This window comes from Gopherus evgoodei, chromosome 10 (assembly GCF_007399415.2).
Source record: "Gopherus evgoodei ecotype Sinaloan lineage chromosome 10, rGopEvg1_v1.p, whole genome shotgun sequence".
In the NCBI taxonomy this organism is placed as follows: domain Eukaryota; kingdom Metazoa; phylum Chordata; order Testudines; family Testudinidae; genus Gopherus; species Gopherus evgoodei.
Genome location: NC_044331.1, coordinates 27,253,609 through 27,541,966, shown reverse-complemented (window position 1 = coordinate 27,541,966; position 288,358 = coordinate 27,253,609). Strand labels below are relative to the sequence as shown.

At 42.2% G+C, this 288,358-nt stretch overlaps 3 protein-coding genes across 6 annotated transcripts; 1 reads left to right on the top strand and 2 right to left on the bottom strand.

The window, feature by feature from the left end:
• Positions 1 to 21,713: 21,713 nt before the first annotated feature.
• LOC115658839 lies at positions 21,714 to 45,556 on the bottom strand. Its single transcript, XM_030578309.1, has 8 exons — positions 45,472 to 45,556; positions 38,794 to 38,891; positions 33,880 to 34,008; positions 28,623 to 28,744; positions 26,836 to 26,954; positions 25,184 to 25,245; positions 22,977 to 23,112; positions 21,714 to 22,813 (listed from the first exon to the last, which is right to left on the bottom strand). Exons 3-8 carry the CDS (start codon positions 33,926 to 33,928, stop codon positions 22,549 to 22,551), a joined length of 753 nt encoding a protein of 250 aa, XP_030434169.1. The 5' UTR covers positions 33,929 to 34,008; positions 38,794 to 38,891; positions 45,472 to 45,556; the 3' UTR covers positions 21,714 to 22,548.
• Positions 45,557 to 61,924: 16,368 nt separating this feature from the next.
• Positions 61,925 to 107,253, bottom strand: AQP9 (aquaporin 9). The gene is made up of 6 exons (XM_030578233.1): positions 107,143 to 107,253; positions 84,028 to 84,154; positions 77,885 to 78,022; positions 74,252 to 74,370; positions 71,586 to 71,803; positions 61,925 to 63,326 (listed from the first exon to the last, which is right to left on the bottom strand). The coding sequence occupies exons 1-6, from the start codon at positions 107,242 to 107,244 to the stop codon at positions 63,077 to 63,079; spliced, it is 954 nt and encodes a 317-aa protein (XP_030434093.1). The 5' UTR covers positions 107,245 to 107,253; the 3' UTR covers positions 61,925 to 63,076.
• A 292-nt stretch (positions 107,254 to 107,545) lies between these two features.
• Positions 107,546 to 200,101, top strand: ALDH1A2 (aldehyde dehydrogenase 1 family member A2). Of its 4 annotated transcripts, none has more exons than XM_030578230.1 (14): positions 107,546 to 107,622; positions 127,950 to 128,056; positions 161,182 to 161,286; positions 161,507 to 161,647; positions 163,399 to 163,528; positions 169,839 to 169,900; positions 173,419 to 173,547; positions 173,675 to 173,788; positions 186,421 to 186,523; positions 190,005 to 190,189; positions 191,032 to 191,196; positions 191,652 to 191,809; positions 192,673 to 192,747; positions 197,831 to 200,101. In XM_030578230.1, the coding sequence occupies exons 3-14, from the start codon at positions 161,224 to 161,226 to the stop codon at positions 197,901 to 197,903; spliced, it is 1,398 nt and encodes a 465-aa protein (XP_030434090.1). In that variant the 5' UTR covers positions 107,546 to 107,622; positions 127,950 to 128,056; positions 161,182 to 161,223; the 3' UTR covers positions 197,904 to 200,101. The 4 variants fall into 4 exon arrangements, with proteins under 4 accessions (XP_030434090.1, XP_030434092.1, XP_030434088.1 ...); XM_030578231.1 differs by lacking the exons at positions 107,546 to 107,622; positions 127,950 to 128,056 and adding exons at positions 155,003 to 155,008; positions 156,089 to 156,091; XM_030578232.1 differs by lacking the exons at positions 107,546 to 107,622; positions 127,950 to 128,056 and adding an exon at positions 129,886 to 130,113.
• The last annotated feature ends 88,257 nt before the right edge of the window (positions 200,102 to 288,358 follow it).

Here is a 288,358-nt window from a genome sequence, read left to right as displayed (position 1 = left end):
TCCTGTTCTTTTTGCGGATGCAGACTAACACGGCTGCTACTCTGAAATCTGTAATAGGAGACAGCCATATGCTTTGTGGGTATCTATAACTGTAAAAAGGGGTTAGCTAACGGGATTGTTGTTAATCTTCTAGAAGCAAAGATGAAGGAGGTTGCAGAGAGACCTGATAAACTATTCAAGATGTTTGGTGATCAGCCTCTTGTAGCACTACGTGTTGAACTAAATGATGTCAGAGATACTTAAAAGGAGATTCAGACTCTGCCTGGAAACTGAGAGCAAGGAAGCATGAGACAGCATAAGATATGACAGTCTTTTAAAGGTTTTAGCTACCTCCTAAACTGCTCAATCACGGCAGCATGCTCAGTTTCCTGTCTCTGTCCAGACACCTCACAGCACCTGAACTTTTAACCTTTCATGTTCTTAGGTGCAGATGCTCAGCTGCTAGACTATTTCTAAAACAAACAGCTTAAAAAAGAAAGCAGCTAAATAAATAACTGATCTGTGCAATCCTGTTTGCCCAGGGAATAGCCACATGCCAAAATAACAGTTTGTTCAAACTGCAAAATGGATACAATGGATGTAGGGAACCAATTTTCTACTAGAGGCTGCCAGTTCCATTAACCTTTGCCCCCATGCTGTGAATGGAAGCACAACTGTGCCTGCCTGATTTATCCAGCAGCCTGAAAGCAGAGATTATGTCCCAGAACATGAAGTTTTCTCTCCATAGACAACTTGAGTTTAGTAGGTACAGCACAGCTACCCTTGCGTACTCACATTCTGCTAAGTGCAAACAGTGCCTTTCTCCTTCACTACTTAGCAAAGAAAGTCAGGAAAAATCAGCAATTTATTCCCATCATTAAAAAAAAAAATTGTTTGCCCAAAAGAGGACTTGATGCTTAACAGAAACAAGAAATGGTCCTCCCCCCGAGGAGCTTCCAATCCAAGGCCCTAGCCCTGTCATGAAATCCACTAGCGCAGAACAGGTATCCATGTAGCATCCTACAGGCTTTGGTGTGGGGCACGGTACAGTGTAGGGGTCTGTGCTCGGAGTCCCATTGACTTGATTGGGACACTAGGAACACTGTTCAGGTACCAAGGTCTGTGCGAGAGAGAAACTGATTTCAGTAGGATACTGTATGGGTGCAAGTGTTTGATGTAGGAGAAGGGAAGCAGTGTTAAAATGGCTTGGATTGCTGGGCTTCCTTATGATTCTGGGGGTGGATCTGCACCCCAAAAACACAGGGCTGGGTGAGAACCAGATGTTTTAAAGTGCAGGAGGCACATACAATGTGAACCCGTTGAGGAGTTGAATAATTAGTTATTGTGGAATTGCGTAAATATTTTAAAAAACCCAAACACTTCATTTATGAATGGCTGTGAATAAAATACCTAAGTGCAATTTGCTGTAAAATGTCTGCAGATCCCAGAAGTTTGTTTCACATTATTGAAACATTCATCTCAGAAGTGGGTTATTCATTATTTAGCATTTATAATCATTATTCTTGCTGTACGTAGCTTGTATCTGTATTACTATTGTGCTCGCTTGTTCCTTTTAATGTAAAATAGAGTTAATTGTGTTTGAAAGTATAGGGTTGCTCCTTATATATGGGAAAACAGAAGTTATTCTCTAGTATTAAAAATCTATCATCCAATCAGGGAACAGAAAATCTATACCAGGCGACTATAATACAAATGGTGATTAATCAAAGTGAACAGTTTATGAACAACCCCCATAGACTGAATATTAATGAATAATGTATGCATTTGAGGAAACTATGATCTGCTCCTGAACAATCCACTAACAAGAAAAGGGTTATTTTTCAGAAGGTATTGTTTTAAATAAATAATGTAACTAGCTCTTTTTAATTGGCAGGCACAACATTAGCCAATCATAGCATGTTTTCAGCAAGTTCTGAATCATGATAGAACCCTTTTGCACTGTTGAGTGTTTACCAGTTTTCTTGCCTTAACATCTGCTTTAGTCTGTGATGCCAAGTACCCATCTATTGGTGTTAGAACACAATGTTAAATATTGAAATTACAAAATCTTAGTGCAGTATTTTAGTAGCATTTAACCCTGATTCTTTTGTGCTTTGTATTTCTTCAATCTTCTTCAGTTATAGCCTCAGTGGTAGGAATGATACAAGAAAATATGAAGATGTACTAATATAAAAGAAAATATAACATGGTAAAATTTTCAGATGTGCCTAAGTGACCTAAATCCATATAATTGTTTAGTTAACTGAGGGTAAATAGTGGAATTGTACTGAAATAACTGTGAAATCTACATGAATGTCAGAATTTCAATGTGATACCCAGTGGGGATAAAAGCCTGCTGCTTCTTGCTTTTAAATCAAGGAGTCTCTGCTGTTTAAGCTAAAGAACTAGGCTTGTTATCTGGGAACAGTAGGAGACTCATAAACATCTTAGGTGAACCAGCTAGGAGAAGGACATCCACATAATTCTCACTCCAAAGTAGCATGGAAGTTTCCGATTCCAGCTTTTTGGAGCTGATCTCTCTTAAGTTTTGTATCAGTGCAGCTCCACAGACTTGAGTGACGTTACTCCAGAAGTACCTGTGTTATACCAGAATCTGGCCCTCTGTGTCTTATAGTATATAACAAAATCAGAATGCTCCCTTTCACCTGACCTTGAAACAGATTACAGTTTGACATAATTTTCACTGTAAAGTGAAGCTTTCAAACAAACAGTGATGAAAATTCACTTCTTAGAGACAGAGAATAGTTGTCACCAGCTAGTGTCACTATTTTGTGAGTTCTACAATAGAAGTGACAATGCTATCACTCTTTTAAAGAGACTTCAGAATTAACATGTTCTTCAAATATATTCCCAAACAAGGTCACTTGAATAATAATCCATATGACCAGAGACACAATTACTGTATAAATCTCACACACAAACAGGAATCCAGGAGAGCAACTTAGATTTTTTTTAAATTGCAAAACCACAGGCCTCTCCTACATGAACTAAAGGTTATCCTCTCTGTGAGACAGCTACATCGCTCATCTACATGTATTTGGTCCACTCATTATAGTGGCAAGCACAGATTGAAGGTAAGCAGTGTTTTCCCCAGGAATTGAAATTAGGGGAGGCGTTGGCAGTTGAGGGCCAATGAGGGTTGAGACCGTGAGGGCAAAGGTTTGCTGTATGGCTCCATAGTAAAAACTGAAAAACGTTTCACAACCATTTTATTAGCTTTAACTCATGTTTTAAAATCATCACAAAAATAAAAGTTGGCCACTCAAGCCTACTGCGAAGCACTACATCTACATCCGTCTTGGTTTCTTGTTGTAATTTTGCACTCTTTGGTGTCTTCTTGTGTGTCCGTTACTTCCAGTCATTCATGATATGCTCATGATCAGGCAGAAGGCGACTTCTTTCAGAATACAAAATTTTATTCAATGAGGAAAAAATATGCTCAGCTGTAGCTGTTGTGACTGGGAGTTGCAAGAGATGAATTCCTACTTCTTTCATCCCAGGAAACATAGCACAAAGATTTGGTCGAACCACTAGTGTTGATAAAAAAGTTGAAGTTAAATCTTCATTCATTCGTTGTACGATATTCCACTCTGTGTTCAAAATTCTCTGTTCTGTCCTGATCACATAGCAGCCCTATTGTGCATCTGCTGCAGTTGCGCTCGAACTCGGATCTGCTCAGTCTGCAGCTGTATCAAAGACTTGAGCATTCTCTTTTCTGGCCTGCCTTTCGGCATCCCAGCACTCTTTCCGTTCCCTGGTCTGTCTTTCATTGTGCTGTATAACCTCACGGACCATGTCTTCTTTGCTGCACCTAGGTTTTTTTCTTGTCTGCCGCAGCTGGTTCGCCGTGGTGCATGGTTTGTTCTTCAAGGTCTGTGCTGAACAGAAGTGGGATTGTTACATTCCAGCAAATGATTGAAACATTTTAGTAAAAAGGGCATTTTGCTAGTAGAAATCACTTTCTCTCTGAGACTAGGCAGGTACACAGCTCTGTGAGCACCCCAATCATGGTGAGTTTCAGGAGTGGGGGAAGGTGGTTGTGCATACAGACAAAAAGGTCACAGCTTGCAGGGCACCTTAGCAGGGATCTCATTCTAAAATTATCCCATGATTTTTCACAGGCAGCCAACCTGCTGGCTGACATCTTGCTGCTGAGGGTGACCAGAGAAACCAGGGCTCAGCTGCTGAAATCCTTCGGCTTTCACCCCGGTCTATATGCAGCTCAGCTATGTGCTGCTTTGGTCCCAGCTTCAGTGATTGCTAAATGGCATGGGACAGTTGCCTGCAATGGGGGAACTAACAAGGCTGCAATCCCTTGGAATCTGTGGCAGAGGATTAACATGTACCTCTTGGAAACTTTCCAGAGCCTCTCTCTGGAGGATTCCCTGCAGGTCTCAATGTCCATCAACACCCTGGTTGGCCATGAAGATTAGTTACACAGGGCAATGTCCAGCTCACAGAAAACACTACCTGCCTTCCACTTTTCGATTCCCTACATAAGCCACAGCAGCTTACCCGGCATCTCATCTGCTTCCTGCTCCCCATTGAGCACTTCTGGAGTGAAGAAAAGTTCCTGCCTGCCTGCTCTACCAGGCAACCCCCTGGGAGCACTGCATCCTCTTCTAGCTCAACTTCTTCATCCACAATTTCAGCCTCCAGGTTACCCCCTCTTTCAGCTGCATGCAAAGTATCCACGGGACAATTGGCGATGGAGGTGGAGTCATGCCTCCTATGCCTTATGGTACGCCTGCCTCAGCTCCTTTATCTTCATTCTGCACTGTTGTGTGTCCCAATCATAGCCCTTTTCGCACAAGCCCCGAGAAATTTTCCCATGTATGTCCTGATTCCTATGGGTCACTCGCAGCTGTGACTGAACAGATGCCTCTCCCCATATACTGATCAGATCCAACAACTCAGCAGTGGTCCAAGCTGGAGAGTGTTTGGTGTGACAGCCAGCCAGCTCACCTGGGAAGCTCCTCTCAGAAGCTGGCTAACAGCAAATGAGATTTAAAAATTCTGAGGCTTGCAAGGGGGAGGGGTGGGTTGGCTGCAGGGCATCGGAGTTCAAACAGCTGACCAGAGCAGCAGCATGGGAATTGTGGGATACTTTCTGGAGGCCAATAAAATAATTAAAAAAAACCACTGTGGTATCTACACTGGCTGTTTTTCGACAATAAAGGGAGGGGAAAAGACAAAAGTCTCTCGCTGAGGTAGAAGTTTTTTGATGCCAAATCTAAATGTTTTTTTCGAAAAAAGTGACCTTGCAGTGTGTACGCTATTGCTGTTTTGTCGCCAAAAAGCAGTTTTTGGCAATAAAACTTGCCAGTGTAGACAAGCCCTCAGTCAGGCTAAGTACAGTTCTGCTGCCCTTTACTCATACAATAAGGATAATGACATTTCATAACCTCCACATTTAATACTTAAGTGATTTGTAACCCAACACCAGCCAAAACTGCTCACAGTTCTGTCTGCTGGATACCTAAGCAGAGAAAGTGTGTTCATGTAAATATAGTCTAGTCCTGAAGCCTTTCCAACCATCACTGGCTCATCACTAGCTGTCAGGGGAGAGCTCATTCAGACTTTGCTTATAAATAATAATTTGAAATGATTAGGTATGCCAAGATAGCTGAAGTAAATGTGCCAACATTGTTATAAGTAACAGCTGTATGAGGAAGCTAGTCTTTGTTCATACTTTTCAAACCCATTATGGGGGAGGGATAGCTCAGTGGTTTTAGCATTAGCCTGCTAAATCTAGGGTTGTGAGCTCAGTCCTTGAGAGGGCCATTTAAGGAACTGGGGTTAAAAAAAAAATCAGGGAATTTGCCCTGCTTTGAGCAGGGGGTTGGACTCAATGATCTCCTGAGGTCCCTTCCAACTCTGATATTCTATGTTTTCTCAGGTACAAGTATTTTCTGATATACTGTATGTAACCCTTCTGCCCCTCTGAGTTGGCAGCAACAAGGGCCGGGTTCAGTATCCAGGGGTTCTGTTTCAGTAACACAATGCATAACCGGCTCGAGCCCCCACCCAGTGACCTGGGAAACTCACATACCACACCCCCCTGGGCGCCTCTAGGAGGCAATACTTCCCCTCTCGCAAGCAAGGAGTCTGAGTGTAGCAAAATCTTTTTAATAAAGGAAGGAATCAATGCGGCATCCCATTGGAGAAACACCACAAACAGGGTTATAACACAAACCATAAACAAAAACCCACCTTCAAGTACGTTTGGCACTGTCCTTTTTCCCCTTAGGGTTTTAAGTCCAATCACCCAAAGTCCAACAACCCCACCCCAGAGTTCGAGAGTTTATCTGTAGAGGTCCCTCCCCCCAGCCTGGGTAGAAAGGGGCACCTTACGTGGTCCGGGGCCAACTGCCCTGCCTCTCCGTGGGTTCTGCTTCTGCCTTCTCCACGAACTGCTCAGCTTTACCAGCCGCTCCACGCTGCTCCTCCAGCCGTCCTCAGAAACTGCTCCGCTCCACCAGCTGCTCTGCTCCATGAGCTGCTCCAGTTCTCTCTGCAAACTGCTAGGCTCCGGTCGCTCTGTGGGCCGCTCCACCCATCCCACAGCTACTCCACTCTGCCAGCCGCTCTGCTGCCACCAGCTGTCCCGTGAGCCGCTCCAGCTGTCCCCACAACGGCTCCACTCCGCCAGCTGCTCTGTTCCACAGTATAGCTCCCCTACTAGTTAGCACAGTACTCAGTGCTCTCAGCTCAGTAATCTCAGCTCTTTAGTGATTTCAACTCTTAGTGATCTCAGCTCTTAGTGGGGGAGCCCCAGTGCTAGTGCACCATTAGCCCAGTAACCTGTATTTAGATTCTTGAGGGAATAAAAAAAATCAACTCTGACATTCCACAGTGGAGAGAGGAGGGGGTGGAACTGGTGCTTCTGGCTCCACAAGGAGACTGCACCACCAGGCACAGATACCTGTCCCCAGCATCTCTCAATTCATTGGGTTTTGGAACCCATGTCCCTTGTCTAGCAAGTACCACCCAACTGAGGGTGAGTCATTTGTCACCAAGCAGTCCCACAGCTCGGCAGTCTGGGATAGGTTAGGCATGCCTATGCAAATACACTCTCTGAAATTCTTTCTACCAGATGTCAGGGTAAAGCTTATCCTGACTCTGCTTACATGTATATGCTTTTAAAGTGTGTATTAATGTTTCAATTTCAGTTCAAATTTCCAACCAACAACTAAACTGGCAACATTGCATATAACTGGGGTGTTGGGGAAATTGAGGGGGATTCTAGGGAAATCCCATAAGGATGTAGAAGACTTAAGGCCAAATTCTGCTCCTACTGAAGCTAATGGGTGCCCTGTCACTTACTTCATTACCCTTAAAGAACAATTAGTTTTCAGCTGGCTTTAAAATGGAATGAAAGGATAAAGAACTGTATATGGCAGAGATCAGATTTCCTGTTGAGACACAGGAAGTGTTAGCTAGTGTGTAGATAAGAATGGAAACAGTTGTTTAAACACTGGAATTCTTAGGCCTGATCTACACTGGGAGGGCGGGGGATCGATCTAAGGTACGCAACTTCAGCTACGAGAATAGCATAGCTGAAGTCGATGTATCTTAGATCGACTTCGAATCTCTTACTGTGTGTCCTCGCGGTGCAGGATCGGTGGCTACCAGTCCCCCGTTGACTTTGCTTTTACCTTTCGCCGAGCTGGAGTTCAGCAGTTGGCGGGAGAGCAATCGGGGATCAATTTATTGCATCTACACTAAACGCACTAAATCGATCCCTGATAGATCGATCGCTACCCACCGATCTGGTAGGTAGTGTAGATGTACCCTAAGAGTGAACACAGGTCCAAATAATACATACCCATGAATTGTAAGGGAAGTAGGAGTAGAAATTAAATCCCAATGTACTGTTTAAATGATCAGATTCTGGGGTAAACATAATTCAAAGTAAAGGTTAGGAAAGGTTGGCAAGCAGTTAGAGTAGCGTAGTTACCTCAAGAACAGTTGTGACTGAGACTATTAGCAGTCTGTTTTGCAGAAGTTTGTGAAGGAATACCTTGAAAAACTTAATTTTATAAGATCCAATCAAACCAGATTTAGGAGAGGGAGATCTTGGTTCATTATCTTCTCACATTTCTTCAAGGATACAGTATCACTGCTGTGATTGGCACAGCTAATACAGGAGATATAATACAGAATAAATTTACATTTAAAAAAAAATTAAGGTCCCATGGTGATGATATAGTAAAGACTCTCTATGTGAGAAGGGAAAATAGTTTAATGGACAGAAATCAGTCTCAGAAACAAGTAACTGTGACTGTTAGAAAATGGTGCATTTCCTTTGGGGTCAGTTATGAGATATCTTTTTGTTGATTGCTGTATCTAATTATGATGGATAGCAATATCAATTGTAAGATAACTATTTGCTGAGGATACTGAAATTGAAGATAAATAAATTGAAGAATATTCAGGGAGATTTATCTCTTAGATGATAGTGTAGGTAGACTGAAAATAAAGTGAATACAGACAAACTTAAATTAATACTGTGGGATATACAGATGAAATGGAACATTGATATAGCATACCAAGCAGCCCTGGGATTTGGGAGTCAGTGCGTGAAATCCTTGTACTCATCAGCTCAGGGTATGACTCCAGTAAAAATGAGCAAATGGATTGTAAGATTTGCTACCTATTCCAAATATCTTCCCAAGATCCACTGCTGGCTTGGTGCATATATGAAATGAGTTGATTGAACGTAAGATAAAGGATAGTTGGATTTACTGTTTATAATTAACAGGAAAAAATGATCATACAGTAAAATAGACAAATTTTACATATTCCTTTCCCCCTCCCTTTGTATGTCAAATGTCATCTTAGATTGAAAGTTCTTCAGGGCCAGGGCACATGTCCTTATGTGGCTTTCAGTATAAAGGGGCCCCATTCTGACTGAGGGATTTAGGTGTGGCCATAATACAAATAATCTCACCAAAGCCAGTGCAGCATGTTTATTTAGCTGAGGCAAGCTTGTCACTACTCTTGCATGTACAGTGGGGGTTTCTTTGCTTTATTTGAGGGAGCTGTGGCCTTTTGGCAACAAGATTCAAATCTCTGTTCTAGGATACACAGCATCTGAAACACAAGTCCAGCCACGAAGATTGCATTCAACCGCACTGTAGGCCCAGCTGCTACGGTCTCCAGTTCCTGTATCATTGCCCTCCCGAAGCACTTCAGAAATCAGGATTTTAGTCATTTTCATTCTGCTGTTGCTCACATATGCAGGATACAGCAGAGAGAGAGAGAGCAGAGTAGAAGGAAATAAAAAGGGTGGAGTGAGAACAGAGACAACACAGAGGAAAAGAGAGGCTCTCGTTTTTGCACAGCTCTTTCACCTTTAGATCAATGGATGAATGAAATCCAAGTTAATGGTAGGAGATAGGCCAAGAACAAAACATCAGACTACATGAAGTGTAGGGGGATTAGGTTCACATTGAATTCATGTTGCTGGATCTCTCACACCCCCACCCTCCAATTCTGGTTCCAGGTGATAACTAGAACAGTAGAAGAACCTGTGGTCAGGTTTGGATCTGGATGAGGCTAAAATCTCATGTTTGGCCCAAGATGGTGGCAATCTCACAAACTAATGATTTCTTGAGATTTTTCACTGCAACTATTATTTTGTGCTGAAATCTCACCAGAATGTGCTACTAATTAATAACAAACCTTACCCTGGCCTTCGCCTTGGCCTTGAGCACCAAATGCTCTCCTAAATGAGATTCAAACACCATCTCCTTGGCTTTTCTGTAGGTGATGATGACGAAAAGTTGTTGACATCTAACGATTGTAGGATGGCTTGTGTGAAATGAGTTGGTGGTTCCAGTCCAGTTCAGAGTGGGCAGGTGTTCACAGCACCAGAAACACTGTCGTATTGCAACTGGCATTAATTAACCAGATCATACTTTTGCAGTGCAGTGTGGAGAGCTAAAAACCTGTGTGGGCATGAAAATTATGTACTCTCTTCCCCAGACCTTTTTCTGAAGCACAAAGGTCAAGTTAGAAACCGAACAGCCACTGCCAGTGCTGTACCTGTTGTCTTGGTAGACAGAGGAACTTAAGCCTCTATGCTTCAAGTGAATGTAAGGCTATGAAAGGAGCTGAAACACTCAAGAAAGAGTTCGAGTCTGACTGCATTCAGGAGCCAACCATTTATTTTAGCATTTCTTCCACTCATTGTGGAGTGGGTTGTCTTTCTCTGGCAACACGTCTGAACAAAGTCTGATAAGAGCCAATTGTGGCAGGCTGTAGCTGTGTGTGGTGGTGATAGACTGTTTTCTTCCCTTAAAAAAGATAAGACTATCTGAATCACCTCTTCCTGTTGCCTCAGGCTTTTTACTGAGTTCCACCATCATAGAATCATAGAATATCAGGGTTGAAAGGGACCTCAGGAAGTCATTTAGTCCAACCCCTGCTCAAAGGAGGACCAACCCCAACTAAATCAACCCAGCCAGGGCTTTGTCAAGCCAGATCTTAAAAACCTCTAAGGAAGGAGATTCCACCAACTCCCTAGGTAACTCATTCCACTGCTTTACCACCCTCCTAGAGAAAAACATTTTCCTCATATCCAACCTAAACTTCCCCCACTGCAACTTGAGACTATTACTCATTGTTCTGTCATCTGCTACCACTGAGAACAGTCTAGATCCATCCTCTTTGGAACCCCCTTTCAAGTAGTTGAAAGCAGCTATCAAATCCCCCCTCGTTCTTCTCTTCTGCAGACAAAATAATCACAGTTTCCTCAGCCTTTCCTTGTAAATCATGTGCTCCAGCCCCCTAATCATTTTTGTTGCCCTCTGCTGGACTCTTTCCAATTTTTCCACATTCTTCTTGTAGTGTGGGCCCAAAACTGGACACAGTACTCCAGATGAGACCTCACTAATGCCGAATAGAGGGAAATGATCATGTCCCTCATCTGCTGCAATGCCCCTACTTTTACAGCCCAAAATGCCATTAGCCTTCTTTGCAACAAGGGCACACTGTCGACTCATATCCAGCTTCTTGTCCACGGTAACCCGTAGGTCCTTTTCTGCAGAGCTGCTGCTTAGCCATTTGGTCCATAGTCTGTAGCAGTGCATGGGATTCTTCTGTCCTAAATGCAGGACTCTGCATTTGTCCTTGTTGAAACTTATCAGATTTCTTTTGGCCCAATCAGTGGTCTCCCCAGGAATTGAAATTAGGGGGGGTGTTCGAATTTACAGGGGGGGGGTATCAGGTCCAATGAGATAAATAAAAGAGATATGAATAAAGTAAATGTTTTGTTAGGATTATGCAAATTTAACATAAGGAAAATGCAAGTTACACCAAAACACATAACAGATCTAGATTTCTTAAAAATTTTTTTTTTTAAAAAAATGTATTTAATTTAAATTGACTTTTGAAAAGTAAGCCATCATGGGATAAGAGGGCAGTCCTCTCATGGATCAGTAACTAGTTAAAAGATGGGAAACAAAGGGTAGGAATAAATTATCAGTTCTCAGAATGGAGAGAGATAAATAGTGGTATCCTTGAGGGGTCAGTTCGGGGACTAGTACTGTTCAACATATTCATCTGGAAAAATGGGTAAACAGTGAGGTGGCAAAATTTGCAGATGATACAGAACTATTCAAGATAGTTAAGTCCCAGGCAGACTGTGAAGAGCTACAAAAGGATCTCATAAAACTGGGTGACTGGGCAACAAAATGGCAAATTAAATTCAATGTTGATAAATGCAACGTAATGCACATGGGAAAGCAATCTCAACTATACATACAAAATGATGGCATCTGAATTAGCTGTTAACACTCATGAAAGAGATCTTGGAGTCATTGTAGATCTCTGAAACATCCACTCAATGTGCAGCAGCAGTCACAAAAGCAAACAAAGTTGGGAATCATTAAGAAAGGGATAGATAATAAGACAGAAAATATAACATTGCCTCTATATAAATAACTCCACCAGAGAGGTCCTTTGGGGCCATCTGCCTGTCCCAAGTCAGGATAAAGGAGGAGGCGTGGGGCTAGCAACTCCACCTCGTAAAAAATCAACCTGCTACAGAAACGCCAACAATAGAGACAACAGAGACTTTTACCCTGGAAAAAGAATGGTCTTCAACTCGAAGATGCATGATGCTGGGTGGTAAAAGCCGTGAGGAAGCCACTAAGCCGATTACCCTTCTTGCAACCAGGAGGATTACTATAGGCACATGGAACGTGAGGACCATGTACGAGTCAGGAAAGACGGCGCAGGTTGCAGCAGAGATGAGGAGCAACAACCTGACCCTATTAGGCATTAGCGAGACAAGATGGATGCAAGCGGGACAGAGACGACTGTTGACAGGAGAGCTGTTGCTGTATTCAGGACATGAAGAGAGAGATGCACCCCACACACAGGGAGTAGGCTTCATGTTGTCCAAGCAGGCACAGAGAGCACTGATTGGTTGGGAGGCACATGGTCCCAGGATCATCACAGCATCCTTCAGAACTAAAATGAAGAGGATTAAGATGAATGTTGTTCAGTGCTACGCTTCAACTAATGACAGCGAAGAGGAGGACAAAGATTATTTTTACAACAGACTCCAGAAAATATTAGAGATCCTCCCAGACAAAGACATCATCATCCTTCTGGGAGACTTTAATGCCAAAATTGGACCTGACAATTCAGGATACGAACAAGTCATGGGGACCCACGCTCTGGGAGAGATGAGTGAGAATGGAGAGAGATTTGTGGATCTGTGTGCACTTAACAACCTGGTCATAGGAGGTGGCATCTTTCCTCACAAGTGGATCCACAAGAGTACCTGGGTATCACCAGCAGGCATGACAGAAAATCAGATCGATCAGGTCTGCATTAGCAAGAAGTTCAGAAGATCCTTGCAGGAAGTTAGAGGTAGAAGAGGAGCAGACACGGCGTCCGACCATCACTTAGTGGTGGCCAGATTGAAGCTGAAGCTGAAAAAGAACTGGATAGACACGTCAGACAGAAGAGTGAAGTACAACGTCAGCCTTCTGAAGGACCATAAGACCAAGGAAGATTTTGGACTGAGGCTGAAGAATAAGTTTTCAGTATTACAGGATCGGTCTGAGGAAGAGGAAGACAGTGTACTAAACAGATGGCAGAAAGTGAGAGAGACAGTTAGGTCAGTATGCCAGGAAGTGCTTGGAATTAAGAAACACCAGCAGAAAGAGTGGATCACAGCAGAGACCTTGATCAGGATAGAAGACAGAAAGAAGAAGAAGGCAGCAGTCAGTAACAGCAGGACTAGAGCAGCAAAGGCCAAAGCTCAAAAAGAGTATGCTGAAGCCCATAGAGCAGTGAAGAGGACTATCAGGAAGGACAAGAGAGAGTTTGTGGATGAACTGGCAGCAGAAGCGGAGCAGGCAGCATACAGCGGTAATATGAAACAGCTGTATGATACGACCAAGCGACTGTCTGGAAAGTTCAGCAAGCCAGAACGTCCCGTTAAAGACAAGCAGGGAAAGTCTATAAGAGGAATAGAACAACAGATGAACAGATGGGCAGAGCACTTTGAGGAACTCCAAAACAGACCAGCACCACCAAATCCACCAGATATCAACCCAGCCAATGAGGACCTCCCAATTAATTGTGATAAACCAACCAGAGATGAGATCAAAAAAGCCATCATCATGATGAAGAATAGGAAGGCGGCTGGACCTGATGACATCCCAGCAGAGGCCCTGAAAGCAGACCTGGATGCTTCAGTGGAAATGCTGTACCCCCTCTTTGAGAAGATATGGGAAGAAGAAGTGATTCCGGTAGACTGGAAAGAGGGATATCTTATCAAAATCCCCAAGAAAGGAGATCTTAGCAACTGTGCCAATTATAGAGGAATCACACTCCTGTCGGTGCCAGGGAAGGTCTTCAACCGAGTCCTCTTAGAGAGAATGAAGGATGTCGTCGATCCACAGCTACGAGATGAACAGGCAGGTTTCCGACAGAATAGATCATGCACGGACCAGATAGCAATGCTTCACATCATAGTCGAGCAGTCTATGGAGTGGAACTCCTCGTTGTACATCAACTTTGTTGATTATGAGAAAGCGTTCGATAATGTGGATCGAGAGACCCTCTGGAAGCTCCTTCGGCACTACGGCATCCCAGCAAAGGTGGTCAACCTGATCAAGAACTCATATGATGGTATACACTGTAGAGTGATCCATGGAGGGCAGCTTACTAACAGCTTCCAGGTGCAAACTGGAGTCAGGCAAGGATGCTTGTTGTCACCACTTCTCTTTCTCCTCGTCATCGATTGGATTATGAAGACATCCACTTACGAGCGTAGGAACGGAATCCAGTGGACGTTGTGGACCCAGCTTGATGACCTGGACTTTGCTGACGACCTTGCGCTCCTTTCGCACAGTAAACAGCAGATGCAAGAGAAGACCAACGTAGTGGCAGCCACGTCATCATAGGTTGGCCTCAACATTCACAAGGACAAGACCAAGATCCTTAGGATTAACTCCATCAGCAATGACCCAGTCACACTGAATGGAAGCCCCCTGGAAGAAGTGCAGTCCTTCACCTACCTAGGTAGCATCATCGACCAGTAGGGTGGCACTGACGCAGACATCAAAGTAAGGATTGGTAAGGCAAGAGCAGCCTTCTTACAGCTCAAGAACATCTGGAGCTCCAGAGAGCTGTCTTTGGCAATAAAAATTTGACTGTTCAACTCCAATGTGAAATCAGTCCTACTGTATGGAGCTGAAACCTGGAGGACAACCAAAACAACCATCAGGAAGATCCAGACCTTCATTAATAGCTACCTCAGAAGGATTCTCCAGATCCGCTGGCCAGGCACCATCAGTAACATCCACCTCTTGGAGAGGACCTGTCAACTCCCAGCAGAGGAAGAAATCAGAAGGAGAAGGTGGGGTTGGATAGGACATACACTACGTAAGCAGCCAACTAACATCACCAGACAGGCACTGCGGTGGAATCCCCAAGGCAAGCGGAAAAGAGGCCATCCAAGAAACACCTGGCAATGCGGCCTTCAGGCTGATAGCAGAAAAATGGGCTATACCTGGAACCAGCTAGAGCGAATGGCCCAGGATAGAGGACTCTGGAGATCTGTGGTTGGTGTCCCATACCCTGATTGGGGTGACGGGCATGAGTGAGTGAGTCTATATAAATCCATGGTATGCCCACACCTTGAATACTGTGTGCAGATCTGGTCACCCATCCTAAAAATATATATATTGGAATTGGAAAAGGTACAGAGATGGGTAACTAAAATGATCAGGGGTATGAAACAGGAGGAGAGATTAAAATGACTGGAAATTTTCAGTTTAGAAAAGAGATGACTAATGGGGATATGACAGAGGTCTACAAAATCTTGACTGGTGCGAAGAAAGTGAATAAGGAAATTTTATTTAATCCTTCACATAACAGAAGAACTTAAAGTCACCCAATGAAATTAATAGGGAGCAGGTTTTAAAAAAACAAAAGGAAGTACTTCTTCACACAATATAAAGTAAACCCAGGGAACTCTTTGCCAGGGGATGCTATGATGACCAAAACTATAACAGGATTATAAAAAGAACTAGATAAATTCCTGGAGAACAGGTCCATCTGTGGCTATTAGCCAGGATGGGGAGGGATGCAACACCATGCTCTGAGTGTCGCTAGCCTGTTTGCCAGAAGCTGAGAATGGGCAACAGGGGATGGTCACTTGATGATTACCTGTTCTGTTCATTCCCTCTGAAGCACCGGGCATTGGCCATTGTTGTAAGACAGGGTACTGGGCTATATGGACCATTGGTCTGACCCAGTATGACCATTCTTATGTAAAAATCAATTAAAATAATAAAAATGTTTAGTATAGAAGCTCCCCAATGTAATGACCTCCCAAGATAGCAACAATGTGAGATAACAACCTTGGCAAATAATGCATTTTAAAAATCTTGGCCTACTAGGAAACATATTTATATAAGTTTCCATTCCCAGTCACAAATCTAGCATTCTGGAGCAAAGTGACTAAAATATAGTCCAACAAACAAATGTTTATTTAACACCCCCCTCACTTTTCCCTCCACCGCACTCCACTCACCGGTGTTGTCCTTGGTCAGTGGAGACTCAGAGTTCAGAGGTGCTTTCACGTGAGTACACCTGCCAGGTGGGGGACAAGAAGTCACTTTGCTTGTTCCTCCAGCTGCTCACTGTTCCCTCTGGCCGTGTCTGTTCGTTGGGCCACCGTTCACTCCACCACTCTGTTGCCAATGGCCCTGCACAGTCACCTTTGGCTGCCACCTGCCACTGTGACCTCTGCGAGTTTGTCTCTTGAGGTTCCACCAGCTCTCAGTGATTTCAGCTGAGCTCTCAGTGCGGGAACCTCGCTCACTGCTAGTGCAGTCTGGGTTGTCTCTTACACAAAAACACTGTACCCACAGGAACACTGTCCCCACAACAGGACTAAGCACTTAGACCTGATTGTCAGTGATTTCAGCTGCAGTGGTCACTTAACAGAACAAAAGACTATCTATGGAGCCTAATTAGCTCTGTCTTTAAACAGTGGAGAGGGACAGGTCCCCACCTTCTCTCTTGATGTCTTCAAATCATCACAGGCTATAGTTCTACTGCCCTTTACTCAAACAATAAGAACAACATTTCATCCCCCATTGCCCCCACATTCAAGTGGTTTGTAACCCAACCCCAGCCAAAATCTATCACTTGGACAACATAGCTCTGTTTGCTGGATACCTAGGTAGATTAGGTGTGAATGTAAATATAATCTGGCCCTGAAGCCTTTCCCTGCAGCCCCAGCTCATCACTAGCTGTCAGGGACAGCTCATTTAGACTTTGCTTACAAATCATCATTTGAAATTAATAGGTTGGCCAACACCACCAAAATGAATGCACTGGCATCATAAGAAACAGCTGTATAAGGAAGCAAGGAAGCTAGTCTATGTTCATACTTTTCAAATCTATTATACTTTTTCAGACACACATATTTTATCATACACTGTATAAGCTTTTAAAGTGTGTATTAATGTTTCAGTTTAAATTCAGATTTCCAAACAGTCAGTGAATTGGTATGTAACTAACTCACAAAACTAGGGGGGGTGTTGGGGAAATTCAGGGGGGCTATACACCCCCCCGGGGGTGTGTGCAAGGAAATCACTGGGCCCAATCCTCTAATTTGTCTAGGTCCCTCTGTATCCTATCCCTACCCTCCAGCATATCTATCACTCCTCCCAGTTTAGTGTCATCTGAAAACTTGCTGAGGGTGCAATCACACACCTCCAGATCATTAATGAAGATATTGAACAAAACCAACCCTTGGGGCACTCCACTTGATACTGGCTGCCAACTAGACATGAAGCCATTGATCACTGCCCGTTGAGCCCGACAATCTAGCCAGCTTTCTATCCACCTTATAATCCATTCATCCAGCCCATACTTCTTTAACTTGCTGGCAAGAATACTTGCCCAGTATCATGGGCTAAAGTCAGCTGTGGCGTAAGCAGCCCTTCTAAAGCCAATGTATTGCCTCTGCTTATGCCACACTGAATTTGGCCCTGTCTCTTAGTATTTCTGCATTGACAGTCTTAATGCACAGTGCTATATTCTAGATAACATCCCCACTTCATGGCATCAGAATTCTTAGTGCATAAGCAGTCCCCCAAGAAGTAATGTTTGTCTCCATACAGTCAGTGCAATAGCAAAAAGCCAGAGAGCACAGGAGAAGGAAGCTTATGCATTGTTGCTTTTGCATTTTCGTAAAGGAAAATAAATGGCCACAGACTGTGACATTGATGCTAATAACTGGGAATATTTTGGATCAAATATTTCATTTTCACATAGGTCAGCCCTTTCTATGCTTGCCTTTATGTGCTGTTACAATCGAATCTTTATTATCCAAATACTCATTAATCGAACCTCCCATTTTAATGAATCACCATTGTTGTAGTGACTTTGGATCATTTCACCCAGACTTCCAATAATGTGAGCATATTAGGTGTCACCAGGAAGTCATAGGATTGGTATTAGTTACAATTACAAGCTCTGTGGTCCAGCCTGTAGCCATGTAAACTGAAAGGAGAGCTGCATTCTATTCCCTCCTCAGTGACTGATTTGCTTTGTGATCTTCCTTTCTTCTTCTCACTTTCCCCATGTGTAAAATGGGAATACTGACCCCTGTGCTGCTTTGTAAACTGTTTTGAAATCTCGAGGTGAAAAGTACTATAGAAGAGTTAATTATTCTTAATACAGATTTTTAGGACCTCTTCATGCATGTGGCCATGTTTATAATTGAAGTGTTGTGTGTCCTTCTGGAGAGAGAATATAACCATTGGCTCTTGCATAATGAGGACTGCACAGACCTGTGGGATAGGAAAATTCAGAAATATTTCCCCCATCAAGAAATCCCCAAAGGGGACAGTAAGTCTAGACAACATGGAGGTGAAAAAGTCAGGGGCCAGTCTGCACTAGCTCATCTTCCATTTTCTGTTATCTCTGGTGGAGCTAGAGCTGCACTAATGGTAGTTCACTGGTGTGAATTGAAGAAAAGGAGGTAAAGATGGAGAAAAGGAAACTTAAAGGGGATAAGCTTGTTGGTTATGTGACACTTCCCTGTCTCCTTTTGTACTTGGTGTATGCCCCATTCCAGTTTTGAAATGATATGTTTTTTTCCAAACACAAAGAGTAGTCATATACTTTTAGTCTGAAGACTTTTATTTTAGATAAAGGAAAACAATAAAGAAACCTGAAAGAGCAAATGTAACTTCTCCATGGAAGAGCAGTGTGTGTGTGTGTCATCTGTAGCCACTTTAAGAACAAAATGACTACTGGTTCTGTGTTAACTTTTTTTTTTTAAGTTGTTCTTACAACTTTACATGGGAAACAGAGGCATTATGATTTTGTGGCTACACACACCACAGATTCTGACTATATATTTCAAAAAAGACAAAAAGGTATTGGTAGAAATATTTCAAAGCAATATCATCAGAAATGACTAACCGAATGTGAAAAATTAATCCTTTAAGCTGTGAGTCATGATTTCTCACTGTGTATGCATTACTATTACTGGCATAGAATAAAGCACATTCCAGTGTACCATGGCTACCAGCACTGAGACTAATTAATCACTGAAGAGTCATTTTTAACAGTCAGAAAAATGAAGATACAATTTTCTGAAGAAACTGTGATAAGGAATGGTTTGTGGAAGGAATGCTGAATTTCAGCAGCTCTGCTCGGGAAGAATTCCAACCTGGAAAGAACATTGGGATTTGCAAATAGACTTGGAAGTACAACTCAGTGCTATCAGAAATGACTGCATCCTGGCAATGTGAAGGATGTAAATCCAGAGATTTGCTAGCTCTTCTGCTATTCAAAGCAGTGCTCTCTAATATGAAAGCTCCGGTTCTTACTCACCATAGAAAATGCTTTCTCAAATCCCTTATTGCCTGTTCCTTATATTCAGATTGCTATAGAGTGGTTCTGAGGTACTAGACCCCAGCTGTTATCAAACTCATACAGAGGACACTAGAAGAAAACTAGGAATTAACGGAGAGATGGGGAGAGATGGTAAAAGAATATCTACCTTGTGCCAGCCAAAGAAGACTGTTCTTCAGCAGACAAAGGAAACCCTGCAGGGTTAAGTTGACAAATAAATAAAAAGCTACAAGGAGTCTGGTGGCACCTTAAAGACTAACAGATTTATTAGGGCATAAGATTTCGTGGGTAAAAAACCTCACTTCTTCAGATGCATGGATGTCATTCCAGAACAGTACAGCTTATTTGTCACTTGTAGGCAATAATCTGCTGACCAGGAGGATGAAGCTGCTGCTGTGGTTTTGGCATTACCTAGGATTGTATGTGTCTGTGGACATGCTTTTTGTTTTGTATTGCAGCTCCTTAGCTGTTTCATTTTTGTGATCTTTGTTCTTTATGGATTTATTCCCCTCTCTCTGCTCCCCCCACGCCCCGCCTTTTACCCCTGGGCCCTTATGCATGACATTGATTGGGTTCAAATGAACGAATGGTCAAGTTATCTAGCTACTCAGTCTAAATTGTAGAGCACTTTTTTCAGATTTATATTAGATTCCAAAGGAACTTCTCTACTTAATTGTACTGATGAAGAGACTGTCACAATAGCTCCTAAATGCCCTGGTTTGTGCAATAACAGTTATAAAACTTTTTTTTAAAACAACAACAAAACTCTGTTTAAGACTGTGCCAGTAAGGTCAGCATTCTCCATTATCCATAGTGCCAGTCTCTATTGGCCTGTATTTGTGGTTTGTTCATGGAACTTCTATTGGCATTCTCTGGAGTTGATACAGAATGGCAGAGGAGAAGCGCAAAGAAATTCTTTGTATTTTTAAGAACAGTCAGTTAAATGTGTGTTGGGAGGGCAAAGGGAAAAGAGTATTGTCTAAACCAGGGATCTGCAACCTTTGGCATGCTGTCGGTCAGGGAAATCCACTGGCAGGCCAGGACTGTTTGTTTACTTGCAGCATCTGCAGGTTCGGCCGATCACAGCTCCCACTGGCTGCATTTCACCATTCCAGGCCAATGGGGGCTGCGGGAAGGGTGGCCAGCACATCCCTTGATCTGCACTGTTTCCTGCAGCCCCCATTGGCTTGAAATGGCCAACCACAGCCAGTGGGAGCTGTGATCAGCTGAACCTGTGGATGCGGCAGGTAAACAAACCACCCTGGCTTGCCAGGGGCTTTCTCTGGGGCACCGCATGCCAAAGGTTGCCGATTCCTGGTCTAAACCTATCATTTCAAGCTATGTTTTCCATGCTGCCTTGAATTTGGATCATGCCTTACTTTAAGTATTTCTAAGGGAATCTCTCCTCCAGTTCTAAAGTAGTGACTGGGTGAAGGGTCGGTTCTGGTTACACAAGCAGGAACCTTCTCTGATATTCTGTACCAGTCCCAGAACAGATTAGGGCAGCCTAGGGACCTAGCTATGGTCCCTTTTCTGTCCCCAAAACATCCCGTACCTCAGTGAATGCATTGTGAGAGATGTAAGAGCTGGCTATGTATGCTGGGAATTTGCCAGTAATTTCTGTTCCCCTTTGCCTTTTCACAGGACAGAAAATCTGTCACAAAATTATCTTTCACCTTGAAACATGGGGCCAAATTCTGCTTTGTTACACTGGTGTAGATCTGGAGTAACTTAGTTTCAGAGTAAATTGGAGTAACCCCACTGAATTCAATGGGATTAATCAGAATTCTGATCAGGATGACAGAAGAATTGGGCCCATTGCTCCCAGAACTGCAATATTAAAACAGTCTCTTTGGCTGCAAACAGCAATATGTAATATCTACAATTCAAATATGTTGGGAGCTGCTCTGACTACTGTTAATATTTCATTCCTTTAAAACTAGACTTGATTTCCTTTTGTACTGAATTACTGACAGCATATGTGTTGCTATACAAAATAGTGAAGATAGTTGTCATTGCTCTTTAATATTCTCTGTGTATTTTGTGTACACAGCAGGCAATTTGGCAAATCAGTGAGCTTCTGAAAACCATGTCAGGACTGGAAGAATATCCCCAGAAATAAGGGTCCAGAGCCAGGGAGGGAGGGCGGGTAAATAAGACTTCTGAGCACGGGCCTGTAGAAGGAAATGGATGAAGAAAGGAGGAGGATAGAGAAATTGGAAAGATTTGCATTTAATCTGAACAGTTCCATGCATCTCCAATTAGCAGACAAAAATACATGAAAATGTATGATGAATGATGACTCTGCTTGGTCCCGTTCTCATTATACATACATCTGAGGTGGAACCAATGCCATTTATAAATAATTTAATTAAAATAACCGTGTTTTATTTTTGTAGCATACAGAACCGTAAACACTAATTTCATAAGGCTGAGGATCATGAAATGCAATCTTAATTACTAGAAACTAGAATAATCAGCTGAATGGAGGCATTTCCAGGGAGTTAATTGTCTTGCTTGCATTTACATCTCCTGGGGTGGAACTAACATACTAAGAAAGTTAGCACAGTTATTACAGTGTATACTTCAGTGTTTTGGAAGAGACCTTAAAAGTCAAAGAAGACCTTGCTGTTTTGTGTGACTATCAAATAATTTGACGCACCTTCCATGACAGTAGAGGTTAGCCTGTGTTCTTGACTAAAATATCCTCTAATCCCAATGTAAAGCAGTTGTCTGCCAATCTCCTTCCCAGAGGTGGCTGAATTCTCAGTAGCTGATGCTCTAGGTACAGTTTTATCCAGTAGTTTTGTAAAGTGCTTTGGGATCCTTTGGGATGGAAGAAGCTATACATATGTTAAATGACACCATCATTGTTGCTATTATTTCAAAGAAGACTTTTTTAAATTCTATTTTATCATACAAATTCCTCTCTTCTTTTTAAATGCACTTTGCTTGGGCCTAATTGGGCTGCCATCAAAGTCAATAGCAAAACCCTATTGTCCTCAATGATTTCAGGGTAAATGTCTTTGATAGTAAACCAATAATATAATGTTCCTAAAGATAAACATTGAATCCTACCTATATTTTAATCTAATGTTCAGTGTTGTCTTAGATTCATAATGTTTTATCATTTCTTGGTTATTACAACCTTTGTTCTACCACAGGATTTAAAAAAAAGTCTGTGTATGTGTAATGGCATGTGCTGCCTCCATGTTGCCAGAGTCTGCTCTTACATCTCCTGCTCTCACAATGGTGTATCTCCACTGACTTCCGTGGTGTTCCTCCAGATGCACATACACGTAAGGAAATGAAGACTCTGGCCCACATCTGTGATTCTACATTCATGTGCCCAGAAATGGAGTCATCCTCCTGTTCTTTTTCCCTCTCTCCTCCAGGGTCAGTTTTTCTACAAAGGAAAATTGCATTAATACAAGGTCTGGATATTTCAAACTGTGTCCTACTCTGTAAAACTGACCTATCAGAGGCTCAGACTTGAGGCATCAGAAAGCCGAGGGTTTGTACCCTAAATATAAAATAAATGGAACATTTTAAAACTATATCTACAGTACCTGCCAGCACCTTTGTTACTGTGGAATAAGGTGAGATGACATTGAATCTGTTCTGGAAGTGACACTCCTTTCAGTACATCCATCTCTCTGTTTCTTTTCGTTACCAGAATACTCGTTCTGTGGGTCATCATATAGACTGAAAAAAAAATGAATATAAATTGGTGCCTGAGTCGTCTTTTTATCCTTTCATTGTGACCACATACATAAACATACATAATGCATATTTCTAGTGTACACCGAGGCCAAACTCATCCCTGTTTTTTAATTCCATTGTCTGTATGTTCTGAGATTTCCGTCTTTGAAATATGGGAAATACTGTGGTTTTCAAATTAGACAAGTGATTCATCAACTCCTAGCTAGTCTTAAAATGTTCATGTTTTAAAATCAAAATGAAACTGCACACTACCTCTGAAGGGCTAATGCCAATAAAGCAGCACAGGATTACTAAAATAACCTTAATAAAGTGACATCTAGTGGCTATGCAGAAACTTATCATTGAAACTATAAGACAAAGTTGTCTGGGAGGAAGAGAATCCATACAACTGATGTTAATGCAGTTTGTGACATGAACCTAGATATTCAGGGGAATAATCATAACAGACATAATAAGGGAATTGTTCTTCCTCACAGTCTGACTGTTTCTGACTCAGGTTTTTAATACACGACTGATAAATCTTCTACAATAAACTCTCCTCCAAAATACGTAACAGCATGGAATTACTGCTGCAATAAAACTACTGCTTCTTCAGTTGTTCCCATTTGATTTTCAAAAGTCACATAAACCATGATATCAACAACTGCTTTCCCAGGTTTGGTATCTGAGCATGCAGGTAGCCAGTTGTAACTTTTAAGTGTCTAGTATTTGTGCATGCAATCACTGGAAACAAGCTTCTGGCAATAAAACTTATTACATACTTTTAAAAAAAATCTGATTCAGGTTTGGATACAGTGGTGGAATGATCAGCTACTTTGACTCCTAATTGTTAGTACTAAAATATACTAATGTTTTGAAGAAAGGACTCTGGCTGGCTATTGCAGAGTTTGATGTCAAAGTTGTTAGTTTGGGTCAGTAAAAGTGCAGCAAGGAAATTGCCCCCCCCCCCTTATTTTTTTTTTGAAGAAAAAAAATCTCCAACTTTTTCACCACCACCTGTTAACCTGGTGATTCTGAGCCCATCTCATGGGAAGCAGTGTATCCTTGAGGTTAGAACTCAAGACCGGGAGTCCAGATCTGGCGTGAAATCCTAGCCCTGTCAAAGTCAACTGAATCAGGATTTCACCTCTAGATTTTAATTCCAGCTTTGACACTGACTTAACTGTGTGATTTTATATGAATCAACTAACCTCTGTTTCTCCATCTGTAAAATAGGAATAATATGATAATGCTTTTAATTCTCAGTATAACTTTCCAGGAGTGCTGCAAGGTTTTATGTAACTAGTGTTTACAAAATGCTTTGCCATTCTCATGTAAGGTGCTAGAGAAGGGTTAAAGTAGTAGGGTCATTCAGTAACTGATGCATGACCCACCCGCTCTTTGAATTTTAAAAACTTATGTGTTGCTGAAACTAGAATGTTGTTTTTGTTTTTAAAGGGGGTGTGTGATAAAAGCAGAGTTTAATGTCATCTTTCTCTCAGAAGTGGAGCTTTTGACAGGGAATTGGAGAGCAGCATTATAATCTCACCATTGTCCTTTCTGCATAACAATACTAACATGCGTGTTTTACTGCTTAAAAGGTGAGTGACTGCCTCATACTTGTGTCTAAAACAACAAACCAAAGAGACATCTCTTCTCCTTATTCATCTTGAGTCTCAGGATTCTTTCATTAAATACACATGCCACTGATGTTGTCAATGACCTATACAACTTGTGCCAAATTCTGCTCTCATGTGCAACCCTTACACCTCATTGACTGCCAGGGATTAGAAGTGAGGGCATAGTCTCGTTGCTCAGAAGTACTGAGAATGACCCAGGTTTCAAAATATTTGTAATGTTTATGCTGAGTTTATAGCTTCTTTGCAGTATTTTATTCATCACATGCATATCCATTTGCCTTGGTCTCTTAAATAACAGTTGCTTAATGTAACAAAGACAAATTTGCCAAGCATATCGAAGTGTTGTGTGTTTAAAACAGAACATGGATTTTAGAGAGAAGTTTGATATTTTAGGTCTCTTAAATCTGACCAACAAAAGCACTGCCGTAACTTACTATGTTTCTTGTTCAGATGCCAAAGAACCATGGTCATATCTGGCAACTTTGGGAGAAGATTGCTATGAAAGAGCAAAAGTTTTTTTTTAAATTATAATAAGCACAGTATTTCTAGCAAAACTGACATGATCCAGAACAGATTCTAAATTCATTTGGCTTCTCTGTTGAGACTCTAGATTTACACCATTTGTAAGTGAGGAGAGAATCAACTCCCAAGCTTCTGGATTTATTAGTAGGTTTTTTATTCTAATTATATAAAATAGAATTAGGTTGTGGAAGAGAAATGGAATAGAGCTGCTGGTTTCCAACCCTAATAGGTGGAAGCATATTACGAGAATTTCAGAATTGAATGAAGAAGTTCTGATTATTTAGAATACATGAGTGCTTAAAAAAAATCAATCTGTACTGAATAGTTGAATTCAAACTTTAATCTGAAGATGAAGTTGTTTGTGTTAAATCTGAAGTGGCTTGTGCAGCTGTGAATCAATAGGGTTTTAGAGAGACAACCCTGGGAGTCAGGAAACTTAGAAAAATAACAGGAAGCCCACACTTCACAGAACGTGGGGCGGGTGAGCACTGGAAGGGCAGGCAGCGGCCAACTTTCTAATCACACAAAAGCAAACACTCTTGCCCCATGCCTTCTCTGAGGCCCCGCCCCACTGACTCCATCCCTCCCCTCCCCGCCCCGTCGCTCGCTGTTCCCCACCCTCGCTTACTTGCTCATTTTCACCGGGCTGGGGAGGGTCCCTTTTCCACCGCATGTTCTAGTTGAAAAATGGACACCTGGTAACCCTAGGCAGGGTGCTGGATGGGCCAGCCCTGGAGCGCAAGGCCAGACCCCATATGCCCTCACCCCAGCCTGGGGCCCACGGGGGCGGGAAGAGCCCCTTGCAGCACAACCAGAAAGCAGGAAGGGGGCTGGGGACAGAGCATGAGTGGGACCACGCAAGGGTGTTTGGGGAAACACAACCTCTCACTACCCACTGTTCATCATTCCAAGCCTTACTTTCCAGCCAGAACTTTGCCTAAAAAATGTCTTGGCTTCCTCTCAAGCCCACCATAGAAAAGCTTAACTGGCTGTCTTCTCCCTTTTCTGGTCCCTTCTGCCTACTTTCTGTCTGCTTCTGATGTGCACACAGTTCCATGTAATTAATCCTCAGCCCTTGTATTTGCATTCAGTCTAGTCTAGTCTTTGGATAGTCAGTCCCCAGCTGAATGTTTCCTATTGCTCTGGTTATCACTAAACAAAGGGAGAAGGTGGGTGAGATAATATCTCTTATTGGACCAACTTTTGACTAGACGAGAGCTGTTGAGGGGATCCTCTGGCACATGGATGTGAGATCAGAAAGGGATAAGTTTTGGATATCACCAGGGATCTTTTCCCCTCTGACTCAGGGCTCTGGACAAAGCTGAAGACTGCATGTGTTCCAGAGTGCTCATTCTGTTTTCCACCAGTGCTACCTCTATCACAACACAGATGGGACAGCTGCTGCTCACCTTCTCTTTCTAGCTGAATGCCAAGTGCTACAGCACACACTATGCTTGTTAGCAACTAGCAGGAGGGAGAAAGAGAGTCCAGCAAATCAGCAATGATTTTTAAAGTTAGCTTTTGTTTTCATGTTTTATCATGATTCTCCCTGCCCTAAACTTACAGCTGCTGTTGTGTTTGAAAAGCTATCTCTGCATGAAACAGGACACTGATGACTGGTTTGATACTTAACAGCACCCTCAGTTTCCCTAAAACCCTTTCTCTGGAGAGATCAGATGTTTCCTGTTTCAGAAAAAAAAAAAGAAAGGGAAAAGTCAAAACAGTTAGATATTTCATTGTGAGGAAAATTCAAACATGAGCTGTAATCTTCCTTGATAAATACCCCAGGAGTGTATGCTGTCCTTGCCCTGCTATTACACTATCTTTTCTTTGTTCATTTTAATGTTTCCTACATCACTGCAATGTATGTTCTCTGGGGTATTTAAAGCATTATATTTACTTGTATATAATTCAGCCCTTCTCGCTCCTCTGTCAGCTGTCATTTTTTTTGTTTTGTCTCATCAAATATCTCAACAAATTTTTTTCACCTAAAACAACTTTTCATTGTTGCTTTTTTTGTGGGTAATTTACCAAAGCTAATATTTCCTTTAAAAATAACTTGCAAATGCTTCACTCCAGTGGCAGAATGTCAGCTAAACAGTGACATGCCTCTTGCTTGTGCAAAAAGCTTGAAAATAATTTGCTCTCATTATACTGGGTTCCATCATATAATGGGAAAAGGGAAAAATCTAAACAATTTAAGTTTCATTGGGAGGCAAATCCAAATATGAGGCATAATCTTTGATAAATACCATAGTGGCAATAACTAGATGTTTATATTGAAAACTTTTAATTTTAAAATGAGGCTGGGTTGCTTGAGGTTGCAGGACACTATAGCCAATGGTAAAAAGAACAGGAGTACTTGTGGCACCTTAGAGACTTACAATTTATTTGAGCATAAGCTTTCGTGGGCTAAAACTCAAATAAATTTGTTAGTTTCTAAGGTGCCACAAGGACTCTTCGTTCTTTCTGCTGATACAGACTACACGGCTACCCCTCTGAAACCTATAGCCAATGGAGGCTCAGATGTATATTTGCAAACATGCTTTCATTCAAGGTCATTTTTTGCCTGTTCCTTTACGCTCTGAACCACTGATCAGACCCTGTGCTGTAGAATGGGATGTTCCAAACAAAAACACACCCACCATGAGTACCCCTCCCCCCTCTTTTAACTGCTCTTTGAACTCTTTATCTCATCTTTGCAGCAAGCACAGTTACACACTTTCCCTGAAATACAGGGCATGCACTGGCCACTCAAATCAACAGCAATGCCTCCCTCAGGAGGGGCTCTGTGATCTTTGCTGCTATTACTCTGACCTACAGAATTTGAGAAAATCATTGCCAGTTTAAAAAAAAAAAAAGAGAGAGGCCAACCTCCTGGCTGAGACGATCAATGTTCTACATCAGAAACTACCTTTGCTAATTAATTTACCGTCTGTGAGATTCCCTGACTAGCTGTTAAGAAATGCATTTGTTACATAATAGATTGCATTTTAAGAATAGCAGAATGCACTTCAATGAGTAGAATTCTGAATACTTGATTTAAACCTTCTGCCTTTTTATTTTTTTTTTAATAATGTCTCTAAGCCACCACTCCTGTAAACCACTCCTAAGCCCACCACTCCTTTTCAACTGACGGATACTGTGTCGGAGGAAGGGTTGCATTTAGGAAGGGTCAGCTGAAGACTCAATTCTCTAGCTGCTAGGTATGTGGAACTCCTACTGGAGTGAATGGGAACTTGTCATAAGGTGCAGGCTCTGAGAAAACAGCTTACATGATTTCCTAATGCTGACAAAAAAGTCTCTATCTTCTGTGTGCATTACTAAGCAAACAGTGCAAACAAAAAGTACCTTTGACTTTCCAAACAGAGTCAGAGCTTGTTTATAATAAGAGATGGCCTGATCTGAGTCATCTAGGCAGAAACTAGTAGCACCCAATCCTTCACAGACTTGTTGCTGGCCATATAAATCACCTGTAAGAGATCATATCATTGCTATTCAAAGTTTTTGTTATTCTATCTATACAAATTCAACTTTAAAAGACAGAATGGACAAGTCAGCGTGTAAAGGGTTGAAATTTGTTGTATGTAGGGTATTCCTGAGCTAAATGGATGATGGTTTGATCCTATAATTTCCAATAAATAGTGTGGAGATGGGGTAGGGTTATTGTTTGGTTGCTTTATTTTGCTTTGACAATCAGGACATTGGAACTTCTATTTCAGGAAAGATAAGATATTTCAGGAACAATTGCTATTGATTTGAAGCAACATGGAATGCAATGATTTCAGGCTCACCTATCTTAACTAAAATATTTTTTCTCCCTCTAATAATTTTAGCAGTAGCTAAACTACTGCTAATTTAGGGCCTAATCCAATGCACGTTGCCAGACATTAAATGAATAACTGCATACATGATAAATTCTGTGTTTTCAGATGTAATGAGAAGTCTGAGTTTAATGAAGAAATTAAAATTTGGGTGGCAGTTCCAATATACAATTGCATTCTGTGTTTCTAACTTGAGGGAAAACATTTCTTGCTGCAACATGGCAGACTTATTCATATTAAAATATAGTTTGTTGATTTTAAATATTTTTTGTTTTTACATTCATAACTCAAATGCTTAGTTGATCTCAGCTACAAAATAACTATTAAAAAACGAATTCAGCAAGAAATTATGGCTCCATGTAGGCAAAACAGTGAAGACATATACTTAAGTCCATCCAAAGCACTTAAGCATGAGTTTAAATATAATGTGCTTAAGTATTTTGCTTAATCAGGGCCTAGAACAGTCTTCAATGAAGACAAGAAGAAAGACTCATTGGCTTCAGTGAGCTTCAGATCAGGTCCCTGTTAGGTTCATACGCCACCATATGGATACTTAGTATAGTAGGTAGATGTGCAAATGACCAGACAACTCCATAATGACTACACAGCACTAAATGTTAGAGAACAGGTTATTCCAGAGGAAATGGGCACTAGCTTGTCCCTTTTCAGGATTTCTGAAGATGCAGTATGGCTGTGTGGTGGTTTGTATTGAATTACACCCACTATTCACACCATATTCCCTTTGAGTGTTCATCTTACTAAAATGTGAAAGACTTGAGGAGGGGAGGGGCCCAGCAGCAGGTGCTAAATTAAGTGGAGGGCACTGATGACCTCTTAAATTCTGAAAGCCACATGTTGGAAGTCAACACTGCAGACCTGATAGTATTACATTGCCCCCAAAGTTCGGGTTAACTGATAAACCTGTATCTGAAATTTCCTTGCCTTTATCTACTCATCATTAAATTAGGTGCCAAGGTAACACAGGGATCTCAAATTGGTCTCAGTACAGTGGGAGATATTATTTACTGTGCCACAGCTAGTTTAAGTACTCACACACGTCATGGTGATTGGAACAGAATGAGAGACTTAATGTTAAATTATTTTACTTTTAGTGACTTAATGTATATATTAATTGTAATTTAACAGAAATTATTTTAATTCAAGTGTATTGATGTTGGAAGAGATTATTTCTTTCTGGTGCTCATTTAATACCAAAGAGAAGAACATTCTTTTCCTATTGTAATGGCTCACTTGGCGAGGGGGAGCAGAGGGAGAGCACAAAATAAGAAAATCTTCTATTGTATTGTAAACAATTGTGCTGACCTTGATAAGCAAGAAACTCATGAAGCACTTCCATCTAAGTAGAAAAATCTTCCATTGATATTGGTAACTTTAAAAGCTCTCTTCCAGACCTGATCTTATGCCAGTGAAACAATTGTTGGCTCTTTTCAATGAAGTAACTCCACCAGAGAGGTCCTTTGGGGCCATCTGCCTGTCCCAAGTCAGGATAAAGGAGGAGGGTTGGGCGTGGGACTAGCAACTCCACCTCGTAAAAAAATCAACCTGCTACAGAAACGCCGACAACAGAGACTTTTACCCTGGAAAATGAACGGTCTTCAACTCGAAGATGGATGACGCTGGGTGGTAAAAGCCGTGAGGAAGCCACTAAGCTTCTTGCAACCAGGAGAATTACCATAGGCACATGGAACGTGAGGACCATGTACGAGTCAGGAAAGACGGCGCAGGTTGCAGCAGAGATGAGGAGCAACAACCTGACCCTATTAGGCATTAGCGAGACAAGATGGACGCAAGCGGGACAGAGACGACTGTTGACAGGAGAGCTGTTGCTGTATTCAGGACATGAAGAGAGCGACGCACCCCACACACAGGGAGTAGGCTTCATGTTGTCCAAGCAGGCACAGAGAGCACTGATTGGTTGGGAGGCACATGGTCCCAGGATCATCACAGCATCCTTCAGAACTAAAATGAAGAGGATTAAGATGAATGTTGTTCAGTGCTATGCTCCAACTAATGACAGCGAAGAGGAGAACAAAGATTATTTTTACAACAGACTCCAGAAAATATTAGAGATTCTCCCAGACAAAGACATCATCATCCTTATGAGAGACTTTAATGCCAAAATTGGACCTGACAACACAGGATACGAACAAGTCATGGGGACCCATGCTCTGGGAGAGATGAGTGAGAATGGAGAGAGATTTGTGGATCTGTGTGCACTTAACAACCTGGTCATAGGAGGTAGCATCTTTCCTCACAAGCGGATCCACAAGAGTACCTGGGTATCACCAGCAGGCATGACAGAAAATCAGATCGATCAGGTCTGCATTAGCAAGAAGTTCAGAAGATCCTTGCAGGAAGTTAGAGTTAGAAGAGGAGCAGACGCGGCGTCCGACCATCACTTAGTGGTGGCCAGATTGAAGCTGAAGCTGAAAAAGAACTGGATAGACGTGTCAGACAGAAGAGTGAAGTACAACGTCAGCCTTCTGAAGGACCATAAGACCAAGGAAGATTTTGGACTGACGCTAAAGAATAAGTTTTCAGTATTACAGGATCGGTCTGAGGAAGAGGAAGACAGTGTAGTAAACAGATGACAGAAAGTGAGAGACACACTTAGGTCAGTATGCCAGGAAGTGCTTGGAATTAAGAAACACCAGCAGAAAGAGTGGATCACAGCAGAGACCTTGATCAAGATAGAAGACAGAAAGAAGAAGAAGACAGCAGTCAATAACAGCAGGACTAGATCAGCAAAGGCCAAAGCTCAAAAAGAGTATGCTGAAGCCCATAGAGCAGTGAAGAGGAATATCAGGAAGGACAAGAGAGAGTTAAAGACAAGCAGGGAAAGTCTATAACAGGAATAGAACAACAGATGAACAGATGGGCGGAGCACTTTGAGGAACTACAGAACAGACCAGCACCACCAAATCCACCAGATATCAACCCAGCCAACGAGGACCTCCCAATTAATTGTGATAAACCAACCAGAGATGAGATCAAAAAAGCCATCACCACGATGAAGAATAGGAAGGCGGCTGGACCTGATGACATCCCAGCAGAGGCCCTGAAAGTAGACCTGGATGCTTCAGTGGAAATGCTGTACCCCTCTTTGAGAAGATATGGGAAGAAGAAGTGATTTCTGGTAGACTGGAACGAGGGTATCTCATCAAAATCCCCAAGAAAGGAGATCTTAGCAACTGTGCCAATTATAGAGGAATCACACTCCTGTCAGTGCCAGGGAAGGTCTTCAACGAGTCCTCTTAGAGAGAATGAAGGATGCCGTCGATCCAGCTATGAGATAAACAGGCAGGTTTCCGACAGAATAGATCATGTACGGACCAGTAGCAACGCTTCGCATCATAGTCGAGCAGTGTATGAGTGGAACTCCTCGTTGTACATCAACTTTGTTGATATGAGGAAAAGCGTTCGATAGCGTGGATCGAGAGACCCTCTGGAAGCTCCTTCGGCACTACGGCATCCCAGCAAGGTGGTCAACCTGATCAAGAACTCATATGATGGTATACACTGTAGAGTGATCCATGGAGGGCAGCTTACTAAAGCTTCCAGGTGCAAACTGGAGTCAGGCAAGGATGCTTGTTGTCACCCTTCTCTTTCTCCTCGTCATCGATTGGATATGAAGACAATCCACTTACGAGCATAGGAATGGAATCCAGTGGACGTTGTGGACCCATCTTGATGACCTGGACTTTGCTGATGACCTTGCACTGCTTTCGCACAGTAAACAGCAGATGCAAGAGAAGACCAACGTAGTGGCAGCCACGTCATCATAGGTTGGCCTCAACATTCACAAGGACAAGACCAAGATCCTTAGGATTAACTCCATCAGCAATGACCCAGTCACACTGAATGGAAGCCCCCTGGAAGAAGTGCAGTCCTTCACCTACCTAGGTAGCATCATCGACCAGCAGGGTGGCACAGACGCAGACATCAAAGTAAGGATTGGTAAGGCAAGAGCAGCCTTCTTACAGCTCAAGAACATCTGGAGCTCCAGAGAGCTGTCTTTGGCAATAAAAATTTGACTGTTCAACTCCAATGTGAAATCAGTCCTACTGTATGGAGCTGAAACCTGGAGGACAACCAAAACAACCATCAGGAAGATCCAGACCTTCATTAATAGCTGCCTCAGAAGGATTCTCCAGATCCGCTGGCCAGACACCATCAGTAACATCCACCTCTTGGAGAGGACCTGTCAACTCCCAGCAGAGGAAGAAATCAGAAGGAGAAGGTGGGGTTGGATAGGACATACACTACGTAAGCAGCCAACTAACATCACCAGACAGGCACTGCGGTGGAATCCCCAAGGCAAGCGGAAAAGAGGCCATCCAAGAAACACCTGGCAACACGACCTTCAGGCTGATAGCAAAAAAATGGGCTATACCTGGAACCAGCTAGAGCGAATGGCCCAGGATAGAGGACTCTGGAGATCTGTGGTTGGCAGCCCATACCCCGATTGGGGTGACGGGCATGAGTGAGTGAGTTCAATGAAGTCACTGTACAATGGACTTCTTCTAGTTTAGACATTTGTAAGTGTCAGACATTTTTATGTGTATAGACTTTTTGGATACCAAACAATATCAATACAAAGTTATGGGACACTCCTCTGTACTGAGAGCTGGTTAATTATGGGTTTCTCCAAGTATGATATGAAGTGGATTCAGCCTGCTGCAAATTAATACTACTGATTATTAAGAGCAGAAAATAGGAGTTATTACAAATCTGAATTATAGTGGCTGGAGGCAGCTCTCTTACCAAATCCACAAATGCATTAATTGCCTCTTGATAGTAATACTCTGCCATGTCATAGTTTTTCAGCTGGCTGTAAGCATATGCTAAATTGCAGAGACTTTGTCCTTGGGCGTTTCTCTCTCTCAGTGCACCTAAAGCAAAGATTAATGTAAGTGATTCATGAGTTATAGTTACATAAACAGATTTTGACATCCTCCCTATTCTGCATGACAATTGGGTCCATGAATGTAGTGTTTAAAATTATCTATGCAATTAATTGTATAAGTATCGCTATTTTACTTGTATTACATTTTAACTTACAGACCTATAAGACATGATGTGCTCTGATGCAAAGCAATAAACCTATATCATTATGGTGGAGATTGAAAGAAATAATTTGTTTGCAGTTACTATAGAATCATTGCAAGTATCTGGGGAAAATTCCTTTGTTATAACTTGTCTTGGTGTCTATTTTAATACGAATTTGTTCAGGGATGGCTCTAGACCGGGGCAGGCAAACTTTTTGGTCTGAGGGCCGCATCTGGTTTCCAAAATTGTATGGAGGGCCGGTTAGAGGAGGCTGTGCCTCCCCAAATGGTCAGCCATGGCCCGTCCCCCCAACCCCATCTGACCCGCCCCTGCTTCTTGCCCCCTGACACCCCCCCGGGACTCCTGCCCCATCCAACCCCCCCGTTCACTGTCCCCTGACAGCCTCTGGACCCTCCGTCACCCCATCCAACCCCCCCTCCTTCCTGATGGCCCCCCAGAATCCCTGCCCCATCCAACCACCCCTTCTCCCTATCCCCTGGCCGCCCCTGGAAGCCCTGCCCCTGACTGCTCCCTATGGCCCCATCCAACCCCCTCTCTCCTTCCTGACTGCCCCCCCGGGACCTCTGCCCCCATTCAACCCCCTTGTTCCCCATCCTCTACCACCCTGACCCCTATCCACACCCCGCCCCCTGACCACCACCCTGAACTCCCCTGCGCTGTATCCAACCTCCCCCTACCCCGCTCCCTGCCCCCTTACCGCACTGCCTGGAGCACTGGTGGCGGCTGGTGGCACGACAGCCGCGCCGCCCAGAGCAGCAGGACAGGCAGCTGCACCACCCAGCTGGAGCCAGCCACACCGCCGCACAGCACAGAGCACTGGGTCAGGCTGCGACTCTGCAGCTGTGCTGCCCCAGGAGCTCGCAGCCCCACCACTCAGAGCATGCGGGATGAGCTGAGGCTGTGTGGGAGGGGGCGAGCCTCCCAGGGCAGGAGCTCAGGGGTTGGGCAGGAGGGTCCCACGGGCTGTAGTTTGCCCACCTCTGCTCTAGACATAGGCTAAGTAGTTAGCTTGAATTCTAGGCCTAAACATGTGACCCTTTAAACCAGGTTTGGTATAAGCAATATCTTTCAGCCAGCTAGCAGAGAGGGACAAGACTTTGAAAGACACTGATTAGCCAAATGTATTTAATTAGCCAGGGAATGAAAGAGTGCATCAATGGTAGGAGAAAGCTTACCAAAGCCTGGTGCAAACCACCTTTAAAACACAACAAGTCAAGGACAGAAGTTGATAGAGACAAGGTAGGTGAGATAATATCTTTCATTGGACCAGCTTCTGTTTTGTGTAGAAGTTTACAATCTTTCAAGCTACACAGACCTCTCTTTGCATATTACCCTCACCTACTTTGTGTCTCTCATATTCTTGACAAGCACTGCTGCAAACACGGACAGAAATTGTAAAGATCACATAGAAGGATTTCTGAGCAATATTATTTTTACTGTAAAAACTGGAACAATGAAAAGAATTGTAGTGTGGGCTTATGTCTGCACAGCCTGAAAGAAGAGCAGAGAAAATATCAAAGTGGAATAAAGTACAAAGAGAGCAAACAGTACTAAAAATGTGCTTGAACTGAGTGCACAGTATATGTGCTACCCACACTCCTCCTTCCACCACTTCTTCAGATGGTACTAGTGAGAGAGGTTTCGCTCATTTCCATCCCTGCCTAAAAATGTCATTTACCTTAGTGTGTAGGCTCTGAAAACTTCTGTACCTGTTGCAGTATTAGCTGTAGCAATGTTGGTCCCAGGGTATTAGAGGACACAAAGTGGGTGAGGGTAACATCTTTTATTGGACCAGCTTCTCTCAGTGAAAGAGACAATCTTTGGAGCTACACAGAGCTCTTCTTTAAGAGGAGAGCTTGTCTCTTTTGCCAACAGAAGTTGGTCCAATATAGGGTAACTAGATGTCCAGATAAAATTGGGACTGTCCTGATTTTTAGGTGTTTGTCCCACATCCCGATCAATGTTTGGCCAGGATGCAATTTGTCCCAATATTTCGCACTCCTGTTTTTGTTTTGTTTTTGTTCCATCGGCAGGACTCTGCTTTTTTTTTCCCCCTCTGCTGGCGGACCTTCCGGGACTTCGTGCTTAGTTTTTGCTCCGTTGGCAGGACTTCACCCCCCCTACCCCAATGTGCCCTGATATTTTCTTCATCCCATCTGTCACCCTAGTCCAATAAAAGATATTACCTTGCCACATTGTAAGAGTTAGTAATGCTGTGGGACAGACACAGTCTTGTTCTTTTGTGGCAGTTATGTGACCTGGATGCATAGAAAATGTGACAAAAGACCAGGTGTTGTGTTGGTGCAGGGGAGACAAAGAAGATTTATTAATTTTTAAATTTAGAATCTGTCTTGTTTTAAGAATCACTGATGTAAGGCTGCAGCTACCTTAGTTACTGATACTTTAATAAACAGTGTGTCTAGAAACAAGTCTTGCCTAAGTACTATGTAATGTATTTGTTTACCCTGTAAGGTTTTTTTTAATTATTCCTGGGATGTTTGCAGAATACATGATCTTTGTTCCTTTGGAAATTTGCTGAGTTTTCCTCACCTAAAGTCATTTTCTTTGCTTTGTTTTACAATAAATATTGTTCGTTAAACAGGGAGGAACTGTGAGGTCACAGTCAGAGGCTTGTGATTTCAGGATAGGGAAAGCTGGCAGGATCAGATGACCTTCTAAAGAACAAAAACCCTGTTGTCGTACAAATATCCAACTAATGAAAACCAGGAGAAGGAAAAGCATAAAATTAGATGCTGTGGAGGCAGAATTGTTCTAATAGGGATCTTTTTCATGAGGCATCAATGGTCTTTATAGCTGCTTTATGACTAACCTAAATCCATTATAAGCATACTGTACCTTTTTGAATGTACAGCATGCTGATAACCCATGCATAATGCATGACTAGCCTGACTAGAAATACAAGCATTCAAAAGGATGCCACAAAAATATCAAAAAGACAGCAAAGAAGGAAAAAAGACAATGTCTGGTTCAAACCTTACTATCCTTACCTATGACAAAATCCTGCGATCTTTGAGTATCCGAAGCTCACTGACTGAAATATACATATTTCCTCATAGTGACAGTATAGTCCAGTGGATGGAGCACCTGGCTAGGTATCAAGATACCTGGATTCTGTTCTGGCTCTTGATGCTCAGTATGAAAACTTTAGCAACTCACCTTACTTCTGTGCCTCAGTTTCCCCATCTACAGATGCTTACTCACCACTGTGGAGCATTTTGAGATCTATAGATAAACATCGATAGGTATGCTAATTAAATTGAAGGATTGGGCCTTCAATTTGTAGTCCGACAGAACTTCTATTCACTTTGATGGGACTTTTGCCTGAACAAGGACTGCGGGATTTGGACCTGTGAACTTTTATTAGGTTCACCCAAGGAAAATAGAGCTAACAACCAGATTTCCTTAACAATTAACGAGTACTTTATACTACTTAATCTGATTAAGGACAACTGAAATACTGGTTATGTTGAGTGGTTAACAGCCTCTGCACCAATCCCAGGGGCATTTTCCTTCTAGACATTGTTTGCCATAGTGAGTGATCTTGCTGCATTAAGGCAACACACTTGAATTCTATCTTTTTTTTTAAAAAGTCTGTTTAGTGTTTAATGAAAACACTATGGAAGATCTGTACTTTTTCATTGTTAGTTATTTATGTAAGTGCTTGTGCATTGTTCGCTGCCTCTCAATCAAGTTAATTAAAAACATAGGCCCGTATTCACTCTGCTGGGATTGTACTCAAAGCCGCTGTGGGTGTAGGCATGAGGTCCAAGTATTTCAAGCTGTGAGGCTTAACCTTAAATCTTTATTAGCATATTCACTCATTCCCCAAATTTTCTTCCTTAAAACATTTCATAGGCTAGAAGATGGCACAAAATAGTTTTGCTGATTCTGTCCCAAATTCTGTAGCCAATTCAGCAAAATACTTAAGCATGTGTTTACATCCCATTGACATAAAGTTAAGTATGTGCTTGAATGCTTTGCTGAACGGGGGCCTGCAATGGGGTCTACAACCCCCCTAATTCTCAGAGATAGAAGTGGGAGAAGAATCTCTCTTGTCTACAGGCAAGCAGCTTGACCACACCCCCATGTGCTGCCACAGCGGCCAGTCAAGGAGGCAGGCACCCACAGCTGCAGCCAATGGAGGCAACAAGGCCTGCTATAAAAGAGAGAATGCAGAGAAGGAAGGGGAGGTAGAAAGTAGTTTACAAACACAGTCAAGAGACTGAAGCAGACTGCTCAATTCAGTTAGAGGGGAGGGTCCAAGAACTGCCTTGACCAGGGCCAAACTAAGAAGGTCTAGTCAGGAGTGGCAGGGACTTGCTCAGAAGACTACACCAGGAGCTGGTGCCAGGGCCTTGCTGGATTTTTTGACAGGTTTGTAAAGTCAAGATGACCATCTGATCCTTCAGGCTTGGAGGAGAAGTGAACCTCTCCACCCTGCTGAATGAATCACAGGTTTGACACCTCACCGTACAGATGTTCTGCCTTGCTGTGATATCTCAATGAATTTTCATACTGACATAAGCATTGTAGATTGCGCCCAGGTTTTGTAGTAATACAGCTCTCTTCCGTATAGAAAAGTTTACCTCATTGCAGATTTGCATGGCTTTCATAAAGTATTTCCCAGCTTGGTAGGAGCACATCATTTCAGCATAGTGCAATCCAATGTGGTTGTAGAGTTTGCCTAAAAGGTAGCACAGCAACATTAACATTAGATAGCTGGGGTTAGGCAAAAAGAGAGGGTTTAGTACAATTTAGGACTAATAACTTAGCTATACTTTTCCAACCATAATATTTTTAATTGGCTGAATATATGATTAGCTGCTTTCAGATGGTGATGTTTACAAGGCTATTTTAGGTAAATGATCTCCAGATCAATGTACAAGATGCTGTAGCACAGGCTCAGCCTGCTCACATAATGCGTAATATGTTGTACAATTGGCTGACTCCTTCCTGTTGCATCTGGAAGTGTGAATGCAAAACTATCGCAACTGTGACCCAAAGTCAATGCTTATGTACACAGGGCTCCTTTTAAATAATGGTGGCAAGTAAAAAGAGCAAGTAATAAATTAGCCATTTGTAGGAATTACAGTGATACTTTGCTGTTGTTGGTTTTCACTGATGGAGATACCTGTACCACACTTGGAGAGAGGGATTGTAATTTTGTGATATGGGTTTTGAAATAGATGTGCAACTGAAATCCTCTCACTCTCTATGGACCATGATACTCGCTATTTATTAGCTAAGGCACAAGACTAAATAAAATGATTAAAATTTGGCCTCAGTTTAGACGCACGAATCAGGAACTGGAAACAGCAGCAACAGGCTAAAGCTTGCTTGCATGCCAGGTAAAGGCTTTGTGACACTGTTCACTACATGCAAACACCTTTGAGAAGAGAAAGCAGAGAGATTTCTGTCTGGTGTTTAGACACCTTTGAAGGTTCCGATGCCTTGTATATAGTACTTGGCTTGATGCACATTTTTGTCTCTTTATCTTTATTGAAACAAAATTGGTAGCTAAAGTTACTGACTCACCTAACAAATCCTGGTTAGTGATTCCAGAACACAGCTGTGCACTGCACATTCAGCTAAAGTCTCGAGCGCGTCTGCCTTTGAGAACTTTTGACTCTGCATCACCTACCTGGCTGCCTCCCTCATGGCCATGGCAGCATCTTCAGTTTTCTCTGCCTTGTGGTAGGAGAGGCTGGCAAGCCTGAAGGAACATGCAGCCGAGGGAAGGTCTCCCACATTCACTGAACAATAGCCAAGTTTGATCAGAGCATCTGAGATGCTTTGTGTTTCACTAGGTATGTATTCACTAATAGCTCTCTGGTAAAACTTCACCACTTTAGAGTACTCCTTCATTTCATCATAAGCAGCTGCAATGTTAAAGTAGAAATCACCATCTTTCTCCACAGGTCCCTTTGATTTACACTTCAGCAGGCACTTCAGTCCTTTCTTCGGTTTGCCCATAGCAATATAGGCAGCCCTTAGATTGAAGAGACACTTCTTCTGACTTTGCGTCTCAGGAACCCCATCAGCCAGAATGTATGCTTTCTTGAACATGCTCAGAGCCTGGGCTGTTTCATTGTTTTTTAAAGCTGTAGTCCCAGCTTTAGACAGCTTTTGTATTTCATCATGGATGGATGGATGGTGGCTAATGGGCTGCACTTCAGAGGAGCTGGAGACCAGAGGAGAGGCCATTTCTTTGTATTGAATGCAAACTGTGAAAGGAAGTAAATATTTATACTAATATTTCAAAACTGAATTGAAATTGACTGGATTTATGCTTTCTAAGATGTGTGATTGTTTTGCATTCATTAAGAATTGAAAAATATGTTCTTTATGTCTTTAGAAAATTGATTCCCATATGGGCATGCTGGGTATTTCTAAGGGATTTTGTGGGAGGTCAGCCAGGGTTTACAGCAGGGGAAACTGAACTGGGGCTCTCTGCAACATAATTCACTGAGGACAAATATATTCCATCCTCAGCTCCATGAGGGTTAACATTTTGTAAAGAAAACATAAATTGCTCTCAAAATAAGTGCTATGTGCCAAGTTTTTTAGCTGCACAGAATTTTTACTCCTAAATTTATAAACATCTGAAAACAGGGGATTGTAATGGAAATGCAGCCAAACCCTTAAAATAGCATACAAATCCAAACACTACTACTATCAGAAAACCCTGCTAACAGGCAAAGCTGTATGTGCTGTTCACAGTATGGAATCTAGCATTGGCTACAGTCCTACAATATTGCCTGGTTCATCCTGCCTACAAGACAGGGAGCAAATGTAATTCTAATTCAAGAAATAACTGAAATACTTTAGATTGCTATTACAAATAACTTGTAGATCAGCTGGATGATTTATTTTAAAGGGCTGAAAACTCAGTTTGAAGGGGAAGAACCACAGAGAATGGGCAGGCTTCTATGGAAGGGCTCGAGTAAAGGTCTGCAGATGACTTTAAGGGGACTCCAAGGAAACAGCCCTGACTCCCAGGCTGTGTCCCAGCGTCACCGAGGGTATGTCTACACAGCAATATTAGACCCTAGTAGGTGACTTGGGCTAATGAACTGTTTAATTGTGATGTAAACATTCAGGCTTTGGTTGGTGCAAGGTGGGAGGGTCTCAGAGCTTTAGCTGCAACTGGAGCCTGAGGGTATGTCCAGACTACCCACCATATCTGCGGGTAGCGATCGATTTTTCAGGGATCTATATATTGCGTCTCATCTAGATGCAATATATCGATCCTTGAACGCGCTCCCGTCGACTCCAGAACTCCACCGGAGAGAGCGGCGATAGCGGAGTCGACACGGGGAGCCGCGGACATTGATCCCGCACCGTGAGGTAAATCGATCTAAGATACTTTGACTTCAGCTATGCTGTTCACGTAGTTGATGTTGCGTATCTTAGATCGATACCACCCCCCACCAGTGTAGACCAGCCCTGAGTCAACTGGCAGGAGCCAGCTGCTTGTGTCTATTGCAGTGTAGACATGCCTAGAGAAATGAAAGAATAGCCCAGAGGGGCTGACTGTGTGAGAGGGACTTAGAGCGATGAATTCCAAGCTGCTTCCTATCTTAGAATGGAGAGACTTAGAGCCCAGAAGGAGGGGAGACCAAGCAAGCAGAAAAGAACCTTTTCTGTTTTTGAGACTTTTTGTTTGGACACTTGTTTCCCTAGAAGGGGATTGAATGCAGTGAACCAGCAGAAAGCTCAATCACATGTGTGCCTCTCCCCTCTCTCATCCCCAGAGACAGGAAACTGGGGCAGGAATACCTGCAGTGCACACTTGGCCACCAGGGAGTGCTGCAGGACAGGCAAGATGCATGATGAGCCCTAAAAATTATAATCTAATGTATAGGTTTTGGCATATATTCAACATACTTTGGTGTGATTCAAATTGGAGAGGATTTTGGAGTACGTTTTCAGACTTGTGTGTCCTTCAGACCATGGAATAGTTCTTTTTTAAATGACCTTTATTAAAAGTGAGAAGTAAAGTGCTTATGATCTGATTCTGAGTTTCAAAGAAATTCTGGAACAAAAATATGTAGACTACATACAGTTTCAGCTATCCTGGGAGCTCATTAGTTTCTCAGATGTTTGGCATAAACATACATTTTATTTCAAGTAATTTTGTAATGAACTTGATGATCTAGTTTCCTGTATCAAGTGTGCAATTTTACATAGGTAAAAATTACTTTGCAAACAGGAATCTGATTAAAAATCATTATTAAAAATAATAAAAGTGACCACCAATTTTTGATCCCATATGACCAGAGGTAATCTTGTGGCAGCATAAGACAATATACTAAGCCAATACATTTTATATAGCTTAGTAAAAGCAGCAAAGAATCCTGTGGCACCTTATAGACTAACAGACGTTTTGGAGCATGAGCTTTCGTGTCATGCATCTGAGGAAGTGGGTATTCACCCACGAAAGCTCATGCTCCAAAACGTCTGTTAGTCTATAAGGTGCCACAGGATTCTTTGCTGCTTTTACAGATCCAGACTAACACGGCTACCCCTCTGATATGTAGCTTTAGAGTTATTCCATCACTTCTTTCCTATCCCTTCTAATATTATAACATTCTCTAGGCAATACTTTGTTCTTGGTAGTGTCTGTGCTGCAGTTTAACCCAGGGCTCTCTACTAGGGCTTGATTTTTTTCAACCCTTGACCTTCACTCATGTGCATGTGAACCTGCACATCAATATTGCAGATACAAACACCTTCAAGCACAGCTGGTTGAAAAATGGAAAAACAATTTCACAAAAATAAATCAAAATTCATTTGTTTCATAGGGTTTGAAATGGGATAATTTCTTTTCAAAAATTTGATTTTTTTTTTAAATTCCAATTTTCAAAATTTGTTGTCCCTTTTCTCCCCCTCGCAGTGATTGTAATAAACTGAATAGTGGCAAGATTTTTCCCCCTGATTTTTTTCCTACTCTAAATTTTCAAAACCACTTCAGCTTTAGAAAAGTTAGAGTTGGCAGACTTATAGCATTTCATTTTTCCTTTTGCCACTTCTTAATGTTTGGAAAGTTGGGGAGATTTTGAAAAAAATTAGAGTGGAAAAGGAAGCATTTTCAACCCCCCCCCCTTTAATTTGGAGATTTCAGAAAACAGAAACAAATAGCCTTTTTACAAGCAGAATGAAAATGAAAATTTTGGTTTGTTCTGAAGTTTCCTGTTGAAAATCCAAAGTCACTGAAATACTTTCTCCCTCAATTTTATTTTTATGCAAACCTATTTATTTTTTTTCAGCTGAAAAACTTCAGCCACTGTGCTCTTTAAAAAGACTTACAGACGGACACAAATTTTGGAATTTTCAGTAGATGTTTGCATCTGAAAATGTTAACAAGTTTATTTGTGCACTGTTTTAAAGGTGGGTGCACACATGCGAATATTTGATAGAGGCCCAGATGAAAATCTACCCCTCAGAGAGAGAAATGCTAGTCACCAGAACAAATCTTAAGTAAAAGAGCTTCGTGTTTAGCTACTACATGGTTGCTGAGTTGATGGAACTCTCTCCTAACCTGGAGGAAGGGTACAGAGAACCTTGGCAATTTGGCCATTGCCACTACCACACCCCACTGGGACCCTAGTTTTTCCTTGTATCCCTAGGTGGAGTTACAGTTGAAAGACCCAGAAGCCACATTCCTGCCACTTAGCTGTCTCACAACTCACTCTCTCTCCATCCCTCTGTAGAGTGCTTGCCACTGCAGTACTTAGGGTACGTCTACACTACAGGATAAATTTGAATTAGCTAAAACCGATTTTATAAAACAGATATTATAAAGTCGATTGTGCGCATCCACACTAGGCACATTAATTTGGTAGTGTGCGTCCGTGGTCTGAGGCTAGCATCGATTTCTGGAGCGGTGCATTGTGGGTAGCTACTGTAAAAGAATGAGGCCAATAACGTCGATTTGCATCCACACTAACCCTAAATCGATATAGTAATATCGATTTTAGCATTACTCTTCTCGTTTTGTAGGAGTACAGAAATCGATTTAAAGAGCCCTTTAAATCGATATAAAGAGCAGTGTAGTGTGGACAGGTGCAGCGTTAAATCGATTTAACGCTTTTAAAATCGGTTTAACAGCGTAGTGTGGACCAGGCCTTAGAAGTCATTTTGTAGAGCCTCTCTGCTTTAGGTCCTGTGTGCTGGGGCAGCACAGCATTTCTACTGAATTTTTGGCCTTCCACCACCATGCTGTAGGCACAGGACTTAACCCTTAGAGAAATATGAGGTGTTAATAAATGAGTAAATTGTTATGGCCAAGTCCCTTCTGGCATAAGACACTCCAATAATCTATTTCATAACAAGCACTTCCTTACTTTAAAGATTTTATTAAGGTTCCCAATAGGACAATAAGGGTCAATCAGCCTAACTACAAGCTCTCTAGAATGGCTCAAGAATATTCCACTTGTATTACCATTTAAGTTTATTTTATCGAATTTTGGCTCCTGCCCCACCAATTCCATTGTCTAACAGCCAACATGGTAATGGAAGATCCCTTCTTTCCCCCAGCCCTTTCGGTCAGAGTTGAGGCACGCTGGGACCGTGTGGAGAAGCTCATTATTTATTTGTATCACAGAAGTGCCTTGGGGCCTTAACAGGGGCCAGAGAGCTATTGTGTACAATTGTAAAACAAAAAAATGGTCCCTGCCTCTCAGAGTTTACAATCTAATTTCATCCTCCTGCTCTGTGGATAGAGGACTTTACTGTCCAGAACTAAATCCTGGCACCTTCCACATATATTAAATTCATAGCATTTAGAAAGGACAATGTTACCCTTTATATCTGAATTTCTGCTGACTACTTAAGCTGCCCTCTGTTGGAGAATGAACAAGCTGCAGGGATCTATAAATAATTTGCTTGTAAATTAAATTTTAACAAGCAGTTACCACTTGAAAAATGTACAAATTAAGATGTCAAAATAGGCAAACTTTTTTTTTTTTGACACAAAACTAAGTATGGACATGGCCTTTGTATTTCAAGGTGAAGAATTGTGCTGAATAGTTTGGAAAATAAATCTGACCTTGCCATAGTCTGCACATTTACAAAGCACATTTCCCACTCAGAATTAAAATATTGTATTTCTGTAGCATTTAATCACCTATTTCTGACTGCAAGTAATATAAGAAGTAATGGTGAAGAACAGCAACATTCCTTACAAGTTAAATTTAAAAATAGTAATAAAAAAAGCTTTGTAAGAAAATCCTGGGGACAGCATGGAATTGATAATAACTTACCAATGCAATCGGTCATATAATTGTTTGAAAAAATTCCAGAGATTCTTACATTACTAAAGAAAGCCAGACGGATTGAAGAGCTGCCTTTTCCCCAAGCTTTGAAATGTTTGTCAGAGCCCTTAGCAACTTAACCTTTCCTAGGAGTGTTAAACCAAACCCACACTCAACAGAGGAATCAGGTGACTGGGGTATCTGCTCACAGTCATTTCCTGCTGTTTCACTGCTGCAGTGGAGATTGTTATATTTGCTGTAAAGAGAGTGAAATTACATCTATCTAGATTCTTATAAGACCCCCATTACTGTACTACTTGAGCACCTCACAAACTTTAATGTATTTACCCTCACCACACCGCTGGTGAGGTTTAGAAATATTGTCATCCAGATGAGGAACAGACACTTGCTCTGGATCACGCAATGAATCCATGACAGAGCACAGAATTGAATCCCAGTCTCCCAAGTCCCTGGCTTGCATTCAAACCACTGGCCCATCCTTTCAGATGCCTATCCTAAAGACTCAAGGTCCAATCCAGTCGTCGTTATGGCAAAATATTCCCTTTGAGGCAAATGAACTTACTGAAACTGATGTGTGAGTTTTGCCTGCAGAAAGATTGCAGGATCAGGCCCTCAAGGGTACTGCTAACTACTGAAGTGCTGCAGTTCACTGGAGGCTGCAGTACATAATGCAGGGATCTCAAACTCCTGGCCTACAGGCCATCTGCGGCCCATGAGCCTCCCCAATGTGGCCTGTAGGGCTCCAGCAGTTTTGGGGCCGCATCTCTCCCTTGGCACCCCATCTGCCGCCCCAGGCACTCCCCCCTCGGGGACCTGGCAGCGCAGTGGAGCTGAGTGGCGTCTACCTGCTCACCTCAGTGGCTGCCGGCCTCGCCCTGCAGCCCAGGGGCAGGGCAGGGCTGTGCCTCCGCTTACTGCCCCTGCCCCAAGCACCCCTGCAGCCAATGGGATGCTGTGGGGGCAGTGCCTGGGGGCAGAAGCACATGGAGGCCCCCTGGCCCACCCTGACTTGGAGCCCCAGGTAAGTGCTGCACCTCTGATCCCCTCCCAACAAACCTCCTCCCGTCCCCAAACTTCCTCCCAGAGCCTACACCTCCTCCCCACATACCCTCTCCTACCCCCAAACTCCCTCCCAGAGCCTGCATCTGGTCCTTACACCCCCTCTCACCCCCAAACTCCCTCCCAGAGCCTGCACCCCATTCTCACACACCCCCAGCCCCCAAACTCCCTCCCAGAGCCTACATCTGGTCCTCACACTCCCTGCCACCCTCAAACGCCCTCCCAGAGCCTGCACCCCAGACCCCCTCCCCCACCCAAACTCCATCCCAGAGCTGTAGGCAGGTGGGGTCTGGAGTTTTTTGGGGGTGGCGTTTTTTTGGGGGTGGATTCTGGGCAGCATGAGTGACATTGGCCTGCTGGGAGGATGTGAGGACTGGCATTGGCCCTAAAGTAAATTGAATTTGAGACCCCTGACATAATGTATTGCTCTCCCAGCAGTCAGATGGCAGATGCATGAAAAGAGGGGAATGGCAGTGCAGTCTAAAGTTAGCCACTGACACTTGGAAGTGAAAAGGTCAAAGGGAAAACCACGCACGTTTCATGACTAAGTAACAGAAATAAATCCATACAGAACAAATTACTAAAAACAGGAATGTAGAAAATAAAGAAGAGTTGACTAAATGAACACACCTGAGACCTGCAAAATAGTTGGAGAAGAAATTATATTAGTGTATTAATAAAAGCAAAAGCTTAGCATGATTGTATAGATGTTAAATGTGTTTGTGTTAGTGATTATTCGTTGGCCATTTTTAAACATCACTCTCTGAGCCACAATAACATTTAAAATTATGAAATGGACTTAGTCACTTCTATCACTTGACTTCTAAATAAGTGTTTTATGTATGGTAATGGAATAAAGTTTCTAAAGCTGGGAAGGTTTTTTGTATTTGTTTTGTTTTTGTTCTTTTAATACAGTGTTACTCTAAAAAGTGACTGAAAAATGACATCTTGGGGTTCTGGGTTTAGCTCGCTTTAATGTGCATATCAAATCACCTCAGACTACAGGCAAAAAGGTGTTTTTTCTAACTGACAATATCACAGGCTCATCTGGGATCTGAAAGTCAATCTGGGTTCTTACTGGCTCATGCATCATACCCATAAATAAAAATTCTTCAGTCAGAACTTAGTTAACAAACTAATAATTTTTTCCAAATCAAGGTTGATTTTGTATAAATAGAATCCCCCACCCCCTCAGATTTTGTATGTTCTAAACTTCAAATTAAATTATCATAAATTCTATTCCTAATACACCACAAATCATAACATTTGGGCCTCTTGAAAAAGCATTTGTCTCACCTACGTACCAAAAGCTCATGATTCTGTTGAGACTCATCCAACTTCCTTGAAGCAGTAATTTCTATCATGTCAGGCTCCTGTATGTACCACATCTGATAAACAAAAAGACAAAGGAGTGTGATTACCAGAGAAGTTGTTGGAAGCCCAGTTGATTAACTTGCTGAGATTGAGCTTGAAAATCACTTTTTTTTGTTTTGTTTTTTGTTTTGGCTTCATGAAATGAGAAAGTTGCTAATGGGAGCTTGTGTTCAAGGGAATAGAAAGACAAGTGGCACATAGTCAAGACAGGAGCTGCTGAGAGACAGAAGAAATCTTGCTGAGAGAGAGAAGGGCCTGCTGCTGCCGGTTATACTGTAAAACATAAAAGACTTGGAACCAGAAAAGGATACAAATACTCTTGCTGGCAGGATAAATATTTTAGATGGAGTTTTTCTTCCTCCTCTGTCTTTGTTTGAAAGCTGTTCTTTTCAACCGCAACATTTCTCAGATTTCAAAGAAGCAATTGTGCTGTCAGGCTGAGGTCCTAAAGCCTCAGCTGCTGGGTCTACAGCTTTGATTATTTTGTACCTTTTTGTTGTGGAGTAGGTTGGAATGTGTGTGGTTTGCTTTTTACATTTTGTTTAGCCACAGTGTTTTTACTGATTCAGAAGCCTTTGAGGTGCATGCGGTGTTTGGTTTGATCTCTTTACAACAACGTACATGGCCTGTGACTTTAGATTGTCTACTATTAAAAACTACTTCTTCAGGTACAGCCAATTGTCGTTGGGAATATGTGCCTCTAAGCAGAGGTTTGTGCAACTGCTCCTTTCTCTCATAGACTCATAGGTCAGAAGGGACCAATCTGATCATCTAGTCTGACCTCCTGCACAAGGCAGGCCACAGAACCCACCCATCCAATTTTATAACAACCCCTATCCCAGGACCGAGTTATTGAAATCCTCAAAATTGGTTTGAAGACCTCAAGCTGCAGAGAAACCACCAGCAAGCGACCCGTGCCCCACGCTGCAAGGGAAGGCGAAAAACCTCCAGGGCCCCTGCCAATCCGCCCTGGAGGAAAATTCCTTCCCGACCCCAAATATGGCGATCAGCTAAACCCTGAGCATGTGGGCAAGAGTCACCAGCCAGCACCCAAGAAGGAATTCTCTGCAGTAACTCAGTTCCCATTCCATCCAACATCTCCCCGCAGACCATTGAGCAGACCTATCTGGTGGTAATCCAAGATCAATTGCCCAAATTAACGATCCTATCATAACATCCCCTCCATATACTTATTAAGCTTTGTCTTAAAGCCAGGAAAGTCTTTTGCCCCCACTACTTCCCTCGGAAGGCTGTTCCAGAACTTCACTCCCCTAATGGTTAGAAACCTTCGTCTAATTTCAAGTCTAAACTTCCTAATATCCAGTTTATACCCATTCGTCCTTGTGCTTACATTAGTACTAAACTTAAATAATTCCTCTCCCTCCCTAATGTTAACCCCCCTGATATATTTATATAGAGCAAGCATATTTCCCCGCAGCCTTCTTTTGGCCAGGCTAAACAAGCCAAGCTCTTTGAGTCTCCTTTCATAAGGCAGTTTTTCCATTCCTCGGATCATACTTGTAGCCCGTCTCTGAACCTGTTCCAGTTTGAATTCATCCTTCTTGAACATGGGACACCAGAACTGCACACAGTATTCCAGATGGGGTCTCACCAACGCCTTGTATAACGGTACTAACACCTCCTTATCCTTGCAGGAAATACCCCGCCTGATGCATCCCAAAATTGCATTTGCTTTTTTAACAGCCATATCACATTGGTGACTCATAGTCATCCTGCTATCAACCAGTACCCCAAGGTCCTTCTCCTCCTCCGTCGCTTCCAACTGATGTGCCCCCAACGTATATCCAAAATTCTTATTATTAATTCCTAAATGCATAACCTTGCACTTTTCACTATTGTATTTCATCCTATTTCTATTACTCCAGTTTACAAGGTGGTTCAGATCTCCCCAAGACTTCATTTAGCAGCTTGTGTGCTTACTCTATCCAGTTTGTTGTAATTAGGCGGTGGGGCTGGGCAGCAGCTATGCTCCAGGACTTCCTTTCCTTGTGATTATTTTGATCTCCAAGGGGAAAGTAATTCTTTTCCTTATGCTCCTGATGATTCCTCTTCCATGCCACCCTCTCCAAAAAAAATACATGTGCCTGATTTTGCTCCTTTCTGTGTAGGGAGGTTAACACCAGGACCACGAACATTAGATTCATACAGGGATCTTAGAGTACATCTATACTACCCACCGGCTCAGCAGGTAGTAATCTATCTATTGGGGACTGATTTATCATGTCTCATCTAGACGTGATAAATCAATCCGCGAATTGATGCCCATGCTCCAGGTCAGCAGGAGGAGTAAGCAGTGTTGATGGGGGAGCCACGGCAGTCCACTCACCGCCGTAAGGATGGCCAGGTAAGTCGAACTAAGATACTTCGACTTCAGCTATGCTAATAGTGTAGCTGAAGTTGTGTATCTTAGATCGATCCCCTCCCCCCCAGTGTAGACCAGCCCTAAGAGAGACAAGGTGGGTGAGGGAGTATCTTTATTGGAGCAACTTCTGTTGGTGGAAGGTACAAGTTTTTGAGCTGCGTAGGCTGTGGGACCAACATGGCTACAACACTGAAAACATATGGGGATTTAGACATTTAAGGTGAAATCCTCACCTCCTTGAAGCCAATGAGAAAGCTCCCAGTGACTTCAGTGAGCTGAGGATTTCATCCTTCGGTGGCAGGAGGTACCTGTAAAACGACTTCCTTGCAATGCTTAGTTAGCACTAACCCGTATTTTGACCAAATTTTTTGACGCCAACCTTCAGGATGGTGTCACCTGTGATGTATGTGTGATAAATCAATGATATTATGATTTTGTTTTCTGTGTCATGCAAATTAAATGTCTGGGATCGCCCTGCCAGTTGTTGGATGTTGAAGTGGAGTTAATTCAAGATGGTTGTCATTGTGTATGCTCGCTCTCTCTGCCCCCCCCTTCACCACTATGAAGACACTAAATTCATTCTTTCTTAGGTGTATTTCCTTACTCTGAAATAAGTCATCTGGTTTGAAAATGCAAGTTTTTGCTTGGGTATTAGAAAATATAATATCCACCAATTCTAGGTCCTGGGTGAGTTTATCACTGAGTATAATTTGCAATTTTACCCCATTCAAGAAAACATTAGATAAAACTAACATCTATTTAAGTTAGCAATATTTTGCTGCCAAACTTAGGCATGTGTGGCTGCATGTTAGTTATCTGAGGTTAATTAATTCTGTTGAATTCTGTTCAAGTTTGTTCCTGATCTCTGTATTCAAGTGTAGTGTTCTTGAGTTTCAATGTGGTGCATGCTCTGTTACTTTCCTCATTGACAATCCTGTTGATATGACTGCAAAGTTGAAATGACTGGAGTACAGATGACTTTTTGAGGATGCTGAAAGTATTCTTGGTGTATTAGCGGCAAAGAATTCTGTGACACCTTATAGACTAACAAACGTATTGCATGCATCTGACGAAGTGGGTATTCACCCACAAAAGCTCATGCTCCAATACATTTGTTAGTCTATAAGGTGCCACAGAACTCTTTGCCGCTTTTACAGATCCAGACTATCACGACTACTCCTCTGATATTTGGTGTATTAGATTATTATTAAGTGCTATTTGTGAGCACATTAAAATATGAAACATCATTCACACAAGACTCAAAAGTTCAACTTTTGATAAGTAATATTTCTTTGTATTGACTAGTGATGTGTCAAAACAGGTGCCTGAATTAGAATGTACTAATTTCAGAAAGGATTGAATTCACTTCTGATACCGGATTTTAATTTCATGAGTCAAACATGATGCTCGTGGTGGAGAAGGAAAGAATGGTCGTGATTAAGTGTTGTGACAACACACCTCTTTTGTCATGTCAGGGTCCAGTGTTTCTCCCTCTGGTGTTGAGGGGAGGGGCCTTGAGTAAATCAGCCTCACTCCAGAGGTTTAATACTTCAATATTGATAGGGTAGGCCTTGGGGTTTTCACCTAAGGGCATCTTTAAACAAACAAAAATACATTTCCTAACGCCCACTGGAAATCTGTCTCCTCTTATGCTACCAGTTGCCAGCAACCCTCTCTAACCCACTAGGGCCCAGCTACACCAGGAATCAAGATCCCCTTCTCAAACAGAAATAAACATAAGATATCCTCTTATAGGGAAAAACTGCCTTTTTCCTAGGAGAAGCCTGTCCCCCTTGCTTTACACAACCCTTCTGCAGCTGGCTTCTCACCCCTCCTCCCTTTGTTCTCTCACAGGAAGAGGTTTTTAAAGCTCTCAGACTGCCCTTAATTAGGTGCCCATAATTAACCTGAGGTAACCTCTAAGTTCATAGGAATCGTTAAAGCCCTTTTTCTAAGGGCTTCTCTATACTTGAAATGCTACAGCTGTGGTGCTTCAGTGTAGGCTAGTGGTCCTCAAACTGCGGATTGGGACCCCAAGTGGGTCACGACCCCATTTTAATGGGGTCACCAGGGTTGGTGTTAGACTTGCTGGGGCCCAGGGCCAAAGTCCTGCTGCCTGGGATTGAAGCCAAAGCCTAAGGGCTCCAGCCCTGGACATCAGGGCTCAGGTTACAGGCCTGGGACTGAAACTCTTGGGCTTTGGCTTCAGCCCCCCTCCTGGGGGCAGTAGGACTTGGGCAGGCTCAGGCTTCAATCCCCCCCTCCTGGGATCATGTAGTAATTTTTGTTGTCAAAAGGGGGTCGCAGTGCAATGAAGTTTGAGAACCTCTGGTGTAAACACTACCTGTGCTGAGGGAGGGGTTCACTTGTCTGCATGGATAATCTACCTCCCTGAGAGGTGCTAGCTAAATCACTGGAAGAATTCTTCCATTGACCTAGCACTGGGACTTAAACACTGGGACTTAAATTGGCTTAACTATACCGCTCAGGGTATGGATTTTTCACACCCCAGTCAATGTAATTAAACTGATCTAATTTGCTAGTGTAGACTAAGCCTAAGACTGATATACCTGCCCTTACCCACCTTCCAGAATTGTCAGGTCACAGTTGCTTTTCACCACTATCTATTTATGTCACATTCCACAGACAATGTTATTTTCCTGAAGTGGCCAAACATATATTATGTCTGTCTTGAGGCTGGCCTTCATGTCTTGGTTTATTTTGTCAACATTTGTGGATTTTCTGTACAGCACATTTTCTTATTGCTTCTATAATGTTTGAAGAGATTCCTGAAATTCTTGATGTCAGCAAGAGTTAGCTCCCTAACTCTTGCTGACATCATGCCTAAAATGCAGATCATCATCTTAGCATCTACTTGCTTTTTTTACAGCTCCTTCCTTCGCTTCTGATAGGTTTAGGATATGATGCTGGGGGACATTTGTCCCTCTGATATAAAACATAGGTTGAGAAGAAGCTGCTCAGAACTTTCCATACTTTTTTTTTCTCATTTTTAATGATTAGATCTATTGAATGACTTTGTAGTTGTACAACTTTTATGATTCCTTCCTGTCTAGATAGAGCCTCATACTGTGCCCATCAAGATCATATCTGAGCATTATGGTGTCCATTCTCAATCCTGGGCTCATGTCCTTTAAGGATGAGATTGTGCCATTAGGCACATCCTGGAACATACACCACCATCCCAGGAATACCCCTAGGAGGCACCGTCTCAGAGATGTCCCTCTGAGGCATAGTTCTTTACCTACTTTCCCTTGCCTTGGTGTGCAGTTAAATAATTTAGCTGTTGGTCTAACTTACAACATCCTCTGCTCTAGTGCATCTATGCTGGCCAATGCACTATTGTGGCAGAGCAAAGATTCCAGCCACTCCTTAGTCCTCCCCACACACTTCCCCAACCCTGAAACAGACGGGTGGAGAATAGTGTTTGCACAGCACTCCCTGATCCAAGGGCTGAATATCCTGTGCCAGGAATGGATTTACAGGTTCTTATCCCCCGTATGCATCCTGCAAGGGGAAAGTCATAGTCTAAATCTAAAGCTGAAGTCTCTAGAAAATTGAGAGGGAAGCCTAGCAGCACAGAAATCAGACCTCTTTTCCTTTCATTATAATGGGAATTTAAATTTCCCTCAAATCAATGGAAACATGCAGTCTTGTATTTTTATTGTGGGAAGGGGTAAAGGATCTTATTATTCTGTCTCTTAACTCACCCCTCCCCAGATACAGCAGTATGCTTTCCAACAAACAGCAGAGAACACTTCATATTTATGATGCTTACCAGCAGGCCATCCATATCACTCCATTTACAGTTAGAAAGGCTTGCTCAAAGCCTTTAGGGGAGCTGTTGTGTAAGGTGGCGCGTGTGCTGGTTGGCTGACATTGTTGGTTTGCATTGCCAGTTTTTACACTGTCCACAATCATTCTTGTTACATAGGAGTGAAGGTGTGGGCCTTGAAATATGGTGTAAAACGGGGGGAAGGCTATATATTTGCAGTTATGTAGGTAGAGTGTAAACACTTGAGGAAACAATATGGTTATATTAGCAAAATATAATACCGTTTCCCAACACTCTTTCCATAACGATAGGAGCCATCCCATTGCTGCTGTTTATAAACAATCTGTTTTTTCCTAATTGATATTTATCTTTGTTTTTATCTGACTTATGGCTGTTTCTTTCTACCACTAAAGAGAATCCCTGCTTTGCTATCTATTATTAAGGTCTTCGAAGCATTACATTAATGATAAGGAATAGATTTTATGTTGTACTGTTGTCCTAGAATGAAAAGCCAATATAGACAAAAAGAAACAGCGAGTCTCATTCTCCTCTGATTTACTTCACAGTAAATCCAGAATATAACAGAGATCAGAATTTGGCTTAGTGTGTGTACCTAAATATGCATGCCATTGCAGTCCAAGGTTTCGTAGTAGAATTTGTAATTGTTCTAAACATGTAAGTGAAAAGATGCTACCTAGAAATGTCCCAAATCACAATAGGTGTCTGGAGATGGTGGTGAATTATTGTACAAAAGCTCTCCAAATTTAGCTCTCTTCTTGCATTATTTGCACATGGTATCTTTACTTTAAATTTAATTTTAAGAACAGTAAAATGCAGCTAGAAGGTATTTCTAATTCTTTAAAGCATATGAAAGAATGTTACTTGGTTGTGGTGTCTCGTGTATTAACCTGCCATTAACCTTTTCATAACTAGGTCTTTTATCATGTGCAACACACTACCTACAAATACAGCATCCTTGGTCAGCCCTGAAAAAATTGGCCTGGGACTTGCAGGACAGATTAACTCCTAACTGGGCTCTAGATCTAAGCCATCCAAAGAACTCATCCTACAAACTAAAACGCACCCTGCTTCCAAAACAAAAGTATTCATGCCTTTGCACACTTCCTAACAGATTCAGAGATGTAGACATTCATTTCTGACTTCAGTAAATACTAATTAATATAGGATGCTATCTTCAAAAGCCCTCAGCCTTGGCAAAACTCTGTTCCCAGTGAAGTAAGTGTGAGTTTTACAATTGATTTCAGCAGGAGCAGAGGTAGAGCCAGTGATAGTACTTTTGAAAATTCGACTCTTAGTATAAACAGCCTACTGCATGCTAGGGCATAGCTACAGAAACAAAAAGGAATCTGATCAGTCTGCATCGGTTGCCTTGACTGAGTGAAATGCAAAAGCACAACAGCATAAACTGCAGTGTTGCCAACTCTTGAGATTTTTATCATGAGTCTTGTGGTGATTGTTTTTTTGAATTAAAGCCCTGGTTTCTGGAGTCGGGTGATGACATGAGACTCTCTGATTTCATTAAAACAAACAAACAAAAATTTCAAGCCCTCATTATTATGAAGCCAAGATTGAAAATGCAGACTCCCTAAAGGTAAAAAATCCAGAAGGCAAATAAAAAGAAACCCACATTTATTATTTTTAAATCTCGTGATTTTTAAACCAATCTCATGACTGGTTGGGGTTTGACTTTATGATTTTTGAATGCTTGGGGTCAGAAATATGGAGACAGTGAAATGTAAATCTGATTTGTACTCGGTTCGGGAGGATGTTAATTGCATACAGAAGAATAAGTTTTGATTTTTTTTTCCTGATAACATCCCTCTAAGGAAGAAAAAGAGAGAGAATGAGGGAAAAACCCACACAAGTATAGCGTGCACAGTTTCCTCTTTCACACCTATATAGGTTTCTTTAGTGTTCCATTTAGACACACAGAGCACATATCAGTGGCTTAAAATCATTACCTACTGTTCATTCTTGGGTGATCAACAAACAGATGCTGTACACCTTAGGCTGACTAGAAAAGCAGAGACAGTAACAGTAGTAGTGCCATACGAAGAAATAATTTTAACAAGATGAGGTAAAAAAAACCCTAAAATAATGTTATGCACAGATGTTTTTTTCTAAATACTCTTTTGTTACAGTTTAGCAACAGATTAAAACGTAGAATTTTTTTTTAAACTACGGCACCACAGAGCCAGTAATGAACAGACAGAGAACAGCTGTTACTGCATCTTAGTCAGTTTACTTGTATTTTCCAGTGTAAGGTTGTTTGGTGGGAGAAAAAATGCAGGCAACTGCCAAAAAAAAGCGTGTGAGGTAAAACTTGTAGTTGCTCTCATGAGAACATTCTCAGATTTGAAAGTAGCTGGAAAAAATGCTGAATATAAATCTCTGGAGAGCCATTGCACTATATAGAGAAAGAGCAGAGAAAATAGAGATGACTAAGGAAAGAGAGAAGAACATACACTACCAGAAAGACCATAAGCTGTAGGGAGGTAATACTCTGCAGGGTGGATGAAGAATGAAACATCAGTTACAACTCTGAATCTCCTTGCTTGTGCTGATTTCTGTGATAAAGTGAAGAACCCTACTTAACCACTGTTTTGTTGGGTTATTTCCTTTGGTTATTGTAACCTGTACATCAAATTTTGTTATGTAAATTTAAATTAAAGAGTAAAATGCATCCCTGGTATAACTCTGTTAACCTCAATGGAGCTCCCCTGTGGATACGTTGGCCTGAGAGTTTTTAAAGCACGGTAGGCCAAATTCTGACTATCTGTGCATGCCTTAAAATGGATTGCTGAAATGAGACTTATGTAGACAAAATTATTCCACCCTAATTCCTCCTTTAGTTCAGAACTGTGGGAAAGCTACTTCAAGAGTTTTTCCCCAAGCAGAACTGCAGAGCGGAACAGGCTGAGATATAGGGGCTTGGTCCACTTTGTCTGTGCCTGGATGCCCCCTGACTGCACAATGGGCATTATTCATGCCCCAGCATTCCTGTGCTCCTGGCACAGCTTCTGACCCAAGTAATTTGGGAATAGAGTTAGTTAATGTGTTCTTGCAACACCAGTCTATAAAACACTGTAGGTCATGATTAGCGGCTATTTATTTCTTAGTATTTTCCTCAGTGCCAAAGGGGAGGATTTTGATATAAATAAAAATTGGTATTAGAATGTACTCAGTATGGTTTGGATTATAACTCATTTGCAGTATAATCCAAATTTTTTAATCAAACGTATTTGAAAGTGTAGTTTCAGCTACATTAACAGCCTGATCCTACCAACACTTACTACTGGCCACCTTGCTGATTACTATGAGTGGTGCCATTGACTGACTTCTATGGAACAATAGCAGTAGTAAGCATTTCACCCTATGTTGTTTGCAAGATCGGACTATCAATTAGTTAAGTGATTAATTAGCTTTAAGACACTATTTAAATTGTCCAAAAGATAACCTGAACATCAAATAATGTGATCTTTCTCCAGGAGCTGATATTTCAGATCCAAATTAGTACATTGAAGCCTGCTCAATGTCAACTCACTGACTGGAAAATCTCTCTTAATGGAAAAGCTTTTCTTTGTACCTGTGTCTTATATTAACTCAAGCAATGGGGACATTTGCACTATCCATTGATAAGAGACAATGTCATGATTATGTAAACTAAAAATACTTTTGTTCTGCGCAAACTGAGCTTCATGAATTGAGGCCTGTAGCATAAGATGGAGTTCATGTTTTCAGCTGTGTTATGGAGATGCTGATCGTGACTCCACAGTTAAGGTTGAGCTGAGTTTTGCACTCAAAGCAAGGATTCAGTTTCTTTGTTTGGCATGAATAGTACAACATATGCTCTCAAAAACTATAGCACTTGGGCCTTGGCTACACTGGCGCTTTACAGCGCTGCAACTTTCTCGCTCAGGGGTGTGAAAAAAACACACCCCTGAGTGCAGCACATTACAGCGCTGCAAAGCGCCAGTGTAAACAGTGCCCCAGTGCTGGGAGCGCAGCTCCCAGCTCTGCAAGCTAATCCCCATGGGGAGGTGGAGTACCTACAGCGCTGGGAGAGCTCTCTCCTAGCGCTGGCGCCATGACCACACTTGCACTTCAAAGCGCTGCCGCGGCAGCGCTCCCGCAGCAGCGCTTTGGAGTTTTGAGTGGAGCCAAGCCCTTAGTTTCTGGGTGAAATCCTGGCCCCCCTGAAGTCAAAGAGAGCTCTCATTTGTACAGAGGGACTCTTCTGAGAATGTAGAAATAAACCCATTAATTAGTTTGAGTTAAAATTAATTTAAAAATTAGATCCCTGCGTAGAAATGACGGAGTTCCCCAAGGGTCAGTCCTGCGGCCGGTTTTGTTCAATACCTTCATTAATGATCTGGAGGATGGCGTGGACTGCGCTCTCAGCAAGTTTGCAGATGACACTACACTGAGAGGAGTGGTAGATACGCTGGAGGGTAGGAATAGGATACAGAGGGACCTAGACAAATTAGAGGATTGAGCCAAAAGAAATCTGATGAGGTTCAACAAGGACAAGTGCAGAGTCCTGCACTTAGGATGGAAGAATCCCATGCACTGCTACAGACTAGGGACCGAATGGCTAGGCAGCAGTTCTGCAGAAAAGGATCTAGGGGTTACAGTGGACGAGAAGCTGGATATGAGTCAACAGTGTACCCTTGTTGCCAAGAAGGCTAATAGCATTTTGGGCTATATAAGTAGGGGCATTGCCAGCAGATTGAGGGATGTGATCGTTCCCCTCTATTTGACATTGGTGAGGCCTCTTCTGGAGTACTGAGTCCAGTTTTGGGCCCCACACTACAAGAAGGATGTGGAAAAATTAGAAAGAGTCCAGCGGAGGTCAGCAAAAATGATTAAGGGGCTGGAACATGTGACTTATGAGGAGAGGCTGAGGGAACTTGGATAGTTTAGTCTGCAGAAGAGAAGAATGAGAGGGGATTTCATAGCTGCTTTTAACTACTTGAAAGGGGGTTTCAAAGAGGATGGATCTAGACTGTTCTCAGTGGTTCCAGATGACAGAACAAGGAGTAATGGTCTCAAGTTGCAGTGGGGGAGGTTTAGGTTGGATATTAGAAAAAACTTTTTCACTAGGAGGGTGGTGAAGCACTGGAATGGATTACCCAGGGAGGTGGTGGAATCTCCTTCCTTAGAGGTTTTTAAGGTCAGGCTTGACAAAGCCCTGGCTGGGATGATTTTAGTTGGGGAATGGTCCTGCTTTGAGCAGGGGGTTGGACTAGATGACCTCCTGAGGTCCCTTCCAACCCTGATATTCTATGTTCTATGATTCTTTGTGTACCACAGCTAATACACAGACACATGCTATAGGTGTAGACCAGTTGTTCTATATCCTGTGCAAAATGTCCCACTCAGAGATTCCTGACCCATGCTTCCACACTTTGTACCATGGTGCATAATCCAAAGGAAACAACAGCTTGTGGTATGTGGGGCATGCTAACTGTCTGTGGCCTTCTTGTGGAAAGTCCTGGCACAACAAACTTTAGCCTGTTTTAAACATTCCAGGCAAAACTTATTACCCTCGTTCAGTTGCATAACACATGCATATTTTTATCTTCTGCACAGATGCTTCCGATAAGGCACTGACTTCAGTGGGAGTTAAGGGCACTCAGCAACTTGCAGGATCACACCCTATGTGATTTTGGACAAGCTACTTAACCTCTCAGTGCCTTGGAGTGTTCTGTAAATTAACAGACTGTGGTTTGTTGAGCAGATATTTGGAGGGTGGGTGTTACTAATTTGTACTACAAGTGAAGGTTATTGTTAGAGTTTATAAATTCCATTTTCTGACAGCCTTGTATTTTACTGTGTGATGTCACAAGCTGTAACAGTACAATATATCAATATAGAAGGCAGAGGAGGAAGCTACTACAGCTGTAAACCCTGCATATAGATCTGTATAGTTAGCAATCCCGTATACGTCATACACTTGCTTTTCCTGTATTCTTCCCTTCTCCAAAAGGCATGGACCAGCTATGCCTGTCCTTCCATTTTGTTACGGTGACTCTCCAAAAAGTGGTGCAATATAACAAGCAAATGGATCTAACTGAGTATATGTTTTTGAATACAGTAGTCCAAAGCAAACTGGTCATAAGCAGAGACAACATTTTTCACTGTGCTTGTATGGTGACTTGGCAATGTGAGTGTTTTATGGTTGTGTATATTTTCTTAAAGTGTCCATTGAAAATGGAGTTATGCTGATTGGAAAACTGTTCCCAGAGAATAGTTCTCAAGTCAAGCTGGAAGGGCATGTTGAGTGGGTTCCAGCAGGGATCAGATCAGGGTCTGGGTCTGTTCAATATCTTCATTAATGGTTTAGATAATGGCATTGAGAGTACACTTATAAAGTTTGCGGATGATATCAAGCTGGGAGGCGTTGCAAATGCTTTGAAGGATAGGATTGAAATTCAAAATGATCTGGACAAACTGGAGAAATGGTCTGAAGTAAACAGGAAAAAATTCAATAAGTACAAATGCAAAGTACTCCACTTAGGAAGGAACGATCAATTGCATACAGACAAAATGGGAAATGACTGCATTGCAGGGAGTACTGCGAAAAGGGACCTGGTGGTCATAATAGATCACAAACTAAATATGAATCAACAGTGTAATACTGTTGCAAAAAAAAGCAAACATCATTCTGGGATGTATTAGCAGGAGTGTTGCAAGCAAGACACAAGAAATAATTCTACTGCTCTACTCTGTGCTGATTAGGCCTCAATTGGAGTATTTTGTCCAGTTCTGGGTACCACATTTCAGGAAAGATGTGGACAAATTTTAAAGATCTGAGAAGAGCAACAAAAATGATTAGAGGTCTTGAAAACATGACCTATGGAGGAAGATTGAAAAAATTGGGTTTGTTTAGTCTGGAAAAGAGAAGACTGAGGGGAAATGATAACAGTTTTCAAGTATATAAAAGGTTTCTACCAGGAGGAGGGAGATAAATTGTTCTAGTTAACCTCTGAGGATAGGACAAGAAGCAGTGAGCTTAAATTGTAGCCAGGGCGGTTTAGGTTGGACATTAGGAAAAACTTCCTAATTGTCAGGGTGGTTAAGCACTGGAATAAATTGCCCAGGGAGGTTGTGGAATCTCCGTCATTGGAGATTTTAAAAAGCAGGTTAGACAACCACCTGTCAGGGATGGTCTAGATCAGTAGTTCCCAAATTTGTTCCTGCAGGGGCTGCAATTGGCCGAACCTGCAGACGTGGCAGGTACACAAACCGGCCCGGCCCACTAGGGGCTTTCCCTGCACAAGCGGCGGAACAAGTTTTGGAACCACTGGTCTAGATAATACTTAGTCCTGCCTTGCATGCAGGGGACTGGACTAAATGACCTCTCGAGGTCCCTTCCAGTCCTGTGATTCTATGCAGCTCCTCAGGTAAATGGTATCGTCAATGTCCAGTCAACAATGCAAATTCAAATAAAGCTTTTGTCTGACCAGATGATTTTCTAACTTTTTGCAGCCATGTGCTGGGCCTCTAAATTTTTACTGGCATATTATGTCAAGGAGGGGGAGTAACAGACCTGCCCTCTGGAAAATGGGAGAAGGCTTCTGACCCCATTATTCCCCAAACCATTTTTTTCAATTGTTGGAGTGGCTGGCCATAAAAACAGTTCTGCACTCCCCAGTGTAGATACTTTGGAGAAAATGTTGTGGGTTTTGAGGATGGATTGAGGTTAAATAGGGAACAATAATACCCTAAAATGAGTGAATAGAGTTGATAACCAGAGCTTTAAAACACAGCTTTTGAACATGAAGTCTCTTTATTCACAATCACAGCCATATAAAAATCAGAGAATGCTTTGAGCTAATTTGACACATTCCATTTACATTGATAAAACAGGAAACTGGATTTTCAAAGAGAGGACTTGATAATGATACTGACTAGCATAAACTAAATAGTGTGGAAGTAGAATACATCTAACCATCTTCATTAGAGAAAGACAGCCCACTCCTCACAGCCTGTCTGACTTTGAACTCAGTCTGGATCTCAGAGCTCCGTGCAGTTTGAATCTGGGGTCTGGCTTTGGATCTATTTCTAATGTTAATGACTGTTTTTGTGAGATGACTTGAAGCCACCAAAACAAAAATTGCTCCCTTTTAGAGGATGAAATTCATCCTGTGCAGAGTGCCCACACAAGGCCTCTTATGAACTTAAGTAGTGCATAGGACTTGTCTGCATGACGCAAGCCTTGTGCTGCTGGCCCTCTGCCCAAGGATGAAATTCACCCAGAGAACATAGCAAGAGACATTTGGATGAATAATCTAGTTTAGGTTTTAAATAGATTCCATTAAGATTAATCGATTGGTTTGAAAACCTACTTGGAGCATTATAGCTATGAAGAACCTGAGCAGAAGTATCAATATTGTCTTTTGGACTAGAGCTCAAGACAGAGATTTCTTACCTTTTGTCAACATGTTATCTACTATCAATCCTCACCACTTGCATATCCTTTCACAGCTGTCCAGTTAATATCCAGATACAAAATTAGGTACAAACCACTTCAATTAACTTTTGGGCAATTCTGATATTGTTTTTTCTAAAGCATAATCTTTTCAGCACGTACCTTTTTTAAGTATATGGCTGTAATGAGTGAATTTGTTTCTTTACATGGTAACGCAGTACTGGACCACTTAACTGTCTCTGTGCAGGCAGTTTTGTGACGCAGTGCCTCATCCATTAGTGGTTAGTTAGATTACTTGACTTATGGATTGTATGGATTGAATTAGCAAATCAGTGTATCATCCCATTACAATTTCATCTAGGAGAAAACTTGACCTGAAAACCGCAGAAAAAAAAACAGCATTTTTTTCCCTGAGGAAAGTAAGTAATTTAAGTCCCAGATTTTGAAATAATCAGCCTTTCCTTCAGGGGAAGAAATCCTTTTTGGACTTGTTTTCTGTGCAGGTCATGTAAATTATGAACTGTGTACTTTAATTGAGGCACACAGTGTTTGCAGAATGACCTATATAGTCATTCTGCTTTAAATCTGAACAAGGTGCTGATCGCAAATTTTCTTCTTTCTCCATATTGGAAAGTTCATATTTCTCATACATATCAGTGTCTTCTTCCAGATGTGTATCTGAATGGTGAATTTCAATAAAAATAATATAGGTAAAGGCTCCAATTACTCCTCCCATCATAGGTGCAATGGTAGGAACCCACCACCAGTTATTTCCAGCCCTGTAAGAAAGAAAAGCAGAATTACTATTCACTATGTTGCTAATACTGATCTGTTGTTTAGAAGCTAAGTTAGAAATGCTGTATAGTGGTATTGACTTTACTGCAATATTTCTTATAGCTAAAATGCCTATTACAGTGAGGTTTTTGTACCATATCTTTTAGGCCTTGGCTACACTGGTGCTTTACAGCGCTGCAACTTTCTCGCTCAAGGGTGTGAAAAAAACACCCCCCTGAGCGCTGCAAGATACAGCGCTGTAAAGTGCCAGTGTAAACAGTGCCCCAGCGCTGGGAGCGCGGCTCCCAGCGCTGCAAGCTAATCCCCATGAGGAGGTGGAGTACGTGCAGCTCTCCCAGCGCTGGCGCCGCGACCACACTCGCACTTCAAAGCTCTGCTGCAGCAGCGCTCCCGCGGCAGCGCTCTGAAGTTTCGAGAGTAGCCAAGCCCTTACTGTGGTAAATGTTTACTTTGACCTAATGTTTCTGTAGATTGGTGACAACTGTTATTTTCCTGTGCACACTCTGGTTGAAATATGCTAACAACCCCCTGGGCCTTAGGTCTGAGTACTGTATATATTCTTTAGAAAATAAGGCCTCCTAACTACCAGACCCTTAGGGGACAGGGAATTTGGGAAAGTTTGGATTTGTTGGCTTGTAGTGAAATTATATGAAACACATTTTTTGCACTACATCGTCAGATGACGAACACACTAATGGGCAGCTGGCAACATCAAGTGTGATGATTGCACAGGTATGTCTCAATTTTTCTGCTCATATGAGGAACGATTTGCAGGATCAGGCCCTATATTCACATAATATACAATGTTTTGCTCGAGAAGTAAAGTATATTTTGTGTGTCTTGAAGGGTATAGTTTAACATACTAAAGTGTAAAGTATATTATGCTTGACTAGAGTGGCCAAGATTCAAGTTTCATAACGCAGTTTATTATATCTGTTTAAGGTATGAGTTTTTTTCAGTAATAGTTAAAAAAGATACTGTCAAGTTTTATAGGCCTGAAACTGAACCTTCTTATAATGGCAATTCTCTGATGGAAAGTTTTGTAGAATCTAAGGGTGAAATTTTGGTTCCATTGAAGTCGACGGAAATTTTGCCATTGATTTCAATGGAACTGGGACTGGTAGGTAATAGCTATGTGTGTATCAGCAGCAGTAGTTTAATTCTGAGCACTGATCCCAGAGCTCTGATGATATACTCAGCTGTGCTGGTATAATGAGCTGTTTTGGCTCAATAACATGATATATCAATTGAAGATGTTATTCTCAAGCAGAAAAGAGTCACGTACATTTAACACATACTGGAAATAAAGAGGGAACATATTTTCCCCAAATACAAAAAGATAAATTAATTTGAGTGAGGATTTTATTGGAAGATGATTCTAGGAGATTACTACAAACAATGGCAAATCAAAATTTTAAATGATATGAATGTGCATGACAGCATAATTTTATGTGGAAGTGAATTTATGTTTAGCCACAGTACAAGTACAATGGTATTTGTTGCAGTCTTCACAATGTCCATTTCATGAAATTATTCTTCTTTTACTCATTCTTTATGCCATAGTCTGGAGTTTCTCCTCTGGAGTTGTTAAGATCTTGCTGGAGCAGAGGTGGGCAAACTACAGCCTGTGGGACTGTCCTGTCCCTTGAGATCCCAGCCAGAAAAGCTAGTCCCCGGCCCCTCCCCTGCTGTCCCCCCTTCCCCACAGCCTAAGCTCGCCATGCTACCAGCTCTCTGGGTGGTTGGGCTGCAAGCTCCTGCTGGGCAGCGCAGCGGCATAGCTGACTCCGGACATCCCCCGTGGGGGGCTGCACTGCGGGGGCAGGCAAGCAGGGATGGAGGTGCCGGTGGTGGGAGTGCTGCGAACATGGGCCGGAGGACTCAGGAGGAGCATCCGGCCGCCACGCAGCTGGCTGGAGAGAAGCGGCACTTTGAAGGGGAAACTGATGCTTCTCTCTGGCTGCATGGCTGCCCCTGCTCCTCCTGAGTCCTCCGTCCATGTTCGCAGGGCTGCATTCTGAAAGGGGATTTTGTGGGGGGAGGCTTGGTTAGGGGGTGGGGTCCCGGGCGGATAGGTCAGAGCACAAGGAGCGGGGGGGTTAATGGGTAGGGAATTCTGAGGGGGGGCAGTCAGGGAGTGGGAGGACAAGGTGTACTCAGTAGTCTTTGTTCTGTTGATCTACATATGATGGGTTTGGTCACAGATATCCCCTTGGGACTGTCACCTGATGTGCTAAAATTACCTCTGAGCTTGTTTTCCCTGCCAGCTTGGGACTCCAGAACCGTGTCTTGTTGATCCAGACACGCTAGCCTGCTGCAACCCAGATTCAGAGTATGGTCCATGCCCCTAAAGCTGCAGACTTAATGGAAAACAGTTCAGCTGGTACCTATCTCCAGCACCCAGACACCCAGCTCCCAATGGGATCCAAACCCCAAATAAATCCATTTTACTCTGTATAAAGCTTATACAGGGTAAATTCTTAAATTGTCTGCCCTCTATAACACTAATAGAGAGATATGCACAGCTGTTTTCTCCCCCAGGTATTAATCACTTACTCTGTGTTTTTTAATGAACAAAAGTGATTTTATTAAGTATAAAAAGTAGCATTTAAGTGGTTTCAAGTAATAACAGACAGAACAAAGTAAGTCACCAAGCAAAATAAAGCAAAAACACACATGTCTAAGCCTAATACATTAAGAAAGTGATTACAAGTCATCTCTCACACTCAGAGATGTTCTCATAAGCTTCTTTCACAGACTAGACTCCTTCCTAGTCTGGGCCCAATCCTTTCCCCTGGTACAGTCCTTGTTAGTTCCAGCAGACATTTCAGATGGTAAACAGGGGATTTCTCATGACTGGCCTCTCCTTGTCCTGCTCCACCCCCTTTCATAGCTTTGGCCCAATGTAGGAATCCTTTGTCTCTCTGGGTCCCCGCCCCTTCTTCTAAATGGAAAAGCACCAGGTTTAAGACGGATTCCAGTATCAGGTGACCTGTTCTGTGAGACCCCAGCCTACATTCTTCCAGGACTGGTCCACATGTACACAGAAAGGTTTGCAAGTAGACAGAGCCATTTACAGGTCATTGATTCTGAAGCCCCCTTAATGGCTTCCACTTAATATGTTTACATTAGTATTACAAATTTATATATTCTGCTAACTCCAGACATAGAAATAATACATGCAAACAAATAGGATGAACACACTCAGTAGATCATAAGCTTTGTAATGATTTGTATTGATACAAGAGACCTTTTGCATGAAGCATATTCCAGTTACATCATATTCACACTCATAAGCATATTTCCATAATACATTATGGAGTGCAGTGTCACACTACACATGCTAAACTCCATGTGTGTCTTGCATGTGTGTGCGTGTCCCTGTTCTAAACAAAGTCTGTGAAGATGGGACCCTAGTGCTTCCTATTTTATCTTCTCTAAATTATGGCCCTTACTTGCACTGGACAACTGGCATTTTCCCTTCTGCTAGGAGAGTGCAAGAGCAGATGTCCTGCAGCTGATTGCAAAGCTAAACTGAGATCAGGACATGCTTGAGTTATGAGTTGCCATTACCCTCTATGCTCCTCCTGAACCAGAGGCAAGTACTCTTTGTGCTGTCCCTTAGCTCCACTGATGCACATTTAGTTCTCCTGTTGCCCAGCATTCAGCTGTGCTGCCAGGTCAGAAGGAAATCATCCAGTTATGTCTTTGTGATAATAAAGTCTTTTCTCTCCCACTACTACTAAAGGGACACATTCTGCCCACTGTATTCATGCAACTGAAAACTAAGGGAGCTTGCAGGTAGTTTCCTTTGCTGCAGCTAGTGATTCCCTCAGGACGAAAGAATTCACAGTAGATGCAGAGCTGACAAAGCCAATGCCTATGCTTTCTTATCTGCAGCTCAGGGAGCATGGTATAGGTGGGGGAGTGGGAGTGGTTGAAGTACACTGCACTCTGGTCATCCCCAGCTAGTTCATGGTCCTTTGGGGAGCTGGGGCAGAGAATCAGGGAGGTGTAATTAGCTCAGTAACAGCTCCTCACTTTGCTACACCCAAAACTGTGCACAGCAGAAAATCTGCCCCATTGGGACAGCTCTCATAAGTAGGGGTCCAGCAAATTCGCAGAAAATCATGTCATGGATGAAGAATCTGGTTTCAACTATGAAATCTGGTCTCTGATCACCCAGCTCTGAAGGCAGAGTGGCAGCTGCTGGTCAGGCACCCAGCTCTGAAGGCAGCGCCGTGGCCAGCCCACCTTACTTCTCTGCTGCTGCTGGCAGCAGTGCTGCCTTCAGAGCTGGCACTCGGACAGCAGCCACTGCACTCGTGCTGCCTAGCTTCAGGAAGTGGTGCTGCCAGCAACAACAGAGAAGTAAGGGTGTCAATACCATGCCCCCTCCTCAAAAAAAAGGTTTGCAACCTCCTTTTGGGTCAGGGCCCCCAGTTTGAGAGAGGCTGTGGAGAAATCACACATTTTTTGTGGGTTGGTCATGGCATAAATAGCAAATTTTGTGGATATGATGCATGGTGTAACACATCTGCAAAATTTGCTATTTATGCCATGACCAACCCACAAAAAATGTGATTTTTTTCTCTGATTTAAGTAGATTTCCTACTCATAAGTAAAATAAGTAGGGATTTGGTCCAGTATCCCCCATCTGTAATAGAACTGCAAATTAAAAAAAAATGGGTGTGGTTAATCAGAAAATCTGGGCTGCAACTATATGGGATAAAATATATTAAACAAAATCCTGTGGAGATTTTTAAACATGGGGCAGCTGCATCATAGAGAGAACATTACACGTATGAGCGGCAATTAACTACGGTATGTTACACTTTAAAGGGAAACTCTCAGGTTCAAATCTAGTCATTTTAAAAAGAGTTCAACATTGTACAGAGTGCTTAAGCCCCCTTGCCCATTTTGATTGTTTTACAGTCACATTTTCTTTGTTTTAAAAATGCTTGTCCTCTCCCCTGTTGCTGTTTGAAAGTTTCCCAACAACAGGAGAAACTGGCTAGTTGAAGGTACATGCACAGAGAACCTAAGGCTATTAAGAGCAGCAAAGAGTCCTGTGGCATTATAGACTAACTGACGTATTGGAGCATGAGTTTTCGTGGGTGAATACCCACTTTGTCGAATGTATGTAAGGCTATTAATGCACCTTCTGACACATCTCTCACCTTTTGAAGTAGGATATTGAAGTTAGAATAATTCTGATTTGATTTTTCAGAGAATTCAAACAGTTTAAATTCCGGGAATTTCTGGAAGCTCCTTCACATTTTAAAACAAATGCAAAATGATGCACAAAATCTCACTGTACACAAGACCTTATGTAGTTCTTTTGGACTTCTCTAGAACAGAAGTTGGTTTAGTTAATGCTGTTTGCGTCACTCAAACTAGGCATGTCAGCAGAGATGTGTGTAGATGGTAGATATCTGAATGCTATCTATAACTTTTAAATAGGAGAAGCTGATAGCCGATAAACCCCTGAAGCTTCAGTATGGAAATATTAGGACTGATCTCTTGGAGCTAGCCGCCAGAGGGCACTATTACTATATAATATAACTAAAAAATCCCCAACACATTTTAAATCAGATAAAGGAATTCTGATCTGAAGAAGGGCTCAGTGTGGCTTGAAAGCTTGTCTCTTGTACCAACAGAATTTGGTCCAATAAAAGATATTGCCACACCCACCTTGTCTCTCTAAAGGAATTCAAAGGCAGTTTCAGGGGAGTCTAAATACACTGCAAATGTAATATTGAAAGGAACAGTACTGGTTGCACAGCTCATGCAGAACTTTCAGTCTGCTAGTCAGTGCTTACCTAGCCTTTCGGAATCATCGTGGGCCCTGGTTAAAAAGGAAGGTATGATAAACATGGGGGGGAGGGGCGGAAATTCCACTGCTGCTAGATAGTTTCAGATACTGTAGTAAAATATTCATCTGTAGCAATGTCCCTCATCACCTCTTCACATTTTGTTAACCCGGCAGCTAATCAACTGCAAGGTCAAGCATTTGTACCTGAATCTCTGGCTTTTTTTTTCCTCACTGTAACCAGAACTGTTAGTGGAAACCATGTTTAAGTATGGCTTTTAGGAGGCTCTAGCATTATTGCCCTGTTCAGGTGGCTAAACCTTGAAAACTTTGGCTTTCCATTGATACAGTAGCCTTCAATAGGACCTACTTGTTTGAGTAAGTTATCCGAACTGTACTACAGACAACCTTCTCTGTCCCCTTCTGAAGTATACAGAATGGTTTGACAACACAATTCTAACATGGGTTAGGCAAAACCAAAGCTGTCCACAGTGATTAGAGAAATCCTGCCACTGATCTGCTTACAATATTATTCAGACTTTAGCATATGCAAGACCTTACCCGTATTCTGCAACCAACATACTGTACCTAAGTTTCAGCCCAGTTATGTAACACTCCATTTAACCTTCTGTACTCCAACTTGGAACTATGTTGTAAATGGGTAAGGGAACAAGCGTGTTGTAACTGGCTCCCCAGTTACAGCTGTAGGGTAAAGCTGTAGAGAGGAAGCTGTCCTACTTCATTTGTATGTCTCTAGGACTGTTCAGATTATTTTTTCTCATGGTTTCAGAGATCTACTGCAATACATTCTATGCTCTCCCTTTTAAATGCTCAATATGGTCCTTACGGTGTGGACATATTTCCCACCTTACTATAAATCCCAAGCAAAACTAACAGAAATGATCTGAAACAGGTAACAAATGCATTTACTTCTGTTTTCCTGTAGATTTTAAAATAGAAATGTGTATGACACCTCATACAAGGAGAGGGGAGTTCCTAGAGAATCAGTGATTAGATTACTGCATGACAGGGCTTCCCAACCTTCTCCAGCAAAATTGCCTATTTATAATGAAAGTTTTTTTCCCTGAATATGAAATCTTACACTGCATGTGCTCCATTTTTTTAATAAGGCAGTGTTGTCTAATGGATAGAGCACTGCCCTGGAACTCAGGAGACCTGGAATGGATTTCCAGCTCTGCCACTGGCCTGTTGGGTGACTCTGGGCAAGTCACTTCCCAGGCACTCTGTGCCTCAGTTTCCCGTATGGAAAATGGGGTAATGCTAGTGACCTCTTTTATAAATGCTTAGAGATCTATGGATGGAAAAACGTGCTATGTAAGAGTTGCATAGTAGTATTAAATGTCTTTGTATGGAATATTAGGGGCTGTGGATATTTATCTTGTAGATATCTAGGGGCTTTAAGTAGTTGTGTTGAGCACTTGGGATTCCTACTTGTAAATAATTAGCAATACAAAACTAACCAACCAGAGGAGCCTCCTCCTGAAGAAAGGTTTGAAAACAGTGCTGTTTGTGTATGTACAAAGCAGCACCTGGATACAACTGGATACAGGTGGGTGAGCTTTGCTTTTGGTATATGCACGTGGCTAACTGTGTGCCTAGCCAGCTCAGTTTGTGTGAACCAGGGATTTGAGAGTGCATGCTGAAATACAAACACTAAGGAGGTATCACACAGCCTAAAAATCAGGCCTTTAGATTTTTCAGATTTCTGCAATTACCTGCATTCAACTCTCAAAATAGTAGTCCAAGTCAACCTGCTCTATTTATGTTGTTTTCAGATTATTGTGGCCAGGTGGGTCACAGGATATTAACAAGATAAGGTGGGAGAGGTAATATCTGTTATTGGACCAACTTCTGTGAAAGAGACAAGCTTCCGAGCTTACACAGCGCTCTTCTTACCTTTCCCAGACCTGAAGAAGAGCGCTGTGTAAGCTCAGACTCGTCTCTTTCACCACCAGAAGTTGGTCCAATGAAAAGATATTACCTCACCCATCTTGTCTAATCTATCTCTGGCTTTTAGTGCACCTATCACTGCACTAATTGCTGACTTTCTGCAGCAGTTTTTGTTCTTCATGAAAACTGTTGTGGGAGAAGAAAGCATTTCCTTTATGGTATTTTCAGTGTTATCAGAGACCCCATAATATTTTGGGAGAGTCTGTCTGAAACTGTACCTGATATTTGAGGAAATGCAAGTTTTATTTTCTGGATGTGCTAAAAATCCTCATTAAGGCACAGTACTTACTTTATCACGTGTCAAACTTCAAGTACATGACTAGATTTCACTGGAACTATTTCATACGCCAGTGAATATGGTATGTGCTGAAGTACCAGGCTTGATCAGGGTCTTAATCTTTCAGCAGAGCAACACTTAACAGGGGTATATTCACATCCCACTGATGCAAGAATTACTTACGTGAATACTTCGAAACCCCATCCTGCTATAGCTGTGAAAATCCTTGGGCTTAGGTCCCTGGCTGGGTTCATGGCACAGCCACTGTTCATTCCCAAGGAACAAGTGAGCAGAAGGATTAGAAGTCCAACTGCAATTGGTTCCAAGCCCTTTGGTACACCCAAATTTTTGGTGTCAAAAATAGCAAAGACAACCAGAACAAGAAGAGCTGTTGAAATCACCTGTCCAATGAAAAGAAAATATATTGAATAAATACACACATAAGCTCTAAATAGAGAGGGGGCCATCTGGATCAGAATCTGAACTTCTCCAAAATTTGATGAAGTTTGGATTTGATGATCAAATTCATCCCATTACGGAGAGATGACAGAGCAGCCCAGTTGCAATCCTACTGTCCCTGAAGTTCAAGGTGTTAGGAATATGGTCTGGTTTGTCCCCTATTAGTAATAAGCATCCAAAATAAAAAAATCCAACTCCACCCAAATGTTCATCATTTGCAAACACATAATAGAAAGGTGCCCAAGCAATAATAGATATAAAAATACTGAAAAATGCAAACAGAGAAATGCAATGTAAACTGAAGCTGTTGGTACCTGGCAGATCACATTCCTTTATGCAATAATTTTGCCAGCACAAACCTAATTGCTTCATATTTCTGCTTTGCTCAGCAGTCCCTGTTGCACATTTTGATAGTCAACTAACACGGCTGCTACTCTGAAACCTGTATTTAAACACAGCATCCATGCACATTAAAAATGTTGCTACAGAATCATTTGCTTATGATGGGCTTAATCCCGCAGACTGTGTACAGGCAAAACTGCCATTATTCAGCCCAGTGTGCTTACATGGAAATGTATCCAGGGTTGCTTTACTTGCTGTCTAGGATGCTTCTGAAGAAGAAAAATCACCTTTCCCACCCCCTGAGTACTTCATACAGTCACAGCTAGCTCTGCTTGATTCTAGTTAACTTTATGTAAAGTGTGTGTGCGTACATAGACACAAAGGACGAGACTGTCTGAACAGAAAGCAAAGGACAAATCTTAGAAATGTAGAGAAGGAAGTGGCAAGATTTGTTTACAAGCTTGAACGAGTGGAGCATAGAGAGAGAGAGAGAGAGAGAGAGATGTCCCCCATGTCTGAGGACTCATCTACACTCAGGTTTTTGTAGTAATTTAGCTATTTCAGTTAAGAGTGTGATTTTTTTTTTTTTACCGATATCATTAAATTGGTACAACTCCTAATGTGGTAAGTTTTATATACCAGTATAAAGGTGACATGCTGATACAGCTTATTCCCCTAAATTTACAGTTTAAAAAAAGAGTGAGAGAACCTTTATTTTGGTATTACATCCAAAACCTACATTTAAAGATCAATAAGTTTATAAAGCTAAGCACTCAAAAGTTAGGAAATGCTGGAATTTTCATTGCCTGTACAACCTTAATTTGGGTCTTTTGTGCATATGACTTATGACATAATTTTTAATAGAGCTGCATGGAGAAACTTTGACAAAACAGTTTTCTGTCAGAAAAGACAGTTCTGACAAAATCAAAATACTTTGCAAAGTTGAGTCAATTTCCCTAAAAGTTTATTTTGGAGAGAAACCTGTGTGAGGGGTGGAAGAAGGGGGGGAGTTCTGACAGTGTTGAAACATTCAATGTTGACGTTTTTGGAATGAAATTTTTTTATTTTATTTTTTTGCTTTGAAATGACTTTTCATTTTCAATTTTTTTGGTATATCATGTTTTTAATATAAAATAAAAAATTACTTTGTTGCAAAATATTGATCAATACACTACAGTTTTTTAAAAATTCTTTTGCAGAGAATTTTGAAATGTTCAGGTTTTGTTCAGATTTGAAATGAAGCCATGTTTTTAAAGTCTCAAAATCCTTCACCTAATGCAATTTCTATCCTTTTGACAGTTCTAGTCTTTACATAGATAATCACATGCTATTTTTCCACAGTGCTGGAGAAGGCAAACAGAGGGATTAGAGGCAGACAGTAGGTAAGAAACCACGCTGTCATTGAACGAGGAGAAAGTGAAGGTTTTGGAAGGGAAGGAGAAAGGTAGAAGTTGTGGTAGATCTTCTCAATTTTTCTTTAATCATAAAAAATGTGTGCGGAGCAGGGTGCAGTGAAGAGGCATCTATGAGGAAGTTAAAGGTAACAAATAAATGATTGCGGTTCTAGGAGTAAACTGCTATTTAGCCAGGGATAACATACATGTACCTACTGGGCCAGAACCCCAGCAGGTATAAATTGGTGTTCTCTTCTGGAGACAGTGGAGCAGTGCTGATTTGCATCAGCTGAAGATCTGGCTCAATACATTGACAAACATAAAATAATAGAAGAACTCCAAAGACTGTGCAGATAAGAATAGCTATTATCTGGGGTTTAACATGGCTCTCACTGCTGGAAAGAGCAATTTTAAAGAGTTTTGCTTGCAATCTGAATGAAATTTTCTCTCTACAAGCAGTAATATCTTGTCATTACTATAATGCATAACAAGGAGTGACCAAAATGATAAACTTGGCCATAGTTGTTAGATTTTTAATAGTTTTTTTTAATTGGCCAATTTAATGTTTTTCAACATTTTGTTTCTACAGTCAAAACAACAAATGTAACAAGACTAAATTTTTTTTGTTTTTTTTGTTTTTCTCTGGGTACTTACTTGATCTGCAAATCCACTTATCAGGGACAGATGTGGAGCTGGATAAGTTGCAAAAATATGTGCGGTTGCATTAGATCCTGTAACTATAAGCTCTCCACCACTGTAGTTCATGAATGCATCTACAGAAAACATATCCATTGCCTGGTTATGCTTACTTATCAACATTACATACAGTGGGAATTGCACATCACATTCTCATTTGGAAGCTATTGGATCCTGTTTTATTTATGGCCGAGGAATGATAAAACCACCTCCTCCATGTCTCATTTCTGCTCTTGTGCATTCAGGCACTGCAGTGCACCTCTTGTCTCTTATGGTCCATGTTTCAAATCCAGGCTCATGTGTTCCTTCTTTCTCATTGCTTGCCCCAGACCAGTGCTTGGAAAAGTGTCCTGGTCTTGAACACATTTATATTGTTCTGCAAAATGTTTCTAGACCTGACATGACATCTTCAGGTATCAGATTTCAGCAGCATTCTGATTTTACTGTTGTAAAACCATTCAGGTCACCAGCAGCCAGGGAATAATGCCACATTACTTTTTGCATTACATTACATTATACAGTCCCTTGCTGTGGTAAAGGAACATTTCTGAGAGATCTCTGGCCCCAAAGAGCTTGCATTCCCTGCTCTGTGTGAGGGCTTTACTTCAACCAACTGCCAGACATTTCTTCTGATACCCAAACGTCTGCCTGCCTGGAGAAAGGGAATCACTTCTCTCAAATGTTGCCATTCCCCAGCCAAAGAGTTCAGCTCCCTGGAAGGACCTGCTTGGTGGCATGGGAGTTGGTGCCTTATTACCCTTAATTTCTCTATCTAATTTACTGTTTCCCAAAGTCTTCAGAGTTACATTTCTTTTCCAAATTGTAGTCCTCCTAAAAGAAGGGCTAAAGCCTAAAAGAAATGACTCTCATTTTCCTAGCCATCCAACCTACTTTTTCTTCCAAATAGCAGACAGAACATGGTTAGTTCTCTCATCTTTTTATCTGTACGTAAGGTATTACCACTTCTAGCATTGGTCTTCATTATGGCCAAGATTTTGTAAAGTGACTTGTGATCGATTCTTGGGTGCTAAACCTGAGACACTTTATAGGGACCTGATTATCAGGATGTGCTAAGCACCCACCTTGTGAAAGGCAGGTCTCTTTAAGGTCTTTCAAGTCAGACATCCAAAATCACCCCTCAGTTCTGAAAATCTTGGCTGAGAAAGGAATATCTCCTTGCCACACTACAGCTACAGCATGGTATTGTGGGGGAAGCTCATTAGGGCAGAAAGAAATGAGGACTCCATTATATATATCAAAATAAGGTATTTTAATGTAAAACTTCCTGTAATTTGACTTACAAAATTTGAGGTAACAAAATTCTGGTCCTAAAGATCCAGCTTTCCAGATCTCCTGCCTAGATCCTAACCTGGAATGAGCTTTTACTAGAACTGGCTCTAACTTAGGGTGGGCTCCAAGGCCATGGAAACCTGCATTAATAGTCCCTTTGCTCCACCTTTCTTTTGCTTCAGCAGTCAGCCCCACTCCGCTGCCCATGTGGTGGGGCAGGAGGTTCATAACCTTTTGTAGTGTGTCAACTATCTAAAAACAACTTGTCACCTTGGCACCCTGCCTGACCAGGAGGAAGGAAGGGGTCACCAACACCAGGGACCCATGAAAACAAACAATGAGAACAAACCGAGCATTGCTTTCTGTGCCACACTCCTGCCTTCAAGTGGTGCTACGGGAACATAGGAATAGCCTCACCTCTCTCAGAATGGAGGTCACTGGTAAGTATTGCTGGTGTTGGCTACAGCCGGGGGTGACCCAAAATGGTTTTAGAAACTTCTCAGACATAAGAGTGCCCAGGTCTCTACTTTTTTGTAATAAAAGGGCAAGCATAAGAAAAAACAACAACTCCACTGCGTACACCCCATGGTTGTTTTTTTCTTTCTAGCTTTGTGTAGAGTTGAGATTAGTTTAACTGCAAATGGCTTTTGGATTAGCCCTTGACTAGTTGACCCCTCCTCAGGCTTCCTGCTTCTCATTAGTGGATGGTTCCATCACAACTATCTACGAATAAAAAGGGAAAGGAAAACTTTTTAACTGTGCCTTACTTTTGTTTAATTCTGTATATCTTTAAAAATTCCATATGTACATCAGTCAGATTATCACAGAATCCTGTTGTGTGAAGTACCATCTCTCTCTGGGACATCATTGGTAGTGAAGGAAAATAACATAGGCAAGTGATGTGGAGTAAAATTATAAAAAGCACCTAAACCCCACTGATTTTCATATAGGCTTTGGCTCCTAAGTGCCTAAATCACTTTTTAAAAAGAATGAGGAGTACTTGTGGCACCATAGAGACTAACATATTTATTTGAGCATAAGCTTTCATGGGCTAAAACCCACTTCATTGGTAACAGCCCAGCTTAACTGATTACTCTCGTTATAGTTAGCATGGCAACACCCATTTTTTTGTGTCCTCTGTGTATATATATATCTTCCTATTGTTTTTTCCACTGCATGCATTCGATAAAGTGGATTTTAGCTCACGAAAGCTTGTGCTCAAATAAATATGTTAGTCTCTATGGTGCCACAAGTACTCCTCGTTCATTTTGCTGTTACAGAGTAACCTGGCTACCACTCTGAAACTGTCACTTTTTAAAATGAGACTTAGGCTCCTAAGTCACTTTGGTGCTTTGGAAAAGTTTATCTGGCTTCAGGGACCACAAGCAATAGTATAATGGGTGGGGCATATAAGGGTGTAGGGATTGAACAAGGACTAAAGGAGAGAGAGAGGAAAGGGCCTAGGAAAATTGGAGAAAAAAGAGTTCCTGTAATCCTAGATCCTAGGAGACAGTAACAGAAAGCAAAGAAAAAGCTTTCATGAAATACAAACTCCTACAGAGATCAACAGAAGTAAGGATGGGGCCACAGAAGCATGGAGTGAGTCCTTTTAAACAAGAAGCAGTGGTTAAAGAAATGACCTAGTCCTGGAGGATTTATGTAGCCAGGGAGGACTATAAATATACAATCTGATATTTTATTTTCTATTATGCCTCAACATGTCATAGAGAGAAGCATGGTCCAGATAGAGTGGGGAATAAGAAATTCCTGCACTCTAGTCTTGCACCTACTATATGATCCTCTGCCTCAGTTTCCATCTCTGAAATAGGGTTAATACCTAGCTCAGAGAGGTGGTCTGAGATTTAGTCAGGTGGGACTTGATCTCCCAGTCTGTAGCCTCACTGAACAATGTTGGTGTTACTCGCATAAAAGCTGTTGGATCAGTCCTTCAGTATTTCTAAAGTCCTTCCAGGAGGAGAAGCCCTATATACATGCTAAGAATTAAATAAGCAAAAGTCTTTGTGAGAAATACATATTCTTGGAGTATCTAATTTCCCAAGAATGAGTCATTTTTCTACATTTCAGAATTTTTTCTGTTTTCTGAAATGTAAGTGTCGAACACTTGGGAGGTCAGAGCCTTCCCTCTTAGTTCTTCCTTTCTCTTTTGTGACATAGGCCCAGTCCTACAATGAACTGGGTATGGCAGACCTCTGTGCCTGCTTGGAACTCTTTGAAGCATCAGGGTGTCAGAGATTTCCTTACTTCTAGCAACTCCTATAGGTGTGTCTACTATATACTCACCATAATAAATCCCAAAGACAGCTGCTGCTCCAACGAATGCTCCCAGGAATTGTGCTAATATATAAAAAGGTAATTTGGTCCATTTCAACCTTCCAGTTGCACACATGGCTAATGAAACAGCTGGGTTTATGTGACCACCTGAAAAATAAATCACAAAATACCAATAATATAGATAACACAGAGAAAGTGGAGTGTTTGTAAAAATGTGAGCACTTTTGAACACTAGACTATGTGCCTAGGTTTGCTGGAGAAGGAGTTATTTTGCTATCTCTCACTCTTCTCAGTATTTGTGGGGAAGGGGAGTCAGTAGAATGTTGGTAACTGTTCATTCTGCTTCCCAAGCATTTATTAAGATTAAGAAGTAACGTTGACTTGGTCATGCTGCAAATCTTGATGTGGATTCTGGGCTACATCTGAGCTGCACTCAGGAGAAGGTGGCATTAAGTCATCTTCATGTTCCCCTCTTTAATGCTGGAGCTAGGTGAGAACTGAGCCTTCCCTGGCATAAAGTAAAATCACCTCAGGCTGCTTAGGTGTGCTGACTAGAGGCTATCTGGAATTGAGATCACCACTGAATAGATGCACCCTTACCCCTCACTGGTGAATAGACGCACTCTACCCCTCACTGTACCCTTACCCCTAACCAAACCCGTATGCTGAGTTCAGGAGGGTGTGTGGCCAGGGAGCTGCTGTGGTGATCCTGTGTAAGCAGAGGGACCTATTTTTAACTATTTAGGAAGTGCTCAGATGCATTTGTGACAAGGACCATGTGAGTACCTAGATATTTAGGAAGGATGAGATTTCTCCAATAGCTGAGTTAACTGTGACAACCTCATTATCAAAATCTGAATTGTGTTGTTTATTACGTCATGTTATCCACTTCCCTCAACACCTTTCAATCTGCATTGGGGAAAAGCGTTAAATGCCTCTGTAAACCTCATTATAGCTGGATGTGCAGTAGATGCTTAAGAAATGCATATTTCTAGTTACAGTAATATGTAGACTTCAAGATATTCTAACATGTAAATATGATGAACTTGGATTTTGCTCCAATATAGAATATGCCATGTGGTAACTTCCAGGTAAAGCCACATTCAGAGATATATTGAGACAAGAAAAATGGTGGCCATTGTCTTTGATAAAATGTATATAAGAAAGTGACCTTTGTCAAAAGATAGCAATGGAGAAAGGTTTTCTCTCTGCTATTTCCATGTTTACTTGCACTGTGTTATCATCTTGTGAAACATAGGCACATATGACACGTGAACAGATAAACACAGATAACAAGTAGGATAAAGACCTCCCTTGTATCCTTTCCAAAACTGTCACCAGTCTAGAATGAATTCTGAACTCCTCTAATGCTTCATCATAGAGCTAATAGATGGATGGGAGCTTATTTAACAATCTTTCATGCAAATTTCATATGTCCTTGTCTTATCTTTCCTTTTCCTTGTTCTGTCTGAAATGAACAATTTTCTTTTCTTTCAACAATCCCACACTTGTGCTTAGCGAGTACATGCAGGGGAGACGATTATAACCTGGAAAAGAAGCCGCATGCAGGGGAGACGATTATAACCTGGAAAAGGAGCTCATTAGAAATGGCTGATAAAATTAGATCTGCAATGGGCTAGTCTACTGGATGGATTTGCCACTGACTTGGGAGAGACTCAAGATTGTTGGTCTTTGAGCCAGCTACTGCTCCTTCAACTGATGAAATAGCAGCACTGACAGGCTTTGGAAAGAGTCGTTTCCATTCTAATTCAGCCAGAAGGATGAGGAAGCATCAACAGTGAAATGAGGAAAAAATGTGGGGAGGGGAATTCTTAGGGCATTGACAGGGATGTAGACAGCCCTGGAATGATGGGAAAAAGGGACATTCCCTTAAAATGGCATCTAGAAGAAAGCTCAAATTATCCAGACCTTTAACCTTATGATACAGGGAATTAGAATTTCTTAAAGTACCAATGCAAAGGATGTCAGCAGCACTTAGCCATGGGAATGCAGGATTCCAGTGAGCCAGAGGGTTTATTAATGAGGCTATGTGGAAACGGATATTCTACAACATATACAAATAATTAGATGTTGGGTTGTCACATCCTATTGACACATCTGCTCTTTCCCAGAGAAAATTTGCTGCATGCAGAATCCCTTCTCAAAGGAAAAGCTTTGCAACCTTGCCACAGCTGAGCCCCATATATTTTAGGCAGGTCCAAATGAATATCCTTTAAATGTACAAAAAGTGAGATGTGCTTTCCAGGTTATTTTCATAGTGCTGCATTGGAAGACCTAACCTAACTGTATCCACATCACAAGCAACAGCTGTAGTTAATCCTTGCTCAGATTAGAACAGCATTCCTGACATACTGTACTACCAAATTAAGCTTGTGTGATACTATTGAATCACACTTATCTGTCTGAGTGAAGGTAATGAGATCTGGCTGTTTCACAATACACTGAACCACTTCTTGGTATGAACCTAGAAACATCCTCTCAGTCGGTTATCTCAATGTATTGTCTGCTTAAAAACACACTAGAGAGGAGAAAACAAACAGCCACAGCAATTCCTTCCAAGGCAACTAGATTTACATGCTTATTGCTAGGCTGAACTGCCCCTCGTTATCAGTGGTCACAGTTTCCTCAACCGAAACTAGAGGGCAAGGGAACCTTTAACTTTAACCCTGGCAGTCTCTTCTTCACTTGCAATTAATTTTGCTTAAGTTATAAACAAAAAATGCAAGCTTCCCTTTTAGGTGCGACAGCTAACTCAGAATAAACACTAGAGCTGAAAGCAGGCATACAAACGCTCCCAGGATCAATTTGGTCAGAGCCGAATGGGAGAATATAAGGGTATGGCTACACTTGCAGCTGTACAGTGTTGGGAGTTAAAGCTGTCTTCGTACAGCTGTGTAGGGAAAGCGCTGCAGTCTGGCCACATTGACAGCTAGGCAGCGCACTGTCGTGGCCACATTTGCAACGGTGTTAGGAGTGGTGCATTATGGGCAGCTATCCCACAGAGCACGTCTTCCCATTCTGGTGATGTGGGTTGTGAGAAGGGGGCGGAGGGGGTGGTGCATTCTGGTTCCTGTCCCAACGCCTTGTGATGCATCACTTCACATCCCAGCAATCCCTGTGTTTCCGTCCACATTTGGCGCCATCTTTCAACTGTTTCTGTGAAGCGTGATTCTGTGTTCCGTTTTGGTCTGCGGGAAATGGAGCCTGAACTGCTCAGGAGTATGCTGACGAGTCTCGCCAGCACATCATGTTTGACAGTGGAGCTATTCCTTAAGATCCAAAGTGACAGTGAGGCATCCGATGATAACGAATCACGTAACGTGTACGACACGAAATTGCTTGTGGCATTCACAGACATGCTCAGCACAGTGGAATGCCACTTTTGGGCTTGGGAAATAAGCACTGAGTGGTGGGAACACATTATCCTGCAAGTCTGGGATGACTAGCAGTGGCTGCAGAACTTTCGGATGAGAAAAGCCACTTTCATGGGACTGTGTGAGGCGCCCGCCTCACCCTGCAGCACAAGGACACGAGATTGAGAGCTGCTCTGCCAGTGGAGAAGCGGGTGGCTATTGCAGTCTGGAAGCTGGCAACTCCAGACAGCTACCGATCGGTCGCGAACCAGTTTGGAGTGGGAAAGTTGACCGTTGGAATCATGTTGATGCAAGTTTGCAGGGCCATTAATCACATCCTGCTAAGAAGAACCGTGACTCTGGGGAACGTGCAGGACATTGTGGATGGCTTTGCACAAGTGGGTTTCCCTAACTGTGGAGAGGCGATAGATGGGACGCATATTCCCATTCTGGCACCACCCCACCTAGCACCCAAGTACATTAATCGAAAGGGGCATTTCTCTATGGTTCTCCAGGCGTTTGTGGATCACCGTGGGCATTTCATTGATATTAACGCAGGCTGGCCTGGAAAGGTGCATGATGCACACATCTTTTGGAACACTGGCCTGTTCAGGAAGCTGCAGGCCGGGATTTTTTCCCCAAAGCGGAAGATCACAGTAGGAGACATCAAAATGCCCATTGTGATCCTTGGAGACCCTGCTTACCCGTTAATGCTGTGGCTCATGAAACCATACACAGGGAGCCTTGACAGCAGCAAGGAATGGTTCAACTACAGGCTGAGCCAGTGCCAAATGACTGTGGAGTGTGCTTTTGGCCATTTAAAAGGCCACTGGCGATCTACCGCAACGTGATAGACCACATCAATGCGCTATTCTGGATCTAGGCATGCATGCATGCAGCCCTAACCCTCCTCTCCCGAAAAATTTCCATCCTGAGAATAAAAGCCACTTACCGGGAACCTGCTCCTCTGTTTGTTTTCCACCAAGTACTGGCTGCTGCGACTGGCTACCTTCCTTCTGGCATGAGAGGAGCTCCTGGCTGCATGCCTCCAGGCACTCCTGGGTGTCTCACCCCACCCCAGTACCCTCACTCTCGCTTTCCTCCTCCTCCTCCTCCTCTCCCCACTCTGAAGTGTCCATGGTGGTCCTTAGAGTGGAGGTGGGGTCACCCCCAAGTATCGCGTCCAGCTCTTTGTAGAAATGGCAGGTCGTGGGGGCAGCACTGGAGTGGCGGTTTCCCTTGCAGTCTTTGAAGTAGGCACTCCGTAGCTCCTTCACTTTAACTGTGGACTGCAGTGCGTCCCAGTCATGGCCCCTTTCCATCATGGCCCTTGATATCTGCCCAAAGGTATCATAATTCCTGCAGCTGGGGCGCAGCTGAGACTGCACAGCTTCCTCCCCACAAACACTGATGAGGTCCAGCAATTTGCCAATGCTCCATGCTGGGGCTCGTTTGGCGCGTGGAGGCATGGTCACCTGGAAAGATTCACTGATTGCACTCCACACCTGGCTGAGCAAACAGGAAGGGGATTTTTAAAATTCCCGGGGAATTTAAAGGGTGGGTCTGATGGTTGGTCACCTGAGGCCAGGGCAGTAGAGTTCGAACTGATGAACAGAGTGGCTAGAACAGGCATTCTGGGATACTGCTGAATACTTCTGGAGGCCAATCACAGCGCTTTGGGTGCAGAGCAGCGCTATACTCTTTATTCCTCTCGTGGAAGTGGAGTACAATCAGCGCTGCAACTGCGGAGATACAGCGCTGTATGTGCCTTGCCAGTGTGGACGGGGAGTGAGTTACAGCGCTGTAAAGCCACTACCAGCGCTGTAACTCTCCAGTGCAGCTAAGGCCTGAGTGTGCTACATGTCAGTACTGTAAAGAATCACCTCAGTGACAGGCACATTAGAGATGCCTGGATGGATTCACTGATTTTATTTATATATAGACAAGTGGAAAGGTAGACAAAGAAACAAAGGGAAAGTCTCACAGTACAAGAGAATTATTATGGCTTTGCATGTTATTCCCGGATTATGAAGAACATCTGGCATGTTTAAACCTTTTCCTTGAATCCCTTCATCTTTTATTGATTTCTTTAATGCCTGATTCTTAAGTGACCAGACTGATGTTATTTTACAAATCGGAGGGGGAGGGGAAGAAGGCACAGAGGGAGCGGAGGAAGACACTTGCTACTTTACTGACCTGAGACCTCGATCTGTAGTCTAGCTCAGCTCCCCTTGCTGCAGACATGGGAAAGGGGATGGCAAAGGTGTATGTATGTCACCTTTATACATCGCTGATCCTAGGGCTGGCTAGTGATGCAAGTTAGAGCAATTTCAGGGTCACTCTAACTTGTACCCAGCTGAGAATCATTGTAGTAGCTGGGCACTGCTGGACTCTAGCAGCTTTTCCTGGCCATTACCCTAACATGGCTCCTATGCTGTCCAGGGAGCCCTCTCTGCTGAGGAAACCTCAGGGCAGTGGCTTAGCTGGTTTCTGACCTGGTGCAAAGCACTTATTGTAAGGACCAGGAACCCTAGGGGCCGTAGTGTTAAGTGTTTAAATCCAGAATGGAAACTGGTGGCTGAATTTATTAAATGCTGAAAGAGGAAAGTGTGGGGAGTGATGGGGTTAATGGAAGATCTGATCTATCCTTTGCTATAATGGTACAGACAGCAACTTGAAGTTGCTAAATGTATAACTGATAAGAATACCGTGAAACTGGACTATATATAAATCTGTGAAAGCTGTGGCATGAATGCTTCACACACAAAAATGACTTACCAGACACGCCCCCAGATACATACACTGCCATGGTGACTGCCATTGCAAATCCAACGGATACTGTTACAGTTCCACCCATGGCCCCTCGGCTAAGGACGGCTTGGGCAACAGACCCACATCCAAGCACCTGTAGTTCAGAAGGGAAAGGTAAAACATGAGCATGCTGGCCCCAAGCTGTATATGAGATCTAACTGGATAGTTTGTAACTCCTGCTTGCTGCCTTAATGTCAGGGGAAACGTGTTAGTGAAGAAATGCAAGTGTTTGAAATCAATGGCATGTGGACAACCAGTACTTCAATTTTGCTGGGTATTGGTTTTCATCTCCCTCAATTCAGTGGCAGAAAGCATGGCTTGTTGTGGGTAGGAATTTTATCCACCACTGTCCTATATCAGGGGTCGACAACCTTTCAGAAGTGGTCGGACGAGTCTTCATTTATTCACTCTAATTTAAGGTTTTGTGTGCCGGTAATACATTTTAAGGTTTTTAGAAGGTCTCTTTCTATAAGTCTATAATATATAACTAAACTATTGTTGTATGTAAAGTAAATAAGGTTTTAAAAACATTTAAGAATTAAATTTTCATTTACAATTAAATTAAAATGCAGAGCCCCCCCGGACAGGTGGCCAGAACCCAGGCAGTGTGAGTGCCATTGAAAATCAGCTCGCATGCTGCCTTCAGCACACATGCCATAGGTTGCTTACCCCTGCCCTATATTATAACAGACAAGGATCTGGTATTCATGGAATAAAAGTGAACTTCTAGGTTGGAAGACAAAGTGCTATGACAATGTTACATTTCTCTTTTTGCTTCATTAAAAGGCAGCAAACCTAGCTCTTGCCTCCTAGCTCTACTTATGTTGGGTATACATAGAATTTTAAATGGTCTCTCCTGTGAAAATACTTTTGAGCTCTGTTGGTGAAATTCAGCCCAGTGCAGAGCCTACACTAGAGCCTGAGGGCTGAGTGTCACTGGAAAGGAATACACCTTCGGGTGCACCAGCCTCACAAAATTCATCTTGATTTATTGGGCAAAACATGTTCAAGTTTATATATTTATTTTGACTTTTCTTTCAGACTAAATCCTTTTAATGCTGCCCTTTCTGAAGTCCACCTCCCAAAACAAACAAGTCCACTCCAGTGGCTGGATGCTGATTGGGGAAGATCATTCTGTCTGGTAAGATTTCAGTTCCAATAGGTTATTATAAACAATGAGAAAATGATGATAAAAAATTGTGACATATATTCCAACAGTTTCTTAGCATGTAACTTCGTTTTGAAACTCTGGATTACACTGTTCAACCAGCAGGTAAAAGAGCAACCTTTGCAGATTTTATTGTGTGCTTATATAATGCTGTCTTGAGATCAGACAACACTCTGTCTGAATGTGAATTGCTAGAATATTGTAAAAATGTTTAAAATGCCAGGTGTCCATAAAATGGACATGACAGTATAGAGGAGAAGAGGTTGGAACAATTGGAAAGATCCAGCATTACATAAACGAAGGTCAGAAACAAGACTGAAAGATCAGGACTAATTACATTGTGGGCCTAGGTTGAAAGGAGACAAGCTGGAGCAAGTTCTGGAGAAAACAGCCAAATAGATTTACCTGTTTTCTGTTGCCCTGTGCAGACAGCCTGTAAAATAAATAGTTATACATGCTTACTAATGACTGTCTCTTTTCTTTATCAATAGTAATAAAAGTGCTCAGCACCCACTGTTCCTATTGAGAGTAAAGGGGAGTTGCTGTGTCCTGAGCGTTTTGAAAATCTGCCCACTTGTGAATATTTTATTTTAGCACTGTTCTTGCATGTGTGGACAAACGGAAACAGTCACATGAGTGCTTCATTGTCTCTGCATTCTCCACATGGCACATCATTAAAATGAGCATTCTCCATCAGTTCACAAAGGGCATTCTCACTAGGTTAATGAATTTACATTTTATGCTGGTTCTCATCAAGGTCATGGTTCAGCAAAGCACTTAGACAGATTAAGTCCATCCCAAGTCAGCAAAGCACTAAAGCTTATGCTCAGCTTTAGGCACATGCGCAAGTCCCACATTAAACCACTGGGGAAGATTGTGAATGTCACAAAGGTCAGTTAGGCAGCCAGCTCTCACCGCAAGTCAGTTTGTGCCTTTGAAAATCTCCTTTAAGCAGATTCCTAAATGTAAGCACAAACAAGTGCTTTGCTGACTAGGGATCCGCTGCTGAACTGGGGTCTGTGGCCCTAGAATGGGTGGTTATCAACAGCCTGAACACTTCCATTTCCACATCCATCTGTATCTAGAGGCTAAGGCTCATTGGATAGTAGCATGTGCCTCAGCAGCCAGAGTGCAGTCTGACTCACTCCTTGTTAGGGTGTGAGTGGGATTATCTTGAGCAATGTTAATTACGCTGGTGATTCTTGTTCATGTGCATATTTGTTTTCTACCTGTCCATATGCATGGGATTCTAATTTTTCTTGCTCCTCATGAACAATCACTTTCTTATCTTTACTTAAAAGTGATTCCAAGTTAGCCAGTGCTAATCACCTCTCTTCAATCACTTGTAATGTTATTGGGAGCCACCAGATGGCTGCATTGCAGATGGTCTTGCTAACTCTGTTTATCTGAATGTATATACATTCGTTCTTGGAGAAGTGTGTATTGTGAGAGTGAAGCAAATTCTTTGCACAAGCTAAGCAGAGCAGCAGTAAAAGCCTATTTTGCCTTAGCCCTACTGTAAACTACAAAAGGTTTGTTGGTATAGCTATCAGGCAAACCCTCCTAGTATAGATGCAGTTTATACCTGCAAAAAAAGTTCTTCTTCCATCATAGCTTATACAGGTTCCCCAAGTGAAATCACATCTACGCTGGTATAACTGCATCTGCACTAGGGCTTTTGCTATTTTAGAAATGTTGTTGCCAAAAAAAATCACACCCTGACATTGCTATACCTGCAAAACGCCTTTGGCCTGGCCTGTCTGTCCCGACTCATCATCTACCCAGGTGTGGCTGTTGCTTATAGGTTATATGCTCACTCACAAGCAAACAAAGCACTATATGGTGCCAAAGCATTACAGTTGTCAGGATATTTTATAGATAGGGTTGTTGTGTTAGAAAGCAGTAGTATAAGCTATAGCATTGTATCTTGTGAAGCAGACCGACAAATTCCATGCTTCAGTCTGCTTTAATGCTATACTAGGAGTGGAACACTTCTGTAATGTATATTCTCTTGTGCTTTAAGGATGATATACTTAATGATTAGACACTCACAACAAACCCCAAAACAAAATGAATTTTTAATTGTTTTCAAATCTGACTAATTTTATTGTCTTTAGCTACAGCCTGGGTTGTTCAGGCTCATACACCTGAACTGAAGCAGCTTGAGACCACAAGACTGGTGTAATGGAGTAGTTGATGGGACTAGCTGACTGGTAGAGGATGAGTAAAACGTGTTCTGCAGATATCTCATTCTTCAGACTTAGTAGAGGGATGTCTGAGAAATTGTGCCAGGCAAGACCTAGTGAATGACACAGCTTAGAAGTGTAACTAAAAGTTCCCAGTATTGCTATGGTACCTATGTACCTTTCTGTAGGTACAGTTTGCACTCAGGTTTTGTGCTCAGTCAGTTGGTATCCCTCATGTGAATGGCAAGGCACAAATTTTGCAGGCTCAAAAAAGAGACCACCTTCTTGAAAATGTGACCCAGTGTGTGTGTGAGAGAGACAACTGGGGTGGGAAAGATGAGGGGAGGCAGGGAGTTCCAAATTCTGTCTTTTCTGAATATATAGCAATGCCCTGGCCCAAGTTTTCAGCTCTAGCCCCTCTGTTTTTGTGCTTGCAACTAACTGCACCCACAGAAGCCGGCACAGAAACTAAAATTTGCGCACGTAGCTAAGGCACTCAATGCCTTGCCTGGTATGTATGTGTAATGCTTGCCCATGCGCCGTGAATGAGCACCATCTATCATGGGCACAGTCAATTATATGCATACCAGGAGCTAAGCTTGCAAGTACTGCAGATACTGCCTCATAATATAATTACATATGCAGCAATTTAATATCTTGGTAATCTCCACTAGTCTGAGCTGAAACTGGACTGGATCATCACATTGTAACTCAATATTGGAAGTTTCTAGGCCAAGTTCAGCCTTCAGTTACACCCATGCAATCTCCCTGTTTGAAACAATTGAAATCAGTGGGAGTTGCCTGAGCGTAATTGAGGGCAGATACCTTTATCTTATCTTGTGCTGTCAGATTCTCATCTCCTCAGCAGATGTCTGCAGCCTCGGCTGCTTAAATTTGCCCCTGTAGCTTCAGGGCTGACTCTTCTTGTCCCAAAACAAATAAGATTACTGTTGTCAACAATATGTAGTTTGGCTGAGTGTGGGATGGCTGTCTGCACATTCTCTGCTAGAAGAGCTTGCTTTTCAGACATGGAAGCTTTTCCTTTGTCTTGGATAATATGACAAACACCAGGGGAAGGAGAACAACTGGGCTCCTTTGAGCATAATATTCTTGTTGGTCCCTGGCAGCTTGTAGAACTTTCCCAGACATTGGGGAGACTGAGAGCATACTGACTCCATCTGTGTGATAGTCAGGATTTCTGTGTGATAGTCAAGATTTCTGCAAAGATGTATCTAATATTAGCATCTTTGGTATGAAAAAGGGTTTTCCGAAAGGTCTAAGTCCAGAACTATAGGGAATATATTTTCTACAGAGGCTACAGTGTCTGAGTCCTTTTAAAGTGCAATACTTATAGAGTATATATAAGAATGGTATCTCTTTACTCAACAGAGTTGCTTTTTGTGTATTCAGAGTCATATCTACTTCCTGTAGTGCCCAAACTAAGTTTATTGCTTTATACCGCTGTTAGCTGCAAAGAGCCAACGCAGTTTAGACAATGTGCTGCATTCTTTTGCATCTTGCGCATCATCATCAGAACTGTGCGCTAAGCTCTAGTCAGTTACACTTGTGCAAGCCTACAATGGAGTGGCACAGGTGTCGCTGATAGCAGAATATGATCTCCAGAATCTTCACAACTGTTGATATTATACAAAAAAGAAAGAACTCAGCACAAACTCAGGCTGATCCCAGAGGTGGCAATTAAAAAATCCATCTTTTAACTTGTTCATGAAGCACTCTTAATCTGGAAGTCATTGAAAAATAATAGCATCTAGTTTAGTCACTTTTCAGAGAACAGCCACACTTTGACACACACGTTTGCTTGCTCCAAGGATCACTCTAATGCAGTAGAACTTTCAGTGCAGATTTCTCTGCCCCTTTCTGACACCAGACCCACCTTCCTACCTTTCTCTGCAACCCCCTTGTAGGCATTTTCTGTTGGCAGGCAACATGCCTTCTCCCTCTTTCTTAGGCAAGGTGGACCTCTTTAATATTTGTCTGGATTATTTTACAGCTGCATCTGGTTCTTTGAGGCTTAGATGCCCCAGAATGCAATGCAGTACAATAGGCTAAAAGTCCTATTATCCCATGAGAGAGAGTCCTTAATGTATCCTAGATTCATCCATCCTGAATCTGTGGAAGCAGAAAGATTGTCATGGGAACCTGTTGGGAGTTTGGAGGACCATCTCTAAGGGAAAGCTGTCTGACATGACATCCTTAAGGCAATAGCCATATTTCCCCCTGGCTGTTTGGGATTTTGCAGGATATAGGATTCCAGAAATTCCATCAGGTGGGCAGCTGAAATGTCTGCAAACTGCCCTCTGCTGGGTTGTGGTGGGGAACATGTCTAACCAGTTGTAAGGGACAACAGTATAGGCGGTCACAGCTGAGGTTTGCCCACCAGAGGTTGGAGTTGCCTGGCAGGAGTTGAAGCAATCACAAGGCCAGGTCCCGAAAACAAGAGTCAAGGTCAGAGTCAAGCTAGGGTCAGAGACTGGAGATCAGAGATAGTACCAGGTTAGAATCGAGAGGCAGAAATCAGGGTTGAAGTCAGGCTGGAGTCAGAGACGGAGATCAGGGATGAAGCGAAGTCTGGAGTTCCAGCAAGCCAAAATCAGTGTGGCTGCCCCAACAACTTCCTATGGCTAAGTAGGAATACTTGGCCAATCGGAGGGCCACAAGATACAGTCATTCTGGGTTTCTTGGGCAGTGCTTTTTGCGGCACCTACTCTGCACGGTGCTCCCTACCTGTGCCTCCACATGGCCTCCCAGTGCCACTGTGGGAATATCAGCTGCCCTGGGCTCTGAAGACCTGTGTTCTAGTCCCTGGTCCTAACAGCAGCGCAGCCCATAAAGTGGTGTCACTGACCTGGGAGCGGGTATAGCTAGGTTCTAAGGTGATGTGCTAATTTGTGGGTGCCTTTGACAGTCTCTGGTGGAGTTCTCTGTGGAAACTGAGAGTATGTCTAGGCTAGAAATGCAACTGCAGTAACACTATAGTGTAGGCACTTACTACAGTGATGGAAGGGGTTTTTCTGTCACTGAGTTAAATTTACTTCTCCAAGAGGCAGTAGCAGGTTGATGGAAGAATTCTTCCACTCACCTAGCCATGTCTATACTGAGACTTAGGTCAGCCTAACTATGTCTCTCAGGAGAGTGAATTTTTCATACCCCTGAGCGACTTAGCTAGGTCTACCTAACTTTCCAGTGTTGAGCAGCCCTGAAGCTGTCCCTGACCTGTGGATGCCTCAAGGAAGAGGGGCAGTGAGAACACCAACAGCCCTTCCCATGGGTTAATTCTGCTACCCTCTTCCATGGGGCATAAAAGGCCTTGCTAGTGCTGCAGGGTGTGATCTGCACCTTCTTGTCTCAAGGGTGGAATCTATTCCAAAGCTTCATTTTCTAAAATGAATGCAGACAAAGGAACAGTGGACATTTCCGATCTGCTCAAACATTTGACACATGGAAATCTAGTCAATTAAAGAAAACTCAAAGGAATATAGCTGTAATGCAATTCAAACAACTAAAATTTTTTTTAAACCCTAACACTTCCCTGCCCCTCCCACACACTCCTAAAAAATACCCCAAACAGGTTTTTTTTATTCTGAAATGGGAGGAGAGTCAGAGACTCCACTAGGGTCTTTTTGTATTGCTGTCAAGCATGCATGAAAGTTGCTTTGCTCAGCTACTGCGGTGACGGACAGCAGTATAATCGAAAGAAAGAAAGAACTTACAGGCCCTACCTCTGCCTGTTTGTAAAACCACAAAAATTGGCAGGGGGACAATCACATTTTCCTATTTGAAAAAAAGATTATTTTTCCCTATTGCTATATGAAGGATCTTCACAAGGAAGGGAAACTGGCTAAATACCTGATTCTACGGGGGAAACAGTGAAATTGATCATACGCAAATTGCTGTTAAATACACAAAGTAAAACTGAAAATGTAAAGAATATTTTTCTGTGATCTTCTTCAGTTACGAGAATCTTAGGTGGTGGTGTTAATAATACTAGCTAAGCTGTTTTCAGACAGAGACACGATTATCAGGTCGTTGGTATCCCCTTGAAAAGTTTTTTCCTTTGTCTGTTTTATAGTGCTCTTTCATTTACAATCCATTCACTTGCAAAATCAGCTTTGCTTAAATCGTTATTTCCCATTTGATTTCCTGATTAGCTCTTTTTATAAGAAACTGTAAGATCTTTCGGGGTAAGGACCATCTTTTTGCTGTGTGTTGGTACAGCACCTAGCACGATGGAGCCTAGTTCATAACTGGAGCTCCTCAGCATTATCGCAATTCAAACCATAACAACAACAGAGGCATGTTTTAAAACAGCTAGTATGTAGGGTCAGAGCTCTGGAAGAATTCAGGGCACAGGATTTTTTATGAAGCTTTTTTATCCTTTTTGGAAAGTCTTCAGCAAAAAGGATTCTTCATCTCCATCTTTTCCAGTATCTCCAGTGTGTTGGCTGATACCATTTCTAATTTCATGGTGCAATAAAAACGTAGTCTACGTAAAAAAAAAATAATTCATGTAACTACTTTAAAACCACATGGCTCTTAATGATTAGTTATATATTTAGTTTTGTCCTGCTATTGCAATTTAATCAAACTTGGAGCAATAAGAGTGCCATATCCATTCTTCTGGAGATCTCCTGGGACACAATCAATAGCCTTTCAGGCTCAAATGGATTTCCCTTCATTTGTTTTCACTATCCAATAAAATAAGGTTTGGAATTAAAGTTGATCATTTAGGTAATTAAATAGTATGGACATAAACCCTAAAATGATTATCATTTTGAAAATGTTTCTTTTTAATGGCAAAAAACTTTACTACTAGGAGACAGTGATATACTGTAAATTTCATAGGCTCTGGCAGAAATGAGTACATTTAAGCTTTAAAACACATGAAGATCTGGTTCAAATTGCTCTTTGTAAAGTAAAACATATATATGAGAAATATTGAGCTATAGATCCTACTTCATTTTTTAAAGTAGTGTTTTAAATGTTTTATTATTGTTCTTGCATGTTCTATAGAGAAGGAATAAACTGTTACATTGCCTGGGGAAACTGGAAAGGTCTGTACTCTCTCATATTTTTTCTAATTTAATATTGTCCTCTTCAGCCCTGGATACTGAAATGCTTTTCTGTCCTAAACTAGGCAAGACAACCAGTTTGAACCAATTTCTTCAGTGAAAATTATTTTCAGGTTCTCACTGGGTTTTAGAAATCCAGGAGAGGGTTGGAAAGGAAAACACTCTGAAGGAGTTCAGGTTGAAGATCCTACCTTGCAGGAGTGGAGGGTGTCTGCTTCAAACAGGGGTTGGGATGCAGAGAAAAGAGAAGGAGGGAAGAATTAGTTTTTAGCTTCTTGAGAAGAACTAGAATATATTAATTTGGTGTTTCCTTGCAAGTCTCATAATTTATTCTTGTACTGAGAGGTGTCTGTCTCTTTTCCTTCCTGCACCGACTTACAAACGTAAAAGCTTTAAAAAAGTAAAAGCATGTTTAACCACAGCAATGCTGACTGGGAAGTCGTATCACCCAGGCAGTAGTGTTGTGCCTGCATAGGACAGAAGCTGGCCTGATGGCTCCTGGGAGAGTGGTACATGAAAAGTCCAGTATGTACTTCCTCCAGGTGTTGGCAAATGAATGAGAATGCAGGGCCTTGGTCATGCTCCCACATGTACAGTCACACCCCATGCTGTGTGTACAATGCTATTTTCTCCCTCTGTCGTCCACCCTGGGGCACCCATTTAATTGCTTCCAGCCCTCAGCTGGTTAAACTTTTGTTTTCATTCAAAAATAGGATAAATTCTGTAAGTTTAATTTTTTTGAAATGTTAATAGAACAGTGTGACATGCTAGGTGAGTTAATCTCTTATAGGACCAGCTTTTGTTGGTGGAAGGGACAAGCTCTTCCTTAGGTCTGAAGAAGGTAACCAGAGTGCCTAAACTAAACAGAAAGTGGAATAGATTGTTAAGTATAAGGGGTTCACACCTGCTGTAGAAGACCACAGTGGGCAATTATGGGCAGCAGGCGATAGGGTATGTTACAAATTGTTGTAATGAGCCAAGATAAGTGCACTTTTCAGCATCCAGCAGAGTTAAGAATTTAAGTTCCCTGGCTCATCTTTTGAGGGTGTTGTGCAGTCACAGTTTCAGGACAACTGCACCTGTTTTCTCCCTCTGTTGTCCACCCAGGGGCACCCATTTAATTGCTTCCAGCTCCTTGCTGTCACTTCTTCTGGGTGGAGATTTGTGCCTCACTCCCTTCTGGGTGGGGTTTTTCAGGCAGTTCCCTGACTTACAGTGTGATACCCCCAACAAGTCTATCTGCTTAAACAGACGAGTGGCTGTGCTTTGCTTTCTCTCCAAAGGCTATGACCCGTGTATTGCCCGCAGGTGTAAGTTACCACACTGCTTCTTCTAAGCAAGCACATTTTTTCTTAAGGTAAAAGCATTAGAGAGAGAACGTATCAAAGCCTTCTCCAACCAAGGGGTCTGGTAGGTTTTAGTCCTTCACAAGCAACAACTGGGTTTTCTCCATGGTTACATCTTAGATCCAGAAACAGAACAAAAACTAGGCAGATCAGCCTATTTCTTTATAGTGCTCAGGCCTTTGAGCTTGGCCTGCTGTAACAGGTAATCAGCAGACAATGATACTCTCCTGGAGCTGGGGAATTTGCATTAACCTTTCCCTAGGGACTCCTCAGAAAATCCACTTATTGTTCCAGAACTCCACACTTGTCTGGCATATTTTCAATATAGTCTTTTTAGAATTGCCAGGTCTGGTATCTGCCACTCGTCTCTAGAGAGGTTCCATATGACCCCAGCCCACAATAATACATAAATTAAACATAATAAGATCTTTCAAGAATATTGCAGGAAATTGCCATATCAGTCATAAACCATTTTAGGCATGGCTTAGAAATTAACTTTGCCATTATACAAGGGAATGAACTAGAAGTCTCACAATAATTTCTTCTAACCTAAACAATTCTATGATTTTAACAATCAGAGCGTACTAAAGGCAAAAGAGTGTAAACTCACTTTATAGTGAAAGTTAATTTCTTGTCTCTCATTATATGTCCCAGGTTCTTGTAACAGTTTGGAAATTTTATTAGTTTAACTTCATTTTATTTATTTTTATTTTCTTACTTAATGATCCAAATTTCCAAAAGAGCAGCGTCCAAATTTGCGGCTGCAAAATTTGCACCCACATTTTGCACATACGGTTGAATTGTGGATGTAGTTTTGATTATTCTGCAATCAGGCTGGGAGAGGCTAAAGTGCTCAGCCATGTGCATGCAGTTCAGTGCCAGTTTTGCTGGCAAAAGTTATATCTGCACAAAGGACTCCGGGCCTCTGTCCTTTGAAAATGTATCCCAGTTTACTTACTGGTACCTCTGTGTTAATCAACAGAAGCCAATGAGATGGGGCTGCTGGTATTGCAAAGATGAACTGAATTCTCTTTTAAAACCTTTGCATAGTACAGAATGTTTGCAGCACCTGAAATTAAAATGTCATGTACTGGAAAGCCTGACTACCACAATTTTGCACTTTGGGTAACAGGAAACACAAAGGATTTCCTGTAACTTTAAAAAAAAATTATTTGCTGTGAAAAACATTTTAGGTTTGAAAAACATTAGCTCGCCTTACTTCCAGTTCTTCCACTCCTCTGCTAACCATTCAGCTCACTTGGAAAGAAAAACTACAGTGAGATATGAACAGCTGTTTGGAGCAAAAACCTAATTTTGATAAAAGTACAATTATGGCCAGAAAAGTGACTATGCAAAAATATCCCCCTCAGTCAACACAATTGGATGCGTGTGTATTGGGCTGACTGTCCTCTTTAGTGACAAAAGTAAGCAATGTTTTTATTACGTTTGACTTCTGTTTGCAAGCAGGTTCAATACATTTGAGAGAGAGAGAGAGAGAGAGAGAAGGATTATTATTTGGCTTGCAGGTCATCAGTAGAATTGCCAACAAAATTCTAGATTCAGAATCTATGTTACTAGTAAGTTTGCAGGAGCCAGAAAACTTTCCGACCCCAGGTTGAATTTGTGGCATTGGCAGATAGAAAAAAACTCAGACATTTTTACTTGTAAAATGCTCTGGCAGTTCAGGACCAAACTGTGTCAAATTCAAATCATGAGTGATGATTATTATGTTATTTGTACTACAGTATTGCCAGAGGCCCTACTACATAGAACTCTGTGACGCTGTAGAGCCACTTTTCAGAGTATTACTACACCCGAGCCCAACAATGCATAGAACGTTGTTATAAAGGGTGTTGCCGTAGTAAATGATGTATCAAAATTTAAATTATAAATGCATTTTAATCTTTCATTTATAACCGCTTTTTTCTCACTCATGACTAACCCATCCTACTTCAAATCCCTTCTAACTAACCATTCACGTGATGCCTTCTGGAAATTGTCAATTGATAGCTGATAGCTGGCTATTAGAGAGCACTGATATCTATTTTATTTATATCTTATAATACACAAAAATTACTGAACCCTCTCATTCTATAAATAGATACTCTAACCTCTCTTCAAACTTTGGATTTTTGATCATGACAAAACTTAAATCATCATTGTTGTTAAAAATATAAAATTTGTAAGTCCTTATTCCATAATGTATGCTAAACACATCTTTCATTTAATAAACAGAAGTAAATAATCAAGATTTAAACTGGCTATTATCCAATAAACACCACTTTATAAGGACTTCAAATATGGCTTCTCTACTGTGGATCTGCAATACCGTGCCATTCTTAATGTGCACTGGAGTTCGTATGGAGTATGGAAGAAGAAAAATATGAAGTCAGCTAAATTGTAATGGATTTATTGACTTGACTGTGACTTGACCAGCAGTCAATGATTGATTTGTAGTTTTTTCAGGCAGGAATAAAGCAAGATGTGGTATTTTGGTGCAAACTCAAAGAGGAGTTTATTTACAATAGGAACCAGAAAAAAAAAGTGGTGAGTACAATAATGAAGTGCTTGCAGTTTGAAAACAAGACAAAAGATATTGATGACCACAAGATAAATTGGCATTCAGTCATTAGTCAAACAACCACTGCTACCTTCCCTCAGCCTCTGGCAGCATCTTCAACACAGCTGGTGTATCGGATCTCCACAGATCACAGTCTTTATGCACACAACAAACACCCATCCGTTTCAATGGGAGTTACAAAGGAGGCCTTGCAACTTCAACCACAGACTAAAGCTGTGCAGAAGGACAGCAGCCATCCTAAGTCTTCAGCTCTTCCCCCTTCAAGGTCAAGTTTACAGGTTTACCTGCATTGCATTTGGGGTCTGTGATTGCAGCATTTTGCATCATACATACTGACGGGAGAGTGCATCAGCAACTTTGTTAGAAGCTCCTGTGATGTGTTGAATTTCAAAATCAAAATCTTGGAGAGCTAAACTCCAACGAAGAAGTTTCTTGTTGTTCCCCTTGGCAGTATGAAGCCACTTTAGTGCAGCATGGTCAGTTTGTAGTTGGAACCGCCGTCCCCAAACATATGGGCGTAGCTTTTCCAGGGCGTACACAATGGCATAGCATTCCTTTTCACTGACTGACCAGTGACTTTCCCTCTCAGACAGTTTCTTGCTGAGAAACACGACAGGATGGAAGTTGTGATCTGTTGCTTCCTGCATGAGCACTGCTCCTATACCACGCTCAGATGCATCCGTGGTTACTAGGAATGACTTGTCAAAGTCCGGGGCCCTGAGCACAGGGTCAGACATGAGCGTTGCCTTAAGCTGGGTAAAGGCTTTTTGACACTCATCAGTCCACTTCACGGCATTTGGCTGGGTCTTTTTGGTTAGGTTGGTCAATGGGGCAGCGATTTGGCTGTAGTGTGGTACAAATCGCCTGTAGTATCCGGCCAAGCCTAAGAAGGATTGGACCTGTTTCTTTGACCTTGGGACAGGCCACTTTTGGATAGCATCCACCTTGGCCTGTAGGGGGTTTATGGTTCCTCGACCCACCTGGTGCCCCAGGTAAGTCACTCTGTTTTGGCCTATTTGACACTTTTTGGCCTTAACAGTTAGTCCTGCCTGCCTGATGCGCTCAAAGACCTTTTCCAGGTGGAGTAGGTGTTCGGGCCAGGAGTCTGAAAAAATGGCCACATCATCGAGGTAGGCAACTGCAAATTCTCCCAGTCCAGCTAGTAGACCATCTACCAGCCTCTGGAAGGTGGCGGGTGCATTTCGAAGGCCGAAAGGAAGGACATTGAATTCATACACCCCCGCATGGGTGACGAATGCTGACCTCTCCTTGGCAGGTTCATCTAGCGGTACTTGCCAGTACCCCTTGGTTAAGTCTATTGTAGAGATGAACTGGGCACGTCCCAACTTCTCCAATAGCTCATCGGTGCGTGGCATTGGATAGTTGTCCGGACGAGTTACCGCATTTAGCTTACGGTAGTCCACGCAAAAGCGTATTTCCCCATCTGGTTTGGGTACCAGAACCACTGGAGATGCCCATGCACTGGTAGATGAGCGGATTATACCCATCTGTAGCATGTTCTGGATCTCCCGTTCTATAGCAGCTTGGGCATGAGGAGACACCCGGTAGGGTGGGGTTCTGATTGGGTGAGCATTACCTGTATCAATGGAGTGGTATGCCCGTTCAGTCCGTCCTGGGGTGGCTGAGAACAAGGGGGCGAAGCTAGTGCACAGCTCCTTAATTTGTTGCCGCTGCAGACGTTCCAGGGTGGTTGAGAGGTTCACCTCTTCCACGCCACCGTCTTTTTTCCCGTCGTAGTAGACACAGTCAGGCCACTCAGCATCATCTCCCTGGACTGTAAACTGACAAACCTGTAAGTCTCTGGAATAGAAAGGCTTGAGAGAATTAACATGGTACACTTTAGGCTTTAGTGGGGAATTGGGAAATGCTATGAGGTAGTTTACATTTCCCAGGCGCTCTTGGACCGTGAATGGCCCTTCCCATGATGCTTCCATCTTATGGGCCTGTTGCGCCTTCAAGACCATAACCTGGTCTCCTACCTTGAAGGAACGTTCTCTGGCATGTCTGTCATACCAGGCCTTTTGCTCTTCCTGAGCATCCTTTAGGTTCTCTCTAGCAAGGGCTAAAGAGTGTTGGAGGGTGCTTTGTAGATTGCTTACAAAGTCCAGAATGTTAGTTCCTGGAGAAGGCGTAAACCCCTCCCATTGCTGCTTCACCAACTGTAATGGCCCCTTAACCTCGTGACCATACACAAGTTCAAATGGTGAAAACCCTAAACTGGGATGTGGTACAGCCCTGTAGGCAAACAGCAATTGCTGCAACACTAGGTCCCAATTATTGGAGAATTTGTTGATGAATTTTCGTATCATGGCCCCCAAAGTTTCATTGAACCTTTCCACCAGGCCATTGGTTTGATGGTGGTACGGGGTGGCAACCAAGTGATTCACCCCATGAGTTTCCCACAGTTTTTCCATGGTCCCTGCCAGGAAATTAGACCCTGAATCTGTAAGGATGTCGGAGGGCCAACCTACCCTGGCAAAGATGTCTGTTAGGGCCAGGCACACAGTGTTAGCCCTGGTGTTGCCTAGAGCTACTGCTTCTGGCCATTGGGTAGCAAAGTCCACTAAAGTCAGTACGTACTGCTTTCCTCTGGGCGTCTTTTTTGGGAAAGGGCCCAGAATATCCACAGCTACTCGCTGAAATGGGACCTCAATTATGGGGAGTGGCTGGAGAGGGGCCTTGACCTGGTCTTGAGGCTTTCCCACTCTTTGGCATACCTCACAAGACCGGACATACTTGGCAACATCCTTGCCCATCCCCTCCCAGTGGAAGGACTTCCCCAACCGGTCCTTGGTTCTGTTCACCCCAGCATGGCCACTGGGATGATCATGGGCTAAGCTTAAGAGCTTCCCCCGGTACTTAGTTGGAACCACCAACTGTTTTTGCGGCTGCCATTCTTCCCGGTGTCCACCAGAAAGAATTTCCTTGTATAAAAGTCCTTGGTCTATAACAAACCGGGATCGATTAGAGCTGAGAGGCGGTGGGGTGCTCCGTGCCGCCGCCCACGCTTTCTGAAGGCTGTCATCTGCTTCCTGCTCAGCCTGGAACTGTTCCCTTGAGGCTGGGGTCACCAGTTCTTCCTCAGACTGTGGACTTGGGCTTGGTCCCTCTGGAAGCGATGTAGGTGATGGGGTTGTTTCCGTTGCTGGTGAACCACTCTCCGCTGGTGCAGCTGAGGGTATTTCAGGCTCTGGCTGAGCCTTTTGGGTATGGCTGTCTTTTGCTTCTGCCAGTTGTGGCTCGCTGGCGCCCTCTGGCGTTGAGTTTGAAGATGTGGTTGCACTTGCTGGTGCTGGTTGCTGTTCCAGTTCCGGGCCTGGGACTGGAGATGCTGTGGCTGTTTCAGTGATAGGCATGGAATCCGGGTCCACTACCTCTGTCTGGGTCTCTGGTAACACAGACGGGGCCTCTGTGGACAGCTCAGGAACAGGAATGGGTCTGGAAGCTTGCCTGGTTTGGCTACGGGTAACCATTCCCACTCTCTTGGCCCGCCTCACCTGGTTGGCCAAGTCTTCCCCCAGTAGCATGGGGATAGGATAATTGTCATAGAGTGCAAAAGTCCACATTCCTGACCAGCCTTTGTACTGGACAGGCAGTTGAGCTGTAGGCAAGTCTACAGCTTGTGACATGAAGGGGTAAACTGTAACTTTGGCCTTTGGGTTGATGAATTTGGGGTCTACGAAGGATTGGTGGATAGCTGACACTTGTGCCCCCGTGTCTCTCCACGCAGTAACCTTCTTTCCGCCCACTCTCAAATTTTCCCTTCGCTCCAAGGGTATTTGAGAGGCATCCGGGCCTGGGGATCTTTGGGGTGATGGTGGTGTAATGAATTGCACTCGCATGGTGTTCTTGGGACAGTTGGCCTTGATATGTACCAGTTCATTACACTTAAAGCATCTTCCATCTGATGGGTCACTGGGCCGAGGTGAGTTACTGGAGACTGGTGAGGTTGAAGGGTAGGGTATCTGTGGCTTTACTTGGGTGGTATGTGGGGTCTTTGGCTGTCCTCGGTTGTAGGGTTTATGGTCTGTGTGCCCCCTGTGGTAATCGTTCCCCTTGACAGTAGCTTTCTTGCTTTCTGCCAGTTCCATCCATTTGGCTCCAATCTCCCCCGCCTCAGCGATATCTTTGGGATTTCCATCTTGTATGTACCATGTGATGTCTTCAGGAACACCATCCAAGAACTGCTCCATTTGTATGAGGTGGTTCAGTTCTTCCAAGGTTTGAATGTTGTTTCCTGTTATCCAGGCCTCATAGTTTTTTGCAATGTAGTAGGCGTGTTTGGGAAATGACACCTCTGGTTTCCACTTTTGGGTTCTGAAGCGCCGACGGGCATGATCTGGGGTTATCCCCATCCTGTATCTGGCCTTGGTTTGAAAAAGTTTATAGTCATTCATTTGCTGCTTAGGCATTTCAGCTGCCACCTCTGCTAAAGGTCCACTGAGGTGTGGCCTTAATTCTACCATGTACTGGTCTTCGGGGATGCTGCACCCAAGACAGGCTCTTTCAAAATTTTCCAAGAAGGCCTCGGTGTCATCACCTGCCTTGTAGGTGGGATATTTCCTGTGCTGTGGAGCAATAGTTGGCGCCGGGTTGTTAGGGTTGGCTGGCACATGCAGCCCAGCTTTTGCCAACTCCAGTTCATGTTTTCTCTGTTTTTCCTTCTCTTCATTCTCTTTTTGTTGTTTTTTCCATTTCTCGGCGGTGGGCCGCCTCTCTTTCTCTCTCTCTCTCTTATTTCCATCTCTGCTTGTTTTATTTCCAGTTGTCGCCTGTGTTCAGCCTCTCTGAATTGGTCTTCGGCCTCCATTTTTGCCTTAGAAGTCATGATTCCTGTTTTGTTGTGTTGGGGTGCCCTCCGGTGTTTATCCTCTGAACTGCAGGTTCTCTGTTGCCTCCTGAAGTCTGCCTAGCAACAGTGCCTTTAGCTAATCTTCAATGTTAAGTAAACCTGAAAAACCACTTTATTTGCATTTATATAGTGCTGGTATGACTTTCAATGGGAGTGCTATTGTGTGACAAAAGACTGTTAATAGTCTTTAACGACTTCTTGCTTAACATGCAAGCCACAAACTGCCAGAGAGAGCAGAAAAAAAAAATTCTCTCTGGTTCCCTTTTAAAACCAACTGTTTCTCTCTGCTAAAAAGCCCTTAGCAGAGAAAAGAAAAATATAATATTCCTACTGGCTTCTGGATTCTGTCTATCTCCCACCGGCTGCCACTCATGTTATAACCTTAGTCCCAGATCTGGACCTTAGCGTCCAAAATATGGGGGTTAGCATGAAAACCTCCAAGCTTAGCTACCAGCTTGGACCTGGTACCTGCTGCCACCACCCAAAAAATTAGAGTGTTTTGGGGCACTCTGGTCCCACTGAAAAAACCTTCCCTGGGGACCCCAAGACCCAAATCCCTTGAGTCTCACAACAAAGGGAAATAATCCTTTTTCCCTTCCCCCCTCCAGGTGCTCCTGGAGAGATACACAGACACAAGCTCTGTGAATCCAAACAGAGTGACTTGCCCTCTCCGTTTCCAATCCTGGAAACAAAAGCACTTTCCTCTTCACCCAGAGGAAATGCAAAATCAGGCTAGCAAATCCAACCCACACACAGATCTCCCCTGATTTCTTCCTCCCACCAATTCCCTGGTGAATACAGATTCAATTTCCCTGAAGTAAAGAAAAACTCCAACAGGTCTTAAAAGAAAGCTTTATAAAAAAAAGGAAAGAAAAAATACAAATGGTCTCTCTGTATTAAGATGATACAATACAGGGCAATTTCTTAAAAGAATATTGAATAAACAGCCTTATTCAAAAAGAATACAAATCAAAGCACTCCAGCACTTATATTCATGCAAATACCAAAGAAAAGAAACCATATAACTTACTATCTGATCTCTTGGTCCTTACACTTAGAAACAAAAGATTAGAAAACAGAACTACTTCTCCAAAGCTCAGAGAAAGCAGGCAGACAGAAAACAAAGACCTCAGACACACAATTCCCTCCACCCAAAGTTGAAAAAATCCGGTTTCCTGATTGGTCCTCTGGTCAGGTGCTCCAGGTGAAAGAGACATTAACCCTTAGCTATCTGTTTATGACAATACCCAAGCTAACTTTAATCTAGCTAGCGCGGGTACCAACAGTACTGAAGCCACAGTAGCATGGACTTCAGCGCAGACTAGTTGCTTGAATAATTACCTACGGTTCTGGACAGGCTTGAATGGCCTGTTTTGAAGTCTGTCCAGCTGCAGCTTCACTGGTCAGGTACCCACACTAGCTAGGTTAAAGCTAGCTTGGGTACGTATGCTGCAATGACATACCCCAGTTACAGTGTTGATGTACCATGAAACATATACAACATCATCTCCAACTATAACCCACAGTGAAATGTTCTCCATAATCAGTAGGAGGCCACAGGCAAACAACACACAATCTATTTGTAGAGGGAGCCTGCACAACTGCCACTCACTTGCCCTGAAATTGCAAGTGGAAGCTTGTGCTCTACTTTAGCAAGTTAACAGGCCCTGCCCCTACCTGCCTGTTATTTGCTCCATAGTCAGTTTTCTGGGAAATTGCTTTCAACAAGAACATTCTCTCCAGAGTGAAAATGGAACAGAAAATACACTAAGTTCATGGAACAAGCGAGGGAAGTGGCTCTTTTGGAGCATTTTGTGGCTCCAGTTCAGTTGAGCTACACTGGTGTGAACTGGAGTAAGCCTGACTTTACACTGGAGCAGCACATCACCACCAGCTTGGTTCCTGTGTAGCTGCATTGGTGTAAGCTACCCTGATGCAAGACACCCTTTCACAGACATGGCTTTAGAACAGAGTAAGAAAACAGCAGGGAAAAAAATATATGTAGAAAGAAGGTTTAAACCAGAGAGAGGCAGACTAGCCTTACATAGAGCCCTAATGAGAGATCAGCTGGAAATCATGTAACCCACAGCTCTGCTCTATTGCTTTTCTGCTCTGTTGTGCCACTGTCCCTGTGCCATCTCTCCCACTAGCCCCATGGAACTCTGGGAGGAAATGTGCCACAGGCCCCACAGCGCAAGGGCTGCAGGCAGCTGCAGAAGCCCTGTCAATGTGGCTCCAGTGGAGTCTCACTGCCAGGAAGCTCTCTGTGTGTGGGAGGTTGGTGTGGGGCAGGGGTTGGGTGCATGCATATGAGTGGGAGACCCAGATGCAACATGGAAACCCATGGAAGGTCCCTGGGATTTGGGGGCAGAACCCACAGCCTGTTTTGGAGGGGTGCAAACGCCACCATAATGAGAACGGGGCCAAATGTCAGCCAGAACTGAAACGATCTGGTCCATACTGTAGTTTCCATATCCTGGGTGTGCAAAAATCACATGACATTGCACCTGCTGTGAAGAAAACAGGTGTCTCTATTTTTATATATGTGCTGCAAATGCTGCAGACATACCATAACTGGGTGGGTTAAAGATAGACTTTTATCTTTAAAAATGTATTTAAACTACACAATGAGACTCTAGATGTTATGTGTAATGTCACCAACACAAGTGTAAAAACGGGGGAAATGAACAGTTCAGATATCAGCAAACCATTTGCCAGCAGAAATCTTTGGCATAATGCACGCTCCTCGTAGCACACATTTGCCTGTGCTGCTAATATAGAAACAGCACTATTCCAAATTTGTTTCTTAGAAATTACACACGAGGTCTGACATTCCTGCCTTGATTAAGTGTAACGTTTTCACTGCCTGTGTATGGTCAAACCACTCCAATCCTGGTCCTAGAGCATAACTAGAGTAGTTATACTGTGTGCTGGGGAACACTTAGGAAACTGGTGGTGAAAGCAGAGGGGTCTAAAACTGGAGTAGGCTACACAGCAGCATCTATGACCCATTTTATATTGGGGGCCATGGCCATTGACCTATATGCCATCAAATCCACCTATGCCAGTGGCTTCCTATGGATTTGTGGTGTGCCGTGAACCCCTCTGAAGCCAGGCTCTGGCACAGGGTGTGTGAGTAGCTAGCTCTGTGTGGCATCCTCAAGGCCTGTCCTCAATGGATCCACATCAGTTCTACTGTAGGCGGAACCCTCCGCGACCCTGGTGGAAGGGCAGGTTTTGCCCCATAACCAATTGCTACTTTACCAATATCCTGAAACAAATCCTATAAGGCTTTCACACTGAATTTTTCAGAGTTTGAAAATAATATTCCAGGTTTGAGTGAACTTTTCAAACATGGTAACATAAGAACGCATTGTGTGTGTGTGTGTGTGTGTGTGTGTGTGTGTGTGTGTGTGTGTGTGTGTGTGTGTGTGTGTGTTGGCAGCGGAAGGGGGGGGCTACAATCTTCTTAGGGTCAGTGCGGTTGGAATCCTGAGGTTAGTAATAACACATGCAGTCTTCTACTTCTAGGAGAAATAAATGACTGGCCAAATTATTATCGTTTTAATTTTTATTATTCCATTAAACCCAAATTTGGTAATTGCAATTATTTTTTGAAAATTTGAAAAGTCATTGCAATATGTGACCTATGAGAAATCAATAGACGGTCTTAGCCCATTTCTAGGTGGATATAGTAGCTACGTCCTACAAGCAAACCTCACAACTGGCATTAGTTGTGCCTCCAGAGAGGCTCTGGATTGAATAGACCAACTGAACTGTCTGACTCTCACTCTAGAATAGGATTAAGGCTTGTCAGTGGGACAGTGTGGGGAAGCTCTTCTGCAGTCCACCTTGATGCTGGTCTGCTCTTCGTGGATTTCTGTCTCCAGAGTTGTCAAACATGCCCCTTTCACCAGCTCAAAATTAAATCAGTTTTAATTTTTTTTTTTAAAAGAAGTGAATCATGAGGTGAGAGATGCTATTGGCAGTGGGATCCCATTAAATTGTGAGGCAAGTAACTGCACAAAAGGAAGCGCCTTGTTACAATAACCCTGTACTGTAGTTTACTTCAGAAAATCCTTTGCAGTCAAAACATCAGCCTAGTTTCTTAGCAGCTTGCTGATTGCTCAATTATCCAATTTTCTATTTGTAGGTCTTTTCAGCATTATTCAAGGCTGAAACAACTTTAAACTAAAAAAAGGGAAAGTAGGTTGTGAAATTTAGTCATGTTGCCAACCCCAGGATTATGTAGTTTGATTTCCCTGTTATACTATAATACAGACTGTACGGTTGCATTTCCTTCCACTCTTGCATGGCAGAACATTAAATAATAGCATCTGCACTATAATATATTTTCTTCACTTACATAATCTGATTAATGAGGGGGGAGGATCATGTGTTTAAGACATAGGACTGGATGTCAAGTGATCTGGGTTATATTCACAGCTCTGCCACAGACTTCCTGGGTGCCTCCATATAACCTCTGTAATCACACTTCCTAATATGTAGAATGTTTTCCTTCCTTATGGGGTTATTGTGAAACTTAATTGGTAAAATGCTTTGAGATTCTTGAATCTGGGTACCTTGCTATAACACTGTATAGATGTTTTAGAAAATTGCAAAGTAGGATTGTTACTGTCATGCCTGTGCAGTAACAATCCTACTTTGATTGTTGTAGTATGATAAAGAATGTCATTTTCAACACTTACATAACTATCAGGAGTCTTCTAGAAGATGGCATACTTTAAATCTAATTGACATGATTACAGACAAAAAAATACACCTTTCCATGCTAGTATTATGCCTGCATTTAGTTTGGGGTCTTGGTAGGTTTTTTTTTTTTGTTTATTTTCTGATGCAGTTTCACCTGGATAAAATACTTAGCAAAACCACAAGACAGTTGAAGTCCATCTACAAGGAAGGATGGGGGATTAGCTCTAGTATTCTAATCCCAGATAATCCTCTCTGGTAAATCGGTGACCTGCTCTGTGCCTCGGTTTCCCCATCTATAAAAAAGAATAATACCAAACTCACTAAGGATTAGTCAGTGTTTGGAAAGCACAATATAATCATTAATTTATGGCTATTAAAATATTACTAACATGTCAGTGTGTCTTTGTAAATCAAGTTTACATTGTGTGTCTAATTTCTAATATGCAAAGATCCCAGGAAACTTTTTGAACAAGAAGTAAAGAGGAAAACATTTTGCCGTTGTGAATAAATAATGGAGGGGTCTAATATTTACCTGAAATGGAAAATAGTTGCAGGTTACAGCAAATGTAACAATGTAAAAGCCACAAACCAAATGTGATAAGCTTTCAAATCCCTGAGGATTCAGCAGTGCAACAGCTATTACATTCACTAGGAATCAGAGGATTAAATCTGTGTAACACAGTGAAAAGATACCTAGTCTGAGATCTGTTATCCCCTATATGCGCAATATGGTTCATTAGTCAATGCAAATAGAACTCGTGCATGAGAACTGAGAAATTCCTGATTTTTAAAAAAAAATTGAAAAGCAGGATTATTGAAGTGTATTGTTCACATCTGCACATTTTTCAGAAGTTGGTAAGTCACTAAAAACTAGACAGCTATCAAATGAAACTTTTAAGAGACAATTGTAAAGTATATTCAACAAATATTCTAGTGTCTATATTTCAAGTGACTGAAGTAATAACTAACTTACCATTAATAGAAACAATTCATTTACTGTTGTGCACTATTTGTCAGTCAGTGACCCAATCTACTTGTAGAGACAAGCAAAAGCAACACATGTCCCCTTACAAATACTGTCCATCATTCAATTAGTGGGAAGGAAAGAAAGTAGCTGAAACTTACTATCATGACAAATGTTCCCAGGAATTCTGACAGGGCTTCTTTTATAAAGCTGTTCTTCAAGGCGAATTTCTCCTTGAATGTTCTTTTGCTTTGCCCGTTCATTTTTTTGGTTCCTCTTGTTGCTCTGTAATGCCAGTTATGCTCCAACACAGACCCCTCAAATTTGCTTTGTAATCATCCCTGCTTCAGCTGAACTTTGACACTTTTACTTATACATTGAAATATGAGATTTTGACATCTGTGCAGCCAGTGAAATCATCTGACTGTGCAGGCATTGACTGGATCCCCTCAACGTGACCTGATGATTCATCATAAGTTTTCCATCCTGTGCGATATCTGAGTTTGCTGGCTTCTATTTATATTAGCAGAACTAGATAATACTGGAAACCTCACAATCAGAAGCTGATGAACTTTTTTTCTTCTAATTCCACACAGGATGGATTAATCATTGTCTTTCCCCCGAGGTTGCCTTTTACCAAGGTAATCTTTTGTGTGTTTAATTCCCCAAAAGATGAGAAGGAGAGAGATTATAAAAACTGCCGAATATGGAAGCAAGTCTTTGGTTTTGCTCCCAGATGGGATTAAAGTTACGCAGTTGTTGGCCATTTGAAACCTTTCTGCAAAGGAGGCTGTGCCAGTGAGTGAGTGCTTGCCATAGAAATGTGCTCTAGCCTTTCTTTTTTTTTTAAAAAAAAAGGCACATTCTGTACAGTTCAGAGCGATTTCAGTGCCTATTGAAGAATGCTGCTTTAGATGTGCTGTGATTTTGTACATCCACGGACTGAATAGTAATACAGTTCTTGGGCTAAATACCTTAATTCTCTAGTGGTGAGAGAGCCCTGTTAATGAGAGAGCAATGAGGCAGAATAATGTAAACGCCTCTAATGAAATCTCCTTCAGTCCAGTGGCTTTCTACAGTGTGATATAGTCTGTCACTGGCACTGAAAAAGAGTGTATGCCTCTAAAATGTTTAGCTTAATTGTAGTCCCTATGCTGAAGTAAAATGGCTAGGGGCTTGATCCTGCAAGGTATTCAGGACTTTATTTCTCACTGACTTGAAAGAGAGCTGAAGGTTCTGAGCACCCTACAGAATCAGGCCCAGTGTGGAATAATATTTCTATAGTGAAACACTCATCTACTTTTCTTTAAAAAGCTATTAGCATCTTGGTTGTTCCTATCAGATGTGTCGCTGACTCAGCTGACACATTGATTGATTGAGTTGAACAAGTTGACACATTGCTTCATCCATTGGCTTTGTTTGTGTTAAATACAGGAATACCCGGAGCCTAATCCTGGTAGGTGACTTCATGATGAGTTGGGGATACATAGAGTCTGGTGCTGTGTCTACACACGGGGGCTTTTGGCTCCCTAGTATATATTTGCACTTCATTTAGACACCTATGGCTGGCCTGTGTCAGCTGACTCATGCTCAAATGGCTTGGCTAAGGGGCTGTTTAACTGTGATGTAGACTTTTGGTCTCAAGCCCAATCCTAGGATGTTCGGGGGGAAGGGTCCCAGAGCTCAGGTTCCAGCCTAAGTCTGAATGTCTAACCTGCAATAAAAGACCCCTTAGCCTGAACCAGCTGACTTGGGCCAGCTGTGGGTTTTTAATTGCAGTGCAGGCATACCCACAGTTCCCAGTGGGCTGCAGTTCCACTAGTGGGTTAGATGCCCCAGTGGTAAAGATGTCTAAACCTTGTTTATGCTATTCCTGTCTCCAGCCATGCTGCACCTATGGGGTGTTGGGTGTCTGTGTATTAGGTGCTAGTGTAAATAAGGCTATGTAGAAAGCAGCAGCACCTAGCTGCATCAGGAATATAGAGCCTGACCTAAAGCCGACTAAAATCAGTGGGAATTCCCATTCCCATGAACGTCAGTGGGTTTTGGATCTAGCCCATCCAGAAGAAGGGTCTGATTCTGCAGGACCAGGGTAATGGTAAAATTCACTTCCCTCACTCAGGAGTCTTCTACTCCATTTGCTTCAACTGAGTTATTCCAGAGATCACTCTGGTTCTGTGCAGCTTTGGGGTGTAATGTGATTATAGCCCTATTTATTACATTTTGGGAGACACCTTTGCACCATTGCATCACAAAGCTACATGTTCAGGATATTAGTTATTACAGCACATAAAAGATACAACTTTACTATGGCTATGAAAGGAAAAGATCTGTGTAATTATTTGTGTAAAAAATTGCAGCAGGTTCCCGAGGACATGTTCATTACAGCAAGAATGAGGTGAACATAGAGTTTTCTCCTTGAAAGATGAGACATAAGTGGTGTACTTAAGAAAAGTAATTGATTAAGAAGACTGTCGATAGCAATTCCTTCTATAACATAGGCCTAGCTTGTGGCAGGTAGCCACAGCCCTACGTAGGGAGGCAATGAAGAGCTGCATTGTTCTAGAGTTGCACTGCATTTCTATATCCCTTTTCATGCTCAGAGGGCTGTGTGGTGATCACCTCATTAATCCTCACAACAGGTGTGCAAGGTTTGGTAGCCCCATTTTTGGTAGCTGGAATACTGTGAGAAGGAGAGTTGGCTGAAGCCACAGGTTAGAGTCAGTGGCACATCCAAGATTATGACTCAAGAGTTCCTCATTCTCAACTCCATGCTCCTTTCTCCAGACCACATTGCTTTCCCCATAGTGCTTTTGTTCCTTAGCTAGGTGAGCATAACTCTGAGAATCCGCTTTCTAGTGCCAATACTACACTTAAAAGATCAGAATTTGCTTTCTTCAAATATTCTTTAATATTTGCTTACAATTTTCAGTTTTCACATATATTCCTCCCATTAAAGTCATTGGCTAGACTCTTTGCAGAAAGCCAATACAAAAGGGCACAGACATAGCTGTAGTGAACTCAGTTTATCATCTGAGTGATAATCACAGCAGGTTTGTTGAAGTATTCTCTCAGTTCTAACAAATATCTAGATGGCATTGGAAGAAAAAAAGAACACATGAAATGTAAGGAAAAAGAAATGTTATTAAACATTTAAAACCTTAATTAGTAATCCATGCAATCTACCTTTCCTGTTACTGCTCATTTACTACATAGAGAGCTGGACTGTCCGGTTAAACAGTGGTCATGTGATAACACCATGATTACTGTTTTCTACTAATCTCACTCATTCTCAGGTTTACCATCTTGGCCCTGCTCGCAGTGTCATAATGGTAGGAATACTGGCACTGCCAAACAGATGACATGAGCATCCTTCAAGACTGTCAGGGTAGCTTAGAGCTTAAAAAACTGACAACTGGAATGTAACTCCCCAGGTCCATGCAGTAAGCACCACTGCTCTGCACCAGCATCTCTGGACTGTGATTAATCCTGGCCTTTGAGCATCACTCATGTGGAAAGGCTGCTATTACTGCAAAGGGGTGGAGAGGGTCGCACATGTGCAGAACAGCGCAAAGAGGCTAATACTTCCTGCCTGTAGTTTATTGATTTTTGCTAATGATGTTTCATCTGGACTTGAGTTTCCAATTTGTGTAACATATACAGTTTAAGTATCATTAAATGGAATTCAGGTGACTGAAAGCAGGGAGGCCAAAGCTTTTTAAAAAAGGGAAAGAATGTCTACAATATTAATGTGATCCATTCTTGAATGTACCTATACTGTAACCTCAGAACGGGGCCGCATAAATTGTGCCATTACATCCGTGAAATCTGCTTTAGATTGTACTTTGGCCCGATGTCTATATCCAAGCAGAATAGGAATGAGGAAAGGTTATACAGACTGCATTGTTCTACCTTCGTTACATTCCCCCTCATGCTTTGTCCTACAGAAATAAAGAATAATGCTGCTGCATATTGCTCCCAGAGCTTAGTTCTGAGGGGTAACAATATATACAGCACTGAGTTCTTAACAGTATAGTACTCCGAGTATTGCATAAATCATTATTGATGTAAGTGATAAACCCAGCATAGCCAGGGTGAGCAAGTTTCTTAACATGCAACACAATGCACCTTTCAGTGTTTGTATAATATGGGCCAAATTCTTCCCTACTGTAAATCTGTTGGTTTTAGTTGAGCTACACCGAGGCAAATATGCCCATTAGCAGTTTTTCCTGTCCATGTGCAAGTTTATTCAACTAACTTACATTTTCGCAGAAAAATTACTACACAATCTTTGAAGGATTTTTCTCTAAAGTGAATCATTGCTATTGCTGGTGCATTCAAAGAAAGCAACTATTTTATGATGAAGAGCTGAATAGATTCAAATGCAGCATTACTGATTCTCTGCATACCTAAGGAACACTTTTGCAGACCCTCTTTCCCTTTCTGGTCTGCCTCCATCTATCCTTTGCTGTGATCTCTGATGCATAAGTGCTAATGTGAATCAGATAGAGGGGGAAAAGGTCTCAGTTCAGAGAAGAAACATCAGCCCCTTGGAGTGACAAACCTGAAAGATTCCTATGAATTCATGTTACTTCTATTAGTAAACACTGTAAGCATATTCCACATTGGCTATAGCCTTAAGGGCCTGATTCAAAGCCCACTGCAGGCAGTGAGAGTCCTATAAACTCCTTGGGGCAAAGCCAACAGCTCTCTGTTCTGTAAAAGGCTAAACACACCATCAGGTCTCAGGAAATAACACATAATGATAACATTTTAGAAGACACAGAAGTGCGGTGTGACAGGGTCCTGGGCATGAAGTGCTTAATCAGCCCCCTGCCATGGACTGGGGCTGGCTGAATAGCCCTGCCTGCTTGGCAACTAGCAACAGCTGCCAGCCTAATTAGCCGGGGGGGCTATAAAGGCGGGCAGGGGAGAGAAAGGGCAGAGGCTGAGAGGGGCTGGTGGTGGTGGTTCTAGTTCTAGCCTGTTATTGGTGAAGTCTGGCTGTAAAACCCTGTACATAGATAGCTGCTGGTGGGAAAGAATTATAATTAAAATACACAGGTGATTGCATGGACCTAAGGTGTTTCTGATTGGTTTTATAAGGGCAGCAAGGGCCCAGCAGTGCCTTGCTACACATGGGGGCTTGTCTGGGATATGAAGCCAGCATGACTGCATGGCGGCCCGGAGAAGGAAGAGGTCCTGCAATGGCTAGCAAAGCAGCAGAAGGAGATGCAAAAGGTGCTGCAACCCTTCCAGCAATCCCACCAGCTAGAGAGGCAGGTCTTACTCACCTGGCTGCTGGAACAACAGAGAATCCTGCAGGACTTTATAAGGGAGCAGGCTAACATGCAGCAGCAGCAGCAGCTCCTACAGAGACTGGTGAGTCCCATGTGGGGTGATGGCGATGGGATTGGGCCTGTGTAAGATGAACCCCACCAATGATCAGGACGCCTTCCTCTGCACCTTCAAGCAGGTAGCCCTGGGTGCCAGATGGGGTAGGGCAGCCTGGGCCCTATGACTGGTTCCCTATCTGGCTGAGACGGCTCAGGTGGCCTATGTGATGCTCAATAATGACCAGGCCAAAGACTATGAGGCAGTGAAGGCGGCCATCCTATCCTATCGGCATAAAAATACTGCCAGAAATTTCAGCCGGTCAGGTGGACAGGGGGGTTGCAGCCCTGGGCATTCACCAGAAGCTGACGGATTGGGCCACTTGTTGGCTGCAGCTGGATACCCAAACAGGGGGAGAAATTATGGACCGAGTGTTTCTAGAACAGTTTTTACAGAGCCTCCCAGAAAGTGTGTGAGTCCGGGTCAGATGACACCAGCCGAGCACAGTGGAGGCTGCAGTCAAGCTAACAGAGGAATATGTGGAAGCAGACTTACCCTGGAAGGAGGATCGGATGTGCAGGGACCGGGAGTTGGGGGAAAAAACCCAGAGAAACACCACCGGGGAAGGGGCCAGGGAGAAAGAAAGAGGAGCCCTCAGTCGTCCCAGTCAACTCATGTGCTGGCAGTGCGGATGACTGGGACATAAAAGGGGTGACTGCCCGGAGATGGATGCGGCCTAGCTGAGTTTTGCGGCTGGACTAACGTTGGAGGGTGGGGGAAGGGGCAAGGACTGCCACCATTGTGGGGAGGAAGCCCTGGATGGCCCTAATGGACATGGCCTCAGCCTGCTTGCTCATCCATAGGGGGCTGGAAAAGTCACACAGACTTATCCCTGGGGTGAGGTCGATGAAATTTGAGTACATCATGAGGATAGGAAGCACTGCCCAATGGACCAGGTGCCCCTGGAAGCATGGAGCAGGTTTTCCTGGAAACAGGTCGGGGTAGTGGAGGGGTTACTGTACCCAGTGGTACTGGGGACTGGTTGGAACCCCTTCCCAAAAGGAAAAGGAGGTAAAGGGAGGAGACTCCTGGGAGGAAAAAAGAGAGGGACCCCAAAGAAGGGAGGGGCGCCCCCTACCCTAGTGGACCCCAGGAAGGGGGAGGACCAAAGTCCTCAGGAGAGAACAGAGGAAAACCCTAGACAACAGAGTCCAAATGAGTAAGAAAAGGGAGTCGAGGAGGAGGGGCCAAAGGAGTGCCCCAAAATAGAGCCTCCAGACAAAGAGACCCAGACCCCAATGAACAGGTTGGAGGAACCTTTGGCCCTTGGTGTCCTGGGAGAAGTCTTGGCTGACCCTGATCCCCTGCTGGAGGGAAAGTGGGAGAAGCAGGGGGGCCAAACCTGGAGAGGTGATTGGTGTGGTGACCTGTGGGTGGTGGCAGAGCGGTGGGGCCATCCACCCCCTACACAGTGTATGTTCTGTGGGTGGGGGATGAATGAACCTGCAAGAAGGACCCTGGGGAGCACCCAGTGGGAGGCAAGAGACTCCCCTGGAGTAACCCCACTGGCAAAGGAGGAGAGGCGTGGGATGGACCAACCTAGTGGTTACCTAAGGGGAGAGGTGTGTGACAGGGTGCTGGGCACGAAGAGCTTAATCAGCCTCTTGTCACACCAGAATGGACTGGGGCTGGCTGAATAGCCCTGCCTGCTTGGCAACTAGAAACAGCTGCTAGCCTAATTAGCTGGGGGCTATAAAGGGGTGTGGGGGGGGGGGGGGAAAGGCCAAAGGCTGAGAGGGGCTGGTGAAGTCTGGCTATAAAATCCTGCACATAGAGAGTAAGCTGGTGGTGTGAAAGAACTATAAATAAAATACATGGGTGATTGTATCAACTTAAGGCACCCCTGACTGGTCTTGTGAGGGCAGCAGGGGCAGAAGCAAGAGGGGCCCAGCAGCATCTCGCTACGTGCAGCCATCCCATTGATTGAGATAGCTTTAAGGAACATACAGTATGGCACTTCCTATGCTCATTTATGTGACGACTGTGCAATTATTTGTTGAGAATGTGTGCGGTCCGAGATTGTCTAGCTGAAATAGTGTGACCGAGATAACATTTCACATTCACAGGGCTCTAAGAGCTGGGCAGAGGGCAGTAGTGAAATGCTGCTGTATCACTGCTCTTGTTTCAAAATGCAAGTGTAGTAAACATGTTGTAGTTGTACAGCTATTTTTTGTGTCCATGCCAATGTTCTGTGTTAGGTTAGTGATGGCTTTTCCTTACACCTGCTGGTTATAATACTAATCTAAGCTCCTTTTGTAAGTTACACTACACTTAGCTTTATCTTATTGTATGCACATGGGAGAGGGGTGTGTAAATCAGGGCAGGATTTGGCCAGCGATTTTTTTGAGAATGGATTGATTGAGTAGAGAGAAGTAGTTTATTCTAGCCAGTTCCCTGTCCATTTTCAGACATACACTCCCTTTTTCAGAACAATTAAGGTCCATGAGTTGTGCATACCTTTCTCTGCAAGAACAGAATATTGTTGGCTCTTTTCATATTTTTTTATTAATTTCAGACCCCTGAAGAAGAAACACTTCAAAAGGTAGATCAAATGGGAGTTGCTATGAAAGCAATAGGTTTCTTTGTAAATATATTTGTGCGGCATGAAGAAAGCAAGACAGCCTTGAAGTATTTCCAGTGGAGTTTTCTGATGATGCAAGTTCTACATTTTCCTGTTCAGAATGGGATGCATTATCAAACCCTTTTACCCAGTTACAAAGATTAAATTCCTTATGGTAGCAGGAACAGTGGGCCTTGTTATGGCTACGGATAAGACAATAAGGATTCTAGAATGGCCTTCCTAGTGTGAAATATTATTTTAAGAAAACCCAAGGGAAGTGAGGACTTATTTTCATCTCCACAAAAACAATATAACATGCTGCATTTGGCAAGCAAATCTTTGAAGATGGATAGGGCAGCATCTTTAGGAGGGCAACAAAACTTCCTCCATTTACATTGCAAACCACCTTCCCTTTACACTGCCAGCCCACTCCCAAGGTCAACCCCCCCATCCCCACCCCCCATGATCTCCTTGTATCCAGGCACTGCTTTGTGCTCAGTGCTTCTACTTCCCTACTTCTAGTAGGACTATCCAGCAATTAACAACTTGTGGCTGGATCATGCCAGCTGACTTGGGCTTATGGATCTCAGGCTGTGGGCCTATTTAATTGCAATGTAGACAGCCGGGCTCAGGCTAGAGCCCAGGCTCTAGGATCCTGTGACATGGTCCCCCTTTATCTTCTCACTTGTGTCATCTCTAATAGCAGTGTTACACTCACTCCATTGAAAGCTCATTCAGTCAATTACCTGCCCCCTAGCAGGTGAGAAGCTTCCTGTCTTGCTGTTTCTAGGTGCTCTCAATCAGTCGCCCTTCCACTTTGTTCTCTTCAGAGGTTCCAAATTTTCTGCCTCTCCAGAAACAGAAGTGTTGCTGCTTGGGTTCATTTTGCATGGGGGAATCTATCAGATGCTAGAATGAGGGCAAAGACCAGAAAATTGTCCAATTCACGCTGTAGAGAAATGTTAGCTTGCATATGCGCTATGCTCTTAGCACTCCGGTTTGTTTAATTGAAAAAAATTGCTCTGAGATTCATAGCATGTTCTTTACAGGATATATAGGTAGGAACACTCCGACACAGCAATCTGCTGTTGCCTCAGTGCTGTATCCATATTCATTAAGGTATAATGAATCTATTAATTGAATATGTAAGTTCAGTTAATTAGATATAAGACTTATTCCTTTAGTTTAAAGGGTAATAATAAAAAATTTAAACTGGCAAACCAGACTGAACAATTAGAGATGATAAATGTGAACTGGAAAGTGCAATATTCCAATATGAATTAGCTAATTGCATCCGTTCATTAGGTGATATACATTAGCAGAAAGGTCAGTCCATTTGAGGCTTGATGTGTTTTTCAAATAGTAAATTCAAAAAAGCAAATTGAAAAGAAGTTCAAAGTAGGACGGTACGTTATATATGTCGCTCAGCATAGAGTATGTGGAACCAAAAGCACACCTGGCACAACTGCATAGATGTTAGCACACACTTTATAGAGCACTGACCCAAGACACTGCACATTGTCACCATCCCTATCTGAGGTTTAGTGATGCTCAGCTGACAGCAGTTGGCCAGATTGTGCATGTAGCTCTTCGCCTGCTAGGCAGACAGAGGACACCCACATGGGCGGCTATGGCCTCAGGCAGATCTCAGGAAACCTTCAAATGTTGAGGCTACTCCTTTTGCACATTCCATAGGGGGTAACATCAGCCCCCAGCAGACCAGACTAGTGGTAAATCTGTGCTGGGAACATTATGTTTAAACCATAGATTAAAAAAGATAAAACCAAACTTTGCAACTGACCCATTTCTAATATGGGCCAAACCAAAACCACAGACCCCAACCCCTGCAGACTCTTTCTGCTTGCACCCATCTATGGGTTTATAGGTAACTGAATAATTTGTGGCTTGACTAAAATCCTGACTGTAGGCTTAGAATCAGATTAACTGCAGCAGCGAGGAATAGATCTGTGCAGCATGAAATGGACACTATCACAGGTTTGAAAGCTGATCCATTGGTCTCATTTACAGTAAATAGTATATCAAATCTAGTTTTTGTCATTGGTAGTTTCTGGACTTCCAAAGGTCAGGAATCATTGCTGATGATTGACATCACCATCTATTTTGGATTCTATATTGAAACCATTAGTGTAAAAAGTAAATCAAAATATAAGTATGGTTTTGTAGTATTTGTAGAACTTACGACAGATCTAAAAATCCTCATTAAGTAATTACCACTACAGATGTGTAATATTCAGACACTGGATCCTTTTTGGTATGTAGAATCTTTTTATAGTGAATTAATATTTCTCTGTAAAATCCCTGTAGTGAGTTTTAGGACTGTACTTTTATTTGGAGTAAGTATCGAGATCATTTTGCATGCAACTTGAGGAATGGAATTCTTAAAATATTTCAAACAATAAACCTCTCTCAAATCATCAGGCTTGGAGACATTTAAAGAAGTGATTCAATTAACTGGTGGGGGGGATGGAGAAGTGCTATAATGTGTGATTTATTTTTGCAGATAAATTACAATACCAGTATCTGTGGAAGAGCATTTGCTGCCATCATGGCCAGTAATGAAAATACCAGGCAATTAATATGAGACACTTGAGGCTGAAGCATTGACTCCATGAAGTTCAAATTTTAAAGTGGAAATTTGATCAGAAAATAGACTTAGTGGAAGTGGCTTTTTGGTCCTTATTTATTCTCCAGTTCTAATTACGAAGCACATTTGATCAATTTTCCAAGTTAATTGTTTTCAAACTACCAAAATGTAAATAGAAACCAATCAGCCTATATTCTTTCTTACTTTGCAAGTACATCAACACAAAGCATTACCTACAACTAACAGCCTGGAATTAGAGTTTTGCTGTCAATTTGGTTGATGAGTTTGTTCTGCTCTTATGCACTTATACTGAATCAGTGCAAGGATAGAAAAAAAGTAACATTATTTTCCTGGAAAACAAAGTGCAGCACTATACAACATTGTTTTTATAATGCCTTTATGCAAACTGAATCCCCAAAGCTTTATGGAGTTAAATGACATAATTACAAAGTTAATGATGGGGGAGCAGGTGAGAAATATGAAGAGATAAGATATTTGCAGATAAGACTTGAAATGAGAGAGATATTTAATGAGGCAGGTTATTCAAGATGGCAGGAGCTGCAGAGGAAAAGGGTCTCACACTCACAGTGGTGACACCGGAATGAAGGAAGTCCATAAAACAGGCTTATATCAATCTATGGAGGGCTTTGAAAACAAGGTCTGTTTTCAACTGGGCCCTGAAATGAATGGGGAGCTAGTAGAGTCGTGAGGGGTTTATCATTCTTTTTACTGATTTTTATAAAGAAACAGACAATGTAAAGTACAAAAAGGTAAATGACTTACAGCTTGTATATGTTTACAAATACCAAGCAGAGTTGTTTGAGTAGCAGAGTGTTGTAATCAGGCTCCTTTGTGTGTCTGAAAGGGTGGTGATAAACAGTCTGGAGCTGCTAGGGGAGTCTAGGAGAAGCCATTGAGTATAGAAATAGTCCAGGACCAAGGAGATGAAGGCATAGATGAGAAACTCAACAGCCATGGAGGTGAAACAATGCCTATAAATGCCAGTGGTGGGTCAGCATTTACATACCCTTTGTTATTTTCTAATAATAGTGGAATACTATTACATATTTTTGTATAAAATACTTAGTGGGCTTTAAGTGAACAAAATCTAAGATGACCAGGAGCTCAAGTGGATAATGATATTAATGAAACTCCTGTCAGAATAATGCCCAACTACAAATCCGTCACATTGCCTAAGATTTGGTAGGTTTGCTTAGTTATTTTCTGTATGAGCTAGACTCTCAGGACATATGAGTAGAGCCCTACCAAATTCATGGTCCATTTTGGTCAATTTCACGGTCACAGGATTTTAAAAATCATAAATTTCATTATTTCAGCTATTTAAATCTGAAATGTCATGGTGCTGTAATTGTAGGGGTCCTGACCCAAAAAGGAGTTGTGAAGGCGGTCTCAAAGTTATTGAAGGGGGGTGTGTGGTTCCGCTGCCCTTACTTCTGCACTGCTGCTGGCGGCAGAGCTGCCTTCAGAGCTGGGCAGCTGGAGACCAGCGGCTACTGGCTGGAATCCCAGCTCTGCAGGCAGTGCTCCACCCAGCAGCAGCACAGAAGTAAGGCTAGCATGGTATGATAGTGTGACCCTTACTTCTGCGCTGTTGCCTGCATTTCTGGGCCCTCAGTAAGCAGCCGCCACTCTCCAGCTGCCCAGCTCTGAAGGCAGCAGCGCAAAAATAAGGTGGCATGGTATGATATTGCCACCTTTACTTCTGCATGGCTGCTGGCAGGGTGTCACCTAGCTCTTAAGGCAGAACAGAAGTAAGGATGGCAATACCATGACTCCCTAAAATAAATTTGCGATCCCCTTACAACTCCCTTTGGGTTAAGACCTCCAGTTTGAGAAATGCTGTTCTCCCTTGTGAAATCTGTATAGTAGAGGGTAGAAGCACACAAGATTTCATGGTCTGTGATGCGTTTTTCTTGTCTGTGAATTTGCTGGGTCCTACATATCAGTGATGGTCAGCACGAGAACATAAATGACTCTCTGCTACCCTGATCTTGAAGACAACCTGGTGCTGGGTTGGTCCCTTTGGGACTGCTTTGCCAGCCCAGGATCTTTGCAGCACTGATTACTCTACCCACACCTCCTCTCAGCCCTAACATTCCCTGGGAGTGGAGGAGTAGTGGCACAGAGCTGCTATGCTGGCATTATGCCTGGGATTTCTTTGCATGAGCGATCATCAGAGGCCCAGTTAGGGAAACATTCCAGTTGCTTTCTGGACCATTGATGGCCCCCTACACCTTTTGAGTAGTATTACTTTCTAATGGTTCACACTTGCTGACAGTAATTTGCGCTGTTGTTGCTTCTGGTTCAGCACAGGTCTAAGGCCCCGTCTACACTGGCAAGTTTGTGCACAGTAAAGCAGCTTTGAGTGCTGTTAACTCCTGAGGTGTAGATGCTGCCAAGCCACTTACTGCACAGAAACTGCACAGATGCAGCACTCTAAAGAAACCACCCCGAGGAGAGGCATTCAGCTTTCTGTGCCGGGGCTACAGGGCTGCGGTGCCAATGTAGACACCGTGGTGATTACAGTGCTGCAACTGGCCTCTGGGAGGTGTCCCACAAGGCCTGTTCTCACCTCTCTCGCCATCAGTTTGAACTCTACTGCCCTGCCCTCAGGGGACCAACGGTCAGCCCCACCCCATACATTCCTTTGCAAATTTGAAAGCCCCCTTCCTGTTTGCTCAGTGATGCGTGCAGTGGTCTCAGCGATCCCCTGCTTGGAGCAATGCTGAGCTGCTAGACCTCACTGGCATTTGGGGAGAGGAGGCAGTGCAGTCACAGCTGTGCTCCAGCCATCAGAATTATGATACCTACGGACAGATTTCTAGATGCATGATAGAAAGTGGCTATGACCGGGACACACTACAGGGAAGGGTCAAAGTGAAGGAGCTGCGAAACACCTACCACAAGGCACAGGAATCAAACTGCCGCTCTTGTGCTGCACCCACGAGCTGCCGGTTCTACAAAGAGCTGGACGTGATACTCGGTGGCAACCCCTCCTCCACTGTGAAGGACCCTGTGGATACTTCGTTGGATTGCATGCCAGTCGAGTGGACCGAGCCAGGAGGAGGCAATCTTTGACAAAGAGAAGGAGAGGGGACCCAGAGGGAATGACTCGGAGGCCAGGGATGCATGCAGTCAGGAGCTCTTTTCTACCCCAGAGGAGCCTAGCCAGTCACAGCAGTTGGAGCTTGGCAAAGCACAAACAAGAGAGGAGGCCCCTGGTAAGTAGATCTGATTTGGGGAATTGCTGAAGCGAGTTGTTGGGGGCAGGAGGGTTGCAGAAATCAGGCTTGTCTCCCACTTCATCCTTAGTCTGAGCAGCGGAGTAGGCTGTTGATACACTCCCTCACTTCATGGGAATCTCCCTCAGAGATCCCCAGGAAACTCTCCTGGAGATGCTGGGCAAGCCACTGCTCCAGGTTCCTCAGCAAAGCTGCTTTGTTTCTTGCCCCATTAATGATAACTTTCCCACGCCAATTTGCCGTGACAGGTGGGGGGACCATTGCTGCACACAGGCTAGCTGTATAGGTGCTGTATAGGTGCCAGGGCAGAAACCACAGGCTTGAAGAAGACCCTCCCTTGATTCCCTGCTCATCCTCAGCAGCAAGATATCTTCCATAATGATCACTCCTGTGGAAAGTGTGGAGACAGGAATGATTATCAGGCCCACCCTACAGTGCTGGCTCTCCCCAAATGCCCAAGAGCCACGTACCATTGTACAGCAGGGTCCTGGAACAGTGATTTACCTTGCCCCTGTGGCTACTCACCATTTTGGGGGTCTTGTGGCTCATGTGTGCTTCCCTGGGGTCATCCATTTAGTGACAGCTGTGTGAGTACTGGCTGTGTTTTAAAGCACAAACAATGTTGTCTGTGTTGCAAACAATACTGCTTCTGTAAAATGTTGCATTTAAACTTCACAGAGATGGCAGGGCTTCTCCGGCTGTGCTGTTGCCAGAGCCGGCCAGCAGGCGCCACTTCCGCGCTGCCCTGCCGCTGCCACCCCACAGCTTCTCCGGCTATGCTATTGGCAGCGCCGGCCGGCAGGCGCCGCTTCCATGCCGGCCGGCTGCCCCACAGCTCCTCTGGCTGTGCTGTTGGCAGCGCCGGCCAGCAGGTGCTGCTTCCGCGCCTGCCGCCCCGAGGGGAAGCAGCTGCTTCCACTGAATCCCGCTAGCTACGCTACTGGTGTGAGGTTATGATGCACTCTGCCACTGAGAAAAAAGAACTGAAGGAGTGGCGGGACAACAAGAAGAGGGACCGAAAGGAGAATGTGTCACACCAGAAAGAAGCCACAGAGCGTCTCTTAACAGTCAGGGGCGGCTTTAGGGATTTTGCCGCCCCAAGCACGGCAGGCAGGCTGCCTTTTGCGGTTTGCCTGCGGAGGGTCCGCTGGTCCTGTGGCTTCGGCAGACCCTCCACAGGCAAACCACGAGAGGCAGCCTGCCTGCCGCCCTTGCGGTGCCAGCAGAGCGCCCCCCGCGGCTTGCCGTCCCAAGCACGCGCTGGAGCCGCCCTTGTTAACAGTTATGCAGCGCCAAGCAGACATGCTCCAGGCGATACTAGCTCTTCAAACTGAGCAGCTCCATGCCCGTCCTCCCCTGCAGCCTCTGTCTCAAAACTCTTTCCCATGTGCCCCCCACACACACCGCCAACACACTGTAATCAACCTTCTGGCTCCACTCTTTACCTGCAGCATTCCACTCCTCTCTCCTCACAGTCCAGCAGTGTGGACTCTCACTACCCACTGCACTCAGCACCCATCGCTCTGCAGCTTGGCCCTGCTGAAGTCCAGCACCTGCTGCATCGTACTCCAAAGGAGAAGGTTGGGTATGATCCTTGTACACACACAAATCTGTAGCCGTCCAGGGACCCTTCCTCCTCTTGATACCTTCCATTGCCCCATCACCCTCCCTGCTGATGATTTTTTTCATTTGACTCTCTTCTCTGGTTGTTGTCTTTCAATAAAATAATTGTATTTGTTTGAAAGCAATATTTATTCTATTAAGTGAAAGCAAAAACAGCCCTGCAAAGCAACATACAATTAAGTTAAGGTCCCTTCTTGCATCGTGTGCACCAATCCCCTCCTAGCATTACAAGCACTGCAATCCCAAGCATAGCAACAAATATTAGTGGCTTTCAGCTTCAAATTGTTCTCTCAAAGCACCCCTGATCCTTATGGCCCCATGCTGTGCCCCTCTAATAGCCCTGGTCTCAGTCTGTTCAAACTCAGCCTCCAGGCACTGAGCCTCCGCGGTGCAGCCCTGAGTGAAGCTTTCAGGCTTCCCTTCACAAATATTATGGAGCATTCAGCATGCGGTTATAAGCACATGGATATTGCCATTGGCCATGTCCAGCTTCCCATACAGGCATCACCAGAGGGCTTTTAAATGACCAAAAGCACACTCCACAGTCATTCTGCACTTGCTTAGCCTGTCGTTGAACCGCTCCTTGCTGCTGTCAAGTTGCACCGTGTATGGCTTCATGAGCCACAGCATTAAGTGGTAGTCTCCCAGGATCACAATGGCATTTGACTTCCCCTGTGGTGATCTTCTGGTCAGGGAGAAAGTCCCTGCTTGCAGCTTCTTGAACAGGCCAGTGTTCCAAAAGATGCATGTGTCATGCACCTTTTCGGACCAGCCTGCGTTAGTGTCTGTGAAATGCCCACAGTGATCCACAAGCACCTGGAGAACCATTGAGAAATACTCCTTGCAATTAATGTACTCGATGGCTAGGTGGTCTGGTGCCAGAATTGGAATGTGTGTGCCATCGATCACCGCTCTGCAGTTAGGGAAGCCCATTTGTGCAAAGCCATACACAATGTCACGCACATTGCCCAGAGTCAGGATGCGAATAATGGCCCTGAACACTTCCATCAACATGACTCCAACGGTCGATTTTCCCACTCTGAACTGGTTAGCAACTGATCAGTAGCAGTCTGGAGTAACCAGCTTCCACAGTGCAATCGCCATGTGCTTCTCCAATGGCAGGGCAGCTCTCATTCTCGTGTCCTTGCACCGCAGGGTAGGGGCGAGCTTGTCACACAGTCCCATGAATGTGGCTTTCCTCATGCAAAAGTTCTGCAGCCACTGCTCGTCATCCCAGACATGTATCACGATGTGGTCCCACCACTCAGTGCTTGTTTCCCGAGTCCAAAAACGGCATTCCACTGTGGGCAGCACCTCCATGAATACCGCAAGCAATCTCGTGTCGTAGCTACTATGCATGGCGAGATCGACGTCACACTCCTCTTGACTTCGTAGTTTAATGAATAACTCCACTGCTACTTGTGATATGTTGGTCAGTGCGAGCAGCATACTGGTCAACAGCTCGGGTTCCATTCCTGCAGCCCGAAAGAGGCAGGGCAGGACGTGCAGTACACAAACTGTTGAAAGATGGTTCCAAATGAGGACAGAAGCACAGGGATTGCTGGGATGTGAAGCAATGCATCATGGGGCATTGGGACAGGACCCAGGATGCCCTGCGAAAGAGGTGCTCTCTGGGATAGCTGCCCAGAATGCACCACTCTGAATAGTGCTGCAAGTGTGAACATGCTATTGCGCAAGCAGCTGTCAGTGTGAACAGCAACAGCGGTTTCTCTTTGGTGCTCTCTGAGCGGTGCTGTAACTGCCGGCACTGTAGCTTTGCAAGTGTAGGTGTGCCCTAATACCTAATCCTTGGAGGGGTGAGCCCATTACACTGCAATGGCCAAACCTGGAAGGTGCTGAGCGGGAATGCAATAGGTAGCAAACGTGGGATCCACGAAAGTATTTAAGCCCATAAAACCCAGACTTGGGTGCTTTAGTCCCTGTTTTAGGTACCCAGGGCCCAGTTTTGGCTCCACTTTGACCCATCAAACTCTTGCCAGAGCCTGTAGACACCTAAACTCACTCTGTGCCTTAAGTTTCTCAGGGTAAAAGTTCCCTAAGCACCTATGTTTCTGGCTCTGGGCATGCCTCTGCTACATCTCTATAACCGTCCAGATACTTGCCTCCCACCTAACCTCCAGAGCAATCCATGAACCAGGGGTCCACAGGCATTTGGTTGCATAAGTCATGTGTGAGGCCCACCTGGATCTGGTGCTTAGAGGGCACTTACAGGATTGGGTCCCATTCAAAATCTGGCTGGAGGAGGTGGTGCTGGTGCCCATCTTATAACTTTTCGCTTGGTAGTTAGAGCATTCACCTGGGATGGGGGAAATCCAGGTTGAATTCCCCTCTCTCCCTGAGGGGGAGAAAAGAATAGGGGTCTCCCAGCTCTAGGAAAGTGCTCTAACCACTGAGCTATGGGATATTCTGATGTGGGGGACCCTCAGTATCTCTTGTTCCACTGTGGGTAAATGACAGTGTGATTGGAGCAGGGGGACTGGACCCAGGCTTTCCTAGCTGCCGTGGGTACCCTAACCACTGGGCCACAGAGTCATTCTAATCCTCTTGCTCTCACCCAGTGGCTGTGTATTTATCCACAGTGGAACAGTCCGTGGGCCAGAGAGAGAGACACAGTGGGGAACTGAAGCTGGATCTCCTCTATCCCAGATGAGTGCTCTAACTACTCGGCTAAAAATTACATGGTGGGCACCACTGCCTCCTCCTGTTTCTTGTGGAGTGAGGCAGGTGTCTAAGTCATTCCTACAAGAAACACCTCAGGTGCCTAAGGTGTCTAACTCCAGGCAGTGGGTTCCTGTTCGTGGATCACTAGGCATGGATAGACACCTCCCTGCAGCCTGGACTGAGGCCTGGTCTACACTGCGGGGGGGCAGGGGAGGGATCGATTCTAAGTTATGCAACTTCAGCTATGTGAATAACGTAGCTGAAGTCAACATACTCAGATCTACTTACCGTAGTGTCTTTACTATGGTAAGTCAACAGCTGACACGCCCCCGTCAACTCCACCTATGCTTCTTGCTCCGGTGGAGTACCAGAGTCCACGGGAGAGTGCTCAGCGGTCAATTTGTCGTGTCTAGACTAGATGCGATAAATCGACCCCCGCTGGATTGATCGCAGCCCATTGATCCAGCGTGGAATGTAGACATGCCCCTGGCTTTGTGGCACAGTGGTGTTGCTGGATTTTGTGTGTGTCATGATGCTCAGTTTGTAATGCTTAAGTCCCTGCCTGGATGCCACCCTAAGACACTAGGCAGTAAGAGTCCCAACTTGCTAATGTAAAGGATGTTTGTGAAGTTTGATTTACTAGAAGTAACAGTAACCATTGCATTCTGGGAATACTGACCTCTGCCATGTGACAAGGGACTGTTTGTAAGTCTAATCCTTGACTCTTGGCTGTCACACCTTTATTACATTTGGGTCAGGAAATATACTGCTTCCCATGCCACAGCACTCAATCCTGTGCCCTGTGTTACTGTCAAACATCTTTATTTCTGATCTTTGACAGATGGCATTTATATAAGTGATGCCACTTATTTGACTATGAACAGCATAATTTGAAAATAGGGGCATTAAGGTTTGGAAATTGAGTCAATTTTTTTTTCTAAATGTTACCTATCTTTTAGATCCACCTGAGCAGAACCGATAATAAAGAAGAATTGTGACAATTACAGAATAAATTTGTTATTGGCTAGATACTAACCTAAATCCTTCCCTTGAAAATAAGAGAGACAATTACTCAGGTCTTTCTCCATTTTGCCAATGACTATTTCTTTACAAAGTGTGGAGGGACCGTAATATCTTTGTCTTTACAACCTGACACAGAACAAATTTGTTTCCAGATTAAGTGATTTGAAGTTGCTGTCTAAATAGGTATTTAATTAAAACCCATTCACACGGAAGAAAGTAAAACAGACTGATTTAATTACTGGTTTACTTAGCACTCCCACTCAGAAAAAGAGTTGAAGTTGCAAGAGTTCAGTAAAATATTGTCATTTGTGGAACTCCTCAGGTTTAAGCACAGATGGTTGTTTTTTTCCTTTACAATGCAATATAGTTTTTATTAGAATTATTTTGTTCTCCCATGAGAAAGCAAATCAAGTTTAGTTCTATATTCATTTCTATGTATTTATTGTGATAGCACCCAAAACATGGTAGGTACAGACACATAAGGAGACAGAGTCCCTGCCCTGAAAGATTACACTCAAGAAGAAATATTTGTATTACCTTAGTGGGGGCTGAACCTATAATATTATAATCAAACACTCATAGTGTTGGGCTATGCTTCCAACATTGTTATTATGTCCAGTGTAGCATTTTGTATTCTAGACCTTGCTATTATTCCCATTTGGCAAAGCTTCCATTGACTTCAATGAGAGCACAACCACACTCTGTTTCAGGCCCAAATCGTTGCCTTTGCAGGAAGAGTGAACACCAGTCTTTTCTACCTCTTGTCTTGGGATCTCTATTCAACAATCTGTTCACAGGCAGTGGGCTCAGGCAGGACTAGGGTGGAGCCAGTCGTCATCCCCTCAAACCCATTGGGGAATCCACATGAAAGGTAATGCTAGCAGCCAGCTCCTCAGCACATTAAAAGGTAGTTGGGGTCTAGGGTCTGTGTGATAGACAGAGGAGCCTCTAGAAACAAGGGGCACAGGATCTGTACTGCCGTGGAGCTGGAGGAAGCTGGGAGGTAGTGCAAAGGCACAGGGCCTCTGTGCAGACTGTCCCAACCCAGACTGAGCAGCATCTAAGCAGGTTTTCTCACTTCAGTTAGTGAGTGTCTTCTGACTTAATCTCCAGCAGCCTGTATTGCTTAAGAATTAAAAAGCCACACCGGCTCTCTCTCTCAAATCTTAGCCAATAAAACCCCCCTAAATACAAATCCTACCGAGTTTCACTCATTTGGGGGGAAGAGTCCCTCCTTTGGTTCATTTTAAGGCAGTTTATGGAATATATCACTCATGATAAAGCGCTGGCTCTGTGGTTTCAGTGTGGCATTATAAACTGCATTGCTAAATTTTTGAAATCACTCGTTCAAATTATCACAGCTTGACAGTCCTGCCTATCCTATAAAAAACACAAAATTATGAAGCCATCTTCACTGGGAGGAGAATAAAGAAAAGAAAGAAGCTAGACAAATATATTTTGACCTTCCTTTGTTACACAGCTGGAACCGCTACTGTGGGTGAATTCACAGATCAGCTCTGTGGCCTATACACCACTGAAGTCCCACTAACATGACACATACCTTTTGCAGGCTGGCTGTGGAGGAGTGAAGTTCACCTTGTGTCCTTACATAACCCCTCTTGACACACTATATTTGTATTTGCAAATTGTCCATGAACTGTGGCCATGTTTGTACAACAAAGAGCAATAAGAATTTGTGGACTCTGCAAACGGTCCATGTAACAAAACCAGATTATATTGTTTATTCTTAGCTAATTCAATAAACAGAAATAACCTGCTCTTTTCCTGGGTGCTTTGATGTGTATTCTTTGTCCTCAGTTCCAACAGAGGGCGATAGTTCTGCGGCGGGAGCTGACTATGGATATGAGCCACGTGGCCCAGCAGAGGGCAGCAGGCTAACAGAAGATGTTGCTGCCTGTACCCAGGTATCTGCTGCGGCCTCTTTCTTCGGAGGATATTTGGTTTGCATTTATCACTGTCACACCCTGCGATCCAGCCTCTTTGATGTAAGCGGCCGCAAAAAGGCGAGGCGATTTTGAGAAAATCGGTACATGCTGAGAATAAAGCTAGGAGGGATAGAAGGGAAAAAACACCAGGACCTGTTTTCTCTGGTTCCCAAATTGCAGCAGCCTATGAGACCAATGCAAGAAGAGGCAGGGTCCCTTTTCTGCAAAAGTATATGATGGGGAAGTGGAGATCCGTTTGGTTAGATCGCTTGAAGGGGAGGGAGAAAGGCGGAGAAATAAAATAATTAGCAGATGAGAACAAGGGACTGGGTTGTGCAAGGAAACCCTTTTCCTGTAGTGGAGTGTGATGCAGGTGGGGCAAGGGGAGCAGACCTCCATCTAGAAACAGATCAGGAGGGAAGCCAGTTCTAAAGAAACTTTGGGAGTGTGCCCTGTTGTCCCTCTAATATCCTGCCACCAACATGGCCACAAGTTGTATGATGTAATATCTGCCTCTTGGTCCAACTCCTGTTGACCAGAGACAAAAGCTTTCCAGCTTACACAGAGGGAAGAGCTCTGTGTCAGCTCCAAGCGTGTCTCTCCTCAACAGGAGTTGGACTAATAAAAGCTATTACCTTACGCCACCTTTGCTAAGGGCAGGGCAGTGTGGGAAGAGGGGGCTGTTTCCTAGTAAAGAGGCAGGACTACCAGCATCTTCACTGGTATCAATTCCCCTACATTCTCCTAAGGTGGAAACAAAACGTGTGTCAGCGCGCGTCTGTGCTGTGCCCCTCGGGGGGTACTTTTGTGTCTGTGAATATAAAAATAGTGTATGTATCTGTGTGTGTATGTCTCTGGGTCTGTGTGCGTATCTCCGTGTATATCTGTCGGTATATATTTGTGGGTCTGAGTATAGTGTCTCTGTTTATCTGTCGGTATATATATCCATGCCTCTCTGTGTGGGTCTGTCTGTCGGGGTGTATCTCTGGGTATGAGTATTTCTCTCTGTCTCTACCTGTTGATGTGCATCTGTGTCTCTCTGTGTGGGTCTGTCTGTCGGGGTGTATCTCTGGGTATGAGTATTTCTCTCTGTTTCTACCTGTTGGTGTGTATCTGTGTCTCTCTGGGTGGGTCTGTCTGTCGGGGTGTATCTCTGGATCTGAGTATTTGTGTGTCTCTGTATATCTGTCGACGAGTATGTGTGTGTACATCCGTGTCTGTGTGGGTCTGTCTGTTTGGGGTGTATCTGTGTCTCTCTGTGTTGATCTGTCTGTCGGGGTGTATCTCTGCGTGTGTGTGTGTGTGTGTGTATGTCCCGCTGCCTGCCTGGCTGTAGCTGTGTGTGTCCGTGTGCCTGGCTGGCTCTCCCTGCCCTACCCCGGCCGGGGACTGAGCTGCTGCTCGGCGCTCTGGGCTGGGAGGGAATCTGCTGTTGGCACAGGGCTGAGCCTGTCCCGCGGAGCTGGACCAGCAGCTGCTCCGGCCCCGGGCTGTGGGAAATGTTCCCCCGGTTGTGCGGGCTGCTCCGGGCCGGGAGCGCGGTGTCCTGTGCACAGGGGTGGCCCGGCCCTTGGGGATCCGGGGAGAGGGGTCGCCCCTGGCGCGGGTCTCCGCTGAGCCGTGCCTGCCCCCGGGGGTGGGGGCTGCCCCGCTGGGGCCGGGGCTCGTATCGCTCTGTCCGCCCCCCCTTGGCAGAGCGGCTCTAATGAGGTTCCCAAGTGCCCCCTGCGGCCGGGCGGCGGAGAACCTGTGCGCCCCTCCGAAACCCGCTTTGATTTCCGCCGGGCTGCACCTAGCACCCGGCTGCTAATGCTCCTGCCATAGCGCATTTCCCCCGGCATCCGAGCGCGCTTCGCCTGGGTGCCCAGCTGCTGGCTACCCGGCCCATGGGGGAGAGCCGGGTGAGCCCGCTCCTGCTCCAGCCTTGGCCGAGAGAAGAGACCTGTTGAGCGCTGATCTCCCGCGGTGTCTGCCAGCCTGGGGCTGAGGCTGAGCGGCTCATGGAAAGAAAGAGCATTTTAATTCTATCAGCCTAGGTAGGATGGACCTGCCCCCCCTGCCTCTGCCCTCATGGCCAATAAGAAGAGACCCGGCTTGACACCTGCCTATATACAGAGGACGAGAGCAAAATCTTCAGCACTGATCTGTGCAGGGGGGGGGTGGGTGGGGGGAGGAAAAAAAAGGAAAGGGGGGGGAAAGCCCAGGTCAGATAAGGGGGAACGTTTGTACTATAAAACCCCCAAAGACTATGACTTCCAGTAAAATTGAGATGCCAGGAGAGGTAAAGGCAGACCCTGCAGCTCTGATGGCATCTCTGCATCTGCTGCCTTCTCCCACTCTCAACCTTGAAATCAAATACACCAAGGTAAGTTGTGTTCGTTTATTCTGGCAGGGAGCTCACAGCCTTCTCCCCAGAAGAGGGATTTTGCTTAACATCGGTTCCAATCTGCCCTAACCGACTTCAGTGCAGAGATAAAAAACTGCCTTGAAACACTAATAAAGGAAACGGATTGTTATAGCCCTGTAACCATCTGGAAAGCCAAAGGATAATAGACAAGCAAATGAGATTTGCTGAGGTTGGCTGTACCATTTCTATGCTTCTTTAAATGTTGTTTTCCACAAAATTGCTCATTTTTTTTTCAGTGCAGCTGTCAGTGCTTCCCTTGTATATTTCAGTTGCTCCTGATGGAAATCAGAGAAACTTACATATACTTATACTTCTCAATCAGAAAATAAACGTTTTCTTTCTTGAAATAGTCCATGTACCCCTGGGACTTTTTTACAATTCCTGGAGGGCTCTTAATCCTACCAGGTTGTTACAGCCTTGAAACAGGTCTCTTGACTAACTTCCTCAATATCTGAGTATGCCCTTGAAATGACATTGTTTAGAGGGAAAATTATCTTAATATTTAAGACAGATAGTGTCATATTATATTGTCATTAAGAATTATCCAGTTGGTTCACTGTAGATACATACTCAGGATTTCTATATTACATTATAGAACTGAACAGTTTCCAGAGGCTAAAACAGGCTTTTAGACCAGTCGCTTGTAAATGCAAGTTCAATTTTTAAATTCGTTTTTATGTTTTGAATCTTTACACCTTTAGTACCTTGAACTGAAGTATGTTTTCATTTGTGCTGGAGAAATATCAAATGCATTGTATGAATAGATTTCAATGTTTAAGATTTTATTCCTAATTACTGAGTAACTTAATAGGAAAAGAAAACACATGGACATTAGAAAAAGGCGATAACATTTTTATCTACTGGAAATACACCTTCAGGTGTCTTAGTGCTGATAGGAAACCCATGTTGGCCAATCCATTGTAATATTTTCTTTCCAATTATCACTTTAAAACCTTTTTTGTCTTTGTTTTTTTGAAGCTAGTGCCAAAACGAATTTGTTCTATAATTTGTTAGTTTTTCCATGTTTTAGAAGAATGTTTGAGGGGAAACTCAACTACTTTAGCCTTCATAATTTTTTAATGAGAAATGAGAGATACAAATTAAGAGTGTGTATATTTGTTTGTTTATAATTTTCCAGAAGGTAATTTAAATGAAAATAGAAAAATATGTGGGTGTTTAAGAGTGATTGGTGTGTCGTTGTAAGGATGATGATATTGAGCAAATATTTGGCATGAATTTTATTTACTGCTTAAAGTTATTAGTTCTTGTATTATAAAATATGTGTCAGGTATTATGAGTACTCTGAATGATGTTGTGCTTATCCAAGACAATTTGTATAGTAATTGTATATACATTTCTCAACCTTATGCAACTGGGAAATTGGTTTAAAAATCTTTCTAAAGTACAATGCAAACTTGTGAGTGACCATGTGCTTCTTTTTTGTTTGAAAATATTACCAAGAAATATAAACTCTAATAATTTAGAATGAAAATGCCATAATCTCAGAAGTGTGTGAAATCTGACTGATTTTAGCCTATTGGTTGAAGTAAGAGAGTTCATTTTTCAGTATTAAAGCAACAACAAAAGTGTTTTACCAGAATTTGAAATATCAGGTAACGTGATTGCCCTTGAAGAAAGAAGTTTGGTATAGAAAAGGTATCTTTAGTATTTTATTTGGCATGTCTTCTGTCTCTGTTTTTCTGTCTGTCTCTATCTCTTTCTCCTCCCCCTCCCTTTTCTTTCTCTCTGCAGGAAAGACAAGTGATTTATAGATAATTGGAGTCTTCAATTTGGAGTCTTGTCTTGGTCAGGACTTTTATCCAGGATCCACTTTCCCACCTATTACAAAGAAAAACAATCAGAAATGAAATAATGGATTGAAACTTGATTCTTTCATTTGGGGGAGGGGTCATTTAATGTCTTAAGTGACAAACAACTTCCATAAACAATAAATAATGCTAGACTAAAGCACTTTACAAAAAAACTTGTAAAATCAGACATCTGTAAGCATTTCCAGCAGCCTCTCTCCTCTTGCTTGTTAGCTGAGACCTTTAAACACACAAGCAGCGCTCAGAATTCTTGAACTCCTTATTACAGTTCTCTCTGAATGTAAAGTCTTAACCATTTGGGAGTTAATTCTTTACATAAAATAAAGGTATTCATGGTAATACAGAGAAATTAAAGTTATTTGAAAAAAATTTTCTACTTAAGGATTGCATTTCTGCTGTGTTTTAAATTCTAAATTTGAAAAATGCTTAGGAAATTTTGTTAAGTCTAAAAGCTATTAGACTTCCAGGGAGCCCTAAGTCAGAATCAATATAGATTTAAAAAATGTGCATTGAAAGAAAGTATCACTTTTTTACCCAGAAATTTTTAAAATAGTAGGATGTATATTATTTTCCCAGGAAAATACCACACTCTTAAGGACCATTGAGTGACATACATAAAATAAACACTGCTTATGTTTGTGTGTTTAAAGTTGGATGTATTTCCACTAGTTAGCAATCAAATATCATAAAATTGTTTCTGAACATCATTAAATGCTAGATGTAGTGAAATGAATCAGCAGAGAATGTTTGAGTTCTATCACATATACTTTTGCTCCATGCTTTGGAACATGCACTCTGTACATTTCTTCACTGATCAGGAAGAAAAAAATATTAGCGATGACTCAGTTTCCTCAGGCACAAATGCAGTTTTCTTTTAATGTATGCTGTAATTTGCTCTGAATTCCATCCTCAGAAGGGAATGTAGTCTTATTTTTAAAAACTAGTCATAGAAATATATCCCCCTAGATCAGGCACTATAGAAAATGACTAATTTAATATGTAAATAATAGAGAAATGCTGGAAGAGAAACAACCAGATTCTGTCCAGACTTAAACAAGATTAATGTCCACATGTAGACAAGCTTACAGGTTTAAGGTTAAATATCTCCCCTTCTGATGACACCCACTGGAACTACTACGTGCAAGACACTCAAGATTTTCATTATAATTATTATTTTTTAAACCTGTTCTTCATTTCTGAGCCCCATAAAAATATGTTGGGCGGGATCATTCCCCAAGGATCACCAGAGAGGAGGGTCTTCTGCTCTTGCATAGAAGCAAAGTCATTCTACAGTTCTGTTTTTCTGCCTTCCTCATCCCCCTGCTCCAAACCTGTGGAGACCTCTGTCAGTCCATGGATCCATGTGTAGGGAGGGGGCAGGCAGGAGGGAATGCCAGGCTGATATACACCCTCTCCCTGGCAACAAGCAATCGGTCCAGTTGTGCCATCTCCATGCTGGGAATTCCTCTAAAATGGGGTGTTCCAGGAGCATCAGATGTTGAGGGAAGCCACAGCAGTGAAGCCATGCCATCTGGGCGTTCTGAGCATGTAGTAGAACCCTGGAGATCTGTGTGCATCTGGGGGGACTCTGCGGGCTCCAGCATCTGAACCCCCTTATCATTTGATCTGTTCTTCTATCTAGTGTTTAAAAATAGACATGGAATTATTCCAATGGAACTATTTCCCCTTGCAGAGTTTTCCTCCCCTAAGGCCACCTCTGGTGTTTTTTTCTGCAGGAATTCTTCATCTCTTGCTGCTGTGTAATCAACCCTGTTTTATAGATAGGACTTCTGATGTTAGGTTTTAACCAATAAAACAACCCCAATTTGGAAAAAAAATGTGTTTATCCAATAAACACTGGAAAAATATCAGAAATGGTTACTCAATTTATGTTGCCTTCATCCCTTTCCCAATGTAGTTTGTTATTATATGGGCAATATTGCTGGTCCCAGGCTTGTATCTAGATGGAGCAGTAATGGGGATTATGGGGATGTGATTTCTAATGTGTTGTGCATAAATTGGTCTGTGTAGTCCCTGCTAGTGGGCACTAAAGGTTCCCTACTGCACTTTAACATAAATAGAACCTCAGAATTAGGAACACCAGAATTAGGAACTGACCAGTCAACTACACATCTCATTTGGAACCAAAAGTACACAATCAAGTGGCAGCAGAGACCCGCCCCCCCCAAAAAAAGAGAGAAAAAAGAAAAGGCAAATATAGTACATTACCTTGTTAAATGTAAACTACTAAAAAGGCTGGGGGAGTTTAAGATTTGACACGGTAAGAAAACTCTTTCTCTGCTTGTTTCATTTAAATTAAAATGGTTAAAAGCAGAATTTTTCTTCTGCATAATTAAGTTTCAAAGCTATATTAAGAATGTTGAATTGTAAACTTTTGAAAGAACCATAATGTTTTGTTCAGAGTTCAGAACATTTCAGAGTTACAAACAACCTCCTTTCCCAAAGTGTACATAACTATGAGGTTCTGCTCTAGTGCCATTTGAAACAGTGCTATGTTAAAGCTCAGTAGGGAACAAATGCACTGAATGCTAAACCAACTGTTCAATAACAAGGATAAAGCTTAAACTAACACATAAGTCATTTTTATACATATAATAAAAATTAAAGTAGATCCACTTAGTCAAGAATTTTGGGAAGTATCTCCACAAAAAATCTTCATTACAATATTAAAGAGAAACTCCCCAAAACCTGATTTTTGGACATCTACACAGAACTCAAAAATTGCTAAAAATAAACCCTGAAAAATAAAATGAATAGATGCTGTTAAATAGAAGCCCTATGTGCAGAGCATTGTCATAGTGATTTTAATGTCACATTGACATGAAAGGACAGGGTTGGGTAGGGTGGTTTGAGCAGGAATAAAGAGCCAGGACTCCTGGGTTCCTTTCCCAGCTCTGCCATTGGCTTGTGTGACTTTGAGTGAACAGCCTCATCTTTGGTGTGTTTCACTTTACCTCTGTATAATGGGGATGATAATACTCAAGTTGATGTTGAGTTCTAATTCTGGTTTGCATGGCATTTTTAGCTTGATCTTGAGCTTGAGTACGAGATGGTAAATTAGGTCCCTTGAGATCCTCTGATAAAAGGGCTGTAACAGGATGAAGTTGCTTTATTATGAAAAGAGTGAGTATATAGTTCTATTAATGGCTCTTTGTTCAGAAAGAATTATACATTAGGATTAGGTGAATAGACTGATGGCCATATTAAACCTGTAACAGGGATTGTCTTCCACTCCTAAACTATAAACTGAATTTAGGCCAGTTATAGTTCAGACAATTTAGCCAAACTGTAAACCCAGCCCTACAGTAAAGCAGTAAAATTACACAGTTTGTACTAGGGATGGGCAAGTGACTTCTGGTGAAATAAGAACTGAACAGAAACATATGAGCTTCCAAAAAAGTAAGTGTTCAGGCTTTTTATTGGTTGATACTAAATTCTCTTGCCCATCTCCACTCCGTGACATTGCCTAGAACCCCTTTTCTGCGGGTTTTCTTGCTTGCTGGAGATTTTCAGAGTAATTTCTTGACCAAAATTCAGATTAGAGGTGGCAGGGAAGATGATTTATTTAGAATAACCTGAATGTGTTGAACTGAAGAAGAATGTTTGAAAAAATTCAGGTGAGTAGATTTCTCCCCAGCTATCTTTATCCTTTCTGGTAGCAGATCCTCTTTGAGTTGACGTGTCTTGTTTCATATAAAAAATATATCAATCTATCTGTGTAACCGACCATTATTCGCTGGCTAATTTCTTGTAGATTTCTTGGTTGAAGTTGCTTTCGGGGAAGTATTTGAATGGGAAGGAGTTAGTGGCCTTGTGGGTCAGCTAGCTGGAAGATTCCAGGAGTAGGGGGGTGCCTGGATGAAAGACATCAGAGATGGGATCTGAGAAGTGGACAAATGGAACCCCTCAGTTCCTCTGTCCAGAGGGTTCAGTTGCAGAGATGCTGCACTCTGTGATGCTTTTCTCTCTGCCAGCCTGGGTGGGAGTTGGCCACAGCTCTGCCAGTCTGCTCCCTGTGCCAGCATGGACTGGAAAAGTAGTTATTGGATTTGATGCTATGTGGATCCACAGGCCTAATCTCTCTGCATTAGGAGTATTCTGGAACTGACCAGTGGACCAACTGGTATGTAACTGTCTCCCACTGTGACCAGGTCTAGATGTTTCAGAGGAAGGCGCACTGAACTGTGCAAAACTACATTGTGGTCTAAAGGGGAAATTTCTTCCTGACCCCTGATGCTTTGAAGCTTGAGTATAGATAATAGAATTGAAAATACTATTATTTCCATATAAATGTCTTTATCTGTTCTTAGACTCATAGAAGTTGAAGACTGAAAAGGCCTGTTAAGTTAGTCAGTTAATCCATCTGCCCGGCAATGCAGAATACCCTCCCCACTCCTTAATCAAATCCTATACATGTTATTATCTGCAATAAACTGAATATAGCAGCAAAGAATCCTGTGGCACCTTATAGACTAACAGACGTTTTGGAGCATGCGCTTTCGTGGGTGAATACCCACTTCCTCAGATGCATGTCATGAATATAGTATTCCAGGTGAACATATTAATTCCACTGTATGTATCTTCTGTTCACTTCTTTGTGCTAACCATTAAGAGATGTCTTCAATGAACTGTCCATAATAATGCCTAAATCCTTCTCCAGAGGTTACAACTAATTCAGATTCCATTAATTGTACTAGTAATTTAAATTCTTCCTTCCAATGTACACTGCTGTGCACTTACCTATGATGAATTTCATCTGTTGTATTGTTTTTCAATTACCTAGTTAGGTTAGATCCTGATGGAATTTCTCACAATCCCTTCCAGTCTCTTGACTACTTTGAATATTTTTTACCTGCAGCCACTGCAACTCACTGTTAATAATCTAGTGAACAAAGATATTGATTGCCACTAGTCTTAGTAATGATCCCGGGGCACCTTTCTATTAACCTCTTTCCACAGTGAGAATTGTCCATTTATTCCTTTCTTTGCTTCTTATCTCTTAACCAGTTTTTAATCCATGACAGGACTTTCTCTCTCACCATGTGGTTACTAACTTTCCTTAATAGCTTCTTGCAAAGGACTTTTTCATCAAAAGCCTTTTAAAAGTCTAAATAAATTATAATCACTGATTCTTCTCTGCCTATCATTTGGATAATTCTTTTCAAAGAACTCTTAACAGGTTACAGAGGCACAATGGTAGAATCTATATCAGTTTGCTCATATAGCCAAATGGTTCATAAAATATCACAGTTTTTTATGATTTTTCTCAACTATTTTTTCTTGTACTGAAACAAGAGATTTTGCATCACGTCATTTTTTTTAAATGACTGTTTTTCATTTGTTTTAGCTTTTCCAGTATAAGAGTAACACTTCCTCCCTGAAGCAAACAAAACTAAAAGCACAGATGCAGAGACAAAGATACACAGCTCAAGACGATGAAAGATTGCATAGGCCAATGTGACTAATGCATTATTATAAATCAACATGGATGCATCAAAATTCAATCTGTCTGAAAGAGATGCATCATGACAGTCCAATCGTGTATTTATTGAGAAGTACCACTATAATGGGGCTATGTAAAGACAAGGTATTTTTATTTATTATCAAATAAAGTCAATTTCTTCAGCAAATTAAAGCTCTTGAGCACTTTCATGCTGTTTGCATATAAATCTCACTCCACCTTCTCCTTTGGAGAGGCATCCTCAGTCAAGAGATGTGGGGTACCTAGGAACAAACACAAATAAGTGGCTAAACTGGCTACTTGAAGACTTTTAAATATTATTTGTATTTTATATAATATATTTAAATGATGTAGCTTAAAAAGTGATTGCTTTTTAAGGACCTAATCCTGCATTATTTGCACACTCATTATTAGTGAAGGGCTGGCTGCTCTGATTGTATATGAGCGTCTTGTTTCACCCAGAACACAAGAATTTCTATACGTTGGAATGAGTCAAAAATCATAATAGCCCTGGCCAGTGTTTTCTGTTATTTTCAATAACGATCTACACTATGTGTAGATAAATGTGACATTTATTTAAATTGATACAACGTGGTCAAATTTTTAGTGCACAAACAATTCGTTACTTAACTATGCAGTACAAATCGCCAGATCAAAGTGAAACAAAGTCAACACTAAAATATTCTCCAACAAAAAAACCAGAATTCCTCTGAATTCACTCCGAACCCTGCCCAGAGGGTGCCTGGTGAACTAGATTTTGCAACATGGCCTGAAAGTCAATGCATTCAGGTGTTGCTGGACTGAAGTAGAAGTAATTTTCAGAGGGGAGGGCCCTCCAGTGAAAATTCCCTAACACCCGATCTGATCTCAACTTTTACATTAAAATACAAGGAGAGAGGCGAGCTCTGGAATACACAGGAATTAATCCATAAAGCAATTAGTAGGTCACAGTCAACACTCTAAATTGCACTTAGAACCTAAGTGGAAGCCAATGTGACCTATTGAACAGAGGTATAATGCAGTCCCTGCACACAAATGTATGCAATGGGCCACATTTTAATCCAGCTGCAATTTTCATGTGGTCTTCAGGTGTAGCCCATAGTAGAGTTGCAGGAATCGATGCTGGAGGTGGCAGTAACATGGAGAATTGTAGTGAAGTCCAGCTCTGAATGAAAAGGTTGCCACCTCTTTGCCAAACTCCAATGAAAAAAGAAGCACTCTTCACTATTCACTGGACATCCAGCAGCAGGCAATGACTGAACATTCCTAAAATTGCAAACGTGGGTAATAAAAAGTGCTTTTCAAAACAAAGAATCTCCAAACACACCTCTCTCTATAAAACACTTAATCCATCGCTGAAGTGAATCCACTTCTGGGGTGCAACGCATTAGCTGCGTAACAATGCAGAGCAACACAAAACAACAGTTTGAGACTGGAAGTGAAAAATACTAGCGTCAATTGAACTTGGAGAGGATTTTAGGAAGGTGAAATGTAATTACCCAAACTAAAATGTGACCATAATACAAAGGCTAACAACCCTAGCCTCCCCTTGCTCTCCAGGTGAAAAATGCCACAGGATTTTAAATGACAGTGTTTGGTAAGGACCTCGATTCTTCATTTCATCTGAAATATGACATCCCTAGCAGTGCCATGCTGGGGCGTTGTTTCAGTACTGGCTCAGTGGGAAGTATGTCACGTACTAAATCACCAACTCCACTTTTAGCAGCACCCTGGGATTTCCTAGGAGGTTTCTCATGCAATTACTGGCCATGCCTCAGCCTGATTAGGTTGTGAGATTTGAGGTAGGTTAGCATTTGGGGCTACTTGTAAGATCTCCGAATTAATCTCTTTATAATTTATATGAAATGGTGGCACCTTTGTCTGATAGGTTGTTGTTTAAATAGACTAGTAAAGAGCAGTCCCTAGGACAGGTATTTCCCCATTCTCTTCTGTGGTGAAGACTTATGACCCCCCCTCCTCCAGGTCCTCATCTTTTAATTTAGGTCCAGACTACCTAGAAAGTCTTCTAGCTTTGTGTGCCTCCAGATATGGGTATTCAGCTTGAGACACACAAAATCAGGGGCCAGTTCTGAAAATGTCAGTCTTAGCTTAGTCTGTGGCCTCCTTTATTCTCCCGTTCACAGCCAGGTTGTCTTGTGATCCCGCTGACTCTCCTAAAGCTGCTTTAAAAAAAAAAAAAAGTCTACACTTTATTTTTAATTTGCCTTTACATCTTTGGTATTTTCTCATCAAATACCTCAAAGCAGTTTTTTCAATTTCCATTTTATATCTTGCTGCCTCTACATTTTATTTTCTCTTCTATTAGCATCGCTTAGGCAGCATTGCTTTTGCTTTTATTAAGGATATTTTCTGGCCTGCTTAAACCCTTGTATCTTTCTGTTTAACCATCCCATTTATTTTCTTGTCTCTTTGCTTCCTTTTTTTGGCCTTGGGAATGCAAATCTTCTGTGACTCATATACTTCGTAAGCCTCCATGCTGATTCTATGGATTTTAATTTCCTAACTTCAAGCAGGAGGTTTCTAACTTCCTTCCTTTCCTTAAAAAAAAAATAAAAAATCCTCTCTTGAAGTTTTAATATCCCAGAGAGTAGTGCTTCTTCATGTGATCCTCTCCTCCAATGATGCTGAAATTATTTATGTGGTAACTGTTGCTCAATGGTTCAGTTACGATTACTTCTTCAACCAACTCCTGTGTGACAGGACTAAGTCAAGTATGGGAGAATATAGAGAATTTTTTTTTACACTCTCTTTCGCAGCAGAATATTCACGTGGGTAATATGAGGTTATTATTCTAATAGCTTTTATTGCCTCCCTGTTCTTTTTCAAATTTAACTTCACAATTATTGTTCTGATCCGAGGTCAGGACTATGCCCCTGATGTTGTGTTTGTATTTTATGATCACAGATTTGTATCCACTGCTGAGTCTACCTCAGAGTCCTCTCTACCAAGACATTTTCGTTCAATAGAATTCATGGAATTCTTTATGTATGGGGCTACTCCCCCCATCTTTGCAGCCTAACTTGTCCTCCCTATGAAGTTTATAGCTAGAAATTATGGTATGCCACTGATTATGCTCACCCCACCATGTTTCAAACATGCCAGGGTTTTTTTCTCGCAGTGAGACAGTCCAGATCACCCATTTTTCTCTTAAGCTCTTTTGCATTGGTTTATAGGCACTTCTACTTTTATAACTGTAAGATGACTTGGATGAAAGCTGCAGGCTGACCAGCTGAAAAGCCTACAAAGCCTCTTCAACTAGACCACTATGGCATTTCCTGAGACATAGGACCTACTTCTCATTTACCACCCTGGCAGTGCAAAGGGTCTTAAAATGGAAGTAAGTTATATTTACTTTAAGCCCCCTTTATGCTGCCACAGTGATGTAAAGGACCTTGAAGAATCAGGGCTCATGGACCTGAAAAGAGGAATTTTATTTTGCATTTTGAAATCTAACAAGAGTGTTGTCGCTGCTCTTTTTGATCCATTTTAGAAGTGCCTTCCTCAGATCCCACCACTTGCCACTGTGCATCTCCACCAAGCACCAATTTACCTTATCATACGAAATCTCTATTTCCTCCGAATTGCTCTGAATACTAACCAACATTAAGCCATCTGTACAGGTTAACTTAATGTAGTGGGTAGAAATGAACAGTGTAATGGGCTGTCCACCTGTTCAAATCAAGGAAAAAGGAGTGCTTTCTTTAATGGTTCCCTCTTCTTTCAGGCTGGAAAGTGTGGTTCTAGCAATTTCTGTACTGGAGCACCCTGAAAGCTCTGACAAGAACTTACAGCTCCTGAAGCTAACCAAGGGGCTCATCCAAAGCCCCCACAAGTGAGCGAGTCTTCCCATTGAGTCCAGAGGAGTAGGCCCAAATAGGAGCCAATAACTGAACCCAGGATCATCCTGTTCATGGACCTACAATGGTCTTCACTTGTTTAACAATGTTTTTCTTTAACTGTAATTTTTGCAAACTTAAAATACCCGATCCAGCTGTTTTTCTTCCTAGGTGCCTGAGGTGCTGAGGCTACCATTACACTGTGTCTGTGGCATATCTTAATAAGATTTCAGCCCTGACTTCTCCGTCACCCATGAGACTTTCTTGGGCTTTCCTCCTTGTCTCTACCATAATTCCCCAGCCACTTCTACTAAGGGTCTGATCCAAAGCCCATTGAAGTCAATGGGACTCTCTCCATTGACTTCACTGAACTGGAGCAGGCTCTAATTCCCCATCTGTACCTTTTAGGCAAGCAGCCCAGGACTCAACCGGCTGTCTGAGGCTCCAGAGCAACATGTCTGTGCTGTGCTAACCTGGTTCTACTGGTCTGAGCCCTTTGATAGTCACTTAAAAACCATTTGTTATTTTGGTAAAGACATTTTTACCTGAAGTCATTCCAGTGCAATAAATAATACTCAGCCCTTTCCCTCCAAGGATCTTGAATCTTCTAACAAACATCAATTACTTCAGCCTCCCACCATCCCTGGGAGACTCGTGAGTGTTAGGTCTGTTTTACAGCTAGGGAAGCTCAGGCCTGAAAGGTGGTCATGGTGATTAAGGTTATACAAGTCAGTGTTGGAGTCAGGATTCAAATCCAGATCTCCTGACTTCCCCATCCCTCGCTGCATCAATTAGACCATGTGTTTTCCTGGTCTTTGAATAGAGAAATGTCATATTTTAAATAGTCCAAGTAGCGAGTTCTCTAAATTACTCCCTCTGCAGAGATGCATGAGTATCAAAGACCTCAGAGACAGTCATAACACTGGAGACAAATTAACAGGCTGAGAGCCCTGGACAAGACAATGCACTTTTGGAATTGGGCTGCTTCCTCAAATGCTCAGAAGGTTGAACTTAGCGTATTATATATTGTGCATGCGCGCACGCACACACAAGCAATATTACATTTACTTTCTGCTCTTTATCGCTTCTTTATGTAGCACAAAAATGGACTCAGTGTTTGGGGGTTTTGCTGCTGCTGTTCATTAGATATATTAGGTTCAGATTTTGTTGGGAGATCTGAATAATAAGGTCACATGAGGCTGTACCCTGAAATGCTACCCCCCTTTTTATATTTCTATGAGTATCAGAGTTCTTTCTGATGGCAGGATGTGGAGAAGAAGACCTGCAGCTAAGGTCATTCCCACTTGTGACATCACTATTCAGGTCCATCAAAGATTTTAATAAGGTCTTCCTTTTTTCTTTCTTTCTTTTTAAAGGGAGGCGGGGAGGCCCTGATATTTAATATGAAAAGTACCCCAGCCCCACAGGCAGAGATATCCATCAACTGGAATAGCTCAGCGCCACCCACCCCCATCTACCCAGGTGGGCCAGATTGCATAGAGCTTTTGGGGCCAGATCCTCAGCTGGTGTAAATCAACATAGCTCCATCTAGTCCCTGATAATTTTTTTAGATCAGTCTATGATAGTCTCTGTATCTCTCACAGCTTTTTTTAATGAACTCATTTTGAAAGAAAGCTGTTTTTTTGCAGCCTGACTTTCCCTCCAGTTACACATGGAGTAAGAACAAATTGCTTTTCTCTTTTGGGTTCGTCTCTCTAAATACGCATGTGGGCGTGCACACACGCAGAGGACTTGATAAAGGCTTCTACCAGGAAATCAGTTACCTGTTTTCACAAAGTGGCTCTCTGGGACTGAGAACCTTTGTAGTCAGCTCTTCCATCTGTTTGCCTAAATGGTCTTAAGGGAGACTAAAAGCAGTGAACCTGGAATAACAACATTTGACTTCTACTAGGCCCTCTGAGAGTTCAGTTATTACTTAATGGATTGAATTGGCGACATATCCTGTACCAGATAACAGCCAAGGGTTGTATTAAATTAACCTTCGCAAATGGGTATTTATTGGTGTGCTCTTTAGAGAAGGTTAGTTATTGGGCTACATGCGCTAGCTGTAATTAATATGGCTCTTCATGCTTCTACATGCTGATACATATTTGCACTGTCTGGGTGAAAAATTTCTCAGATTAAAGCCTTGATGGTGGTTCTAGCCATTTAGCGATTAAGTGTCACTGTGTTCACTACATTGAGCATAAATCCTGTCTTGTAAACAGCAGGGAGACTAATGAGCTTTGCCCACATTCTGGTATCGTTACAAGGGGTTCCAGCAGAGTAAAAGGGGAGTCGTTTGGAGAGAGGAAGAGAAACAGTGATTTGAAAGCAAATGGAAAAATTCTCAGGATTAGATAAATGAACGTGTGTGTAGGCAAGGCATTGCACTTACAAGACTTATAACCCACTCTGGTCACTTAGGGAAATCTCTGGGTTGTGGGGTCTTAGTCCATATTGTAAAAGCTGTTTGTTTGGTAAAAGGTGAGGCTTATGTTTTTAATTTACACACCTAAAATTATTAGTCTGCTTCTATTTAGAGGTAAATAAAACAGCTCATTTTTCATGCAGGCCATAATGAATAGCTCACAATTATAAAAAGACTAGTGTTAAACACCATTAAATATTGGCATGATTTTGTTATACCCCTAAGTGTTTTATTTGCTCAGCACTGTAATCAACTCCTGCAAGAACTCTTCACATCCAATTTTCGTCTTAGCACCACAGTGTACCTTGGGGTGTAAATCTGTCAGATATCCAAACACAGTGGGATACTTTTGACAGCTTAATCCCAGCCTTTCCCAATCAGCCTTATGGATAATAGAAAGTAAGTCGAATGGACTGTTCCAATTTTCTATTTGTGGACTCAATAGCTAATTGACTGAAACAACTGAAGGAGAAATCAAAATTGAACTCTGAGGCAAGGGACTCTAACTGAAGTTTTATTTCTTTCGAGAGAGATCATGTTTAAAATAAACAAATCAAAATTCCCCGAGCTCCTTTGTTGGAAAGAAAAGCCCCTGTTCATCTGTGCCTCTGAGCAAGGAGATTCCATTGTTTTTTTGAAGAAGAGGAGAGATGATGTGCTCTATATCTTTTTGAAGCGCAATTGATGAAAGAGTTTCCAAATTAGTCTTTTGGGAATTACTTCACATCTGCATCTACCAAACACAACAACTTTTTTTAAAGGCTTTCACCAAGGATGTCATGGGTGGTATTCCTTACAGTGTAAGTGGTACATAATGTGACGTAACTTAATGCTGATGATGCCAAGCTATTCTCTTTCTGAAGCCCATTAATGACATCCCATTTTCAGGAAGACTAATATTTCTGCATAGTATCCTAGAAATAAGTGACAGTTTAACCAGTATAATAATGAATGGTACCAGACCCAGAGCTGAGCCCCAGGAATAAGGGCCTCCAGATCTTTGAGAAAGTTCAGATTTAGATCTTGACTTTGTGGTTTGGAGTCTTCAGCTATAACCAGTCTGGGAAGTCAAATAATCACTTGCATGTATCTTATTAGATGTATTAGTGAATATCATGATTACTAGATATATCAGTGAATGCACTTTGGGTAGAACAGGGTTAATGTAAACTTTAAAATGTATAGATGTTCCACAGAAATCCAATCAGGCTGATAAATATTCAGCTTGATCTTATATATCCCTGAAGTGCTGACAGTTAGAACAGTTAATCCAAGGTTGTATTCCTAAATGCTTTTTAGACTGTCTGGTATTTCACTTTTAGGTAATTTTTGCACGGCAGGACCTACAATAAAAGGAAGTTTCACTAGTATCATTTAGCAAATACATTCAAAATGCTCTAACAGAAATATTTGCAAACATTAAGTAGGTTAGTGGGATACTAGTGGGGGAAAATTTTCCAGAAGCTATGACTGTTCACTTGGGTCTAATATAGACCTAGCACTTTGCAGGTCAGTGGCTCTGCTATTTGTCTCTGACCTAACAGATCTGGAGTTCTTCACATCAAAACCAAGTCTTGCTGAGCTGAGATCAAACGTGCTAAGGTAAGAATCCTGCCAGTGATTTATCATGCCAGGGAGAGCGATCAGGCCATATGGGGCCACTGCAAATGAAGTTGACATTCCAGCAATTTCTCATATGTGATTATAAAGTGATTTTCTCATATGGAACTTTCAAGTCAAACTGAACTCTTCCATGACATTTTTCTGAGGGCAGAGTTGTCTGTAATGTTCAAGATCTTACTAGGAGTAAATACTTACCTAGACCAGCTAAAATGTGGCCTAATTTGTAAGCAACACCCTGCACTTTGGTAATGAACATGTGAAATAGCAAATAGTTAATTACAAACAATTTTGAAGATTAATGTTGCTGTCTTCATTTAAATATTAGAATCATTCTCCCATGCAAAAATGAACACATAATTCTGTTCTATATTATTATTTAACTACCAAATCAGTGCTGAGATGCACAATAACAAGCACAGCACACAAGTATCTGCATGATTCAGGGAAAACATGCTGTTCAATTTTAGATTCATTTCTAAAAAAATCCCTTATCTGAATAGTCCTTATGCCCACTGCCTAAAATGACAGTCTTTGTGTAAGGATACTGGTGAGGAGAAGGGTTTCCAGAATTGGTTTCTTAATTGCCACAACTTCATTAAAGTTCAGTGACAGCTCAATAATTGATTTTTCAAAACAAATACCTCCTCCCTCCCACCAATGCCCCAAAATGAATTTTTAGAAATCTCTCATCATTTAATTTGTAGGTCTCAGTAAATTCAATCAACCAGATGGACCTTTTGACCTAAACATATTTTTTCCCCTCACATGTAACCAAATTTGCAGTTACTTGTTCATGAGTGGCTTTTCTTTTCTCTAAATGGCAGATCCAGTGCAAAATAAATGCTTCAGGAATCCCAGTTTCCAACAAAACCCTTGTAGGGCAGATTAAGACAGTGGAGAGTTTCACCAGAAATTAAAGAGAGAACCCCACTACTGAAAGCATGACTGAAAGTTTAGTTAGGATTGCATGAAATATTAGCTGGATTAGAGCAAGTGTAATTGTTCCTGTATTGTGCTACTATCAGCAGATAAATTCTTCATTAAATGAAAAGGTGCAAATTACTTTGAGAAAAGCAATTACTTACAGCACTGCATGTAAAATTGTGTTTATAGGTTGTAATAATATAGCCAAAACGAATAAGATGTTTCTGATCTGTTACAAGGACAGTGTAACAAACAATGCACTTTGATATATTTTCCTGCCGTACAGTAATTTTCTGGAAGAACCATAAGCAAAATTAATCCCTTTAGTATGACTGAATTAAAATAATGGCTGCTTCATCAGCATGTACCACAGAGAGAAACTCGAACAGAAAAGGGTATAATCGCTGTTTGGCAGACTAGGTTTTATGCAGGAAATACTTGTGAAGGAAACAAGTTAAGTAAGCATGCTACTACTGCACATTGTTAAGACATACTTAATCTCCTCAAGTAATTACCCAAACCTCTTAATTCAAAATCATATAAACAAAAACATTTAGATAAGCTGGATGTTTTTTCAAATAGGTGTCCCCTATGGCTTAGAAAATAAACATGACAGGTCTCCCCTGGTCTGATGTGTTGCCATTTGCAAAAGACCAGACTCAGCTCTAAGAAAGACAGAAGACTAATTAAGCCAGGGAGATAGGCAGATCAAACATTTGGTGTGAGGATTTTGTTTCATAGGGAGAAGAAAAATCATGTTAAATTCTACTTGCACAACCGATTGACAGGAGGTTGTCAAACCCCATCAGTGTCTCCTGCTACTACTCAGGATTTGAATTTCCCACAGAACTTCTCCTCAAGCCACAGCCGCTTCTGACTGTACCATTTTAACTCAATTGACATTACAATGGAGTAACTCCTGATTTACACTGGTATAGGTAAGAGCAGGATCTGGCCCTGAAACCCTGTTCTCAATATATTGATGTACTTTACTATTTTAAAACTTAGATCCTGATCCAGACCCCAATGCAGTGAATGGAAAGACCATCATTGACTTCAATGGATTTTGGATCAAGCCCTTGTTGTTTGAGGATTATATCCAGAAAAGCTATAGGCCCCAATCTGAGCTATCCAGACACACTGCACTTGAGATAGGCCTCAAAGGGGTGGTAAAGGTGACTCTACTCCATTTCAATCCATCCCAATCCATGGAACTGCTGGGGGCAGTTCAGCTGTCAGCATAAGTTAGCAGAGCCATTGTGGCCATTGCGGCACCAAAGATCATGAGTCTGGCCACACGCTTCCTGCCCCTAATATGCCCCCTACACCAGAGGGACCCCCAGCTGGTCACCTAGACCAACTTAAAGCTTTATTTGTGTCACCATTATGGTGCAAAGCACCTTATTGGGGCTGGGGATTGGGATCAGAGATGGAATGACTTGATCATGAATTTACTAGCCTGCAGAGCTTGATGCAAGACGCATCTTGTCTGACTCTGGAAGGCTTTCCCTGGGCCCAGTCCTTTTCCTTGCTCATGGTCTCATTGGGAGAAATCTTGACTCTACTGAAGTCAAGGCAAGTTTTGCCTTCATTGACTTCAGTGGGGCCAGAACTTCACCCACTGACTTTATCTTGGACTTATTGGCTGAATAAAGGCTGCAATATGGGGCTTCTTTTGATGGTTTGGATCACTATATAGAGAGAAGCTATTTGTCCCATCAGTTGTGTATAGTTTAATGTCTCGCTTGTAATTAAAATAAAATCTCTGAGACTTGAACCAGATTAAGATGGAATCATTCTTACATGATGGGGGCGGGGGGAACTGTCTTTGTCAGTAGGAAACTAAATTCTGACCTAAAGGACAATGTTAAAACAAAAATAATGGGCCAAATCCTTTCCCAGTCTAACGAAGCTAATGGAGGGTAACTGGGATTAAATTGTCCCAGTATATTTCATAAAGATCTTATCTGTTGTGCACAATACTTTAGATTATTCAGAAGAGAAATTTTAAAATTAGTTTACTTTTTACCTCAAGTGTGTTGCATTTCAGCCAGTAGTGACAATGAAACTGGGCTGATCAGTGTCACTTTCACTATGTCGGTTTCTTGGCAATTCGCCCCTCTGAGTCTTATACTTTAGTCCCTAGCTGTAAATGTTTTAAATTTCCCATTCGATACATTTTAGATTTTAGTTATTTTGTATCTTGTGTTTTTTAATAAAACCTAAATTTGAGTTAACAAATGAAAACCCCATTCTATGGCAGTGTTTCCTTAAAGGCTATGACAACTTGTTCCAAATTAGAGCTGGGAAAAATCCCACCTGGTAAAAAAAGATCACTCTTCTTCCTTTAGAAATCTCTTCTTATTTGGTACGTCAGGCAGAGGTGAATAAAAGTCAACAGACAGGCAGCCAAAGAAGGAAAATCAACATGTGTGTGGGGCTCCCAGTCTCTCTGGCTGGTTTCAGTCTCCAACAAAGCAACGGGACCTCCCAATACAAACATCTCCCTACTGGCTGCTTGCGTAGCTACCTTTTCATCACCTACAGGCCTGCTCCTGCTCCCTTTGAAGTCAGTTGGAGTTTTTCTATTTACCTCAGTGCAAATGGGATTGGTCCCCTCATGGTGGAACAGCAGTTCATTGGCAGTCTTGACTTGCTTGACAGAGTTTAAATCTCATTCATAGTTCATTGTCACTCATTAAAATGATTACAAACAGTCCCTATTTGAAAGACACCTTATTATGAAAACAAATGCTGGACAACTTCAGTGGGAGCCACACTGTTTCCTCAGCATAGCTTTAGTGAACAACAGAATAGCCACTGGCAGTTTATACCATTAATCTGTAAATCCTGCCTCTAGCCATGATTCTCCTACCCATCTACTGATACAGTTTGAAAAGTGGTCCCATCACTGACACAGCCCAAACATTGGACCACGTCGTGCCGCTGGCTTTAGAAACAGAACTCCACATTGCTTAAAAGTGCACAGCCCACATAATTTGTTTAGTGGCAAGCACTGTGTACTCTGTTCATTCACTGCACTATCCCTTATTTTATTTATATTTAGTTTGCTGACCAATCACCAAGTTCTCCACCAACATGCCAAGATTGCATTTTGTAAACTTTATAAAATATGGATTTTTCCAGATTCTGTAGCCACCTGTTGATTCCCAGGCAATCACAGAAATGCCCCGTGACACACACTGTCTAGAATGCTGGAGGCTTGTTGTGTCAAGGCGGCCATAAAAGTGAAGGAAAACAAAGTCTGAGAAAATAAACAAGCTGTGCCTCTGATTGGCAATCCCGTCTAGTTCATTCCCTTCCCAATGACTAACTGTTAGGACTCCTGAAATGTGTCCAAAGGAGAGGAAATTAAGTTGCTGAGATGGGAAAGGATATGAAATTTCCTGACCAGACTGAGGTACAGGTGCCCAGTATCTGTGATGTTAGGAAACATTTACCAAGGGAATGATTCTGGATTTTTTGCATGCCTCTAAAATTGTCCCTCCCCCACATCCCCCAAAAAGTCCTATTATGTATTTCTTAATTCCTCCAGCTATGAGAAGATGCTGGGGGCCAAACAGCTGTGATTCCTTCATAAAGTACTTTGGCATCTGATGCCCCCTCCCCCTCTCTTGTAGCCTTGGCGTTGAAGGCTCTCCAAGGAAAAAAGCCACATATGAAAAAGGGATCACTTTGATAGAACGAAACTATAACCAGCTACTAAATCAATTGAGTTAGGAAATTCCCATTCATTCCTGCATTCATCCAGAACCATATCTCCTGTGGGAAGCCATTATTATTTGGATGATAAAATCCTCTTCCTGTACCAAAAAAACATTTTTGGATCAGCAAAAGTACAAAAACATTGTTTATTAAATCCATGGGAAAATAATTCTATCTCAAAGGAGCTGAAAGCTAGGCCACTGTCTGTCCACTGGCGGAGGTTCTTACTTGTGCACCTGGGGATCTTATAGAAAAAAGTCTGATGACATCATCACTAAGCAATATCAAATTAGGAATGTAAATCATCATTTCACTAGCACATCATCTGAGAATATTTTAAAAAAAGGAAATGAAAAGTTACTTTGTTACCACCTGTGTTGATTGCTCTGCTGAATTAAAACAACTCCAATGCTATTGTTCCTGCATATTTTTAGAGAAGACAGTAAACATGAGAAGTAATGAACATGCAGGAATCCCTGGTGGATTTAAAAATCAGTTCCGCTTCCCAAAGCCAGAGTTAGCCCCAGGGTAAACATCAGAAGAAATTTGTAATTCAACAAAAACAAATTTCTTCCATTAAGAGCAGCACAGAAGATATTAGCTCTGTGGCATATTTGTGAGTGTGTGGGTGTGGGGGCTGTCACTTAATAGGAGGTTGTAAACATAACTTTGCTAACCGATCATGTTCTAGAAATAAATTACAGCTATGTTTTGAAGGGAACATTGGTACTAATAATTACCAAGCCTCAACTGGGACAAACTACTAGCTAACTGGGCTATTATAATGGGTTCTTCATGAATCTTAGACTGCTTTGCATTAGGCTAAAACAGCTACCACTACCCTGATCTTTCAGAAATGATGAACATCTATAAATCCTACTGATGCTGGTGCTCAGCAGCTTTAAAACTCAGGCCATATATACCATAATGCATGATCCAAAATAAAAAACAGGCCTGAGATTATATGTCTGCAGTATCTCTGGGTGACACTGAGAAGTCCATTGGTTGTTTTCTATAATATTCAGGGTGATATCGCAGGTTTCATTTTTCTAGATATTCCATCGTGTTTGGAACAGTCATGTGTCCTAATCAATGAGCCAATGCTTTCTTTGGTTACAATGCCCAGTGAAGTCAAGGGGATTTGTACATGATTAACCAAGGGCAGACTTTGGCCCTTCTAATGAAGTGATTCCCCAGGCAAAAAATGGAGCAACCATTAGGCATTCAAAGTTCTGAATTAGAAACTATCAGTGCGTGCATGTGTGCATGAGAGAGAGGGAGTGAGAATATTAACCATGAAACCATGGCCCGATGAGAGAAATATGGGAACCCACGCTCTCCCATTTCATTTTACTAAAATGTTATAGATGTTTTCGGGGGGGGGGGCTTGAGCTTGGGGCTCCAGTACAATCCCTCCATTTTTTCCTCCGCTTTCTTCATCCCTGATGATAGCAGGAATGTCCCTACTCTTTTTGGAAAGTGTCATGGACCTGTCACAGGAACTGGGCAAGTGGTCCCTCTTGTTGATGCCCCGTGTGAATAGATGGCATTTTGAACAGTGAAGAACAATCTCCCCAACCTGTTAGATTATGGCATCAGCACTGATGCTTTGCTAGTGAGCAAAAGGCTGGCATGATTTCTCAGTTAAAGAATTTGTAGCATTGTAGGCCAATCAAAATCAGCTTTGCTCACCTAAGAGGAGTGTCATATTTGTTGCCTAGATAGTTTATTATTGGGCAGTTCATTGTGCTGGATAGATTCGTGGGCTATTTGACAAGGAACACAAATAAAACGGGAGAGTTTCTGTTCTCCCTTCCTGGTCTGACATGGCTGAAGTACTCACTTAAATGAGGGTAGGTGGCAAACTTAATGCTCACTGCATTGCTTCCAAAACCTCTCCACTGCTTTCCCTCCTCATTTGGCACAGTTTCATTGACAGCACCCAGTGGACTAGATTACTAAACTACTCACAGTGCCACATAGCTAATACATGACATACTGTACGCTTATTCTTTTCCCTATTGCAAACCACAAAAGTGAACACTAGGATTCAAACAAAAACAAATTACTTCAGCAACTCCTGGAAAACTCAAGTGGTTAATCAGTTACCTTTTATTTAAATATATATACTTAATGCTGAATTAAGTTGTAAAAACCAAGGGCTGATTTATGGCCTCACTCAGCCTTAATTAACATTGATTTCAGGGGAATAGTAAATGTGAATAGCCTTCACAATTGGGGTTGAACAATGAGCTCGCTGGGTGTTGTCCAATTTGTAGCATGATTTACATGGAAGCAAGCCCTTCTTTTCCTAGGGTTATCCCTTTTTTCATCTGGTATTTAGGATGGGTTATATATAATCCATAGATAGGAACATTTGCTGTCAAATATTTTCCCTGATTTAGAGCGAGCCACTACAATGGTCACTATAAATAAGGAAGAAAAAAAAACCCAATTTGAGGCTTTGCAGGGATTCCTTGTTCTTGCAATGTGTCATCACTTGTCCATTCCATGGCATTTTTACGAAGTGGCCATAATGAAAGTCAGATTAAATGTACAGGATATATACATTTAATCAACAGCCATTGGAGTCAGTAGTGCTGGAAGAGTTATAAAAGCTCCAGTGAATGCAAATTTATTGCAAAAGAATCTGAATCTTGGTGGTATGAATGTCTGCTGAATGGTACTACCTGACACAGAACACCTAAAACTTTCAAAAGTGAGTTATTTAAGTGTAACATTTTGCTTGTAAAGCAGCCAGCTGCTGGATTTCAAGACTTGAAACTGTTCCAAAACATTGGACAAGGTACTTTATATGTGCACTAGAGTAAATACTCTGATTTTACTGCCAATTTAAATGTGCTCAGTTTACAGTAATGAGCTTGTATAGGCATTACCTTGTTTATAGAAAGTGGAACAGGAAGAAACTAACATTAACCATTAACAGTAGCAATTTCTTTTGCCTTCTAGCTCAGCATTATGCCAAATAGATCTTTCCCATGTCCTATCTAAAAATCTTTGCTGGTGCTGCTTTTTAAACACTATGGGGATAAACGAGATAGTCAATAAAAATATTATATCATATAGGTCCAGTTAGTTTTGTGACTTCCGTGTTGCTACATCCAGTCCCTGCTTTAAAATGCACTTTAACAATATGTACAATACATGTCCTATATACTGGTGAACTTGATGATAGCAGCTGGTCCCAGCAGAACATATTCTGGCATTTTTTAAGCTCTTTACAAAACCAGAACAATTTCATCTGGGAAGAAAACCAAACTGCTGTTTCCGCACCCTGTTCTCCTTTTCAACTTCTCCATCTAAACTTCTTTTATTCAGTCCAAATGTTTTGTTCTTTCAAGACAGAGAAAAATTAGGAAAGAAGCTTTGTGTCTCTGTGACTCTGCAACCTTGGACAAACATCCTTGCCACCTTCCTGGCCATCTATCCAGAGGTTCTGAAAGGGCCTTGCCTCTCTACCCTGCTGCTGACACTGCTTACAGAGGTCCTATTGGGGTGGGGTCTCCTTCGCTCATAGGGCTGGCCTTCCACTAGCCCACATGTCTGGGAAAAGAAAAAGGGGCAGGGCGGGTCTTGGTTAGATGAGGTGTCCCCAGATGGGCTCAATGGTGGGTGCAGGGAAGGGACTAGTTGGGGCTCAATCACTTTCTGCTATGGGCCACTGTGAATACAGAACACACGTACATAATCTCTACAATATTTTCACATCAAGTCATTCAGAATTAGTTACCTTCCAGTGGCCCAGTCCATAAAAACCCAGAAAGCTGAGATCCAGCAAATCCATGTACGTGCAGATTCATCTTGCTCTTGCAATTGCCCATTGGTGTGCACGATTAATTTGTGTGTGTGTGTGTGTGTGTGTGTGTGTGTGTGTGTGTGTGTGTGTGTGTGTGTGTGTGTGTGTGTCTCTCTCTCTCTCTCTCCAGGTCCAAGTCTCACCCTTGACTTAAAAAAAAAAACAGACCCACAACACTGTCCTTCACGTTTCTCTCTCAGTTTATAGGTCTTTATTTGTTTCTGAATGACAATGCCTCCTCTGTAGGTTCCTGAGTGAGTTTTCTAAATTAGCAATAATTTATAATTCTCCAGTTTATTTTTCTAAGATTATCCTTTTGTCTTTCCTTTCTCTTTAAGAATTTCCTTGTATCTGGTTTTTCCTCATCTCTTTACTATCTTTCTCACTCCCTCATTTCCCAGCACATAAACTGCAGCCTTATATGATCTTTCTCACTAGTCAATGATTCAATGTTACAAAGACCTCTAAGGCTGGTGCTTTTCTCAAGGTCCAAGTAAGTTATAATATTGTCTAGTTAACCCTAGAGGCAGGCAAGTGTTACTGGCCTTGCATTAGAGACAGGGAAATTGAGACAGAAGGCAAAGTGACGTGCCCAAGACCACAGTGGAAGACATTGTGAAAGCCATTATTGGAATGGAGGAGATCCTGGCTCCAAGCCATGTGTGCAGACTTTTATATCCTGGTCTCTAGTAGAAGCCAGCTCAGCAATAGTTCTACTTTATATGTTGTTTGCACAGTGAAAAATAGAATTATGGATTAATTTGTTATCACATGAGTTTCACCAAAATTCAAACCCCCATGGAATTGTGTGATACATAACATCATCAAACACACCGTCAACTGAGGAGCATTGTGCCAGCCAGAGTGACCACAATGGATGGTGTCACACAAGGAATCATGTATGGAAGTGCCCAGATCTGGTTCAGTCCTGCAAAGCCACAAATCTCTGGGGTGTCCTTGCAGGCAGTGCTAGGCAGGGTAGGGTGCACAAAACTTTGCACATTGTTGAAGAGTTTGAGAGCATAGTTTACTGGGGTGTTTTCCTGGTAACATGACCAAAAAGCATGTAACATGTCTTTGGAATATAATGAGCCATTGAAGGAAGTTCAGATCTCTGCAAGATTATGACATTTTGCAAAAAGTCAAACCCATTTATTCTCAGAATTTGATGATGACATTGCATATTGAATGCCTCTAGATGCTCCATGTCTGCCTGTAAGTGGGTCTAGGTTTCTGACCCACATAGCAATATAGGTAGTACGCAGGTTTGAGAGATCCTGAATTTTGTCTCAGGGCAAAGTTGTTTTTGCAGCCATAAGTTAGACATGGACTTCATGAAGGAGAGAGTGAGACCTAATTGTTGAAGAAAGTCCAGTCTGGTGTGACTGTTTGACTCCGCTGGCAGTCTAGGTAGATAAATTAGTCAACACTCAACCCCACCTGCACCAAGGGTTCTGTTGGCCCAGATCTGAGGTTCTGGACCTTGGCCTTCTGCCATGAGATGCCTCCACAGTGCAGGCAGTGTCTTGGAGACTGGGGGTTGAAATTCTCTGACTTCTTCACAAGTACGACACCATCGCTGGCATAGTCTTGGTCAGTGAACACCTTCCTGACGAATCTTGATTCCAACAAGTAGAGCGACAAGTGCTAATATCCACTTGATAGTCTGACAGACTAGTGCCAGGGTGAGAATGCATCCCTGTCATGCAGCTGAGGTTGAGTAGAAACTGTGAAAGGTGGGAACAAAGGCGCACTCTTACACTGGTACTGATGTGAAGATCATGCACCAAATTTAGCAAAACATCTGGAACACCAATTCTTTTCAGTGTGAGCCAAAATGCTGATCTGCCGTCTGAATCAAAAACCACGTTGATATTGATAAATGCTACATGAAGCAGAAATGCAGCTCAGACAGAAGGTAAAGTCATCATCCATTTTGGACCACCCAACGGTGAAATCTGATTGCGTGGACAATAATGTCTGTTAAGGAGCAGCTGCATCCTGCCAAGCTGAATGCGAGTGAAGATATTTCCAGGGACTTATGATAATGAGATTGGCCTGCAGTTGCTACATTCAGTGTGAGATCCTTTGCCCTTGTTCATGGACACTATGATGCCATCTTTCCATTCTGCTGATGCTCACACTTAAGAACAGCTGATGCAGGGCAATGCTCACTGGTTCCAAGGCATCTTTGAGTAGCTAGGGTGGAATGCCACCGGGTCCAGCAGCATGTCCATTCTGTAACTTTTGGATGACCTTTCATACTTTCTCAGATGATGAAAAGATCAGTGTGCATCTCTGGCTCTGCAGCTTTGTGATGTGCCAGGTCACATAGCTCTGGATCGTCATCAGCATGTGTGTGGTTCAGCACATTTTTATAATGTGTTTTCCATTTGTCCAGGACCTCATCCGTTGATGAGCAGGGAGAGCTGTCTGGTTTTGTGATGGGGATGTTAGAAGGCTGTTTATGGCTGCCAGCCAGGCACATGATGGCTCTGTGCCAAGGCTGCACTGTATCACCAGCGAGCAGCAAAAATCCAGTCAACTCCGCCATATGACATACTGCTAGTTGTGGGAGATTTCAGTGCCGTGACTGGCTGTGATCAAACTCGGTATGAAACTGTGACAGCTTTGGTTAAGGTTCCCCAAATCATGACACCACCACCCAGCTTTGGATGTGTGCTGCAAAGAGCTTGTCTCGTATGGGTTCCTGGTTTAGGCACCTTATCAGCCATCGCAGTACCTGGATTTTAAACAATGGATATGCCATGAAGGAAACTGACCACATCCTCATCAGAAATTGATTCATAGTGAGATCTTATGAGGCCTTTGTATGGTGCAGAAGCACCAGCAAACTCAGACCAAGACTAGCTGTCCCTCAGGTCTCACTGCATTTTCCAGCTCCTCACAAGCCACATGAGAACCAACAGTCAATGTCAGTGTCTGTCCGAGGATCCTGTTGAAACCCTGAAATACACACAGGCAGTTGAGGATCATATATGTAAACTTCATATTCTCTAGGACAGGGGGTTCTCAAACTAGGGGGTCAGGACCCTCAGGGGGTCATGAGATTATTACATGGGGGGTCACAAGCTGTCAACCTCCACCCCAAACCCCACTTTGCCCTCAGCATTTATAATAGTGTTAAATATATAAAAAAGTATTTTTAATTTATAAGAGGGTTTGCTATGTGAAAGGGGTCACCAGTACAAAAGTTTGAGAACCACTGCTCTAGGACAAAGGGGTTATCGTCTAAAGTGGTATACACAGGACCAGCACTAGGTTTTTTGCCACCCCAAGCAAAAACATTTTTGGCTGCTCCCCACCCCAGCCCTGGGCTCTCAATGTCCCATCCCCACCAGTGCCCTCCTCCAGCCACACCCCCTGCTGCCCCAGCCTGGGCTCCCCCCCACCAGTGCTGACTCCACCTGGTCCCCCGTCTCCTCCAGCCAGTCTGGCACTGGCAGGGTTGGGGTAAGCAGTGGGGCTCCCATGCCGCAACTCAGCCCAGGGTCCCTCCAGCCAGGGCTCTCACCTCCAGGACCGGCTGGGACCCAGGAGGGCAGAGCCGAAGAACCGGGGAACTGCCCCAGCAGGGGGCTGAGGAGCCGGGGCAGGGTACCCCAAAGGGAGTGGAACCCCAGAGAGCGGGACACAGGCCCTGCACGGCAACGCCCTGCCCTCTTTGGCCCCACTGCTGCTGCTGCTTCTGGCCGCCCTGCCACAGTACCTGGGTGGCTCGGGCCGCTTCACCCATCCCCAGCTGCAGCACTGGGGGGCGACTGCCCTGCAGCACCTGCAGGTGGCTCCGTGTGCCCCACCGGATGGCCCCCAGCCCGAGTGTCCCCGCTCGGAGCCTGCCTGGCCCACCCACAAGGTGTGGGTGCTGCTCTCCCACAGCATGAACTGCAGTGGCCGCAGGGCACCCCCCATGCATGACACGCTGCTGCTGCCAGGGCTGGCTCTAGACTTTTGCTACTGGAAGCACGAAAAAAAAGAGATGGCTGGAATGCCGCCCCTGAAAATGTGCCACCCCAAGAACATGCTTGGTTTGCTGGTGCCTAGAGCCAGGCCTGGGTATACATAATGCTATGTCACATGCCATAGCTGGAACAATTGGTTTCAGATGGTCATGCAAGAAACCTGGACTTTCTGAAGAGGACTTTGATATGTCAATGAAAAAAGCAGAAGCATATAAGCCGGGAAATGTTTGAGAACATAAACGTCAGAAAGGCATTTTCCAGGCCATGGCAAAATGTGACCATGAGATCTAAATCAACTCCCTGGCCAATGAAGCAGAGGAACTGGAAGTTGCAAAGTATAACTGTCTGCCTCCTGCCTACAGAGCCATCCCATGATAAATAAGGCGATGGGTTTGTCACATCAGATTTTTCTCTAAATTTTCTTTTAGCTGTTTGTGCGGCTCCATCATCCAGGCACATCAGTTGTCAGGGAAGTCAGGGCCCTTGGCCATCTCTCTTAACCATGTTCTGTGGGTGGATGTCCAGAGCACAGCTTCAGAGGCACGTTTGTCAGTATGACAGCGATACCTTCACTTGATTCCCTGGTATAGAAGTCAGAGCGCAGACTCCTGCAGTGGCAGTAACAGCAATCAATGGGGTGACAAAGTCAACATATGACTTTTGTCTAGACAAGTCTATGATGTTTAGGTTACTTAAATAGGAAGTATCAGTTTTGTCCAAGCAGGGTCAGCAGTTAGGGTTAACTGATCTGTGAGGAAGCAAGAAGGGTATGAAATGTGTGTCATGAACTCATCTCCTGTCATGTAGCTATGAACTCAAAAAGGGGCCAGTTGTTGCATGTATTTTTCCAGTGAAAATGGGCTAGGTTTCATGAAGAATTTCATGGTGGGATGTGGATTTTCTTAGTGAAAATGGGCTGTTTTTAAGTGAAGAAGGGTTCACACTGAAAACTCATGGAAACTTATGGCTTCCACCCAATGTCAGTGCCCAAGTCACCATTGAATTTTTGTATTTTGAGTGGTGGGAACAGCAGTAACAGAGACAGCCACATTACAGTCTACCAGCAGCAAACTATTATGACCCACATATTTTGAACTCTGCAGATTTCTACATTAAAACAAATGTTCAGATATTCTCTGAGTAACATAGATCGTTTCTGGTGTTATGAATGAAAGGGCCAATCCTGAGTGCCTTACTCATGGTTAGCGTGTACAAGGTGCATACAACTCTGAGTAAACTGCGATATGTGCTCACGCCATACCTGGGGTGCAGAAATCCTATCTTCAGCGGTGCAACATACTCCTATCTGCCCGCTCCGTGGGCTAGCTCTCCTCATCCCCTTTTGGGTGGACTGGGCCTCAGAGCCAGAGGAATGAAGCAATTCTGATTGGCTCTTTATATGGGATGAGAAGCTCCTTGTGCCATTGTGTAACGGCCACCCACATTGTTGTCACCCAGCATACCAGAAAAATCACTTGTCATTAAAAAATCTTAATATAAGCCATAAACAGTAGAGTAGTGATATCTACAATTTAGGGTATGTCTACACTACTTGCCAGATTGGTGGGCAGTGATCAATCCAGCGGGAATAGATTTATCGTGTCTAGTCTAGATGTGATAAATCAACCCCCGAGCCCTCTCCCGTCGAATCCTGTACTCCAGTGCCAAGAGAGGCTCAAACAGAGTTGATGGGGGAGTAGCAACGGTTGACTCACCACAGTGAAGACACCACGGTAAGTCGATCTAAGTACGTCGACTTCAGCTACGTTATTCACGTAGCTTAAGTTGCATAACTTAGATCAATCTTCTCCCACCCCTCCCAGTGTAGACCAGGGCTTAGAGATGGCTCTGTACAGCATATGCCTCATCGGTCATGGTATCAAAGGCCTCCTGGTGAAGTGGACGGATGTTCAACACTTTGCAGGCTTGGTCCCTGTGTGCAGTGAGCTTCCTCAACTCCCATTGACTCAAAGGGTCACTCAGCTTCTTGCAAGATTAAAGGGCCCATAAGGGGCTTTCTGTGCTTTAACCAGAAAAAGGGGCCTACCCTATAAACACAATTTAAACTACCTTGCAGGAAACGGGCTATGAAGTTTAATCCTGTCGCTCCAGTCTAAGGGTGAACTCCTGTGCCCACTGAAGTCAATGGCAAAACTTCTATTGACTTCACTGAGGCCAGGACTTCCCCCTAGAGTGACTTATTGAAAGGGGGCATTTCATATTTTCTAATAAAAATTTGTATTGTTTTCTCCAAAGTCATGCAGTTGAAATTTGGACCCCTACTATGTAGTTACCAACACAAAGTCCCACAGTAACAACCCTTTGCCAAAATAGCCACTGATTGGCAGAATTAGAATCTGCATTTGATTTGCCCATGACAATTAAGATGATATCGTCACTAAGAGGACTTAACAGTAATTTCCATTGTTCTGTGCAGATATTTAATTCTGTTTTACGACTTTTCAGTTTAGTCATAATCAACTCACTGTCTCTTGGAGAATTGTGGTGTTTGTGATGACTTAATATTGACTGGGTTATTTCAGTGACAAAACATTTACTTGCTGAGATGGGGATTTGAGTGACTAATCCACCATCTTGCCTTAGTCCTGGTAGTTTCAAGGTTTTGCTCCCATAAATTGATGATATGTGATTGTTTTTGTACTGTGGGTGACTCAAATTTCAATTTCAACCATGCCATTTAGGCCCAGATCCTCCCAGGTATTTAAGCTCCTAACTTCCCATTAAATCAGTGGAAGGTAGGAGCCGACATACCTTTGGAGGATCTAGGCCTTAGGGCCCCTTACTTCAGTGACAGCAGGATCAGGCCCTTCATATTAACTTTAGAACATTGTAAAGCAGAAATGAGTTCAGCACTTTGGTGCCAGAGTCTGCAGACCTTTATTGATTACTTTACTGTGACTTCAGTGAGGTTCTCATATGAATAAAATGCTACTTGCTAAATGACTGGTACCTACAGAATGATTCAAAGCTTTAAAGTGCCTTTTCTTCTTCCTCCCATTTTTAGATTTTCATAAATAATGAGTGGCAAAATTCTGAGAGTGGGAACATGTTCCCAGTGTATAATCCATCGACAGGAGAGCAGATCTGTGAGATCCAGGAAGCTGACAAGGTAAAGTATCCCTGTGATATGGTTACAAGTGTACACTAGACCAAAACCTATATCTCTTACTAGTCCACTCCAGAATCCCCACTGATGATAGACCAATCTTTTATTAACCCCTGCCCCCATAGTATGATTATGGTATATTGTCTGTTCGGAAACTTCAGATACCAACTAATACTCTGTCAGTATTTACCTCAGGGCTTTATTGTTCCTTCCTCCTCAACAGGTTGATACGGACAAAGCAGTGAGAGCAGCTCGCCTTGCTTTCTCTCTAGGCTCAGTGTGGAGGAGAATGGATGCATCAGAAAGAGGCCGTCTCTTGGATAAACTCGCGGACTTGGTTGAAAGAGACAGGGCAATTCTAGCTGTAAGTGGTGTAGGGGAAAATCAAAAGTTGTTTTGTGTCTGAACTTTATATTCTGGGAGCAAATAAGTTCATAGATGTGAGTGACATTGGTGTCAGATTGGTAGTATGTCTGTATAGGTTTTCTATTGACTTAAATGGGCATTGGATCAGGCTCTGTGTGTGTGTGTAATGCTGACAGACCCCAGTCATCAGCGGACAGGATCGAACCTGGGACCTCTGGAGTTTAGTGCATGAGCCTCTACTGCATGAGCTAAAAGGTAACTTTGGCTGTTAGCTCAGGCTATAGAGCAAACTAATTTAATTTTCTCTCTTTAAGTGGTCTCAGTGCCACTAGATGGGACAGAACACCACATCCAGGAAGTGTGTGGATTACATGTGTATTTGTAACTTTGTGTTATGTTCTAAAATAAAAAAATGGAAAAATGCATAAATCCAATTGTGTGGTAATAATTAATAAAAGGATAGGTGAAATGCTATGCAGTAGTGAACCAGTAATGCAGTTTAGAAATTATGCTATTTAGCATATACATTAAGCTTATAAATTGCAGCATTGTTAATGTCATTTTCTGCATGTCAAGTGCTTTGGAACTAAGCTGGTGAACATCTTAATTCCAGCTTTGTCAACACTTAAATCATGTTACCACGAATGTATGCTGTAAAATCGCCATGGGGGAAAGGAAGTGGACAACAAACCAAGCTCACTGTGCCTGTCATTTGATTTGTATGTCTACAGCCAAATTCTTTGCTGATTTGCATCACAGGCAATGCTGCTGACTTCAGTTTGGGATGTAAGTCAGTACAGAATTAGGCCCCTACTCTTCTGTATACAAATTACATTTATGGTCTGTACCTTGTCATGTTTTCCACCTGCTATCTTATCTCCACTGTACCCATTCATAACAATTTCTGTTAGATAATGCTAACAGTTGAAAGTTAGTTAAGCTACTCAACATCTAAGGAAATTTTATTGGATTCTTTTCACTAAACAATCTTAGGGACCCTTAAGAGGATGCCTAATAAGATACTGTTATCAATGGGAAAATTGAATTAAAATAAGGCCCTTAGCTTGTTAAATTATGATCTTCCCTAGGGGAGAGCTTGTTTATTTGATGGTAATAAATAAGCTGGCTGTACACTATAGATATCCCAGGCCTCAACAGGGGTCTTGGCAGCCAGTTATAGAAAATTTTATATTCACATCAATTATATAAAGAGGAATACATCAATTCTTCTCTCTACGAAGTGAGATAGTTAATGCAGAGTTACAAAGAGCCCCTTCTCAGCTGTTATCATGAACATAGCAGGTCCTACTTTGACAGGCATTTTTATCTTGGATCCTGATTAAAGAAATGTTATGTTTATGTATTTGAACTAAACAAGTGACTATTAAGTGTATACACACACACTCTCACACTCTTAAAATCATAGGGATTTTAGGGGCTTTGAAAATTACTAGAATTTTTCAAGAAAAATTCTGTATGTTTCAGATCAGTTGAAATATTCAACAAAAGTTTTACCATGCAACTCTTGAGAAGTCTTTGTTCCTACTAATATTGCCACACACCCCCCACAATCCCCCCCAAAACAGTAGCAGTAAAAAGGGGTCTTAACAGCTATTGTGAAGTTCCTGATGTTGGGGGAAGCCTGGTTTGATCCTCATTACTACTTGTCTGTCAGTAGTGTCATTACGTGAGCGGTTGGAGTATTGCAGTCTGCATAGCCTGATGTGCTACTTTGCTCTTGTCCTCCAGACCATGGAATCGCTGAATAGTGGCAAACCCTTTCTGCAGGCTTTCTATGTAGATCTTCAGGGAGTCATCAAAACGCTGAGGTATTACGCAGGTTGGGCAGACAAGATTCATGGAATGACCATTCCTGTGGGTAAGTAGAATTCACAGAAGCAGCAAATTCTACCTGCAATATGATTCTTTTTTGAAATTTTATTTAAATATCTACACAAACACGTGGGCAAAATGGAGCACCCTTGAGACCTATTAGATTATGGAATAATCTCTTGTAGAAGGTGGAGGAAGCCCTACAATTGGATTACTTAAAATCAGATTGGAAAATGCACTAGATAATATGCTGTTGAGTACAGTATTAAACTGGCAGTAGGATGGACTAGATCACTTACTGTGATTAAAGTCAATGGAAAGCTTCACATGAACATCCAAAGGAATGTTTGGACCCCTATGTATGTGTACCATGAAATAAACTACAGATAGCTTTTGATAGCTATATTTAAATATAAATATAACTGTCAAGATGGATATTACGAACCCTGATGCATTTGAAAATATAGGCATAATTTGGGCAAATTCTGTGCATAAGCCTTCATGTAGCTCTCCTACTGAAGCTACGCCTTACTTTTCACCCCTATTGCCCCTGCTTCTCCAAACTTGTAGCCTTAGTTGTGCTCATTTGTGTGGTTTAAAATGGGCATTAGTAATACCCAGCATGCACCAGGATGTGACTATCCAACTCATTTTACTTGTTATTCAAACTGGATCCAAATTAATAGATACTTTGTGAGAGTTTGAAATTTCATTAGAGTGAAACATCCATAAATACAAGATACTTTTTTTTATGGTATCTGCTTCCTTCTGAGGTGCAGTGGGATCAGTAGTTAATAATGTGTGTGGGAGAAAAGCTGAGGTATAAGTGGTGGGGAGACCTTATTCTGCTCTTCTATTTTAGTAAAGAGGTAAGAAAATGTAGCTGAGTTTTCTTAGCTTTCATTTTTAGCTGACAACCCACTCCCTTTCCACTTTCTTTTGAAAGCATACTAATCTATGGTCTACAATGAGATTGCTTACAATGGGCTATGGCCCATCCATGACTGCAATTAGCAAATATCTCCAGTGGTTGGAGATGGGACATTAGATGGGGAGGGCTCTGAGTTACTACAGAGAATACTTTCCCAGGTAGCTGGCTGGTGGGTCTCACTCACATGCTCAGAGTCTAACTGATCACCATATTTGGAGTAGGGAAGGAATTTTCTCCAAAATCAGATTAGCGGGGACCCTAGGAGTTTTCACCTTCTTCTGCAGCATGAGGCATGAGTCACTTGCTGGTTTGAACTAGAGTAAATGCTGGAACCTTTATAACCTGAAATCTTTAAATCACAATTTGAGGACATCAGTAACTCAGCCAGAAGCTATGGGTCTGTGACAGAAGTAGGTGGGTTAGGTTCTGTGGCTTGCAATGTGTAGGTCAGACTAGATGATCCATGACAGTCCCTTGTGGCCTTAAAGTCTATGAGTCAGTGTATTTTCACTAAAGAAATGGCACTGTAACATTGGGTAAAAGCTCTTCTGTAAGGACTAAAGAAAATATTGCCACCAAATTCTGTGTGTCCTGCTTTCACTTAAAATTGACACAAGAAATAGTGCAGAGCACACCATAGATTCATATATTCAGCAAATTTCCTGCTCCCTAATCCCTTCTTCCCTAGTCAGTGAATGCCTACTCCTCACTTATGAGCCCAGCAGGAATACAGAACTTAAGTCGTTGAATAAGAGGCATTCCCAACTAGGGAGAACAAATATTCTGTTTATTCCAGTCTTTAAAAATGCAAACAACCAAAGACTGCAGGAAAGCAGCTGTAAAACTGAGTTTGATAGTGAAGTGGTCTGAGTTCCCGAGGCCACATTTTCAATAAGCCTCCCTAAATACAAACCACAATGGCCTGCACAATTACTGGTATTCATATCCTTGTGCAAATGAGGGATTTTCCAGACACAAATGGGTGAAATCTCAATTTCTGAGGGTGCAATTTGGCCTTTTTAAGCTAGCAAGGTTTTTCTCCCTGAATCTGATTCACCCCGTGTTACTCTGGTAGACTCATGGCTGTCAGTAGAGTTACATCAGTGTAAAGTTAGTTATGCTAGCCTAAAGCTGGAGTTATCCAGGGATGACTGTTTTCATAGTTACAGTCAACTTGTCAAAGGAAATCAGACATGACAATAAAACCCCAAATGATTACATTTCTTCCCCCACCCCGTCTGTTAAATGTGATAATGAATTAGACACCCTACCGTCCTCTGATGTTTATTTTTGACAAGGTTTTTCTTCTTTAAAACAACTACAGACTAGGGAGAGACAGGGAGGAAGGCACTGGATATAGGGGTGGCTAAGAAGGAAGAGTGTTAGTTAGAGTCACATTTGTTCTGGTCTCAGTGTTAGGGCTCCACCCTGCCCTTTGCTCCCTATTACAAAAACCTATTGATGTCAAGGACAGCAGAATCAGGCCCTGACTAGAAACTGTTAGATTAATAAAGCTATTTCAGACCAAAGTGTAGCTGTAGCTACAGTATATGCCATATCACAGGTTATAGAACCAATTCTGCTCTAGTTACATCCAGGCTATCACACAATGTGTTTCCAAGGCTGAATCTGTCATCTCTGTTTCCCATTTTTATATGTGCCACTATAAGAGCCATATGGTTACATAATAAACCTGCCATATTACCATATATGTGAAAACTAAATACCCATGACATGGTTTTACTCCTGTGAGAGATCTGGTTAAATACCCTTATGAAAGGTGTTCCAATACCAAAGCAGAGATCCCTGAATATAATTATGATTTTCTAATTGGAAAATTAAAAAAAAATAAAAATCTTTGGGCCAGATCCTCAGCTGCTGTGAACTGGTGGCTCTGTTAACGTCAGTGAGCTAGGCCAATTTACACCAGCTGAGGATATATTTTTTTAAAAATAACATGCTCTTTTCTTTAAACCTGTTTTAATACAACTTGAAAAAGAGACAAATTCAGTTTGTTTTTCTGCATTTATCTTAATGATTTGGTAGAAAAAAATAGGAGAGGTGTCAGATTAACAGCCTGGCTGAAGTCCCTTACCTACCAAATGGCTACAGTATGGACTGCAACAATGCAAGCTTCACACATTGTCCTGCCATATGCCTCCACCCTGACCTGGAGGTACCAACTCTAAGGGTTCTGCATTTCCTTCTTACTCCATGTGCAATTCTTATTCTTGCTGGTGAACATGCACTCCTGCAATATGTCCCATTTGAAACCAAGGGGATGACTTGTGTAGGTGTTCGCTAGCATGAGTAAATGGGCACTCAGTTTGGCTCTCAATTACCACACCCATTTGATCTCCAGTTTCTTTGCTTACTCCTTACAAAGTTGATTGATAATGAATGAGGTGGTGAACTTCGTGATACAGACGCTTGTCAGCTGAGACCTAGAGGGTGACCTACTTCAGCTCTCAAAGGACATCAGGCAGTGACAACTTCCATTTACTACTAATCTGGACTGGATTTGAATCAGTGGCCTAGATGTGGAATGCATATCCTGTTGCCATTCCCTCACGCCGGTCACAATCACAGGAACTTTACAAAGTATCTTTCACACATGAATTATGTTAGAAGTCATGAAATTGGTTAACAGGGATGATCCTTTTGGATCTCACAGCTATCCCTGGAGAGTCTCACCAAACCTAGATCTGTGCGTTTTCTGCTGAGTAATGGGTTAATAATGAATACAAAGATGTCTAATAATGGCTGCAGTACAACATACCAGAACCCTGTCTACCAGGGCTAATTCACCAGGGCTAATTTTGCTGATTTAAGGAGATCCCAGTGGGAAGCTTGTCCTTCAGGAGGGATGGCCAGAGCTAGTGAACAGCCAATTCGCCCTCCCATGGGGATTCAGCGTAAGCTGTCTCAAGTGACAACAGCTCACACTCCTGAAGAAGTTGCAGAAAGGTTCAGGTGCTGCAGAGATTAAAGTCAAGACCTTTGTGCCTGGCATAGATGGATCTTCTTTCAGTCACTTCGGTGTAGGTGTCAGATATACAGACCTCACTTTGGCAGTCTCCTGCCTGCTGACAGCTACTAGGAGAGCACTGGGGAGAGTGAGTGAGAATTATCACATTTTCACACCATCTTAAAGTACCAGTGTTTTCATTACTGTGAGGTTTATAAGTGTATATTAAAACTTAAAAGTTTCATTGTTGCCTGTGTAGTTTCTGAGCACAAGGGATTCGGGCTTTTTAACTATCATTGTTCAGTTAAAATGACTAACTTCATCAAACTTAGTTATTCCACCATTGCAAAAACTTGTTTTATGGTGTGCACCAGGAAGCCTAGCGATGCACCTTTGGCATTTCCAACTTCACCTTCACCCTCTGGGTAATTTGAAATCAGCAGTGATGGCTGAAGGAAATGTTATTAAACATCCCCAATAATTTTACCAGAATTGTGAGGTCCGTGGATGACCAACATTTAAAGTAGGTGTCAAAAATGGGCACTTATTCTGGAGTCTGGCAGAAGCCATGCAAACATGAGAGGGATCACTGTGAAGAAGACTCTGAGTGAGGGAAGAACGGGCCTTTTATGTCCAATCGAATTAGCCATGATGTGGATGACTTCGCAACCATGTTTGGGTTCATTGCAGCGTTACCTCATGGGCCACGAAGTAGTGCAATAATGATGACACAGGGATGGCCAAAACACAAATGGTGCTACTGCCCTGTTACTGTTATATTGTCGGAGGCTTTCTGCCTAGGATCAATTTATCTTGGTGTTAGCAAGCATAGGCTGGTATTTTCACCTCACACTTCTAAGATTCTTTTAAAAATATGCTCTAAATAGAGCATTGTGAAAGTTTTGAAATATAACCCAGTCTGTATAGTTCCTCCTGTTCTTTTCCTTCTGTCTAGGCCAAGCAGACCAAATTGATTATCAACCATCTTTCTTCTTCCTTCTCTGTGTTACACTCTGTTTCTCTCTCTCTCTTATCAATTAATCTCTCTCTCTCTCTCTCTCTCTCTGTGACTCTTTTCCTCTTTTGTCTCCCTCTGCTGCACATAACCTGCTGATAACTATTTTATAGCTAATATTCAGTTTCTGGTCTCTTGAAAACTTTGAAGCCAAATCCCAGCTGATTAATGTACAGTAGTGCTTCATGGGTATGTTTCCCCTACACAAAATGAAACAGACTTACAGAAACAAGTAAACTAAAAAATTTTGTTTCTAATCAAAGCTAAGCTGAAGCCTGTGTTTAAAACCAGGAAACTTTCTGGATTAGCCCATTTATTGTTACCAGATGTATGGGACCAAAGTCTGCTGCAGGTTCCCAAAATCATTCCGTGCTCTAATTTTTGCCTTTTCCCCCGAGATTGAGCCTAGGTACACTTCTCACCAGTCTTACCCATATTTAGCTGAAGTGATTCTGGTGCATAATCAGATGCCTATATTTGTAAATACATGTGTGTTCCTATAGACACAGACCCACTCAGAGACCTACAGCTCTAACCAGGGCAACGTGAGAGGTTGGCAGAGAGGAAAGATCAGACCCCCAGATCAGGGAGCTTTCAGATTTCTGTTTAGTTCTTGAAGTGACTCAGCTCACCCCCTTCACTGTAGTGATTTAGCTCAGGAGCCTGCCCCCACCACTAAATGAAACCTCCAGGCTGGGCACAGGTCTCATTTTAAAGCCTGGTACCTACCACATTTGGGTTTTGCCATCTTGGTTTTCAAGGCTGTAAAAATAATTGTCGGTGATTCAGAGAGACAAGGTGGGTGAGGTAATCTCTTTTATTGGACCAACTTCTGTTGGGTGAGAGAGACACAAGCTCTCAAACCACACAGAGCTCTTCCTCAGTGATTCAGAGGATTAATTTTTTCTTCTCTTCTTCCAGCCTGGAGGCAAGTAAGTGGCTTCCTTTGAGGCCACTGCCAAAACCTCTGTGGGTATGTCTACACTGCACTTAAAAACCCGCAGGTGCCAGTGCCAGCTGATTTGAGCTCTGGCTAAGGGGCTGTTTATCTGGAATGTAGACATTCGGGTTTGGGCTGGAGCAAGGTGGGAGGGTCCCAGATCTCATGCTGCAGCGAACAGCCCCTTAGCCCAAGCCCACAAGCCTGAGTCCACTGGCCCAGGCCAGCCACAGCTGCCTAGTTGCAGTGTAGACATACCCTTTGTGCACAGATTGTCCTCCTCTCTCCCAAGGAACCAAGCATGTCATCTTTGCATGTGGTGCAAACAATTGGGTTGCTTCAGATTTCCCACGCTAGCTCGCGAAAGATATTTCAGTGACTACTTTATTTCTTTTACTGCCATCAAAGGCTGATCCTTAAAGCTCTCCCCTCGCCCTTTTTTTTTTTTTTTGTTCTGCCAAGTCAAACTGCTCTTGAGACTAACCATTCTCATCTGTTTCAGATGGAGATTATTTTACATTTACAAGACATGAACCCATCGGAGTGTGTGGACAGATCATCCCTGTGAGTATCTCTGCTAGTGCCTTGTATTTATTTTCATTTGAACCAGCTCTCTTTAAAAGACACATAAAACATGGACCTCAGCTATGTGTGTTTTCCATTACGAAAAGAAGCTGAGCTCATATTGTTGACATATCTTTAACAGTCTCTCTGCAAATGCTTATTTGAACACGCTAATAGGGTTTTAGCTCTGGTATTAGGAGTTAAGTTCTCAAGTCATAGAATTCTCATGATTAAAACAAGCAAAGCAAAACACAGTGTTAATATGCTGTCATTGGTTATGGATGTTCGCACAACTTATGGAAAATTGATGCTTTGCTGTGGCAGTCATTTTTTATTTAGTTAGTTTTTACTGCAATTTAACAGACTCCTCCAAGTTCCTGGGACAATGTTATGTATTTTAATTCTGTTCTTTCCTGGTGTTTCTTTTTATAAAGCTTTTAGAAAAGAAGAAACTCCAGAAGACACATCGTTACAGTTAACATTGTGCAGATTATTAAAAACATGAAGGGTTTATTGTATTTGTTGCAAGGGAGAAGGACACTTATTATTTCATTCAATTCAATACTCTTTCCCCCCCTCCCCCCGTATGCACCCTCGGCAAACTCCTGTGATACATTGCATGGGAACTTCATTGAATAAGCATTCTTTTCAAAAGTACTGGTTAATGGTTTCTGGGAGAAATTTCAATGGGAGGCTCATGTACAGCTATTAAAATATGGTGCGGAAGCTTTTCCTTTACAAAGCATTGGGGAACTAATCAAGAATTTTTTGTTGATGTTGGTTTTTGTTTTATTCATGTCTACCACAAGCCCCTGAGCAGCCAGGGTGTGTTTGTAATGTGCAGCAATTCCAATAAAAAGGAGAAAACCCCAAAAGATGATTTTTAACAGTGTCAAGGCCTTTTTTCTCTTACTATTTACTATTCTATTTCTTTGTAAGAGGTGGCTCTTGTGGTTGGTACTCTATATGAACGCCTTGGGAAAGAGCAGGGCCGGCTCTAGGGTTTTTGCCTCCCCAAGCAGCAAAAAAAAAAAGCAGTGATCTGCAGCTCTACTGCCACCGCTTCAGTCTTCGGCAGCAATTTGGCGGCTGGTTCTTCCCTCCGAGACTTAGGGACTGAGGGACACGCCACCCTGGTGACTGAGGGACACACCACCAAATTGCTGCCGAAGACCAGGACATGCCGCCCCTCACCATTGGCCGCCCCAAGCAGCTGCTTGTTGGTCTGGTGCCTGGAGCCGGCCCTGGGAAGGAGCTCATAGTCTAAGCCCCTATCCTGCAAACGCCTACACATATTCTTAACTTGTAGTCACATGAGCTGCTCTGTGGAATGAGTGACTTCAATGGCAATAGACTTGTGCAAAGTTAAGCATGTGCCTAGGTGTTTGCAGGATCGGAACCTTAAAGCCCATTCCTAAGGCACTGGGCCCTTCCTGGGAGCTGCTCAGTGCCCTTAACTGACAAGTTCTGCTGAAGTCACTGGAAGCTGCGGGTACTGAACACTTGGCTGGAGGTGCCCAAGATCCTGAAGAATGCAGGATTGATTTACTTTATTTAGATTTGCACAAAAGTATAAAAGGGAACCTTATCCAAGGCACCTGCAATGTATTACAAAAATAAAACTGAACAGCCAGCACTACACAAAACTTCCCTCCCTGCTCCAGATCTAACCCCCATCAAAACCTACTCTCCACTGTAGCCTTGAATGCTGCAGTATACCCTGAATGTTAACAAACCCAGGCCATTTGGGGCCAGAGTGCGAACTTCTCCCTGACCTGAGATCCCCTCATGGAGAGCACTCTATTGCTGAGCTCCTCTCTTTTAAATGAAGGGGGATCCAGCTCAGGTGCTGCTGCTGATCACAGCTGTGGCATCACGACACAAGGAGAGAGGAGATCCAGTAGGTAGAAAGGTCCTAGGCCAGAATCCAGCTGTAAATTAGGCCCTAACAGCACAGTCCAAACCCATTTCCACATAATCCATTACATATGATTTATGCAGATATGTAGGTTGAAGCTTTATTTATTTTGATTTTTAGTGTCTTACCTAGCAAAACCTTCCTGGAGAAGGATGAGGAAAGACCTTGCAAGGTTCCTAAGTAGGGATGCCTATTTTCACCCTGCCGCATTTTGCACTATAAAACTCTTCAGAGCTTTACTGCAAGAGGCAACAGAAGTGCAGGCTGTCAGCATACTGTTGGCCCAATGTCTCCACTCCCAGGCTTATATACTGGTGATGGAATTAAAACATCACTCTGTCTCCAAAGTTTATAAACAACTGAGGGGGGAAAAAATTGGGTGTTCAGTGAAGGAAAGACATTTGTGTATTTTTTCAAGCTTGCCAGGGGCTAGCGAGAGGTCTGTGAGAGTGGCAGCTGATGTGCATCATGCAGTAACACCTTCTAGCTAGTGGTTGACTCTTCATGACTGATATTTCTATTTTCTTCCAAGTGAGATTATTATAGTTACAGCTATGAGTTCAGTGCTGCAAACACAGACGTGAATAACTTTACCCACATGAAATCAACGGGACTGCTCATGTGAGTAAAGTAACTTACATGGATAAGTGTTTGCAGGATCAGGCCCAAATGCAGAAGGTCCGATACCTTTGATTATTGCTACCAGATGAAATCCTGGCCATTTTGTGCAGCAAATAAATATAATGGGCCAAATGTTCTGCTGCGGTAAATTGGAATCCTTCAGTTGAAGTCAATGGAGTTGCACAAATTTACACCAGCAGATAATCTGGCTGCACCAATTTATCGTCTCTATTTTTCTTGTGTGTTTCATACCAATTGTTCAACAAGAACTTGCAATGAAACCAACACAGATAGCTGACTGTCTTTTTGTCTCTGCTATTTCCATGGCAATGATCTGTAAACACGTTACAACTTCCTCGGTAAATAAATAGACAATACAGACTCCTGTTCTTTTTGTGGATACAGATTAACACGGCTGCTACTCTGAAACTTGAGTGCTGATACTGTAGAGATATTGGGAGAGATGTGGGGGGAATTATTTCTTATAATCCCATCAGTTAATTATGTATGGGTTTGCCTAGAAATGTTATGGATTTCTTAAAAAGCATTCAAGGATTCAAAATCTATCTAGCTATATATAATATAAAAATCTCTGGCACTGATGCAAAATAGTTCTTTCTGAACACCACAGAGCCAGGAGGTATTTGTCCTGGGGGGCGACGGTGGAAAGAGGTGCCAATCACAAAATAGTCAATGAAATTAAAAGCTCTGATTAAAAAAATTGACGTATAACCCAAAATTCTTTTTGAGAAGATAGGGGGCGGAGGTTATAATTCTTTGAGTAGAGGAGAAAGAAGAACTGAAAGGTCACTGTTGCCTCTTTCTTAATGGTGGTAATTAAAAAAACCCTTGCTTTGTGCTGGGAAAGATTTATGTTGAGGATAAGCCTGAGAAATCTGTGAGGTAGCAGCTTGACATCTTGAAAACAAAGCACCACTGCAATATTTTTCCATCTATCAACTTTTATTTTTTCCTACAGTGGAACTTCCCCCTGCTGATGTTTGCATGGAAGATTGCCCCAGCTCTGTGCTGTGGCAATACAGTAGTTATTAAACCAGCAGAGCAAACACCACTCAGTGCACTTTATATGGGAGCCCTCATCAAGGAGGTAAGAATAATTGACAGGAATAATGTCTCTGGCTCTCCTTACAGCTGAGGAACTACCACAGCATGTCTAGTTCAATATGCCTGGTCAATTTTCACAAACCACGTTTCCTCTAATTCTGTTTTGCTAGGCTGGCTTTCCACCAGGAGTAATCAATATTTTGCCAGGATTTGGTCCAACTGCAGGCGCAGCGATAGTTTCTCACATTGGCATAGATAAAATTGCTTTTACTGGATCTACTGAGGTAAGTGTATTCTAAAATATGTTACTGTAAGATATCAATCCAGAAAATATTTGGGAACGACAGCCAAGCTGATGACTGAAGTTCCTCTGGGTCATCCAGCAGAAAGAATATACCCACACAAGAGTGGTCTGTCCTTCCCAGCTAAATCTACATATTATCACACTACCAAAGCAGAGGTGTCAGTTTCCCCTTAACACCTGCTCTACCAAATACCATGGCACAAGAAGAATATGTGGAAAAATATTGCTAGGATTTCCTATGGGCTTGTGAGGATATGAATTAGGACACATGGGTAGATAGATTGTGTAGTATAAGCCACAGGGTGCACAAGTCCCTCTTTGGTGTCCATAATCTGCATGACCTAGAAGCTACTGAAGAGGTTAATTCTGAAGAGAACAGTTTTAATCTATATAAAAGAGACTGAACCAATCAGAACAGTGACTTTGCCTAACTCTCAAATATGTGCAAAGACCACTGTTATCATTCAGGAGTTGGGGATAGTAGAGGTACTGCAGGCTGATGCCACTAGAAAAGGGTCCTTGTCTCTCAGTCTGAGGAAAGGAAAAAAGGAAACTAGAAGGAGAGGAATCTCAATGGGAGTTTAAGGATTGGTAATATTTAGAGAGTGCTAAGAACAGGCTCTGTTCCATTGAGACTTTGACAGACCATTGTATGGGCAGATCCTACGATTCCAGGGGTCTGTTCCCTCCTTGATATGTGTACGTGACTTCCACTAGGCTCAATGGGTATTTTGTGTGCATCAAGGGTAGACTACACTCCGTAGTGAGATAGATTTGCTCTTGGTGTGAGATTATAACCTGATCCAGCAGCCCTTATATGCAGGCATGGTAACTCTCACTGAAGTCACTGGGAAACTTGTGCGTGCAATGACTGCAGGATCAGGCTAACGTATTACTTTTAATACTTTTTGGTGCTATACAATCTATAATAAATCTTAGGTACCACAGTGTATGGGCCTACATTGTCAGTATAATGTATATGCAATTGTGTGCCTAGTTTGCACACACAATTACCTTGCAGAAAATTACCATGTGTAATTGTGTGTGGATTTTTATTAAAATTTAGGTTATAATATACAAAAAGTAACAAAGTCAATTGCAACAAACATCAGATTCCAGATTACTTTTGAGAAATTGCAACAATTTCATAACAACTCCTGTTCTGTAAGCAATTTACCTTAGCACCATAGAATATTGGAAATTTTAATATGAGGTCTGTCTCTCCCCCTTCTTCTCCTCCCCCCCCATAAATTAAGTTGAAACAATTGTTTTCACAAAGGTATGTGGTCTGTGTTTAAGATAAATATTCTATTATACAGGATGTTGCGCTGTTTGGAGGAGAAATAATACAGATGGGTTAGGTTTCAAAGTTGTCTTTTGTAGCCAAAATAAATTTTTATTGTAGTTCAAGACAGCTTTAGTTTTAATAGGCGTTTAAAACTCAAAAGCTGTGGGTTTTATACTAACTCAGTGCCTACCTTTAAAAGCCTTACTAATAGGAAGTGAAAAGCATTACTGAGATGAAAAAGCAATTCTCTAAGAACCTAAAGCAAGAACAGATGGAACATTTTAATGCAGAGTTAGTGTAAACTGTTCCATATTGTTTCTGATTTCCTGTAACACTGAATTCTTGTAACAGCAAGTCAACATTGTAACATTTTAGACATGGTCCTGTAATATCAATGGTTATACAGAGCATCAGACTTCTCAGAAACTGTTTTCACATTTTTTAACGAAATAAACATGGAAATGTTTTGTGTGTCTACTCTTATCTACAGCAGGTCAGTTGTATATTCCAGTGATGTGGTTTCCTACAGCTATCAGATACACTCAGAGCCAGAATATTCCATTCCCACAGCTCTTCCAGGTGTTAGCACAGGCAGTTAATATTTTAGCTCTAACAAGTTAATGATAAAACCTATTAGAAGAAAAGCAAAGTTATTCAAGTTTAAGTGCCTGAAGCATGGGTTTTTCTCAGCTCTCCACCACTAGAACCTCTTGCTTATACAGTAAACAATTCATATTTTCCTGTACAAGCTAATTAAGCTCTCCAACTGCCTGCAAAAAAAGTGTGTTTGCAGAATCTGAATTAATTGGGTTTTATTGTGTCTTTTTCAGCAGTGTTCCTTTAAGGAGGGTTGGGGGAAGAGGTCATTCTTGGTACAATTTCGTAAATAATAAAAACTCAACAAACAAAAGAAATAAGACTAAAAGAGTCCAAGTGGATGACCATGACTCCATGCTGGAGTCCATTGTGAGGGCTCAAGTCTAGGTCTGTACAATGATGACAATTTTTTCCTCATATTTTGACTTCAATCTCTAACTCATTTAGGCCCCACTTCAGGGAAGCACTGAAGCACGTACTTTATATCCATGTCTGTTCAAGACAATGCATCAGAACATGCTTTAACTTTAAGCATATGCTTAAGTTCTGTCTTGAATAGGGATGCTTTCCTCAATTAGCGCTATAAACGACATCTCTCATTTTCCTCTCCTAAACTGAGATAGCCAATATGATCCCAGTTGACTGGAGTGATAAAAGGCTTCTGTTCTCTCAGTAAACAATGTAACTCATGATAATAGCAATGGAATGCACATTGAATCCAGAGAACTATCCTCCCCCCACTCCTCGAGAACTTGGCAGAGCCAAACTTCTGGTTTGAGCCAAACTCATTTTACAGTCCACCACTCATTCCCTTCTGCAGCACAGCATGAAGGGGAGTAAAATAGGGTTGCCAACCCTTCAGGATTGTCCTGGAGCCTCCAAGAATGAAAGATTAGTATTTAAATAAAGATTATGTCTTGTGTTGAAACCTCCAGGAATACATACAACCAAAACTGGCAACCCTAGCTCAGTAAATCACTCAGTTAATCACATAGTAAAGGAGTCAGGGGTATACATATGGGTCAGGTGGCCACATGCTATGTCTTCTGTCACTGTAAAGCCGCCAGCATGCCATATTACACAAGCTCTGCTCTGTGAAAGTTGGGGTGCGTGGTTTGATGTGCCAGCTGCAGACAGAGTTAGAAAGAAGTGATTGTATTTGTCATTCTCAAGTTTCAGATTGGTAGCTGTGTTAGTCTAACAGCAAAAAGAATGAGGAGTACTTGTGGCACCTTAGAGACTCACAAATTTATTTGGGCATAAGTTTTCGTGGGCTGAAACCTTCATCAGATGCATGGAGTGGAAAATACAGTATGAAGATATATATATATACAGAGAACATGAAAAAAATGAGAGTTGCCATGCCAGCTCTAACAAGACAGTCCCTCACTCTCACAGATCTTGGGAGACAGGCCAGTTCTCGCTTACAGACAGCCCCTCAACCTGAAGCAAATACTCACCAGCAACCATACACCACACAACAAAAACACTAACCCAGGAACCTATCCTTGCAACAAAGCCCATGCCAACTCTGTCCACATATCTGTTCAAGGGACACCACCATACGACCTAATCACATCAGCCACACCATCAGGGGCTCATTCACCTGCACAACTACCAATGTGATATATGCCATCATGTGCCAGCAGTGCCCCTCTGCCATGTACATTGGCCAAACCGGACAGTCTCTATGCAACAGAATAAATGGACACAAATCAGATGTCAAGAATTATAACATTCAAAAATCAGTCGGAGAAGACTTTAACCTCCCTGGACACTCAATTACACACCTAAAAGTCGCAATTCTTCAACAAAAAAACTTCAAAAACAAGAGTCCAATAAGAAACTGCAGAACTAGAATTGATTTGCAAACTGGACACCATTAAATTAGGGCTTGAATAAAGACTGGGAGTGGATGGGTCATTACACAAACTAAAAACTATTTCCTCATGCTAATTTTTCCCCTATTGTTACTCACACCTTCTTGTCAACTGTTTGAAACGGGTCATCCTGATTATCACTACAAAAGTTTTTTTTCTCCTGCTGATAATATCCCACCTTAATTGATTAGTCTTGTTAGAGTTGGTATGGCAACCCCCATTTTTGGGGGGATGATGGAGTCCTCAGTACCCCCTCCCTCCCTCCATGAGCGTCCGTTTGAGTCTCTGGCTTCCCGTTACGCTTGTCACGCAGCACTGTGTAGTCTGTAGATTTTTTTTTCAAACGCTTTGGCATTTCGTTTTCTGTAATGGAGCTCTGATAGAACAGATTTGTCTCCTCATACAGCAGTCAGATCCAGTATCTCCCGTACGGTCCATGCTGGAGCTCTTTTTGGATTTGGGACTGCATTGCCCCCCGTGCTGATCAGAGCTCCACGCTGGGCAAACAGGAAATGAAAATCAAAATTTCGTGGGGCTTTTCCTGTTTACCTGGCCACTGCTTCCAAGCTGAGATTGCTGTCCAGAGCGGTCACAGTGGTGCACTGTGGGATACCACCCGGAGGCCAATACCATCAATTTGCGGCCACACTAACCCTAATCCGATATGGTAATACCAATTTTAGCGCTACTCCTCTCATCGGGGAGGAGTACAGAAACCGATTTAAAGAGCCCTTTATATCGATATAAAGGGCCTTGTAGTGTGGACGAGTACAGCGTTAAATCGGTTTAATGCTGCTAAAATCAGTTTAAACGCGTAGTGTAGTCCAGGCCTAAGGTGCCATAAGTACTCCTTATTCTTCATTCTCAATTTATATTTCAAATTGCCACATAAATTAATCATGTACTCAGCAGCATTGACTGCATCTCCATAATCTTCAGTGGAGCCGGTAATGCCTGGCCACAATGGAAAAGACAGTGGATAGTTGGCATCCACAAACCCCTCATCCAATCCTTCTGAAGGCCTACATTCCCACTGGCTTCACCTCATAGAATTAAGGAACCATGAGGCAGACATTTTTGCAAGTGTGCCTTTCACAGGTCTTTATGTGGAAAGGGGGACATTTGTCCCTAACAGGAAGTTTAATTCAGATTAGAGAGGAGAAGAATCCATGCAGAACTTGCTATTGCACTTGAATCAATCAAAATATGAACTAGTCATTTCATGATGGCTCAGGTGTTAGGTTTGTGATTGTTTTGTTGAGCAGTTTGTACTCTCCGGTTCATCTCGGACTCTTGGGCACTTTGAGAATTTTTTAAAATGTCACATGTGCAGAATCCATCTTCCCTTCATGGGTGTAGTTTGGGGAGGCCAGGGGGTTTTGCCCCTCCCAAACTGCAAGCCTCGGGCAGGCATGGAATTTGCCTCCCCTATGCATGGCCCCTTTGGCCTGATTGGAGCTGCCCCCACCCCAAATATAAGGTCAAACTATGCCTATGCTTCCCTTTCGTCTTCCCATCCCATGAATAATGTTTTCCCTGATACTATCACTATTCCCTTCCCCCATCCCCTTTCCTTCATGGCTCATCTCATGCACAAAACAGTGATCCTTCACCTCTTTCATCCCGCACACCACTTTGCAAGACAAACATACCTCCATGGATCACCTCCTCTCCTAATCCCCCAATGCATGGTTCTCAATGGTTCATTAGGAAAAATTCTCCAGACCATTGGTGGTTTATGAACTATGCTTTGAGAATCAATGCACTGAAGGAAAAAAATTATACTGAGCACAAGGTCCAGATTTGGAACATTTTGCCATGGTCCCTTTAGGTTTCAGCAGCGCTGTTGGCTTCTCTGCGTGCACTGGTTTATACTCTTCAACAGCCTGCTTGATGGGAGGATTTTTAACAAGGTTGGTTGTTTTTATTAGGTAATTTTTTATGAATCAGACCCCAGTTGTGTCCCTTCTCAATTACTGCAAACTTCTCCTCTCTGGCCCCATTGACACCCTATTTCTCCCCCACCACCTCGGTCAAATGTTAGCTGCCAAATGGGACCTTCCTCACCAATTGAGCTGACCATGTCACCACCTATTTGTATTCCCTCAGGGGCTCCCACTACTTTGAGTTTACAGGTCTCCTCCTTGCTTTCACAGCTCTTTGTGACTCCGCTCTTGCCACCTACCTCATGGGTTTGGTTTCCTGTCATATTTCCCTCACCCTCTCTGCCTGACCATTGGTGCCAGTCCAGGGTGAAATCCTTGACCTGTTGAAGCCAGTGGGAGCTTTGCCATTGACTTTAGTTGGGCCAGGATTTCACCCCAGTTGCCCTGTTTGTTTCACATAACCATCTCCATTTTTTCTATGCCACCCTCTGTTTGATTTCCTCACCATCTCACTACCTTATCCACATTTACATCACTTTTAAAAATACAGTTCTCCCAGGAGGCCCACAAGGAGTGATTATGTTAAAGTTACATACAATCAAATGATCTTTTAAAAAGTTAAGGTATCCGAAGCTCTGGATTTCCCAGTGTGTCCCTGTACTTGCCTTTAGATGCTAGTTCTTTAGAGCAGGAGATATCTTCATTTTTGATCACTTTACAGGTCTCTGTAGGTTGTCAACACTAGATAATGCAGTATTAATGGTGGACAGAAGTGAGAATTGAAGACTGATCCAAAAGCATCTTTAACGTTTTTTTCACCATATGGAATGGGGTCATGTATTAACTGAGCCATTATCACACAATTCTCTTCTCTTTCCCTATAGTAAAATGAACTGCTGCAGCCATTGTTTACAACAACATACATTCTTGTGAGGGGGCAACAATTTACATATATCTCAAATGCAGAGCGGTAGTTCTTCCTCTTCCTAAGATCTTCTGATTCTTTAAAGACAGGTTCTCTAAATAGTGAGGGGGAAAGGGCTCAGAAAGGCAGAAAAGCTGTTATTGTAGCTGCCAGCCAAATTCTGGAGCCACCAAAAATGCCTGTGTTATTGAATGCACTAAAACATTAACTTCATATTTACAACCACAACACATTGTACGTTCAAAAATGGAGGGGGTTGAGGCCAGGTTGAGAATCAGGCCCTCTATGTTACATTTACTAAACTAGTAATAGTATTATCATCATAAGATACTAACACAACTAATCCAATGTCTATCTGTATATAAAGCATGAGTTCTTGTAAGGACATATAGGACTAATATTATCTAATGAATCAAGGAAAAGGTATAGTACTGTAGTTGGTAAGTATATAGTCAATAGAAGGATGAAAACAATACAATATAGATTAGAAATGTAGTGACAAGGGGAAGCTTTTAATATAAATTTGCATGTTGCTACATATTACCCAGCAGTTTTCTCAGCAAATGTTTAATGTGTATCAATAACTCCTGTTCAAAAACAAATGTTTTTGCCTCCAAATTTGAATTGGTTTGCAACTCCATCCGGTTTTTACATGCTCTCAAGATGATAGGAATCACAGATAGCATGCTAAACATTTGAAGCACTGGCCAACAAGAAATGTATTTTAGGTGGCTGGTTTCCATGCTGTTCAAGCTAAACCTCATTAAAAAGCAGACAGAGTAACTCAGATTAAAGATATGATTCAGTTCTATGTTCATGCAGTTATGTGCATAAGTCAAATAAATATTCAATAAATGGGTTTGGATGCCTATGTAAACACAAGGTCCATAAACAACTTCAATAAAACCCAACAAAGCGTTCTGCATTTTGCTTGGCAGAGTGTTTTCTTTATGCAGTTAGATTAACAAACCATGATCTCATCGTTAGTCAACAAGATACTAGAGAGACCATCAAAGCAAGCTACAGGAGAGTCAAGATTGATTCATGCCAAACAAATGTTTGTAGCTAACAGCTGTATTACCATTGATTCTAATTTACTCAGCAGGATTCTCCTTTCATTTCCTAAGTGAGATGAATGTCATGTTGCATGATATAGACAGCATGTCTACCTACTGCATGAGTAATGAGTTGTGTCAGCTTCTTGTATCATAAAATATTTCCTTGTTTTTGGATCTTCTTGAAGGATTATGTCCTGGTTTTTCTTCCACTAACAATAAAATTCTTAGAGGCGTGTGTTCCACTGAAATGTCCAATACAGGAGGGTTTGGGAAGGATATATTATAACTCACTCATAATTTAGCTTAAGCCCTCTTGATAATTTTTGTCACTCATTCTGCTGGTCAACTTGTGCTTCCTGAATGACTAGGATACCTGAAATAAAACCATTCTTTTTTCTTTCCTTATTGCATTTGGTGGAGAGCTAGGAAGTTGTCCTTCTTCCAGATGTGAAATAAGGACACATACCAAAAGCTGCTCTTGTCCACTTTAGGATTGTGAAGTTCACTAATCTTTGCTGGTTTGAGGACAGTCCCCAAGGTCCCCACTTCAGAAGCAGAGTACTTCATGTGGTCAAACAGTGTTATACTGAGTGATCTGGAGACAATCTGGAACCAAAGTTCACACAAAATAAGCAACATCTCAGCTTTAAAGGTTTTGTCAAAAAATCCCACTGAATTCTTTTACCTCAGAAGTTTAAAGGGATAAACTGACCCTGCTGTGTGAATCCAAGGATTATAGGTAGTGTTTACTTGATTCTTAGATCACTAAAAAGCCTCAAAACATCGAGAGGTTCAGGTCAGAGGAGCACCTGAACATTCAAATGCACTATTCAGGACTGGAGTGGAAACCTCACAGGACTAGGGCTTTGTTTTGGTTTTTGTGATGGGGGAAGAGGTTTTGAGATTTCCAGGGTTTTAGTAAGATTAGAAATTACAGCTTTTCTTGTATGATTTTGAAACTTCCACTTCTGTCTGGAATCAGAAAGCACAGAGGCAGATGAAAATAAAATTTAATGGGTGCAATAGCTTACCCAAAACTCAACCCTCTAAAAGAATCTGGGTAAAGTTTTGGATCTCATCCCAAACTGGTTTGCACACTCCTATTTAATATGTGACTAGATGAATCTCTTCTAATAAGAAAGACTGAGCATTCAAAAACAAAAAACAAAGCAAACTATTGAATGCTTCTGTCAATTATTTAATTAATACAAAGAAAACAGCAATCAGTTTAATAATTTAACACTTTTAGGGACTGCAATTCAAGTAGCTGTTTTGAACAGAGGTGTCTTGTACAGCTGGGTGTCCCATTCCCCCCGGGCCCCGCCAACCACCCACCACCACCCCTCACCCCACATAACAGATTGTTTTCTTTGAGATGAGCCAAATTACATCTACCCACACCCTCCATGCAGTTTACAGGGTTATGGTACTTCACAACTTATCCAGGGATACTCCTGATATCTATCTTGCTGCCTATTCAAAACAAGGATGGGGAGTTGAGGTTTTCTGTGCCAACATTCCTGCTGATTAATCAGCTCAGCTCCATTATCTGTGGGGGAGTCCTCGTTTCCAAAGTTCCCTCGCTGCGCTGCATTGCCTGTTGGAAGTTCACAGATATAGCTAAGAGACACCACAGGGAACATGAACTAAAAGACTACAGGGACTGGAACGCTATCACTTATCCCTTGGTAACTCTCGCTGTGGATGAAGAGAGAAATGAAAAAGGCTCTTTTTCTCAATAACTAATCACAGCCCCAGTACCCTCCTTAAGGCTCCCCTCATGCCATGAGTGCACAGAGCACCGTACGGGCTGAACAAAATGCCAGTGCTTACTAGCAGCATGCCCCATAGTAAGTGGCTTTGTGGCTTACCCCTCATAAGCGTGAATTTATTCTCAGTGTTAAGGCTGAAGTGAGACTCTCTGTTAAGCTTATACTTGGAACGTTGACAACCTCTTTATATTAAAGACAACACATTTCCAAATTAGGACCATGGTCTCCCGCCCCTTTGGACCTATAACATTTGGCAACCAGGGCCGGATTTCCAATTAGGCACAATAGACACGTGCCTAGAGGCACCGGCATTCTCAGGGTTCCATAAAGTTAAAAGAGGGTTAAAAGTTTCATTTTTTACTGAAAACATTGGGGTGCTGAAGATGCTGTGCCTAGGGGCATGTAAGGTGTAAATCCGGCCCTGTTGGCAACCACTTGTTTTGCCAGATGTTTTAAACTTTTTTGTAAACTAGTCACAAATATTGTGACATTAAAATGGAAACGGTGTGTGTGTGTGTGTGTGTGTGTGTGTGTGTGTGTGTGTGTGTGTGATATTCTGCTTTTTGTTTGTATTGTGATTTTGGGGTGGAACTAATTAATTATTGGTCTTTCAAAGAGGGAAGCTGAAGACATAAGGCTGCAGAGTGCCATTAGCTAGCACCGACTATAATGGCCAGGCTCTAGCTGATTTTCAAATGTACATTTCATAACCGTTTGGGAGATGTTGGGATTTCTAAGTGACGTGTTACACATAGTCAGTGTGGCCTGGCTGTCAGTCACACATAGTGGTAAAATCAGCTCCAATTAAGGGGATATGTAAGGAATTTCATGATAATGTCAGCACTCCATTTCATCATTAGAGGTAAAGAAAAGATACTGAAGTTAATTTATTTTTTAAAAATCCACAGTCAAACTTGATAGTGGCATTGCCAGATACCCAGTTAATCACTGAGTTACAGGGAATGGTTGACAATTCCCTAATTATCCTGTGGGCTTTTTTCTTTGTTTTTTCTGGTGGGGGCCCTGGGTTCTATTTCATTTGCTTTATGAGTACTCCAGTGCTGGCTTAACTTTCTCCAGCAGACTGACTTTAATTCTGCAGGTCAGCTTCTCTCCCATTAACCCCTTAATGCTGGCACTCACAATCACTTGGCCCTCTGTATAGAAGTTTAACATTGAGAAATATCAGCAGTAGGTCCTGCAGCACAATCAAAGCGTAGATGAAAGTTTTAGCTGCTGATAGGAGTTTTGCACAAGGAAAGACTGATTTCTAATGGCTGGAAAGAAGAATTGGGAATCAAAATGCATGCGTACATGTGTGTCAGCCAGCTCCTGACTTGCGGTGTGACCGTGGGCACGTAATTTAGACCCACATTCTCATAGGCTTTTAGGCATCTAACTCCTTAGTTGCCTAAATACTTTTGAGGAGCTGAGCCTTAGGCCCTAATTCAACAAAGCACTTAAGAACATGCTTAAGTGTATCCCTTTTCAGCAGAGCACTGAACCCTGTACTCATGTTTTACTATATCAGGGCCTTAATCTCCCCGTGACTGTTTCCCAAACCTACAAAATAGGCATAATAATACAGTCTGAACAATGGAAACCACGCAGAAATCTGGTTAAACTAGTTATTGGGGATTTCCCCAGCCCAGGGGAATCTCCAGGGAACATAGAGCAGGTGTTACTAGCTCCATGCTATGCAACCCTTCTGACATTGGCATAGGTGGCATGTCATAGGTATGGCTAGCAGAAGGTGGGGGTGGTCACGCTAGTGCTGCACTTTATTGATCCTCACCTGCAGAGTCATCTCTTCGGGCTGCTCCAAACTACACCAGGGGGTGCATTTGCCTCCAATGGCCCTTGGGATTGAGAAGGAGCAAAGGGATCTCAAAACCAGCTTTGACTCCCACCCTTACTACCTGTTCTAGCTGTGATGCAGCTTAGTATCTGGCCTGGTATGTGTGTGCTGTATTTTGCCTGTGCAATCCTTCTGTAACTACTGTATGCTGTTAATCCTATATATAATGCAGCTAATTTTAAAATGATGTGATATTCTCTGGTTTATAATTTCACTCTTCAAATTAGTTTAATTCTTTGGGGACTAAAAATTGAATGTTTGAGAGGGTGTGTGTGTATATACACACACACACATTCCTCAGAATTTATTTGGCTAACAATCTGGAAAATGTCAGTGTTCAGAGTAGATTGCAATAAATTACAATACAATTAAAGTAATCGTATTACTAATTGCTGTACTGTATAAAAGAAGCATGATGGTGCTTATTACTAAAGAAGAACTTAATGCCTTCTGCACTAGTACAAGTGATCTTTTTTCAATATCAGCAGAAAGCGGTCAGCCGAAACCTCTTGTTAATGGTATAGAAAACCCTTTGCACTTACTCCATATAGAATTAAAAAACTGGCTTCTGTAATAAGTCATTCCAGTTACACAGATTTCAGCTTAATTCTCCTATTGATCCTGGCAATAAAAAGACAGAAGAAAATGATCACTAAGCCAGGCTTTTCCCCAGCTCCAAAATATACGCTGCCGTGCCCAGTCTCGTGCAAGAAGGTTTATTTTCTTAAGAGAAGCCAGCAGACGAACACAAAAACAGTCTTTTAAGTCATTCCTTAGCCTTAGGCTTCAGGTCCCCCCCCGCCCCTCCTACCCTGAGGGTCTCTGGTGCTCCTGGCAGTTTCCCAGTTTCAGTCAGCTCTGCTCCCTTCCTGGAGCAGCAGCCCCAAGCCACCTGACCCCTTGCCCTAGGGACCCAGCACCCAAGTTAGCTCTACTCCACATAACTTCTTTGCCCCTGCCCACCGCTACCACCATCCAAAATGCCCTTCATGGGCCCAGCTGTAGCCCAGCCCTCTTTAATTGGCTGGATTGGACTCACCGACTCTGGTCCAGAGGCACTAGGCTTACTCTATCCCTAGGGACTAGCTACCCTGTGAGTGACAAGAACCCAAACCCATTTCAGCACAGCTATTGAAGGGGCGTGCCTATTGACAGGTTTGTCCCATGTCTTGGCCACCCTCCAGTTCTGGGAAAGGCCTGGTAAGTTGTCTCTTTCTTACATGAATCTGTGGATTTGAAGAACCTGCTGGATTATTTAATAGTTGTGTCCCACTGATATCCAGAGCTTGCTAGTGCAGTTAACTGTATGACGGCATAGTGTGTAAAATGTTTCTCCATTTCCTTTCAGGTTGGGAAGCTGATTCAAGAAGCAGCTGGAAGGAGTAATTTGAAGAGAGTAACTCTGGAGCTGGGAGGGAAGAGCCCCAACATCATTTTTGCAGATGCTGATTGTAAGTAAACACTTACACATTCTCCTTAAATCTGACAATGATAATACAATCCATGCAGTATTCCTTTTACTATGTGATTTGATTGTATATTTTACACTCCTCATGAACTTCTTAATTTGCAATGTGCTGCAGAATTGTGCATTGACAAAACATAACTGCCTTTGTCAGAGCCTCAGAGGGTAGCTGGAGGTTTGGCAGCTAGGTAAGGTGTGTGCAGCTGAGAGTTAGAATGTAAGAATGGCCATACTGGGTCAGTATCCTGTCCATCCAGATCAGTATCCTGTCTTCTGACAGTGGCCAATGCCAGATCCCCAGAGGCAATGAACAGAACAGGCAATCATCGAGTGATCCAGCCCCTCTTGCCCACTCTGGCGCACAAGTACTAGGCCAGATATTTAGGAGTTTTGGCACCTTAGAAGTTCCGGGCAGCATTTTAGGATTGTGGGATCAGGGGCGGCTTTAGCTTTTTTGCCGCCCCAAGCACGGCAGGCAGACTGCCTTTGGCGGCTTGCCTGCGAGAGGTCCCCAGTCCCGCGGCTTCGGCGTACTCGCCACTGAATTGCCACCAAGTCTGCGGGACTGGCGGACCCCCCACAGGCAAGCCGCCAAAGGCTGCCTGACTGCCGCCCTCGCAGGGACCAGCAGGGCACCCCCCTGCAGCTTGCCGCCCCAGGCACACACTTGCTGCGCTGGTGCCTGGAGCCACTGGTGTGTCGGATAAGCACATTAGCTGGAAGTTTCTGCTAAAATGTTCAGCAATTAAGTAGTTAAAGTGTTGACATTTACATTGTTCAGCAGGAGGTTTTAAAGTTAACACCTTATTATAATGAATGAGTCAGTTCACACCTTGCTTTGAGCTATTGTTTCAGGCTGCTGTTCAGACACACTGCACTCATTGCACTTTTGAAAAGCTTTCTTTGGCTTTCTTTACATTGACAAAAATACACACCCTGAAAGACCAAAGTTCTGTCGATGAAAAGCACCGGTGTGAACAGCACTTTATCTGCAGGAGCACTCCCCTGCCGACAAAGCTACTACCACTCCTTGGGAGTGGAGAGCTCTCTCCCGCTGACAAACAGCAGCTACACTGCACGGCTTTTAGCAGCACAGCTACAGTGGCACAGCTGTGTCGCTAAAAGGTGCGTAGTGTAGACAAATTCTTTGCTATCATAGGGTCTAGAAATTTAGGGGTTTTAACTAAACAAGAAAAAGCAGTGCCACATGCCGATCAACAGAAGGATACAACACTATGTCCACTTTCAAAGCTTTCAGATAGGCTCTGCAAGATTAGGATAAAGTTGAAGAACTCTCAACTACAGAGAGCTAGTTGGTATGTGGAAAAGTTACCAACTCTACTGATATACAGTACTTATACAACTACAGTTATCCTGGTATAAAACCTGGGTGGACACACTTATTCAGGTAGAAGAATGGCTTTTATCACGTTAATCCCCGTCCCAAGTGACAAACTACAGTGGCATAAGGGCCTCCACATAGAGAGTTTACCATGTAACTATAACTGTTTCAATTCACACCTTAGATCGGGGTCGGCAACCTTTCAGAAGTGGTGTGCCGAGTCTTCATTTATTCACTCTAATTTAAGGTTTCGCGTGCCAGTAATAAATTTTAACATTTTTAGAAGATCTCTTTCTATAAGTATATACTATATAAATAAACTATTGTTGTATGTAAAGTAAATAAGGTTTTTTTAAAATGTTTAAGAAGATTCATTTAAAATTAAATTAAAATGCAGAGCCCCCTGGACTGGTGTGAGTGCCACTGAAAATCAGCTCGCGTGCCGCCTTTGGCACATGTGCCATAGGTTGCCTATCCCTGCCTTAGATTATACACCCAAAAAAGTTCCAATGCAGACAAGGCCTCAAGTCTTGCTATGCACAGACTTTCACTGATTTAACTCAGCCAGTGCAAACCCATTTACGGACACCCTTATGTTGGTTTGAGAAGTTTAATTTGAATTATTTAATGCTATTCCTATAAAGCTATTTCTAAAAAAAAGCTAAATTTAATTAAGTGATTTAAACTGAAATTGTCCACGTGCTTTTTACAACCAGTTTAACTAATGTGGCTGAAATCACATCTTACATTGAAGCCGGTGCCACTAGGCATGTAGACAAAACTTGACAGAATTTTCCTGGATTGGGACAAATGGTTCTGCCAAAAGCTTTGTGATTTTAGGTAACCTGAAACAAGCAGCCAAAATATTAATTAATCCATCTCTACAATTAACACCCTTCAACAGTTGTCCAGTTCTTGCTCAAAGCTACAGTTTTCACAGACAATTGACAGGCGACAACTTATTCTCCTTCCAAGCACTTATTACAGATCCCATATGCCATAAATGTTTCCAGAGCTTCTTTCCCTTCTTTCCCCTATATTCTGCTTGTCCTACAGAGAAATTTAAATATAAAGTACAGTTATGTTCACAGTGTATCATACACAACAGAGGATCAATAGCAGGTTTTGGTCTCCTTGCAAATATACTACTAGCACCCAACCTGAGATTTTAAGACACTAGTTAAACATTGAAGAGATTTTGCTGGCTGTTACAAAGGAACTGTTTAATCTGTTTACAGAACAACGTGTGTGAAAGTTTGCTGATAGCGTGGCAAAGCCATAGAAACTATACTATTCTTTGAAAAGCTACAAGAGGATGGTTACAGCCCTTCGGAGCGCAAAACTATGTTAAGAAAAGAAAAAGGAAATCAGTTAACCAGTTCTAATTGCTATTGTTCTCAATCTTTGTGGATTCTTCTTGGGAGAATTTGAATGAGTTTCAGGAAACAGTCTGAATTACTTTTTCAAGATGATGGCGAAAAGGAAACACATTTGACATGTTTCTTAGACAGGGTATTCAAAGATGTTCTGAAAATAAAGCATTGTTGTTGTTTTTTAAATCCCCACATTGATCATAATCTACACCAAATTTCAAAGTGCTGCAACTGACGAGGGGTAATGGCTACCTTTGTTGGACATTACTGCTTAATAAGGTGGTATTTTTAATCTTTATAAAGACACATGAAATACAATGAGGGCCAAATTCTGTTCTAGGAATCTGTTGCTCTCAAATAACCAAGGGTGCAATTTTTGTCCCTATATACCTGATTTTCCTCCCACTGGTGTACAGGAGTAACTCCCCGGAAGTCACTAGCATTTCAGTAATGTCAAACCTCATGTAAATGAGAGAAAAATTATACCCTAATAGTCTATAGCATTTGATCTCTTAAATTTAAAACACATATTGTGTACCATGTTTTCACCAGGATTGTTACATAAAATAAAATGAATCCTCATGTATAGGACCATACCGCAGTAATGTGTTTTTAATTTTTTGTAAACCAAATCCTGTAATTCTGCTATGAAGTTATAAAAACTTAACACTAAATAATATGTCTGATGCTGGCTACAATAGCAGTGTGTGAATTACTTCTCACAGCAGTGTGTGGCTGTCTTGGTTTTGTAGTGGACTATGCTGTGGAACAAGCTCACCAGGGGGTCTTCTTCAATCAAGGACAATGTTGCACTGCAGGCTCACGAATTTACGTAGAAGAGTCGATCTACGAGGAGTTTGTTAGAAGAAGTGTCGAACGTGCCAAGAGAAGAATAGTGGGGAGTCCTTTTGACCCAACTACGGAACAAGGTCCCCAGGTAACGAGTAATGCATCAGCTCTTCATGACACATGGGCACTGCATAGAGCGTATGGTGGTGCCTGTTTAGCACTGAGGTTCTCATTCAAACCACAGCATGTTTTGTGGCCAATGAATGCATGACTTGTTGTGGTACACAGGGATTGAAATAACAAGCATTTCTAAAAGTATAGTTCCAAAGGGGCCAACCTTATCTACTGCAGTGCAGAAGTAGGTCTCTCCCCCTTCATGAAAAGTCACATTCGCATTATATTTGAGCATACTGGCAAATTCTACAAAGTGTGCTTCATAGAATTAAAGGTAGATTCTGTCCTACACTGTGCACCTCCAAGCTGCACTATGAGCACATGCAATGGAGAGGCAGACTCCCAGAAGTCTCTGCTCTATGCTGTCGTCCTTCAAAAAGTTCATAGTGCCATAATTGTGATTGTTGATCTCCAAAAAGGGGTGAGTTTTGAACAAAAATTAGGCAGATTTGGAAAAATATCTAAATTGCACTAAAAATTACCTATAAATACCTAATTGTAATTAACCCCCCCTGGTTGGGTCATTTGTAGGACATCTGGACCTAAAGGCATGACCCATCTACCAACTGAACAAAAGGCTCAGCTTCATTAGATGGAAGGCAGTAGCAGACTTATTAGCCTCGATATGGCGGGACAAAGACCATATAGGGTTAATTTGGGTTATGCTATTCTTTGAGATGGGGAAGTCAATAGGAGTTGCAGGTATTTAGTACCTCTCAATTTTGAGCCAAAGTGAGCATATCTCAGACTCATTCTGGTTTGTAGTCGAGAGTACTATCAAGCAGTAGAACTAACCCGGTTTCTTCAACCTTTAAGATTGATAAGAAACAGTATAACAAGATACTGGAACTTATCCAAAGTGGCATTACAGAAGGTGCAAAACTCGAATGTGGAGGTAAAGGACTAGGAAGAAAGGGTTTCTTCATTGAACCTACGGTGTTTTCCAATGTAACAGATGACATGCGGATTGCCAAGGAAGAGGTATCCACAAATTTCTTCTCTGGGGCACAATCATCATAAATTTGTGTCTAAACAGGATTTATTTTATTTTATTTATTTGAGGATATAAAAGTCTTAGAGTTGGAATTTACTGCTGTAAATGGAATATGGATCTTGCTGGGCAATGGTGTGCGTCTCAATACCCTTTAGGGGTAGAGAAGCTCTCAGCACCTGTTTGGGTAAAGAATCTGTCTTAGTTAGCCAAGTTCTAGAGCTGATAAAAGAGAAAAGGAAGTGGATGGGATTCATTGAGTGGCTGCTCTTCCTAGGGCTCTGCTTTGGGAAAGCTCACACAGTTTTGCAGGGAGCTGGTGTCGCTAATAAATATTCCTTTTGGAATTGGTAAAGAGTAAAACAGGAAAAGGGAGACAGCTGGAAAAAATGGGGATTTTTATCCCAAAGCTGTTTTACAAATTAACCATTAATCTCTGTTGCAGATCTTTGGGCCTGTTCAAGAAATACTGAGATTTAAAACAATGGATGAAGTTATAGAGAGAGCCAACAATTCAGATTTTGGACTGGTAGCTGCTGTCTTTACAAATGACATAAACAAGGCCCTGACAGTCTCATCAGCAATGCAAGCTGGGACAGTCTGGTAAGGCAGCAGTCACCATGCATTCCTGCTGTTGGAGATAAGGAGTTTGACTCACCATTGTGCCACCCTAGTTTTCCACCCTTTCCCAGGCCCAATCTAGATATCTACTAACCGGAGAGGTAAAAGTGTTTTGCCATCACCCCACCCAGTTTACTTGTGTATTGTGCCTTCCCCATCTTCTTTAGATTGTAAACTCAGCCACTGGCATGCTGGTAGGCACTGCTGAACAACAAATAATAGGAAATCATCATTATCATCCTAATAAAATAAAAATAATGTCCTGTGTTGTTTTCAGAATGGAGGAACCCTGTTAGATTTTTCTGATGAACACACCAATAATAATGCAGTTGCTGATGTTAAAGTACATACATCAAGAAAACAACAGGCACCCACTGTCCCTAATCCTTAGGGATTGACAAGCTCCATTTCTGAGGGCTAACGACAGCATGTAATTTGATACGTCAGAACTGGATAAACTAGAGAGCCCAGAGGAAATCAGGTGGAAAAAGACAATTTCAAATCTAATAGCAAAGTGTTACAAGGTGGCATTGAGATTTGTTAACAATTAACAATTAACAGTTTGTTACTGAAGCTGAATTCAAGCTACTTTACTTTTTCCATCAACATCTGAGGAGCTGACCCTGCTCCCTTTCGAAGACAATGGGAGTTATGTCATTGTCTGCACTGGGAGCAGGATTATGCTCATAAAAGATAAACTGCTTATGTTTCTTTTATGATTGAAGTTACTTAGTTACTACAAATAGTTGGCTAGTGTCCTTACTTCTATGAGTTTAGTCCTCCCAACTGGATTCCCAAATACATAACTGACAATGCACCAGATTTAGCTCCTTTTCTTTTGACAGGATAAATTGTTACAATGCCTTAAATGCCCAGAGTCCTTTTGGAGGGTTCAAAATGTCTGGCAATGGGAGAGAAATGTAAGTATCATATTATTGCCTTCTAAACTTTGCTCAGATAAACAAGTAAGGAAACATTGTGAATTTTTAGCATGAAAATGACAGAGATAGTCTACCTGATGAGCATGGTATAAGAAGACAGGGATCAGGGGCGGCTCCAGGCCCCAGCATGCCAAGCACGTGCTTGGGGTGGCGTGCCACAGGGGGGACTCTGCTGGTTGCCAGGAGGGCGGCAGGCAGGCTGCCTTCGGCAGCATGCCTGCGGGAGGTCCACCAGAGCTGTGGGACCGGCGACCAGCAGAGCGCCCCACGCGGCATGCCGCCGTGCTTGGGGCGGCGAAATGTCTAGAACTGCCCCTGACAGGGATACTCATGTCTTGGTTGTATATACATTTGGTTTGCCGGGCCCTATTATTTTTCCCTTGGAGATTTTGGAACAGCAAGGTGACTTAGCGGGACTGTCTTCTCATTCCTAAAGAGAATGGAAGTTTCCAAATATCGCCCTGATCCAGGAGATTTTTCCTCAGACATATTAACTGGCAATTTTCTGGGAAGATTCCCATGTTGTCATTCTTCTGCCATATTGCTTGTCTCCTTAGCTGTAACTCTTTGTATTCTTTCTGTCTCCACTGTTGTTTGCCACAGTTCCCAATACTGGACCACCTGCATGTAATTAAAGTGCTATTTATCTCTTCCAGATTTAACAATGTTAAATGAAATCAGGCCTACACTAACGTGACTCTATTAACACTTCCTAAAAAAAATCCCCCTTCTGTTATGGAATATTTGTCTTCTTTCCTAATTCAGTTGGAAGTAAATGGCAGATCTCTTGGAGTGGAATCCCACCCTTAATCCTCTTCTTACCATACCTTGTTTAACATCCTACCAGTATTAAACCCTCATGGAAATAGCAAGATATTTTATCAATTGTGTATGCAGCACATTTGATTATGTTTTTGTTAATATATATGTATAACAGGCAAATTCCTGTGCAGAGGGCACGTGAACCACTTAAGTCCCATTTAATCCCTGAAAATAGCTTGTGGCTGACTACACATTCAGCAGTAAAATCAAAATAAGGTCAAACACTTTCAAACTAAATATGGTGAAGTAGAGTCTGTTCCATAAAATGGCTCTATGCAGATAGATATATCTTCCCTTGTTAAGAACCACTTAGCAGAACTCATTCATGAGTCAGACTGTTCTCAGGATATCTATGCCTACACTGGAAGTGCTGCAACGGGGTCGCAGAAGCGCTGAAGTGTAGACAGGGGTTCTTCCATCACCATAATAAATCCATCTCTCAACCCCTGGGGCTTAGGCTGGCTTAATTACATCACACAGGGTGTGAAAATTTTCAAGGCTCTGAGTAGTTAAGCCAACCTAACTCTGTCGTGTAGATCAGCCCTCAAACTGGCTAATTCTTATAATTGTGAAAATATTCCAAAAACACTGAGCACAATAGAGCATACTTAGTAGTACCTTTATTGAATGGGACGACCTGTGAGAGTAAAGATATTCATGTGTACTTAGAGGGAGATTTTGGAGCACACAAAGGGCAGATGCATAACCCAACCTTTACTGAAAATCAATGGGAGTTGGGCACTTAATTCCCATTCGTGCCTTTGAAAATCTCTCCCACAGAAAATAATGTTTAAATCTGATATAATATTTGTCTCCCCCAAGAAAAGACACCTGATGACAATTCTGCTGTGAGTTATCTTTCTAAGCATTTAAGAATCATCTGACCAGGGTCCATCATGTCTTTTATTCTCTCTCCCCGCCCCATGTGCACACACACATTTTACCGCAATGTCAAGGTTTCAATGTTAACATCACAAGGTCAAGGAATGAAAACAGTGAAGGTTCTAACAATGTTAATTTTGCTATGTTGGCATCCATGTGTTTTACTGCACAAACAGTAGTAAGCTTCACATGTTATTAGAAAAATAGAACTAGGAAACATATTATATAACATGTGCATCACAACTGAGTTAATATTATATTAGAGTTAGGTAATAACTGTGTCACCTTAATGTTGCATTAGCAAGATTTGATTTAGGCTTTGCATTTCATTTCCTAAATTTTTCCGCTATTTTTTCATAGGTAGGAAAGAGTGAAAATCAATACTTGAGGGCTGCTACACCAGTTTTACACTCACTTTGCACAGGGGTACCTGATGACACAAAGTGAAAAGCTGTGGAGAATCAGACCTTACATACATATGAGATTCAGGTCTATTGTCTACTAAGGCTGCCCCTTTACGATGCTCTGGAAGTGTAAAGAGGCCTTAAAGTGGTCTTAAGTTACAGTTACATTCCTATTAAGGCCCCTTTACACCGCCAGAGTGCTATGAAGGTGACCTCTTGTAAATGAGAATCAGGCTCATCATATTTAGTATGGCCAAATTAAATTAAAAATGACCCAAAGAAAGACTTTCTGATTTCAGTCCAAACTTTCCCAAAGGAAGTTCAGTTCTACTTCAGCCTCATTGTCTATCATTGAGTTAATTTGTAAGGTCTAGATTGAGCTTTTCAGCTTGGTCCTGCATACAGGGCAATGCCCAGCTGCACTGCTCAGAAGGAGCCAAGAAGAAATATCCCTGGGTCACAGTTCCTTTCCTGATTGTCTCTTGTTCTTGGGGAGAGGGAGAGAGGGAGCATATATTATTTCACCCATTTTTGGAGTGCAGCTTACTTCCCCCCTCAGGCCTGATCAGCTGATAGATGGGAATGGAATGATGGCTCTGACCACTCCCTGCACATTGACTCCTCCATTTCCCCTCTGCAAAAATTGGGTGTGCAACAACAGCTCTCTCCTCGGTTAGGCCTGCGCATGGCCGTGCACTGGGGCTTTCTTCCTGCTCCGTACTCCCCTGTATGGCTATATTAGAGGTAGGGACAATCAAGATAAGGTTATAAAGGGGCATCAACTTCCTGGTAGCTCTAGGACTCCTCACATTTGTCTACCTTCTCAAGTTCAAAACAGAAAAGGGGAAAAAAAAGGTTGTGAAGGCCCATATCACCCCCCATTGTTTTGTTTGCTAGACCAGAACAAGACAGCGGCTGGCAATTGTGGTATATAAAGGCTCTGGAGTCTATTCTGGCTGGGTTAACTATTGACTCAAAAATGTGTCCGAGGGGTATTTGCAGCCAAGTTTCAGCCCTACTGAATCAAGCAGAAATTTTCACACAGAGTGACTTATTAGCATTAGTTCTTCAGCTCCATGGAGCTCTCTGTGACAGCCTCTACTGAGCCTTTGGAGAATGGCTCTGTGGCTCAGCTAAATTTGATAAATGTTTTGGTCATTGTGCAGAAGACAAATCTGGGGACTTTCTGTTGCAAGGTGTGGGAGTTTGTCCAATTGAATGTGCAACTTAATTGTGAAGAATCCTCATTAGTTCATTTCTCTTCCTATACTTAGTTTCTACTAATTCATACAATGCTGACTGAAACATCAGTCTGACTGAGTTAAATATCAACTGGCTAAGTCAGGTGTAAGCTTTACTGTGCCAACAGGCATGTTGGAAGGGTTTCAAAACTGCAGGTGGGGGTGAAATGACCTGATAAATATCAACATCTCTGCACAAATGAATTAACACTCCAAAGGGAGGTCAGAAGGGTCTCCCCCCGGAGAAACATTTGTGTGTAAAAATGTACACTTTGGAAATAAATTCAGAACAGGCTATGCAACATCAGGAGCATACCCAAGGGTTTTATAGTGGACAGCCTCTGAATAATAACCCCCTTCCTCTTTTGAAAGCAACATTTATTAAAAGGGGGATTCAGGAGAGTCCCCCTGGAATTTTCTTAATGGTGCAATTTAGGATTCCATTCTGCGCTCTTGCATAAGGAAGAAGGGAAGCTCCAAATGCCAAACAAACTCACATGAAGTGCAGTTACAGGAATTCTCTAGGTTTAATCCTTACAAATAAGGAAACTAAACTCAGTGCAGCCTCTTGCAGGGAGACAAAGGGTCTAAACAAGGAGCAAATGCCCCTACGCCTGGAGAGCCTATGTTTGAGACTTCTAGTACCAAGCCAGGTCAAAAAGATGCTCAACTCATGTACTTAGATTGTAAACTCTCAGGGGCAGAGCCTATTTTTGTGTCTCAACACAAGAGGCCCCCAATTCCATGACTGCAATGCTAATATCAAATAATGACTTGTCAGTCACCCCAAATGTATGGAGAGGAAAGGAAACGAGCTGTTCCTGAGAGAGAAAAGGATTAGAGTCATGCAGTGTCCACACTAGAGACTTAGCAGAATTGCCCAAGAGAGGAGCTGGGCCAGAGCCAGTTACAGAAGAATCTATCACCAATAGCTTAATCTCCATATTTCCCAAGTAGTGGATGTAGCCAGCAGTATCCAATCCCAGGTGGATGAGAGTAACTAACCTTTAAGAGCTTATAGGCTCAGTTAAGTGTCACTGTGCCAGGGCTAAAAGGGTTTCTGGCTACTGGACATCTGGGTAGGTTGAACTCTGGAGTGGAGTACGTGTTAATGCCCTAAATTCCTGCTGCTAGGTGTTTCCTCAGTCTCAGCCTCTGTAACTGCTGCTACCACCCTCCCTACTCATTGGACAGGAACGAGCAGGGATAGAAGACAGGCAGGTCAGGGTTGAACACAGCTCTAGTTTAGGGATATGAGTAGTTCCATTTTCCTGCCATTCATTCCTTGACTTCTCTTTGTAGAGTGCTAACACAGGTGCCAGTTGTGCTGTTCGTTCTTGGCATGTGGCTATTTTTCCTCCAGGACCTGGGAGGGATGGAGACTATCAATTCATTTTGCATGGCTCCATCAATGGACAGTGGGTGCTTCTAGTCACTACTATCCTAGACAGGATTCATAGTGGCTCCACACCTCATTACCAAACCCTGGAGCCATCCATACTCTTCCTTTCTCAAACTGGGACTTGACAGTCAGTGGTTTTAGAAGATAAAATGAACCTTAATCCAGTGTTAAATACACAATATAATAATGCAACTGTGCTTTGGTGTTCAAGTTATATCATGACTTCATCAAATAACCTTCTACTACATATTATGGCTAGATAAGGAACTAATGCATGGACATGAGTTGATAGGCTACAATTTGTTTTCTAGGGGTGAATGTGGATTGAGAGAATATTCTGAAGTTAAAACTGTGACAATAAAGATTCCTCAAAAGAATTCCTAAGAAGATGAAGGAGCATGTTGTGCAGAACAACATGTGATGCCACCCTCAATATTCCTTATGGGACCAGCACTCAGGAATAAAAAGTGTTGTTACGCAGTATATATTTAAGATATTAGGTTACAACATATATACCAGGCACATAATTGCATACAAAATGCAAACCAACTCTGTATTGTTTCATAGCACTCCACTGGGAACCCCCCCCTTTTTTTGTAAATCAAATCGTGCAGCAAGAGTTAAAATTGCAATTGGATACTATTTAATAACTGTACCACTATAACTCTGTTAGTTACACACACAACAATCCTTTGCATACATATGCAAAAAAGGCAAGTTGTTTTAAAATCATTTTCTCAAACAAGGCTGGATTGGGCTGATATTCTTATATGGTGCTTTGCTACAGATCTCATTTGGAGGCCACCATTTTAGCCATACACAACTGACCAAGTATCACTGATGTTCTTTAATAACCAAAATTGAACTATTTTGAATTGGAGCCAGCCAGTATGATACATTGGCAACTTTGCAATCAGCATGATATTTTGAAATGGTTAGATTTGGGGGAACTAATTTATTAAATGAATTACTAAATTTGGAAGGATTCTAGTTAGCAATGAGGTTTGGTTTTCATGAATACACGGAGATGATCTGATATTCATAGTGCATCTTAACAGTTATTTTATGTCTTATTATAGGTACCAGCTCACTTATAAGATTTTTATAAAGTTTTACCATCCTCCCACAAGTGCATGGCTGGATGGGCAGGAGATCCCAAAGGCTATACAAAACTAGTTCAGCTTTCTAGCCCCCCCACCCCCTGCCGCGTGCCATGAAATATCTGCATAGACTGACTCTGCAGGCTCCTTGGCCAGCAAACGACTCGTGATTACAGCAGATGTTTCAACTTTGGCCCGTTGGGAAACTGTGATGTATTCATTAGCGTTGGAAAAACCTGCCCGACAAGCTTGATTTTACAAAAAGATGGCTTGCCATCCTCACCCTGCCAGTGAGCCCCAGAAAAGCTTAATTGCTGCTAGTGGACTTTTCATTGATTACACTTGTGTTTTGACACAGCATCAGAACAAGAGCAAGCCTATTTAAAAGTGAGACATTTACAGTACACTGCCACACCCGATGGTTCCAGAATCCCTCCTGATTCCCAGTTAACAAACTGAACATAAACTCATCAGTCTTTGTCTTTTTCTTCTTTCCATTTGCAGAGTAACACTCAAGAGCCAGTTTGGGGGAGTCTGGGGGGGGGGGCGGAGTGTTTTATGTTAACAACATTTATTTAAAAGTACAGTAAATATCCTACTGTAGGTACATTATGTGGAGTGTAAGGACAGAATTATAGCCTCATGTGTTTAACAGTTTGTTTCCTAACCATAGGCCAAGGTGCTGAGCACTCTGGGCCCAATCCAGCAAATCATTTAGGCACTTACTTAACTTTTACATATTGACTTCGGAGGGGTACGCCTGTGGCTGAAGTTAAGCCTGTCCTTAAATGCTTTGCTGAGTCAGGACCCAAGTGCCCAGCATCTTCCGGCACTGAACCCCAAATGCATTTTGTATTTATAATTCATGCCATTTCCTGTGTGTGGTTTTTATGTACTATGTAACATGCTGTTATTCACAAGTGACAGTACATTCACAGACAGAGCTGAAACCAAGTATTCCTGAGTTGTTACATGTGAATGTCATGTACTCCTACTGTAGCTATGCCAGAGTAAAATAAACATACAGCAAATAACAAATTAGTTATCTTTTTAATTGCAGTATAAAATGTGAAAAAGGAGATTTTATTTCTTTTCTGCTATTTACTTAAAAACAAAACAAAAACAAAAAAAGAAAAGAAACCTGTGCTAGCAATAAGCATTTATATTGTGTATTCTTCTGTATTATTTGTGTGTTTTGTATGTCTCTGTGTTATTTCAATTAAATTCAGGTAAATAATATACAGCTGCCATTCCCCCCCGCCCCCCGCAACTTTTGTCACTGTTGCTACATTTGACGTACATGAGTTTGTGAAAACACTTTTTTGAACAATGTACCATCTGCATGTAGTCAACAAAACATTTTTTCCAATCCCTGCAAGCCTTTGTTACAGTTTATCATGTATATAGTTATGTTATTAAAAAAAGTAAAAGGATATGAAATATTTTCTATGAAGTTTTCCATTAAAAAGGTTTAGAGAAAGATTTTGTAGCCTGCGAGAGTTCTTTGTTGTTGATGGAGCCAGGAGGGAAAAAAGCATTACATTAGTGAAGGGACTGCTCTCACAGTAGCTTTATTTTCATTTGCAAAAGTGAATGAAGTAAATGGCCAATTATGTTTTTTGGAATATTTTTGCAGCTGTATAGAAAAAAAACCCTGTGAATTGTGGATCCAGGTCACAGCCAAAGTTCATCCTCGCCCTCTGTGCTCATAAAGTTTAGCTATCAGTGACAGTCTGAAATCATTTGAACCAGTGGGGCATCCTTGCAAACTGTTGCATCGCAGCTTGAGTTTTGGATAAAGTTTTTAAAAAAATGATGATGGCTTTACTTTCCCAATGAGTCACAGATACCAATAAATTAACACCACAATCACTTATGGACTGATATTCCATTGGCCTTTAGTCTCTAAAGCCAAAAAGGGGCAGTTTGAATGTCACAGCACTTCACAAGCAGTAGAATTTGCATTCTATGGTATGTACAACTCCCCCACAAACAATTGGACAATCCCTTAAATTCCTCACATATTTCATTGCCCAGACCAGTGCCCATGTTTTGAAAAATTGCCTATTTTGCTAAGATAAAATAGATATGGTTACATCACTTGGCTTGGCAGAATTCAATTTTTGTTTTTTAAAAATAATTTTGATGTACCATATCAATTTTTTAAGCTTTTTAATCAATTTAAATTTTCACATTTGTGCAAAATTATGGGGTTTAAGCATTTTTTTTTCAAAGCAATTTTAATTCACGGTTGTGGGAAATTCCAGGGAGGAGGTCAGACAATAATTACTTAATCTCACAGTAGATACTAAGAGTCAACAAGTTAAAAATTTGACTGTTAAAACACAAATTATCAACATCATATATCAACAGCTATAAAGTAATGATCCTTAACTCAAATGGTAGCAAGTTTTGCAAGCAGCATTTTTCTTACTCTACCTAGCTGTAAATTTTTATCATGATCAATGGAAATATTTTTTCAGTTTGTGTGTGTACAGTGAAATCGACATTTCCTGACATTGAGCAATAAAAATTGAATCCCTCCACACCTAACAATTGAGAATACGTAGACTAAACAGAAAATACTGGGGTAATGTGATTTATTTAAATACATTTTTAAGGGTGACCATTATACACTGGGAACCTCTAATAGGATGGGAAAAGAGGAACCACTTGATGGGGAAGTTGTTTTATTGGAATAGCAACTAAATTGCAATATGAGAGAAAAGGACACAGTTATTGACAAATACTGGGAATCAGGAATGTTTTTAAATGTTGCAGGGCTTCACTTCCACTTACTGCAGTAGGTAACCTGCAATAAGTTACCATGGACATACATATGGACAGTCAACACTTCCCGCTGTATCTCCATATTGATGTGTGTTCTGTTAAGCTAACGAGAGCAGCGTTCTGACTGCACTGTGCAGCCACAAATTGCTCACACAAGCAATGGAAAGTTGATGTAAAGAAAAACAGAATAGGGCCCAATCCTGTACCACTGATACCAATGGAAGTTTTGCCATTCGACATCACTGTGTGAAGAATCCAGTCCATGTAGCCCTTAATTAAAACAAGCTAAACTAGCAAATGCCAAATGAGTATGGGTGCCTGCCAGAACAGTGAGAGTAAACACATTACCACACATACTATACTGCAGAAATGCTTAGTTTTAAAAGCTGTGCAGTCAGAATTTGGAAATGATTTTAGCATTTCCATGCACAGATCTTTGGGAGGAGGCTATAAGATGAGGAATGCATACTCCCCCCCGCCCCTCCCCGAGGTTTCCACACACACTGAGTGGTGAAAATATTTTAATGGAAGTGACAATTTTAACAATGCACTGTTAGTATGTATATAGACGGTATCTAGCACTAAGACAGTCCCTGTCTCAAAGAGCTTAAATCGCTAAAGGGAAAATGGTGCCACAGCAAGATGAAGTGACTGCCCTAAGGACACAGCAGCAGATCAGCGGCTGAGCTGAGAACAGGTCTCCTGAGCGATGAAGAGGGACATTGAGAGGGGGAAAACCATATGGAGAAAGAATTTTTTTTTAAATAAAAGCTAAATATGTTTAGCAAGGCAGACATAAAACCATGAACAAATACTTGAAGGACGTAACCACTGCAAAGGGAGAGGAATTACATGGTGCACATAGGGGTCTATGTAGGAATGATTTAGTCTGACTACCAGCACGTATTTTCTAAAGAGTGAACTGCAGGCTCCTGTGGATTGCCTCCCAAGGAAGAGCATGGAAGCCCCAGCACAGGCCTTTTAAAACTGACCTGGAGTATTGCATTGGACAATGTACAATATGGGAGAAACCTCAGCTGGCAGGGAGGGGAACTGGCCAGACCAGCCAGCATCTCTAACTTAATTTCATTCTTTACATTTGTGCACCCCATCACCCACACTAGAAGGTAAGCTATCTCTGAGCATGCCACCTAAGTAGCCACTATAGTGTATTTCATAGGCCTGATTCACTTTGGACTCACAGCTGTATACATCCACTGAAGGCACTGATGTAACGTTGGCCTAAGTGAAGAACCAGGACCACTATTTACATCATCTTTGTATCTGGCATTTACACTGATATTTGTAGGGTTATGTAACATGTAAATCAAAAGTTAAGTGATACAAAACTACCCTGTGCATTATACTATGATCAGCTGCTCCCATGTGAGGCTGTGACTCGGGCACTGCCAAGCAACAAACAAAAAAAAAGTACTTGTCCACATTTCAGCTGCTGTTTCCAAACACATTGTTTCTGTTGTGCTCGAGTCTTAGTTGTGACACTAGCTATAATGCCCAAGGGTTCTTGCTGGTGACATTCTGGGTGGGTAAAGGACAAATGAAGTTTGTATCACTAATATAGTTCCCAGAATGTTGTTGTAACTTTCCTGTTTGCTATTAATTAAAAATACTGTGCTATTTTGAGGCTGGGTTTCATGTGCACAGCTTTCCTAATGGGGCCTGCTAAATAAACCTGGGTTTTGCAACAGACGACCTCACCAGGCAGGAGTTGCTGAAGAGGCTGTGCGTATCGCCTGCTGCAGCATTCTAAAAGAGTGTTTGTGCTGCTGGCAGGCAGTGTGTTGCCAGGATAGCTCACACATAATGCATTTGCACATCAAATGAAGCTGGCCTGCTCTAAGAGCATGGGAAAGGCCTGTGTGGAACGGCATGTGTCCTACTTCCTAAACATGTATATTTTACACTTTGCACTTGGTTATTGGCCAGATTTAAAGTACTGCAAGTTCCGCTAAGCTTGTCGTTTTGCCTTTGAAGTGGAACTGTTTGGATAATGTTTCCTTTGGCCATTTATCTATGTAGCAAAGCTGGAACCAAAAACCCAGCTGTATTGGCCACTTTAAATGTGAGATCCTTTTAAAATATCAAGAAAACACAGACAAAATTTGAATATTTTTCAAGACCTTGCTTAGCCACCGTCCTTTACCCCTGCCAATAGCCTGGTGTTATTACCAAATGTGCTTATAGCAACTCATTTCTAATGTGGCTTTTCCTGCTGTTTGGAAAAGTGCACAGCTGCATGCAGATTTCAGACAGAAATTGAAACCAGAAAGACAGTTGTGTGCAGCATGACAAATTTGCTGCCCTTACAAAACTGAAACAAAACAGATTCCATTGACTCCCCCAACAAATGGAAAAGGTGGCAGTGGGTGAGCCTCCCCATGTTTTGTTTGATCCAATTGAATCTACGAGATGGGGCTGGAATTCTCAAGAGAGCATCATGTCTCATGAGGTTTCTGCTACTTCCTGCTTTGAGTTGGGCCAAAATATGATAGAAATAGCCTTTCTCTCAGTCTTTTGGCACTTTTGTTCCATTCCCAACTGTAACCCAGCAGTACAGAGTGTGGCAAACAATAATTAATAATACACAGAAAGTTAGCCATGGGTATTTGAACCTCACAAAGGTTCAGTGTAAGTTTTAAATGAAGAGAGGATGGCAGGGAACTGTAAAGCAAACATTTTACTTTCAGGAAATTACATACTGGGGACTATGACCAGAGCATTTGTATTGTATCTGTTGGGCTAGACACTGAACTGGGGCACACAGTTAGAATGCGGCTCTTTTCTGCTTACTTCATGACTAGGGCTTTTAGGGCATATTTTGATAATAAACTGATGTACACCTAACCCAGGCCATGACAGCTGGGGGAATAATCACGTTGCCAATTCTGTTACTCTCAGACACACAAAGGTCTAGCAGAGCCATCACGTAGCCTTCAGCCATATTTGTCTACAATTGTCAGTAATTATGTCCAAATATTATTTAGAGCTTGCCTTGCAATCTAATTTGGGAGCAATGTATAGCGCTTTCCACCGAAGGTTACACAGTCTCTCCATTCAAAGAGTTATGCCTCTAATATCATCCACATGAACATCATCTACCAGTATTGCATAGAACCTAGTACTCCAGGAGTGGAGTCTCCCCCAACGTTGCAGTTAAAAACTCTCTCCATGACAGGTCACTGTCTGACTTTGGAACTCCACAGGTCCTGCCCACACTGCAGTCACCTTCCAAGGAGAACCCTCTTTTGCCAAGCAAACCTCCATTTTGAGAAAAGCAACAAGAGTGCCACTGGTACCACAGGATTTATGGGAATTTGATCTGTTCCCTCCCCTGGGCTCTCAGAAGGCCTTTCCAAATCTCTCAAGTGCCCCTACTTCAGAATGTTGTACTAGGAACCGTGCAATTGGAACCCGGCTCTCCCTCTCCTACTCAAAAAGACAGGCATTGAAGCCTATTTTTAAGCATGCTGCCTCCTGCCCCCACGCCAGTCAGCGTGGGCTGTGGCTTGAAATCTAACATTATGGGCCAAATGTTTTAAGATCATTTCCTATTCAGGTGCACTGGATGTCACACCTTAATACAGACAGGCTGGTTTAGGGTTGCCAGGCATCTGGTTTTTATCTGGAACGCCCTGTCGAAAAGGACTGGGCTGCTAAAAGGCCAGTTGGCAGCGCAGTGGGGGGTAAGGCAGGAGGCTATGGGCGCCTATGGGCAGAGCCCCCAAGCTCCCCCACCCCCCGTAATCCTTCCAGACATGTTTCAGCCACCTGAGGTAAATGCTGCCTGGCCAGAGCCTGCACCCTGAACGCCCTCATGCACCCTCAACCCCTTTCCGTAGGTTGGAACCCCATCCCGCACCCTAACTCCCTCCCAGAGCCCACACCCCTCACCCCTGCCCAGTGGCGTAGCCAGGTTTTCAGTGTAAGGGGAGCAAACATAAAAAAGGCTCCCTCCCTTGGCTCCTTCTCTGGCCATGCTCCCTTGGCTCCTCCCATTTCCCCCTCAGATTAACCCTGGGACCAGTTCAGGACTCCTGCAGGCTTCCCGGGGGTGCGGATACCCCCCCCCCGCCGTCTCTTCGCGGTCCCGGGAGAGTCTTTCCTGCCCAGCGCGCTCTGCAGGTATCCCCCACCTGGCTGTGCCACCCGGCCCCACCCACAGGTCCCGTCACCCCCCACCCCAGATAGTCAGACCCCCCCGTGCAAGGCACCGGATTCCCCTGCTCCTGCCGCTCATCTTCCCTCCTGCACTGCCCCCTGTCATCGGCCTGCTCCTGGCGCTCGGCGCGCTCCATGCAGGCTCACCAGCCAGGCGGCCTTAAAGGCGCAGGGGCCTTTTCGCCTCCCTCCCGCCTGCCACATTAGCAAGGGGTTGGGGGGGCGGGGAGCACTTGGCTGCCGAGCCCTGAGCCAAGGAGCCAGCCCCCTCGCTCCTCCGGCCGCGTCTGCCACCCCCCCATGGCTCCTCCAGCTGTGCTGTTGGCAGCGCTGGCTGGCAGGCACCACTTCCGCGCCTGCCGCCCTGAGGGGAAGCAGCAGCTTCTGCTGAATCCTGCTAGCTACGCTACTGCCCCTGCCCCAGCCCTGAGCACCCTCCTGCACACCGAACCCCTTGGCCCCAGCCTGGAACCCTCTTCTGCACCCTAGCCTGGAACCCCCTTCTGCACCCGAAACCCCTCATCCCCAGCCTCACGCCAGAGCATGCACCTCCCAGCCGGAGCCCTCACCCCACCCCAGACCTCAACCCCTTGCCCCAGACCACAGTCCCCTCTCCCACACCCTGAACCCCTCATTTGTGGCCTCACCATGGAGCATGGACCCATAGCTGGAGCCCTCACCCTGCCTCCCGCACCTAAACCCCCTGCCCCAGCCCTGTGCCCCCTCCTGCACTCCGAACCCCTTGGCCCCAGCCTGGTGCCCCCTTCTGCACCCAAACCCCTCATCCCTGGCCTCACCCCAGAGCATGCACACACACCCCAGCCAGAGCCCTCATCCCCTTCACACACACCTCAACCCCCTGCCCCAGACCAGAGTCCCCCCTCTCGCACCCTGAACCCCCCATTTGTGGCCTCACCACAGAGCATGGACCCATAGCTGGAGCCTTCACCCTGCCTCCCGCACCTCAACCCCCTGCCCCAGCCCAGAGTCCCCCTCCCGCACCCAGAACCCCTCATTTGTGGCCCAACCACGGAGCATGCACCCATAGCTGGAGCACTCACTCCCATCCCACCCTCCTGTCCCAGCCCAGTGAAAGTGAGCAAGAGTGGGGGAGAGAGAGCGACAGAGGGCCGGGAAATGGAGAGAGCAGGGAGTGGGCCCTCAGAGAAGCAGTGGGGTAGGGGCAGGGCCTTGGGGAAGGGCAGGCAGGGGGCGTGGCAAGGGTGTTCGGTTTTGCGTTATTAGAAAGCTGGCAACCTTAGGCTGGGTACTAGCTAAGATAAAAGTCTGCACTTGTGGGTAGTTTACATTTTAAAACAGAACATCCTGAGCTCTTCCTCGGAGTTTTTGGCACTGAGGCTCTTTCAGTTGCACTCCTCAGTAGACCAGCAACAAATAGTGGCATGCTCTGTTTTCACAATGTCCAGTCTGGGAAGAGTAATTACCAGTTAGCCTTATAATGTGAAGCTTCAAACATTCAGGGCCCCATCCTTATTAAGACAGAACTCCTACTAAGGACTGCAGACTCTGGCCCTAAATGCTTGTCCACATTATGTTGCAAGTTACTCGCAGCTTGGGGATTCCACCGGGTTCAAGAGCCTTCACTGTGCCTGCATTGTGCTTGTAATTTTTTTAAATGAGAATAAAAGAAATATATTTCCCCTTAATGTTACTTGTTTCCTTTGTGTGTGTGTAATGCAGCATCACAGCAATAAAACAACGTCCTCACAAATGCTGTAATCTCAGCATTTTGTAAACACAGCACAAAACTATTACTGCATCAATTAATAGTAAGCAACTTTTTGACACAGTATTAAGTAACACAAATACTAATGCAGCCAGTCTGCATGGTATGATCTGAATGGTGTGCCTAGCCAGTCAGACATGCACAAAGAAAAACAAACTGATGGCTAGTTTCCTAGTATCTAATTTTCATGGTTTCTGGGAGAAAATGGATTTGTCCCCTTTTTTTTCCTCTAATGTTCATTTTTAAAGATTATTTTTCTCTGTTCTATTCAACAATTTCTTCCTCTTGTGCTTGTGCTCAACAGATACTTGCTCAGAGCTATGTTCAGTAACAACTTTAGCTAGTTTACACACTGAAACAGCACATATAAAGTTGTGCTAGCCTGGAGGCCCCAATTTGTGCATGTTTAATCTAAATCCATCCCTATTCAGCAAAGAATTTTAGCAAATGCTTAACTCCAGCATGGTTGGGAATTTTTTGATTGAAAGTTTTTGAAGAAAAGTGTTTATTTGTTGAGACTGAAGCTGTTAACAAATCAGGGTTGTGGTTTTGAAAAATTTCCTGATTAAAACAATAATGTTGAGAATTTTTTTTCAAAGTTATCCAAATTTTTTTTTCTGACTTTTTTTCAAAAGGAAAAAATTCAATTTTTTCTGGTTCTAAATGACTTGATTTTTTTTTAACGTTTAGCTTAAATTTCAAAACATAAACATTGAAACAAAATGTTTTTAAATTACTGGAACTAAACACTTCATTTTTTCAGTTCATGAGTATTTTCACGCTTGCCTTTCCATCCAAGTTCGAAATGGGAAAAACTTTCAAACTCTCAAAAGTATTCCTGAGCCAGGCAAACCATTTCCTGCCCAGCTCTAGTGGTGAGCACCCTCCTTGGCCACTCACCTTTGGTCAAAAACTGGTCAACTGCTCCTCTTCAGGTTTGGGAAACTTGGAACTCAGTGAACAGACAGAACAAGGCTGGGGAACATAACAGAGCTTTCGTGAAGAGTTTCAGTTCACTAGAGTTCAGTAAACCAGGGTTTTGTGCCACTAAAAATTCACACATTAATACACTGGAAATGACTGTTCTAACTTCTCATTTTTTCCCCCAGTTCTAGCTATCAAGTGTCATACGTTGTCATCTATCCTTGCCAGGAAATTAGACAGTGGTGAAGGTGCTATAGTCACAACACATCGTTCAAAAATATTGTTGTAATCTTTAAAAATAACCACCCACAAGACAGGCTAGATCCACACATACAATCCAACTTTTCCCTGTTTTTGAAGGTGATTAAAGTTCTGGAAGACATGCTTGTTTACATTAGCTTGAGTCACACACCATCTCCCTACAGATGTTATTAGCTGAGCAATGTGCAGATGCTGCTAATTCAGTGAAGAACCTGATGAATCAAATTCAACCTGAAGAGTATTTATGAAAACATTTCCCTTTATATTAGAACCCAAGCTGCACAACCTGGCTCTAGGTCCAAAATTCCACAGTGTGAGAGTGTTCAGATCTGGAGAATTTGGTTCAGCCAACTATCTGTGTAAGGGTCATTCATGAAGTCCAGATCTGGATTGGAAGTTTCCCCAGTATTCAGAGGTGTGCAGATCCTGAGCTGGGCCCTTCTCTAGCTAATGTGGCATGTGATTATCACTGTCCAGAAACAGAAGTAACAGAACTAATTAATCAAGTTTACTAGCACAGAAGCAGTCAATACTATGAAGCAAATGCAACATTATGAAGCAATTTATTTGAATGGATGACTTTTTTTTCTTCTCTTTTGCAGTATCTCTGTCTATGTTTTATGCTCCCGTGGCCTTCAGAGCATACGAAATACATGAATTAGCTATGGTATTATTTGTATTAGGGTTGTGCCTAATGGCCCACCAAAGACTAGGCCCCATTGTGCTAGGTGCTCTAAAACATAGTAGAAATAGTCCATGCATTGAAGAGCATATAAGGTAAATAGGCAAGCCAGAAAAAGGGTAGGAAAAAGGAAATATTATTACCCCCATTTTTCAGATGGGAAACTAAGGCCCAGCTCCTCAAAGGTATTTAGGCATCTAACTCCCTTTGAAATCCATAGCAGTTAGGGCTGGTCTACACTACACAAGTAGGTTGACATAAGGCTGCTTACGTCAGCCTAATTATGTCAGTGTCTACACTACAGCCTTCCGCCTGCTAATCATGGACAGTGTGTAGCTCTGAAGTCAGCAAGATATTACTCTGTTATTCTGGACTGCACACCTGACATCAGCCATACAGAACAAATGACTTTAATGGAGCGTTTTGTAACAACAGAACCTAGTGAAAATGTCCCTGCAGTGGTGACTGTCAGAGAACATTTCTAGAATTTATTGATGATGATACTACAGGAGCTGGTATGACAAATGTACTTCTTAAAAAACTGGATGATACAGGAATTGCGATAGATGACATGAGAGGTCAGGGCTACAATAATAGTGCCAATATGAGAGGAAAGAACAGAGGAGTGCAGACATTGATCCGAAAGTTAAACCCTCAAGCTTTTTTGTCCCATGAAGTTCTCATTAATTGAACTTGGTGGTCGGTGATGCAGCATCGGCTTCTAGTGAGGCTGCTGAATTTTTTTATGTAATTCAAAGCATCTATATAGTCTTCTCTGCATCAACTCATCGATGGCAAATTTTGAAGCAACATCTGGTAACATTCTTTCTGACACTGAAACCACTGAATGCCACACGATGGGAAAGTTGAGTGGAGGTGATAAAGCCTATCAACACCAAATTGGGAAGATAGATGATGCCATAGTTGCCATTATGGAGGATAATGCTATGACAAGAACTGTTCGTAGGAGAACAGTGGCAGAGGGAAATGGAATCACCAGAAACATACATAACTTCAAATTCCTGTGTGGCTTAGTGTTGTGGCATGACATACTGTTTGAAATAAATGTTGTAAGCAAGAGACTCCAAGGTGTTGACCTTGGTATATCTGGAGCAATGAATCAACTGGACAAAGCAAAGTTATACCTACAGTCTTACCGGTCAGATGAGGGATTTCAAAACATTCTGAAGAGTGCACAGAAGTTGGCAGAGGAACTTCACACTGAAGCTATTTTCCCTCCCATTCAAGAACACAAGAGTCACCAAAGAAGACATTTTGATTCTAAGGCATGGGATAATCCCATAAGAGACCCCAAACAACAATTCAAAGTTGAATTCTTTAACCAGGTACAAGACTGTGCAATACAGTCAGTTGAAGAACATTTCATGCAGCTCAAGGAACGCAGCAGTATAGTTGGGATGTTGCATGATATTCCAAAACTCCTCACTATACCTGAAGAAGACCTACACCAGCAATGCAGGGCTCTAGAGACGGTGCTGACACATGATGATATTCGCCATATTGATGCAAGTGATTTATGTGATGAACTGAAAGCCCTTTCAAGATAAATTTCAGCAGGACCAACTCCAAAGGCTGTTCTGGGATATATGTGCACAAATAAGATGACCACCCTCTTTCCAAATGCTTTTGTTGCTCTGCTCATACTTCTAACACTTCCTGTAACATTTGCCAGTGGAGAACGCAGCTTCCCCAAGCTGAAGTTAATAAAAACATATATATGCTCCACAATGACACCGTTGAGGTTGGTCAGCCTTGCAACCATTTCAATAGAACATGAGCTGGCCCAGACTGTGGACCTTCAGCAGGAAGCAGTTCAAATCTTTGCAACCAAGAAGGCACGGAAAGCACCACTTTGATTATTCAAACAGATAAAAATGCCAGCGTTTACTATGCAGACAAGAAAAGTTAACTTTCAAGCACCTGAACAGCAAATGCAAGTGTTACTTAAAACTTTTGAACGAGGCATTTTAAGTTGTTAGTTCTCCTTTACTGGGGTAGGTAGCAGAGCAGTACCACGAGAGGAGTAGAACAGGAAGAAGGCTTTCAAAGTTTTGGCCTAAGTGAGGAGGAACGTGGGTGTCATTTGAGCTCCCCGTCTCAGGTGCCAAAATCTTGTGGGCCAGTCCTGCTTCCTGGGTTCATCAGTAATCTCCCTGGATTCCAGAGAAATTACGGATGAATCCAGAAAGCTGAGTAGTGAATACCGCCTCCTCAGCTACCCCAGAACCTGCATGGGGCATATCAAAAGCTCAGGTTCTTCTTTGGGAAGAGACACTTCCATGCTGTGGCTTTTCCCAGGCAGCTTGGAGTCTGGGGAGGGGAGGTGCTTCTGTGGCTGGCCCAAGACTCTTCTGAGTAAGTGGGGGGGCCTCCTCCCAGCAGGTGAGGGAGGGCTCGGGGCAGGTGGTGGGTGGCTCGGCCAGGGCTCCTCTGGGAGGTGTGGGGGACTGGTGCGGGGTTCAACACCGGAGCTTCAGCCAGCCTGGGGCTCCTCCAGCCAAGGGGGAGGCACTCGGAGCTCCTCCGGGCAGGGGGTGCTCATTGCTTCAGCCCCAGGAGGGCAGGAGGTCTCAGGGCTCCAGCTGCAGGGGGTGAGGAACTGTGGGGTTCTGGCCTGGATGGAAATGCAGGCAGAAGGGGCAGAGCCAGGGGCTAGCCTCCCCAAAGGGCAGCTCCACCCACTGCCCATGCGGCCAACATAAGTGCCCTAGTACACCCACATAATAACTTCATCTCCACCAGTGGCATAAGGCTTATGTTTGTGTAGTTAGGATGACACAATGTCAGTGTAGATCAGGGTTCTCAAACTGGGGGTTGGGACCCCTCGGGGGTCAGGAGGTTATTACATGGGGAGTCATGAGCTGTCAGCCTCCACCCAAAACCCTGCTTTACCACCAGCATTTATAATGTGGTTAAATATATAAAAAGTTCTCTTAATTTATAAGGGAGGGGTCGCACTCAGAGGCTTGCAATTTGAAAGGGGTTTGAGAATCATTGGCGTAGACACTGTGATCCTTATATTGTCTGTTGGATGTCTTGTCAGTTTCATGGCAGGAGCTGGACCACGTTGCCCATGGGATGAGCGGTCCTGGTGGCTTCCCCCCATTCCTGGTTGGGAACAGGAAACAGAGTTGGGGGAGCAGCCTGCCAGGAGCCCAGGAGCCTGTAGGGCAGCTGGGCTCCTGGCAGGGAGCTGCCAATGGAGCTGAGAGACCAAGCTCTTAGGTTGGTGGAAGCGCTCCTGGTGAGGACACGCAGCACTGACCCAAGGAGGTAGTGTGGACTGTGATGACTGTAAATCAGCCTAATATAGGGCGACTTACCTTTCTAGTGTAGACACGCCCTTAGTCACCTAAATATAGTTGAGGATCTGAGCCAGAGAGATTAAGTAATTTATCCAAGGTTACACAGGGAGTCTATGGCAAAATCAGGAGCTGAACTCGTCTCCCCTGATTCCTCAGTCTATGCATTCACCACAAGATCATTCCTTCTCTCTGATAGTACCAGCTGTACAGGCTGAGGTTTAAGTCTATTTTAAGACAAAGTATAGCCAATACACATGCATGCTCATATACACTTCCCCCCTCCCCCCGATCCCGCAGCCATTGCACCTGGAAATACTATAGACGTAAGTGGGAATTTCATGTGCCTGAAGAACTGCAAGAGCAGATTGTAAAAAGTTTTCATTTTTGACATACCAAGTGGGGAAAAAAACCCTTGTAACACTTTAAGACTAAAGACTATTTAAGATATTGTGTCTGATACTCAAGTAAGTAATGGCCTGAAGACAAATCCCCTACTAGTAGCCACAGCAGATATTCATTTTACATTTTACTCAATACAGGATCTCTTAGCTAATAAATAATAACATGAAGCTTCACCAGGGCCTGGTTTTGGAGAAATTATCTTTTCAGCACTTGTATCAATTTACTGCAGTTTAGTTTAGTTGTTTCCTGTTTCTCAGAAGCCAGTTGGCTTCTTCCTTAGTTGGAAGTGACAGCAATTTAAAAATAACATATTTTGTTTTTATTTTACACATATGCACCCATATTTTGGTCACAATTTTTAAACATGAATGCCTAAAATTAGGAACCTAGCCCCCATTTACACACCTAAATCAGTGGCTTGATTTTCAGAGGCATAGGGCATCGTTAGCCCCACATTGCTTTTAGTGGGAACTGCAGATGTTCAACACCTCTGAAAGTCAAACCACTTATTTGGATGCCTAAATAGTGGCTAAGAGCCTCAATGCAAGAAAGCACTTTAAGCATGTGCTTAATTCCATTTGATTTTAAATAGGGATGCTTTTCTGAAATAGATCCTAGGCGCCTGACTTTAGGCACCCTATTGTTTAAATTTTGGCTTTAGGCTAGATTCATTCTGATTACTTACAATGCTTATCTTCTTTGGTCAAGAGCATTTTATCATAGCAACTTTCAAATAACAGTTTGCTAAAGCTTCCTGGGTCATTCTAAGCTACAACTGATGTAATCTTATTACAACTCACACAGTGTGAATCTTGAGGCATTTCAGGAAAGCCACAAAATTCCAAATTTCTGATGGCCACAGGACAGAGGCACAGGAAGAACTAACTGAAGGACTACGCACTGTCTTTATTACGTTTGTAATGGTTAGTCTAACAAACTGCATTTTTAAAGCAAAAAGAACTATTGATGGAAGTTCTATACAATATATCTGTTATAGACTGAAAAGGTACATATCTCTCTCTATATGGAAACATCTGTTGTTGAAAGATCACACAGCCTATCCAATTTATATAACAATTAGTCTCCAAAAATGTGTAGAATAACTTTATTTTAAAACCTTGTTGAAATACTTCTGATTGGCTGCTTTGGTGGATTAGACCCAAATTAACAGTGCACACAGGCCCCCTTGCACATACCCTGGTGCAAATACTCCACTTGCACACAGTCTTTGGCCCTTAGACACTGCAGTGCTGACCATTGCAACGCTTAACTCTGAGGCACCCTGTTGCCCAATGGAATTCACAGCCCTGAGTTAGGCACCCAGTTAGGCACCCATGCTCTGTATGGAGAGAGTTCGGTGCCTGAGTAAGAGATTCACAAAAGGCAGTAAGCTGAGCAGAAACCTGCCTAAACTAGCCTGAGGTGATATGCAGAGGCAAGGGGTGGAGCTTAGGGCAGAGCTTCTCAAAGGTACGCAAGGTGCCTAACCCCATTGATCTGAGTCTTAGGGTACCTGCCTGACAGGCCTGAGGTATGAACCTCTCTCTGTTTGGGATTCTCAGCTGTGAGCCCTCCTCTGGAGTTAGGCACCTAAGACAAATCACCCTTTTCTCATAAAATCAGAGAGAATGAGGGCAAGACTCCTACTCTGGTAGAGGTAATAACCCTTTCACTTACAAACCCATATTTCCTGCCTCCTTGTTTTGTACAACTGAGCAGCCTCCTGGAGAGCCATAAATGCATGGCAAATCCCAAAGGTTCTTGTACTTATGAGACTGCTCCAGAACCAACAATGATTTTAAAATCAATAGATGCTAATGATATTTTTTAACTTATGGTACTTGTAATACATACAGATAAAGGCAGCAAGGAAGATGGGGCATGGGCTATTGTGGAAATGCTTTTCCTTTGTCCCAGAAGACCTAAGAGGTACTGAATATATCATGGAAGTGCTTAACTTCTGAGGGGACTTTTAGGGAAACTGAGCAAGGCATGATATTTTTCACTCCCCCTTTTATTCTTTATAACCTTTGTACTGACCCATTCTATAACCCCTGCCCCTACTTCTATAGGGTGACCAGATGTCCCGATTTTATATGGACAGTTCCAATATTTGGGACTTTTTTTAATATGGGCTCCTATTACCCCCACCCCCTGTCCCAATTTTTCACATTTGCTATCTGGTCACTCTACTTCTGTCTCAACTTGAAGGCCACCCAGGAACAGGAGACTCTATGGCTAGGTCTACACTGGGGCGGAGGGCAATCTAAGATATGCAAGTTCAGCTACACGAATAGCATAGCTGAAATTGGCGTATCTTAGGTCGATTTACCTGGCCATGAGGAAGGCGATGAGTCGACTGCTGCTACTCCCCTGTCGACTCCACTTCCGCCTCTCACAGCGGTGGAGTTCCGGAGTTGACGGTGGAGCGACTGGGGTTCGATTTTATCGCGTCTACACTAGATGCAATAAATCAATCCCCGATAGATGGATCATCACCCGCTGATCTGGCAGGTAGCGTAGACATACCCTATAGTGACCATAGTCAATGCTACCTGGCTGGCTATTAATGGAAAGGGTTAAGTGGCACGTGGCAGCTGTAGCTAATCTGAGCCGGCAATGTTTGGTAGTTTTGCTATATAACTGTTTACATCTAGAAGTAGAAAAAAGAGTCACACTAGTCAGGGAAATGCCTATTTCCACATAAAATATTATTCATAGGAGACAGTATATAATAGTTCTCTTTGACCAGCCTGGCAAATGACATCAGAAAGGTTAAATAGTGGCATCCAGACTCAAGCATTTAATATAGAATGAATAATGTATTCATGGAGTATGAAAACAAAGCTATAGTTTTATAAAGATATATAGAGCAAACACATACACCCAGATTAAAGAGATACACAGACAAAGCCTGGACATTCACTGTCCCCCACATCTGACAGCACTCAGACCAAAACCCATGTGAATAAACTTTTATGTGAAATGTCTCTGTTATATCCATTCTATTCCTAGTGACTGGTGAGTTTGTGATTTCATCAAAGAATTGTTCATGATTCATTCTTTCTAAGATCTTGCTGCTTATTCCTTTTGGTCCCCTGATCATCTAGGCACCGGTAGTGAAATTCACCACACTGACACAAAGGTTGCAGGATGTATGTGCTTGAAATGCAGGTGGTGAAATGAACAACTCCACAAGTACTCCTGTTCTTTTTGTGGATACAGACTAACACGGCTGCTACTCTGAAACTCCAAACCAGGATCATAACAAGGGGCCACCACTTAGCCTCCTTCCTCACACCTATGGACAGGAATAGCAGATGCAATCCCTCCTTGCTGGTTGTGTGAGGTATTGGAGCCACAAGATCCACACAGAGCAAGGAACTAGAACCATCTAATGTGGCTTCATGGAGTTCGCTTAATAGCTGCGAGTAAAAAAGGATTGGCTTTAGAAATAGAGAAGGAGTAGAACGATAAGCATAAAAGGCAGCCATATATCAGCATGAGTTACGGTATGAGGTGAGGGGTTGGCCAGATGGGGGTTGGGGGATCCCTGCATTGCCATGGAAATTATCTCCATGCCAACCTATGTAGGGCCAGTATGGAAGGTCATAGGAGAGAGGCTACAGATCCTCACCCCCTCTCTGATGATCCAGCCTCCTCCACAACTGCAATGACATGCTTCAGCCAGCCATTGAAAGATGCAAACAAGTGATGAAATACAATCTGTGCTCGTCCCCACAGCAGAGGGCATCCCCTCAGCCATGCTTCCAACCCTTCTCTGCCCAAGGAGAACAATTCATAAGGTCAATCCTTATTTCCCTTGTTTCTCATGAGGCAATACACAGTTCATTCCAAAGACCAAATCAATTTCCTATTTTCTCTAGTGTCTATATTCATATCAAAACGCAGTATGCTCACTATTAGCCAAAGACATAATTCTATATTTTAACATTAACTAGTTGCAACATCATTTGCAAGAGCTGAAGAGCTCTTATAAATAGCTTTAAAAGCTATATGCTTAACATTAAAATAGCTTGGCTTTATTCAAAGGATTTGCAGTTGTTACTATATAGTTCACCAATGCTAAACTTATGTGTGATTTTCCAAATGCATCAATCTCAATTGCTTTCTAATTATTTCCAGAGAACATTTTGGCAGCTTCCATCCAAATCTATACCTCCAAATTTGTTTTAACTATAAGAGAAATAACTACCTGAGGACAAATTTTATCTCAGAGTTTTGACCCTTGAAAACTTTGCTTCGAGTATACTCTTTTTCTAAAGGAGAGAACGATTCTAATTATAGCATTCCACAGGGTTTGTGTAATAATGGTGCTTTAAAATAACCTATAACAAATCAGGTTTCCTTACATGATCATTGCCTGACCATTAATATCTGGATGTGGGCTTTTTAAATTATATACATATTATTTTGATTGGGGATCAAAGAGCCAAAATACTAATCTGTGAGTTAGCCTCTTGGTGTGATTTGGACTCATAGCAGTGCATTATAAAAGGGCCAGGGATTATGTTTTCATAAACAGTAGCACAGGTATTACAATGCAATAGATATTTCACAAGCACAAATATTAATCATTAGAGGATAATGCACTGACAATAGTGGGAAGTCTGAAATGAGGCTGACGGAATGTAAAAACACCCCATGAATGCAGTGATGTGCAGAAAGCCACTAGCACCGGTGAACTGATTATTTTGGTTTACTAATTCTGATCTCCTCCGAATACTAGTCTTAGATCAACTAACTGATAAATACCTGTCAGGGATGGTCTAGATCAGTGTTTCCCAAACTTATAACACTTGCACGCCTTTTTTGAAACATTTGTTTTACTGGCGTACCCCCTTCTCCAGTGAAGATAATTTTTTTGTGGGGGGAAGAGGGCGGTAGCTACATTTTTATAATACACTCCTAATTCATTTCATTCTGGATTAAATATTTATTAGAAATAAATACAAAATTATATTACATACAGTTGAAACAAAACTTGTAATAGAAATAATAGTTACATATAGAAATAGTATTAGAAATAATTAAAATAATAGAAGCAAATCAACAGTCTGGCAGAACAGTGTGTGTCCGTGTGTGTGTGTGTGCATATATATATATATATATATATATATATATATGGTGAATTCGTATCATTCTGAAATTAAAATATGCTGCTTTGGTTAGGTTACTGAAGAAAGTACTAGTTTTAATACTTACTATTTCAGTATTTTTCAGCACAAACCAAACTATTCAGTGCGAGGAATGGAACTGCTTTTGACCAGACACTATTGCGGGGATATCTGGCTTGATGTTTGTGATCTTAAGATGAAGATGGGGCTCCATGTCAACAAGACGATTTCATTTTTTTGTTTTGATGCCAACCAGTGCAGAGAATCCAATCTTGCACAAATATGAGGTGGGAAAAGGCAGAAGATACTTGACAGCTTTGTCCGATAGAGCTGGATATTCAGAGCTAACCTCCAACCAAAATGACATCAGTGTATTTTGCTCAAATTTTGTTTTCAGGAAGCTATCTGAACTATCAGATAGCTATCTCCAAGAGCCGTTCTTCTTCTGAAGCAGAGAGGCTATTTGGCAATGTTTGAACATTGATGACAAAAGGGTGCCTCGTCCATTCAAAGGTGTCATCCAGTTCAGGGAAACACTTACAAAGATCTTTCTGCAAGCTTTCCAAATGCTGCTTCATGGTTTGCAACACATCACTATCAAGTTCGTTAGTCGAGTTTATTACTAAGTCATGAAGAGATGGAAAAGAATCCAGTTCATGATGACTAAGACATTTATGCGACAGTTTCAATTTTGTGACCATGGTGCTCACTTTGTCTTGAACATGGAATAAGGATATGAGTTTCCCTTGCAAGGATAGACTGAGGTTGTTTAAATGAGCAAAGATATCTGCAGCATATGTTAGTTTGCACAGCCATTTCTTCTCGCAGCTCAAACAGGCGATTCAGAACTTTTCCACGCGAAAGCCAACGCACTTCAGTGTGAAATAGGAGTTGTGTGTAATCACTACCCATCTCATCACAAAGCTGAGAAAACATCAGAGCATTCAGAGGGTGGCCTTTCACAAAACTGATTATTTTCACAGCTTCATCCAGTACTTGCTTTAGATCTGCCGGCATGTTTTGGGTGGTGAGTGCTTCCTTGTGAATGCAACGAGCCAATTTTGCTTCTGGCGCAACAGCTTGAATACGTGCAACAACTCCTTTCTTCGAACCAATCATGACTCTGGCACCATCCGTGCTTATTCCAACACAACGACCCCAGTCCAAGTCACTGTTTTTAATCAAGTCATCAATAACTTTAAAAATAGCTTCTCCAGTTGTATGTGTTAGCATAGGTTGGCAGAACAAAATATCATTGTGGACGTCATTATTCAGCTGGTATCTGACAAACAACAAAAGATTAGCTAAATTCACAACATCAGTGGATTCATCTGCTTGCAGTGCATAGTAGCGACTCTTGGTTACTCTTGACAATAATTGCTGCTTTATGTTTTTGGCCATATCAGTGATTCTACAATGAACAGTGTTATTTGAGAGGAGGGACACGATCTATAACTTTGCTAGCCTGGTCTTCAATCATCACTTGCACCATTACTTTGGCTGCAGGTTTTACTAATGTCTCACCAATCACTTCAACAGCCCTGGACTTTGCAATTAAGTACGCCACACTCTATGAAGCTTCGAAAGCTTTCATATTTTCACCTCCCATCACATTATGAATTCTTTTCGGGGACTTTTGGAGATCTTTGCACCTATTTTTGAAGAATTCTACAGGTTTTCCCTCGTATTCTTTATGTTTGCTATCGAAATGGCGTTTTAGGTTGGATGGTTTCATGCTTTCATTTGTGAAAGTCTTGTAACAAATCACACATAGTGGAACAGGCTCCACCTCATCACCCAGTCCACGAAAATCCCAGTTTAAGATACTCTTCAACATATTTGCGGGCTTTTTTTGTTTTCTTTGCAGCTGGTATGTTCAATAAACTTACAGATGGTTCACACAGTTCACTAATTTTGTTGTCACAATTGTCTGATGTAGCCATATCATTGCATTTTTCAGCATAATTATCACTAACATTGATATTTCCTTCATAATTCTCTTTTGTACTTTTCAAACTTAGCCAGGATCCATTTTAAATGGGTTTAACAAAAACAAAAAGAGAAATTTTGTATATTAATACACACCAAGTATGTACTTACTATGATCTTTAAACTACTACGAGTAGTTATTCACTTTTATCTTTTATCCGTCAGTATGACTTCTGCGCATGCCACAAAGGCAACTGTATTACCAGATCTGCAGTAACGCACATACGTGCTTTGCGTAGGCACACGAACCAATTTTTACTGGCATGCTGCTGCCAGCCAGGGGCCCGGCTGCTGGCCTGGCTCAGCCCACTGCTGGCTTGGGTAAATGGGACCTCCGGCCGGCAGCGGGCTGACCAGGACCAGCGGCCAGGACCCCAGCTGCAGGAGCAGGCGGACGGAACCCTGGGCCAGCAGTGGGCTGAGCCGCTTAACCCGTCATGGGTCTGGGGTTCTGGCCACCGGCCCTGCTCGGCCTGCTGCTGGACCCTTGCCACCAGGGGTCCCAGCTGCTGCCTGCCTGGGTGAACAGGCCACGTACCTCTTGAAACCCTTTCACATACCACCAGGGGTATGCATACCATACTTTGGGAGACACTGGTCTAGATAATACTTAGTCCTGCCATGAGTGCAGGGGGCTGGATTAGAAGTCCTCTCAAGGTCCCTCTTATGATTCTATGAACTTCTCAGTAGAAATGATGGGATATCAACATTAGGAATGAGGTGTCCAAATCTGAGAAATTATGAACCAACTTGAACTTCTGCTCAAAGCTTGAACTACACTCAACCTTATTTAAGGTCTCAATAGTCCAGTCCATTCCTTCAAAGTCACTTCCTAGTTTAAAGCAAAGCAAGGAGTAGAATTATTAAAATGGTGGGATAAAGGACGCTTGTGATGTTCACTCCAAACAACCAGAAACTTTGTGAGAAAAGCCAGTTCTTTGGGAGATTCCAGGCCCGTTCTCCAGACCAAAGAGGATGGATAAGCACCTAAACTTTTCAGGGCTTACCCCAACCTAGCTTACCCCTAACCGAACTTAGCCCAACATCTGAGCTTTTGGAACTTCACTTATCATTAATCAGAAGGCAAGTTTTAAAATCATAACGTGTTGTAATCAGATCAGAATGCTTGCCTAATGAACTCCCACAGGAACTAAGGACCATCATAACCCTCTACCTTCTGTGATAAGTGCAAGGCATATTTCTTTCACCCTGCCCTCTCTACAAACATAAAGCAATGCGTGCATAGAAAATAAAACAAAAATTCCAAAATAAAGTCGCTCCACTGCATACACTTCTCCCTCTGGGGAGAGGATCACAAAACAAACACAACACAGATGTTCAATTACCTTGCTTAACGCACTGGTGGAAGGTGCTCAGATACTTCAGTGATGAGGATGGTATAAGAACCTGTACAGAATAGTTTGCAAAATGGCTTTTTACAACAACAAAACCAAAGTTAGCTGCTGCTGCTGTTGTAAGAATACGCAGCACTCTGCAAAGCAGAACCACAAACATCTGCAGAGTTACAGAGGGTTTCTTTGCAACATCGTGGACTGGGCTGATTCTGAATTGTGTCTCTACTATACACAAAATACAGCACATCAGTTTGTCTGATAAATGATGTAGCTATTTCACTGTGTGGTTTGACATACAGACATATTATCAGTTTGTTCTTTTTCCACATCATTTCACAGCTTCTGCCGGAATTAAGAACAATAAGACAGAACTGCCAGTAGATAACACTCATATTTCCAGAGATCTATTCCACAACAAATGAGTCTATTGACATTCAGGAAAGCAGGCAATATTGGTAAAATAACTTTCAAAAAATCTTGAGGGGGAAAAAAAGAAAAAGCCCTTCAATTTTTCTGGGCAGAACAAATGTTTGACTGAAAAGCTTCAAGTCCAGCTGGGAGAAGGCCAAGACTAATTTAACCTTTGGTCAAATGGTTGGGAGTTAGCTAGTTTCCTTTTTCCTCTTACATCACTCCCAGAGATTTAGACAAAAATAATATGGCCCTGATTACATGACATTACAGGCTCTCAAAATGCACCAGGGAGGATAGTGCTGAAACCCCTTGGAGACAAATTAATCCCAGCAAAGCAACAGCTGTAAAATTGATAAAAACAGGGAAACCAACTACAATATCTACAGCAGGTACTTGTAGGATTTTAGTACAAATTATTAAAGGTGCTAAACAAAAAGGACGTTTTTGTAACAGTTCCAACATCATCATTTGAAAAGATTCTGTTATCACAGAGCTAATGTTGTGTGTAATTGCTGTTAAGCACTATAATAACTCAGTACATGCTTTCAAAAAGTTAAAGTATACTCGAGCTTAAATTGATTTCTCAATTTAAGAAAACCTTGGTAATCAGCAAATACATAATCTGCAGTTTTTTAAATGCTCTGGACCTGATCACCATTTCTGTCCTTATCTGCCTAGTACACACAGTATGACAGATCAGGAGTCATGCACCTGTTTACGCTGTGTAATATAACTGACTTTGAATACTCTATTGGAGAGTGTTGCCGTGTTTCAAGAAACTGCAGTCAGGAGCCCTCATGGGGCCTATTGTAGAACTTTTATGCATCATTTACAGTTGAAAACAAGCAAAATGTTTCCTATTCAGGGAAAATAGAACCCTGCCTTCCCCTCTTTTTCATTCACTTTATAAATATGAATCTCTGTCCTAACACTCATGCTATTCTCTCTTACTATAATATTATATTTGTTATGCCCAAAAGTCTTATTCCAGGAAGATATGAATTGACATGAGTCACTCCATTTACCCACTACTCTCTATAACTAGTCATTTGCCCCATAACGCTCCATCTGTGTGTTTCCTGGATACTCATTCCAGTGATATGCCATAGTGTGGGCTCTCAGGATCACCTTCCTAAAAGATGGCCAAAAAACTAATGGCAAAACTGAGCCAATTATTCTGACTCTAACAGTGTTCTCTTCACTGGAGATGGCTGAATAATCCCTGAGCTATAACATACTTGTTGCTTGTCTCTGTACCTTCTCTGATTCCAATATAGTTAAATGTCCCTCATTTCAAGGCACAGCCACACCACTTCGGTGTCAGCTCACTTTTATTGTGGGAAATCACTGATGCTGGAAATAAAGAACCATGGCACCGAGGCTGCAGTTATTTCCACTGAAGGGATGAATCCCACGGCATTCCTCCGACTCTTTTTTGATGCCTCTCATTTTAGGTCTTTGTCATACACTTTGTCTCACATTTGGGCATTGGTAGGTGAGAGGTATGCTGGTAGATGTGTATGGTTTCTGTAACCAGAGAGTTAAGACAAAGGTGAAAATCCTGGCTCTATTCAAGTCAGTGACAAAACTCCCATTGTCTTCAATAGGACTTGGATTTCACCCAAGGTCCCTGCCCCGAAGAGCTAACAATCTAAATTGTACACAGCAAGAAGGGACTCTGGGAACCCAGAAACAGACAAGGTTACGGAGGAAAGGAAGGAGGACAACCCAGAATGAGTGGATGGGATTATTTAGGTGGCACAGTAATGCAGCATATTAATTCTTCTTAAAAGGCAGGTTTTACTTTATTTTGCTTTTAAAAGGGCAGTACGGAACAGCTGTAGAAAATGATAGGTTTTTGAAGTAGGATTTGAAGGAAATATACACAAAGATGTGAAACAGATATCTAACAGCCATACAGATCAATACATGAGAAAGACGAAAAGGCCTGGATCAGTCCACGAGCAGCAATGTGATTCAGTTCTAGCGCATTTTCCCAGTGTAGGCAGGGTTTTTAATCTGAAAACTGTTTTCAGCCCTGTTATAAAACTAACCTAGCCTCTTGTAACTGTCTTGTGACCCCAGTGGCACCTCCTGCTGGTCTCTGTCTAGAATTAGCTCATCCAGCTGCCGGAGCATCCTCTGCAGGCCAGGACCCCAGTGCCCCTTTCTCTGGGGTGCTGCCCCTCTGGCAGTAACCCCTCAGTCTCAGGGTCTCCCCACCCAGGGAAAACCTCCCCTCCGATTCCCACCTCGCCTCAGTGTAAGGCTACTGTCACCAATAGCCCCCGTTCCCTGGGGCAGACTGCAGTATATGCCACTCATCACTGGCAAGGGGTGGCGGTTAGGCCTGCTGCCTCTGTCTAGCCTTGGGCTGTCCCCTAAAACTCCAGTACCTGTTTGGCCTTATACTAGGCTGCAGCCTGGGGGCTTTCCATGCCAGAGCTCCCCAGATCCCTTGGCCTTCCCCTAGCTCTGCTCCACTCCCAGTACCTTGTCTCTAGCTCCCTGCAGCCAGGCCTGTCTCCCTCTACAGCTGGAGAGAGATGCCTAAGCTCTGGGCTCACTGGCCTTTCATAGGGCCAGCTGCAACCAGATTGTGGCATGGCCCCAGCTGCGGCTGCCTTCCCCATCAGCCACTTCTCACAGCCCCAGCCCTCTCCCAGGGCTGGCTTGGATCCTTTCCAGGCTGGAGCGGGTGACCACCCTGCTACACCTCTATAGACACACTCTACCATAATTTGGCCAGCATGGGTCTTACGAAAACAAAAAACAGTTATCCAGATTGATTATGGAAACCAGGCTATTAACACACTTGCTACAATGACAAATAAATATGGCTGTAGCTAGCACAGTTCTGATCCCAGTGCAGAGGCTGTGAGCTTCATTACATTTAATTACTTCTGGCTTTAACTCAAGGGCTACTTTAAATCAAGGATGGCTCCTACTAAATAAAATTACTTTTCACCTTAAACTTGCATGGAAAAGTATGGTGCCCAGTGAGGATGGCTACTAAACCAGGATGGATGGCATTCATTAAAAGCTGAATGGTAAAGGTGCTGCTGCTAACTAGAGGTGATTACTAACTGAGAGCAGGTTGTAAATTAAGCTATATGGTATCTGGCCTTCATCTGTTCTGATGGAAAGATCCTCATGCACTGCTCAAATCCCTTTTCCTTTCTTTCATCTCAATATTTTCTGGCTGGGCGGAATGTTATGTAAGGGCCCTTCCCTTTGCAGAAATTGCACTCAGGCAGACATTTATTTTTTCCTGTGGGTTTGCCCCCATAGCAGGCTGGGCGTAGGGAAGTGAACGTGTGGTATTCAGCAAAAAGAGCCTTCCTCAGAACAAAGTGTGCCTTGAGACACAGGCAGGGTTTGGGTGACTATATTTGAATGTAGATGATGGAAGAAACCCTCTCCTACGAAGGTCATAGTATATATATATCCTGAAAATACTCAGACTATGGACATGATTGCTCTGATTAAGCAGAAAAATCACCACAGACATTACCCTCCATAAAACACAGCATTGTATCAAGACTAGTAAATAATTTGATTTCGGCCAAACCAGCTTCCCAGCAGAAGAGCTGAGGTATCAGAATCAGACATAGGTGACTTAGAGCAGATAACATCAGAACTGACCAGAAATTTGCCCAAACCTTCCTACAGGTTTTTCTAATCTTTGTTGTGTTTCTGGAGCTCATTCATATTCAGCATCTGCTCTCCATGTTTGACCACTATCCAAATATTTGTTCTGTGCACTTAATTTCATTTGCTTTCATTTCACAATCTGTACTGATTCATTTTTTCATTCTTTGATTCCCCCTCACTAGGTTTTCATCTCTCTTTTTTTTTGTCTCCTGCTTATTTCTCTCTCTCTCTTTATTGTCTTGCCCTAAATTTCCCTTCCCCATTTCCCTCTTGCCTTCCTGTCATCATTTGTTCGCTATCACCCTGCTTTTCTGCTGGCTGACATTGGAAATATTTCAGGAATTTTTAATTGAGAATACCATGAGAACTGTTATCTTAGCATTTTCACTAGTGAGAGTGTGCTCCTTGGTTTGATGATGATGACAGACCAAGCTTGGAACTTGCAGGGTTAGAACTCTTCCCTGAGCCCACTGGCCAACTGTGAATCCAGAGTGGTAAGCTGCAGTGTGGAATGTGAGAAAGGAAGTGGGGCCCATGGGGAACATGGGGGGAGGGGGAGATGTGTACTGGGAAACCTAAAATTCCGCTAAATAAAAATGAGTAAAGGAGAAACTGAAATTTGAGAGAAAGCCAGGATGAAGACCCAGCTGAAGGATGAGGGAGGGGGTAAGGAGAAGGAAAAAAACCCCATATACCCAGCAAACCATCCCACCAACTCCATGCTTGCTAATTTTTCTCTATAAAAGATCCTGCACAGGTGCAGAATAGCAAAAATATCAGACCCTCTTATTCATCTGCTCTGAGTTGTAGAAAAAACCCTCAGTCACTTATATAGAAATAAAAAACTCATCTGTCTGCTGGGTTGTTTCCCCCAAACTAACCATTATTTTATTCCTTAGGGTAATGAGTCATCTTTAAATCAACACCTGCTAACCTATGGTTACCAAGTGATGGGGAAAAGACTGAGAAGGGCAGAGAAGCCAACTCTGGTGGCAGTTCAAAGTGATGTCACTATATATCAAAGCAAATTCATCACAGGCATAAGAAAGACAGATAAAAACAAATAAATGACCACATGGCTTTTTTCGGGGGCCTCAAGATGGCTCTGTCAAAAAGCATCTAAGTCAGGGGTAGGCAACCTATGACACGTGTGCTGAAGGCGGCATGCGAGCTGATTTTCAGTGGCACTCACACTGCCTCAGTCCTGGCCACTGGTCCAGAGGGCTCTGCATTTTAATTTAATTTTAAATGAAGCTTCTTAAACATTTTAAAAACCTTATTTACTTTACATACAACAATAGTTTAGTTATATATTATAGACTGATAGAAAGAGACCTTCTAAAAACGTTAAAATGTGTAACTGGCACGCAAAACCTTAAATCAGAGTGAATAAATGAAGACTCAGCACACCACTTCTGAAAGGTTGCCGACCCCTGATCTAAGTCAATCAGGGCCATTACAGGCACTGTACAAACACACAGTAAGAAACATTCCCTGGCTTTAAGAGCTTGCAGTCTAAATAGATAAGATGGACAAAGGGTGGGAGGAGAAACAGGTAAAGAGAAATGGAGTGACTTGCCCAGAGTCATGCAGCAGGGCAGTGGCAGAGCTGGGACTAGAATCCAGGACTCTGATTCTCTACTTTACAGCTGCAACGATTTGAATGAAAGGGAAGGATCCGGCACAATGTCAGCCCTTACCCCAAAGGCAGGATCCTTCACTAGGACAGTGAGGTGTTCCACAGTGATTGGTCTCTTCTGTGCTCCTGCAAATGACCCTTCACCCACACACCAGGTTGTGTCATTACAGTTCATACATGACATGCCTCATTCTCTACGTAACTCATGATACACAGACAATGAGCAGGATCAGGCTCTTTTCCTGGACTTTGCTCAGCTGATCTAGGATAGAGAATATTTCTGATTGCCCTAATTCTTTTTTCCCCTTTTTCTTTCAATTTCTCTACTGGCTTTAATTAAGTTTGCGTGGTCTGACGAGCCAGAATTGTCAGGCTGTTCTAGAAGAAGGTGACCTTGATTACCAAGGAAATTCCCCAGAGCTCTCTCAGCCCTTAGCATATCACAACAATTTCTGCGTCACATTCCCCACAAATTACTGCAACCTGTTTGCTAAAATATCCCATTCAAGTACATATAACCTTGTTATCTCATTATCAAGTTACTAACCATAATTGTTGGGGAAAAAATGATTTATGCCTGGAGATACAACTTTATTAACCACTTCAGAGCAGAAGTATAAACAGTGACTATGCACCTGGAATTCATATAGAAAAGCAGGGTAACAGTGCTTGACATTGCTATGAACTTGCATAACACAACAGCATGAACAGTGCTGAAGAGCAAAAGAATAAAATAATTCTAAAAACTAATAAAGGTTAAAATCATATTTAAACCCTACTACCTGCTGACTTAAGATATGACAGTGGTATCTCTAAGTGCTGGATAGCATCAGAGTGCAAATACACATCAAGATGAGGCTCAAGGAAAAAGCCTTGAATATAGCCACCACTTACATTGCTAAAGGACATTAAAAATCAGTATTACGAACTTAAAGTCATTCTGGCAGTGTATAGGCAACCATTCCAAAGAATGCAGAGTGGGTATAATATGATCACAGCTCACAACCACAAAGGCTGGTGATGATGTTGCAAGGATTTCACAAGATAAGTAAGGGTGCAGTCTGTACAACTAGGAAACACACACTGATACAATGTCTGACAGATGGTTTTGCATGGAAAGAGCATGATCAAAAGCAGTGACAAACTTCTCAGAATGACTCACTACACCCAAACCCCCACATTAAAGAAGACACACAGCATTAGCATCCTCATAATTAAAACTTTACTTGCTAGAAAGGCTTCTGTTTCCCAGGACTGAGGTGGAGTAGCATCGAGATGTTCAGCTAGCAACAACAAGCTTTCCTCTAGGTGGCATGCAGGTTTTACTGAGCAAGTTACACACCTGTGTATTATCAGAGTACACCTAAGACTTCAAGGTAAAGAAGTGATCTCACCTGGTGGCATAGATTAATTGAATGACATTGGATCTTTGAGGGGCACTGAAGTTCAGATCTCTTTGTGATATATATAATATTCCTTCACCGCTGATTGACTCCTGTCTTCAAGGTATGAAGGTCAATAGCATCAAAATCTACAAAGAGGTTCACTATGACGAAGATGGCCAACAGGCTCTTATCTAATACTAAAATGATATCTTTTTAAACACTGTCAAGAAGGGTCACAATTACTGTGAACCATGTCAAACGCAACCAAGGGGAGGCACTCCATCAAGAGCCTGCATCTCTTTCAGTCACACATTTCAGAGAGTCTATGCCAAAGCTGTTCATCCTCATGCACAAAGAATGCAACAAAACTCATGGCAGCAATCAACTGAAGATAGAACTTGAGTCCGACAGTCTAGGTTAACTGGACTGTTTCAAAAGTTCAGATGGCTGATTCTTTATAGTGTCTACAACCCCTGGGTCTCAATCATACCCCTTAAAACATGCCAAAATAAAGTCCTCATATGGAAGATGAGCAAATTCAAGGCACCTTACACATTCTTCTCTCCATTCCTCTCAATCGCTTTAACTTCCATTGATGACCATTAAATCTTGGTAACCTCAGGGCACAAGAAATAGATGGGAATAGTGAAAGACACTAAAGAATCTTGTTGGACAGCTGATAATACCCACACTGGGAAAGGAGCTAGATATGACTCAAAACCAATAATCAGACCACAAAACCATTTCATTATTAGTGTCTGGGTCTTTGAAGTAATGGATGAGCTCTGATGTAGATATAAAAGTTGAACAGCTCCTGCAGATACCTTAGAAAGTGCTTGGCAAACACTGTTTAGCAAATAAGGCGAATGTGGACAGGTCAGCCAAATGGAAACAGATTTGCTAATAATAGTTTCCATTGTAACTGTTCAACCACAGTCAATACTGACAATAAACCTTTCAGGACACATCTCACACAGAGAAACAAACTTTCTCTATTTCAGTGCATTATCTGAAAAAAAATTCAAATTAAAATGGCTAAAGGACAAAGTATGTCCCTGTCCATACTGAGGGCAGAACTGTTCTAAAGTTATGTGTTTCCTCTCACCTACCCCTGTCTCCTCTCCATAGAGAATATGAGTCTGTCACAGGTCTCAGCTCAAGTCTGGCTCTATAGCTCAAGCTGTAGAGACTCATCTCTCTAACTCAGTAGGGTCCCTAGCTCAGTCAGTGTCAGCCAGCATGGCGGCTGTCCCATAAGTGGGGACTCAGCCTGAATTCATATTGCTGTTGGCCTCAGCTGCTTAGAAAGAGCTTCCTCTCTTTAGAGGAAGTAGGTAACCAATTGCATAAAGGAGGCACATCTGTTACAGCTTCAAGCTACAGAGCTTGGTCTTTCAGCTCAAGCTGAAGAAACATGCTTTAACTCTGGAGGTTCCTGGTGTGCTGACCAAGATGGCAGCTTGCACACTAGCTACAAGTAACCCAGTGGTTCCTGGCAGCACTCTCTAGCACCGTTTCTCAGAAATAGACCACAGACTTCACACTAGGCACCCTACAACATGGTTCCATAGTGTGATTCTCAGACAGACAATACATGCCTACACTGGGCAGGGAAGCTTTGCTAGAACTCTGCTAAGCAACAATCATATTCAAACATACATGTTGCCAGCAGTTTTGTTTCCATCATGGGCACAATCTCTCTTCCACTAATCTGGAGTCAAAAGCGTATAGAATGACTTTATTACCAGGGCTTGAGAAATAATTCTGAGTCTGAAAAACAGAAAACCAATTCCATAGCTAAGATCAGACTATGCTTAGAGATGTCCTCTACTCATTAGTCTTATTCAGAGAGCTCAAACAGAAGTCCCTGATCAATGGATACAGATTTGAAGTGACGAGACCACCTCAGTGCTGTCTTAGGTAAGTTATCTTTTCATTTTGCCTGGTGCCTTTGTCTCCTGACGCTATCTGTGTGTGGAGCTGGGGAGTGGGGAAGGGGTCAGGCTCCTCCTGCAAGGATTTTATGCAGAGACAAGTAAAGGAGGTTGACAGGATTTTTCAGCTAAACATTCTTGATTATCTCCTAGTGTTAGGTCCCAAACATTATCTTCCCTGTGCAACATGTCGATATGTTTGACATCTGTAAAAAAAATATGGTCAGACCTACGTAGATTACATTTCAAAAAGTCATTTTTTAAAACATCTGTTTAGAAGTGTTAAGGCCCTGCTGAAAAACCTCACAGAAGTGGGCAGCATGCCATATTCCAAACAATGGAATCTACAAACATCCTCTTAGGACATCCTTAAGTAAAATTCCCAAAGAGGAATGAATCAACTGCACTTACCTAAATGCATGATGGTAGCAGCAGGTATAATAAGAAAGTCAGTGTTTGGCCACGTTTGTGGTGAGCAGTGGCAAGTTCATCTTGTGGCAAGAGTCATCTTCCAATAAATTGCAGTTACTGGCAATTCCACCCTTGCCCTGTGATACATAATTCTATTCACACCATGTTGTAAGATGTTCTATAAAATGCCTCACTACCAGTCCCATCATGTCAAGTAAAGGGGGGAAAGAAGAAATCATGGATGACAGAGCAGTATATTTTTTTCTTCTATTGCCTTTCCCTGCTGAATTCTTTCCAGATTCACTCACTCTATCCATATTTTTCTCTAGTTCTCCTTTTGTTCACCTCTTCTTTTCAGCATCTCTGCTCATTATTTATTCCTATTAACTACCTGGAATTGTAAATAGCAATGACATGTTCCTCACATCTCTAGCAAACATGCGGTCCTCAGTGGCCATCTTTAATAACTTATGGATGTGAAATATCATTTCTCTCTCATGGTGCTTGTCCTGAAAGGTTTTTCCCAATTTAACGGCATAATAATTTGCAACTAGTTGGTATTACATAATTGACAGTGACTAAATTCTAGTTAAAAAAAAAAAGAGAGAGACCACATTTAAAAAATCACACAACCCCCTCCTCCAACCAAGTGTATTGTGGCTCTGTTCCTATATGCTATCAAATTGTAAGCCTCCTACTTAGGATTTCTGGGTTCGTGCTATGGAATGGGTTTATCGTTACCCTCAGTACACCCACTGAAATCCCCCTGGTAATTCATAGGGATGAATTAAAAAAGACATGACTTAGGAAATGACTGTCATGCACGTCTTAGATCACAGAGCACTTTTAAAAACGCTCCTCTGGTTAACCTGAGCTGTGAATTTGACTTTTCTGTCTAGTAAGGAGGACAGCAGGATTTCCTAGGGATATTTTAAGAATTCCCAATAAAATTGTTGGGTAAAGGATGTTCCAGTTTTCAGACCTGTATTCGAAGTAAATGTGATTCCCATGGGATGGAAGACAGATGTTTCTCTCCCACACATCCCCAAACATGCAAGTTTATTTTGTATTGCCTCTTTCCACAGCTCTGTCTCCCTGATAGTGTTTAAAAGAATTAAACATTACCATGAAAAAGCTGAAATAAGAACTGAAAGTCAATCAAGAGTGAGAAATTATGAGATAAAGGAGAGACAACGGGGCAAATTCTTAGCTGTTGTAAATGAGTATAGACATCAATGTTGAGAATCTAGCCCATCATTCGAATATAGATGGAAAATCTATGAGGCAGAGAAATACAGAAGGATCTTTGCGATGGCAGGAGTTGTGGAGACCAAGTGTCTAAGATTGGGAGAGTAGAGAGGAGGCCTGTGCTAGTTGAACAGAGGGAGGCAAGGAGAAAGGGAGCAGGCTATGCAGCAGGCTGGAACAAGGAATGCCATTCTGAACTGGTTCATGAGTTGAATGGAGAGTCATTTAAGGATGTGGGAGATGGTATTTGTATGTTTAGGTGAGACTCTGGCTGACACCATTCTGCATATGCTGGAGTCTGGAAAACTGCAAATTGGGGAAACCAAGTAGAAAGGACTTGCATTAGCAAAGGTGGGAAGACATGAAAGCAACCACTGATGAGGATTTTGGCAGAAGTGAGTCAAAACGCTGGCATACATAAACAATGTGGTGGAGGGAATGACAGACATAAGAGATGCGGCAGGTGGACTATGTTTCAAGTTCAAAGAGGAGGCCAAATTTATAGGGAGTGGCAGCAATTGGGAGATTTGAGCAGAGAAGGGATAGAGTGGAAAAGACATTATAGCTAGCATGTTCCTCTGGCCTGAGAAATACACCTCTACCCCGATATAACACTGTCCTCGGGAGCCAAAAAATCTTACCACGTTATCAGTGAAACCGCGTTATATCAAACTTGCTTTGATCTGCCAGAGCGTGCAGCCCTGCCCCCCCAGAGCATTGCTTTACCGCGTTATATCTGAATTCGTGTTATATCGAGTCGCATTATATCAGGGTAGAGGTGTATTTAGGTGGTGGTTACTGAAAGATATTTTTTACAAATTTGGAATGAGATTTACAGTTGAACTGATCAGTGTACAAGTGGCCCTTAACAATAAGGATGGGGATAAGATGACGAAGAAGAAGAAGGTAATTAAACCAGGCAGGGAAATGAATCTGGTGGGACTGCATAGAGGAACGCATCTTAGCACAGACGACTGCCATCAGATTCAGAGACAGAGCTGTTTGATAGAGAGGTATGAAACCTTAACAAGGGGTAACCAGAGATGAAAGTGGTCCAAGAGGAGAGACTGGCCCACGTCAAATAATTCCATTTGAAAAGCATGCTAAGTGCTCCCATTATGTTTCACAGGTCAAGACTCTTCACTAAAAATTGGCCAAACTGGTATAAAGATGTTTAAGTACCTGAGACACAAAGGTTTTGGAGACCCATGATTTGATGTTAGGGGTTATAACCAACTGTCCTGGCAAATCCTTTGGACAATTTCATTCTGAAAGGATTTATTTCTGAAAGTAATGTCCCTGCTTCACAGCAATCACAGGTGGGTTATTGCTAATTGGAGATGTTGTGATGTCACTTCTGAAAATGCTACTTCCTAGGCATAGCACTTCAAGGAGCAATATAAAATCAAGCTTTTCTCAGCATATAATTTGCTCTTCCTCCTAATCCTTCAATCAACAAGGACACCCATGCATAATCAGGGTACTGTATTGTATCAGGGTACTGCTTTGAACAAGTTGCCTATGTCTTATGGATACTGTTATTACACAATAAATAAATGCAGGGAAAACAGTTGAGCTACAAGTGGAAAACAAGGAATGCATAATGTCAGGAGGAAACTAGCACACCTGCTTAGCCATGCCTGACTGATAAAATGGTGTGAACACATTTGTAAATGAGCTAAAAAGCCTCCAGGATTTCACATTGTGGTTACATATCTGCCTCCTTGTTCACTTTGGCAAAGTAACAGGCTCTCACATTTCAACTATACCATCATAAAGAGACAGGAAGCACATTCAGTGAGTGAGGCTTCATTCCCCTTTCCATTCAGAATTTGGTAAATCGTTTTTGCCGTTCCCTTCCCTATTTCCAGTCCCCTTCCATATGTTTAAATTGTAAATGCTGGAAGGACTCTACGGGTTTGTCTCAAGCCAGCTTCTGTTTCTGCATGCCTATGTGTGTATGCACGACAAAATGAGAGCAGAAAAGTGGATGTGCACCTGCTTGTATGGGCAAACACTCATTACCACGTGCAAACTGGAAGGTGTGGACATCTTACTTCCAATTTTCATGTGAAAAGACAGAACGGAAAGACAGAATTCTTTCGAAGGATTGCAACCAGGGCTCAATTCTCCTTTGTCTGGCTGAAGTCAATAGATTTTTACAACAGACATCAGTGGGAACAGCATTGGGCTATATTACTGCCCCATTCCACATGCAAAAGAACTAGTCACTTTGCTTAATGTGCCAGACAAGCCTCTTGTGTCTCCTCAGTCAGCAAAAAAAATTCCATAGGCTATTTGCTACTTGAAAAAAAGACCAAGAAGTCCTTTACTTTTCTGTCCCAGATGACAAGAGTTGCATTGACAAGCTTTACTCTTCAGCAAGAAGGTTTATTAATGCTGCCTCAATTTGGCTGATGATGATGATGATGTAATTAACCAAGATCTATTATGTTTTATTGATGTTAAGCATATGTCAATTATAAATGGGACAGGATGTATTTACTTGTGCTTCACTCTTCTAGGAGGGCTGTGAAATCGGAGTCCAATCCTGGATGGAGGATAAAAACTGCACCTTTTATAATTGCAATAGTATCCAGATGTTTCTCTGTAACATGAATGCAGGTGATGAAAGCAGTTAACTGGTACCGAGCGCACATGCTCTTAGCACAGGTGGGACTTGCTCCCAGTTCCCAGTGCTACAGCCAATTGTGCGTTAGCTGATTTAGCAAAAGAAGGGTCCAGATGATGTCACCCAAATCTACACATTTTTAGCTTTTACATTTCCTGATTGTCAGGTTTTCAAGTAAGTGAAGCAAACAGAACAAATTCAGACTATTATTTAAAAGATTAAACCAAGTATAAATCCACAAGCCAGATCCTATTAAAAACCACCTATGAGCATCTGAGCACGTTCACCTCCAGCAGCAGCAGAGGGTGCTTAATTCCTTATCAGGAATGCGTATCAATTGTAGAGAGTGATAATTTTGTCCTGTACTACCACATAAATAATCCCTAACATCTTCTTGTTTTGCCCACATATCTAACTACCGAAACAAATGCCTGAGATTCATGCTCTCTTTACAATCCCTGTTGTGGTAGATTAGGAAAGAATGATTTGATAGGGTCAGTAAGTTGTGCCAACCAACCCGATTTCTATTAACTTTTCAAAAGTATCTAAATAAATCCAGTTGATCTGAGTTGCCGTATAACACAGCCTGTCTCTGAAATAATACATGAAGTGTGGATGGTAGATTATGACATTCTGCACTTGCTCCCAATGGCCCCATAACAGGTAACATTGAATTTGTATTCCTCTCATAAATCCAGCCTTTTCAAGTTTAGTTAATTATTGTTATTTGTATTATAGTTGGTGCCTACGAACACCAGTCAAAGGTTAGGTGATGGATAGTCATATAATAAAGAAGATGGTCTCTGCCCAGAGAATTCACAGGCTATATGATAAATATCTTTGCTATTTGAAATCATATCAAGCTGAACTTTGCTATTCACATTTGGAGTCCCGCTGAGAAAAGAGGTTGTTTTTGAGGACTACCCCAAGGCTACATCCCCTCAGCTAGTTATGCAATCAAATTATAAACTACATTAGAGTGTGCTCGGCAACTAAGCATTCTCTAGCTCATCTAAATAGATCATGACAGTAACATTTACTGTTTGTTTTGTCCACTCTACCCCATTAATAGCAGTAGACAAATATTTGTCCTCTTTTTAATCATATGTGGACATGAGGTTATTCTAATAATCAAACTGTGAAGGACATGGAGCTTCTATGTAATAATCTAAGAATATTGATATGTAATAATTTTATGAATACTGCATGTGACCTGGTCAGTGAGGTAAAGTTACTATATAGTTACACTGGTGATCACCCAGATTTTACCAGAACTCTAGATCTACCAAAAAAAAAAAAAGGTTGTAAATCACACCACCATAGGTTTCTGACACATCCAGCTCCTGATGGTGCTGCAAAAGTCATAGAAGACAGCCTTTCTGCTGCTATTTTGACTCTTCCAAATCCAGTGCCAGCCAGAATCAGAAAGTGCAGATCCATATGTAATTAAGTAATAACACCGGGTAAAAGCTATTCACAGTTTCCTGAAGACAGAAAAGTGTTTCTGCTCAGGTTTGGTTTGCCTTTGAGCAACAGTCTGATTTACCACATAAAGCATAAAATACTTTTTCAAGAACATTACTGGGTCAGATCCTCAGCTGGTATAAACTGGCATGGATCCACTGAGGTCAAAGAGTTGGGCCAAAGTTTGTAATTACAAGAACCTTAGCTGAACAGCAGTTTTATGATGGAGGCCCATTGGGTTGTTCTGATAAACGTTGTTTATTAGGTGTTTTCTTTTGAGGGGGGTGAGGGGAAGTTAAAATTAATATGAATGTAAATATTGCTCTTCTGAGATTAAACCCACAATCCATTTAAGGTCACTAGACATGTTACTGATCATAGCAAGCATTATTGCTGGCATTAGGATTATATATTGAGGCTGCCCCTGTTGCAAGACAGATTTTTAAACATTTTAGACACATAACAAACATTTATCAAATCACATTTTTAAAGTGAACCTTTGTGTTTATTAAAAAGAGTCCTGAACCAATACATTTCTGTCCCCACAGCCATACACACTTGTTTAAAGGCACCAGGATAATAGAAATAAAAACAATTCTCCTCTTATGTCAATACTTTTCAAAGGCCAAGTGTAAATTTGTACATTTGAGATATTACTGATATTGGTAGAAACAAACACAAATGCAATTTCAACTGTCTTGATGCAAAAGGAAAGTTATAGGCATTTCTTGTCCCTTGTTATGACACCATACTTAACTATTTGTCCTCTGAAATAAGTCCAGCAAGATGAACAGTGTATATATTGGGTCTGATTGTGCCATGTGCATCAGGGAAAATTCATCTGAAACAAATGAAAGATGCAATAATTTTAGAAGCTCCTATGTTGCCTCATTTCAGATCTGCATTCCAGAATGAGTTGGGTTATGTTTATACTTTATAGCCAAAGCTTGAGGCAGTGTCTGTTGCCCTCTCTGGAAGATGAAGTTTTTATGCTGTTGCACCTGTTGAAAGGGACTGAGAGCTTTATACACTTAGTTGGCTTCAAGCCAACAATACCCATGAAGTCTTAGAGAACTGGAAGAAGGATGCTTAGACAAAGACTATGGTGAAAGCTGAGAATACATAGTGGGATGCTGCTAGGATAGAGGCATTTCCTCCAATTGTTCTATCTCCGGCTCTTTAGTGTTGCCACCTATCCCTCTTCTCATCATTTCTCTCTCATACGGGCTTTTTCCAGTTACAGCTGGTGTTCCTTCCTATCAAAAGTGCATCAATAAAACTGAAATGCCAAACTCCTGCTCTCTCTTGACTGACACTCATTTAACAGAATGTAAACAGCTGGAGTATCAAACTTTAGGGCCTGGATTATATGGGGACTTTCACAAATATTACCTATTTATACCACAATATATTAACAAGCTGATTACCATGAACACCTGCAGTGATCACTAATATTAACTTCCCAACTACCTTAGAGAGCTAAATAATCTTAACTCACTATTTCCAATATTCTTGTTATTTTCTGTAGTAACAATAGTGACATACAGGGAACAGGGCACATAGTGAAATTACCTGGTCTCTTTACTTAAAGCAAAATAGACAGGTTTTAATTGTGCCCCCTGTACCCAAACATAGCACTAACTCAAATATTCAATATAATTTAAAAAACAAATAACTAATTATCCCTCTCCAGAAATACAGGCCAATTCTTTACATTCTTCCTGCCCACCACTCAGAAGGAATGGGGTATTGTATGGAAACACTAGATCACACTCCCTTGGGGCTCACTCCTGCCCCTCCCCCCGCCCCAGAAGTACACGGAGGCCTGATTCTTCATTTCCCTGTACCTTGGTTGTCTAGCATTTGGCGCTCATTGTGCAGTGATGGCAATAACCAGCAAAGCAAGGCAATGAAGACCCGCCCGCCCCCCCCTCCCCCGGTATTGGGTCAGTGACTTCAGGCCAAGGATCTTGGTAGCCCTTTGAGTTGCAATTAATTTAAACTACCAGAAGATATAAACTGTTTCAACTGTGCCAAACACAAATAAATCGGGGGGGAGACAACATGTCAGACTTCTTGTGTTCTATTCCCATCTCTGCTACAGACACGTTGTGCGGCCTTAGGCAACGCTCTGAAACTCTCTACGGCATGGTATCTCTGCCTGTAATCAATACATTTACCTACTTCACAGGAGTGTTTTGAAGCTTAATACATCAGTGTCTAAATAAAAAAAAGCTGTGAAAGCCTTAGTTAGAGGACACTATAGAAAGTAAATGTACAGTATTCAAAGGGGCTGGTTTTTTTGGTGCTTAAAAAGTTGTGTGTGTTTCTGTTTAAAACCCTGATGAGTTTAAGACTGTTTTATGGCCAGGGTGAGGTTAGGTTGTATAGTTGTAAGAACTGTATTTTACTGAATGTTAATCTGCCGAGAGGCCAGATCACTCACTTCTGTGACCAAACCCCTAGGTGGGGTGCGAAAGGAAGGAAAGATCTGGGAGGTTTCCCTCATGGAGTTTCTTGCAGGCAGCTCACAGTTCAGGAACTGGCTCTGTCTTCTTTCCTGTAGGATGAGCAAAGAGGTTCAGCCCACAGAGCCCCCAGAATAAGTCCCGAAGCATATAAAAAGATATTGTTTCTTCACTTTGTCCCTCTTCTTCTTCTCCCCAGGTGCTTTGTGACCATCACCTTTCTTTATCTTCTCCAAATCCAGAGCCTTACACTAGAACTCTCACCGTCAGCACTTGTTTCACAGTCTATTCACCCTGGTTGGAGAACTCTAGTTCCACCTCTCTTTGACTCTCAAGGCCAAAAGCAGCGTTGCCCAGCAGGTATGTAAGGGGCAGGTCCCAGGTTGTTATCTTGCCTTCAGCAAAGCAGGATGGTGGTGGGGCAGCAATCTCCTCTATTTTCTTGAAGCCTCTTGGGTCTTTGCTGAGGCATTGACTGGTCACTAATCCTATCATCCATCTCAGGGGAAGACAGGTGGTTTTATCAAGGAGAGTTGATCCAACAGGTCTTCTAGAAACACCAAGCAGCAGCACATACAAGCAAGGAGGAGAGGAAGAGTAGTAGGAGAGAAAAAACTTAGCTTGCTATTTGTGTATGACTGGCACTCCCTAAATTTCTTTAAATTTTTTTTAAAAGCATGACCTTGCAACATTATTAAATATGAAAAATATCTGGGGAATCGGAGCAGGAAGAATTTGACCTTTTTTTTTTAAATGACCATAAATTATATTGCTCTTCTTTTAAAATTATATACTGTCAATATCTATGGAAAGTCAATCAGCTGTTAGGTTCTTTCTGTTGTTTATTATTTCCTTGCTCCAAAAGCATACTTAATGCTTTTTTATAATAATCTGTCACTTGCAAATCAGTCAGAAAAAATATTTTCATTAAATATACCTGGGCAGAAATTTATTTATAAGTCCAGGAATTACTAAATGTCATAAGGCTACAAGAAAGTGTATTTCCTTTTAGGATCAAGGATTTGAATTAGATAAAAAAACACTGTCCTCTGTCTTTGGAAATTTTCAAGACATTGTGTCATGAAAAATATTAGGATTGTAATCATATGTGAACTAGGTATTATAGGAAGAAAACAGTAGCAACGCCCATCTCAACAACACCATAATTCTCGAAGATAGCTGCTGACCAAGCCTATCTCAAACCTAGTGGATTAGAAAAATATATATGCCAGAGCACTCCTTCTGGGCAAGTCTCAAGGGTTTTTGTCCCTTCCTAGAATATTTGTGGGAACATAGGGGTGAATTTTTTGTTTTTCAGTGGGATGGTATGGTATTGTGGATCTGTGTTTTTCTTTCCTGGCAACGCCCAATAAATTGGCTTTTTTACCTCTAACATTTGTATATTTAAACATATCATCCATGCATAACATTTCTTATAAGAACAAATGGATAAGAGTATATATATATTTTTAAAACAAGTATACACACAGCTTTCTAAAGCAGATGAACATAGTTTAGTCACCTTTGGCCTGAGACAGAACATTGAAAATTTCAGCTCAGGCATAGGCCTCCAATTCAGGAAAGCACTTAAGCAGATGCTTAAGTCCTTTTGACTTTTAGTGAGGCTTAAGCACATGCTTAAGTGCTCATTCTGGTAGGGGATTCTTAATTTGTTATGTTCTATCAATAAAGGGAAATTGAAACTGAACTGCAACTAGAGGGCGTGCTATTCACCTTCTCTATAATATTGTGTTAATTGTTCAAAGGCCTAATAAATGATTTATTATTATTTTATATGCAAAATTAATTCATTACACTTTTTATTAAAAGACTCAAAGCATTTTCATAATTTTTGTAGACTCAGAAATGTGACTTTTTTGGGAAAATGCATCGTAGACATTTCTGTGAAGGTTTGCAGCAGCACAAGTGATAAAGACATTACCAGCAGCCAAGTTTCCGTCCAACCTTTCATTTCTGAGTAATTTCTGCAATGAAGAGTGAAGTGTAATAGACATGAAGGAATGTGGCAATCCATTTGTTTTATTTCTATTAAATTATTGCTGATTGCAGGTTTGGGGGATGTGTAGGTGAAGTTGGCTGATTTATTTCAGTTTGGTCAGGAATGCTTTTTCAAAACACCTTTAACCTTTTTCTTCCAAACAGTTAATTTGGGTCACTACTTTTGCACTGAAGTTTTGATTGTTAGAGGAAATACTTCTGCATACTTTTGCTCTGTTGTAACAAAGGCAATATGTTGTGGGCCACATGCCAACAGATTTTAACCACAAACTAAGGGAAGAGAGACAGATTAGTCTGTGGTGGTCCTATAATCATAGTTTCTCAGTATTATTTTTCTAATTGCTTAGCACAAGTATTCACCATTAAAGTGGTTTACAGCATATACAGGGTGTACCCATGCTAGTAATGGAACACACCATATTCCTTCAGCTGCATTCCTCTGTTCTCTGGCAAGTGTTCTGTAACAAATTTGATCATAAACTAAAAACCACTGTAAAATGTCCAGCCAAATGATATAGTTTTAGTTCTTCAGCAAGTTCCGTACTTCACTATTCAGCAGCTTTCAAATTAATCTGGTCAAGATAGAGATGAATTGAACAGAGAGAGATGGATGTAGTTGGGGATGGGAAATTTACTCTAAAGCATATTAAGGATATAGCTTCTATTCCTTGTCCACCAGCTTTTGGATGCGAGAAAGAAGGTCTTCCTGCCAGAGTAGGATTGTTCCCATCCATTTTCTAGTGGTTTGTGCAGTCTCGTTTTAAAAGGCTCAGACAAAGGAGCCTCCTCCAATTCTCTAGGGAAACTATTTCATATCCTAATAAATCTCACTGCTAGGAAGGTTTTCCTGATATTCTGGGTAATTTTTTCCTTTCTTAATGGCATTCCATGCAACAGCGAAAAAGACAGACACTGAGCATATTTGTGCTGTAGGGGTATTTGCCTAGAAGGTATTCCTTACTCCTCAATAGCTGCCACTGCAGGAAAAGGATCAGCCAACACAGGAGCATCACTCGCCCCTCCTGCTCTGCCCACCTTAGCAGCCCGAGTGGCATGAGAAATTAAAGCCCCTCCCCATTGGGTGCTCTCTCGTCATTCATTGTAATTGCCAGTCTCTTGGTCCTGTCAAAGCTGCACCACGAATGACACACTTTGAACGTTTCCAAGTGAGTGTTCCCTGAGAGTTGACTGGAGTCAGCTGTGCTGGGCATGGAACTCACTCCTCCTCGCAATCCATTTCGGTTTGTCCTGCACTTTTCAAAAGCAACTGAAAGGTTTGTTTTCCTCCAGACACACTTTCAGCATGACTATATTGGCCCTCTGTTTATTATGTTCCTTTCCAGTCCCTTTCTCTCCCTTTAATAAACTGTTATGTTTGTACTTCAGTGGCATTTCATTGTACTGCATTTGATTTGGTTTTGCAGCATAGCATTCTCTAACCTCCAGACACTAGTCCCCTGCTCAGAGTCCCTATAGGTGGAGGAAGCTGGAATTTGACAGTGAGGAGTTGGATGCTAAGAGATTCACACCTTCCTCCTTTTGGGGCACCAAAGAACAATAACTTTAGGTGTAAAATGAGTTAGCATTTACAGGAGGCCAAATTACTTCTCCTCTGCTTCACGTGCCCAGGCCAAATTCAAAGGGAACTGGCTGAGACTGGTGAAATGTGCTCAACCAGGGTGCATTTTGTTCCTTTGGGGAATGGATGGTTTGGTATCCCTCGTAACTTAATCAGCTTAACATCTGAAAGACAACCTCTGCTCATGATTCAAGTTCCCATATGAAAACTGGCCCAGTAAGACTGGGATGTGAAACGAGAGGACTAGAGAGCTTTGGGCTGTAGATTAAGCCATTTGCTTTCCACTTCATAAATTCAAAGGCTATGAGAGGAGCAGAGACTACAGGTGATGAGGAAAGAAATTTCCCTCACCAAAGCGTCCTGTGTCAGCATTTCAGGGTATGACATTTTGGGCAATAGCTTCATTTCCCTACCTTTTAATGATTCTCCCATCCCAGATTCCTCCTGTGATCTAGATCTGCAACACATACCCATATTGCTGATTTGATTTTCATGCAGGATTTACTTGGAAAGGTGCACACACACCCCTCAGAGAAGTGAAAGTGTTTTGTATAAACTAGCAAACATGCAAACCTAATCAGGGTCCCGCTCCCACAGACTCAGACAGTGGTAACACCAAGGCTACTGTCGTGATCTGGGGCGGTGAGTTAGCTGGTACAGACGCTGTTTGTTTAGAGTTTATAAATTACAGATGAGCTCCAGGGCAACCTCTTTGAGAAGCCTCCAACCAGAATAGACGGACAGAGACATCATTGCTTGAGTCCACCTGCTTCTCCAACTATCACCCTCTCACCAAATTTTGATAAAGTCCTGATTCAGGACAGAATTTAAGCATATGTATAATCCCACATTTAAGTGCTGCCCTTCATCAGGATGCTGATTTGATTTGGGCCTGAATATGCTATGTACAGCCACTGCCTGGATTTCCTCCATGACATTCGCAAGAAACTGGCCAACCAGCCACAGTTAAGTTGAGGAGCAGTGGCTGTCTTTTTTAATTAAAAGACGCACCAATATGTATAAACAGATGAATACAAATGACTTTGATTGCGAGCCTCTCTTTCTTCTACTTCCCAATGTTGTGTGTCTAAGCACTTTAATCCATGGACAGTGACTTCCTATGTGTATAGGCAATGCCTTGCACAATGTAGAGGCTAAGAAAATACAAACAAATAATAAAATCAAATAATAAACATTCTTGATACAGAAAGCATTAGCTATATATTATGGGTGGAACAAGTAGCAATGTCTACAGTTAAGGTGGCCCAACACTTCTCATTATAAGTGCTGATTTCAGTTCCTTTATAACTAGGTTTGGCAGAAATCTGTTTTTATTTTTTATATTTTCATGGATATCTATGTTTAATCTTATTTTTTTTAATTATTATTTTATTTTTTGTTTATTTAAATGTTCATGTTTGCAGAAAATTTGGGGGAGGGGATCAGACAATTATCAAATAAAAGTAGATGCTGAGATTCAAAAAGTTAAAGCTTTATAGACCATTAAAACAAATTTTCAACATCATGTCAAAATAAACAAAGTAAATATTCTTAAATCAAATCTCATTGGTTTTTGCTATTCATTCATTAGGTCATTTGTAACAAGCCTAAGTCATAACTGGTTGGAAAACCATTCCCAGAAAGTAATTATCAGTGGTTCACTGTCATGTTTGAAGGGCTTAATGAGTGGGGTCCTGCACGGATCAATTCTGGGTCTGGTTCTGTTCAATAGCTTCATCAATGATTTAGATAATGACATAGAAAGTACACTTATAAAGCTTGTGGACAATACCAAGCTGGGAGGGGTTGCAAGTGCTTTGGAGGATAGGATTATATTTCAAAATAATCTGGACAAACTGGAGAAATGGTCTAAAGTAAATAGGATGAAATTCAATAAAGACAAAGTATTCCACTTAGGAAGGAACAATCAGTTGCACACATACAAAATGGAAAATGACTGTCTAGGAAGGAATACTTTGGAAAGGGATCTGGGGGTCATAGTGGACCACAAGCTAATTCTGAGTCCACCCTGTAATACTGTTGCAAAGAAAGCAAACATCATTCTGGGATGTACTAGCAGGAGTGTTGTAAGCAAGACACAAGAAGTAATTCTTCTGCTCTACTCTGCACTGATTAGGCCTTAACTGTAGTATTGTGTCCAGTTCTGGGTGCCACATTTCAGTAAAAAAAGGTGTGGACAAATTGGAGAAAGTCCAGAGAAGAGCAACAAAAATGATTAAAGGTCTAGAAAACATGACCTTTGATGGAAGATTGAAAAAAATTGATTTGGTTAGTCTGGAGAAGAGAAGACTGAGACTGGACAGGATAACAGTTTTCAAGTACATAAAAGGTTGTTACAAGGATGCAGGAGAAAAATTGTTCTTCTTAACCTCTGTGGATAGGACAAGAAGCAATGGACTTAAATTGCAGCAAGGGCGGTTTAGGTTGGACACTGGGAAAAACTTCCTAACTGCTAGGGTTGTTAAACACTGGAATAAATTGCCTGGGGAGGTCGTGGAATCTCCATCATTGGAGACTTTTAAGAGCAGGTTAGACAAACACCTGCAAGGATGGTCTAAATAATATTTAGTCCTGCCTTGAGTGCAGGGGACTGAACTAGATGATCTATCAAGGTCTCTTCCAATCTTATGTTTCTATAAAAGACTAGATCACTGGATTTTTATTCTAATAAGGTCTCAAGCAGCACTTTTCTTAATTCATTTATCCATAAAATTTAATTATTATCATTGGAAATATTTTTGTTAGCTTGTGTATGTGCAATGGAATAGACATTTATCAATATTTACTGCTAGAAAACCTAATCCTTCCAAGCCTATTTATAACTTTGCAAAACTTTAACCATGTGTCTGAAATTGAACATTCCACATGTCTGAGGTTAGGGGAAAATACACTGTTTTGCCTTGGTTAAACCATTTCTTTGAAAAGCTCTCGCACCTCCATGTTTTGGAGCACGGCTTGTCTTTGTGTCAGGGATGTGCCTTTTGCTATTCCTGTGAAAAAAATGCCCAACTTTGGCCCATTTAAAAGCCCTTGACAAATCTCAGTTTGCACATGCTCAGTAGAAGTTTGTTAGAGTTCGACAGCTAAATTCCCTGAAGATTATCACTGAACTGAGTATATTTCAGCCCTGGGACGAAGGAACCGAGCAGGACTTTTTCTGCATTTGTTGTTCCAAGCCACTGTGACACCCAGCATAGGAACAGAGAGCAGGGAAACTGTCTCTCCTGTGCTCTCAGTTCTCCCCCTGCTGGTGCGCAGGCAGCAGGGAGGAGGAAGCTGGCTGATTCACATACAGAAGGGAGAAGAGCTGGGACTTTATCCAGTTCTCCTACATTCAAAAGGTCAGTTTAAATCCAGACTCGTCACTGAGGTGTCTTTCTTAAAGCTATATCTGGGGTGATCAGGCTCAAGAGAAGGGGGAGTGGGTTAGGATGCACCATAACTACAAAGTACACAATTATAAATCAGATCATATACATATCTAAGACAGACTAACACATGCACATTACCTTCTACATTGTATCACATGCTTTATGATTGGCTTTACTAATTTTGTGAACCAATCCCTGTATAGATCATGAGCTATCCAGTCACTACAAAGTGTGCTATTAAGCAAAGATGCAACTGCACGCTTATCAGGCATTAAACATTTCTTATTATTATTTCTATATCTACAAGCTATACATTCTTTACAAGGTCACTTGTGGTGACTTCATGCTTTGTCCACCGTTAACCTCTGTTCCCTTACGTCTGTTGTCTTTCATTATTCATGCAAGGCCTACAGTGGGAAAAGGGAATAAAAAGGGACAAGGAGGATGGGGGGCCTGAAGACTGTTTCATAACACATACATCCAAGGGGGCCAACATTCTTTTAACATAGTTTTTGGATGCATGTGCTTATGTTATATGTATAACTTCTGTACCATATAGATCCATGCAGATTCGACACCATAGCTATAATAGCCAAACGTACAGAAGTTATGCAGAATATGGTGAGCCTTTGGTAGGTTGTTTGTTTCCATTTAACAGCCAAGAATACGGTATGCTTATTCTAAGTATATTCCAGAGCTACTTTATTTAAAACAGTACTGATCTTCCTTCCTCATTCCCTAAAGCAATGCCTATACAGAGCCAGGGCAAAAACCCTGTCTGAAGCATTTGCAAATGAAAGGCACCTCAAAGAATATGCAAATACAATAGGACCCCCAGCGTAAAACTTTTTGTATCTATGTAATCACTTTTTGCTCCGTACTTCAGTTCTCCTAGATCCACATTTAACCTCAGCCCATCTCCCTGGAGAATGCTTGTATGTTCCTCTACCCATTCTAGTTTTACAATCTTGTGTGGATCATCTGATGCGTATGTGCCATCTTATCGGTATATTGGATACATCAGCTCTGTGCCTATGGATTTATTTCCATTTGGACAAGGGATAATGGTGAGAGGTACCAGAATGTAATTTTACCGTCTGAAAGTGCTGCAAGACTCAGACTGAAATCCCACGCCCGCATGCTGGCAAAAGGTTACTCCTTTCACTGTGCCACCACTTTGTGTTTTTAGGCACAGTGTCATAAATAGTGGGAAACTTGAAGAAGCCTGCACAATTTTCCATAATATCACTTTCCCCTCCATATGAGAACTATTGCATACCTATGCAGGTTTGGTAAACCACACAGAACAAAGGCTGATTATTAAAAATAATTCAGTAGCATAAAAGAAGAGGGGATTCATTTTATCCTGTTCCAAGGCAAAGCAAGTTTAGCCTCTTTTTCAGTGCAAATGTTGAGAGCATTGTTAATGGACCTTCACATATGATCTTCCCTGCTGTATTGTGGTAGTGTCACTTGGGATTGTCCATGTGAATAAGTTTTTCTTCAGTCTCTTCCTCTTAGAGTCTCCTCCCGTAAAAAGCTATGTACATTTCATTAGTTATTTATCTCCACCACCTCCTAGGTGAATTTTTCCCCGGGACAAAGCTTGGAATGTTGTTGTGGACAAATAATATCTTTCCAGTCCACTGCTGGAGCACAACCTCCTCGCAGGCTAGCTTAGTGAGCGCATTTTGCTAACAGCGTTAAGAGCATAATCATTAACTTGTTTTCAGATAAAAGCTGTGAAGCAGAAGATGCTTGTCTCTGTTTTGCCTCTTATCAGCAGTTACTCCTCACCTCCAGACTACATGTTGAATGGAGGTGTGGAGCCAAGTTGTCCACAAATGCTAACAGCTGTGCCTGGATGTACCAGGCATACCAAAGACCTTGTCTTCTCTGAGGCCTGCCCTTTGGGTGTGCTATTTACTCTCCCCAACTGTGTCTTCAAGGGAAACTTTCATCAGGGGAGAAACTAAACCATGTCACACCAGAGAGAAGAAGCTTATGGGAAAAGCTGTATACAGTATAATAGATAACTTCTCTCTAGGCCAGGGGTCGGCAACCTTTCAGAAGTGGTTGCCAAGTCTTCATTTATTCACACTAATTTAAGGTTTCATGTGCTAGTAATAACATTTTAACATTTTTAGAAGGTCTCTTTCTATAAGTCTATAATATATAACTAAACAATTGTGGTATGTAAAGTAAATAAGGTTTTTTAAATGTTTAAGAAGCTTCATTTAAAAATAAATTAAAATGCAGAGCCCCCTGGACCGGTGGCCAGGACCTGGGCAATGCGAGTGCCACTGAAAACCAGTTTGCGTGCCGCCTTTGGCACCAGTGCCATAGGTAGCCTACCCGTGCTCTGGGCTATTATTTCCCCCAACCATACTGTACAATTTAATATAGAATTATAGCCCTTCTACAGAACTCTGGAAGAGAGTTTAAAAAAAGCAAGCAGGACTTACAATTCTCTATTAAAAGAACATGTTTTAGAGTAATTTTTTATAGAAGCCTGTAAGTTTCAGCCCATTACAGTCTATGAGACTTTTCTGTAAGGTGTGGGAGGTCTAGTGGCTGGAGTGTGATACAGGGTAACTAAGGACTCCTCGTTTCACTTCCCACTTCTGCTTCTGACTTGCCTTGTCGCACTGGGCAATTCACATAACCTATCAGATTTACCTATCTGTAAAAGGGAGACAACACCACTTACCCACATCTCAGGGGCACTGGGATGTTTAGCATTTGTAAAGCACATGAGGATCCTGGTTATGAATAGACACACTCAACACTTGTGCACTGCTTTACATTTGCAAAGCACTGTTCTAACATCAGAGGCTTGACACACACACATCAGGGAGATCCAGTGCTTTTATCACCACAGAGCAAAGCTGGGTTGGTCGGGGAGCTATCAGAAGCCTGCGATGTGTGTACAGGCACAGTGAAAGCCGCAGTGGTGTGATGGGATGGATTATATACAATTTTTCCTAAAACATGTTTGAATGTAAATCCTGTGAAAATCTCTCTCTGGATGTTTGGGTTTTTTGTAGTTACATGTATTAGCAATGCACGGCTAGAGGAAGAAATGGTTGTAGTCATTCACACAATCTATGGTTTCTATGGAACGCTGCCTGGGATGCTGTGTTTGTGTGTGGGTGCCATCTGAGACAGATGGCAGTAAATATTTGGCAAGATATGTTTGAGGGTTTCTCTAAACTTTGAGGTTGCTTGGGGTTTCCTGCCACTCTTTAAAAATAAGCTGGACAAACAGTGTTTGTTGGCTGCAGTGGCCTAGGTATGAAATTAAAGAAATAAATGATCATTTCTTCACCGCTCACTGGAGGAGAGATTTCTGCTATCCAAGTCACTCCACTAGAGTAAGACTCTTGAGCTGGGGATCTGGCAAAACACTTAAACAGGTGCTTAACTTTAAGCACGTGAGCAGTCCTACTAAATTCAAAGCAGCTGTCCTCTCTGCATTAGTTTTCCTCCCCAAAGTCACACTCCTACGCTGTTTTCCTTCCTACTGGAATGGCTAGAAACCAGTGGAGGCTCCACCACTGGGACACCTAGGGCTCTGCCCCACTCAGAAAAATGTGACAATAAATCCACAATAAGGTAAATTCACCTCCCTTTGTCCCAGTTGTGTGTGTCACTCCCACTCAGTGCTTCAAAACATAGGCCTAGATTTTGTGCACATTCCAATAGGGGGCGCCAAAGCAGAAACAGGGCTTCATGAAACAGCCTGTCAGCCCCCGCCCGCCCCCACATACGTGCACACACACCTCCCACCTTGTTTTATGAACAGACCCTTCATTAACTAGCACACATAAAGTGTGCCCAGTCTCAGGCAAGCTACAACAGCCACTTAAAATCCTGAACACATGATCACACTGAAAAGAAATTGGATGGAGAGCGAGTCTTGGAACTGGCATATAATGAGGGAATCCGAGCCTTCGTGCACAGTTCTGACCTCAGCTGAAAACATTTCTCCTCTGTGGGTTCAGATAGCAAAATGAGGAGCTACCTTAGTAGCACTAAGTTCAGTCCACACGCATGTTAATTTGGAAGCAAGATCTCTGTTCTCTGCCATTTGCTTGCTTTATGTTCAGAATAATAATCTAAAAAGGCCTTCAGCAGTCTAGAGAGGTAAAGTTATACACAAGTAAGTTACTGTCAGGACTTGAAGCAATATTTTTGACAGACATATTTACTAAGTCCCAGTAAAGAACCACTACGCCGTGACTTCTCCTCTTTGTATTTTTTCACTAGGAAAATACTTTTTCTGTGGTCACTGAAAATACTCAAGTTTAAAATATTCTTACAATAAGTTTGTGATCTGCAGTGCAGCCCTGAGCAGCCAGCACTGTCTGTAGTTAGTTGAGAGAATCACATCAATCATAGGCATATTAATTGCTGACTAGAAAACTCATTCTCCTTCTGTGATAAATAAGACTGTATTGCACAAAGAGCTTAATCAAAGTAGGTGTAATTAGCCACATCTGACTGATGCAGAAATAGGGATACAGAACAGGTAAATGATTTCCTCATGGTCACACAGCAAGTCAGTGGGAGATTCCTAAACCAGGTTTCCCAAATCCCACTCCTCTGTGCAAATACTGGGCAAGCTCTTTCTCTGTAATGCTATGTAAAGATTTTAAAGCATTATTCCAATGGCACAACACTCCACGCATGGATTTATAGAGGAAACCAGCTGCTCCCTTTTGTTTCATTAGCACAGAAAGCATGCCTGCTTTGGGAAGGATAATTGCTGTTCAAGGGAAAGAGTATTTTATGAAATAAATTTGTGATTTTTAGATGTTTGTTTTATTGAAGTATTAAATATCCGTGCTCTAATTTGTGGTTTTAGGCTTTGTGAATGGCAAGATCCTGAAGAACTGCCATACATACACTTCTTGCCTTTGAGATGTGGAAATATTTATTGGTAGACATCTTCACCCCTGATCCTGGCATCCTAAAATTAGAACTTGTGCAAAATATAGGGAAATTATTGACTGTTCCTACAATATCTTGCAATTTAAAGCGAGAAAAAGCTGACAATAAGTAAGCCAATGTGCCCAGTACATCCTCTCTCTTAACAGTGGGGAAATTACTGTTGTGAAAGTATCCATGTTTTCTCTCACGTTTTACTCATTTCCAACAGCAATGCACACCACATTTTAAAAGGTGCAATTAACCAAACCAAGTGGCCCTCTCCCCCAGCTAAAGGAAAAAAAGGCAGAATGTTATCCAAGGTTAGATTCACATTGAAGTCTGAGGGTTTGCAGGCGTGTACCTGAAAGTTGATTTTGGCCTGAAGTATCTAAACTTTCTTAAAAATCAAAGAAATCACTAAAGATTCACTAGGCTTTCCTCCAATATAAACAAATAATGACCGAATTAAGTTGCAGGAGCCTGAATTGATTGTCATTGACACATAAATGTTTTATTAATCAATGTGCTTTATTGTTCATATAAATAATCTTCTGATGTAATTCTTACTAAACATTAAGTTAGTGAAACATCTGCATGTCATGAATTACTGGTAATTAATGCAAGTCTTATGGAGAGTAGTTGAATTAAATAATGAGGAGGGGAATGACTGATGTCAGGCTCATTTAGCATGACAGTTTGGCATGAGGAGTTAATAGAGTGGCTGTTCTAGCTTTTCCAACCGGAGGAGCTGGGCTAAGAGACGGTCTGATGTATGACCGTTTCTCCAAAAATACACCCAAGACCTTTCAAGCTAGTGTTTCATAGCTCCTTGAAAGATTAAGTTTTGAATGATTCATACTAAAGTCCCAAATTTCAATATCTGGATCCATTCAGACCTGACAGAAATGGCACTGAAACTCTAGCTTCAGCATTTGGCTCTAGCAAACGATATCTCGTTGCTGAAGATTATGGCAATGGTGATGGGGGGCAACACACAAGAGAATGCATTACAGCAGATCCTGCACATTCTTACTCCGCAAGTCATCCCCTAGACTTCACCTGCCCTAGATGCCCTAGAATTGATACTCCTGCCCATGGCGGGGAACACAGTGCAGCCTGCTCCAGGCATGAAAACATAGGGGATGTAAACTTTGAGTTGCTGTCATGAGTGTTCCTTTCAGTTTTGAAAGGAAGTAATGAGATGAAGCAGACAGCATCTATTTCTGAATGCTGGTCTTCAGTTCTTTCTTGATACTTTTGCATATACCTGAATTAAGAATGTGTGCTGTTGATAAATCAGGGAACAAAAAGAAAACATGAGTTAATTTCTATTGACAAAAGTATCAATTCAGGAACAAAACTCTATATTTGTTTCATACGAGGATGTGATGCTGGATGGACAATTTGCTCTATTTAAAAGCCAAGACCAATTTAAGCAGCATGTAACATCAAAATCAGGTACCACGGGAACAAGACCCAAGCTGTGAATTATGCATATGCAGATGGTCAGGCACTTTAATTTCTCCCAGCAGAAGAAGTGTGATTTTTTTACTTCATTAGAATAGTAAATAACAGTTGTAATGTCAGATGTGACAATTTCTTAAGCTCAATGGCACTTGTAAGTTAACTCTTGGAAGAAATTTAGGCATAGTCAGTATCCTTAGAAAGAACATGAGAGAAATATCACCAGAGAGCCAGAAGTGTTCTAACTAAACATGTGCTTCAGAAGCTGACCATTTGTTTGAAGGCATATGTAACATTTGTTTAAATTCCCATGCTATTGAGATGATTAACAAATAGTTGATTTGTCTGGTTTTCTCATTTTCTTCTAGTAGACAAAAACGGATACAATAAATCCTCCAAGTGTATATTGAACTAAAGTTCACTGAGGTCTGTTGGATCCCAAAATTCATCATGAAGGTGATTTTGGTAAAATCAGATAAGCAGGAATTGTATCACACAACGGGGAGGTCTAGGTTTAAGACAATTGCTTATCGTTCACCCATTTTGAAAAGTACTCCACACAGTATTCTTAAACTTTAAAAATCCAAATGACAAGGTTCTAAAAGTCAGCAATCTAATCCCTCTTCCAAAATTTCAAAATATATTCCTATGACAGATGAAGAAACATGTAACTTGTCATGAAAACCCTGAGACACTGCACAAGCATATAAAGAAAAAATATATAAACACACTTTTTTTTCCTTTGGCTTAAAGTTCATCTCATTAGAGGTATATTATTTGGAAACATAGCAAACCTCTATCCACACATAAAATCTTTTTCCTTATGCCATTTCATTTTCTAACAAAATTAAGTAATTTGATTGAAAAAATTAAAAATACTGAAATCCATGATGTTTTTCCATTCCACTGTTAGGTTACTGTCTTAGTAATGTAATAAAAGTTGCCTATTTTTATTTCATTTAAAAAAAAAGAATCCATCTAAATTCCAGCTGGTCTGTGTGATCCATTCTGCTAAAGGCAAAACAGCAGTGTTTACTCATTCCTGTATTTGAATTTGCTTGTAAACCTGCACCTGCCTGAATTCTATCCACAAAAATACCAAGTGCTTTCGATTAAACATTTGTTTTTCTTTTGAATTCTCTGCATGAGCTGCCCATAAAAAAAAAATAGTGCTATTAATCCGAAGATTATTAGGATTTCTGTACTATGAGCTGATTTTCTGGGCATTGATATTTGCAGAAAACATGCCAGCTTTGGATGGGGTGGTGTTCTTCCAGCCACAGAAACCTTTCATCAAAAAAATCACAAGAAAAGAGACTTGCAAATGACATAGACATGACATACTTTCCATTTAATAAGGCTCAAAGCTGGAATGTATGAATTATCTTCAGGCATTTAGAATGTACTGAAAATATTCCAAACAGTTATGTCAGGCTGAAACTCCTCCAGTTTTTTGAGATGTTTTGGTCAGATTTTTACAGTTATAGGCCAACATTTTCAAGAGTGATTACTGAAAAGGAGTCCAGTCCTTAGAAAGTGTTGAGCACACATCCTCTGAAAATCAGGTCCATTTAAGGTTTCTCAAGTTGGACACTCAAAAATTGAGGTATCCAAAACCATTAATTACTTATGAAAAGCTAGGCCACATATTTTATCTTAATTGTTATGGTATGACTAGGGGAAATAAAGAGTACCAAGCAACTCACTCTACTTACTCCAAATCTGGGTGGGGGTTCAAAAGGCATAAACAAACCTTAGAACAAAATCTACTCAAATTTATAGAGTTTTCACAGCAAATTTTGAAAATTCCAAAGTAATTTATCCCACAGATGTTGAAAGGGAACAAGTTTTTGTCTATTTGAAGTTTTTATCAAATTTTTAGTTTCAGAAATATTTGGGCTTTTAGTTTTAGCCCCTCTCTCTCCTTTTTTCCATTTTTCCACTGAAAAAGGGCCAGGAAGGAGAGAAAAAAAGAATATGAAAAAGATTTGGTTTGGGGTTTGGCAACAAAATATTTTTAAAAAATTACAAAAAAGTATACTGTACTATGAGGTTTACTATATTAAAGGGTATTTAGGATGAAAAAAATTAATTCAAAAAATTTCAGCCACTTACATTACCTAAACCTTATAGATTTAGATAAGTATACAGAAGAGTAAGTTTCATAGACACTTGGGAAAGGATAAAATAGCCCCAACTTCCTAGAATCTTCTTCTCCTTCATTAGTAAAAACCTTGCACATCACCGATGCCTCATGTCATTCTTCTTTCTCCTTAAAGTGTAGGTGTAATATCCTCGTTATAAAATTGCATTTATTATGCTCTATTCTCATCTGCACTCTGCCAACTAACCCCTCACCACTAGAATTTTATTCCAAATTTTTAATTTATTCCAGATTTTAAGCATTATCAATTAATTTCTCTGTTTTTAAAACTTCAGAAAAATGTTTTGTTTTCCCCCCAGCTATACTGGCTCAAGCCTTGGGAACATAAGAATTGTCAGATTAAATCAGACTTGAGGTCCATCTAACCCAGTATCCTGTTTCTGACAGCAGTCAGTATCAGATGCTTCAGAGGAAGGTACATTCAGGAGATGTGGGATAATCTGCCGTCCACATTCAGTCTCATCCTGATCTCTAATATTTAGGGATTGGATTAAACCTTGAAGCATGAGATTTACTATCCCTTCCCACATTTTTATCATTAACTATGCTAACTCTGGTTGCCCATATAAATGTCCAACCCCTGTGGAGCAATATTCAGTGCCTGAAAGGTGACAGGAAGTTTTCACAGAGCATCCACATGAGCATTGCCCCCAAAGGACAGATGTGTACATCTGCCACAATTTTACCCTTTAGGGGTAACTACCAACCAGCAGGGCTACGAGACGAGAAGATTTTCTTTTTTTAACAACTCATTTGCTCATTCCTAATCTAGTACCTGATCCAGAAAGCCCTTCCTCACGTATGCAGACAACAGGCCAGATTCTGCCCATAGTTTCAACAGGGCTGCTCCTGTGAGGAAGATTTTTCAGACTCGTCATTTTAATAATAAGTATCTTCACAATGAGAAATTAATTTCAGGGCAGGATTGATGGCATTCACTTCCAATCCGAATTGAGAGTTCCGCAATATTTTGTAACAAATATTTGAAGTTAGCTCCGCATTCAGACCAAAAGTTAATTTTCAAGAGAAATGACAGACAGTGGCTTCTCTTTCCCACTGCTGAAATTCAGCACACCTTGTTAGATTATCAGATGGCAGGTCTGGTTGCTGGGACGAAGTTGAAGAATTCAGCTGCATTACAGTCGAAGCCATTTGTTTTGTTAACTATCTGTGAATGTTCCCAAGTGATAATCTAGCTGAGGATACATAGAGTCATAGCCTTCTTGAATAAACACTGTATTTCCCTATCTTGAACTTCTAAAGGCACAGTTCAAAAGAAATAGCCAAGTTCATTTTCATATGCTGAAGCAGTCAGTAGTTAACAACATTTACTAAAACAGACAGGGCTTTGTTACTAACCTAGTTGCTTACTTGGCAGAATATATTCAGGCACCTAGCTGGTCGTGCTTATTGTTTTTGAGCACAATACTAAAACTGAAGCTCTACAACACACTACATCCTCAAAATCGGGCCATGTGCAACTTGAAAGCAATACACTCACTTTGTGCTGGCCATCTGCTCGGGTGCAAATTTTACCCCAGAAGAATATTTTCCAAGGGATCATACAGAGAAAAAAAGGATCTCCTGGCCATCCCCACACCTAGATATTGCTGAATTGCCCCAACACTGTATGCTACTGTTACACTCACACAGACACACCCCTAGAGGAGGGGTATTCTATCTGCTACCCAAGATCCATAAACCTGGAAACCCTGGAGGCCCCATCATCTGACATTGGCACTCTTACAGCAGGATTATCTGATTATTTGGACATTCTCCTCAGACCAGTGGCGTAGCCAGGTAAAGGGAACAGGGGGAGCGATCAGAAAAAAAAGGTGCCACCCACTGCAGCGCTTGAACTCACCCAGGTCTTCGGCAGCACCTTGGCAGCAGGACCTTCACTCTCTCCACATCATCCCCCCACGCCAGAAGCACATGCACCCCCAGCCAGCCCTTCCCTCCCACTGCTCACACCCCTGGGCCAGACCTCTGGGCCCTCCTGCCGCTGCTCCCTGCAGGCTGTGCACGGGGCTGGCCAGCTCCGGCTCTGCTCCTGCCGCTGCCCCCATGGGGCGGGGAGGTCCTGCGGTCCAGGGGCTCCCCCCGCCTTGGCTTCGTGGCCACTGCTGAGGCAAACCACTTGGATCCCTCACCCCGGCCAGACGGTGGACTTCGTGCATGCGCAAGGCCCTGCCCTAATAAGGCGTGGCTGACGGCGCTGTGAGGGGTTCACATTCTCCCGCCTTCCCCTCTGGGCCGCTCCTTTTGGTTCAGGGACTGGACGTGGGTGGGGAGGCGGGGCTCTCTTAAAGGGAAAGTAACACTCCTTCCAGCCCCTTCCTCCTCAGCCCTGCATTCTGTGGCACTTTTACTGATGGGGCGGTGCTCCGGATCTTTGGCGATGGGCCCTTCACTAGTTCTGGGTGTCTTCGGTGGCACCAAAGGACCCGCCGCCAAAATGCCTCCGAAGCCCCATGGACCAAGTGAAGGTCCCACCGCTGAAGACCATGCCACAGTGGGTGGCATGTGTTTTTGTGAGTTAAAAAGGCGCCACTTTTGGGGAATGTGCTCAGGTGGAGTGGCTGCTCCCTCTGCTCCACCCATCCAGCTATGCTGCCTCAGATCCTATGCTACCAGCACTCCCAGCTATCTTCGAGACACCACCAACTTCCTGAGGAAACTACAATGCATTGGTGATCTTCCTGAAAACATCATCCTGGCCACCATGGATGTAGAAGCACTTTACACCAATATTCTACATGAGGATGGACTACAAGCTGTCAGGAACAGTGTCCCTGATGAGGCCACAGCACGCCTGGTGGCTGAGCTTTGTGACTTTGTTCTCACCCACAACCATTTCAGATTTGGGGACAACTTATACCTTCAAGTCAGTGGCGCTACTGTGGGTACCCGCATGGCCCCACAGTATACCAACATTTTTATGGCTGACTTAGAACAACGCTTCCTCAGCTCTCGTCCCCTAGCACCCCTCCTCTACTTGCACTACATTGATGACATCTTCATCATGGACCCATGGGAAGGAGGCCCTTGAAGAATTCCACCTGGATTTCAATAATTTCCACCCTACCATCAACCTCAGCCTGGACCAGTCCACACAAGAGATCCATTTCCTGTACACTACAGTGCAAATAAGTGATGGTCCCATAAACACCACCCTATACAGGAAACCTACTGACTGCTATACTTATCTACATGCCTTCAGCTTCCATCCAGGACACATCACATGATATATTGTCTACAGCCAAGCCCTAAGATGTAACCGAATTTGCTCCAATCCCTCAGATAGAGACAAACACCTACAAGATCTTTACCAAGCATTCTTAAAACTACAATACCCACCTGGGAAAGTGAGGAAACAGATTGATAGAGCGAGATGGGTACCCAGAAATCACCTACTACAGGATAGGCCCAACATGGAAAATAACAGAACACCACTGGCCATCACGTATACAGCCCACAGCTAAAACCTCTCCAGCACATTATCAACGATCTACAACCCATCCTGGAAAATGATCCCTCACATTCACAGACCTTGGGAGGCAGGCCAGTCCTTGCTTACAGACAACCCCCCAACCTGAAGCAAATACTCACCGGCAACTACACACCACACCACAGAAACACCAACCCAGGAACCAGTCTCTGTAGCAAACCTCATTTCCTACTCTGTCCCCATATCTACTCTAGTGACACCATCAGAAGACCCAACCACATCAGCCATACCATCAAGGGCTCATTCACTTGCACGTCTACCAATGTTATATATGCCATCATGTGCCAGCAACACCTCTCTGCTATGTACATTGGCCAAACTGGACAGTCCCTATGTAAAAGAATAAATGGACACAAATCGGACATCAGGAATGGTAACATACAAAAGCCAGTAGGTGAACACTTCAATCTCCCTGGACATTCTATAACAGATTTAAAAGTAACTATTCTTGAATAAAAAAACTTCAGAAACAGACTTCAAAGAGAAACAGCAACACTAAAATTCATTTGAAAATTTAACACCATTAATTTGGGCTTGAATAGGGCCTGGGAGTGGCTGACTTATTACAAAAGCAGTTTTGCTTCTCTGGAATTGACACCTTCTCATCTATTATTGGGAGTGGACTACATCCACCCTGATCGAATTGGCCCTATCAACACTGGTTCTCCACTTGTGAGGTAACTCCCTTCTCTTCACGTGTCATTATACAATGCCTACATCTGTAACTTTCATTCCATGCATCTGAAGAAGTGAGGTTTTTTTACCCACCAGAGCTTATGCCCAAATAAATCTGTTAGTTTTTAATGTGCCACCAGACTCCTTGTCATTTTTGTGGATAAAGACTAACATGGCTATCCCCTGATTCTAAACGTTTTGTCATTTTATACAATACCATCATTCATTACTAAGGCCATGTCTACACTAGCGAGCTTCCAGTAGCACAGCTGTACCGATGCAGCTGCGATACTGTAAGATCACTCATGGAGCTACTCTAAGCCGATGGGAGAGAGCTCTCCCGTCGACATCATAAAACCACCTCAGTAAGCGGTGTCGTTATGTGGGCCGGAAAAACTCTCCCGCCGACATAGCGCTAGGCACGCTGCCACTTATGCCAGCAAAACTTATGTCAGTTGGAGGTTGTTTTTCACACCTCTGAGTGACGTAAGATTTGCTGGGATAAGTGGTAATATAGAGATGGCCTAAGTCAGAGCCTTAAAGGATTTTTTTCCTATTATTAATTTTTAAAAAAACAACTATCATTATGCTACCAAACTCTCAGCAAATAATGCTGGTATAGAGCCTTCCACAGGCAGAGCTCAACCTCTTCATTGTCCTTCCCTAATGTTGTAACTGGTGGTCTCCTGGTGTTGGACTGTTTGCCAAATTAAAATCTCTTTTCTATGAGCAAGTTTTCTCTGCTGTGTTTGGTGTGGTGTGCATCCACCATACACTCCCAAAACACTTCTTTAAGAGTCTGTCGCAAAGCCCATTGGAAAACTGATCAGGGCTAAGTCCCTGTCTCCAAAGGTGCACACATAGGCACATTTCTTCCAGTCAATGCAGATATCGTGTAATGCAGTCCCAGTAGAAATGGACACACTTCCTAGTTACAGAGAGGGTGACCGCAGCAAGTTTCATTTGGTGTTTCTCCAAACCAATATCTGAATAATCATTATTACGGCAGAACTCTGAAGTAAGGAAATTCCCATTTCACAGCAGAGATTGTACATTATTTATTATTCTTATCTACCAGAGGCGCTGAACTTCTGACAGGTGACTGTATCTGTTTTACACTTGAAGAATCTCTGTCTGTTTCATTTCTGGCATTTTTATGGGTGATTTTGACCAAGTGTAGTCTATGAATAAAATTAGAGAGGACCATTTTCCCTCCTCTTTTGTGGTTGAGATGGTTCAACTTTGTTCACATTTATCCAGGCATTATGGTCCACCTCCCTCCTAACTTTTACCTCCAGTCCAGTTTCATGCATTTCCTTAGTGTACACTGGTATCAAATTGATATTTTGATTTTCTGCATAGTGAAACTTGTTAAATACCATTCCAAGGAGTTGCGCTCTAGGCGCTAAGGTTCATTTCTGCTCTCCGAAAAGAATGCAGTTGCAGGAATGTTTTAAACTATGAATAAGAAAGGTTGTACTTGACTAGAGGGGCCAGAAATCCTGATATTATTGGGATCGTCCCAATATTAGGGGCTTTGTTTTATGTATGTAACTATAGCCCTCCCAACGTCCCCCAAAAAAGTTTCCTGATTTTTCACACTTGCTCTCTGGTCACTCTATACTTTATTCTAGTTGCCTCCAAAGGCATTAGACTCCTCAGCATGTTCACTCCTGTGCTGATGACAAGTTAGTCCTGCCTAGCTATAGGAAAATGGACGAAGAAGCCAAAGCATAACTAAGCATGCACAGCATTAGCGAGACACACCTATTCGCTGCCTCCCTTTTTCCCTGAACACTTGCAAATAACTAAGTGAGCCTTTAAGGGGCTGGAGACTTATTGCATCTCAGTGCAGATGACCATCCTTAATGTTTAATCTTATGTGTGTCCACATGTAGCCTCCATTTGCATTTATGATGCAGTGCAGCAATCTTCCACTCCCTGCTGCACACCTCATAAGAATTAACAGCACCAGGCTTTTCCTTAGATGTAAACAAAAGTCTAATTTGTAACTCTATGAACTGTGGTGTCATCTCCTGGAACAAGATGTGTCACTATCAGGCTTATCAGGAACAGCACCAGTTTAAATCAATGTTCTTTGAATTCTACTATGATCACAGCTTTAAGTAAAGAATCAATCACAACTTCATCCATCATCAAAAATGTTTTTCACAGCATCACATCCTGAGGAGCATTTTCTTTCCTGAACAATTATCATGACTAAAACCTAATCTTGCATTTTTGTGCCCTTTAGTTTTAACCTTGGCTGCACTAAAAATAGCAAGATTAAGCCTTGATCTAGACCTCATAGAATTCAGTTTTATACAAAGATGCATTGAAAGATACTTGTATATAAGTGCCCATTCTGCAATTCTTTTCACGCATAGAGTCTTTCTCCCACTCCCAAGTTTGACTATTTAGTCAATGGGAATACTCATGTAAAGGTAGCAGGACTGGAGTACCCTTTTTGTGGCAATAATCTTCAACCTTTATTACGTCTCCATATCATGGGTACAGATGCAGAGACAATCATCATTTCCTGATATTTGCAATTCCACATGAAAAAGTTACTTTCAAGCTGACAGTATTTTATTAATCTGGTGGAAGTGGTATAGGCTAGAAATTAAAATAGTAGACTCATCAAGGAAAGCAAAGACAAATCAAGGGAGTGTATGCAATGAATTCATCAGAGGAAGTAGATATAATGACCCAAACAAGGGGAGGTCAGGTCACATAATAGGCTGTTAAAGGATATCAGAGGAATTATAATAGGAATCGTCCCGAAGGAATTCTTAAATTGGTGTGGAACTTAAAAGAGATCAGCATTCCTTGACAGAAGAGGTGGGTTCTGATCTGAAGTATTGGCATTTCCTTGAAAAACAGAGGAAAAATTACCCCAAGAGGAAGAGAGCCTACAGGTGATTACTGACGGATCAGGTGCTAGTGTCTGAACCAGAGAGAAGGAGCTGGAGGGAGGGAATGCACTTGTGATAGACTAAGTGAGATGTCTTATGGCCCCTGCTCAAAGAAGTGTAGGAGCATGGAAATGGAAAAGTCTGACCCAGTACTGCTGATAGGCAAAAGAAGCTGAGGAAGAGTCTGGGGAGCAAAGTAGTAGCACTAATAATTCCTCATCAAAGGAATAGTTCATTCTGACATTCTGCAAGCAATGGGAGAGCTGTGACATGGATACTGTGCAGGAGTCACCAGCCATCAGGCAAGGAAGATGTCTCTGATATAGCACCAGGAGGCAGGAAAGAGCAGGGCTAACAGGGCTTTTTAAAACATTCTTTAAAAAATAGACCAAAACAAGCCTATCTTGTAATAAATGTGAATACACTTTTCAAATTCTCTTCTCAAATCTCTCTAGAAAGAAGTAGAGTGGGGAAATGGCTCATGTTTACATGTGGGCTAGAAGGTGCAGTGCTCTCAAATATTTCTTAAGCTCCTCAAATATTTGGTGAAGGTGACAGGAGTTGAAGCTCAGATTGTGCCTTGATTAAGTCCTTTTGCAGAGCTAACATGATGCACAGCAACATTAAGCCAGCCCCAATGGGGCTGAAGTGCATCCCACCATCATGGGGTTAATTCTTGGCTTCCCCATTACCAACACAAGGTTCATGCAGAAGCCAGTAGGGGAAGGGGCATGGAAGGGCTGATGTAGTTTGGCCTGCAGAACAGTCCCTAGGAGATCGTTCTAGCCAGCACAAATTTGAGCAACCCTGTGGCTGCTCTAACTGGTTCCAGAGGATAGTTTTCCCCCATTCCCAGCCTCCAGCTGATCAGGGGAATCATAAAAGGTAGCTTAGAGCCATCTCAGCTACCCCCCACCACTCGTCTGCCTTGAAAAACAGCAATTACTTTTTTTAATTAAGAATTAAATTCAACAACATAATCAAGTTAGAGACAGCATCTGGCTTATTCCACAACTCCATCCACACAAAGTTCAGCGGGCTATGGAGTTACACAACACACTCAGCCAATGAAAAATAACTTAGAAGCATTATGTCATCAGACCAGACCCTAAGGGCACATCACTGTTACCTAACAACTTCAGAGAGTTGATTAACCCTTTTGTGGGTGTCAGTAACATCACACTCTGCTTATTTGTAGTTATGTAGCTCAACAGGCGCAACAGAGGGAAAGGATGGCATGCAAGCCCTCCCACCATGCGTGCGCGCACACTCACACACCCACACACAGGCCGAAGTGTGGTATTTAATTTGTCATGCACCGAGCCAAGGGCACTTAAAAATCCCTCAGTAAATAAACAAGATAAACAAAAGGTCTTGCAAAATAACTGAGTGTCTTGGGTTTGTTATGAAATTGCACAGTGCAGTAATTTAAAATTTACTCATGTTACATCCTTTGTTTTGGAGAAAAGATGAAATTTAAAAGGAATAAGAGGGCAATGAGTATAAATATGACATTACTATCTAAGGCAGGCTCTATGTTGGGGGCATTCAACCTTGACAATGTCACTTTAAGATTCAAGGAATACACTGTGAAAGAGACTGGACTTCTTTTTTTCCAAATTCACTTGCTTATTCTGTTCTTGTGTCTTTGCATTATAACCACATTCTTTCTGCATATCTTTAGGCGCATCTCATCATTATGCATGTGTTACCAGCTCTGAGGCATTTAAAGTGATCTTTTCAGTCTGAAACAGGATAGAGACTGCATACTTTCCCATACAACCTGTCCCTTCCATACGCCTGCTGGCAATTGATTTTCATTGTTCATAAATCCAAGTCTTGTTTACACTGGAATACAGGAAAAGCTAAAGGAGACTGCAAGTGTGTAAGCCATGGTGGCTTTTTTTTTCTTTTTTTTTTCTTTTTTGGCTTTTGCTGTGAAGTGATAAATGATTCTAGGTCCCCTGTGGGTTAGAGGGCACCAAACTTCAAATAACTACAACATCCGATAACAAAGTTTTTCTCCATCATTTGCAATCAAAACACCAAGAACACAGCCCTCTGGACCCCTCATCCTTCATGTTCAATTGTAAATCCTGATTAAATAGCTTGCAGGTGTCAGGATTAGAGTATATTCATTGAGAGCCTAAACACAGCACCAGCTGGGTTCCTCATTTGCCAGTTGTAGTTGCTTCTTTGTTTTGAAATTGTTGACAGTACAACTAAAAATATTCCTTTGGGTAGAGACGGAGTTAAATAACAAGCAGGATGAGTAAGAGAACAGCTGTAGATATTTTTCTGTGTTTAACATACCTGCCTTGTTGATTTATAGTAAGTCCCCTATATAATGTACATTCTGTGTAATCCAAAACATTTAACCTTTGGAGGCCAGGCTGTGATAAAGCTATCAGACACAGGAAAGAGGCTTGACAGGCCTTGTATTACCAACATTTTTCTCAAAGGAAAATTGAAATATAATTGTACCCCACTTTCAGGATACACACTCAACACGCAATATTATGTTATACCTGATGCTATCAGCCTAACAATATGCTGGGCAGCTACGTAGCAGCATGGAGAGGTAATTTTGTCAATCTTGAAAATTTTCTTCCTGTGAGAAGTCCTATTGACTTTAAGGTGACTGGTAGCATGAATAAGGATTTTGGCGAAGAATACAGTGACTACCTTTGCTTTGTGCTCTTTACACACGCAAGCACATTATCAACCTGTCAAAACGAACCCTATTAATCATCAGTTTAACTTTAAAATTCCATCTTACCAATGAGCCATCACTGAAACAATGTCCCACTGTGGTACTGGGGCACTGTTTGGTTGGTACTGCCATCCTGAGATACAATACCAAGGTCCTGACCATTTGCAGTCAAAGATCATGTCACTTTCTTCTATTTTGTTAAAGCCAGGGTATTATCCAAATTGCAGTTTGGAATTACCTTTTAGGTACCTCAAATTTCCTGTAGTTTTCAAACAGTTTTTTATCTTCCCTTCCCATCCTAAGCCCTCACGTAGAATAGTTACTGTGTTGTAACCCAAATGTTCCTTAATTTCAATGGTTGGTAAAGCGACTTACATGAACACGCGTAAAAAGGAAGGCATTATGTATACCAAATACATTACTAGTCTTGCTGTAAAAAATGGGGCGGGGGGAGAAGTGGAAAAAAGAAAACAGAAAAAAATTGTGGTTTTTTAAAATTACATTGCACTCAAAAAGAACGGTATTTTGTGGGTTTCAGATAATCCATTCACGATAAACTTAAACAAGATATTGGACTTTTTACACATGTGTATTTATGCATGGAAAGGTTCCTGTAAAGTAGACATGCACAGTAATGAGGCACCCACTTGCCCATGACTAGCTGGACTTGCTTTTCCCAACACCAATTGTCCTGCAGAACTCAACGCATACTTCAGGGATTATTTTTAATAGGAAGGTTTTTTAACAGGCTAAACTTGCATTGCGCTCTGATACATTCTTCCCGGTAAATAATGTAATAAAATAATGTCAGAACATAAGAGGATAGGGTGGTAGAGAGAGTTAATGCTAGGGTTTAAAATAACATGGATTTTACCCTGTTCACATGTCTGACTGGCAGAGCAAGGAACCAATTTACAGCAAGGGCCAAAGATCACAGATTTTAGGGGAGCCTGGGGAATGATTCCCCCAACTGGTGCAGTAGGGTGAACAGATGAAAGAGCGAACAGTCGTTGTTTTTCTTTAATGGTAACACTGTATTCTGAAATGACACACAGCATGCAGGAAGAACCAGCACAGATTTCAGAGATACTGCAGATATTTGTGCGCTGAAATACATTTTGTAAGGCCCTGGCTAACATGCTAGCCTTTCACCTCCAGAGGCCTGGGTTCAAATTTAAATAAGGCAACAAGTGAAAGTGCATTTGGTAATTCCCTCCCCATCCTTACTGGTCATTATTCCGCATCACAGAATTACATTCCAGTTTGTCAAACTCCTGGCCAAATTCTGCCCTCACTTACACCACTTTCAACCTCGAGTAACTTAGCCAAAGTCAGGGGAGTGCTCAAGATCTATACAGATTTTAACAAGAGCAGATTTTGGCCTTTCATCTTCACTTATAACAACCAGTTTTGCTCTTTAAGTTGCTTTCCACCATGTAAGCACAACAGAAGGAACTTGCAGCTTTTATTTTTCAAATCTCTTTCACATGTGCATTTACACCAGACTAACAACATTACTGGTATAGAACTATAGTACAGTATGTGAGCACAGAATCAGGTGTCCCCATCTATACTCAATGTCCAGGACTGGAATCGGAGGGATGATGCAGGCAGGATTGTGAAATACTTGCTCAGAGCCTGCTTCCAAGATGCCTAGCTCTGTGCTTTCTCATTCACAGACAAACAATTCGAACACAACCAGACTATAATTCTCCCATTTCAGATGAGGTTGCACCTTCCCCAGGTTGTACATGGGATTGGCTTTCACTAATAGAAATTATTTGTAACATAATTTTTTACTGAATTAGGTTTCAAAGTGTGCTAGGCACCTTCCAAACATATTGAAAGACAGTCCCTATCCTAAAAATCTAAGTGTGATTTAATATATAATAATAAAACAATAATATACATAATATATCCAAAAGGCACAGTGGGATCCTGGTCCATGACTAGGGCTCATGGCACTAGCGTAATACCAATAATAAATAATAATACAATGGAAAAAAGATAATGGTTTTTAAAATATTTCACTATTTGCCTCTCTGCTGCTCTAATGGATTGGTAACCCAACATGCCCCCGTCGAGGAATAGGAGTTCTTAGAACCACAGAGGAAAGAGCTGAAAGAGACCTATTAGAGCATTGAAATCCATCTCTGCGGGGTCAGTCTAGCATTGTTCCATATAGGGGATTTTCTAGTGTTTTGTCTAATCTCATTTTAAAAATCTCAAGCAAATGGGCTTCCACTACTTTCGGAGGGAGTCTATTCCACAGCCCAATACATCTCATTTGCAAGAAAATGTTCATATATCTTCACTCAAAATTTGCATTTTCTTAATTTCCATTCCATTGTTCGTTGTTACATTCTTGTGTAGCACATACATATTCCAGTATAGCCTTGGTATTAATGCCCTTTAACAAATTTGAGACTGTTACTTCCCCCTAACCCTTTGGTTATCTTTTTGCCAAACATGGCTGCACATATCAGACCCAGCTTTCGGAAGTGACCTCGGAGTTTGCACTTGTGAGTAGTCACAGGCACAATCTTGCAGGTGCAAATTGCTGTCTGTACTTTTTATGGTATTCAAATATTCCTGAGATGTATCTTGCAACATGCCATATGGAGTATAAAACTCAGGCTAAGCCTCATCTGCAGTAAAAGTTGTTCCACAGTCATACAACCTTTATTAGACAACTCTGTCTCTGTCCTCCTCTAATAATACCCTGAGCTCTGTCGGCTGAAGTGTCTCAAACGAACACAGCTTCCAAAATGACTTTATTCTAGCACTGAGTTTAAACTCCACAAGGGAAAGGTGAGGATTTGATAAACACACAGGTCTTCTTGCATCCAAATACATTCCCTTAGTAGGCACCCTGCAGTCTTTCCCATAATCTCCCTGGCAAACAAGTGTCCCCTATTTTCCTCCAGTAGAGATATCATAATGATGTCTCACAGGCTGACGTGGTCAAAGCCTATTTTAATGTATTTCCACAGGCTAGACAGTTTCCTGTTGGATGGGCTTTCTGGACAGGAGGAGTAAAGCTGTAGGTTTTTTATATATTATGAGGCCATTTTAGGCAGAAATGCTTTTCCTCCCCTGCCCCCAAATCTTATTTCCCCTGATTTACAGGGTCAGCAAGACTTTACAGCAGCAAATGCACTTTATTCTCAGTGCCTTAAAGATCTGGCTAAAATGTACTTCTAAAACAAATTTCTAACAAATTCTATGTCTGTTCAAAAAATATGTTTACATTAAATTGAGAAATCTTAATTATTGTGAGTTAGAGACAAGAAGTTTTGCCAGCTAAGAATGATTCTTTCAAGGCTATATTTTTAGAAATATCTAGCTAGTGTCACTTAAACCCATTTGAGAAGAAGTTCCAATTTTAAGAGGGCTAATTGCTTTTTATTGTGACTCTATTTCATGTTTATAAATATTTCCTGAATACTAAATTGGAAAAAGCTATGTGTCATAAACCTCCAACAATATAGCCAATATGTTTCTTCCAGATGGGCAACAGAAGTATTTGGGGGAGGCCACAAAATGGACTTCATCACTGTGACACAGAGACCCCTGGAAAAAGAGTCCTGCATTCTTTGCAAACATCTCTCACCTCAGACCTGATAAAAAATATGCACTGCACACTCCTTTCAGCAGTGAATGCAGTACATACACTACACACTACCCCCAGCACGAATATAAATAGCAGTGTTGACTGTGAGGTGTTCCTTAGGCAAGTTGAGCAAAGACACGCCTGAATCCTGTGGGTATGTATACGTACATACAAGGCTCAGTTGTTTAGCTTTTCGCTATAGTAAGACTTTTAATGGGAAACCCTCAGCGACAAAGACAAATAATCAAAACTACTTAAAGGTAAAAAGAAACTTTTCCGCATGACAGGGGTTTTGTTTCTATTCACAGACAGAACAAAGGCATTTTTCAAGGTAACACAGAGGAAGGAGAAGCACTCTGCAGACATTCACTGAGGAAACCCTTGGTGGAGCAGGGAGTACTTTCATGAATATTTGGATTCTGCTTCTTGAGATACCAGCGAGCTCCGCAGTGGAGTGAACTTTGTGAGGGAAATCTATTTTATTATATAGAAAAGGTAACTAATGATAAGCATGGACTCAGGTTTGTGGTTTATGATATGTTTTGTATTCTTTCCACTACACTCTCTTGTTTCTAGTTACACCTTCAGTATTTTTTACATAAACCTACTTTTGTTTTATTACAAGTGCTCACAAGAGTTATATGGTTTACAGGAGTGGTGGATTAAGGTAAAACTGGAATACTGGGGAACACTGCACCTTTGGGTGCAGAGAATCTGGGCTGTGAGTAGCCAGTGTCAGGGGTTGAATATCACCGGGGGATAATTCAAAGGGAATCGGCAGCTGAGATGGACCTACTGTTAACATGCAAGGTGCAGTTAATGGTAGCATAGCCCAGAGGAGAGTGTTTGAGTGGCTGAAAGGCTGGTGGTGACAGGGAGCTACCCTAAGCGCATGTCCAGACTAACCCGCGGCATCGGCGGGTTAAAATCGATTGCTCGGGGATCGATATATCGCGTCTAGTCTGGACACGATGTATCGATCCCCGAGCACGCTTACATCGATTCGGAATTCCATCAACCCGAATGGAGTTCCGGAATCGACACGGAGAGCCGCGGACATCGATGCCGCGCCGTCTGGACGGGTGAGTACCTCGATTTTAGAAATTCGACTTCAGCTACATTATTCACGTAGCTGAAGTTGCGTATCTAAAATCGATTTTAATGCCCTAGTCTGGACGTGGCCTAAGAAAGACCCCTCCTCTCTCCAGAGGCAGGACATAACAATGTGACTCAGTCTTAGATGCTCCAAGAACCATCACAATCACCGTTGTGAAATATTCCTGCTCCATGAAATAGTTCTGAGCATGAAATAGTTCCATGGGGATGAACTTCAGAAGCCCTTAACAGGTTGAGTATCGCTTACGAGAACCCTGTCTGCATGCTGCAAGCCCACTGGGGAAATACTAATACTAGATCACTAGAGCCAAACACGTACCTTACATATTGATCACAGATTTTCTTCCCCTCCTTCCAACATTTTGAGCCAAAGTAGCAATGGTAAATCCTAGAGCCATGAGTGCAAAGAAGCCTAGCACAAGCTATGACATTCTTGGCTGAGAATTGTAGCCTGAATACACATTTGAAGCTCAGTGGTTGTTTGCTAGTCTTGCAAGTCTTAAAGGGTATTTTGCCTACACGTAAGACGGTAAACTGGTTTCAGAGATGGATTTAGAATGGGAACCTGAATGCTGCTGGAGAGCGCCACCACTTCTGTAATGAAAAGGTCCCATATGCCTCTTTGCCAGATTTCACTCCAGGATAAAATAATTTGTCAAAATTTACCAATTACACAGTAAAAGGGAGCCATAGGGGCCTCCATTACATATGACGACTAAGAGGACAGAAAAGGACCACAGCATGCAAACGTTTCATACTACAAGTAGGCACCCAGTTTGCAGACAAGCCCCTACTAAATAATGGCAGAAAGGGATGAATGCAATGGAGTGACAGAACATAAAATGCCAGTAATGTATTTGCATTGAGTGGGCCAGTAACAAAGGTATAGGTTACTAACTATTGTTTTCTTCTTCTGACAGGATTTTTTATTTTAGGGCATACTCCCTCGTAAAAGAGGGAAAGCGGAGATTTACAAACCTTGTCACCTTTGCACCGATGACAGTTTGCAACATCATCAGACAATGGATACAAGTAGATCTGCAGAGATTCTTATAATCACCATGATTTAAAGTCTGCAGCAAATGATGTGAACAATCATCATTTACAAAAACATTGTGTATTTCTACTTAAGAGGTTTCCTGTATGCATGGACAGTATGCAGCTCACTTAATTCACTTATAAATATGCCATCCTTGTAAACTACCCCTTTCCATATGATCAATGAGACAATTGGTTCATCAACACAGCAGAAGAATATGTATTTCAGAGGTTTACTCCATATATCTGTACAACCCAAGCTTTTGTTCAACACAGTCTTAAAGGTGATAGAGCAAAAATATCATATACAAGTATATAAACTATATTTGCCAAAAATGACATCAGTGTTCTATTCTAGCTCCACAGATTATGATTCAAAATGTGAGAAATAAGCATTAATTTTATTTAAAACAGAAATCAATGTTTAAACCAGGGGTGGGCAAACTTTTTGGCCTGAGGGCCACATCTGGATATGGCAATTATATGGTGGCCCATGAATGCTCACGAAATTGGGGGTTGGGGTGTGGAAGGGGGTACAGGCTCTGTGGTGGGGATGAGGGATTTGGGGTGCAGGAGGGTGCTCCAGGCTGGGACCAAGGGGATCAGGGCTGGGGAAGAGGTTCTCAGCCAATGGGACCTGCGGGGGCGGCATGCAGAGCCTCCCGGCTGCCCCTACACATAAGAGCTGGAGCGGGGACATGCCACTGCTTCCAGGAGCTGCATAAAGTTGCATGGAGCCACAGCATGTGCAGAGTGGGGCAAAGGGAGACAGAGTAATCTGATAGGACAAGAACTATTCCCACTCTGTCAAACTGCACAACTACTTCACCTTTCCTTCTCAGATGTATATGAGGCTTTGTGTGGTGTGTGTTTCCTGACTCTTTAGGATCACTAAAAAAACCAAATAATATAGTGGTTTCCCTACAGTGCATGCCATTAAGAATAAGTCATTCACCATCAGCTGTAGTTAAATGTACCATGGTATTTTGTATTCTCCGTATAGGGAATACCAAGGCTAGGTAGTACAGGTAAATATCACATTGCGGCACAGATACAATGCTATAGTTCATATTGTACCTTGTATCCCCCCCCAAATAGCCACCCTGGGCAAAATTATTTTCTCATATCTGCACTGTGGATTTCAGTTCTAACAGTCTGCATGTATGGAACTCCCTCAGAATTCCCACCAGGACTTCCATGCATCTAAAAAGAGCAGAATATCAAATTCTAGATCAGTTATAACAATCTTAGTAAGAATTTTGCCCTTAGTCTGTAACAATATCTGGTGACTACTTTATATACTGTAGTACCCTCAGTGCTACTCTCATAAATCAGACAATACACTTTACTGGTATACTGTAACCGCCATATATAGGGAACCTTCAATTAACATGATGTTACCCACCCTTATCAGACTGAATATGCAGATAGCATGGTAAGAGGTGGAACAATTTTGGAGCATAGGCTATTGCCATACAACTTCCTGAACCCTCTACTTACATTAAATTGCTACAGTAGTTACCTTCTGTCTGACAAGATGATGACCACAAAGACTATTCTGAGGCAACCATCAGTGTTACTCTGTCTCTGAGGTTCCAGATACAGAACCTTAACTCAAGTTTTAAATAAATAATTGGCAAAACGAGTATTTGCTGATTAAAGTGTGTCAAGTATTTGAGGTCCCATCACTACAGAACTGTCCTCATTTTGAAAACTCTTTCAGACTGCATAGCTGTGCTGGTTGATGCTGGACCTGGTGCACAGAGTTTTCTGGATTTTAGGATCAAGAATGGTTGGGTCCTGACCTGTCTACACAGGCCAGAAAAATGGTGTTGCCAGATCAGTTCTTGAAATTCTTTCAGTTCACGGGCAATGTTTGTATGCTAAAGAAGGCTGGCCTGATCTCAAATGTTTCTAACAAATATATAGATTACCCTGCGGCAAGACTCTAATCTAGCAATATACACGTGATTAACTTTCAGCATGTGAGTAGGTCTATTGAGATCTCTGATTGCTTTGTTTTTCCTGTTGTTCTCTCTCCTGTCACTTTGATTAATTATCTGTTTTTGTAATAGTTGACACTAGACACCTTTTATGATAACATTTTTAGCTCCATCACATGCAAGTGTTAAATTTGCAAGGAACGCCTAGCACTATGTATCCCTCATTCGATTCCTCATGTTTGGCACCTTAGGTTGTCACTTTCATTCTCACATCTGAATGGCTGTGGAGTTGTTATTAGAATCTGAATATTCCGTCAGTAAGGAAACATCAGTCAAAGCATGTTCTGTCAAAATCAAAGGCAATCCATAAATGATGGCAGTAACTCCATTATATGGTCACTGATTTTTTGTGCCAACTGATGGAAGACAATATGGAATCAGTGGCTGACAAGCAAATAGCACTCACCAATGACAAAATTACCATGCAATGAAAAAACTAGAGAGTTATAAATGGTATCAGTCAATGTCAATTTGTATATCATAAGAAAATGTTTAACATGACCCCAATTTGTATAAGTTTAATGCCAGCACAAAATACTACGCATCTAAAGAAAAAGGTGACTTTTAGCACTGACAACATGAATCTCACCAACTTTCACAGATGCAGTAAAATTAATTTAAGACTCAGATCCAAGTTACACAGACTGAGTCCAATGGATTTCTCTCACTTTGTTAACTTGTATTAATTTCAGCAGACTTTGCCTTACACTGGCAAATTGCTGCTGACCAACATAGGTCATTATTTTGTGAGTTAACACAAATGTATAAGTTCATATTCTGTCTTCCTGAATGTATCACAAGATATGGTGAGACTACTCTAAATTACTTATAAAGTCACAAAAACAAACTATACAATCTCCCAATATTTAAATCGATGAGACTTAAAAGATGCTGTTTCACAGCATTTATGTCCGATTTGCCTTTGAATATTTTTATCAGCTATGATGGCCAATTTTATTTAATGCAATCGAAAGCTCTTTCATGTAGCATAATTTAAAATGACCACATTTTTCAGTAAACGAAATGAGAAGCCGTCAATGACATTTAAGCAATCTCAGGAGTACTGTTGAGGTTTGGCTAAATAGTGATCAGATGAAAAATTTGTTGGTTAACTCTTACCAAGGATGTCCACACACAGTGAAGTCTGCACTGAAACATTGGATAATACTTGTCATTTTTTTTTTCAAATGAATGTTTTTCATTTGGAGATTATATCATGAACAGATGTACAGATAATGTTAATAGTCCCTTCTGGAAACATTAATCACAAAGTTTTACTTATTATTTGTTGTAAGTATTTAAAAGTTGAAGTCTTTCCAGAACTGTCATCATTGAAATATTCCTTTTGCTAAGAGTTAAGCTGCAAAACTGTGATTATTTTACAGCACTAGTGTCTTTTTTGAGGTTTTTATTTAAGGAGGAAAATGGTAACAGCATGGTAACAACGTGGACCAAGAGCAACAATATGTTTCTACTTTAAGAAGTCACAAAACCCAACTCTACCAAACTGTTTTAATGCTTCAGTAAATAGTTAGCATTCACAGAAGAAAGATTTTGATTGTCAATATGATATTAACATGATACTTTCCATTCCCAGGTGACTGAGCAAACATTAACCAGATTCAGAGTAAGTGAAGGGCCAGGCCCTATGACCACAGAGACTGCAGTCTCTACTCCACATGGATTCCCACATGCAGAAAGAATACTTTGCAGGTGAGCTGCTCTACTACCACTTTGAAATACCTGTGTATGTGTGCTGAAATACTTAACAGCTGTGCAAAAATGCTCAAACAGCTGGATTAAAAAATCCTAAAACAGTCTAAAGCAAGTCCATTCATTCCGTCTAGTCTCAGACAATGGCTTATTGGCCATTTTGCTCGCCTGGTCAGGAGTTCCAAGTTCTTTTCCCATTTCTGCCATAGACTTGTTGTACCACCTTGGGCAAATCACACAGGCCCCAATTCAAAAAAGCATTTAACCACATTCTTGGGTCCATCCCTATTCAGGAATGCATGCAAGCATGTGATTAAGTGCCAAGCACCCACAACTCTAAGTGAAATCAATGCAGGCTGCACTTGCTCATCATCTCTGATAATTAGGCCCTATTAGCCTCTCATTGTGTCAGTTCCACACAAGTTAAATGGAGAGATCTACTTCACCTGAGGCGTAATTAATGTTTTTAAGCCATTTGATAAAACAAAGGTTATTAATTTGTTATAATAATACCATAATGATGAGCTTCTAGATAACAAGAGACTTTGCAATAACATGCCTTAGTCATCAGTTCTCTTCAAGAATAAATAGATTGAACACTAAATAAAGGAAGACCTGGCCATAAGGGGACGTTTCCATTACTTGATTTTCAGATGATCTGTTTTTAGGATCAAAAGAGCTCTCTGAATATAGCGCATACCGTATTGAATTTCAGTGAAATGGATATATTCTGTACTCCATGCAACAGAATGCATTAATTTGTTGGATAACTCAGATTGTTCCTTGCCAAACTGATCCTCTATGTAGATCCTAAAGCATAATTTAAACTTGAGTGTGAAAGTGCAAACATGCACTAAGGATTATTTTGACACATGGTATCCATCATTTGGATTTACTCCTTTTCCAAAATAAACTTTCGTCAGTTTCCCTGTGTGTGTGAATCTTCTGAACAAAGGCAGAGTGTAGTGTCATCAGATACATTTATATACAGACCTTTGAGTAAACCAACATTATTAATGAAGTAGAGTTGGTGGGAAGAGCTCCATTTTTATTTTGGCCACTAGAATCCCACTCATGTTTTAAAAGGGAAATTGACTTTATGTGATTTACTCCCTGGTTCTGCTATCTCATAGGAGTAATCCTGCTGATATCACTGAGACCACTTGGGTGAGTAAGGACTACTCATATGAATCAGGATTTGTAGAATTAGGCCCTCATTAAGAGATAAGCTGCATGGTAGAACACAAATCACATACATATATTGCACCTGTGCAAATCACAGGACATGCAGTTTGCAAGGATTCATGTGAACTTTTTCTTCAGCGCTAATTCAAGCCGATTTACATACCCTAGGTTTTGCGCAAATGTATCTCATTATGCCAAAACTCGTTATCCCTATTTAAAGCAAAACAACCTGTCATTTCCCATTCACGGGCTATTTATACACATTGGTTTTATTGCTAGTATGAATTCTTCCATAGCTGATAGATTTTTTTTAAACACAGCTACAGTATGGTGCAATTTGGATAAGAAATACATTTGATTTGAATTTGATTAAAAAACAAAACAACTCCACACTAGAGTGCATCCATCCACAGCTCTAGGGCAGTGGTTTTCAAACTTCTTAGGCTATGCTCCCCCTTTCTAAATAATGTAGTCTACTGCGTACCTCTATCTGAGATTGACAGAGGTGATGTGTTGAGGGGGGGCATCCGGGGTCACATTTCGGTTTCCCATTTAGCAACAGCGTGTAGAGGTTTTCAAACTGTGGAGTGCATGCTCCCTAAGGGGCACAGAGGAACATTCGAGGGGAGGAGTAAGCAATGACATCAGATGGAGCTGCCCAAGCTAAGCCATCTGACAACACTAGCGCGAGTCACCTGTCATTGCTCACCCCCAAAAAATGTTCCTCCACACCCTCCGAGGGGGGCATGCCCAACAGTTTGAAAACTTCTGAATCACACAGCAGAGAGGACACATACACCAATGCTGTTGCAGTTTTAATTGAAAGGAAATTATACGTTCATTAGAGTGCCATGTCTCCCTAAATAAAATGCATTGTCCGCTATTTAAGGATTTTTATCACGTACCCCTCGAGGTAGGCGCACCCCAGTTTGAGAACCACTGATCTAGGAGACAGTCTCACAAAGGGGCTGTAGGCATTGCAATGCCTAACTTTTCTGTGTCCTACAAAACCCTGAGTTAGGGGCCCAAGCTCCCCATACAATGCATAGGGTGAATTAGGTGCCGAAAAGGGGATTCACAGAAGGCAGCACACTGTGTGGGGAGCTGCCTAAACTAGCCAATGGGAAACACCAAGGAGAGGGGTGTGGCCTAAGCCCCACCACTCACAGAGAATTAGGTGCCTGACTCTGAATTGGGGAAGGCATCTATCTCCATTTGGGATTCACAGCTGTGAACCCTTTCCTGGAGCTAAGTGCCTCAACCAGGTGAGTCTTTGCTCAAGAAAAAACAAGGATGTAGCAGTGCTAGCCCTATAGTCAATGGCCCAGTGGTTAGCACATTCACCTGGAAGCCAGGGGATCAAATCTCTCCTCTGCCTGATATGGAGCAGGGATTTGAACCCAGACCTCCCATATGCCACTACTGGACTGTGGTCTTTATCACACTTTTGCTGGAATTGTTCCACTTTGTATAAATAGCTAAATATTCACTGGAGCAGAGATTAGAACCTGGGTCTCCCACAGCCGAGATAATTACACTAACCACTAGCTTACTGAGCATAAAGGGGGCACCTGTTTTATCATTTTGTTAAGGATGCCTAATTCCCCTTGTGACTTTAGCCCCCAAAATCAAACCGTAACATTTCAGTATGTCCAACACTTGCTGTTTTTCCTTTCAACCAAAACAATTAGCTGAAATTGACACAAATTCACAAAACGTATCAGTCGACCCACACCTGCATTTTTGGGGCAAATAAATGTTTCAGCCAAAAAATTTGGCCAAGGCTCTACTCCAGATTGTGGTTCAATCAAGCCTCCCATTAATCCGGCCCTGTTTCAAGTCACTTACACAGAGAGTATGACAATCACATTTGCCATACAGCTGCCAATTCTTTCTACGATATTTCCATAGAACACATCTGTCGATCTAAATATACATTCAGCCCCTCTCCATTAATTAGCTTAGCAAAGCAAAATCCCTACTGGACTTTCTGAGTCCTCTGCTCTCCCCCTTTCTGGTGAGTATGGGGGCTTTGTTGTGTTAGCCAGGTTGTTCACTCATGCCAAAAAGTTATTTTGTGTGCCCCCAATTTTGGTTGCCCAACTCCAGTCACCTTGTGCCTGATTTTTAAAGGTATCATTGAGCCACATGAATGGAGGCACATAATGAGAGAGCATTTCTGAAAGTGTGGCTGCAAGAAAAAAATTGTAATGGTGAGCAGCTTTTCCTCTATGACTCCCTCATTGGGCTAAATGAAATCCCTCCTCCTTCCCCTGTAACCTCATCGTTATTTGCAATCTGAATCTTCTCTCAGCAGCTGCAAAAGTCCCATGGACCCAGTCTTGCATGGACAGTGAACTGCTGAAGCTCAGAGCTAATACACTGGTACATTATTGCTGTGTCCAAATCCAATTATCCTTGAGGACTCACAGGAATTAAAAATAAAGTGTATGCCCTTGTTAATACAGATGTATAATGAGCAAAACATCACTGCTCCTTGAAGTCTTGCTAGCTACATTAAACAGTACTGGTTTCAAGGAAAAACACTTATTGAAACTGGGAATAATTAACCCATTTTAATGTATCTACATATAGAAATAAAGGAACTATCATTACACAGTCTAATTAATCTTTCTGACAAAAGGCAATAAGCTCTGGAAGGACTGCATTTTAACTGCTGTAGAAACCCTTCAGTTTCATTGACTGAGGCAACAAATTGTAATTCAGGAAATTATTCTTCAGTCAAAATATGTGATCAACACAGAGCTTCACACCTGCACAGTCATAGAGTGTGCTTGTTATAATGACATTTGACTTTGTGCCTATTATATTACGTGACCCACTAATGAGGTTTTAGTATTTTCAGTTTGTAATGTCTGGCAGGAGTCCCAAAGTAATTTTCAATTAAAAGGTTAGGCCCTGGTACTTGTCAGATGTGACGACATACAGTGCCACAACAATATGAAATCGCTTCCTTACAATTAAACTAATTTCATCAGGTCTTTAAGTTGGGCTTGCAAATATTATGCCTCTGGGCAACACTTCTCGACCAAATACATACATGAAGTGTAATCTTTTTCTGTCATCACCACAGCTACACAGGAATATGTGTGTGGGGTTCAAGTCCATTTAGCTGAAGGGACTCAAAGGGCTGAACATTCCACCCACATTACTAACAGTATGTGTTGTGTTGACAGCGCATTAATAGACTGACTTTTCCTGAAAACATAAAACAGACAAAGAATCGCGCTTACAGATAATCCCATGGAGTCTGAGTGGTTTTACTAAACAAGCAATATGTGATATTGAACCTGCTTTAAATTAGCTTTCCTCCAATGGGATTGTAATAAGAATTTGGGGGCGGGGAGAACTGTTGTGGGTCATTTCTTTAATTTAATTATTTATTTTTACAGCTCTGTAGGAAGATACTTAGGAAACAGAATCTTCTTGACAACAAGGACATGATGTGCACATCCTGGAAATCTAGGGCCTGATCATACTTCCAGTGAACTCACTAACAAAACCTTTGTAGACTGTAACACATACATGACTGGTTACCTAATCCTTATATCAAGAGCTTGAAGTAAGAAGAGGCACTTGTGATGCAAACAACTATTCATAGGGTACTCTGACGCAGTATAGCCCAGTGGACAGAGCACTATTAAAAGATTAGCCCAAACTGCATTAACTGTATGAGACTCCAGTGAGGACCATGGAGAAGAAGGCGCATGCTACATATTCCTTCCATCTCCTGCTCACTGCACCACAGAAGCACAAAGCTGAAGAGGCTCCTCTCACCTTTGTAAAGCATTCCACTGAACAAACAAGCACTGCAGGTCTTTTGGGCTCTTTCTGGTGACTCCTAGGAGATGCCATTTTGAATCATGGAAGCAAACTGGGCTATGGTCCTCAGGTATAGCCTCTCACAGCACTTACTAGTGGCAGAATTTCAGTACTGCAATCTTCCATTGAAATTAATAGGAAACTGCAAAAAGAAACATATATTTATCCTAGTTCTTTATTTTTTCTGCTCATTTCTGCTGCAGACTCTTCAATTTTTCTCCTTAGAAGTTGAGGCAGCTGGTATCCCCTTGTTTCCTGCTGGCCAAACCAGATTAGGGGGATATAGCTAGTTTGAGTGAGCTTTTAATAAACAAAGCTCATGGGGATGGAGGGAAGCATAGAAAAGCACAGGGGAATAAATGACTGAGACCAACAGGAGACAGAGGCCAATGAAGCTGGGTTGTGAGGTCTTGTGGGCCTACTTCAAGGGCTTGAGAGAGATCTTGAGCAAACGGCAAGTCTTATTAAAATGCTACTAGGAGATACCCTTGCTGCTACTAGCAACCTGATCGTGTTTGCTTATTCCTTCCACCCATTTGAATTAGTGCAAGTGTATATCTAAAACCTGCTTTTTTTCAAAAGTTAAAAAACCCTATCATGACTGGCCTCTCTTCTTCCTCCTCACACTGAACCCGTGCAAGTGCCCAGCCCATGGCTCCCACACGTAGCTGTCACGCAACAAAGAGGCAGAGTTGATGCTAATACTGTCCCTACTACATTCCAGTCTAGGTGTTACTTGCAGAGCGATGAGATGATATCACTACTAGGAATGTGCAAACATTACAGGCATAGATAGGCCCCTTAGGGTCATCCCTGAGCTCTGCTGCAATCAGTTTGATGATTAGCGTTTTAATACAGTGCTATGGGTATACAAGGACCCTGCAGAGATCAGAGGCATATAAAATACCCCAGCTACTTCCAGACTAGGAATGTGCAGAGTTACATGGGGATGTATTATATTGTGAAACAACTCCAACCAAAGGGAACAGCATGGCAGAAAGTGTGAGGATAATGAACTTGAAGATGATGCAGAGAAAGAGAGGAAGCTGATGAGGGGTCTGAGAGGTAGGCTGACGAGGTCTGAAGAATGGGAGAGCAAGGTTATTTTAGCAGTAGCATTGGAATAGATTGATAATGAGACAGACAAGAAGGTAGGCCAGAGAGAAGGAGTCAAGAGAAAATAAGGCCAAAGTTAAGGCCTTTGGATTGGAAGGTTAACTCCTCCGGTCTACTGCAGATTTGATTTAGAACTCTTGGATTAAAGTATATTTATCAGGATTAAAAGCAGAGTCAGTGTTTCAATGTGTTAGGGCATTTCCATTCAGGAAATTCATAATCACAGCTTTTGCAATCAACTGAGAGGGAGAACGCGTGATAACATTCTTTAAAGATTGCGCAAATGTACCAATGATTTCAGGAGCTGATTTTTTCCAGGTTGGTTTAAATTGAGGGACAAATGAACACTCTAAAAGCATTTTTAGGCACCCTTTGGTTTTAAATCAGCAAAAGAAAGAAATAAGAGCTATTTCAAAAGGTATTTAACACGTGGACTTCCCATATCCTGACAGGAACAGAACACTACAAAACAAAAGAAAAATGCTAATAAGCTACACTACAGGCTCCTTTATTGGGCAGTTCAGACCTACCTAGACCCATCCTTCAGTCAGTGGCTGCAGACTTTTCCTTGGCGTTACATTCTTTTAACTTATAGAAACAAATTAAAACATGAGCTGTGCTGAACACCCAGCCAGTTCTGAGACTGTGGCTCAAATGGCGTTCCATGCCCTGATTTGCCATTTTCAGTTAGTAGATTTTATACCCATTTAGCCTTGATTCTTCAGAACCCACCTGTCAAAGGTGAAACCTTAAACAGAAACAGGTGCACTATGCTGTTGATTTATTTTGTTAACCATTGTTGGCTATTTAATGGTAATTCTTGAGCTTGGCTAAGCAACAACTAAAGGAGCCCATACCATTCTACCAGTGCATCAAAGAGGAACAGGTACAAAGAGGATGAAATCCTGGCCTCATGGAAATCAGTGAGAATAATAATCAGGAGAAATGGGATGAACGTAAGAAAGGGAATATTTAGGCTGAATATACCGTGAAGAAATATTACCACACAGCTGCACGAAAATACTCAAGGTACGCACACAGATAAGATAGATGTGTATGCACTGGTCAATTTAGGACCCAAGTGGAGAGATGTGTATAAAAATAGCAGATTGCATAAGACTGCAGTGTGCATAAGTTAGGTACATATAAATATGAGGACATAGTTGTATGCATATAACTTTGATCATCCGGCCAACAGTGTAATGCCCACTTATATGGGTGCACAACTTTCTTCTATAAGTTCTAAAATGTTTATGTTTCACCGTCCTGTACTTCTCAAACCTGCAGCACCCAGACATAAGAGAAATCTCACATAAAACGATGTTACTGTGCTCAGCCAATATATAAACTTTGTGACTGTGGGTTCCACAAGTGCTGTAAAAGAGGAAGCATTATGAAAAACATTGCCATCCTCCCTCTGAATTAGTAGCATGTTCAAGTCCATGAACAAAAGCCCCTCTTTCCAGCAGAGTCCTCCCAAAACCACAAGGAGCATGGAAATATATCTTAAATAATGAATCTTAAAATTTTCAGGGTATATTATAAACACAGTTGCACAAATATTAGCATATGAAAAAAAGAATTTCAGCCAATTAGCACGCATTCCACCATTTAAAAGCCCCCTTGGTGTCATTTTTGTTTCAGTAGGAAGAACTTAAATTTCAGTTGTAACTACTCCAGAATTTTTCTTTAATGGTAATCTGCTTTTCCATAACTTAAATCTATTTTATTTTCATTGCAATAGAGGTTTCTAAAATGTAGCATCTGGCTAAAAACAAAGCGTTTGGGCATTGTTTGGCTTTGTCCTCTGTTTATGATTGCAAGGTGAAGTACATAGGAAAAGGAGAAAAGTTGTCATTGGTTTAATTCTACCTGCAAAGTAATTTTTTTCTGAGGTAGAAATAGTGCACTAGTTTTCTGTGGGATTCAAAGGTACAACTCATCCTGACCAAAGAACATAAAACATTGATTGATGTATATATACATTTCCACACAGCATATTTATTTTCATACACTGCTGAATTCCACTATTACAAATTAGGAAATATTTATTGTAAGTTCCTCTTTGAATAATATTTCATTCTGATTACACTAGTAACATGTTGACATTCTATCAACAAGATTTTCACCATGTGTATGTTAAGCAAGTCTTTTTAACAAAAACTATCATAGTTTATGAAAGATGTCTCCCTTGGCTGAGTGTTCAGAGTGGAAAGCAAATGATAAGGGGACTCAAAAAGGATTTTAATAAATGTGTTTGTGGGAATGTTAAGAAGAATGAATTAAACTGCAAATGTCAAATAGTCCCTTTATTTCAGCAGTGCCTGGGCCAGCTAAATGCTTTATTCAGAATATTTATGTCATTTCTGCTTAATTGTGGAATAAACCGATGCTAAAGGAATTAGAAAAATAAATATAAAAAGATTATGTGAAAAGAGCATTGGCAGTTTGAAATAAATGGAAAAACTAAAGCGACAGCTGGCACTTCGTCCTAGCATCTAGTTCTGTAGTTGATTTATTACAGTCTTGCAGAGATGGTAGCAATAGATGCCCTTTAATGGGATGTCAGTGCCTCCACTTCCAAAAATATTGAAATCTATAAAACTTTACAGGTATCTAGAAAACACATTTTTCCCTAGTGCATCAGGGATTGATCTGCTGCAGTAGAAATATCTGAAAGCGTCATCAGGTTTTAAACTAAGCCTATTGAATCAAAAACACCACTTTATGCAGCACTCTGGTGTTCTTTAAAAGACTCCCATTTCAGTTCTGACCAAGGCCATGCATGTGATAGGATCACAAAAAAATGATCGTGCTAACCTCTTCTTGTATGAGGATATCACCAGTGCTTGGCTGCAATGAATGTGTTTCCTCAATATGTGCAGGATGTTTAAGGTTTTGAAGTTAAAACGAGCCTCATGTCTCAGATTAGAGACGCCACAAGAAAATTCAGCACTAGTAGAAAAATCTTGTAGAGGCCTAGAAGAAGCAGTGGATGCCTTTGTACTAGCCTGAATAAAATGGTACTTTACGGCCATAAAGAAATCCTTTACTAATCTGGGGAACTTTCCTTGATGATTCTCAATGCTACTTTAGGCTTGGTTAAGGAAAGCTGCATTTCTTGGGCTCTCAAAACTGCTAGATTCTCGAGTCCAGATTCTCTCTAGAAGGGTGGGCTCCTCAGGAGAGATTGGGAAACTTTGTCTGAGATCCTGCACTGTATTCTTACAGATCAGCTACTGCCTCTTTCTTTTGCACTACAACAGAGTCACATTCTTCACTCTTTGCTTTTGAGGCCCTAAACAGTCTTGCCACACTTACCTCTTTGTTTTTATTTCTTCCTGCTCCCCCTCTACACTCCTCTCTGTTCCTCTCATTTTACTGCTCCCTTAGCCTCCATCTCCTGCTTTGTTCCTTCCATCCTACTGACCACTATAGTAGTGAGTACAAAGCACCCATCCTCTGAAAATCAGGACCCTTTACTGTGGGTATGTCTACACTACAGGATTATTGCGATTTTACAGAAACCGGTTTTGTAAAACAGATTGTATAAAGTCGAGTGCATGCGGCCACACAAAGCACAATAATTCGGCGGTGTGCGTCCATGTACCAAGGCTAGCATCGATTTCTGGAGCATTGCACTGTGGGTAGCTATCCCGTAGCTATCCTATAGTTCCCGCAGTCTTCCCCGCCCATTGGAATTCTGGGTTGAGATCCCAATGCATGATGGTGCAAAAACAGTGTCGCCAGTGATTCTGGGTAAATGTCGTCACTCATTCCTTCCTCCGTGAAAGCAACGGCAGACAATCATTTCGTGCCCTTTTTCCCTGGATTGCCCTGGCAGATGCCATAGCATGGCACCATGGAGCCCATTTTGCCTTTTATCACTGTCACCGTATGTGTACTGGATGCTGCCGACAGGTGGTACTGCAGTGCTACAGAGCAGCATTCATTTGCCTTTGCAAGGTAGCAGAGATGGTTACTATCCCTATTGTACCGTCTGCCATGCCATTGTAAATTGGCGATGAGAAGACAGTTATCAGTCGCACTGTACCATCTGCTGCTATCATGGGTGCTCCGGCTGGCCTTCGCTGAGGTTGGCTGGGGGCGCAAAGACAAAAATGGGAATGATTCCCTGTGTCATTCCCTCCTTTATGTTTTATTTAAAAATAGAGTCAGTCTTGCCTAGAATATGGGGCAGCTGTACTAGAGAACCAGTGTACCAGAGAGCACAGCCACTCCGTGTCAGATCCCGCAGAAATGATGAGCTGCATGCCATTCATGGGGGTGTCCCTGCAACAACCCCACCCGTTGCTTTCCTCTTCCCCCAACTCTCCTGGGCCACCATTGCAGTGTCCCCCCATTTGTGTGATGAAGTAATAAAGAATGCAGGAATAAGAAACACTGACTTTTTAGTGAAATAAAATGAGGGGGAGGCATCTTCCAGCTGCTATGATAGTCCAGACAGGACATTAAACAGTGACAGGGAAGAGGATCCAGTCTCCCACTGCTACGATAGTCGAGGTAGTACAGAATCTTTTCTTTAGACATGAAAGCGGGGGGGCGGGGAGCTGGTGGAGCTCAGCCCCCAGTTGCTATGATGAAGACGGTTACCAGCCATTCTGTACCATCTTCCGGGAATGACCAGGAATCATTTCTATTTTTACCCAGGCGCCCCCGGCCGACCTCACCGAGTCCAGGCAGGAGCACTCACAGGATGATGAGGACGGCTATCAGTCAATTTGTACTGTACCCTCTGCCACCGGGGAAGGGAGGTGAGAGGATGCTGCTGTTCAGTGCTGCAGCACTGCATGTACCAGCAGCATGCAGTAGACATACGGTGACATTGAAAAAAGTCAATAAATGATTTTTTCCCTTTTCTTTCACAGGGGGAATAAATTGACGAGATGTACCTTGAACCACCCCGGACAATGTGTTTGACCCTACAGGCATTGGGAGCTCAGCCAAGAATGCAAATGCTTTTCGGAGACTGCGGGGACTGTGTGATAGCTGGAGTCCTCAGTACCCCCTCCCACCCTCCATGAGTGTCCATTTGATTCTTTGGCTTTCTGTTACGCTTGTCACACAGCACTGTGCTGTGGCCTCTGTCTGGAGATCATAGCCTGGAGATTTTTTTCAAATGCTTTGTCATTTTGTCTTCTGGAACGGAGCTCTGATAGAACAGATTTGTCTCCCCATACAGCGATCAAATCCAGTATCTCCTGTACGGTCCATGCTGGAGCTCCTTTTGGATTTGGGACTGCATCACCACCCGTGTTGCTCAGAGCTCCACGCTGGGCAAACAGGAAATGAAATTCAAAAGTTCACGGGGCTTTTCCTGTCTACCTGGCCAGTGCATCTGAGTTCAGATTGCTTTCCAGAGCGGTCACAATGGTGCACTGTGGGATACCACCCGGAGGCCAATACCGTCGATTTGCGGCCACACTAACCCTAAGCCGACATGGCAATACCGATTTCAGCGCTACTCCTCTCGTCGGGGAGGAGTACAGAAATCGGCTTAAAGAGCCCTTTATATCGATATAAAGGGCCTTGTTGTGTGGACGGGTGCAGGGTTAAATCAGTTTAACGCTGATAAATTCAGTTTAAACACATAGTGTAGACCAGGCCAGTGTCTCAAACTGGACACCCAGAATAACTTGTCATTTTTGAACATTTAGGCTGTCAATCTCCCCTTTCCCTGCAATACTCATTCTCCCTTCCTTGAACTATTGTCCCATGTCTTGCACTGGTTTGTCTTTGTCCTGTCTACTGTAAACTGTTTACGGCAGAAAATGTCTTACCCTGTGATTTTTAAGGGCTATTTATATTTACAATGCTCTATATGTGGATCTTATTTATAAATAATTACACAGAATATCCTATTTTCTCCAGCAGATGCTGCAGCTATGTGAATATGAAAGCACATTATTACCATACAATGGATGTGAGTGTGGGGCATGGTGAAGGAGTCATATCCCTTATGAAGTGCTGTTTGACCTATGAGGAGAGCTACTAAACAGGCACCAACAGACACCACAGTTGAGCCTGATCTGAAGAGAGAGTAATTTTTCCACCTTTTTTCCTTGTTCTCTTCTTGTCTACAAGTAGCTGTTCCTATTCATCATTTGAGATCCCACTGAGAATTTCAAAGATATTGCCCAACCTTTTTCTAACTTGAAGGAGGTCAGCTGGTGAGGATCTCTACCTGTAGAGCATTATTGACCAGGACATCAAATGTGAATAATTTATCAGATGACTTCCAATTATAATATTCATTTCTATAAATGGATCTCAGGGCACACCTTCTGTATATAGAAAACACCACTTCAAAGTTAAGAGACCAGGTTTCCCTTCCTTGCTTACCTATTCACATAAAACTCTAGAAGGCTGCAGAAACAAAGGAAATGAAGACTTCTGTATAGTGCTTTTCTCTCAACAACCTGCTCTGGCCTCCACTGAACTGAACTGAACTTGGTCCCACATTCACCTCGCACAGCTTGGGAAGCACATTTTTCCTTTATATTTGCACTACCAAGGGGAGTGTTATGAAGTTACAAGGAGTAAATAACAAGCAACATAAGAGGAAGGGTAACAGTTATTTTTATAGGAAGCTTTAGAATTTAGTACTTTCCCTAATTAAGCATCTCAGCTCCACTACAAACCCTTCCTTTCACTATACCTGGAATGTCTTACACTCTAGGGATTTCAACTCAGCCAAAAGTATGTTTACAAGATGAAGCATAATGCAAGGTCATAGCCCCTGGAAGGGGTGGGGGATGGACACTGAATCATCTTCAAAAAATTTCCTCCTAAATCCAGGAATTATTTTGGTTTCTTCTTTGCTGATGTCATTTTGTGTTTACACTGATAGTATGAAATAAAGAAATCTTCATGGTGGACTTGTAAGGCAGCTGAAGCAGAGTTTTCTGGGCTGTTACGAAAAATAAGATCAATGCGTTGGGGGTTCTTTTGATGGATCACAGCACTGGGTGTTTGAAGGCCCTCAGAGCCCAATAAAGTCCCCTATTCCTCCTGATTTTTAGGGAACACTTACAAACATAGCTGGCCTCACATGTGTCCAGCATGCCCAGCTACACAGCATGCCCACTTTGCACCATTCATAAACCGTGCGCAGTGGCTGCATATGGTGCTGACAAAGTGGCACCTACTCCAGGTAATTCTCACATGTGCTTGGAGATCAGCTGTCTGCAAATATTTTCCTCACTACTTTTCTTTCATAAATTAAAGTAACATGCTGTTTTCCCTCCCTCTACCACTGACTCATCTGCTCTGTCCTCTCTCACTCTGTTTATCTTGTGCTGTGTTTCAGGCCCTACAGATGCCTACATCTACAGTACAGTAAATAGGTCCCCTGCAGGTAGACCACTGCAGGAACAAACATCTTTATTTTTCCTTAAAGGAAAAAGTTCTTGGTGTGGTACCTTAAATTGTATTTATAGTCTCCGGAGCAGCTAGTTAGCTCTGCCTTCAAGACCCTGGCTGCTTCACCTACGAAAACCGCTCTTGTCACAGCTCTGCAGAGTTTCTGTAGGAGGCGTGAAGGGAACCACTGGAACAGCCCTGGTTCAAAACATTACAAAATAAGAAAATAACTTCCTGGACTGGGCATGATGGGTCCCATTCACCCATGTGCATAGTGCCCGCATAAGGCCCACATCCAGCAAAGTCCCTCTGAAACCCTTCCAACAGGCTTTGTGCAAGCTCGTTATATGGAGTGATCTTCCTCTTACTCACATACTGCTGTAAGCCACTAACATGGGGTTATTTCAGCATGGATTTCTCACCTAACGCTAGCTCATTCACATGAACCAACAGTGAGCATGGCCATTAACCCTAACACCACATATCAAACAGGCGTACATCTCATCCGTCCCGGCTCAGTTCTTTGCCACGATGTTTGCCCACCCTGAACAGTAAATTTACTTTCTCAATGTATTTCGTCAAATGGTGGAGGAATATCAAGCTGCTGGCCTTCTCTGGCTCCTCCAGTGGGACTGGGGATTGAGCCCATAGCCCTATTCTGGCCCCCTGGGTAGCTAAGGCATTAGCAATCATAACTATACCACCATGAACATATCACTTATATGCAGCCACACACCTGAGTTTGCATGTTAGCCTGGATTCTGTCACAACACACGCATTATATAGAAAATCGCTGTCCACAAGAAAACCCCAGGCTGGCTCATGAGGAAGAATTGAACAAGTGAAAGGAGGGGGATAAATCCTCTGGCAACATTAGTGGCAACCTTGCAGCATTCTACAGTTAAAGCTGAGAAATTTTGGCTTAAGAAAATGGCTTTCTAGTGCCCCCCTGAAAGGAAGGGCCGGACAGAGGCACTCCTGTCAGAACGAGGCCTCAATATTCTCCAGGGCTTGCATGCTGAATTTCGTTGCTTTTCAGAGTTGCAATCCATGGTGGCCTTTTAACACTTGTCAATTTGCTTAATATACATCACTTTAGGTGACCGTACTGTGTTATTTTTATTATTAATAATAGTCATGCTTATTACTTTAGTGCTTATTGAGCAACCAAGGTCAGATCCCCACTGTGCAAGGCACTGTACAAATGCAGGGCAGCAGACAGACCCTGCACTGAAGAGCTAAATAGACAGACAAAGAGGGAAAAGATATAACAGACACACAGAGCGATCAGTGTAATGGTGGCAAGCGTCACGCTAATTTCAC

What these genes read in the sequence shown, in the direction of transcription:
- AQP9 (XM_030578233.1), bottom strand. Translation starts at nt 107,244, where the DNA reads ATGAACGGGCAAAGCAAAAGAACATTCAAGGAGAAATTCGCCTTGAAG. An exon ending in TGGGAACATTTGTCATGATA is followed by an intron (nt 84,155 to 107,142) that starts GTAAGTTTCAGC and finishes TCTGAACTACAG; the next exon opens with GTGCTTGGATGTGGGTCTGT. An exon ending in TGTATCTGGGGGCGTGTCTG is followed by an intron (nt 78,023 to 84,027) that starts GTAAGTCATTTT and finishes TTTATTTTTCAG; the next exon opens with GTGGTCACATAAACCCAGCT.
- ALDH1A2 (XM_030578228.1), top strand. Translation starts at nt 130,326, where the DNA reads ATGACTTCCAGTAAAATTGAGATGCCAGGAGAGGTAAAGGCAGACCCT. An exon ending in TGTGTGGACAGATCATCCCT is followed by an intron (nt 169,901 to 173,418) that starts GTGAGTATCTCT and finishes TTTTTCCTACAG; the next exon opens with TGGAACTTCCCCCTGCTGAT. An exon ending in CTACGGAACAAGGTCCCCAG is followed by an intron (nt 190,190 to 191,031) that starts GTAACGAGTAAT and finishes TCAACCTTTAAG; the next exon opens with ATTGATAAGAAACAGTATAA.
- LOC115658839 (XM_030578309.1), bottom strand. Translation starts at nt 33,928, where the DNA reads ATGGCAGAGTATTACTATCAAGAGGCAATTAATGCATTTGTGGATTTG. An exon ending in TAATGCATTTGTGGATTTGG is followed by an intron (nt 28,745 to 33,879) that starts TAAGAGAGCTGC and finishes GATCTCTTACAG; the next exon opens with GTGATTTATATGGCCAGCAA. An exon ending in TTTCAAACACAACAGCAGCT is followed by an intron (nt 25,246 to 26,835) that starts GTAAGTTTAGGG and finishes GCTCTTTCATAG; the next exon opens with CAATCTTCTCCCAAAGTTGC.